Source organism: Hyla sarda, chromosome 6 (assembly GCF_029499605.1).
Source record: "Hyla sarda isolate aHylSar1 chromosome 6, aHylSar1.hap1, whole genome shotgun sequence".
In the NCBI taxonomy this organism is placed as follows: domain Eukaryota; kingdom Metazoa; phylum Chordata; class Amphibia; order Anura; family Hylidae; genus Hyla; species Hyla sarda.
Genome location: NC_079194.1, coordinates 138631936 through 138884348, shown reverse-complemented (window position 1 = coordinate 138884348; position 252413 = coordinate 138631936). Strand labels below are relative to the sequence as shown.

Here is a 252413-nt window from a genome sequence, read left to right as displayed (position 1 = left end):
TTCCTGTCTAGAGAGAAATCACTGAAAAAGGTACTTTCCGTTCCAGATGGGTTATGTGAGTATATTACAAAGTTATATAACTTTTTAAACTGTTGCTAACTGTATAGAATTTTTCACCATTGGACTACTCCTTTAAGTGGCTTTCACACCTAGGTGAATAGCACAGTATAATCAATCCTCAGTATTCCAGATTAACACAGCACTACCTACAGATCTGGATCTTACCTACATCCTCCCATGAGCACGCTAGATGACCATTCCTGCTAGTGGTGACTGTATGGGGAAACTAGCCTTCCTTAAATACCTCTTTTCCACGTGCAGATGCGCATACCGGATCGAGACGCCACAGGCGTCACTTTCGGTTCCGGTTGCTGACCATGTATGCGTGTCAGCGCTGCATTCCACGCCTCGCTACTGCTCACTAGGTAAAATACTGGTGTACACATGATTGCATCCCATAGATAGATGACTTATCTTATGCGTTCCACGCTACAAATTGTATGTGTGTCACGCCTCTATACCAACAACCAATCAGTTATGTGCACAGGACCGCTACTCTCGATAGAATCATAACATACGATGGGCCACTATTATGCGTTCCATGCTCTCAGCTAAGTGCGTGTCACGCATCACTATGCATATATAGAGAACTATATATCCAAGGAGCGCATAATCAATAAGTACAACCTTGAATCTGTTACAAAGTTTAGTGAAAGCACATATAGAGATATTTTAAGCAATAGGAGGCCAGTTATGCTCACAATAGAATAAAAATGTTATATACAGTAATATCACTTAGATATCAATAAGAAGCATTAAGAAGGCTAGTAAAGCTGGCTAGTTTCACCAACATCACCAGGTGCAAATGTTTGTTAAGCTGATAGATAATAGATGAAATATAATAATATCACATCATCAACACATGATAATAATAACCGAGATGGCTCATTAGAGCAGATGCATCTTGCTTCCTCACTTCAACACACCCTTCACTGATAGTCTAGCAACCACAGTTGGACACATTATAGAAATAATACTAGTATGGACAGCAGTAAAAAATACCTAGAACTACACTCGTTATATGAAGCAGGCATAGGAGAGTCGCTCATTTAACCCAAAAGGAGTGACTGACTTCATCCTATGTATCCATTCCGCTTCCTTCTGTAGTATCTTTTTGTCCCATTTCCCTCCCCTTGGGGATTTCCGTATCACTACCATCACACAGAAATAAATTTCACTACTATCTGCCCCATGTTTTTCGACAACATGCTGTGCAACTGGGGTATCCCTCCTGTTGTTAGTGTCACATATGTGCTCCCATATACGTTTTTTGAAAGCTTGTTTGGTTTTACCTATGTATTGCATTGGACATGTGCAAGTAAAGAGGTAAATCACCCCCTCGGTATCACAATTGGCAAACTCACGTATGTCATAGGTTCTGTTGATCACTATACTAGAGAAAGTTTTCGTTTGTACTATAGAGGCACAGGATTTACATTTACCGCAGCGAAAGGTTCCTAGAGGACCCTGTCCAACCAGGTGCCCTCCGGTTTGATACCTCGAAAATTACTCCTTACCAATCTATCCTTAAGTGACCTTCCCTTTCTGAATGTAATAGACGGGGTCCTTGGTATCACTCCTGTTAGGTCCTTATCATTCGTAAGAATAGACCAGTGTTTTCTCAACACTGTCTGATCCCGCACTGCTTGATTGTCAAATGTTCCAATTATTCTAATTTGATGATCATCCTCACTCTTTGTTTTAGGTGTAAGTAACTCTTGCCTGTTAGATGAGCATGCCCTTTTGTATGCCTTAGATAAAAGCTTCATCGGGTAGCCTCTCTGAAGAAACCTGTCTCTAAGATCCTATGCCTGATCTCTGAACACGTCCAGGGATGAGCAATTCCGCCGAATTCTGAGATACTGCCCCGTTCGGATACCTCTTCTCAAAGGGAGAGAATGATGGCTTTCCCAACGGAGCAGGCTGTTAGTTGATGTCGCTTTTCTGTAGACCAAGGTCTCCTCTCTTAATAAGAACATCTAGGAAGGGTAATTCATTCCTATGTATCTCTGATGTAAACCTAAGGTCCAAAGGGTTATGGTTAAGATGTTCAACAAATTTTGTAAATAGGTCTTCAGTTCCGGACCGCACAATGAATACGTCATCTATATATCTCTCCCAATAGATGATATGTGGGTTCCAACTGTTCTCCTCTTCTCCACAAACGATAGTACTCTCCCACCAGCCCAGGGTGAGGCTTGCATATGAGGGGGCCACAGGGCTCCCCATCGCAGTCCCCCTGAGCTGGTGGTAGTACTTTGAATCAAATAAAAAATAATTGTGATGTAAAACAAATTCTAACAGTTGGATGACGTATTCATTGTGTGCCAGGAACTGGATACCTCTCGCCTGCAAATAGAAGGCTTCGGCTCTCAGACAGTCATCATGCCAGATGGAGCTATACAGGGCCTCAACATCTATTGATGCTAACAGCATGTCATCGTCCAGTTGAATCCCATCAATTTTTTTTGATGAGGTCACTGGTGTCACGAATATGGGAGGGTAATGAAGATACATGATCTCTCAGGATTCGATCTAAATAAATCCCTACATTTTGGGTGATGGAATCGACCCCTGACACAATGGGTCGTCCCTTAAGAGGGGACAATCCCTTGTGTACTTTGGGGAGAGCGTAGAAAATAGGTATTTGTGGGTCTTCCGGGGACATAAATTTATGTTCATGATGGGAAATAAGTCTCTGATTGAGGCCCCAATCAAGTAGATGTTCTAGTTTCTTTTTAAAATAACTGTAGGGTTCCTAGAGATAATCCTATATGAGGCCCAATCTTTTAATAGGGCCAAAGTCATTGTCCGATATTTTGATGTGTCCATAACAACCAGATTCCCCCCTTTATCAGAGGGTTTAATTGTTATGTTCGAATCTCGCTCAAGGGACCTTAGAGCCATCAACTCACTTTCACTTAAGTTGGATTTGACCTGATGATTACAAGGTGGAAGGTGGAATACTTTAGTCGCCATATCTAGAAAAATATCCAGGTTTGGTGCATCTAGTTGGGGGGAAAGATCTATTACTCTTCTCTCTGAGTTCAGTGAAGGGGCCTTGGCCATAAATTCTTTCATTTTCTTCCATTAAATCTGCTAAAGTTATCACCTCTGGTAGATTTTCCTCAGAGATGCCCATGTCCTCACATCTCTGCCAATCATAGTTCTAAAATGTATTTTTCCATTTTAACTTACGTATAAAGAGATTAATATCTTTTATCCAGTCGAATGCTTTATACTCTGTAGTTGGTACAAATCCCAAGCCTTTCGATAGGACTGACATCTCTGAGGAAGATAAAACTTTAGAGGACAGATTAACTATTTGGTTTTCTGTACAGTTGTGGGATCTGATCTCTCTCGGAGGCCATTGGGTGTCCCCCTCCCCTCTAAAAAAGAGGAAGAGGGTTGAGAACCAGAGGAGGAGGTGGCAGAGGAGTATGATCCACCCCTTCCTCTCCGATTTCCCCATCTTCCCCTACCTCTTCCCCGATTTCTCCTATTATTTGGGGAAGGGTATGGGTGGGGAAAATCTCTCCTATCCGAGTTGGATGACTCAATGTCAGATGTAGATACCTCATCTCCTGTATTATTGCTTACAATTATCTCCTGAAAATTGTAAGCTCTTTTCTCCCTGAACTCAGCAAGATCTCGGACAAACTGCTTGTGTTTACGGTTCTTCAATGTGGCATAGAATCTATCCACTGAAAATTCTAGAATTGCCTCCCTTCTCGCATAGTCTGTATTGGTCTTATGCTTGACCGTTAATTCGATCAGATCATTAAGCCGTTTACTGGACTTATCCAAAATCAATCTCTCTTCCTCCAGTAACACATTCATAAACCGAAATGAGCTAGCTACAGATTCTTGTTCCCATTTCGCGAGAAGATTCGCTGACCGTGAACGTTCCGCAGGGAAAATATTTCTCCTGAGACCCTTAATCTTTTTAGATAGTTTTCAAGTGACTGAACCTCCCAAAAAGATTTAAGAATCTATTTATATGCCTCATATAATTCCTTAAACAATCCCTTGAGTGACACAACAGAACCATCTTCCCTATCTGTCTCCTGCTCAGAAAAGACATCCACTGCATCGGCTGTCCATTTTTGTATGGAATAATTTTTTAGTTGATGGAGGCCATTTATATCAATAAAGAAATATGTACCTAATTCAATTGTTTTGAGATATATGATGATTTGACAACATCTCATCATTTAGCCAAAAGGTACGGTTTACATTTATATATTCTTTTACCCATTCCATTCCGGCTTTTCTATCTCTTATATATATATGTCTATTTTGCTATGCAATGCTATTCTCACCACAAGAATAAGCTTTATGTCTAATGTGTACCGCTTGCAATATCATATCATTTGCTGTTTTGCTATCTCCTTGCTCTGCCTACTATACAGAATGGAATGAATTGTTATCTAGTTCTTAACTTATTCCACAGAGTACATATAGATAACCCCTGATAAACTGTAACATTACCTGTAATACGGAGAAATGCGTCAGGTTTTGTGATGTGATGTAAGGGATTGTCCTTGCTATCTAATAATATAGAAGGGGGATTGTCCCGTGTTGTTGAGCCAGGGATATTTTTCTCTGTATTAGGATACCTTAGAGCAGTCCTATCACTCATCACTCCGGATATCTAGTGATTTATATGTTTTTGTATTGAATTTTAGAGATTTGAGTTTTTGATATTAATAAAAATTTGTGAATTTTAGCTATTTTTCTTTTGATAATTTGTGGTCTACGATAGGAAAGGGGTTACAGGTCCCTGTTTGTCAGTGAATTGTCAGCAGCTACTGCCCAGCCAAGAAGTGGAGGAGACATCCGCCGCTTCCTCTGCTAGGCGGGCAAGTAGTGATGAGGAGAGTGACGTGGTAGGCGGTGTTGCCAGGGATCAGGGTCCTGAAGCAGACACTGCTGAGGAAACTGAGGAGGACATCAGTGATGTGCAGACACTTGCTGATGATGATGAAGCCGATCGCAATTGGGAGCTGGGTGCAGAAGGGGCTTCATCATCATCAGGAGAAGAGAGTTGCAGGTTGCCCGTGAGGCAGCAGCTGAGCCAAACGTGCCCGGGGGAGACCACCTGCTTCGTGGCAGCCTACCTTCCCGGGAGGTAGTGGAACAGAGGTTTCTGGAGACGGTGGCAGTAGCAGTCAATTAGTGCGGACTGTTGGTGGGAAAATCAGCTACTCGGCGGTGTGGCAGTTTTTCATCAAGCATCCGGAGGAGGTTCACATAGCCACATGCAAGATATGTCGACAGAAGGTGAAGTGTGGTCAGGGTCTCAATGTTGGCACCACGGCCCTGTGTCAACATATGCTTCGCCACCATGAAGCGGCCTGGAAGAACCGTGGCTCCAAAGTACTGGTCCAGCCTGCTGCATCACCCAGTGGCACGCCGCTCCCTCTTTCAGTCAGCCAAGGCTCCACCACCTCAGCCGAAGGGAGCTGTGTGTCATACCCTCCTCCCACTTTTAGTCAGCCATTCCGCCAACAATCCATCCAAGAGACAACAGTATGCGCCCACTCATCCAACGGTGCTGAAGCTGAATGTGCTCCTGTCTAAGTTGCTGGTGCTGCAGTCCCTCCCTTTTCAAATGGAAGAGAAGGTGGGCCAGTCCTTGAGCTTGTCAGTGTGTACCAAAGTGCACGGCAGCGCCGACGTCTGGAGCTGTAACTTCAGTCAAGGACAATACATGTCCTTTACGGCTCACTGGGTGAATGTGGTTCCTGCACAGCCACAACCCCAACCCCAACTTGGACAGGTCACACCGCTTCCTCCTTCACGCTCTCAGCCCATTGGTCCTGTGACAGTGTGTGACTCCGCCTCCTCATCCTCCACAGAGTCCTCAGCCTCCACTGCCCGGACAAGTCTCAGTGGCCCTTCATCATACCATGTGTGCAGGGCACGGCGATGTCACGCTGCTTCACATGGTTTGCCTTGGCGAAAAGAGTCACACAGGGGAGGAATTGCTAAAAGTAATTCGTAAAGAAATCAGAGCATGGCTTACTCCATGAAAACAATGGGAAATGGGAACCATGGTGACCAACAACGGGAAGAACATCTTGGCCAAGTTGCAACAAGAAAGAGTGAGCCATGTGCCCTGCATGGCACACGTGTTAAATCTGGTTGTCAAGCAGTTCCTGGTGTTCCCCCCATTTGCAAGACATCCTAAAAATGGGAAGGAAACTTTGCATGCACTTCAGCCCCTTGTACACTGCAAAGCACACCCTCCTTCAGCTACAGCGCCAGAATGGTATCCCCCAACATAGTCTGATTTGTGACATTGGCACACGTTGGAATTCCACCCTCCATATGTTGGACCGCTTTAAAAAAAGATAAAAGCCATCACCCATTTCTTGATGATCCAAGAGGATACGGATACTCCCCTGTGTAACTTCAATGTTAACCAGTGGCAGCTCATACGTGACACCTGCCATTTGCTCAGGCCCTTTGAGGAAGCCACATTATATGTAAGTTGCCAGGATTACGGGATGAACAACGTCATTCCACTGCTTCATTTCCTACAAAATTATGGAGACTATGGCTGGTCAGGACAATGGAGATGTTGCCCCTACATCTCACGGCCACATGAGCCCTGTGGGGGCTGAACTGGAGGAGGATGAGGGGCACAGTGGAGCACAGTTTAGGTTTCATGAGATGAACGGTGTTTCTAGTCATCTGACAGGAGAGGAGGAGCATGATCAACTAGAGGAGCTAGAGGGTTTTGAGGAAGGTGAGACAGAGGACCCAGACACACCATGGCAGTATGCAGTGGAGATGGAGGCAGGGAGTCCCTCCGAGTCACTTGCACAAATGGCACGATGCATGCTCAGATGCTTGCGTAGTGACCGCCGAATTGTCAACATTCGGCAGCGGGATGACTTCTGGGTCTCCACCTTATTGAACCCTCGCTAACGGCACAAAATGGTGGCCTTTTTTACACCCACTGAGAGGGAGGATAAACTGACCTACTACAGAGAGATCCTACGTAGTCAGTTGGCCGATGCCTATCGGCGTCATCCTCCATCCACTCGCAGGTCTGACTCGGGTGACCCTCTGCGCTCACCTTCCACTCCCATGGCTGCTGGGGAGGGGTGGCAGGAGCAGTACCAGCTCCATCAGCAGGAGCCTAAGTCTACAGTCGCTGATGAGTACCTTTCTTCACCTGCATAGTGAAGCAACTGATCAGCAGCAGGTAGACATGGAGCAGGACCTGAACCAGCAGGTGGTGGTCTCCTCATGCTGCCAACACCTCCACACTGTGTCATTCAGCCACTATATGGTCTCCTCATGCTGCCAACAACCTTTAGGGGTCGCCCCCCAAGGGGTTAACCCTAAACTAGAAACCCCCCTTAAAACTAAATTTTATTAAGTAATTTAAAATATATGAGCTCCGGTATAGTGATCTAAAAGCACAGCTAGTAGTTGCTTGAATCGTATGTTAGCACCCTATAACTTCTTGGGTAATGATATTGTGCTTTTATAGCACTAATCTGCGGGTGCCACTGTATAGATAGAGAAGCACTGTAAGCTGCTAGTTAAAATATGAATAGCCCTCCGCTGCCCGACGTTTCGTTGGATGAACCAACTTTATCAAGGTACAGAGGCTAATGGTACAACTTTATCAAGGTACAGAGGCAACTTTATCAAGGTACATTAGCCTCTGTACCTTGATAAAGTTGGTTCATCCAACGAAACGTCGGGCAGCGGAGGGCTATTCATATTTTAACTAGCAGCTTACAGTGCTTCTCTATCTATACAGTGGCATCCGCAGATTAGTGCTATAAAAGCACAATATCATTACCCAAGAAGTTATAGGGTGCTAACATACGACTCAAGCAACTACTAGCTGTGCTTTTAGATCACTATACCGGAGCTCATATATTTTAAATTACTTAATAAAATTTAGTTTTAAGGGGGGTTTCTAGTTTAGGGTTAACCCCTTGGGGGGCGACCCCTAAAGGTTGTTGTCACATATAATTTGCCCTGGAATCCCTGGGGAATTTTGTTTTTGTGTTTCCTCATGCTGCCAACACCTCCATGCTGTGTCTTTCAGCCACTATATGGTCTCCTCATGCTGCCAACCCCTCCACGCTGTGTCATGCAGCCACTATATGGTCTCCTCATACTGATGCCACCTCCAGGCTCTGTCATTGTGCCGCTCTGTGACAGTGATTCTAAAAGCGATGCCGGTAATCTGCATGTTATTCTGAATAACAGCATTATTTCACTACCCCAGCACACGCTATATGCGTGTTAGAACACAGCAAAGTGTTCTACATCCCTTTAGAGGCTCTCTGTAGGCCAGAAATAACCGTTTTTAATACAGATTCGCTGCGAATAAATAAGGATCAAAGCTAATTTTTTCCAAAAATTTGGCAAATCAAATTTTTCTAAAGTTCGCTCATTTCTAGTCGGTACCATTGGGGGACACAGAAACGTGGGATATACCAAAGCAGTCCCCAGGGCGGGAAAGAAACCCAACACAGAATCAGGCAGAGGACTGAGCCACAGCTTGCCTGCAACACCTTGCGCCCCAATTCGGCATCAGCAGAAAAGAATGTGTGCACATGGTAAAATTTGGTGAAAGTGTGCAAGGACTACCAGGTGGCCGCCTTACAGAGCCGAAGCCCTATTGCGGAGAGCCCAAGAACGGAACGCGTGAAAAAAGTGGGACCCAGGGGGGGGGCGTGGCGTGACGCCGAGGAAGATGGCCGCACAGTGTTAGTGCTCCGCCACCATGAGGTCCTCTGCCTGCTTCATCTGCCTGCACTGCTGCCTACTCTATGGGGAAATCCCCACAGAGGACCGCAAGGAGACCCCCCACTGCTACCCACCCTACCTCAGCCTCCAGGGGCATCAGAAAGTTCCTGGGGCTGGCCCTCACTCCGGGATCTGCGGCCCTGCACTCTGGGGGAAGCCCTGCTTATAGTCTCCGCTCCCGGTCGGAACCTCCGCTGCCTTCCTCTGCTCCTGCCGCCCACGCCATCCTGCCGGCGCTCCCTACCTCCAGTGCCTCCTGCTTGCCTGGATCCCGATCTTCCGGTCCCACGGTAGGAGAGCCTTCCACAAGATCGGAGACTGTTGCTGCAGCTGCCGACGTCCTGGTCTCCCCGCAGGTCCCCCGGGCAGTGAAGGTGAGAGCCGCGGACCCGGGCGCACAGCTGTGCTCTCCTCTTCCTGGGGCAAGTCCTCCTGTACGGGCCTCCTGCTCAGCCAGCCTCCTGCCTCCTCTGCAGTGCCCTCCACATAAAGGGCTGCAGGCTGCCCCTCTGTCCACCTGGGCTACGATTGTGAGGGGGACCTCCGTCCCACCCCCCCTGCCTTCAGACTCCCCTGGCTCCTCTGCTGCTGAAACCTCCCTGCCTCCTTTATCAGAGGCCCTGCAGGCCAACCCGGACTGGACCGCACCCTTGTCCTTCCAGGACCTGATGGGCTCGGCTGACCCCCTTGCCCTTGAGTCACCCGGGGTGCCCCACCTGCTCACCTCACCGCAGGTGTCTACTGCTCCTGCCTCCCTGGATACAGCACTGCCTTCTGTACAAATGCCTGGTTCCCACTCACACCCTGGGGGGGGGATCCCCGACCTGGGTCGGCACACCTGGTTCGGATCTGGAGCCTTCTGGCCAGCCGGCTCCCACTCCAACTCCTATTGATTTTTCTCAGCTGTTGTCACTTATCCCATCTAAGGAGGAATTCCGCTCGATTGTTACTGAAGTGAAAGAAGCGTGCATGCCAGAAAGAGCCGCTATGCGCAAAGATCTACAACATGTTGCTGACCGGGTTGATACACTAGTGGAGACCCATGATTCTACCAGGGACTATGTTGCGCAACTACAGTCCACAGTGGCGGCCCAGTCGGACTTCCTCAGTGATATGCACAACCATTTAGAAGATCTGGACAACAGGGGCCGCCATCACAACATCCGTGTCCGAGGTCTGCCTGAGGCTACCTGGGATGAGGATCTCCAGGACACGTTGGAAGCTATCTTTAAACTTCTTCTCGGTGAGTCCCCCCCTAGGCGGATTGAGCTGGATAGGGCCCACCGTGCACTCCGCCCCAGATCTGTTAATGGCCCTCCTAGGGATGTCATCTTCTATGTCAATGACTTTCGCCTCAAGGAAACTATTATGGCAAAGGCGCGTGCCCAGAGGACTTTTGATGGGGCCCCCATCCAACTGTATCAGGATCTCTCTTGGATCACTCTCAGGAAGAGACGCATGCTTCAACCGCTTCTGGCTATCCTCCGACAACACCAAATTCCGTACCGCTGGAGCTTTCCCTTTGCCCTGCAGGCTCGCAGGGATGGACGTTCTGCTGTGCTGCGGACCTACTCAGATATTTCAGCCTTCTGCTCTGCCCTGGACATTCCTGTGCCCAGTGATGGACTGGGGACTCTAAACTCCCCCTCCGCCTCTACCCCCCTGTGTGGCAACCAGTCCGCCATAGACGGTCTGGAGGGAGTAGGAAAGTGCCTACTCCTGGCAAGCCTGGCACTCCTCCTGCAGCTTCTGTGACCTGACTGTGAGATGCCGACCGCTGTCCGGTTCCTGATTGTGAACTGTGCTGCTCCCCGCTGTGCCTTCTGGACTATCCCTTTACTGTTGTTTCCCTTGCTAAGTTACTGGGTGGCTGTGGTTCTCATATGTTCCTGCATTTTTTTGTTGTGTTCCTGCATTTTTAGTTGTAGCAGTATTTATATTGCCTTTATTTTATATTTTTTTTTTGTCGCCTTTGGCAAGACCTTGTGGGTTTGTCCTCTCTGTGCTGTATTTTTCTTGCTACATGGTGGTTGCTCTTCTCCCCACCGAGGCCCTCCCAAATGCCGCGGTGCCCTTCGTGCACCTGACTGTTTACATGTTGTTTTTGATTTATGCCTCCTCTATGGCCTTTTGGTCATTAGTTCCTTCCTTGATTTATTGTTTTTGTAGTTCTTCTATATGTTTGTACTGTTCGTCCTGTTTTCCGTTGTCTGTCCTGTCTTCATGTCTCCTTCTGTCCCTCCCTTTTCTCCTTCTCCATCCCTTCTTCCTTTCCACCTCGGACTGAAGATGGGAGCTTGCGGTCCTGGTCTCTCCTACACTGTCTATTGGTAAGCTCGCTTTATACTCTGACCCTTCTACTCTTCTATATCCTCAACTATGGCTAAATGTGTCTCACTGAATGTTAAGGGCCTCAACTCCCCCCCCAAACGACGCCTCTTGCAACGGGAGTTGTTGACGCAGAGGGCTGATATTGTCTTTTTTCAGGAGACACATTTTGGCCACTCTGGCACCTTTCAGTTCTTGCAACACCTCTATCCGCTTGCTTTCTCGGCCTCCTTGGGGAGGAAAACGGCCAGGGTAGCAATTCTCATCTCACGATCTTGTCCTCTCCAGGTCACCTCTTCCTTTCTTGACCCTAATGGGAGATATGTAGTGGTCGAGGGCTCTCTGGGTGGGAAACCCCTTCTTCTATGCAATGTGTATGCTCCTTATGTGTCTCAGATACCTTTTTTACGTCAGGTTCTCACGCGGCTGCATAAATACCCCCCGTCGGCCTGGCTCCTCGGGGGTGATTTTAACCAGATTTTTTCCCCCACGAGGAATTGCCACTCCGCTCTATGTACTCCTATACCCCCTGCACAGTTGTGCCTCGCTACATTGTTCCGCCGGGCCATATGTTCCTCCTCCCTATATGATTTATGGCGGATTAATCACACTATTGACAGATCTTTTTCGTTTTATTCCCATCCCCACAAACTACATACTCGCATTGACTATTTTTTTTTTTGCCAATTTACCCATGGTGCGCATGCTCTCCTCTGCTTCCCTAGATCCTATCTCCTGGTCAGACCATGGTCCTCTGCTTCTATCGTTCTCTCCCTTTTCTTCCTTCCCTCGGCGCTGTCATTGGCGTCTCAATGACTCCTTACTCAAATCTCTGCCCTCCCGGGAGTCGATCCAGGCCTCCATAACTGAGTACTTTTCCCTGAACCAGGGATCTGTCTCTTCTCAGGCGGTCCTTTGGGAGGCTCACATGTTTGTCATCCAAGGACATTGTATCGCCTTGGGCTCCCGTCTTAAGCGTGATGGCTTGGCCTGGTCACTGGAGTTGCAGACACAGATTCGTTCCTTGGAAGCTGACCTTCTTGCTTCCCCCTCTCTTTCGATCCTGAGGCGTGTGGTGGCGGCTCGTGCCCAGCTGGGCGAGTTAGCTCTCCATAAGGTGGAGCGGCAGCTTCTGTATGCCAAACAGCGGTTCTATGAGAAGGGTAATAAAGCCTATACACTTTTAGCTAGGCATTTGAGGGACCGAGCTGCCGCCTAGATGCCTTCGGCCCTGAAGGACTCCTCGGGTACTCTCCACTATCACCCGGATGCTATTTCTCGCCTCTTTACAGACAATTTTTTCTAAACTCTACTCTCTCCCTTCTCAACTACCCTCAGACCCCGGTGAACGTGATGCCCTTCTGGACTCGTTTCTTTCGGAATGCCATCTCCCCTCCGTGGACCGTGACGCACTTAATGCACCGGTTTCACTGGAGGCGTTCCCCGGGTCCTGATGGGTTTACTTATCTCTACTATACAAATTTTTCTGCCTTGTTTCTCCCCCAGCTGGTTTCTCTCTTTAACTCTTTCCTGGGGGGAGAGGGGATCCCGCAGTCTTTTTTACGTTCTCTGCTTACCCTGATTCCCAAGCCAGGGAAGGGCCCGCATGATTGTTCTAGCTATAGGCCCATTAATACGGATCTTAAGCTGTTTTCTAAAGTCCTGGTGGCCCGCCTTGGTTGTCTCCTCGAATCTCTCATCCATAAAGACCAGGTGGATTTTATCCCCTGTAGACAGGGAGGCGACAACATGAGGCCGGTGGTCAATTTAATTGACTTGGTGAACCGGCGGGCTGAGCAGACAGTAGTGCTTAGCTTGGATGCTGAAAAGGCCTTTGATAGACTGGGCTGGCCTTTCCTTTTTGCCACCCTCCGAAAATTTAGGATCACAGGTGCCTTCCTTACAGCACTGCAGGGCCTCTACTCTTCCCCCACGGGCTCTCTTAAACTCCCCAATGCCTCCTCTCACTCGTTCCCTATCCATAACGGTACTAGGCAAGGTTGTCCGTTGTCCCCTTTTATCTTTGCTCTGTGCATCGAACCCCTTGCTGCTATGATCCGGGGATCTGCGGACATCTCGGGTGTTGCTCTCCATGAAAGGGAATTTAAAATCTGCCTTTTTGCTGATGATGTCCTCCTCACACTCACTAAACCTCTGCTCTCCTTGCCTAACCTATATAGGGTCTTACGTTCCTATGGAGATGTTTCTGGCTACAAGATTAATCTCTCCAAAACTGAAGTCCTACCTCTTAAACTTCCTCCACTTCTGTCTGCACAGTTGCGGGCTTCCTAATCCTTCCGGTGGTCCCCCTCTGCTATCACCTATCTTGGTGTCCGTCTCGCCTCTAGTTATTCCTCTCTCTATTCTACTAACTACCTTCCCCTCTTCCAGCAGCTGCGCGCACTCATGGATAAATGGCGCACACAGTACATCTCCTTTTTCGGGCGTATAGCGGCGGTAAAGATGACTATTCTCCCTAAGTTACTTAATTTTTTCGAGACAATGCCGGTCCGGGTCCCATTAGCCGCGTTAAAGGCTTTTCAGTCCTCCATCTTCAGTTTCATATGGGATGGTAAGAGACATCGCCTTCCGATGTCGGTCATGCTCGCAAGTAGGGTGGGGGGGGGGGGGAGGGGGTTATGCTCTCAGTTCCAGATGTCACTAAATACTATTGGGCTGCTCACTTACGTCACCTTGCCGCGTGGACGATGTACCGAGCCTATAGTCGCTGGATGGAGTTGGAGAAACTGTGGTTGGCCCTAATTCATCTTAATACGTTTCTCTGGAGTCGCCCCCCCCCCGCCTTCTCTCTTGGGTCCCCTGCTGGGTCCTATGGCCTTCTCCCGATATGTCTGGGGTAACTGCTCTAGGAGATACCAACTCTTCTCTCGTGTCTCCCCTTTGCAATCTTTCCCCCGGGTCTTACTTCCCCAGTGGTTAGGGAATGGGGAGGTAGGGGGCTTTTCTGTTGGGCAGACTTAGTCAATCCACTCACCCGTCTACTGGTACCCTTTGAAGATTTGGTCTCCCGCTTTGGCCTTTCCTCCTCCGAACGGCTTCACTACCTTCAGCTCAGGCATTTTATGATGTCGGAGTTGGGGATCTACGAGGTCTCCTGGCCTTCGAGCGACTATGCCGATCCGGGCCGCACACGAAAGGCCTACTTTCTGATATCTACTCTATCATTATAGCACCTCCGGAAGGAGATGCCCCAGCCCACCATTATATGAGCGGTTGGAAGGAGGTTCTAAATACCACCATCACCCTTCCTCAGTGGCGATCTATTTGGGAGTGGGCTTCCCAAGCATCCATTTATACCACATATAGGGAAACGCAATATAGAACTATTGATGGACTGGTATCACACCCCTGAGCTTCTAAAACAAGTTGAATCCTAGTATCCCGCTCCAATGCTGGCAGTGTGGTGTAGGGGTTAGGTACGATTTTCCAAGCCTTCTGGTCCTGCCCCGTTTGTTCCCTATTGGGTAATGGTGAGGGGCCTGGTGGAGGATGTGGTGGGGACTAGGGTCCCTCTGGACTCTATGGTATACCTTTTGTTTCTCTCCTGTAGATCCCTTCTTAAGAAACCATTTAAGCTCTTCATGCACATGGTCCTAGAAGCTAAAACCCTAATTGCTAAGCACTGGAAATCTTTCTTGCCCCCATCAGAATCTGAATTGATAGCCAGAATTTGTGAGATCCGTTCCCTCGAGTCCCTCACGGCTTTCCTTAATAACACTCAACCTCTCTTCCTCTCAGTTTGGGAACCCTGGGACAGGTTCATGGACCGGCAGCCTCCCTAGCTAGCTTTCTTTCCTTCTTCCTTCCTGCCGCCCCCCCCCCCCCTTTTTCTGTCTTGTGGTCCCTTGCCTAGTGTATTTTTCTATGTCTTCCCTTGTCTAATTGTGTTGTCCTTGGTAACACGGAAGAAGCCAACATTAGATCTCCTAGAACGCTCCAGGTGTTAACTAACTTTTCCGCCAGAGGTTTGCTTGTTGTTCGAGTTATCCTGAATTTGCCCTGCCTATGCAGTAATGTGCCTTTTTTGTCTATGTTACCTATACTTATGTTTGGGAACGCCGAAAACGTGTACCAGACAGTGCACACAAAAACATGAAATCATTATTAATCCATATACTTTATTAAATTCACAAAGTTAAAAATATACATAGAAAAGTGCAGAATGCATAAAAAAGGCACTGAATCACCATGGAAAGGTAGGTATAAGTCATAAAGCAGAGTAATCACATAAATAAATGGCAATGAGGGTTATGAATGCAAGGGAGCCTCAGTATAAGACTATGGCGAACATAAGTCAATTAGGAAGAAAACAAAGCCCAATGCCTAATCAAGAATGCCAGACCATACCTACCAACCCCAACGATCGTTTCGCTTCTAAAGTGCTTCCTCAGGACACCCCCTTTGGGGTTGGTAGGTATGGTCTGGCATTCTTGATTAGGCATTGGGCTTTGTTTTCTTCCTAATTGACTTATGTTCGCCATAGTCTTATACTGAGGCTCCCTTGCATTCATAACCCTCATTGCCATTTATTTATGTGATTACTCTGCTTTATGACTTATACCTACCTTTCCATGGTGATTCAGTGCCTTTTTTATGCATTCTGCACTTTTCTATGTATATTTTTAACTTTGTGAATTTAATAAAGTATATGGATTAATAATGATTTCATGTTTTTGTGTGCACTGTCTGGTACACGTTTTCGGCGTTCCTATTTAGTTAGTGCACTCCCACTTACTTTTCATAGTAGGTTGGTTTTCTCTTTTTTGGTGTTACTATACTTATGTTTGAAAAACTGTGAAACCAATAAAAATTTACAGTTGAAAAAGAAAAGGTAGGGACCTTTCCTATACGATTCCGATATGGCAGAACGGATCCACCGCGAAATGGTTGCCTTGGAAGCCGGAAGACTCTTGCGACTACCCTCTGGAATAACGAAGGAGTCATCCTGCCGAAAAGAAGAAGAGGTGACCGAAATATATATCGGGACAGCCCGAACAACGTCCAGACTATGCAGGGAACACTCCTTAGCATTGGATAGAGCCGGACGAAAAGAAGGAAGAACAATCTCTTCGTTCACGTGAAAAGGGGAAAACCACCTTGGGCAAGAAAGAGGGAGGTGGCCAAAAAATCACCTTGTCCTAATGAAGGACCAAAAGAGAGGAGAGACAGGAAAGAGAAGCCAACTCAGAGACCCTCCTAATGGAAGTGATAGCAATGAGAAAAGTGACTTTCCACAAAAGGATGCGAAGAGAGGCGTCCCTCAAAGCACCAAGCACCAGGTTGAGGTCCCAAGGAGTGGGAGACCTGAAAGGCAGTACCTTAAGGGCCACGCCCTGCAGAAAGGTGCGGACATGAGAATTAGAAGCTAACTGCCGTTGAAACAGAATATAAAAAAAGAGCCGAAACTTGACCCTTAAGAGAGCGGAGGGTCAAATGTTGATCTAAACTGAATTGTAGAAAAGCAAGAAGGCACGGAAAGGAAAACACAACAGGGGAAACGGACTGCGCATCGCACCACCGGAAATAAGCCTTCCAAGTGTGGTGGTAAATCCTGGCGGAGGAAGGCTTCTGTGCTTGAAGAATGGTGCGAATCACCCTGGATATAAATCCCCAAGCTCTCAAAACCACGGTTTCAACCGCCACACCGTCAAATGCAGCGACAGTAAACTGGGGTGGCAGAGAGGACCCTTGGAGAGCAGATTGGGGTGAAGTGAGACTCGCAGCGGTACGTCGGCGTACCACGAGCGCACCTGAGCCAATCTGGAGCCACCAGAATGGCGGGAACGCCCTCCGCCTTGATGTTCCGCAGGAGAGGGAGAGGCGGAAAGAGGTAAGGGAGACAGAAGGACGACCTCGGAATGACCAGAGCGTCCACCGCCAGAGGGTCTTGCGACTTCACAACAAAGTGGGGAACCCGCCTGCTGTGATGAGATCTGAAGAGATCCATGCCCAGGGTCCCCCAGAGATCGCAGATCTGCGCCAACACCTCCGGATTGGAGATACCACTCCCCCGGATCTGCCAAAGATTGGCTGAGAAAGTCCGCTTCCCATTTCTCCACACCTGCGATGTGAATGGTGGAGAGAGTGGCAACTCGGGCCTCAGCCCAGAGCAGAATCCTGGAGACCTCCTCCATCGCTGAGCATCTACACATGCTGCCCTGGAGATTAATGTATGCACCAGCCGTTGCGTTGTCCGACTAAACACGGACTGGCTGATCCTAAAGGAGGATCTCCCAGTGGAGAAGGCAAAGAAAGATGGCCCGGAGCTCTAGAAGATTGATAAGGCGGCAAGCCTCCGGAGGAGACAAGCGACCCTGGACCGTCGAATCCCAAATCCCCCCCCAGCCCTGGAGACTAGCCTCGGTCGTGACGACCTGCCAGTGGAGGGGAAGGAAGGACTGCCCCTGGATAAGGAAGGGAGAATGGAGCCAAAACAGAAGGGACCGCCGAACAGCAGGGGGCAAAAAGAATCCACCAATCCAGGGATAACGGTGATTTGTCCCACCTGGCCAATAGGGCCAGTTGGAGGGGGTGACAACGAAACCGGGAGAAGGGAACCGCTTTCATGGCAGCCACCATCTGGCTCAGTACCTCCATGCAGAAACAAATTGGAATCAAAGAGGGGCACCGTAGGCGACGGATGCCCTGTTGCAGTGAGCGCCGTTTGTCCAACGGGAGATGAACACTGGCTGCTGCCATGTCAAAAATGAGACCCAAAAATATCAGAGACTGGGAGGGAGACAGGTGAGACTTCTCTCAGTTGATCACCCAACCGAAAGTGGACAGAGTCTGTAATGTAAGATGAAGTCTCCCAAGGTTTTGGGACCGGGACGGGGCTTTGATCCCACGGCTCCGAAGAATGGCAATCACCGCAGCCATGACCTTGGTGAAAACCCTGGGAGCCAAAAGGAAGAGCCACACATTGAAAGTGACCCACAGGGACAGCGAAGCGAAGAAATGCTGATGGGCTGGGAAAATAGGGATGTGGAGATAGGCGTCACTGACAAAAGAAACTCTCCCTGGTCCATGGAAGCCACCACGGAGCGGAGGGACTCCATTTGAAAGTGACGGAGCCGCAAATGGCGGTTGAGTAACTTGAGGTCCAGAATGGGATGGACAGAGCTCTCCTTCTTGGGAACGACAAAGAGGTTTGAGTAGAACCCTGAAAAACACTCCCCTGGCGGAACTGGTACTCACTCCCTGAGAGAGGAGTGTACTTAAAGCGACCTGAAAGGCCGCTGTCAAAGAAGGGGATCGAGGAGGGTTGGATCGGAAGAAATGATCCCTGGGGATGGAAGCAAATTCTATCCGATAACCATCTGAAATGACATCCTGTACCCAGGAGTCCTGAACCTGAGCCAGCCAAAAGTCCCGGAAAAGAGACAGAAGACCTCCCACCCAAGAAGACAAAGCGGGTGGGGGCGCCCCTTCAGGAAGAGGAAAGCTTATGGGTACCAGACTTAGCCGTGGAAGGATGTACCTTGAACAAAAGGGCTTTCTGAGATTGGGACGGCACCTGTTTGGGAGGGCAACACAATGCAAAGGACCGAAAGGAAGTTGCCTTCCGACGGGGATCGGAGCGACGAGGCTTGTTCTGCGGCAGCAGAGAACTCTTACCTCCTGTAGCTTTGGAAATCTTTTCATCTAACAGTTTCCCAAACTGTTACTGTTAGAGATTTCTTCGAAGCAGCATCAGCATCCCATGCTTTCCGCCACATGGAGCGGCAAATGGCAAGCAAATTCTCAGAAGCAAAAGCCCTGCAACGAGTGGACTCCAAGACTGCTGAGCACAGAAAATCACCGGCCTGAGAGAGCTGGTGAGGAATATCCACCAAGTCCTCCCGAGAATCACCCGACAGTATGCCCCGGTGTAATTGGGAAGCTTAAACCGAAAACAGCCTTGGCCACCCAAGCAGATGCAAAGGTGGGAAGCAGGGACAAACCTGCCTCTTCAAAGGCAAATTTCACCAAGTTCTCGATCTGTTTGTCCGTAGGATCCTTACGTGATGCTGCGTCCGCTAGAGGCAGAGTAGTAGATTTGGACAGACGAGAGACTGAAGGATCAACTGTAGGTGGCACTGTCCACTTGGAAACCAGATCCGGAGGAAAGGGAAACAGAGCTTGAATCTTCTTGGTTCCCTGAAATCGTTTGACCAGATGCCTCCAAGCCGCGTCCAACAAGGCGTACTACTGACACTAAGCTAAAACTGATTAGCTCAAGGTCAGTAGGTGGGGTATATCCTGCCAGGAGGGGCTGACTTTTCTTTGTATGCCTAGTGTCAGCGCCTCCTAGTGGCAAGAGCATATACCCACGGTTCTGTGTCCCCCAATGGTACCAACCGAGAAAATGTTCATTTCCTGGAGGTCTGTAAGCAGCACAAATTTCCCACCGATTAAAATTATTGCTACAAAGTCAGTCTGTGCCTGTTCATTGGATTCATATAACAGATGCGTAATTGTTAAATACAGTCATGGCCCTAAATGTTGGCACCCCTGAAATTTTTCAAGAAACTTAAGTACTTCTCACAGAAAGGGATTGCAGTAACATGTTTTGCTATACAAATGTTTATTTCGTGTGTGTGTGTGTGTGTATTGGAAACTAAACAAAAAAAAGGCAGGAGAAAAAGCTAATTGGACATAATGTCACACCAAACCCCAAAAATGGGTTGGACAAAATTACTGGCACCCTTAACTTAATATTTAGTTGCACAACCTTTTGGAAAAAAAAAACTGAAAGCAGTCGCTTCCTATAACCATCAATAAGCTTCTTACACCTCTCAGCCGGAATGTTGGACCACTCTTCCTTTGAAAACTGCTCCAGGTCTCTCTTATTGGAAGGGCACCTTTTCCCAACAGCAATTTATAGATCTCTTCACAGGTGTTCAATGGGATTTAGAGCTGGACTCATTGCTGGCCACTTCAGAACTCTCCAGCGCTTTGTTGCCATCCATTTCTGGCTTTTTGACGTGTTTGGGGTCATTGTCCTGCTGGAAGACCCAAGATCTTGGACGCAAACCCAGCTTTCTGACACTTGGCTGTACAGTGAGACCCATAATCTGTTGGTAATCCTCAGATTTTGTGATGCCTTGCACACATTCAAGGCACCCAGTGCCAGAGGCAGCAAAACAGCCCCAAAACATCATTGAACCTTCACCATATTTCACTGTAGGTACCGTGTACTTTTCTTTCTAGCCCTTATTTTGTTTTCGGTACACAGTAGAATGATGTGCTTTACCAAGAAGCTCTATCTTGGGCTCATCTGTCCACAAGACGTTTTCCCAGAAGGATTTTGGCTTTCTAAAGTTCATTTTGGCAAAATATAGTCTTGCTTTTTAATGTCTCTGAGTCAGCAGTGGGGCTCCACGGGAGGCTTCTGTCCTCCCTGAGCTCGCCTGGGTCTCCTGCCATAATGCTTCATTTCATTTAAATGTTGAGGAATAGTTTGCGCTGACACTGATGCTCCATGAGCCTGCAAGGACAGCTTGAATGTCTTTGGAACTTGTTTGGGGCTGCTTATCCAACATCCGGACTATCCTGCATTGACACCTTTTATCAAATTTTCTCTTCTGTCCACACCCAGAGAGATTAGTTACACTGCCATGGGTTACAAACTTCTTGCCTGTGGACAAAGGCAAATCTAGATCTCTGGAGATGGACTTGTAACCTTGACATTGTTGATATTTTTCCAGTTTTGGTTCTCAAGGCCAGACAATTCTCTTCTCTTTCGGTTATCCATGCTTAGTGTGACACACAATGGAAATACTAAGTGAACTTTTAATCTGCTTTCAGGTGTGATTTTTTTTTTTATATTGCCCACACCTGTTACTCCTTTAAACGCACCTGGGGCAAGTATCACATGCTTGAAACTATCTTATTTTTCCACAATTTTTAAAGAGTGCCAATAATTTGTCCAGCCCATTTTGGAGTTTGGTGTGATATGTCCAATTTGCTTTTTTTGGTTTAGTTCCAATACACAGGGGTGCCAACATTTACGGGCAGGACTGTAGATCCATTGTCATCTGCCTCTTCTGGTTATACCTAGGGGAAGAAACCGTTAAGCCCATACTCTTCTGCCTATGGACCTACAGGAAATAAAAATTTCAGGTAAGCAAACTCAAAGCTATTCGTCCCGGATTTTTTTTTCCCCTGTAGTCTGAAGGCAGCACATAGCACTAAGTATATCATTGGTCCTATTAAAAAAAGAACTAAATTATTACCAATAATAATTACATTAGACTGTTTTAACCTCCCTATAAAGAGGAAGCAACAACCAGTACCAAGTGTGCTTTGTATGTAGCAATATTTAATGAGGGTGGGCAGCTGGGCTACTTGTTTTACAGGAAAAGAAAAATTTCAGCTAAGAATTTTTCTCTTCCCGAACGTCCTCAGGCAGCACCATACAAAAGGACTTTAGTAGCAATAATCAACAGGGATAGACATCAGATGAAACGGCTCGTAGCACCGTTCTGCACAAGGCATGTGTTTGGCAAATGAAAAGCCACTACCTCCTGTTTGGCGTTTCATCACGTATAAAAATACCTTCTTCCACCCTTACAAGGAATGCCATGTCACTATTTTGGTAAAGACATAAGGTGCTTTGCCAAACGAAAGAGCGCAGAACTGGGAATTAAGTAACAGGATTGGCAGAAACTGCCAGCATGAGACATTTCAGGAAATCTGGGTGGATTGGGACTTTAAGGTGGGAGTGTTATACATCTAAAGAAGCCATAAAGCAATTTTGGGACAGAAGATTTACTGTCAACTTTATGGTTTCCATCTTGAATCTGTTTTAGATGTATAACAACCCAGCTTTCTTTCCCAGAAAAAGAGAGGAGTAAAACCGCTGACCTCTCCATATTAAAAGGGGTACTCCACTGGAAAATTATTATTATTATTTTTTTTTTAAATCAACAAGCACCAGAAAGTTAAACAGATTTGTAAATTTCTTCCATTTAAAAATTGTAATCCTTCCAGTACTTAGCTGCTGTATACTACAGAGGAAGTTCTTTTTGAATTTCCTTTCTGCCTGACCACAGTGCTCTCTGCTGACACCTCTGTCCATTTTAGGAACTGTCCAGGGTAGAAGGAAATCCCTATAGCCAACATATCCTGCTCTGGACAGTTCCTGACATGGACAGAGGTGTCAGCAGAGAGCACTGTGGTCAGACAAAAGAAATTCAAAAAGAAAAGAACTTCCTCTGTAGTATACAGCAGCTGGTAAGTACTGGAAGGATTAAGATTTTTAAATAGAAGTAATTTACAAATCTGTTTAACTTTCTGCCACCAGTTGATAAAAAAATATATATATGTTTTCCAGTTTTCCTTTAACGACAACGGACGTAAATGTACGACATGGTGCCGTGGTACTTAACACACCATGGCGCACATTTACGCTCCGTCATGACCGCAAGAACCAAAACCGCTCCTCTCATCATGCGCGGCAGGTCCCGGCTGCTATCAGCCGCCAAGGACCCACCGGTAATGGCGGTTATCCGCGATTGTGCGGATGTCCGCCATTAACCCCTCAGATGCTGTGATCAATACAGATCATGGCATCTGCGGCAGTGCAGTACTTTAAATGGATGATCGGATTGCCCGAACCGCTGCCGCGGGGATCCAATCATCCAGCATGGCGGCCGGAGGTCCCCTCACCTGGCTCCGGCCATCTCCAGGGGTCTTCTGCTCTGGTCTGCTCAATCTCCAAGCAGAAGATCACCGATAACATTGATCAGTGCTATGCCCTATGCATAGCACTGAACAGTATTAACAATCAAAGGATTGCTATAGAAAGTCCACTATGGGGACTAGAGAGGAGTGAACTTACAGTAAATTCCATTTGTCACGAACTTCTCGGCTCGGCAGTTGATGACTTATCCTGCATAAATTAGTTCAGCTTTCAGGTGCTCCGGTGGGCTGGAAAAGGTGGATAGAGTCCTAGGAAGGAGTCTCCTAGGACTGTATCCACCTTTTCCAGCCCACGGGAGCACCTGAAAGCTGAACTAATTTATGCAGGATAAGTCATCAACTGCCGAGCCGAGAAGTTCGTGACAAATGGAATTTACTGTAAGTTCGCTCATCTCTAATGGGGACTATTAAAGTGGAAAAATGAAAGTAAAGTGTGAAAAATCCCTTCCCCCAATAAAAATGTAAAATGTCCTTTTTTCCATTTCCCCCCCCCCCCCCCCCAATAAAGTATAAAAAAAAAAAAAAAATTCATTAGTACACATATTTGGTATCGCCGTGTGCGTAAATGTCCGAACTGTTAAAACATAATGTTACTGATGCCGTACGGTGAATGGCGTGAACGTTAAAAACAATTGCTGCTTTGTCACATTTTATAAAAAAATAAATAAAATGTATACATTTTATATACACAAAATGTATCAAAAAGTACAGATCATGGCGCAAAAAAATTAGCCCCCATATCGCTGCTTATACAGAAAATGAAAAATTTATAGGTCAAATAAGAAGATTTTTGTACTCACCGTAAAATCTCTCATAGCTCTCATTGGGGGACACCGAACTGATTGTTATATATGCTCTAGCAACTAGGAGGCGCTAACACTAGGAAAAAAAGTCGGCTCCTCCCTGGAAGGATATACCCGCCCACCTGCAGTGAGGTACTCCGTTTTGTCACATAGCAGCAGGAGAAGCCAACAACAAATACATCCGAAGGACCCTAGAAAGGAATCCCGGAGACAACTCAATAACCGGAAAGAAGTATCCGGAGAAAGGAAGAAGAAAAGGGTGGGTGCGGTGTCCCCCAATGAGAGCTACGAGAAAGATTTTACAGTGAGCACAAAAATCTCCTTTTCTCTGGCACTCTTCATTGGGGGACACCGAACTAATGGGACGTACCAAAGCAGTCCCCTAGGGTGGGAAAAATACAACCACCAGAAAGAAGGAAGCAGTCCCAAGACTGATCTCACGTGTCCACAGGGCTTGTGGCTGAGCTCCCAGGTCGGATACAGACCAAAGCCAGAAATTGAGCTCCCGGAAGATCACCCATCCAGGAAGATGGACTAGGAGCCCAAGGAAAAGGCCGACCTCTGGGGGAACCAGACAAGAAATTTAAGACGTCAGGGTCACCTGGAAAACGAAAACCCATGAAGAGCAAGGAAAAACAGACGTCCACGAAAAGTAACCGGACGACCACTTCTAGGGGAAAACAAGAAGAAGGAGTGGGGGCGTGGTTTGGCCGCCGAGAGAGATGGCTGCTTAGAGTGAGAGCTACAGCACCGCTTTTACCAGCGACAGAGACCCTGCTAGCGACTCCACACTGCAAATTGGACTTTCCAAACTATAATGGCGACTCATAGCAGGAAAAGAAAAATGAAAGACGGAGGGAATAAGAAGTTATTCCTGTTTTTTTGGACCAGAGAGCAGGCCCGCGAACCTTTCCAAGATGGCGCCGAGACGCGCGCCTCGCAGATACCAGCAACTGCCGGAAGGCGCGGGAGGAATAAAGCACAGGGACCGGTGAGGGTGAGCCCTTTCCATAGCTTACCGTCTACACGGGTGAATCAGCAGCTGACTTTTGAGGTGCCGCTCACATGGGGCTCGCCAGTGGGATCGGAGATGCCGCGGAACTCCACTCCTCTAGAGACTGAAGAGGTTAGTGGAGACGGCCTTGCTGCGCAGCCTGCAGCCTCTGAACTCCAAGAGTCTGCGACAGAGAACGGGAGCTCACCACAGGTCAGTCCCCTGAAACAAAGACCTCGCCTGGCTGGACCAGACAGGGTGGATGATGTTATCCCTATTGCTGACCAGCCTTGCGAGAAGGATATCTTTGCCTCCTACCACACATCTGATAAAATGGTGTCGGACACAGTACTTAAGGACATGTTGCTAGCGCTCCGTAATTCCCATACAGATCACCTCCACCATACTGGAACATAAAGTGGCTAATACAGAGACAAAGCTGGTGACATTTGCAAAAGCCCACAATGATCTCCAAGGCGCTCATAATGCATTAGATGACAAGGTTGAAGCCTTACATACAAAAATGGTAGATTATGAAGACAGAAATCGACGCAATAATGTCAAATTTAGAGGCATCCCTGAAGAAGTAGCAGGAAACCAGCTGGCCAAATATGTACTTCAAATGACTAGACATCTGCTGCCTGATATGGAACCTTATGAGTATAGTGTGGACAGGGCCCTCAGAGTACCTAAGCCTCACAACTTACCCGACGAGGTCCCACGAGATGTCCTGGCTCGCTTCACTTTCTTCCATACTAAAGATCTACTGTTGCAATACTCACGGAGACACCCTACCTTACCTGAGCCTTATGAGGATATACACATGTACACTGATTTGTCGGCTGCGACTCTACAAGCAAGAAGGAACTTTAGTCAACTGACTGTGACCCTGAGAGATTTGGGAGTTCCCTATAGGTGGGGGTTCCCTGCTAAGGTTCTTGTGAATCGACGAGGGACAGTTCATGCTTTTTTGTCACCAGAAGAAGGACTGTCTACATTACAGGAGTGGGGAATGATCATAGAGGGAGATGAGGCAGAGGACCCAGGAGACGCTTCTCCAGTGAACTGTGATCCGGACTGAATCCAGTGCTTACATAGGCACCTCCGTATACCTCTGGGTGCTAGACTGAGTAGCTTATGATTGCTATATTTCTTTATTTTCTTATTTACACGCCCACTGACTCTGTGTACCTGCTACAGGAGAAATCACTGACACTTTTCTTTTTATTACTAAAGTTTTAGTTGCTTTTCTTATTCTGTACTTCTATACTCTCCGTTACTGTGTTGCCTACCACTCCTCGGAGAGTGGAACTGATTCCTAGTGTATGAATACAGCATTAAGATTGATCTAATAATTTTCCAAAGTGCACATTTACTGTTTACTTTACTGTGTACCTATTTTCTCCATTGTAATTGTAGAACTGTGCCAAGTTATTGCATTTGATTTCCTACCATTGAGCGAAATTCAGCATCAGACCGGTGACCTTTGACCAGGGGTAAGTGACTGCTTTGTGACATCCCCGTCTAGTGGTCTTAGACCTCAGTCAGGTTTTTAACTTTGTGTGAACGGGTGTGACATCCTTGTCTGAGTCCCATAGAATCCAGTCAAGTTTTTAATTTCCCTCCTTTATCCTGACGCTGAGGTTTCCTATTTTTAAATCCTCAACATGCCTCTTGGAGTACTTTCCCTTAATGTTAACGGCTTAAATAGCCCCCAGAAAATATTTTTTTTGTGGCGGGAGGTGGAGAGACATGACTCATCCATAATCTGTATACAGGAAACCCACCTTGCATCCACTAACCCCCCCGACCATTAGCCATAAAAAGTTTCCCACTATAATCAGCTCTACACGTGTTCTGATTGCGTTTAGACAGGATCTTGCGGTTACCATACATACGCAACTGATTGACCCACAAAGCAGATACATCATCTTAGTCTGCATACTTGAGGGACGTCCATACACTGTGGCGAATGTGTACGCCCCAAATAAGCACCAAGGTAGATTTTTAAGAAAAACACTCAAATTGATCACCTCAGTGCAATGTGGAGAACTTTTGCTTTGTGGTGATCCCAACTCTGTTTCGGACCCTCAGATGGACCTGTCAGATCCTACGAAAGACAGGGCTTTTTATAATAAATCCTTGCTTGACTCATTTGGACTGTTCGATGCCTGGAGGCTACATCACGCCTCCGAACGTGACTACACCTATTTTTCTCCAAGATTCCACACTTATTCACGGATCGATTTGATCCTAGTCTCTAGGGGCTTACTAGATATGGTTACTCACACAGCGATAAAACAATTGACATGGACTGATCATGCCCCAGTGCTCTTGCAATTAACTAATATAGCACAGGATCATAGTGATTTAGTCTGGAGAGCTAATACACATTTTATGGACCACACGGAGCATAGCCATAAAATAGAGCAGACTCTGAGGGAGTACTTTAGTCTCAATGCATCTCAAGAGGTCACGAACAATTCTCTGTGGTTAGCCCACAAAGCAGTTGTGCGAGGCTCTTTCATACAATTGGGCCCACTGTTAAAAAACAGCGCTCCAGACAGGTGACGGAAGCGTTAGGCAAAATAGCGACTCTAGAGACCTTACATAAGGCGTCCCCAAACCCCAAAACTCTAGCACATCTGACCCGAGAAAGTACTCATTTGAGACAATTGCTACTGTATCAATATGAAAAAGAGCTGCAAAAGTCAAAATTTTAATTCTACACGCAGGACAATAGGACAGGTTCCTTCTTAGCCAGAAAATTCAAGCCTAAAATACTGAGAAACCATATACAAGAAATCATCCACCCCACCTCCAAAAGGTAAAATAATGTCACCTAGGGGTATAGCTAATGCCTTTCGCGATTATTACGCCACTCTCTACAATATGAATGCAGATGCACAGACGGCCCAGCCAAACAGTGCAGATATATCATCCTTTCTTCCTTACATTTGCCTCGTCTACCTGAATCCTCCCTCTCTGATCTTAAACCTATTGAAAGCCAATAAGGACTTTACCAGGCCCAGATGGCCTACCTAATGAATATTACAAGAGATATAGCTCCATATTGGTACCCCATCTGGGGGCAGTTTTCTCAACAGCAATGGAATCTGGGTCCTTACCACCACCATACCTAAACCCGGTAAGCCTGCGAACTTGACTACTAATTATAGACCCATCTCACTTTTAAATAGTGATGTGAAAATCTACGTCAAGATCCTAGTGGCACGCTTGGCGCCATTACTCCCTCAAATAGTGGGTAAAGATCAAGTGGGGTTCACATTGGGACGGCAGGCACCAGATAACAACCGTAGCGTTATATAATTGCTCCAACATTGCGAACATTTTGACCTCCCCTCAGCATTCTTGACATTAGACGCTGAAAAAGCTTTCGACAGGGTGAACTGGCAATATGCCTTTTCGGTGTTGGAGGCTTTTGGCATCTCAGGACATATTCTCACTGCGATTCGAGCGCTATACTCCAACCCTGCAGCGATGGTATTTACAAATGGATCGCTATCTGACCAGTTCACCCTGTCGAACGGCACCAGACAGGGCTGTCCGTTCTCCCCTCTGTTTGTGCTCACAATAGAACCTCTTGCGCAGGTGATTCGCAATAGCTCTGCTATAAAAGGGATCCAGGTGAATGGCGTAGAGCATAAGTTGGCGCTATTTGCCGATGATGTTATACTCCCCCTTACAGATGTGGAGAATTCGCTCTCTTCCCTCTTTAATATCATAGACGAATTCAGTAAATTGTCGTATTACAAGCTAAATGTGACTAAATCGCAAATACTCCCAATTCATCTCCCCACCTTGACAGTTGAAGACTTGAAACTAAGATTTCAATTAGACTGGCAGGAGAGGGCAGTCACCTATTTGGGGCTCCAATTAACATTCCTTTCCACTCAACTCTTTCAAGCTAACTTCCTCTCTTTCCCAATCTTTGCTATCTTACTCGAAAACAATACTGTCTTGGTTCGGTCGTCTGGCAGCCTTTAAAATGCTAGTACTTCCCAAACTACTGTATCTTTTTAGAACACTGCCAATTACAATCCCTAAATCGTATTTTACAAATCTAGATAAATCGGTTGCGGCCTTTATTTTGCTTGGGATAAAACCGAGGATAGCTAGGAAAATCATGACTAGACAGAGATGAGGGGGGACTGGGCCTTCCACACGTAGAAGACTACCATAAGGCTTGTATATTGGATCAACTCCAACATTGGTGGTCCAACAATACTGAAAAACTTTGGGTGACCCTAGAGGCAAGCTGTTCGAATCCCGTTTCCCTTAAGTCCCGCCTCCTATTAATAGCTAAAAGAATGAAACCACCTCCCTCATACCAATCTGCTATAAAAGTGTCTGACCTGATGTGGCGGTCCCTCTTGAAACAACCCCTCCCACAGACAGTCTGCCCATTAGACAGTGTACCCCTAGATTTTATCTCATATCACATACCTGACTTGGACCTTGTAACTTGGAAAGAAAATGGCATTCTGACTGCACAAGACCTACTGAGCCCTCAAGGAGATGTACACTTTCAAGCGCTTCAGGACACCTATAGAATTCCTCATAAGGAATTCTACAAAAGCCTCCAAATAAGAAGCTTACTCTCACAAGATTTTAGACGCTCTATCCGATTACCTGCAGTAGTTTATGCTTTCTTCAGGAAACACTCTCCCACTAAAAAAGGAATTACGTTTTTCTACAACCTCCTGGTTGACAAATCGTTGCCCAAAAGACTGCCATTTATGGACAAATGGGAGAAAGACATAGGGACCGAATTTTCCACTAAGCAGTGGCTCAGAGCTTTGACGGACTCTAGGAAATTATTTAGATGTACAAACTTCCAGGAGGTTGTAGTCAAGTCTATTTACAGGTGGTACTTCACCCCCTCCCATCTTTGTTGGAGAGGATGTGGACAGGTCAGCACTTTGCTACATACCCTTTGGGGCTGCCCTAGACTTCTCTTATTGTGGTTAGGGGTCGCCATCTTAATAAGTAATCTTTTTGGTTATCACATAGACTTAAAACCTAGTCTAGCATTGTTGTTCATAGATTTGAATCATATCCCAAAGGAAGTCCGTACTCCTATTACGTTCATTCTCATTTCCACAAAGTTACTTATCACACGAAGATGGAAGGAGACGGAATCCCCGACATTAATGGAAGTGATTGCCTTGGTAAACACATCCTGTAACTATGAAAGAATCTATGCTTTGGCTAATGGACAATACTCACATTATACAATGCAGTGGACAGCATGGCTATCTAGTCCCCATTGTCCATGTAGAGCACCGGATTGAATTCACTACTGTAATCTGGGAACCACCTACTAGACACTGTGGGTGTTGTTGAGATGGTCACTATGGTCTGATGCTGAAAAAACTGATAAGTAGAATTCGTTATTTAGGAGTGGAGTTTTAGATAGACTTTTGCTAACTGGAATATACCTTTGAGTAGGATAATCTAACCTAACTTAGTTGGTGCATGGAATTAATTACTACATTTATGATGCATGATTGCCTCACATTACGCTAACCCTGGATACATACTTTATGTAACTATTGTTTTTGTGTTATGCTCTACATGTTAACCAAGTATAGTGGACAGAGCCTGTACATGCAAAATGCTACGTTTTGATATGTATCTACATTCTTGCAGGCTTGCAATGTCTTGTACTGTACTGTGGCTGTTTTGATTTGTTTCTTTGTCCTTAAAATATTTGAAAAATAAAAAATTGTTTAAAATAAAAAAATAAAAATAAAAAATAAAAAAAAGAGGAGTGCAGTGGAGAAAAAAAACACACCGTCTGATGGGCTAGCGGTGGAATCTGGGCCGAAACAGAACACCTGCCCAAGATAGGAACCAGCACCAATGTACTGAAAGAGCCGCCTGAAAAGAAGGCACGCCACAGCATCCAAGGACAGAGACTAAGCCAAAGGCCAACAATTCATAGACCCAGTGGTCCAAGCGGATCAGAAAGGAGAACCCAACTGTGACCCCCAGGGCTGGGCGCAGGAAAGAGTGCGCCAGAAGACTTGGGTGTGTCAAAGCGGTGCAACTGACCGACAAAGAAGGGAACGACGAACTAACCCCTCCATGGAGATCGCACAAATTCCTCCAACCGAGGAGAGTCCAGGCTGCGTGAGCAGCAGTAAACAACCAAAAAGGGTGGAAGAGAGCCAGGCCGCAAAGGCGGCCGGCAAGCCCACAAGCCCAGACAGTAAAAAACCCTGTTGAATGCCCTCGGTAAAAGACAAGGGCCCCGCCGATATCCCACCTAAAAAAGGGGGAACGAGACAGCAACAGCTCGGAGGCAGAGAAAACTCAACAGCATAGTCCCTCAAGGAGTGATTTTGTGAAGAAAACACTGGAAGACCCACGCCAAGTACCCAGATTACCACACCCCCTGTGGAAGGGGAATGGCAAGTGCGCCAGGCACAGCAGCAAAAGGGGAATGCTGCCCCACGGCCATGGAACAAGGGCTGGGTGGGCAGAGCCCCCAAACCTTGGAGGCAGCTCAATGCCGTCTAGGGGGGCCGCCAGAGGGATCTGAAGCCTGCACACTGGAGCTAGGCAAAAGAACACAAACGTGTTCGAGAGCCAAACCAGATGGAGGAAAAAAAAAAGGAAAAAAAGAGCAGGTGCCTAAGACACCTGTAGGCAAAGCGAGAGACTGAACAGACTGTCACCCCGCAGGCCCCATGTCAGAACAGAAGTGGTGAATCGCCACAGGGTCGCAGAGCCAAATCTCAGGAAGAAAATGAGGCCTACCCCACAGAACAGAAGGAAAGGTGGGCTGCACACCTACCGAGCGCCCTTAGTATGCGCAGGGATACAGACATGGGGATCTCAGGACAGTAGTGGGGTACCAAGACCGCCACACAAAGAAGACCGCCGACTTCCAATGAAGAAGGCATGGGGAGCCAGAGACCTGCAGATACAGAGGACTTACAGGTAGAAAGTGCGGCAACAACTCAGATACACTGTGGAACTGCACCTGGAGAAGGACATCGAACCACATCCGCAGCCTCGAAGGAATGAGGAAGACGACCAGGTGGTATAGAAAAACATGAAGACACATTGTGGACACGTGGCAGAGAGACCATAGGCAAGCCAGGTCCCGCATACAGAAAACACCCAGAGAAGTGAGATACCAGCCATCAGACAGGGTTAACCCTGCCACTCAGTATGTGATGTTTGGAACAAAGTCCATAGAGCAACACGACGTGTGATGCACTGAAAACACTGTGGCAGTGGGGCACCTGAACTACCATCCAGAGTGGGAAATGTATGGTAGATGACTGGATTTAGCAGTCAACCATGCGAAAAACCGAATGGCCGACAGGAATAGAATTCCAGAGCACGCAAGATTACTCCAGTCAGCCTCCCACATAAAGTGGGGTACTAGAGTGCGGTCCGACCAAACGGTAGACCAGGTGGAATGGAAAAACCCAGCAGCCAAAGCAATGGTCCTCACCCCAGTTCCCTCACCCAGCAGTGAGATACAGAAAAAACTGGCTATGCTCAAGTGGGCCCTGAGGTCAGGGACCGATGGCAGTGGAATCGGGTAGACAACTCACTGGTTGCACAAGAATATCGCCTGAAGTGTGGGGAGAAAGGGAACAGTCAGACAGTCAGTAACTGTGCCCCAGAGGGAGGCAGAGAAGCCAAGGAATGCATGACTGTAATCCCTATAGGGTCCGTGGAACACTATGGGTCAGTTCCGAGCATACCACTAACAGTAGTGGGGAACAGGAACTCCAGCCACAAAGTAGCCGCGGCAGAGGAAAAATGCAGACCACTGAGTGGCATAATGGTATGGAACCATAGGGGAGAACAAGTAATTCCGGCAGGCATTTCGCACCGTAGTGAGGTACCAGAACTCCAGCCGCAGATACATCAGCTGCGTGATGTGCGACAGGTGGCGTAGGGAACCATGCAGACCGATGCCTAGCTAACAGGTACGGGTCCAGGCTAGACAACAAGCCGGTCCGTCGGCACCACGCAAAACAGAGAACAGAGGGGTACCGAGGCTCCCGCCGCAGATACATGAGCCGGTTGGTGTAAGCCAGGCGGTGTCAATCATTACCGAAATAGGTCCATAGGAGACAAAGACACTCAGACGGACACCTCGCAGAGTAGTGAGGAACCGGAACTGCAACCGCAGGAACGTCAGCCAAGCGATGGGTGACGGGTGGTTGTACGAAACCACGCAGACAACTGTCTGGCTAACGGGTACGGTTCAATAGTAGATGACGAGTCATTCCGTCGACACCAGTGGGGTAGCAAGACACCCACTGTAGATACCTCAGCTGTTTGATGAATGACATGCGGTGTAGACCCACATGCAGGCCCTTGTCTGGCCCACTGGTATGGGACCATAGGAGATAATGGGAAACCCCGTCTGACACCTCACAGGAGTGAGGTACCCGAATTCCAACAGCAGATTCGTCAGCCATGTGATGGGTGACTGTAGGAGAAGGAAACCATGAAGAACTACTGGTATGGGTCCCTAGTAGACAAGGAGTCGGTCCGTCTGTACCTTGCACGGGAGAGGTGTACCAGAAATCCGACCGCAGATATGCCAGCCATATGATGGGTGACAGGTGGATGTAGGAAACCTTGCAGACAACAGTCTGGCTTACTGGTATGGGTCCATAGTAGGCAAGGAGTCGGCCCGTCCGCCTCTTGCACAGTGGAGAGGTACCAGAACTTCAACTGCATTTTGTCAGCCATGTGATGGGTGAGAGGTGGTTGTAGGAAACCATGCAGACGACTGTCTGGCTTACAGGTATGGGTCCATAATAGACAGCGAGTCATTCCGGCAGTATCTCGCACCACAGTGGAGATATACTCACCTCAACCGCCACACTCACCCTCGAAGTCTTCGACCAGCTAGTGCTACCTGCCTTTTGCCGACATGGCGCTGGTTGTTGGCGAGGAGGGGGTTAACGGCCCATCCATCAATGCACCGTGCCCCTAGTAGCTCGCATGTGTGTGTGTGTGGTGTGTGTGGGGGGGGGGGGGGGGGGGGAATCAGTTGGCGGCATGCTCCTGTCGGTTCATGCTAGAAAAAATAAAAGGAGAAAAACGAAACTTTTAGCCTGAAACTAGGAAAATAAAGAGAAAAAAAACATGGTCTGGGGAGCCCCCAGACCTGTGTCTTGCCTCCTGCTGACACTACCTAAAACTGAGTACCTCACTGCAGGTGGGTGGGTATATCCTGCCAGGGAGGAGCTGACTTTTTCCTAGTGTCAGCGCCTCCTAGTGGCAAGAGCATATACCCATCAGTTTGGTGTCCCCCAATGAAGAGAGCCAGAGAAAGGAGGATTTTAAGCATACTAATTTGGTTACCTTTTTTTATTTTTTTTAAGCGCAACAATAATAGAAAAGTATATAATCATGGGTATCATTTTAATCGTTTTGACCCACAGAATAAAGAACACGTCATTTTTACCGTAAATTGTACGGCGTGAAAACGAAACCTTCCCAAATTTACAAAATTCCGGTTTTCTTTTTAATTTCCCCACACAAATAGTATTTTTTTGGTTGGGCCATACATTTTATGGTAAAATGAGAGGTCACTACACAGGACAACTAGTCGTGCAAAAAACAAGCCCTCATACTAGTCTGTGGATGAAAATGTAAAAGTTACGATTTTTAGAAGACGAGGAAAAAACAAAAATGCTAAAATAAAACTGGCCTGGTCCTTAAGGTCAAAATGGGCTTGGTCCTTAAGGGGGGTTAATTATTATTATTATTATTATTATAATTTTTTTTTTTTTTTGGAGTCCTAGGCTGTGTGAGATGGCCTAGTCCTGATTGAAACATACTAAATAAGACAAACCCTCCCAACCATATGTCTCTGTTTGGAGTCAATATTTTTTTTAAGGTTTTATTACGTTTTATTATAAAAACACAAATAGCAGCAGTACATAGAGAACACAGATGCGTTGACAAGGGAGGGGCTCATTCCAACTCCTTATACCGCTCTAGGATCAGCCTTTTCATGTTCTCCCGATAAGATTCTCCTGCTGGTCTCTGGCCACAGACACTCTTTACTTTAGGTTTATGTTCACTGTAATGGAAGAGGTGATAATGAAGATTGAGGTGCAGTCACAGGTAGAGCCATAGGGACAGTGCAGAGGTAAGACAAGATCAGAGGAGGAGTGGGGTGCTATGCTTATTACTATAACTTTTGCACACCTTGAGGTTTAAACCTTTCATTGCTTTTCTTATTTATCTTTTTCAGATGCTTGATGGATTTGATAATGGGGATCCTCATCGGGAACCCCATGCTTCAAGATGGCAGGGGTGGCAGTTATTTCATTGGTTGCAACAACAAATTCATGGCTGTTGGGTTTTCTTGCTGACGCCAGCACATTGCAGCGCATCCAAAGCAGCTGGTCCAGTCTTAGGTACAGCTTAAGTGGGTTGGCTCATAATGACAATGATCCAGACACCCCTGGTGATAATCGCTGATTGGGTTACAGCAGTCGCTGTGTTTCGTTTCCTCACTGTTTAAGATTTCAGGGAAATTCTTATTTACAGAGACTGAAAACCATTCATGACCCAATATGTCTTACAAGCTAAAAGCTTGCGTTAATCTAGACAATCATTTGTGAGTTAAAGCAGCAGCAGAAACCTACTTGTTGCAGTGTATAAATCTGAAAGTCCAGACTGTTTAGCTCTCAATACATTGTATAGATTATAATCACCTATCCAGTCGATAGCTGATAAAATTATAATCTTGGACTAACCCCTTTTAAAAGAGTAGTCCATTATTGTAAAATTTATCCCCTATCCTAAGGATAGGAGATAAGTTTCAGATCACAGGGGTCTGGGACCCCCCTTCCCCCCCGATTTCCCGTACGGGGCCGAAGCTCTCTCACCAGACAATGTGTGTCGACCAGCGCATGAAGCAGCGGCCAACACTCCCCCCCCCCCCCTCAATACACAGTGCTATGGCAGAGCCAGAGGTTGCCGAAGGCAGTGCTCCGGCTCTCCACACAGTTTTATTGAGCGGGTGCATCGGCCGCCACTTCATGCGGTGGTCAACACACATTCTCTGGCGAGAGAGCTGGGGCCTTGTACGGGAGATCACGGGGGGTCCAAGCGGTCAGACCCCCCGCAATATGAAACTTATCCCCTATCCTCATGACTGGAGCTCTCTATTAAGTGATGAGCAGTTCAGTCATAAGCAGACGTAACGCTATGTACCCAAACCAGACACAGCTATAGGGTAGATAAACGTATTACCTGCAGGTATCTGAACCTTTTGATTTCTTTTTTCCAGGACCTCGGACATCAGAGTCCAGACCTTTCCTTTCCTGTCAAAGAGTAGAATGACAAGACAGGTCTATCTCTATACCTACACAGGACGGCACAATATAGGTGCCCTTTACTGGCAGATGATGGGGGATGGGACATGCAGGGCTGGTGTAAGGGGTATGAATAATGAGCATGCGGCCGGCCATGGAGCAGTGCTGTCTGTGCGTGACTTAGTCGGCCAAACAACCATATATCCCAGAAAAGGTCACCGCACCTGCTGCGCGCATTCCTCCTCTCGCTCCAGCATCTCCAGTTCTTTTCTGGCCTGCTGCAACCTCCTCTGTATGGACTGATTTTCCTGCCGATAATATCCACATTCAATATGTGGCAGCTACATAGCAATCTGCCCGATTCATACTCGCAATTCCAACAGTTCAAAACAGTCAGGAGACACACACCGTGGGGAACATGGAGACTGTATATGTCAATGTTTCCCAACCAGGGTGACTCCAGCTGCTGCAAAACTACAACTCCCAGTATGCCAGGATGCTGGGAGTTGTAGTTTTGCCGTAAAATATAGAAACAGACATACAACTGGGAATTGCACTTAAAAAGTTCTTTATCTCAATATTGATCCATGTACAAACTTGCAATGAGATATACAGAACATAATTATATCATAACATAATTATGTTCTGTATATCTCATTGCAAGTTTGTACATGGATGAATATTGAGATAAAGAACTTTAAGTGCAATTCCCAGTTGTATGTCTGTTTCTATATTTTACGGTCTATTGCACTCAGGATATGGAGCCCTGAGAAAGACATAGGGAAGCCACCCAGTATGATCACACCAGTGGTCTGATTGTATTGGAAAGTTGTAGTTTTGCGACAGCTGGAGGCACCCTGGTTGGGAAACACTGGTATATGCTAATAGACCCAAGTATTTTACTTAAAAGTGAAAGGGGCTCTAAAAGCAATTTATAAATCCAGTGTCACTTTATAACATTACAGTTTCTACTTAGTGTTTTCTCAATGCGGCTTGAAGGGTAAATAATTGAGGGTTTCGTTCCGGTTGCCAAGGCAACATCCATATGTATGATTTACATGTCATATGGGTAATTCCCAGCAGCACCCCCACCTGGGATCATTTTAACAAGGGATGGCCCCTTATCTTATAAGTGTAGTCCTTTCAGAGAGGGAGGAAGAAAGTTCTGTAGGGGGTGTAGCTGTTAAAGGGCTACTACACAGGAAAACTTTTTTTTTTTAATCAGCTGGTGTCAGAAAGTTAAACAGATTTGTAAATTACTTCTATTAAAAATTTAAATCCTTCCAGTACTTAGCTGCTGTATGCTACAGAGGAAGTTCTTTTCGAATTTCTTTTCATTCTGACCACAGTGCCCTCTGCTGACACCTCTGTCCATTTTAGGAACTGTCCAGAGCAGGAAATGATTTTCTCCTACTCTGGACAGTTCCTAAAATGGACAGAGGTGTCAGCAGACAGCACTGTGGTCAGACAGAAAGCAAATTCAAAAAGAAAATAACTTCCTGTTGAGAATACAGCAGCTGATAAGGATTGGATAAGTAATTTACAAATCTGTAACTTTCTGGCAACAGTTGATTAAAAAAAAAAAAAAAATGTTTTCCAGCGGAGTACCCATTTAAGGATGATAGATGAGCTTAGCGAGGAATAAAAAGTAGGCAGAAGATTTAAAGAGAAAAGAACATGCAGGAGATGGCATTTGGTAACGCTTACCTCATGCTCCTTCTGCTGCAGGTATGTCAGCTCCTTCCGGGACTTTTTGATCTTCTCCTGGATGGCAAGATTTTGCTGTTGAGGAAGAAGTCACAGACATATTTAGAACCGAAGTGTGTTTTGTGAGTTTCAATCCACAGTACAAGTAATTACCTTGTGCAGATCTGATAACTTCTGATGCCTGATCAATATGTCCTTACTGGTGAACTGCCGTCGACACAACAGGCAAATCATTTTCTTCCAATCTGTCAAATTTTCTTCATGGGTGCCAAAGGTGCTGGATGTGGGTACAGTGGGTTTAGGGGAAGGCTTAAGGGAAGGCTTTGGAGCGATGACTGGAGGTGGAGGGGGAGCAGGCTTTTTCTTTATTGGGGGTAAAAGCTGCTCCTCCTCTTCTTCCTCATCACTGTCTTCTCCATATTCTCCAAGCAGCTTAATCAGCGGGTTATCTTTAGGCTGAAGAAAAATACAAAGATTAGATAAGAGGCTGGCGTGGTGCTATAATATCACCAAGAATTACCCCATACTTATCCCCAAAAATTACCTCTGGAGGGGTCTCCTCCTTTTTTGTCACAGAAGGGGGTAATGGTCTCTTAAACTGATCCTCTTCTGAATCCTTCACAAAAAAATAAAAAATTAAGGCAGCAATGAGGAAAGACACACAGTTGCAGGACAGAGGGATGGCAGTGCCTAGTCATTCTTTTACCTTGTCCTCAGTAAAGCCTCTTCTTGGTTGGCTCGATGGCTCCTTCCTCTCACTGCCTGGAACTTGATAACTAGTATCATCTTTTTTACGCTGATGAAGCACATGACAGAATATCAGAGGTGCAGACATGAGTGGCAGAGGTCTGAATGTTATAACAGTGTAGCCATTAAGCAGTAACCTTTGTTAAAAATTCTACCCAGCTGTTTGTTTTTTTTTGTCAAGGTATATCAATTTCTGAGAAATTTGAGTGACTACTAGCATGACTGGTATTACAAATTCTACAGAGGTCACAACCCTGCCTTTCTTAACTAGAGGGGAATAAATAGCTGCACATATTTATAATCGAACACCATTTCATCTCATAGCAAATGAATCAGAGCTGCAATCACAATTCTGCATTTACTGGAAATAGACAGCAAGCTTGTGGACAGACACAGCACTAAGTGCTAGCCTAAAATCCTTTTTTTTTGGGTGGTGGAGGGGGAGTAGCTTTTCCCATTTTGTTAATACTACACTTCTAAGACAGCAAATCACTAGAGTAAGCTCTGTGCAGACATTTAAGCAGTAAAGACTGGGAGATTTCAGTCTGAAGCTGGAAAACTGAGAGCAACTCTTTAGCTAGAAATAAAATTGACACTATAATATGGGGTCCAGAAGTGACAAGGGCTAAGGCCGTGCATAAAAAGAACAAACAGAAAATAAGGAACACTGTGCTCACAGATACAGCCCTGTAGAACTTACCTGCGCTTTGTTGTCACTGTAATATGCGTTGGTAAGGGGGTCCACATACATGCCAGTTTTGGGGTCATAGACATAACTAGGACCACGATCCACTGAAAAACAACCAGTGTAACGAATAAGCAAAAAACATTCTCCCAAAAAGTTTCAATAAGGAACTGCCCTAATCTACCGATTCCACTTCCTTCCATTAGGTGAACTTGATGTGTCTTATTTCAAACATAGCTTTGGCCAGGAGGTCTATCTAGCTATGACGTGGGCCTGCAGCCCATATTATTATAATGAAATTATATATATATATATATATATATATATATATATATATATATATATATATATATATATATATATATATATATATATATATATATATATATATATATATATTTTATATATATATATATATATATATTTTATATATATATATATATATATATATATTTTATATATATATATATATATATATATTTTATATATATATATATATATATATATATATATATATATATATATATATATATATATATATATATATATATATATATATATATTTTTCTTAATATTAATATTATGATCTCATATCACAGATCTTACCAGTCGCATAAGATCTTCTCCGCAATTTGCGTTTTCTGTTCTGTAATTAGACAAGACAGCATGGGGTGATCTTCGTCGTCTGAGGAGGTTTTAGCAGGACTCTGGGGTTTATAGTTATGAACTCACCTTCTGAAGCTTTCTTTGTTCATTCCTGTGGAGATACAAAAGAGATGCAACTACTGTGTCAGTCACTACTAAGACATCTTGTAAATTAATCAGATGGAAGGAAGATTGTGACTAAGCTACTTATGCAGCTTTTATTTTCTCTCCTTATCTGATCACTACAGCAGTAATGTAGATATAATGCTTATTCTGAGGTTGCCTTGAAAGCATCAACAGAGTGCCACTTTTAAGCATGGATTTCCTGCCATGTTATCACCACTGATACTCTACTGCCCCAGTGTACAGAACATTTTGTTGCAAACGCTGGGTACAGGCTGCGGGGGTCCCCTTGTGATGTAACACCACGCCCCCTCAAAGCAAGACTATTGGAGGGGCATGGCAGCCGCCTCACCTCCTCCCATAGTACCCCTTTAATGCTAGCATGGGAACCTCAGAGCAAGCAGAATAAGGAGATTTTTTACACTTACCGTAAAATCTTTTTCTCAGAAGATCCATGGGGGGACACAGGCACCGTGGGTATATCTTGCTGCCACTAGGAGGCTCATACTAGGCATAACAATAAAAGTCTGCTCTTCCCAGCAGGATATATCCCACCTACTGACTCAGACACTCAGTTTTAGTCCCAAAGCAATAGGAGGAACCGAAAAAACTGTCCGGAGGGAGCCCAGTCAAAACAAATGAACCAACAGACTGACAGGCGACCGACACTCGGACAAACCAAAACAACTGGGTGGGAGCTGTGTCCCCCAATGGATCTTCAGAGAAAAAGATTTTACGGTAAGTGTGAAAAATCTCCTTTTCTCGTTTAGCTCCATTTGGGGACACAGGAATCGTGGAACGTACCACAGCAGTCCCCGGGGCGGGAAAGCAATGCAACACGGAGTCAAGCGGACGGCAGAGCCACCGCTGCCTACAAAGCCTTACGCCCCAAAACAGGCGTCGGCGGATGCAGAAGTGTGCACCTGGTAAAACTTGGTGAACGTGTGCACCGAAGACCAATTGGCCGCCTTACACACCTGTAGGGCGGAAGCCCTGTTAAAGACCGCCCAAGAGGCCCCCACAGAGCGAGTGGAGTGAGCCATAACCCGGAAAGGGGGATCCTTCCCCTTGGAACGATACGCTTGAGAAATAGCAGACCGGATCCACCTGGAGATGGTTGCCTTAGAGGCAGGCAAACCCTTGCGTCAGCCCTCCGGTAGTACAAACAGTGAATCCGACCGCTGGAAGGAATAGGTGGCCGAAAGGTATACCCGCACGGCCCGGACCACATCTAGATTGTGGAGAGAGCGCTCCCTAGGATGAGACGGAGCCGGACAGAAGGAAGGAAGAACGATATCCTCGTTCAGATGAAAGGAAGAAACCACCTTCGGCTGAAAAGAAGGCACTGGCCGGAGCACCGCCTTTTCCTGATAGAGAACCAGGAAAGTGGGTTGACAGGAGAGAGCTGCTAAGTCAGACACCTGTCGGATTGAGGTCACAGCAATCAAGAAGGCTACCTTCCAAGAAAGGAAACAAAGGGAAATGTGGCGGATAGGTTAGAATGGAGCGGATTGTTAAGCGCTCAGGACCAAATTCAAGTCCCAAGGGGGAGTATGAGACCTGTAAGGAGGAATCTCATGAGCTACCCCTTGAAGGAAGGTGCGAACAGAATAGTCGGCTGCTAGAGGCTAGACAGCGCCGACACTTGACCCTTGAGAGAACTAAGAGCCAGACGCGTTTCAAGGCCCGATTGCAAAAACGTCAGAAGGTTCGGTAGAGAAAAACGAACCGGAGAAAGAGAGCGAGCCTCACACCACCGAAAATAGGCTCGCCAAGTCCTATGATAAATCCTAGCCGAGGATGGCTTACGTGCCCTGAGCATAGTGCGAATAACCCCGGAAGAGAAACCACAGGCTTTCAACACCGCGGTTTCAACCGCCACGCCGTCAAACGCAGCGGCAGTGAACTGGGGTGGCAAAGGGGTCCCTGAGAAAGATCGAGGCGATCTGGCAGTCGAATGACGTCCGCCACGAGCCGAACCACGTCGGCATACCAAGAGCAGCGGGGACAATCCGGAGCCACCAGGATGGCCGAGACGCCTTCCGCCTTGAGTTTCCTGAGCACTCAGGGCAGAAGAGGAAGTGGCGGAAACAGATACGGGAGAGTGAACCGAGACCAGGGAATGACGAGGATCTCTGGACTTTGCCATGAAGGCCGGAACCTGTCGGTTCAGGCGGGACGCAAAGAGGTCCACGTCCGGAACCCCCCAGCGATGGCAAATGGACTCGAACACCTCCGGGTGAAGAGACCACTCCCCGGGGATGGGGGAGGAGCGACTTTGAAAGTCTGCTTCCCAGTTATCCACCCCCGGAATGTGGATCGCTGATATGGAGGGGACCAGGCGCTCCGCCCAATCCAAGATCCTGGACACCTCTGTCATGGCAGCGCTGCTGCGAGTGCCCCCTTGACGGTTTACATACGCCACAGCCGTGGCGTTGTCCGACTGAATGCGAACCGGGCGGCCCCGGAGAAGAGACTCCCAGTGCCGGAGGCAAAGGAAGATGGCCTGGATCTCTAAGACATTGATAGAAAGCCTGGATTCCTGAGGGAACCAGCGGCCCTGGACCGTCCGGGTCCAGAAGAACGCCCCCCCAACCGGGGCGGCTCGCGTCCATCGTCAGCACCAGCTAGTGCAACGGAAGGAACGAGCGACCGCTCAGAAGGAGAGGAGAGCGGAGCCATCAAAAGAGTGACTAGCGAGTTGAGGTGGGCAGACGGACCACAGCGATCCAAGGACAGGGGGGATCCGTCCCAGAGAAACAGAATGGCCCACTGAAGGGGGCAGCAACGGAACTGCACAAACGGAACCGCAGCTATGACCGCCACCATTCTGCCCAGTACTGCCATGCAGGAACGAATGGACACTGGCTGAGGGCGCCTCAAGAGGCGGACACCGGACAGCAGAGCACTCCGCTTGTCCGGAGGGAGGAAGACCTGGGCGCTCCCGGTATCGAACCGGAGGCCCAGAAAAACCAGAGACTGGAAGGGAGAAAGATTGGATTTCTCCTCGTTGATCAGCCACCCGAAACTGGACAGAGTCAGCAGGGTGAACTGGAGACTCTCCTCGTTCTGGACCCGGGATGGGGCATTGATCAGCAGGTCGTCCAGGTAAGGAAGGACAGACACACCCAGAGATCGGAGGATGGCCATGACAGCCGCCAGGACCTTGGTAAAGACTCTGGGGGCTGTTGCCAGGCCGAAGGGCAGAGCCACAAACTGAAAGTGACCCTGCGGAACGGCAAACCGCAGAAACCACTGATGAGGAAAAATCGGGATGTGGAGATACGCATCCCGAATATCCACTAAATACAGGAATTCGCCCTAAACCATGGATGCAACAATCGACCGCAGCGACTCCATCCGGGAAGTGGCGGAGTCTAAGATGCAGATTGAGGAGTTTCAGATCCAAAATCTGACGGACCGCACAACGAAAAGGGAACAACGAAAAGGTTTGAATAGAAACCCTTGAAACGGTCCTTAGAAGGAACAGGCACAATGACACCTTACTGCATCAGAGTGCGTATGGCAGAGTGAAAACCTGCAGCCAGGGCGGGCGAACGAGGAGGCCGGGACCGAAAAGAACGATCCCGGGGAAGAGAAGCAAACTCTATTCGGTTACCGTCGGAGAAGACGCCCCGAACCCAGGAATCCTGGACTTGTGTCAACCAGACATCCCGAAAAAGGGATAAGCGACCACCCACTCGAGGGGGAGTCTCGGGTGGGGGGGCGCCCCTTCAGGCTAGGTAGGCTTGAGAGTCCCTGATTTTGCGGAAGAACGGTTGGAACGGCCATCCTGCTTCCAGGAGGGGCGAGTTCTGAAGGAAGAGGCCTGCCGAGCTTGCGAGGAACCCGATCTGTCCTGACGCCCAGGGAGCGAAAGGACCGAAAGGAAGTTGCCTTGCGAAATCCCCTGCGAGCCGCAGGGCGGCGCGTCTTGTTCTGGGGAAACAAAGAACTCTTAACGCCCGTAGCCTCAGAAATGATGTCATCCAGCCTTTTTCCAAAAAGGCGGCCGCCAGTAAAGGCCATTTCCGTCAGACTTTTTGGAAGCCGAGTCAGCATTCCAAACTTTCAGCCACAGAGCGGCGAATGGCGACTAGACTGCCAGACGCCAAGGCTGCACAGCGTGCTGACTCCAAGGAAACTTGGCATAAATAGTCACCTGCCCTTGAGATTTGGAGAGCTCTCTCAGCCAGATCATCAGGGGGGGCCCTAGACAACACCACTTTGTGGAGTTGTGAAGCTCAAACCGATAAGGCCTTTGAGACCCAGGTTGATGACAAGGCCGTAAGTAGAGGGGATCCCACCGCCTCGAAGGCGTACTTCGCCAGATTCTAAACCCGCTTGAGAGGGGAGAAGGGGGAGAAGGTGCATACTTACCTAACTGTGGAAAGTATACTTACCTCCCTAGAAGTCTTCTCCCCAGAAGTCTTCAACCAGTCTAGGCCAACTGCATCATGCCAGGCTTCAGTAAGCAGGGCGAGCAGAGGCAATAGGTGACCCGGACCCAAGGTACAACCTGGTGCTGGTCGGCGGCGAGGAAGGGTTAACGGACCGTACTCTATGGACCGTGCCCTTCAGTCGCATGTGGGGAAATCAGGCAGCGTCATGCTCTTATCGCCCCTACCTAGAAAAATAAAAAAGGAGAGAAAATCTAAACTCTAACACTAGAAAATAATAAAATAGACCAGGTCTGGAGAAAACCAGACCTGTGCTGCCTCCTAGGACACTAAGCTAAAAACTGAGTGTCTCTGAGTCAGTAAGTGGGATATATCCGGCTGGGAGGAGCAGACTTTTTTTTTGTTATGCCTAGTGGCAGCAAGATATACCCACGGTTCCTGTGTCCCCCCAATGGAGCTGAACGAGAAATCCACATCAAGAGAAAGAAACAAAAAAAGTTTAGTTGTATAAAACAAGAGCTAAAACAAATTGGTGAATTGTTTCTAACACAGAAGGGCTAGCATTTGCATTTTACAAGCAGCTGGACTTCCATGTGCCAATAAGTCTGCCAGGACAAGTAATAAACTTATAATCTAACACTCACTTCCTCTCTCCAACAGCAATGTCCACAGAGATGGGTTTTCCACCAATTGTGAGTGGAGGTTTCAGCTCTCGCATTAACACAGTGAGACGGATTGCTTCCTAGAATGATGAGAGGAAAAATTAGTAAGACAGGTGCAGTGTAGATAAGTCAGTGTGGGTACAAAAATATACATGTATATGTAAGTGTGGGTATACAGGTATATGTAAGATACTGGTGAAGAACATACATGTATGTCAGTAGAGTTGCACTTAAGTTATTGGTGAGGAATATACAAGTATGTCAGCCTGGGTTCAGATATACTGGCCAGTATGTCAGTGCAGGAGGAAAATAACTGGCAAGAAGTATATATGCATGTCAGAGTGAATGCAGATTTACCGATAAGTATTCAATGAATGGTCATCGGATATACCGTGAAGACTATACAGCTAAGCCACTGCAAGTGCAGTTCATGCACTCCACAGGATATGTGGCAATGCCTGCATAACAGTGTGGGAGAAGATTTATTGAGACACAACATGACAATCGCGTTGCTGCACTACCTTGTGATTTTTTAGGTCAATGAAGCCAAACCCCCGGTAGTCATGCTTGCAGTTTTTCATGATTCGTACATTGCGAACTGACAGCTGCACATAGGGCCGAAGAGCTTTCACCACACTCTCTGGGGTTGTCTTCACACGAATTCCCCTAATAATGACAGCTGTGGGTAGGCAAGGAGAAAAGTCTTTATAAAATTAGCACAACTGAGAAGGAACATCCTAGCCCTTAACAACCCACATAGCTGGAAGTAGTTTATGTGGTCATCACCTCTTTCTCCATGTATAATAATAAAAAATCTTCACTATTAGGCTTGTTACAATTTTATAAGTGTCAGCAATTCTCTGCTAGGTAAACCAAAACACAAACCTCTATCCTCTTCTGGTTTTACCTACACTGACATACAAGATTAGCAGCTTTGTAAACTGGATAGAGTTAAAGCTTCTGAATGTAAAGAACACAGGTTTCATAAGCTAAAAGCATGCAAAGATGGAGGAGGAGGAGTCTATTAGATGGCGTCAGAAGTTTTCATTATGAAGCAATTTATCCACTATTTAAGGGGGTTTTAAATAGTTCAATGCTATCCCCTAGTTTAACCCCTCAAGGACCAAGCCCATTTTGACCTTAACCACTTAAGGTGGACCACCAGGGACAGGATAAAGGCTCAAACAAAGAAGTGATCCAGCGTGTGCAAGTAGAAATCCAGACTATTAGAACTCACGGTAAAAGCAGTACAAGCAACCAGCAGATTAGACGCGTTTCAGGCGCATGCGCCTGAAACGCGTCTGATCTGCTGGTTGCTTGTACTGCTTTTACCGTGAGTTCTAATAAAGTCTGGATTTCTACTTACCCACGCTGGATCACTTCTTTGTTTGAATCTGTGTGCACCGGGCTGGGTGCGGATCCATGCCGGGGGTGTATTGGTGGAGCGAGCTGTATTATCGTGAACTACACTTGACAGGATAAAGGCACCTTTAGATGAGGCGATCTAAAAGGTTAATTGCCGCATGTGGGCTATTAACGCCGGCCCCAAGCTACAGGAATCAGCTGGGGGCCGGACGGTATGACGCGGGCTCGAGTCGGGAGCCCGCGTCATACCCTGTTAACAGACATTGGACGAGCATAAACGTCCATGGTCGTTAACGGGTTGAAGGGGTACTCCAGTGGAAATTTTTCTTTTTTCAAATGAACTGATGCCAGTAAGTTAAACAGATTTGTAAATTACTTCTATTAAAAAATCTTTACCCTTCCAGTACTTTTTAGCAGCTGTATGCTACCCTTGGGTGGGTAAGGAATCAGACAGGTGGGCGGTGGGACCACCGCCGTCTGCAACATCTTACAGCCCAAAGTAGCATCAACTGATGCGAAGGTATGAATCTGGTAGCACCTTGAGAAAGAGTGCAAAGACGACCACGCGAACGCCTTACAGAACTGCAAGGCCAAAGCCACGTAGCTGAGGGCCCAGGATGCCCCGAAAAACGGGTGGAATGAGCCAAAATCCTGAAGGGAGGGATCTTCCCCTTGCAGCGGTAAGCTCCCAAAATGGTTGCCTTGTCCAACGACCACAACAGGTTGTGGAACAAACGCTTCCAGGGATGAGAAGGGGCCGGACAAAGGATGGTAGGACGATGTTCTCATTGAGATGAAAAAGCCAAAACCATATCAGGTACGAAGGACGGATCTGGACGGAAAACAAAACAACTTGTCCTGGTATACAACCAGGAAGGGAGAACGGCAGGAGAGAGCTGCCAGCTCTGACACCCTCCTAACAGAGGGAAGAGCAATAAGGAACGCCACCTTCCGGGGAAGGAGGCGAAGAGAAATGGCCCTGAGAGGTTCAAAAGGGGGGCCTTGCAGGGCATCTAAGACCAAGTGCAAGTCCCAAGGGAAAAAAGGGGACTGACTGGCTTGTGCCACTCCCTGAACTAGGTTCGGACATGACAATTGAATGCCAGAGAACGTTGAAAAAGAATGGAAATGGCCGAACCTTTGACCCCTAAGGGAGCTGAAAGCCAACCACGACCACAGAAAAAGGCTGAGTTTCACATCAACAGAAATAAGACCGCCAGGTATGGTGGTAAATCTTTGCAGAGGAAGGCTTGTGAGCCCTCAGCATGGTGCGAACCACTTGGGAAGAGAAACCGCGGGTCCACTGAACCGCTGTCTCAACCGCCACGCCGTCAAAAGCAGACGGCAAATAGGGGTGGCACAGGAGACCTGATATTGGAGGTCTGGACGATAGGGAAGGTGCAGCGGTAAGTAGATCAGGAGCCTGACCACAATGACTTACCACACCCGCTGGGGCCAGTCTGGGCCACGAGAATGGCGGAAACGCCCTCTGCTGTGAGTTTCCTCAGGACCCAGAAAAGAGAGGTAAGGGAGGAAACAGATAAGCTAGGGCAAAGCCCGACCAAGAGAGAGGAACGCTTGGTTGTGGTGGGACGTGCAGAGGTCCACGCCTGGAGCGCCTCAGAGGTTGCAGATCACTGCAAACACCTCCGGATGTAGGAACCACTCGCCTTGGACGGCTGAGGACCGGCTGAGAAAGATCACATCCCAGAGACGCCCGGCATGAAGAGCGCTGAGATGGAAGGAAACCCGAGTTCCGTCCAGAAGGGAATTTCCCAAGAAGCAAGCAAAGAAAGGATTGCCCTAGGCTCCAACATGTTGAAGGGGAAAAGGGCTTCTCGAGGGACCAAGGCCCCAGACCGGCCGGTCCTTGAAAACACCTCCCCAGCCCGACAGACTGGCAGGGAGGGGCAGGAAGGAGCGCCCCTGAAAAATCAGGGGGGAAATGAAGCCACCATAGAAGGGACCGACAAGACTGTCGAGAGAGAACGATCTTGTGGTCGAGAGACAATGGAGACCTGTCCCACCGGAAGAGAATCACCAGTTGAAGAGGTCTGTGAAGAAACTGGGCAAATGGCACGGCCTCCACTAACCGACCCAGGACATCCATGCAAAAGCGAATGGAAACTGGAGCTGGGTGCCGAAGTGATTGGACTCTTGATAGAGTCAGCCGATTGGTCGTCGGCGTCGAAAGCGAGCAGAGGCCGCGTCAAACTGGAGCCCCAGGAGAGCGGTTGGACTTATCCCGATTGACCAGCCAAATGAAGTGAGACAAGGTCTGGAGGTTGAGACAGACTCTCCAGGATCTGGGCCCTGGCTGGAGCTCTGATCAGGAGGTCGTCCAAGTAAGGAATCACGGAAACAACTGTTGTCCGTAAAAGGGCTATCACAGGCGGCAGGACTTTGGTAAAGGTCCACGGAGAAGTGGTCAGACCGAAATGGAGAGCCACAATAGAAAAGGACCATCCGGAACTGCAAAGCGGAGGAACCGCTGATGACCGGGAAACAATGAGATGTGGAGGCAGGTATCCTTGATTTCCACCGAGAAATGAAAATTCCCCATGAACCAGGGACTCCAGCACCGAACTGAGAGACTCCATTCGGGATGGGAAAGCAGAAGATGCTGGCTGAGATACTCGAGAACCAAGACTGGGCGAACAGAAACGCCTTTCTTGGGGACAACAAAGAGGTTTGAATAAACCTCAAAAATGTTCCCCTGAAGGAACCAGGACAATTACTCCCTGGATAAAAAAGGAGCTGGATCCTGAATGTGCGTGGTCCAGGCATCCCAGTAGAGTAAGAAGCGACCAACCACCCGAGAAAGGTCGGCGGGTGGGGGCGACCCTTCAGACAGAGGCCTACGGGTGCCTGATGGGGCCGCAAAACGTCCGGAACGGATAGCAGACCTCCGGGATGGACAGGTCCGGAAGGAGGGAGCCCTCTTCCCGTGAAGGCGCCCGTCTGGACCCTTTGTTGGTACCCTTTGGTGGTACCAAAGGTCCGCAGAACCCGAAGGAGGACTTACGACGGAAAGCGGTTCTGTGAGCCTTATCCAGAGGTAATAAAGAACTCTTTTCCGCCCGTCGCCTCACTTCCTGAAGGCGGCGTCCACATTCCAGGCTTTAAGCCACATGGAGGGACGGTGGCTACCAGGTAGCTTGTGGCAAAGGTAGCACAGTGGCTGCACATGGAAGCAGAACACAGAAAATCTCCAGCTGCGGAGCATCGGAGAGCTAGATAAAAACATAAGTCCTCCAGAGGGATCTTGAAGACTACCCTGGCGGATATGGGAGACCATACAGAAAGGGCCCTTGACCCCCAGGCCAAAGCAAAAGCAGGAAGATCCTGCTGTCTCAAAGGCAAAGTTTGCCAAAGTCTCTACCTTCATGTCCGCTGGATCCTTGAAGGCAGCCGCATCAGCCAACGGCCAGGTAGGCGCCTTAGCGAGGCCGGAAACCTGCAGATCCACAGTTGGAGAGGAGGTCCACTGAGCAATGAGGTCCTTGGCGAAGGGATACCACGCTTGAACCTTCTTTGTTTCCTGAAACTTCTTGTCAGGGTGCCTCCAGGCGGATACCAGCAGGGTGTAAAATTCAGCGTGAGGGCTGAAGGTCGGGCACGAAAAAAGGAGACTTCTGGAGCCACGTCCGAAGTTCCTGGGTCTTTTAGATGGAAGGTGTCTCTTATGGCCGAGACCAATGAGTGCACCATGTCCGCATATCCGTGCGGTCCTCTGAATCAGAGGCCGAATCGGAAACTTCATCCACAAGTTCTCCAGGTGAATGGGAACGTGTGAGGTGGCCCTGGAAGAGAGGGAGACGGACCTGGTATGCGGGTCTGGAGAGCCAGAGCAGCGACCATCGAAGTGTCCTCTAGGGGAGCGACGCTTGCTACAGGGCGGAGTAACGGGGCGATGCCTGTGAGGGGAACGCCCGTGCCTGCCAGAAGACTCTGAGGATGAGTCAGATGAAAAACACCCCTATGACGCTGCAAGAGCATCAGTATAGGGGGGAGAGCTGGGCCCTCCGGGGGGCTTCTCCAATGCAGTCACCACATAACGGGAGACCTGAGCCAAGTCGGATATAGACTGGGGGAGGGAGAGAACCCAGGCTGGAGGGGTGGCCGAACCCACCGGGTCTGGAAGACAACCGGGGTAGAATAGCAGGGTGGTCTGGGGGAGCAGTGGAGCAGGCAGAGCAAGTGGGTTCAGCAGAACAGGGCATTTTGGAGTTACAGCTTTTACAGACAAAATGGTAAACTAAATGTTCCAGTTGTCTGTTTAGAGGGAGGAACAGCTCTGGGCACGGACATATGAAAAAAGAACTCTCTCACCCAAGTCTTTGTCCCCAGGGCAGCTGCTGTGAGGAGAACTCTGCTCTAGTGTAGATAGAGAAGGGAGAAATGCTGGCCAATAGCAAGAGAGGGGCGTGCCAGAATCAGGGGCACTGCTGATTGGCCCCTGCCACCCATAATCGCGTGCACAGCACTGATTGGTGGGCAGTTCCCGCCCCTAGACGCTCTGGCGGTCCTGGATGGGCGGAGCTAATGCACCCGGCCACCGAAATTTCAACAAGAAACACAGTAATGGCGCCCGCTCCTTGCCCCGAGCGCACGTCATTCGCATATGCACTCGCCGGGAACTGAGCGGACGAGACGCCGCCGGCAGCAGCCTGCTGCCGAAAGTGAAAGTAAGCTGGCGCTCCGTGCGCCTGCATAGAAGAACGCCGCGGCTGTCAGCCGCTTAAAGTAAAACACCCACATCTGTTTGAATGAAATGTGAAGTAAGCTGTGCCCCATCCAAAATAACACTGCTCACCCCAGTAATAAAGAGACCCCCTTAGACCATGAGACAGGTGTGCCAAAAACTGAGTGTCTCCAGAGGTTGCAAATCTGCACCTAAGGGAGAAAGGGGAAAATACTCACCTCAGTCAGAAGAACTTACCTAATGAAGTCTTCTATGAAGCTTACAGTCAGCTTTTTGTCACCTGCATCATGCCGGGCTACCATGTGCAAGTGAGGTGAGCAGGGAGATAGGGGGAACCCGGACCCATGAAGTACAACCCCAGGCGCTGACCGTTGGCGAGAGGGGGTTGACAGGCCGACTTTTCTTGTTGCCATAGTGTCAAGCCTCCTAGTGACCACAGCATACACCCCATGGTCTGTGTCCCCCAATGGGGCAGATAGAGAAAAAAAAAAAAATGTTTTCCACCAGAGTATCCCTTTTTTATTTTAGCAGTTTCGTTTTTTCCTTCTCACCTTTAAAATCCATAACTCTTATATTTCCATCCCCAGACCCATATGGAGGGCTTTATTTTTGCGTGACGCATTAAATATATACCCCCCGCCGGCGCATTAAATATATACTCCCCGCCGGCGCATTAAATATATACCCCCCGCAGCGCATGTATATGTGCCCTCGCAGCTCTTCTATATACATATGCCCCTACCGCCGTATGAATGAAAAGTATTTCTATTAGCAGCGCATATTGCCGGCTTCCGTCACTATGCGATGCTAATAGAAATACCTTTCATTCATATGGCAGCAGAGGTATATGTATGTAGAAGCACTGGGGGGGGGGGGGGGGGCAGATAACGCTATATGTCTGCCCCCCACAGCTCTTCTATATTCACATGCCCCTGCTTGCTGCCGTATGAATGAAAAGTATTTCTATTAGCAGCGCATAGATCCGGGAGCAGACACTATGCACTGCTAATAGAAATACCTTTCATTCATATGGCAGCAGAGGTATATGTATGTAAAAGCACTGGGGGGGGCAGATAACGCTATATGTCTGCCCACCACAGCTCTTCTATATTCACATGCCCCTGCCGCCATATGAATGAAAAGTATTTCTATTAGCAGCGCATAGGCAGAGTCAGTTCCCGGCTCTATGCGCTGCTAATAGAAATACTTTTCATTCATACGGCGGCAGGGGCATGTGTTTATAGAAGAGCTGTGGGGGCAGACATATAGGGTTATCTGCCCCCCCAGTGTTTCTACATACATATACCTCTGCTGCCATATCAATGAAAGGTAATTCTATTAGCAGCGTATAGTGTCGGCTCCTGGCACTATACGCTGCTAATAGAAATACTTTTCATTTATACGGTGGTAGGGGTATATGTATATAGAAGAACTGCGAGGGCACATATACATGCGCTGCGGGGGTATATATTTAATGCGCTGGCGGTGGGTATATATTTAATGCGCCAGCGGGTAAATATTTAATGCGCAGGCGGGGGACATATCTAATGTGCTGCTGGGGGGCTAGATATATAGGCTATATGTCTGCGCCCCTATATATCTTGCCCCCCACAGTGCTCTTTGGCCCCTGCTACTCTCAAAGTTCATTTTTCAATCTCTCACTGAGAGCCCTGATCGGCCATTCAGGGCTTCCCGCGGGGGATTCAAAAATTAAAGTTAAAACACACTGATACCTCGCAGGGTTGCGGAGCATGCCGCCCGCTCCCCTGCTTAATAGCTTTTGATCGCATCGGGTCTCAGAAGTGAAACCCGGTGCGATCAATCCCTCAGCCCCTGTACTACAACCCCCATCATGGAACAGAGGCTGTTCCATGATGGGGGTAGTAGTACAAGCACTAATGTAGCCTCCCCAGCTGTCTGCAGACTCCTGCAGCCAGGGAATTTCTACTCCCATCATGGAAACAAGTCTGTTCCATGATGGGAGCAGTAGTAGTCCCGGCTGTGGGAGTCTGTAGGCAGAGGTGTTTGGCCATACATTAGGGATAAGGGTAACGGATGAATATTTATTCAGCTGTTAGCACCCTTTATTTCATCCGTTATTAAACGTCCGTTTTTACAGAGAAAATGGACATTTAATAACGGATGAATGCTCATAGTGTGAAAGCAGCCTTACAGTAAAAATGACATGTGTTCTTTATTCTGTGGGTCAATACGATTAAAATGATACCCATTTCTCTATCGGCTCCATTGGGGGACACAGACCATGGGTGTATGCTGCTGTCTCTAGGAGGCTTGACACTATGGCAACAAGAAAAGTCAGCTCCTCCCAGCAGGATATACCCGCCTCCAGGCCACTGAGCTAATCAGTTTTAGCTTAGTGTCTTAAGGAGGTAGACATGGTCTGGAGTTCTCTCCAGACCAGGTCTTACATTTTATTATTTTCCTACATTTAGGGAGGAGTTTTTTTCATTCCGTTTTCTTTCCTGTTATCAGGTGGGGACTCAGGAACTGCAGCTCACTGTTTCCCCATTGCGATTGAGGGGGCACAGACATTGCGTCATGTACTGTCAACCCCCTCTCGCCAATGGTCACCGCCTGGGGTTGTACCTCACGGTCCGGGTCCCCCTACCTCCCTGCTCGCCTCGCTCGCACATGGTAGCCCGGCATGATGCAGGTGACAAAAAGCTGGCTGAAGACTTCTTAGGAAGACTTCATGAGGCAAGTTTTTCTGCTAAGGTGAGTATTTCCCCCTTTTTTTGTTTGAGTGGATGGTCATTCAGGACAAGTCCAACCTCTCTCCTGGGGCTCCAATTCGACGCGGCCTCTGCCCGCTTCGACTCAGTAGAATAATCGGCTAACTCTCTTGTCAGGAGTCCGATGACTTCGGCACCCTGCTCCAGTTTCCATTCGCTTTTGCATGGATGTCCTGATCGGTTGGTGGCGGCCGTGCCATTCGCCCAGCTTCATCACCGACCTCTTCAACTGGTGATTCTCTTCCGGTGGGACAGGTCTCCTTTGCCTCTCGACCGCAAGTTCCTTCTCTCGGCAGTCTTGTCGGTCCCTTCTATGGTGGCTACTTTTCCCCCCGCTTTTTCAGGGGTGCTCCTTTCTGCCCCTTCCTACCAGTCTGTCGGACTGGGGAGGTGTTTTTCAAGGACCGGCCTTGTCTGGGCCTTGGTCCCCCGAGAAGTCCTCCTCCCCATCAACATGTTGGGACTAGGGCAATTCTATCTTTGCTTGCTTAGTTGGGAAATTCCCTTCTTGGTGGGGCTCAGCTTTCCGGCCATCTCAGTGATCTTCATTCCGGACGCACTCAACTGGGAAGTGGTCTGTCCCAGCCGGTTCTTAGCCATCCAAGGCTAGTGGGTCCTACATCCGGAGGTGTTTGCGGTGACTTGCAACCTCTGGGACGCTCCAGGCGTGGACCTCTGCATGTCCCGCCACAACCGAAGCGTTCCGCTCTCTCTTGGTCGGGCTTTGCCCTACCTTATCTGTTCCCTCCCCTTCCTATCATTCCAGGGTCCTGAGGAAACTCACAGCAGAGGGATTCCCGCCATTCTTGTGGCCCAGACTGGCGTGGTATGTCGTCACGGTCAGGCTCCTAATGACTTGCTGCGCCTTCCCTCTCGCCCGGACCTCCTATTTCAGGTCCCCTAAGCCACCCCTATTTACCGTCTCTGCTTTTGACGAAGTGGCGGTTGAGACCGCGGTTCTAAGAACCCGCGGTTTTCTCTTCCCAAGTGGTTCGCACCATACTGAGGGCTCGCAAGCCTTCCTCTGCAGAGAATTACCACCATACCTGGTGGTCTTATTTTCGTTGGTGTGAAACTCAGCCTTTTTCTCTGGTCGTGGTTTTCCTTTCCCCCGACCGCTTTTCCCTTCCAGTAAGGGCTGGTCCAAGGCTTGGCTCTCAGCTCCCTAAAGGGTCAAAGTTGACCATTTTCGTTCTTTTCCAACGTCTTCTGGCGTTCAATTCTCATGTCCAGACCTGCTTCAGGGAGTGGCACACGCTTCCCCTCCTTATCGGTCCCCTTCTTCCCTTGGAATTTACACTTGGTCTTAGGTGCCCTGCAAGGCGCTCCTCTTGAACTTCTCAGGGACATTCCTCCTAGTCCTTCTTCCCTGGAAGGTGGTGTTCCTTAAGGTGGCGTGCTCTCACCTCTGTTCGGAGGGTGTTAGAGCTGGCAGCTCTCCTGACGTTCTCCATTCCTGGTTGTCTACCAGGACATGTTGTTTTCCGTCCGTCCTTACCTGACATGGTTTCAACTTTTTCATCTCAATGAGGACATCGTCCTGCCGTCTTTTTGTCCGGCCCCTTCTCATCCCAGGGAGCATTTGCTCCACAACCTGGTTGTGGTAAGGGCTGTTCGGACTTCTCTCAGTCACTTTTTCCTTTTGACAGTGTGACTCCTTTTTTTGTTTTTCCGGGAGGTCGTCGTATAGGACAACCTACTTCTACAGCCACCATTTTTAGGTGGATCCAGTCTGCTATTTCGGAAGCTTACCACTGCAAGGGAAAGATCCCACCCTTCAGGGTTTTGGCTCATTCCACCCGCTTTTTGGGGCTTCGGCCTCGCAGTTCTGTAAAGCGGCCACGCGGTCGTTTTTGCTCACTTTCACGAGGCTCTACCAGATTCATACCTTTGCATCAGCTGATGCTACTCTGGGCCGTGGGGCATTGCAGGCGGCAGTGGTCCAGCTGTCCACCTGAATGATTCCTTACCTACCCAAGGGACGGCTTTGGTACGTCCCATGATCTGCGTCCCCCAATGGAGCCGACAGATTTTACGGTAAACATAAAAAATCTCCTTTTCTCTTTCTCGGAGGATCAATTGGGGGACACAGCTCCCACCCTTTTTCTGGTGTTCCTATTTCAGTTATCCGTCCAAAGGGTGTTCAGTTACCTTTTCTTCTAGTTGCTCGGACAGTTCGTGGTTTCTCTCTTGACCTGTCGGTCTTCTCCTATTGCTCTGGGACTAAAACCGATTAGCTCAGTGGCCTGGAGGCTGGTATATCCTGCTGGGAGGAGCCGACTTTTCTGGTTGCCATAGTGTCAAGCCTCCTAGAGACAGCAGCATACACCCATGGTCTGTGTCCCCCAATAGATCCTCCGAGAGATTTTACAGTAAGCATAAAAAAAAATCTCCTTATTGTACTGCTTTTAAAAATTTAAATTTTTTTACAAAATCAGTATGTTTAAAAACACCCTATTTTGACCACCTTTAACAACTTCATTTTTATTGCGCCATGATCTGTACTTTTTAACGATACCCCATTAGCGTATATGAAACTTTTAAATCTTTTTAATTATTTTTTTTTAAATAAAATGTGACAGCAATTTTGGACTTTATTTTTTATGTTTACGCCGTTCACCGTACAGGATAATTAACAGTATATTTTGATAGTTGGGCATTTACGCACGCGGCGATACCAAGTAGGTTTATTATTATTATTATTATTATTATTTAACCCGTTAAGGACTCAGGGCGTACCTAATCCCACGAACAGGGTTTAAACCGTTCTCATGAGCAAAGAACGTGTTAAACCCCGTGGGTCCCTGTTGGCCTGATGCCCAGTATTAACCCCTTATATGTCTAAACTGAAAAGTAAAACCATCCCAGCAGCTCAGCGGAGCGGATCGGAACTATCACATCAAAAGTGTTAAAAAAAAAAAAAAAAAATGTGAATGAATAAGCCCCCCCGAATAAAAGTTTCCTATTTTTTTAAAATAAAATAATGTAATTTAAAAAAATCATATGTGGTACTGCTGCGTGCGTAAAAGGTTAGCTAAAGGGCACGGTCGATGAAGTGCACGTAAAAAAAACCTTGTGACAAATTTTGAATTTTTGGTCACTTCATATACCATAAAAATAATAAAAAGCGATCAAAAAGGAGATTTTTTACACTTACCGTAAAATCTTTTTCTCGGAAGATCCTTTGGGGGACACAGGAACCGTGGGTATATCTTGCTGCCACTAGGAGGCTGACACTAGGCATAACAAAAAAAGAAGAAGTCGGCTCCTCCCAGCAGGGTATACCCCACCTACTGCCTTAGAAACACTCCGTTTTAGTCCCAAAGCAATAAGAGGAACTGAAAATTTTATAAAGTCCGGAGGGAGCCCAGTCAAAAACAAGTGAACCAACAAACTGACAGGCGACCGACCCCCTCCGGTAACAAACTAGAAACCAACGGGGTGGGAACTGTGTCCCCCAATGGATCTTCCGAGAAAAAGATTTTACGGCAAGTGTAAAAAAAATCTCCTTTTCTCGTTCAGCTCCATTGGGGACACAGGAACTGTGGAACGTACCAAAGCAGTCCCCGGTGGCGGGAAAAGCAAATCAACCCGGAATCAAGCAAATGCCTGCAAAACCTTAAGCCCCAAACTGGCGTCGGCGGATGCAGAAGTGTGCACTTGCTAGAATTTTGTGAACGTGTGCACCGAAGACCAAGTGGCCGCCTTACACACCTGTAGAGCAGAAGCCCTGTTAAAGACCGCCCAAGAGGCCCCCACAGAGCGAGTGGAGTGAGCCGTAACCCGGAAAGGGGGGCCTCTTCCCCTTAGTACGATACGCCTCAGAAATGGCGGACCGGATCCACCTGGAGATGGTGGCCTTAGAAGCTGGCAGACCGTTGCGTCGGCCCTCCGGAAGGACAAACAGCGAATTCGACCGTCGAAAGGAAGAGGTGACCGAATGGTAAGCCCGTAAAGCCCTGACCACATCTAGGTTGTGGAGAGAGCGCTCCTTAGGATGAGACTGGGCAGGACAGAAGGAGGGAAGAACGATATCCTCGTTCAGATGAAAGGAAGAAACTACCTTCGGTTGAAAAGAAGGTACTGGTCGGAGCACAGCCTTGTCCTGATGAAGAATCAGGAAGTGGAGTTAACAGGAGAGAGCTGCCAATTCTGACAACCGCCGGATGGAGGTCACGGCAACCAAGAAGGACACCTTCCAAGAAAGGAAACGAAGGGAGATTTCCCGGATAGGGTCGAAAGGAGCAGACTTCAAGGCACTTAGGACCAAATTCAAGTCGCAGGGGGGAGTAGGAGACCTGTAAGGAGGAATCTCATGAGCTACCCCCTGAAGGAAGGTGCGAACCGAAGAATTAGAAGCCAGAGGCCGCTGAAAAAGAATACAGCGCCGACACTTGATCCTTGAGAGAACTAAGAGTCAAACGCATGGTGCGAATAACCCCAGGCCTTCAACACCGCGGTTTCAACCGCCACACCGTAAAACGTAGCGGCAGTGAATTGGGGTGGCAAAGTGGGCCCTGAGAAAGAAGATCAAGGCGATCCGGCAGCCGAAAGGGAACGTCCGCCACGAGCCAAACTACGTCGGCGTACCAAGAGCGGTAGGGTCAATCCGGAGCCACTAGAATGGCCGAGATGCCTTCCGCCTTGAGTTTCCTCAGCACTCTGGGCAGAAGAGAAAGTGGCGGAAACAGATAGGGGAGCGTGAACCGAGACCAGGGAATGACTAGAGCGTCCGCGGCTAATGCCAGAGGATCTCTGGACTTTGCCATGAAGGCCGGAACCTGTCGGTTCAGGCGGGACGCAAAGAGGTCCTCGTCCGGAATTCCCCAGCGACGGCAAATGGACGCGAACACCTCTGGGTGAAAAGACCACTCCCCGGGTTCGGGAGAGGAGCGACTTAGAAAGTCCGTTTCCCAGTTTTCCACCCCTGGGATGTGGATCGCTGATATGGAGGGAACCAGGCGCTTTGCCCAGATCAAGATCTTGGACACCTCTGTCATGGCAGCGCGGCTGCGAGTGCCCCCTTGACGGTTGACATACGCCACGGCCGTGGCGTTGTCTGTCTGAATGCGGACCGGGCGGCCCCGGAGAAGGGACTCTCAGTGCCAGAGACAAATGAAGATGGCCCGGATCACTAAGTCATTGATGGGAAGACAGGATTCCTGAGGGGACCAGCGGCCCTGGACCGTCCGGTCCAGAAGAACGCCCCCCCCAACCGAGGAGACTCGCGTCCATTGTCAGGACCAACCAGTTCAACGGAAGGAACGAGCGGCCGCTCAGGAGGAGAGGAGAGCGGAGTCACCAAAGAAGCGACTGGCGGGTCGAGGAGGGCAGACTGATACGACGATCCAAGGACAGGGGAGATCCGTCCCAGAGAGACAGAATGGTCCATTGAAGCGGGCGGCAACCTGTGCGAACGGAACCGCCGCTATGGCTGCCACCAATCTGCCCAGCACTACCATGCAGGAACAAATGGGCACTGGAGTTGGGCGTCAAGAGGCGGACACCGGACAGAAGAGCACTTTGCTTGTCCGGAGGGAGAAAAACCCGGGCCCTCCCGGTATCGAACCGAAGTTCCAGAAAAACCAGAGACTGGGAGGGAGAAAGATTGGATTTTTTCTCGTTGATCAGCCACCCGAAACTGGTCAGAGTTTGCAGAGTGACGTGGAGACTCTTTGGTTTCGGCCAGGGACGGAGCTTTGATAAGCAGATCGTCTAAGTCGAAAGGTGCCGATTGAGGAGCTTCAGGTCCAAAATCGGACGGACCGTTCCCTCTTTCTGGGGAACAACGAATAGGTTAGAATAAAAACCCCGGAAACGATCCTTAGAAGGAACAGGCATGACGACACCTTGCTCCCGCAGAGTGCAAATGGCAGAGCAAAAACCTGCCGCCAGGGCAGGTGAACGGGGAGGCCGGGACCGAAAAAAACAATCCCGGGGAAGAGAACCGAACTCGATCCGGTAACCATCGGAAACAACGTCCCGAACCCAGGAATCCTGGACGTGTGGCAACCAGACGTCCCGAAAGAGAGATAAGTGACCGCCCACCCGAGGGAGAGCCCCGGGTGGGGGCACCCATTCAGGTCGAAGTAGGCTTGCGAGTTCCTGACTTTGCGGGAAAACGGTTGGAATGGCCATCCTGCTTCCAGGAGGGGCGAGGTCTGAAGGATGCGGCCTTCTTAAGCTTGTGAGGAATCAGACCTGTCCTGGCGCCCTGAGCCCAGGGAGCGAAAGGGAGCAGTCTTGCGACGAGCATCAGAACGGCGTGCCTTATTCTGGGGAAGCAAGGAACTCTTGCCGCCCGTAGAATCAGATATGATGTCGTCCAACCTCATTTCCGTCAAAGATTTTTTGGAAGCCACATCAGCGTTCCAAGCTTTAATCCACATCGAGCGGCGAATGGCGACTAGAATGCCGGACGCAAAGGCCGCACAGTGTGCCGACTCCAAGGAAGTTTGACACAAATCGTCACCCGCCTTAGAGATCTGGAGAGCAATATCTGCCAGATCATCAGAAGGGGCCCCGGACAACACCCCTTGCTGGAGCTGAGAAGCCCAAACCGATAAGGCCTTTGAGACCCAGGTCGATGCAAAAGCAGGAAGCAGGGAGGACCCAACTGCCTCAAAGGCATACTTCGCCAGATTTTCAACCCGCTTGTCCACGGGGTCCTTGAAGGAAGCGGCAGCGGTAAGGTGGTGGATTTAGATAAACGGGAGACTGGGGGGTCCACTGACGGCAGAATGGTCCATTTTGAGACAAGTTCTTGGGAAAACGGACACAGTCTTCAGCCGTTTAGTGCCTTGGAAGCGCTTCTCCGGAAGCTTCCAGGCAGTCTCAAAGAAGATCATCAAACTCCTTATGAGGATGGAAGATCTAGGGAGAGCGATGAGTAAGTGTAAAGGAAACTCCAGGAGCAGGGTCCGGAGTTCCAGGGTCCTGTAGATGAAAGGTGTCCCTGATGGCTGACACCAAGCTGTCCAAGTACGACATGGATGACAGCTCCTCAGAATCAGAATGTGGTTCAGAATCCCAGCCGAAACCCCTGGAATTTTAACTTTACACCCCGTGCAAGCATAGTAAGTGACCAAAGCAGAGACCGCCTGTCTGTGAGAAGGTTCTAAGCTGGGGACAGACATAGCAAAATACAGAGAAGTCAGCTACCCAGAGACAAAAGAAATGGCACAAGCTCACCCAGGTTCCTGTAGTCTTGCTAGGAGCAAAGGGAGCTTGCAATACAAGGTCTTGGCTGCTACAGCAGCCGTAGAGGAGACCCACAGGAGCAGAGTGCAGCAGCAGCTTGAGGAGGGCAGTGGAGCAGAGTGCAGCAGCAGTGGCTCCAGAGCTGTGGCACGTCACGATCCTCAGTAACAAGGGGAGGAGACAAAGGACCCTTGCAGCGTGCGCAAGCATGGGAGAGGCTGAACAAGCCTGCCGTGTGTGCGCTGTGTGGCGATTGGAGCGCATCCAGGCCCGAAAATACGTATGCGTAGCTACGCGCGACCGGACTAGGCGGAAGCAGTGTACTAAATTTGCGAGCGGTCCAGAAGTCCGCGATACCCCGCCGGCGCACGGAGGTAGTGAAAAGCCGGCAGCGATCCCCAGAGCCATGGAGACGGCTGCAGACAAGGTCCAAAAGTATGCTGCAGCAGCGTGCGCATACTTAGAATGGGTGAGCTGTCGCCACAGCAGCAGGACCCAAAAAGGTGCCCCCTCCACATAGGTTTTGAATAAAGATGAGGCTGTACCCCTTCCCCAGAATAACCCCCAAGACCCTTCTTCAACAAAGATTAGGCCAACTGAACCCCTTCCCAGATTAACCCCTGATAGAATAGAGGGGGGCGAGGGCGGTGGGGGATTGCAGGTACACACTTGCCTAAGGATGAGATATACTTACCTCTCTAGGAGTAAAGGAAAAGTGCTCCCTCTTCAACCAGACTGGGCCAACTGCATTATACCAGGCTTCAATAAGCGGGGCGAGCAGAGGCAATAGGCGACCCCGACCCAAGGCACAACCTGGTGCTGGTCGGTGGCAAGGAAGGGTTAACAGACCATACTCTATGGACTGTGCCCTTCAGTCGCGCGCGCACATATAGCCCCATACGCAGAAAAATAAAGTTATATGGGTCAGAAGATGACAATTTAAAACATTAATTTTGTGCATGTAGTTATAATTTTTTTAAAGTAGTAAAATAAATAAAACCTACATAAATTGGGTATCCCTGTAACCGTATGGACCTAAAGAATAAAGATAATTGTCATTTTTACCGAAAAGTGCACTGCGCAGAAACGGAAGCCCTAAAAAGTAGCAAAATGGCGTTTTTTCCTTTCACCCCACAAATAATTGTTTTGCCGCAGATTATGTTGTAAAATAAGTAATATCCTTACAAAGTACAATTGGTGATGCAAAAATAAGCCCTTATATGGGTCTGTGGGTGTAAAATTGAACGTGTTATGATTTTTAGAAGATGAGGAGGAAAAAGTGCAAAAACTAAGATTTGAGTCCTTAGGGTCTATTCACATGTACAGTATTCTGCACAGATTAGATGCGCCGATTTAATGCGCAGGATTTCAAGCTGTGTTCAGTCATTCAGTTTACATTGAAATCTGCAGCAGAAAATCCTGCGCTGCAAAATCTGCGCAGAATACTGTACATGTGAATAGACTATTAAGGTGAAAATGGGCTGAGTCCTTAAGGGGTTAATACGCTTTTTAGGGGTAAAATGGGAAAAGAGTCAATTTAAATTTTTATTGAGGGAGGGGATTTATCAAATTATTATTTTATTTTTTACTTTTATTTTACAATTATGTTCCCATAGGGGACTATTTACTACAATCATTAGATTACATATACTGAACAGTGCTATGCATAGGGCATAGCACTGATCAGTTTTATAGTCGATCTTCTGCTCTGGGTTGCTTGATTTCAGACCAGAATAGAGGACCCCTGGAGACGGCCGGAGGCAGGTGAGGGGACCTCCGGCCGCCATTTAAGATGATCGGATCCCCGCATCAGCGCAGCGGTAGATCCAATCATCCATTTAAACATGTATTGTTCACCATATCTGAGGGGTCAAGGCATCTGAGGGGGTTAATGGCGGACAGCAGCACGATCGCTGATGTCTGCCATTACCAGCGGGTCCCCGGCTGCTATCAGCAGTGCATGACGAGAGCACCGCTCCTCTGCTCGCGGTCATGTACAGGACGTAAATGTACATCCTGGTGCGCAAAGTACCTCCGCATCAGGATGTACATTTACGTTCGTGGACGTTAAGGGGTTAAAGCGTACCTGTCATAGGGCAAAAAAAAATAATAATAAATAAGTGATATGTTACTCAGGACCAATCCTGATTATGTGCATATAAATTTTACGTGTCTCTGACCTATATATCCAGAGATAAGAATTTATCTGCTGGTGAGTTACTTTTTCGTTGTGCAAGCTGGAGGGGGCGTGTCAGTCTGTCTCCCTCACAGAAGCAAGCCTGGGCAGTCAGCCAATCCGTACTCTCTACTCTCTAAGCCTTTTCTCTCTGGTTTTATGCTGTACATGTTTAACAGAGGAAGATGCTTGGAGCTTGACTGCAGTAATCAGAACACATTATGGTGAATTCATCACAGGATAAAATGTATAAATATAAGAATAGATCTTTATAAAATTAGTGCAAGGATTTTTTTTAGATAAAAGTACAGCATTTTAATGAATACATGTTCTATCTGTTTTATCTTCTCCTAGTAAAGCTGGATGCTAATCAGCATAGCTGTCACTATGTGTGTCATTCATCTTTCACAGACTCCTGAATGTCTGATGTCTTGGTCATTCAGGAGTCTGAGAAAGCTTTGACTATTTCAGCATGCTGGGAGTTGTAGTTTAGTAACAACTGAAGCGGCAGTGTTTGTAAATAACTGTGTTAGAGCAGTGTTGCCTCCAGCTGTTGTAAAACTACAGCTCCCAGCATGTCCACACATCCTTTATCTGTAGTTTTGCATACACTCAATAGAAATCTCCTATACTGGATACCGGTATGCTTTACGGACGATATCCAGTATGCTGTAAAATCTAGACTAGTCTGTCTGGCTAAAAGACAGGCGACCCCTGGTGGCGGCTATTTTGAGCTTGAATTTCATGTGAAAATGTAAAAAAAAATTTAACAGGTGTATATTGTGAAATGTCATATTATAATGAGTCCTGCAATATATGAAAAGTTTTTAAAGGGTACCTCATCAAAAAAACTTTTGATACATTATAGATAAATGTATGCAGAATAACTTTCCAATAGCATGTTATAAAAAAAATATGCTTCTTTCTATTTAATTTTCCACTTTGAAAAAATTACCACTAGGGGTCTCCCTACCAGTCCTTTTTAATAGATTTGAGACTCATGCAGGAGTCCTAAATCTCAGACTGCAGCTGGGACACAGACAAGCTCAACACTGCTCCCTGGCAGTGTGCAGTGGTGAGTTTGTCTGTGTCCCAGCAGCAGTCTGAGATATAGGACTCCTGCATGAGTCTGAAATCTATAAAAAAGGACTGGAAGGGAGACCCCTAGTGGTCATTTTTTCAAAGTGGAAAATGAAATAGAAAGAAGCATATTTTTTATAACATGCTATTGGAAAGTTATTCTGCATACATTAATCTATAATCTGTAGCAAAGTATGAGCCGCTCACCGCTAGCACACCCTTCTCGCCACCTGTGCCGTAGACAGGCTGGTACCGCCTCCAGCTTTTCTAATGGATAAGAACAAAGACGAGGTCCGGCACCAGGATAGTTTTAGATAAAAGCTTGCGTTACTTTATTGAAGAAATCGCTGTACAAGGTAGGACATCTGACGCGTTTCGCACATAAATGTGCCTAATCGTAGACTCGTTAATCTATAATGTATCAAAAGTTTTTTTTGATGAAAGGTACCCTTTAACAATGACAGTGCCCCTTTAAAGTTATTACCACAGAATAGAAGATAAGCAGTCTGCTGTACTCTGCTATCTTTGGCAGCTGCCACAGAATGAATGCAGCAACTCAAATGCGCAACCTGCCTCTCCATTTTAAGGGTAGAATCAGTTCCCATATTCTAGTCCTGTGTATAGGGGATAACTTTGCGAGTTGGGACAACCCCTTATAAAAAGGTACCTAAAAGGGATAATAAAACTGATGTAATTGTTATATCACCAAGCATCTTATCCCGCAGAGTCACTGCTGTAGGTGACAAGGGTACTCATCATCCACTACCCATTACTCACTGGCACTCTCAGACTCTGCAGACTTTCCTCCTTTGTTGGTTTTAGGCAGGGGGTTCCTTTTCTTTCTGTCAGGACTGAGGGTAGTGGAACTTTGTTTGGCCTTACGTTTCCTGGCACGTCGTGAAGTAGGAAAGGGTGTCGCCTTGGCATCTTTAAGAGTATCTCGGAGAAGCAGGTGGTCAGATCCTACACATAAAGAGAAGGAGGATTGATCATAAGGGTCATGTCTACATAATGGTTCACTGGTGTATAGATGCAGGACTTCATGTCTCCCTGCTACTTGATTTTCTGCACAATTCATCACCTGCTGTGGTGTATTGTGGGAGATGCAGTGAGTACACTAGGCATTTTGCAGTGCGATAAATAAGGGAACTCAGGTTAAATTCATGTATGGGATACTAGGGGAAAAAAAGCACGCTTAATTTTGCAGGACACAAAAGCACAGTAATTCATGTTTTTGAGTCCTATAAAATAAAAAAGTAAACTTTTAGGAAAAGAACAATGCATTAAAGTGAACGGCTCTTTATGTCAGTACAAATCGAAAGATACCAGTTAACACAAGATCCACATAAGAACAACTACTAAAAGCTATGGAGGGTAGGAATGTAACATATGAACTGGAAGAGGAGAACATGATGTGCTTACACAGACTTTAGCTTGCAGCACATATACAGGAAAGTATGACAAATTGCTGAGTGCCATACCTGCCCTAAGCGCACTGCACTGCCAGCACCTCTCCTTAGATAACACGTTCACCACCTTACACTGGAAGACAAGCATGTAAAAGTTAGAAAAGAAGTAGCACCGTAAAGCAGTACATCTGGTCAGTACAAGGTACAGATCTTACCTGCTGACAATTCCACCGGTTTGAATTGGGAATATACTTCAGATTGACCTTCTTACCTTTGAAATGTATGATGCCCTAAAAGTAAAACAAACAATTTAAAAACACAGCAACCACCACCACCACCACGACAAGAGGGGACAAACATAAAATAGAAGCAGCCACTTAGCTGCAAACATATTCCTTGTGCAAATACTGATAAAACAGAAGAATCAGGAGGCAGTAACTGTTCAAACTGTTAAATGACCCCTAATATGGATATATTCCCAAATATATTGTGTAAAAGGCTCTTCACTAGTGATGATTCCAGGAGCATGACTGAGGTTATCTATTACATCTTTAGAATATGTCCATGTAGATGCATCTGTCCTTTGGAGTAACTTCAGCGTCGGGTAATATTAAGTTTTGAAACTTTCTAACAGACTTTGAGAGACTTGTTCAACCGCCTTGTAGTGAGATTCTCTGTTGACCTCAGCTCTCATTTTACCAAAGCAATGTGAGAAATAAAAGCTGCGCTCAGATTGGCTGCTATGGGCAACAAAGAAAATCTTAATAAAAAGACAGCTTGATAAATCTCCCTCTGTGTTTCAGTTCCTCTCATTTAAGAGATCTCTCTGCTTGCTGTTAGTGAATGGACGCATCCTGATCTACATCTGCTCACACAGCTAGGGGGGCTTGTTACAGCGTATGTTCCCACAAAGTACTTTCCCAGCCATTTTTGAACTGTGAAGGGCAAAAGATGAGTGAAAAACCTTTGGGAACATAGCTTTATGTAATAAAAATGGCTAAAAGTAAAACTGAAAACAGGGGCCCTATAAACTGAGGACATCAGGGTAAACATTCCTCTGCAAGCTTAAACACATCAGCAAAAATCTCTCTCCTGTTCTGGACACCAGGCTAAGTCTTACTTACGCTGACACACTGTAACAAGTCTGATCCAGTTGTGTAAGCAGGAAAATATTATCATAGCATTGGAAAATAAAGAAAACCTTCCCATTCACTGACAGCAAGCTGTGATCTTAAAAATTGTGAGGGACAGAACAAAAATGAACTAGGAAGTTGCAGAGCTATTCATCGTACAATAATTCAGATTTAGAGGACTGGACCAAAGCTGTAAAGAAAAACAAAGCTCAAAATGTAAAAGTTTTTTTTATTGTTGTATAACAGATACAGAGTCAGCTAAATCTTCATTAGAAACCTTCTCCACGAATCATATAGCCAATAAGGTCTTTTAAATATCTTGATGTTCGGCGACTGCTGGATTCTGACTGAATACTTAAGAAATCGTGCCACGTCACAACCCGATTCTTTCTCCTGGTCAGGGAGCCGTAAAAGAAAGTGACAAATAAAGAGTCACTTTGCCTGCTCAGCCAGGTCATACCACCTGAACACTTTCATCTGTCTAGATCCTAGATTATACATCACGCAGATGTGGTCCAGATCTCCATCTTCAACTATAATGTCTTATAGCAGGACGCATCATAAATAAGCCGCGGACGTCATCTTTTTTGTCAGATGCAAGTATGTGACAAGGATACGCAGCAGACGCTAAGGCTGCATTAACACCTCGTTTTTGCAATACGGTTGCCGTATCCGGTTTGATTAAAAAAAACGTATCGAACCGTAGTGCAAACCGTATACAGAGGCATTTCATTGTAAACCGTATACCAACCTTAGCATCAGGTTGTGTACGTTTTGCATAATTTACGGTTGTATACGGTTTTTAACGTTACACCAAACCGTAGTCTACTACGGTTTTGTGTCCCGGTCAAAAACCGTATCCAACCTGTATACGGTTATTTTAAAATGGAGTTCTATGGTAACCGTTTGTGCATACGGTTACATCCGGTTTGCACAATACGGTTTTTCTTTTTTTCTGGGAAATTCAATAAAAAGAACTTTATATAAAATGTTGACAAACTTTAAAACCGTATATATATTTTTTTCAAGAAAAACGTATTAAAACACATGCAAATGTATATCCATTTTTAAATCGTATACAGTTTAAAAACGTGAGGAGGCATATATGGTTGCATACGTTTGCATATGTTTCGGTCCGGTGACATACGTTTTTTTTTTTTTTTTACAGAAACTGGATATGGCTACAGTATTGCATAAACGAGAAGTGAATGCAGCCTAACTTACAAGTGCAAGCTCCAGCTGAAAGTAATTTAGTCCTACCTTAATAAAACTGTCAATGTATAATGGAAACTTCTGCAACTTTCTAATACAGACTCCTGCCATTTTTAATATCTCTAGTTGAAGTCCGTGAAAGGAACACCTCTTACAACTGACAATTTGCTCCTATCTGGATTCAGTTTATTAAAAACTATGTATCAATTTAAATAAAATGTATTACTAAGGATTGTCTAGACTGAAAAAAACTGTAATAAACAGTTGTACGTAGAAATAGTCCGAAAATTGAGGAGGAAGCATGATGGTAGGAAGCCGATACAACTCCTCCCCCTGCACCTGAGGCCCATGCTGCCCTGATCCGTCTGCACCAGCTGCATGTGACGATTACTCACCGTATGTGAGAGCTGTGGTGGGGAAGCTGGAGGAGAGGTGATTGGAGACCAGGAGGTCCTGACTAGCTATACGCTGCTGCAGATCACGCAGCCTGGTGTCGCTGCTCTTCCCGGAGCTGCGAGCGGTGGGTCACGTGCCGTGCATGGACACTGAGCCGGCACGACGCGATTGCCTCGGCTGACGGAGGATGACTGAGGCTGCGGGACACGAGGACAGAGCTGACGAGGTCCCTGGACGGAGGCAGATTGCTGTAGGTTCTCCCGCCAAAGACCGTCCGAGTCCTGGGACTGCGCCCTGTGGCCCGGATTGGATGGCAGAAGAAACAGGGCTGGAGGGGATTCCCTGAGCCTCTGACCTGTGCAAACGGACGAGGGAGGAGGACAGTGGCAGTGCAGGGAAGCAGTGGCAGTGAATGGAAGCGGGTTAACCACACTGCAGCACACCAGGCATTGAAGAGATCGTGGAGCATCACCATAGGGCGCAACTTCCATCACGGGCGAGATCGTTCCAACTTATATTTTGTCCAAGAATTGCTATTAACATAGCTTGAATACCCCCCAAAGAGAGGGAGATAATATCGCAAATATTGCTTGACGCCCACTTATGAGACTTTGCTAGCTTATTTAATATTACTAACATTAATACTGTTGGCATGACTGAGGAAAACAGTGACTAACAATAGCCTTTGGGATCAGAGTGAGTAATTAACCCTATTAATCTCAAAGAATGTCATTGCTGGACTAATCACACTGTTGACAAGATTTCTTTGGCTTATATTCTGAGAATCGCTGCTGGACTGACATGAGATAGCCCGTACGGATAGAGGCCAGCGCTTACTGAGCCGCTAATTCAATAACAACTGTAATACTACATGAGGCGAATTGGTAGCTGGTGTTAACTTTGTAATATTAACAAAAATGTCTGATCATGGCCTGATGTGAGGTGCCTAACTTAACATTACTAAACACGTTTTGTATGTCTGGTAAATATAGTGACTAATAACACTCATTGTAATTGTAGCAAGCGATTATATTTTCTGGTCAAAAGTGTATATGGAACTGTGGGTGAGGGACGGATAACTGCAGGCAGGAGATCTGCATTACTAAAGGACCAGTACTGTTTGATTGCGCAAAGAAATTTGTGTATTTGCCGGCCGTTAGTAACACCTGTGGTTTTGAAGTACTGTATCATCAACTGATTAATATTGGTTTACAAAACACCAACAAAAATATTGGTTTCACCCTTTTCTGATTGTATATATCTCCGGTGTAATTGCACTTTGTGTCAGATGGGCCCTAGAGCGAGGAAATCTACCAGTCCTGTGAACGATCAAGATAAACTCTTTGAGAGGAGGGGGGGGCAGACTAGAGAAATTTTTAGGAAGGAGGAGGGAAAAAAAAAAAAAAGTTTAAAAAGGAAAAGGAGGAAAGAAGCAATGAAGAGAACAGAGGAGGAATTTGTACAAGACCCGTCAGAGGATAACAACAGATGGCAGGCAATGCAGGATGATCTTTCGGGGAAAAATTGAAATAAATTGCTCTTTCTGGATCAGGAGAGATTTGTTCAAGCAGGGAAACCAAATAAATACCTAATGGCCATTGTGAATAATCAGCAAATACATCAGAAAATAACAGCAATAAAGAATAAGGACGGTCAACGAAGGACAGAGATAGGGAAGATAATCGATGAATTCAGGGATTATTATTCTGTACTGTACAAGACAGTGTACTAAAACTAGAAGTGATAAGCAGAAATACCTGGATCATATTGCCCTTCCGAGATTACCAAAATTGCAAAAAGAGAGCCTTGATGCCCCCTTAACAGTTATTAAATTCCGCTCTAATGTCAATAAAAGGTAACCCGTCGCCTGGGACCGATGGGCTACCATTCAAAATATATTGAAGGTACAGCCAAATCTTGCTTCCAGCATTGTTCAGGGTATTAAAATATGTAAAGAGAGAAGAAGGGCAGCTTCCAGATTCAATGCGGGACGCTGCTATAACTTAAATATTAAAAATGAAGAAAGATGAAGATGATGTGGGTTCTTACAGACCCATATCACTCTTAAACACAGACATTAAAATCTATGCTAAGGCCCTAGCGATTAGGGTGCAGAGTGTCATCCAAGATTTGGTTAGTGATGACCAATGCGGATTTATACCTAATTGTATGGCAAAACAATATACACAGAGTTCTGTCAAATATCCAGATTATCCAGCTAAATGGGGAGAGTTCCTACTCCATCCTGTCCTTAGATGCCACAAAGGCCTTTGACAGGGTGGAGTGGGACTATACTGGATCAATTTGAAAATGTATATATTTTTTTAAATGGTTGGGTACTTATCGGATAGTTTTCCACTGTCGAGAGGAATGCGGCAGGGATGTCCTCTCTCCCTCTTGCTCTTTGCCCTGACGATCGAGCCATTGGCGATTATGATTCGAGGAGATGATAGTATTGGGGGGGTTTGAAGTGAGGGGGGAGGGAAGACAAACTGTCGTTGTACACTGATTTTTTTTTGGGGGGGGAAAGGTAGACATTTGTATTGCCCAGAGGAAGAGAGGTGATTGAGGAGTATGGTAAATATTCAGGGTTAAGTATAAATTGGTCCAAATCTGTACTGTTTGTGGAGTGAGAATTCTTGGGAAAGAAGACCACCACCTATTTGGGAATACAGATTTCAGCTGGAGAACCATCATAAACTAAATTTAAACCCACTAATGAAGTAAAGTCGAAAAGGCCAGGGTCTGGAACGAGCTTAAAATATTTAGAGCTGATAAAATGGTATTGAGGAAAACTATAATACTTCCAAAATTGTTATACATATTTGGGTCCTCTCCCATATGGTGTATATAGTATATATTGTGTTTTCCCCAAAAAATATTCAAAATTTTTAACTCTTTGATATGGGGGAGGAAGAGGACATGCATAAAGCTAGATTATTTGTGTTTACCACAAGGTAAAGGGGGTATGGCACTCCCGGACATCAGACGGTATTTCTTAGCTTCTAAGATATATTACATAAATGAGTGGAGAAGGCTCTCCTCTTGAGTTCTTGATGAAAAAGTGTCAGGGTAAATATATTTTTCAAGTATTAGAATCAGGGCAACTAGGCGGGAAGGTATGGAGTAATTATGTAATGTGGCGATTTCAGAAAAATTTTGGATTTGGACAAATAAGAAATGGGGATAAGGGGAATGTTCAACAGCTATAGTATGGATTCATTTACACTTAACAGAGGAAATTAAATATAAAGAAATTGAAGTGTTAAGGAATTTAGATGTTAGAATAATGAAAGATATCTGGCATGAAGGTAAATTGTTGGATTGGGAAGTAATTAAAAGTAGTAAGAAGGTTGAAGGGAGAGTATGGTTTGAATACACTAGATTGAGAAGTATAGTAACGAGCACAATAAGAGAAGGACTGGGGATAATTCCCATAGAGACTGAGACCTGTGAATCTCAAAGGAAACAGGTTTCTGACTATAGCTAAAGACAATTATCTGTCCCAAATGGTGCAGGGCCCGACCAGAGGGGGCACCCTACTGGACTTAATATTAACTAACAGATCTGACAGTAACTAATGTGAAAGTAGAAGGACACCTAGGAAATAGTGATCATAATATAATACATTATAACTTGTTCTTCAATAAGGGAATCTCTCGAGGGGCCACAAAAACAATGAACTTTAGGAAGGCAAAGTTTGATCAACTCAGAGAAGCCCTTAACAGTATAAAACAAGAATACCGACACTAAATGGGAGACTTAAAAATATCTTAAATTCTCACTGTAAGATGTATATACCTTATGGGAATAAAAGGGTCAGAAAGAAAAGAAAACCAATATGGATGAATAAAAATGTGAAGGGGGCAATAAATGGAAAAATAAAGCATTTAAACTACTAAAACATGACGACAGTGAAGAAGCATTAAAAAGCTATAGAGAAAAATGTAGAATATATTAAAAAAAAACAGATAAAAGCCACAAAAATAGAGACATGGGGGGACATGTATCAAAGATTTTACCCCTGTTTTGTGTGTATTTTTTTGCGCAAAATTTTGCGCAAGCCCTTTTTTTGCGCATTTTGGTAGAGCATGTCCTCCAGATGTGGCTGAATCAGGGTACCTTGGAGTGACATCTATAGTACACATGGATTTATTACCTGCGTTCTTTTCCTTTGCACCAAAAATTTTGACGCCAGTGCGTCTTTTTCCCCATAAATATAAGCCAACTTTAATTGCACGTAGCAATCCTTTCTATTTCTGAAGGAAAGTTCTACTAAGAAACCACCAGAATGTTTTTACTTTCCGATCTCAATTCCTCATTTGGTTTGCTTTATATTGCTTTTTACTCCTTGGTTATTCCAAAGCACTTTTAAAATAATTTGCATATAGAATATTTGTTTCCAGTTCAGTTATTCATTAGATCACTTGTATATTGGTATTTTATGATCCAACAATTTAATACATTTACATAGGAAATGTTTGATAAGTTATCATTGAACAAGCTCCGTCACATTAAAATAGCTTTGTAATCCACTTAACACTGTAGATCATTCTCCTTTTATTTTCACAATTTACTGCTTTCCGTTATACTTTTCCCCAGCGCCCGGTAAGATGGTGGCTGTCACTGATAACCAGCCATCTTACCATGTGACCACGGGGGGTTTCATACACCCCCCCCCCCCCCCCCCCCCAGCGATCGCTGCTATCAGCTAGTCAAATCTGACTAGCTGATAGCAGTGTTTCGCTATGAGAATACTTAGCAGCGCGGTGTGTGAGTCCGGATCACGGGATCGGGACACACACCACTCTGCTAAGTGTCCCTTACCCGTCCCCCAGCGTCACTTACCCGGCCATGCGGTGTCATGAGCAGTCCCGATGCGAGCGGCATCCTCCAGGCGGTCCCGGGGGTGGTGCGTCCCCACGGTGAGTTTGTAGCAGGGCGGCATCTTCATTGGCAGCAGGGAGATCGCCGTAAAGCGATCTCACTGCTGCCTCTGGGAGTTTCAAAACTGCAACTCCCAGCATGCCCAGACAGCCTTTGGCTTTCTGGGCATGCTGGGAGTTGTAGTTTTGCAACATCTGGAGGGCCACAGTTTGGAGACCACTGTATAATGGTCTCCAATCTGTGCTCTTCCAGATGTTCCAAAATAACAAATCTCAGCATGCCCACTCTGTCAAGGCATGCTGGGAGTTGTAGTTCTGTAACATCTGGAAGACCACAGATTGGAGACCATTATACAGTGGTCTACAAACTGTGGACCTCCAGCTGTAGCAAAACTAGAACTCCCAGCATGCCCAGACTGCCCAAGCATGCTGGGAGTTGTAGTTCGTCAACATCTGACCCTTTAGATATTGCCGAAATACAACTTCCAGCATGTCTGGCCATGCTGGGAATTATAGTTTTGCAACAGCTGGAGGCACACTAGTTGGGAAACATTGTTCGTTTCCTAACTCTTTTTCCCAACCCGTGTGCCTCCAGCTGTGCCTCCAAACTATAACGGCCCAGCATGCACTGACAGACCATGCATGCTGGGAATTGAAGTTGTGCAACAGCTGGAGGCACACTGGTTTGGAAACACTAAGTTAAGTAAAAAACTTTCAAGTGTTTTGCAACCAGTGTGCCTTCAGCTGTTGCATAACTACAACCCTCAGCATGCACGGACTGCCAAAGGGCATGCTGGGAGTTGTAGCAGTAGGCCTCCAGCTGTTGCATAACTACAAGTTCCAGCATGTACTTCTGCTGTCACTGCATGCTGAGATTTTAAGTTTTTGCAACAGCTGAAGGCACACTGGTTGCGAAACACTGAGTCTGTTTCCGTGTTTCGCAACCAGTGTGCCTCCAGCTGTTGCAAAACTACAACTCCCAGCATGCACGGACAGCCAAAGGGCATGCTCGGAGTTGAAGTTTTGCAACAGCTGGATGTTTCCCCCCCCCTCCCCCCAATGTGAATGGACAGGGTACACTCACATGGGCGGAGGTTTACAGGGAGTGCTGCAAGATTGAGATGCAGCAAACTCACCGTCAACCCCCGCCCGTGTGACTGTACCCTAAAAACACTACACTACACTACACTTAAATAAAATAAGTAAAAAACACTATATATATATATATATATATACATACCGCTACACAGCCCCCCTCCCCTCCCCAATAAATATGAACAACGTCTGGTATGGCACTGTTTCCAAAATGGAGCCTCCAGCTGTTGCAAAACAACAACTCCCAGTATTGCCGGACAGCCATTGACTGTCCAGGCATGTTGGGAGTTTTGCAACAGCTGGAGGCACCCTGTTTGTGAAACACTGGCATAGAATACCCCTATGTAAAAATCTAATTTAGGCCTCAAATGCACATGGCGCTCTCTCACTTTGGAGACCTGTCGTATTTCAAGGCAACATTTTAGGGACACATATGGAGTATCGCCGTACTCGGGAGAAATTGCCTTACAGATTTTGGGGGGCTTTTTCTCCTTTTACCCATTATGAAAAGGAACAGTTGGAGTCTACACCATTATGTTAGTGTATAAAAATAAAATTATTTACACTGACATGCAGGTTTTGCCGCATACTTTACATTTTCACAAGAGGTAAATGGGAAAAAAAAAAAAACCATTTTTTGGGACACAATTTAGCCAGAGTACGGAGATACCACATATGTGGGCGCAAAGTGCTCTGCGGGCGCACAACAAGGCCCATAAGGTAGAGTGCACCATGTACATTTGAGGTGATTTGCACAGGGGTGTCACAGATGTTAAATGAAGAATAAGGACATTGGTATAATTGATGTGTTATAATTGGGTGCAAAAAGTGGTATTATTGTGAGATTAAAACTCTACATAATGAAGAAAAAAAATTCTAAAACTAATAACGAGGACACATTTACTGTTTAGGTGCAGATACGCTGCAGACAAAGGTCCTACTAAATAGAGCTGCGGTGTAAATTTATGCTGAGGAGAATTCTAAATTTCAACGCAATTCAAGAAAGTAGCTGCACAAGAATGATAAATTTAACGCAGCTGCGCCAAATTTAGACAACAGGCAGAGGGGTAAAAAACTTCTATTATACATTGGAAATGATACATGTCCCCCAAGGACTCATTGCCAAAGAGTGTAAAACTAAAACTATATAAATAGCAAAAAGGTTAAAAATGAAAGTGTAGGCCCTTTAAAAAACGATAAAGTAGTAATTATAAACGGAGATCAGGACTGTTCCCCAGGACTGGCGCATGGCAAATGTGGTGCCAATGTTTAAAAAGGGTCAAAAGGTGACCCCGGGAATTCTAGACCTGTTAGTTTAACCTCGGTTGTATGTAAAGTGTTTGAGGGTTTTCTAAGAGATGCTATTTTGGAGTATCTTGATCAAAGTAAATGTATGACTCCATATCAGCATGGCTTTATGAGGGATCGGTCCTGTCAAACTAACCTGATCAGCTTTTATGAGGAGGTGAGCTCCAGACTGGACCAGGTGGAATCTCTGGATGTCGTATATCTGGATTTTTCCAAAGCATTTGATACTGTGCCACATAAAAGATTGGTACATAAAATGAGAAGGATGGGGCTGGGAGAGAATGTGTGTAAGTGGGTAAGTAACTGGCTCAGTGATAGGAAACAGAGGGTGGTTATTAATGGTACTTATGATTGGGTGAATGCTACTAGTGGGGTACCACAGGGGTCAGTCCTGGGGCCTGTTCTATTTAATATATTTATTAACCCCTTAACGACGCAGGACGTATATTTACGTCCTGTACCGTCTCCCGCGATATGAAGCGGGGTTGCGCTGCGACCCCGCATCACATCGCGTCGGTCCCGGCGCTCATCAACGGCCGGGACCCGCGGCTAATACCACACGTCGCCGATCGCGGCAATGTGCGGTATTAACCCTTTAGAAGCGGCGGTCAAAGCTGACCACCGCTTCTAAAGTGAAGGTATCCCGGTTGCTCAGTTGGGCTATCCGGGACCGCCGCGGTGAAATCGCGGCGTCCCGAACAGCTTACAGGACACCGGGACTGCCTCCTCGGTGTCCGATCGACGAATGACTGCTCCGTGCCTTAGATCCAGACAGGAGCAGTCAAGCACCGATAACACTGATCACAGGCGTGTTAATACACGCCAGTGATCAGCATGAGAGATCAGTGTGTGCAGTGTTATAGGTCCCTATGGCCTATAACACTGCAAAAAAAAAAAAAAAAAAAGGGTTAATAAAGGTCATTTAACCCCTTCCCTAATAAAAGTTTGAATCACCCCCCTTTTCCCATAAAAAACAGTGTAAATAAATAAAATAAACATATGTGGTATCGCCGCGTGCGTAAATGTCTGAACTATAACAATATAACATTAATTAAACCGCACGGTCAATGGCGTACACGCAACAAAATTCCAAAGTCCAAAAAAGCATATTTTTGGTCACTTTTTATACCATTAAAAAATGAATAAAAAGGGATCAAAAAGTCCGATCTAAACAAAAATCGTACCGATAAAAACATCAGATCACGGCGCAAAAAATGAGCCCTCATACCGCCCTGTACGTGGAAAAATTTTAAAAAAAGTTTTAGGGGTCAGAAGATGACATTTTTAAACATATAAATTTTCCTGCATGTAGTTATGATTTTTTCCAGAAGTACGACAAAATCAAACCTATATAAGTAGGGTATCATTTTAACTGTATGGACCTACAGAATAATGATAAGGTGTAATTTTTACCGAAATATGCACTGCGTAGAAACGGAAGCCCCCAAAAGTTACAAAATGGCGTTTTTTCTTCGATTTTGTTGCACAATGATTTTTTTCCCGTTTCGCCGTGAATTTTTGGGTAAAATGACTAATGTCAGTGCAAAGTAGAATTGATGATGCAAAAAATAAGCCATAATATGGATTTTTAGGTGGAAAATTGAAAGGGTTATGATTTTTAAAAGATAAGGAGGAAAAAACGAAAGTGCAAAACTGAAAAACCCTGAGTCCTTAAGGGGTTAATGACCTTGTAGAGGGGTCGAATAGTAAAGTAGCAATCTTTGCAGATGATACTAAACTCTAAAGCAGTAAATACTAGAGAGGACCGTGCACTATTACAAATGGATCTGGATAGGTTGGAGGTTTGGGCTGGGAAGTGGCAGATGAGGTTCAACACCGATAAATGTAAGGTTATGCACATGGGGAGGAAAAATCCAGGCTGGGATTATGTATTAAATGGGAAAACACTTGGGACGACTGACGTGGAAAAGGACTTTGGAGTCTTGGTTAACAGTAAATTTAGCGGTAGTGACCAGTGTCGGGCAGCTGCTGCCAAGGCAAATAAAATCATGGGGTGCATCAATAGGGGCATAGATGCCCACAAGTAAATAATTCTACCGCTGTACAAATCACTAGTCAGACCACACATAGAATACTGGGCACAGTACTGGGCACCAGTGTACAAGAAAGATATAGTGGAGCTGGAGAGGGTTCAAAGACAGGCAACCAGGGCAAGACAGGAAATGGGAGGACTAAAGTACCTAGAAAGATTATCAGAATTGGGGTTAGTGTAGAAAAAGGAAGTCTTAGGGGAGACCAAATAACTATGAATAAATATATCTGGGGACCATGCAGAGATCTCTCCCATGATCTATTTATACGCAGGAATGTATCTATAACAAGGGGGCATCCTCTACGTCTAGAGGAAAGAAGGTTTCTACACCAGCACAGACGGGGTTCTTTACTGTAAGAGCATTGAGACTATGGAACCATCTGCCTGAGGGGGTGGTCATGGGGAACTCTGTAAAAGAGTTCAAAAGGGGTCTGGATGCATTTTTGGAGAGTAAAAACATTGCTTGTTATGTATACTAGATTTATAGGGACAGAACGTTGATAGCTACGCTACTGACCCTTAGAACAAAAAAGATTATTTTGTACTCACCGTAAAATCTCTTTCTTGGAGCCTTCATTGGGGTACACACATACTGATGGGTATTTGCTCTTGCCACTAGGAGGCGCTGACACTAGGATAAAAAGTCAGCTCCTCCCAGGCAGGATATACCCACCCACTGGAAGTGAGGTAATCAGTTTTGTCACAAAGCAGTAGGAGAAGCCAAAGAGATATAAGAGATATATGTAACAAAAAGCACCCTAGAAAGGAATCCCCGGATAAAAACCGAACCGGAAAAGATCATCCGGACAAGAATGAAGATGGGTGGGTGCTGTGTCCCCCATTGAAGGCTACGAGAAAGATTTTACGGTCAGTATTTGGCTCCGTATGAAACAGATCCTCAACAGCAGGAAAGAAACCACATCCACGCATAAGCCAAGATTGGCCCGACTGGCATAAGCCAGCAGACCGGATTGCCCTCTATCTCCGGAGTACATGGACCCCAAAAAGGAGGAGACTGAAAGGAAGAAATGGACAAAAAGTAGAATTTTGGACTTACCGTAAATTCTCTCTCTCTGAGCTTCTATTGGGGGACACAGGACCATGGGTATATGCTGCTTGCCACTAGGAGGCTGACACTAGGCAAAAAAAAAAAAAAAAAAAAAAAAAAAAAAAAGAAGAGGGCTGGCTCCTCCCGGCAGGATATACCCGCCTCCTGGCTCTGAGCAACTCCGTTTTAGTCCCAAAGCAGAGGCGCAAGGCACGAGACCACCTCATAGGCCCCCCGTGCTGCGCGCGCTCATAGGTGATAGGAGGAAGGAGCACGTGCTAAAAACAGAGAGGTCGAGAAGTAGAGAGGGGTGGGGCTAGGAGAAGGGCCGGAAAACTATACCGGCGTGGGAGTGGGCGGAGCCAAGTACAGGCCAGAACCGCGGGCTCAATTAATGACCTGCAAGAGACTGTGGCGCTCGCGGCGCTGTGTGAGGCGCCGGCAGAGCGGGCGGAGAGGCCCGTCGCCCGGGCGCTCGTCCCCCCTCGGGGCTTGTGCCGCCCGGGACAAGTAAAAGACCGGCCCGCAGTAAGGAGCAGCGCGGCGTGCGCACCAACAGGAACCCCCTGTCGAACCGGACACCGGAAGGTAAAAGACTGCGGCCGTGCTGAAAGGGAAACCTGTAAGGCGCACGGCCGCAGTGTTAACCCCGAAGGGCTAAGTTAACCCCGCTTCAGCCGATGCAGGGGGAATATTAACCCCCAATATGCAAGTTAACCCCCCCCGCGAGAGAGAGGATAACCCCTCTGCTGCCACCATCTTCCACCCGATTAGAGAACCCCCCCTCCGGCCGGATTGGCCCGGTTACTGCCCCCTCTGACCCCACAGCCATGGGAATAGAGACCCCCCAGTCCATGGGGAAAAAAGGTAGGGGAAGGGGGGGGTGAGGAAATATTAACCCCCAATATACTTACCATGAGGGACCTCCTTACCCAGGCGTCTTCGACCAGCTAGTGCCACCTGCCTTTAGCCGCCATGGAGAACAGGGGCGAATGGGGGACCCGGACCATAGGTACACCACCAGGTGCTGGCTGCTGGCGAGGAGGGGTTAACGGCCCATCCATGATGCACTGTGCCCCTAGCTCGCATGTGGGCAGGGGGGGGGGGGGGTCAGGCAGCGCCATGCTCCTGTCGCTCCATGCTAGATAAAGCAAAAAAGGGAGAGAAAGTCTAAACTGAACCTGATACTAGGAAAAAGACTGAAAAAATAAGAGCAGGTCTGGAGAGCTCCAGAGCTGCGTCTAGCCTTCGACACTAAGATAAAAACTGAGTTGCTCAGAGCCAGAAGGCAGGTATATCCTGCCGGGAGGAGCCAGCCCTCGTTTTTGTTTTTTTGCCTAGTGTCAGCCTCCTAGTGGCAAGCAGCATATACCCATGGTCCTGTGTCCCCCAATGAAGCGCTCGAAAAAATAAAATAAATAAAATAAGGGAGCGGACTGGCAAAAAGGAGCGGCTGACCTGGGAACTGGAGGCTCCCGAGTAACCAGCAGGTTCTATACCTTAGGGGAAGCCACCCCAACATCCGCAAAACACTCCGGGAGATGTACTTTTATGTTGAGACAAGAATAAGAGTGGTACAGAAAGACCGCCCCACAAAGGGATCGCGGAGAAGTCTGGGCAGGCTCACCACACATGCTCGAGACCACAACCATCAGTAAAGCCCGAAGAATCAGGAGGGACAGACTAGAAAATAAGGCACGCCACAGCAGTCTGGGAGAGTGCCCAAGAAAAGGAGACTAACCGGTCTTGGACCCAGTGGTGCGATTGGACCACAGTACTCTGAAGCAACATCTTGTCAGGACGGGAACTGAAAGGGAGACAGAGGGAACGCAGCTGGGACCCCCAGGTCATGGGCACTTGATGATTACCCAGAAAACTGTTGTGTCAACCTAGCGCAACTGACCTTGACAAAGGGAAGGATGAACACACTCCGTCAAGGAGACTGCGCAAGGGAAAGAGGAGAGCAACGGCAGAACCAACAGATGGAGGCCAAACTGGCTGTCGCTGAGTCATACATGAATTCATAAACTCCTCCAGCAGAGGAGAGAGCCCAGGCAGCATGAGCAGCAGAAGATAACCAAGAAACAGGGGAGTGCAAGGCCGCAAGAGTGGACAGAGCACACAGGCAAAGCCGGCGAACGTTCTTCTGATTGCGTTCAGCAAACCAAGGACCCCACCCTGTGTGTGTGTGTGTGGGGGGGGGGGGGGGGGAGGATTGGGGGGAGAGATGGCTCCAGCTTGGTAGTAAAAAATGCTCTGCGAAATAGACCCCCTCACTGGAGGGAAAAAAACAGGGGCAGTCGAGATGGAAAACACAGGCACAGACCGTTCCATGCCCCTGATCACTGTACTCACTGAGGAAGAGTGATAGCCAAAGCGCGCCAGGTACTGTAGGACTCTGCAAACACTGCCTGTAGTGAAGCAAACACAGCCCTACGGCATGGGTTAAAGAACTGGGTGAACAAAGCAACCCTAGGAATCCAGTGACAACCAACCGAGGCATGGAGGAGCTATCTGTAGCACCAGAGGGATCAGAGCCCTGGACACTGGTGCTGGGTAAAGAAACAAAAATGTGAGCATGAATGCAAGTAAAAAGCATACGTATCAACATACAACCTGGGGAGGTACGCCCCATTGAGGCAAAACCCTGGACCCCGCGGAAAAAGGCCTAAAGCTGTGGTAACAGGCATTCTAACCACAGTCTAAGGCAGTAGAGCAGACAACTGAGGCACCCTGCATAGGAAAAAAAAAAAAAAAAGCCTGGAGGCATGGGGGGGGTGACCTGTGGAAACAACACCACAGGAACGCCCGAGGTACACCCCACCGAAGGAGGGGAGGTGGGAACTATAAGGGTAGAGTGTCTGTAGCATATGTAGGGACACGAGACGGCTACCTCACAATAGTAGTGAGGTACCAAGACCACGAGGAAAAAAAAAAAAAAAACACATAGCAAAAAGTCAGACTGTATGGAAAAAAGGAGATTTATGCTTACCGTAAAATCTCTCTCTCGAAGGATCCATTGGGGGACACAGACCATGGGTGTATGCTGCTGTCACTAGGAGGCTTGACACTATGGCAACAAGAAAAGTCGGCTCCTCCCAGCAGGGTATACCCGCCCACAGGCACCTGAGGTAATCAGTTTTAGTCCCAGAGCAATAGGAGAAGACAGACAGGTCAAGAGAAAACTAGAAACTGTCAGAGCAATCAGAATAAAAGGCAACTGAACACACCTTCGGACAGATAACTGAAATAGGAACACCAGAAAAAAGGGTGGGAGCTGTGTCCCCCAATGGATCCTTCGAGAAAGATTTTTTTTATGCTTACTGTAAAATCTATCGGCTCCATCGGGGGACACAGACCATAGGACGTACATAAGCCGTCCCTTGGGTGGGTAAGGAATCAGACAGGTGGACGGTGGGACCATCGCCGTCTGCAACATCTTACAGCCCAGAGTAGCATCAACTGATGCGAAGGTATGAATCTGGTAGCACCTTGAGAAAGAGTGCAAAGACGACCACGCGGACGCCTTACAGAATTGCAAGGCTGAAGCCACGTAGCGGAGGGCCCAGGATGCCCCGAAAAATGGGTGGAATGAGCGAAAACCCTGAAGGGAGGGATCTTCCCCTTGCAGCGGTAAGCTCCCAAAATGGTTGCCTTGTCCAACGACCACAACAGGTTGAGGAACAAACGCTTCAAGGGATGAGAAAGGGCCGGACAAAGGACGGTAGGACGATGTTCTCATTGAGATGAAAAAGCCAAAACCATATCAGGTACGAAGGACTGACCTGGACGGAAAACAAAACAACTTGTCCTGGTATATAACCAGGAAGGGAGAACGGCAGCCTCCTAACAGGGAAGAGCAATAAGGAACGCCACCTTCCGGGGAAGGAGGCGAAGAGAAATGTCCCGGAGAGGTTCAAAAGGGGGGCCTTGCAGGGCATCTAAGACCAAGTGCAAGTCCCAAGGGAAAAAAGGGGACTGACTGGCTTGTGCCACTCCCTGAACTAGGTTCGGACATTATAATTGAACGCCAGAGAACGTTGAAAAAGAATGGAAACTGCCGAACCTTTGACCCCTAAGGGAGCTGAAAGCCAACCACGACCGCAGAAAAAGGCTGAGTTTCACTCCAATAGAAATAGGACCGCCAGGTATGGTGGTAAATCTTTGCAGAGGAAGGCTTGTGAGCCCTCAGCATGGTGCGAACCACTTGGGAAGAGAAACCGCGGGTCCTCAGAACCGCTGTCTCAACCGCCACCCCGTCAAAAGCAGAGACGGCAAATAGGGGTGGCACAGGAGACCTGATATAGGAGGTCTGGACGATAGGGAAGGTGCAGCGGTAAGTAGTTCAGGAGCCTGACCATAACTACGTACCACGCCCGCCGGGGCCAGTCTGGGCCACGAGAATGGCGGGAATGCCCTCTGCTGTGAGTTTGCTCAGGACCCCGAAAAGAGAGGAAGGGGAGGAAACAGATAAGGTAGGGCAAAGCCCGACCAAGAGAGAGGAACGCTTGGTTGTGGTGTGACGTGCAGAGGTCCACGCCTGGAGCGCCCCAGAGGTTGCAGATCACTGCAAACATCTCCGGATGTAGGGACCACTCGCCTTGGACGGCTGAGAAAGACCATATCCCAGAGATGCTCGGCATGAAGAGCGCCGAGATGGCCGGAAACCTGAGTTCCGCCCAGAAGGGAATTTCCCAAGAAGCAAGTAAAGAAAGGATTGCCCTAGGCTCCAACATGTTAAAGGGGAAAAGGGCTTCTCGAGGGACCAAGGCCCCAGATCGGCCGGTCCTTGAAAACACCTCCCCAGCCCGACAGACTGGCAGGGAGGGGCAGGAATGAGCGCCCCCCGAAAAGTCAGGGGGGAAACAAAGCCACCATAGAAGGGACCGACAAGACTGTCGAGAGAGAACGATCTTGCGGTCGAGAGACAATGGAGACCTGTTTTACCAGAAGAGGACCACCAGTTGAAGAGGTCTGTGATGAAACTGGGCAAATGGCACGGCTGCCGCTAACCGACATCCATGCAAAAGCGAATGGAAACTGGAGCAGGGTGCCGATAGTATCCCCATCTTCCTGGGAGACTGGGGAGACTGAAGAACCATGGATTGAATTCCTGTCGCACTGCACAGGGTCCATTGGACATGTCGGGTCACTTCTTCAGACACTTTGTGCTAGCAATGGGGTACCGAAACTCCAGCCGCTGATGCGGCAACCATGTGATGAACCAGCCGGAATAGGAAAATACGTAAGTCTTCCTTACTGGTATCGGGTCCATTCTGTGTCCACTCAGGGTCAGTCCCTCGGAAGCCTCTCACTAAAAGTGGGGATCCGAAACTCCAGCCAGGGATGCGGCAGGCATGTGATTGGTTCCCAGTGGTGGAAGAAACCCTGCAGCTACTAGTCAGGCTGATTGCATGCACTCTTCACTAGCACTCCTTGATGGGTGACTGGTGGCGAGACCACTACAGATTTCCTACTACCCTCCCAGGAATAAAGGGGACGCAAGGTGGACTTGTTCAGGCATGGGACAGCCAAAGAAGGCTTAGGCATGAAAGGAGGGACGACCCGGAAGGGCCCCCAGCTTCTGCCAGGAATGCATATGCACCAGCAGGGGCACCCCACTGGCATCAAGATCCGGAGGGAGAGACGGGAATTCGGCCACAGGAGCGGCAAACATGGCATGGAACCCAGGGTAGGGGAAAATCAGTCACTGAATGTATCCCCAGGATTTCCCAAAGGATCGAGAAAGCATCGTCAACGACCCACCACAGCGATTCAACCTGTAGGCATGCCTCAAGAGGCATAAACTAAACTAGTTTTGTCATACTAGGCACCACATAGGAGACACAAACCAAAACGGCCCCCAGAACGAAGAATACATTTAACATATGGTCCCCAGACAGGAAACCTAGCAGATCTAAAGCAGAATAAAACAGAAAACAGACCAAAGGTTGTAATAGCTGTTGGTCGCCACCTGGGGGGAGCACACTAGAAGGAACTGAAAGTCAGGGGCTGAAAGATCTATCGGCCACAGAAGGCGCTAAACACTGTCAAAAGGCCTGAGAGACCAGAGTCAGCAGGGATGCGATGTATCTGCGCCGCACAAGCCCCTGAGTGCTAGCCATAGTAGAGTCACATTTCCCTACTGCAGGGACACTAACAGATATGGACAATGTAGCCACTGGAGTGGCGATGTCTCAGACCAGGGCGCAATAGGAGCACCTGTACGCTGCAGCATACACTCCAAGATTAGGGGGAGGCAGAAAGCTAACCCGCGCTGCGAGGGAGAAGGTGGGTGGAGATAACCACTTGGCAGGGAGCATAATGGCAACGGAGAAACACGGGGCACTCCAATGAAAATCGCTGCTGGCGGCTTAAGTTAAGGCAGGCTGCTGCGTTATGGAGCCGACATCGGCTCCCTTACAGTCCGTCCGCAAGTTAGTGAGCGCGCTCTCAGCTCGTTTGACCCTGCGGATGAGAGTAAAAAGTGATATGGAGAGTCTATAGAAGGCCCCCGCCCGACAATAAAATGAACGCTTCCAATAAACGCCCTTGCCCCATTACGCGAGTGATTCAAAACATGTAGAGTGGGGTTGTTCCCCTCATTAATAGAGCCCATAACCCATGAAAAAGTAGAGTTAATCCTTGAGCGCCAGGGAGGTTTAGAGGCCATATATTTACCTCAACCTAGACATACCTTGAAATCTTCAGTCTCCAACCAGCTTATGGCCATGCATACCAGGCCAAGATAGCAGGGAAAGCAGGGGCAAGTGGGGGACCCGGACCCAGGGTACAACCTATAGGTGCTAGCCGTTGGCGAACAATACATACTTTATGCCTGTGCACCTTCATCGCATATGGGGGAACAGGAAGCACCATGCTCCTGAACCCTGAAAGAGAGAAAAGAGGGGGGGGGGGGGGGGGGAATTTATTTTTATTTTTTTAAGTACTGGGTCTGGGGAGCTCCCAGGCATGTGTCTTGCCTCCTACTGACACTAGCTAAAACTGATTACCTCACTTCCAGTTGGCGGGTATTCCCTGCCAGGGAGGAGACGACTTTTTCCTAGTGTCAGTGCCTCTTAGTAGCTAGAGCATATACCCATCAGTAAGTGTCCCCCCCCCCCCCAATGAACAATGTCCGAGAAATACAAATTAAAGTAGAAAAACACTATTTTAGTGATGCATTGTCTCAGGTCGTTCAGATCGTGTGACTGAGTGGCAACAAAACAGAAAGAAGTTGCAGGATATTATATCTGGTGATCATGAAGGACAGCGCAACATTACATTATAGTTGATTTGGGCATGGCCCATCCGTTCTCTTTGATTCAAGTATTGGCAAGCATCCAAATGGAAACAATTTACCAATAGTGGGCTGGCCTCCACAATTGTTAGATTTAACACCATTCATTCAACTTTCTGTGGGGCTACATCAAGGACTCTGTATCTGTCCCGACAAGGGATCTGAATAACCAGAAACAACGAATCACTGCAACAGTGGAGTCCATATCTAAGCATATTCTGAATAGAACATGACTGCTGCTTAGACATCTGCTGTATCACTAATAGAAATCACACTGAATGTAGTGTATAGATAAAACTTTGATGGTGTGTCTCTTTGTATAAAAATAATTTGTGTCATGTTCTCTTAGATATAAATTCTCAGGCTATAATTTTGCACCATTCTTAATCACCCTGTATATTCCTCCCTGTTCCTATATTTAACCTCCAGTCATGTACAGACTCATAATACAGCATCCATAAGAATGGATATTACATACTGAATCTCCTATGATACATATTTTATATATCTTGTATAAATATATAAGAATTGGCATCCTCAATTACACTACAGAAATATTCTATGAAAGCATTGTTTCCTGGGAATAGAGTCTAAATATGACATGTGGTGGTACATGGAGCACCTATCACTCACACAGTTGTGGGGACTGTGCAGGCTTTATTACCATATGAACAAGGCTTAAAGGGTTCTCTGGTTTAGATAACCTTTTAGTAAGTGGAGCCTTTAAACAAATAGCTGAACGACTAAAGGATGTGATGTTAATCATGTAATCAATTATAGAAAATAAATAGTCAGTCAGAAAGTTTGGGCTGTAGGTAAAGACTGATCACTATCTAGTAATATTGGCGCAAACCCCTAGGCAGCTGCGAAGCGGAGGAGAGTCCTTTATAATTATTATGCCCTCTGTCTCTAAATATTTCCTAATGCAATAATTTTCCACTGTACAACCCCTTTAGGTACATACAGTGGCTACTGTTCTTCTGTACTGGCTACAAAATAAAATAGCTGTACACTATTATACTGGTAGAGCTCAGCGAGCATCCAAATATGTACCATGCAAAGAGAAGGAATGCAAAAAAGCAGTCAGAAGGAACGCACAGGAACAAAATGCACCAAATGAAAACGCAAACATGAAGGCACAAAAAGCAGGCTTTTCCTGGACATGCCCATGCTTAGTGACCACTGGTGGTTTATCTCAGCTATATGGCTGAGCATATCACTAGTGGCTAAAACTGGCTATACACAAGATTAAGATTGGCCAGAATGAAGTTGATCCATTGTTCATCAGATCATTCGTACAAAATATCCCACCAGCAACAAGCCAGAACATGCTTGTTATATGAGAGGTGGTGTAATGTGCTTGTATAAAGTGGGGAATACTTATCCAAGCTCTGCTAGTGATGCATAGACCTCTAGTTGTAGTCAACAATGGACAAAAAGTAACATGTCAACATGACAGATGCCACTATCAGCAGACAGACGTCAACTTTTAAAAGGATGACAGAAATTGTCAAAATCAGCCATTTCAGCCAACTTACCTTAAGTGGCCAGTTACAGGCTATAAAGTCTGACATTGGCTCTGTGATATTAAAAGCATCGCCAAAGGGTGCTGTGCTATACATAGAATGGAAAGGCGCAGTATAAGAAGTTGAGGCACAAAATGGTAGCCCCAGCGGCACCATGTTCACTTAAAAGTGAATGGTTCCACTGGACTAACTTTTTCCTGCATTCAGAGACAGTGATGATTTCTCCCTGTGCAGAAAACTTTATATTACCCAAGAGGACCACAACCTCTCTGCTCTTGGTAAGGTTAAGTATCGAAAAAAAGTAAAAAAAAAATAAAAAAATAAAAATAAAAGGACGCCGCAGCAACAGAGTCATGTTTCATCACCATCAGCAGAACAACCTCTGTATACTTTGCTATGACCTCGCTGAGGATGTGATCATGAGATTTAAACAGACTTCTGACAAAGACTTCATATACTAGATAATCTTGGTGCAAAATTTGTAGCTTTAAATACAGTAAGTGTGTCAGGTATCCGCTCATCCTGTACAGATGGTGGGGAAGGCACTATTTTTATTTATTAAATTTCCCCTTTATTATGCACTATTCAGTGCCCAGTCTTGTGGTGTTGATTGACACCTGGGCCTACCTCCATTTATCATAAACTGCAGCAATGAGGTGGGGACATTTATCTGCTGCAATTTTTAAGCTGAGAGAAGCAGAACACGGTCTGCCCATAAGCAACCTAAAGTATACAAGACATGCTGAGAATTATGAATTTTTCTGTATTTTATACTATAAAACAAATATATTCCCTGCCTCAAAAAAAAAAAAAAAAAAAACATTTTAAAACTGCACTGGATGGCAGTGACACTGTGCCATTGGCTGCCCTGGGGCTAGGGCTATGTACACACTAGTTGTATGATACTCAGATGTTCCCCTAGTGTGCCAGGAGCAGGTAAAGGCTGCATCCTACAAACTAGCGGAATGTCTGCTGGAGCTGTAGGAGACTCTCTAGGTTTTCCCTGTCTCCCCTCCTCTCCATCCTTCCAGAGCACCGCTGAACAGGTGAACAAAGTAACCTTGTTGGCTTCCATGCATCCGACGGCCTCTTCCACGAGGGAAAACTCCACGCAGACAGAGCCGAAGCTGTAACCTGGGGACAGCATGTGATACAGATGGGACTTCAGTTAGTATTAGATCAAGAAGAAGAAAAAAGAAGAAAAAAAAAAAAAAAGAAAAAAAAAAGGCATTTACTTACAGCTCCCCTCCCCCAGGAATGACATACACAGCTTTATTGTGATCCCAGTACATTCATTTACACTCACTGCCAAACAATATCTAAAATAAAAAATGTATAATATATCTTACACACACACACACACACACACCCAAAGCACAAATAAAATAGGACACCCCCCTCAGAGGAACAAGTGCAGGGAGAAAATAACATTCCTAATGGGTCTACTCCCATGCACAAATGTAACCAAGACACGGTTAATCAAGAACAAGGATTGTTAATGATGAACAAACATTCCTCCACCATAATAAGTAAGGGTCATCTAATGTTTGGACTATCTCTACAAAATCAATAAAGGAAGAAGCTGGAAAGAACAAGCATTTCTAACAGATATTTATCAAACCCTGTGCAAAGGAAAAGTGCACCAGCTGCCCATAGCAACCAATCTTACATGTTTTTGAGGCCTAAAAATGAAACAATTTGGTTGCTATGGGCAACTTTTCCTCTGCAAAGGTTTTTATAAATCTCCCCACTGAGCCCAAACTAAAGCTGCTTGAAATGGGCGTCCAATGAACTATATACAAGTCAATAAGAGCTTGCTGAAAGGAGCCTTGTCACTGCCCAACTACTGGGAGTGGAAAGCCAGACAAATGGTCATTTGATGCAATTCACTGCGATTGTTGTTGGCAGAACATCCTATGTTTACATGGGGAGATGTGCAACTGACAAAAATATGTTAGCTTTACTGTAAAGTATACAGCGTTAAAACAAAAGTTGTGTTTTTAGATTTCCCACAATAACTTTTTGGTTGTGCCATACATTTTACGGTAAAATAAAGATGCCATTACAAATTACAATTGATCGTGCAAAAAACAGCCCTCGTATGGATCTGTGGAAGGAATAATTATATCTTTTAGAAGGTGAAAAAATAAAATAAAATTTAGCTTTCCTTTGTCCTCAAGGCCAAAATGGACTGTGTCCTTAAAGGGTAGCTCCCACCAACCCTCTTTTTTTTCTGTCCCTGCCTGTTGCCCTTCTATCCCTAACCCCCTCCCTGCCTATATTTTTATAAATATTGACTAATAAATACCATTTTGTCTGCCTGGTAGTCTGCTCACTACCAGGCAGACTTCCCCAGCAGGCACCACGTCACTGACGCCTGCTGGGGGCAACTTCCGCCCTTAGTTCTAACAGGGTGCCTCCAGCTGTTCCACAACTACAACTCCCAGCATGCCCTGACATCTATTGGCTTACTGGGCATGCTGGCAGTTGTAGTGGGGAAACAACTGTAGGCACCAATTCATACCAACCCCCCCCCCCCCCTCCGGTCGCTGACGCCGGCAGCAGATGGGGAGAAGACGCAGGGACCGCGAACTCTGCGGTGTGCGGCGAGCTGCGGAGAAACAGGGAACCAATTCCGTTACCGGAGCCTGCAGAGAGAGTGCAGACTCCAACTGGGCTGAGGTACAGGCTGCGTGCCTGCTGCGGCCAGGGCGGCTGCTCCTGGACTTTACTGCGCTGGCTTCCTGCCTGTTTGATTGACAGACAGGAAGCCAGCGCGCAGTGAATGCATTTCGACTCATTGCCAGGCTGAAATGAGTCGAAATTCTGTAGTGACATCACTGCAAAATGCATTCGGCCACTAGGAGGGCGACCCCTAGTGGCCGAATTTAAAAGTGATTTTAAACTGTTTTAAAATCACTTTTTTAAATTAAACTATATTAGAGATATGTTGGAGTACTTAAGTACTACAACATATCAATGTTTTGTTTTCATGACAGTGCCCATTTAAGGGGTTAAAAAGGAGAGGAAGGAAAACAAAAACTTAAAAAATAAACTTGGTGGTGTCCTTTAAAAGGTTAAGAGCCTTTTTATTGACTTGTGCGGAAGGTTCAGCAGTGATCAGCTGATCAATGAGTGCTGGCTGATAATAGTTGGTACAGCCTTACAAGTCATTATTCTGTGGGTCAATACAATAAAAAAAATTACACACTATTATTGTACAAAAAATTAAAAAAAATAAACATGCTTTTATAAATAAAAGTAGTATGTTTAAAATTGCTGTATGTTTACGCTATGGGTAAGTCCACACAGCAGAATGTGTGTGGAATTCTGCTAAATAATTCTGCTGAAAATTCCGATGACATTTAATGCACATTATATTCAATGGGATTCCACACAGCGAAATTTTCGTGGCAGACCTGCCTTTAAATTTTGCAGAGTTGCAGGGGGAATCCCACTGAATTCAATGGGGTTTTGAATTTCAGAAGAAATCTGTGTTTTGAGCACAAAGAAATTCAGTTGAGCAGGTGAACAGAGCTCCGGTGGTCATCTTAATTCATCGGACCCCCGCAAATGTACAGTGGGTGGTCTAATGAGTGTGTATGTCCCCCGCATACTTCAGATGTCGTGATCAGTATTGATCACATCACTGAAGGGTTAATGGCAGGCATCAGCGTGTTCACTGAGGTCAGTCATCACCGGCAGGTCCCTGACCGGTGACAGCAGCCGGGACCAGCTGTCTATGAAGTGAGCACAGCTCCTGCATGCACATAGCCATGACAGGACCCAGGACATGTACATCCTGGTGCACTAAGTACCAGGCGACCAGGGCATACAGGTATGTCCTGTGTCCCCATGAGGTTAAAATACATTTTTTCCATCCACAGTGCCATTTAAGGGCTTGTTTTTTGCACAACCAATGGTACTTTGTAATGATATATTTAATTTTACCATAATATGCACAATGCAAAAAAAAAAAAATTTGTAGAGGGAAAAAAATTGCAGCTTGGGGAGACTGGAGTTTGTTTTTACACAGTGCACTTTATGGTAAGACCTCTCTTTATTCTGTGGGTCAATATAATTAAGGGATACCCATTCTTACAAGTCTGCCTGCTACTGTACTACTTTAAAAAAAGAAAACTTTGTAAAAAATAATTTAAAAAAATATAAAAAAGGATGTCAAATTGCCCTTTCACTTTCTTATTTTTTCGTATACAGTGCTGTAAGGAGAGCAAATTTTTTGCGCTGATATTTAATATCAGTACCAATTTTGCATATATATGACTTTTTGATCACTTATTTCGGGATTTGATGTGACCAAAATGTAGCAATACAGGACTTTTTTTTTTTGATGTTTTTTAATGTCCACAGTACTGATCAGTATGTAAAATGTGAATAGGGTTTTTTATTCTTTGTGAAAGAGACTATTTATAGCAATCTTTTGATTGCCATTACTGTTTTCTATTAAAATTGGCGATCTACTTGTATAGTCTGCTAGACGGCAGACCAAACAAGAAGATTTATGGAGTGGCCATGGAGCAGGTGAGAAGTTCCCCCCGGTGCCATGACTGATCAGCCCTCCACAATCGCGCTGCTGGTGGTCTGATAAGTTGCACAAGGACCCCCAACTGCTTTAGGTGCTGTGGTCGCCATTGATTAAGGCGGATATCCGAGTGATCGATGATGTATGCCATTAGCAACGAGGTCTCGGCTGCTCATAGAAGCCAGGACACGCTGTGCATAATTTAAATCTACGTCATGTTGTGCCGAGTCCAAGGCATTCTGACACATTGATGTCATGAGTCCTCTAGGGCAGTGTTTCCCATCCAGGGTGCCTCCCTAGGTGTTGCCAAACTACAACTCCCAGCATGCCTGGACAGCCAAAGGCTCTCCAAGCATGCTGAGAGTTGTAGTTTTGCAACATCTGGAGGAACCCTGGTTGGGAAACACTGGTCTAGGGGTTAAGCCTTCATGACACCGTATTTGGTTATGTTGCTCAACGATGACAAGGTCGCTGTATTCATTGCAATGTCTGAGACTTGGTCCATATGCAGAATTTTATCCACATTTTAGTAAAATGTTTGTTTCTTTCCAGTTTCTTCAGATTGGTGGTATTAGGGAAATTTACCAGAATCTTATACCCCCTACAGTTTGTCATTATTAGAAGGGATGAATGTTGGTTTCAAGAAGAAATGCCACCACAGGGTAATCAATGATTTCAATAGAAGACACTCTTGGCTGCAAAGCTTCACTAACTTATCAATCATATTTCTCTATCGGCTCCATTGGGGGACACAGACCGTGGGTGTATGCTGCTGTCTCTAGGAGGTGCGACACTATGGTAATAAAAAAAAGCCGGCTCCTCCCAGCAGGATATACCCGCCTCCAGGCCCTGAGCTAATCAGTTTTAAGCTTAGTGTCTGAAGGAGGTGTACATGGTCTGGAATTCTCCAGACCAGGTCTTCTGATTTTTTTGTTTTCCTAGTATAGGGACATGTTAGTTTTTTATTCCTTTCTTTCCTGTTTTCAGGTGGGGACTCAGTTTTCCTGTTTCCCCATTGCGAGTAAGGGGGCACAGACATTGCGTATATGTGCTGTTCACCCCCCCCCTCGCCAACGGTCAGCGCCTGGGTTGGTACCTCATGGGTCCGGGTCCCCCTATTTTTCTGCTAGCCTCGCTCACGCATAGCAGCCAGGCGTGATGCAGGTGACAAAAGCGGACTGAAGACTTCACTGAAGACTCCCTTAGGCAAGTTCTTCTGACTCAGGTAAGTACTTTCCCCTTTTCTCCTTAGGTGGGGACTTGAAACCTCTGGAGACCTCCTGTTTTTGGCCCACCTTTTCAGGTTATGGGGCTGGCTTATACAGGGGCTGGACTTTTATTCTGGGGGAGCAGTGGCATCTTAGGGGGCATGTAATCTATGTTTTACACTGTGTGTGTGGTTACTTGCGGCTATGACCGCAGCGCCTTCTATGCGGCTGACAGCCGCAGTGCTTGTACCGGCCGGGCGCTCTGAGCGCCAGCTTACTTTAACTTTCTCCGGCAGTCTCTGCCGGCATATAGGCCGCCCGCTCTATTCCCCCTAGCGCATAGGCGGCTGACATGTGCGCTCGGGAAAAGGAGCGGGCGCCATTACAGCTTCTTCTCGGCCAGTCTATAGCTCTGCCTACAGGGCTGTCTGAGCTCTTCAGAGGCGCGAAGTAGCCTCCAGTCAGCGTCGTGGGCGCGATTTTCAGTTAGCAGGGGCCAATTAGTTAGTGCCTCTGCTTCAGGCACGCCCCTCTCTACTATTGGCTGGCCTGTTTCTTACACTCTAGCTGCACAGAGCAGAGTTCTCCTCACTGCAGCTGCCAAAGGTCACAGACTAGGGTGAGAAAGTTCCTGTCTCTTTTCTCATTATGTCCGTACCCAGAGCTGTTCCTCCCTCTCTCTAAACAGAAACCCGGAACGTCAGTGACTTATTTTGTCTGTAAGCACTGTAATACCAAGATGCCTGGCTGAGCCCACTTGCCCTGCCTGCTCCACTGCTCCCCCAGACCCCCTGGTACCCCGATGCCCTTTCGGTTCCGGTGGATTCAGCCGTTCCACCAGCCTGGGTTTCTTCCCTGACCCAGTATATGGCTGACTTGACCCAAGTCTCCCGTTCGGTGGCTGAGGCTTCCCGGGAAGTGGTGTAGGGGTGCCTCATCTGACTCTTCCATTGAGACTTCAGATAGACGTGGGCATTCCCCTCGTGGGTCCCGCCCTCGTGGGTCCCGCCCCCCCCCCCCCCCGTCATCTGGGCACAAATGTCGCTCCTCCTGGCTCGCCACTCTGCCATGCCAGAGCCATGTACCCGGTCAGGGTCGCCCCCTCCAGGACTGCCTCCACTCGTTCACATTCTCCTGGTGAACTGGCGGACGAGGCTTCCGAGCCGGCATTTGACTCAGAGGACCGCTCGGATTCAGTTGAAACAGTGAACTCATTGGTGGCAGCCATAAGAGACACCTTTCAATTAGAGGACCCAGGATCTTCGGATGTCAGTCCAGGAGTATCCTTTCATCGTGCTAAGCCAGCACCCTAAAAGGTTCAGCTCTCACACTGACTTTGACACTATTCTGGAATCTGCATGGAAACAATCAGACAAGAGGTTCCCGGGAATCAAGACGATTCAAGAATGTTATCCATTTGACAAGGACCTTGTCACTAAAGTGGTTTCCCCTCCCTCAGTGGATCGACCAATCTCCCGGATCTCTAAGGCGACTACACTGCCACTGGCAGATGCCGCTGCCTTCAAGGATTCCACGGTCAAGAAGGTAGAATCCTTAGCGAAGTTTGCCTCTGAAGCAGCTGGCTCTTTTCTTCCCATCTTTGCCTCGGCATGGGTGTCCAAGGCCCTTTTTGGAGTGGTGCCAAAAGCTCCATCAGGGTATCTTAGCGGAATCCCCCCCAGAGGATCTGTCTGCTCTGGCTCTCCAATGCTCTAAAGCTGGGGAATTGCTGTGCGCAGCTTCCATGCAGTCAGCCCGTTGTTCTGCATTTGCTGTGGGTCACCTAGCGGCTCTCCGCCGCTCTATGTGGCTTAAAGCTTGCCGCTTTCAAAAGGTCTCTCACTGACCTTCCTTATACGGGTGGCCGTCTTTTTGGCAAGTGCCTTGATGAGATTATCTCTGAGGCGACGGGAGGTAAGAGTTCCTTGTTGCCTCAAAATAAGGCTCGCCCTACTTCCCAAAGGAAGTCCTCTTCCTTTCGGTCCTTTCTGACCCTTGGCTCCAGCAAAGGGTCCGGGCAGGCGCCTTCGCGGGACAAGAAGGCTCCCTCGTTCTGGGCACGCCCATCTTGGAAGTCTGACACCAACCGGTCCGGCCGTTTTGCGCCCAAATCAGGCAACCGCAAACCCACTTCTGCATGAAGTGAATCCCCCACCCGCGTTTTTTTCCTCGGGTGGGAGGTAGTCTCTTACTTTTTCGAGACATCTGGACCTAACACATTCAGGACTCTTGGGTCAGGGACGTGGTGTCCAACGGTTACTGAATCGAATTTGCCTCCCTCCCGAGGGATCGCTTTTTTCGATCCCGGGCCCCCCTGGTCTCCTCCTCTGGCGAGGCAATTTCGAGACGCTCTCCAGTCTCTGCTTCTCCAGGGGGTTATCGTTCTTGTTCCTCCAGGGGAACGGTTTCAGGGTTTCTATTCCAATCTTTTGGTGGTTCCCAAGAAGGATGGTTCTATGCGACCAGTCCTAGACCTCAAGCGTCTCAACTGTCATCTTCTTATCCGCCACTTCCGAATGGAATCTCTCCGTTCGGTGGTGGCGTCCCTGGAACAAGGGGAGTTTCTTTCCTCGGTGGACATCAAGGATGCCTACCACCATGTGCCAATATTTCCGGGCCATCATCGGTTCCTCCGCTTTGCGGTTCCGGAGGGGCATTTTCAATTTGTAGCCCTCTGGCCTGGCCACGGCTCCTCGGGTCTTTACCAAGATCCTTGCGCCAGTGACAGGCCTGTTACGGTCGAGGGGAGTCTCGGTGATACCCTACCTGGACAACCTTCTCATCAAGGCTCCAACCAGAGCTCAGACTCTGGAGAATGTGGACGTCACTCTCCACACTCTGGAACGCTTCAGGTGGATGGTCAACTGGGACAACTCAGTCCTCTGTCCTACCCAGTTTCTAACCTTCTTGGGACTTCGATTCGACACGGCCTCTGCCCGAATTTGCCTCCCGCCAGACAAACATCTAGCGCTTCTGTCGGGGGTCCGCTCCCTTCGGACCCAGGTCTCCAACTGCACTTGTATGGAAGTCCTGGGTCGGATGGTGGCAACTATGGAGGCCGTACCCTTTGCCCAGTTTCATTACCGCCCTCTTCAACTGGTGATTCTCTCGGTGGGACAGGTCTCCTCTGTCCCTCGATCGTCAGATTGTTCTCCCTCGCAGGGTCCGTCAGTCTCTGCTCTGGTGGCTCCGCTCCCCCCTTCTACTCTAAGGGCGGTCATTTCTTCCCCTTGACTGGCAGGTAGTTACAACGGATGCCAGCCTGTCGGGCTGGGGCGGCGTGTTCAGGGATTGGACGGTTCAGGGACTATGGTCTCCCTGAGAGGCCCTTCTTCCGATAAACATATTGGAATTACAGGCGATTCTTCTGCATTGGGAGTCCCGGCTTCAGTCCCATCCTGTCCGCATCCAGTCGGACAACGCCACGGCATAAATCATGTGACAAGGCGGCACTCACAGCTCGGCAGCCATGGCCGAGGTGACCAAGATTCTCATCTGGGCGGAAAGCAAAGTTCCGGCCATTTCGGCGATTCACATTCCGGGGGGGTGCTCAACTGGGAAGCGGACTTCTTCAGTCGGTCCTCACCCAACCCCGGCGAGTGGTCTCTACATTCAGAGGTCTTCGCGCAACTCTGCGACCTCTGGGGCATTCCGTACGTGGATCTCTTCGTGTCCCGGCACAATCGGAAGATCCTTCCTTTTGTGTCCAAGTCCCGGGACCCTCAGGCTCTGGCCGTGGACGCCCTAGTGATTCCTTGGGGTTTGCCCTACCCTATCTGTTCCCTCCCCTTCCGCTCCTTCCCAGGGTTCTGAGGAAGCTCAAAACAGAGGACGTCCCCGCCATTTTGGTAGCTCCAGATTGGCCCCGAAGGTCGTGGTACGCCGACGTAGTCAGGTTCCTGGATGACGCTCCACTGCGCCTTCCGCTCCGTCCGGACCTGCTCTCTCAGGGTCCTCTTTGCTACCCCAATTTACAGTCGCTGCATTTGACGGCGTGGCGGTTGAGACCGCGGTTTTGAGGGCCCGCGGGTTCTCTTCCCAAGTCATTCACACCATGCTCAGGGCTCTTAAGCCCTCCTCCGCAAGAATTTACCACCGTACTTGGCGGTCTTATTTTCGTTGGTGTGAAGCTCAGGACTTATCCCCTGTAACCTTCTCGGTTCCCCGTCTTCTCTCCTTTTTGCAGTCTGGTTTGGAACTGGGGTTGTCTCTCAGTTCCCTTAAAGGTCAGGTTTCGGCCCTTGCTATTCTTTTCCAGCAGCCTCTGGCTTCTAATTCTCATGTCCGGACCTTCCTTCAAGGAGTGGCGCATGCTGTTCCTCCTTATCGGTCACCCTCTCCCCCTTGGGACTTGAATCTGGTCCTGAGTGCCCTACAGGGTGAACCCTTTGAGCCCCTTAGAGAGGTGTCTCTCCGCCTCCTTTCTTGGAAAGTGGCCTTTCTTGTTGCTATCACCTCCATCTGGAGGGTGTCTGAATTGGCAGCTCTCTCCTGTCGTTCTACGTTTCTGGTGATCCACCAGGACAAGGTTGTTTTCCGGCCAGATTCTTCCTTTTTGCCTAAGGTGGTTCGGCCTTTCATCTCAATGAGGACATTGTCCTCCCGTCTTTTTGTCCCGCTCCTTCTCATCCTAAGGAGCGCTTACTACACAAGCTGGATGTAGTTCGGGCTGTTCGGTCTCATCTCTCCATCACTTCTTCGTTTCGTCAGTGTGATTCCTTTTTCGTCCTTACGGAAGGTCGTCGCGAGGGACAACCTGCTTCCAAGGCCACCATTTCTCGGTGGATTCGGTCCGCCATTTCGGAAGGCTATCGCTGTAAGGGGAAGATTCCTCCTTTCAGGGTCGTGGCTCATTCTACCCGTTCTGTTGGGGCATCCTGAGCTCTCCAGAATAGAGCATCGGCCTCGCAGATTTGCAAGGCGGCTACCTGGTCGTCTTTGCACACTTTCTCAAGGTTCTACCGGAGTTCATACCTTCGCATCGGCTGATGCTAGTCTGGGCCGTAAAGTGTTGCAGGAGGCAGTGGAACGGGCGTCTGCCTGACTGCTTATCTGCCCACCCAAGGGACGGCTTTGGTACGTCCCACGGTCTGTGTCCCCCAATGGAGCCGATAGAGAAAGATTTTTTTATTTACTCACCGTAAAATCTCTTTCTCGGAGGATCCATTGGGGGACACAGCTCCCACCCTTTTTTGGGGTTTTCTTCGGTTCTCTGTCCAAGGGTGTGTTCAGTTGTATTTTTTCTTCTGGTTCTCGGACAGTTTGGGTCTTCTTTGACCTGTCGGTCCTCTCCTGTTGCTCTGGAACTAAAACTGATTAGCTCAGGGCCTGGAGGCGGGTATATCCTGCTGGGAGGAGCCGACTTTTTTTTATTACCATAGTGTCACACCTCCTAGAGACAGCAGCATACACCCACGGTCTGTGTCCCCCAATGGATCCTCCGAGAAAGATTTTACGGTTAGTAAATAAAAAATCTCCTTATTGAATTTTTAGGAGTAGATAATCCCTCTAGCAGATATATTCTTCTGTATCAGGGCCAGTCATGCAATATCATAAGGACTAGACTACGGTTTGGAGTGGCTTTAACTAGTCAGTCGTCTGTTATAACAAGAACCCTCTGCCAACCCTGTAGAAAAGGATGATGCACTGCTACTGTCTAAGAGATAGGAAATGGGAAAATGCTGCAGAAATTCTCCTGTTGTAGGAGTAACCACTAAGGACCCCTTTCAGATCTTGATCATTCCAGACCTATCTATAGGCGACCTAGACATGTGACATTTTTCTTAGTCAGTACACAGACAACAGAAGGAAAAACAGATTTGTGTTCTGCTCCTGCCACATTCAGAATCTGCACAAGGAATAATTACATTGACTTTACCACACACCAACTCTGGGAAAATAAACATTTGGCTTACAATCCATTAACATGAGCTGCCCCCAATACAGGAGAGAGATCGCCAGCCACAATAAGATCAGGATGACCAGGCTCCACTTGAGGCAAAAATTTCTGCCTTCTACAGACTTCTCTATACTGCTCTGGTCTTACTTGCCTGGGAAAATGTATCTGCATAAAGGGGGTTGTATTTGCTTCTCCCCTGACTCCAAGAATGGTAGACTACATCAAAGACATTTTTTGCCTGCAAAACCTTCACTACTTGTTCACTGGTAAGGCTGCGTTCACACAGCCGTCTAGACCCATCCCGTTCTTCTTCCGTCAAAAAAAAAAATTAAAAAAACGCACAATAACGGATGTTATCTTTTGTTCTGAGCATGCTCAGAAGTAAAAACGTATTGAAAAAAACGGATGCAAATGGATGACATTAAAAGGCTCACCCGTTTTCCATAGACTTCAATGTTAAATTTACTGCATCTGGGTTTTTTCCCGTTTTTTTGGACGAAAAAAAAAATAAGATACTGCATGTGCCGTTTTTTATGCTGTCAGAAAAACGGATATGAGTGCAGACTGGTACAAACTGATGTAAAAAAATCCCATTGACATGAATAGGATTTTTTTTAACAGTTTTTTAATCCATTTACAGCCTGCAAGAACGGAACCAAAATGGGGATTTAAAAATAAAATAAAAATAAAAAAAAACAGGGACAGACCGCAGTGTTAACACACCCTAAAATTGGTGGATAAATGTGACTGTAGATTTAGATAAATGTCAACTAAGTAAAAAGGATCAGACAGAAATGTATCCATCTGCTGCCCACTGCTGCCTCTTGGATGAGCCTCTGTCAAGCTCCATAGACGACTAGGGCCTTTCAGTCTGGGTACTGATGAAAGGTGATCAGAGGATATAGACAAAAACACCTAAACATATTTTCATGTTTCCAGTGCCTATCATCTATGATTTTCTATAGGCAGGACTGGACAAGAAAGGTCAAACTTTGTATGGAGCTGGCTCTTAAGTGACTTACAGCATTTCAGCTCCTGCTGTGAGAGTCATGACACAGGATGTGGGAATAATTTACAAACCAGACATCACCACTCACCTGGAATGTATCCTATGAGGTTCGGTCCTTGCTCAGACAGGGGGCTTGCACCGGCAAGTGCAGAGAGGATCTGTAAAGCATAGTTACAATGAGAAGACAAATAAACAGACTGATGCTTCTCAGTGATGTCTCATGTACAGCCATGTGTGCCCCCTCATCTGTAATGATATGTGCCTCCCTTGTAGTGATACACACCTCCCCACACTGACCTGCAGGGGGAGCATACTATGTGAAGATATAACAAGTCATCAGCCTAAGAAAAACCAAACTGCAATAGAGCAGTTTAAAAGGGTTCTCCCTTGTTTATACTGTTTTTTGTTATTATGTGTGTGTTTTATGTGTGTATAAGTATGTGTTTTTTTTATGTGTGTTGTGATTATGTATATATGTATTTTCTTACCTTTTGTGAAGATCCGGAAGCTGGCCCCTTTTTCTTCCAGTGGCTTGCTGTGTAACCTCGGCCTCCGCCATGTTGTGTTCGGTAAGTGGGATGTCGGGGGGTGTGTTCTTGCTTCTGTCCTTCCTATCTTCTGACATCCGAGGCAAATCTTTTCTTCCTGTTTCTTCCGCGACAAATCTGCAGCCTCTTCCGGCGCATGCGCAGGTAGTTTTTTTTTTTAACCAATAAAGTTTTTTTTGTCTAATTGATAAACTGTCTGCGCATGCGCAAGTACGCAAGTGCTACGCTAACAGCGTAGCATACGTTAGGTCTACGCTAATAGCGTAGCTTCGCGCAAGCGCAGACAAAAAAAACTATTGGTAGAAAAATAAAAAATAATTACCTGCGCATGCGCCGGAAGAGGCCGCAGATTCGTCACTGAGCCATGGAAGAAACAGGAAGAAAAGATTCGCCTCGGACGTCAGAAGATAGGAAGGACAGAAGCAAGAACACACCCCCCGACATTCCACTTACCGAACACAACATGGCGGAGGCCGAGGTGCACAGCAAGCCACTGGAAGAAAAAAGGGGCCAGCTTCCGGATCTTCACAAAAGGTAAGAAAATACATATATACATAATCACAACACACACAAAAAAAACACAAACATAATAAAAAACAGTATAAGCAAGGGAGAACCCCTTTAACCTCGGGATAACTACTCCCCATAGCAGCGTTTCCCAACCAGGGTGACTCCAGCTGTTGCAAAACTACAATTCCCAGCATGCCCGGACAGCCAACGGCTGTCCAGGCATGCTGGGAGTTGTATTTTTGCAACAGCTGGAGGCACCCTGGTTGGGAAACGCTGCCTCGTAGCTTTTGTTTACAGCTTAGCAATTATGTCACTTACATACTAGGGATTTGTTAAAGGGGTACTCCCGTGGATAACTTATTATTTTTTTTTTTTAAATTAACTGGTGCCAGAAAGTTTAACAGATTTGTAAATTACTTCTATTAAAAAATCTTAATTCTTCCAGTACTTATTAGCTGCTGAATACTACAGAGGAAATTTTCTTTTTGGAACACAGAACTCTCTGCTGACATATCTGTCCATTTTAAGAACTGTCCAGAGTAGGAGAAAATCCCCATAGCAAACATATGCTGCTCTGGACAGTTCCTAAAATGGACAGAGATGTCAGCAGAGAGCTCTGTGTCCCAAAAAGAAAACCATTTCCTCTGTAGTATTCAGCAGCTAATAAGTACTGGAAGGATTAAGATTTTTTAATAGAAGTAATTTACAAATCTGTTTAACTTTCTGGCACCAGTTGATTTAAAAAAAAAAAAAAAAAAAAAGTTTTCCACGGGAGTACCCCTTTAAGTAGCAATGTAACAACAGTGCTGTGACTGACGAGACAAACACCATCCCCAAATATTTGCAGCACTGACCTAACTGCCCTTACAGAAGTAACAAGTATACAATGTCCCACTGAATGTGCCATTAATGAAAATTAGATTCCAAATAAATCTCTTCCTGTACAATGTGGTTCATAAAAAGCTTTTTTTGCAGTGGTCATAAGCCTCCCCAAGTTAGGGTAGGTTCACACTTTATAAAATGCAAAAGTTTTTGTATATATCAGCAACCTGGGAGAAGTGGATGTTAATGTATACAATGGATTACAGCTGCAGTATTCATTTAATTCGAAGTGGCAAATTTAGTCTAAAAGTTCAGCCCATTTGCGAGTGCATACAATTTTTTGTGGGTATCAAAAGATGATTAGCGAAACATGAGTCCCTCAAAAAAACTGTATACACTCCCAAATTTCCCGGATGTAGTAACATTTACATTACTTTCAGCACTTTAAAAATGAATGGATCCCTCTAACTTCCCTATCATTGGAGTCTTTAAATCGCAATGACCTCGGGGCCTTATTTCTGCTCTCTACACTACACTTTTGAATGCCAAGATGAGGGGTGACCCTATTCCAGTTGAGATGCAGTGGAAAACTCTTCTACCGGACTTGTCTGAGGAAGAGTGTTGACGGAGGCTCTCTCCTCTCACCTCTTTGTGTCCCCCGCTGTCAATAATAGGCTTATCCAGTTATATATGTTCCATCAATCCTATCACACCTGCTCGTCTGGTCCGGATGGGTAGGCACACATCTACGAACTGTCACCGCTGTGGAACACCAGGGGCGGACTTCCTACATTTGATGTGGTCCTGTCCAATCATTCAAGACTTTTGGACTCAATTACTAGCCTTTCTAAGTTCACTCTTACAACGCTCTGTTCCTCCTGATATCAAGGTGTGCCTTCTGGGTATAATTGATGAGAAGCTGTGGACCCCTTGTGAGATTGTATTTTTAAGGGAGACACTATTCTTGGCCCGAAAGTCTATAGCTTTAAGATGGATGGATCCCAGGGTACCCACCATAGCTGGGTGGAAGGAGTTGGTGAACACCATGATTAATTATGAGTATTTGATTTACAAACATTGCAAGAACCAATCTAAGTTCAAAAAGGTGTGGTCAACCTGGTGTGCTTCTCCGCAGGCGAACTTTACTATCTCTAGATTCCTATCTATGAGAGACCAGTTTGGATCCCCCTCCTTTCCCCCCCCCCCCTTCCTCTCCTTCCCCCCCCCCCCCCCCTTTCCTCTCCTTCCCCCCCCCCTTTCTCCCTCCGGCGGTTGCACTTCTATGTCAGTACGTCTTGTCAGTTGTCCTTGTATTGTCTCTAGTGTTTAGTTTGTCTGTCCACTGTTCCCACTCAAAGTGGTTGGTTTTAGTGTGGCTCCTTTTTGTGGTTTTTCTTTTTTCCTAGTGTGCCTTTCTTGTATTTTGCACTGTATACAGCTACCTGACGTGCCGGTAAGGACTGTGCTACCGACTGGGTAACTCATTCTGAACATTGTACTTTTCTACTGCACATGCTTTGTAATAAAGACAGTTTAAAAAAAAAAAAAATGAATGGATCCAGAGGGAGTATGCTGTGGTATACGACTGCATCCCATTCTCCCGGGTTGTCGAGGTAAACCTTAACATTGGTATCGTATTAACTGCAATTTTTCTTTTAGGTAACAAATGGAAGTAGCAACTTAACTGTGTTGATGTGACTAAAGGCTCAGAGCAATATTGCCCCATAAATAAGTCCAAAACATCCAAAAGTACCCCCGAAGCAACAATAGTTGATCTTCACAACTCTACACACAGCCACATACTATATTTTATTTTATTTTTTTATAGAGCTCACCTCATGTATGGAAGATTCTAGTAAATTATAGGAATACAACTAGAATATAATCAGAAGCACTTACCTTCCCCTCAGCGGCAGGGGTCTGAAGCCCCAACATAGATGTTAACCACGCTGTGAACCTTGATGGTAACTGCTCACACATTGGTAAATGCAATGCGCCCATAGTCAGCATGCACAATCTTTAACATTTGTGATTAGTATTATGGATTACAAAAAAACCACGGTTCCCATTAGTGTTTTCCTACTATTCAATATTAGCTGAATTTTAGCTATTCTCTTGGCCACCTTCATTTTTTACACTGCAACTCTACTTATCCAGTTAGACAGCTGTGTAAAAGCACAAGCTCAGTGGGGGGTGGTTCAATGAGAGAGGATTACATGAAGATTACTACAAATGTGTAAATATTTTGTGGACACCAGCTTTTCTTTAGTACTCTATATACATCCTACACCAGTCAGTTTTCTACCTCCACATAGACACTGCCCCCCCCCCCCCCCCTTAGGTAGAGATACACATATCACATGAAACAGACTTACCTCTTCTCTAGATCCTCCAGTTGGAAGACCATCCAGCCATATAATTCTGGTGGCACCATCAGGGATAGCACTCCTTCTATAGTCTTTATCCTAATGAAGAAAAACAATGCATTAGATAAACCCATTAGTTCTATAAATGCCTGCCCTGTCGATCATTACATTACTTATCTGTCTCTCCAAAATACTGCACCTTCTTACATCTCATTTACCCACTAGTGCTCCTCACTCATATGTTCAACATCTACAACTATATTGTGATTTACATCAGTGCTGGCTCAGATACTGGTTGGGTGACTGTTTCCCACTGTCTGTACAACTGGCTGCTGCACTGGATACAATGAGCACCTTACATCACTTCTCCCACAATTCCCAGTTGACATGCAGTTCCCCTGATAAAGTGCTGCTGTACATAATGGTGACAAGCTTCATTAATATTATACTCTCATATGAAGCTCCAGTGTGCTGATAAACTTCTTGGTCACCTACCTGTTTACATATCTACATGAATCTCTTATCCTTCTCTGCCCCCCCCCCCCCCCCCCAATACATACATACATACATACAAGTGTACAATAGATCCCTTAATACCTTACTCCCAGGCTGAAGTTCTCCATGAGATTTCTTTTTCGAGGCACAACCAACTCTTAAATCAACATCATTGTAATCCTTGTTCCTGTAGTCTGTGTCCTGTCGACCCAGAAATTCAACACTGTGGGTATGTTCTCCTCTTGACTTAAGGGTGCTTGTAGTCGGGTTAGACATTTTGGCCATTGATTGTTTCTCTGGTGCACGAATGACTGTTTGTCCTGCGGTCTCCTTCTTGACATCTCCTTTCTCTTGCTGCTGTTTTAACTCCTTAGCTGCCAGTCTTATGAAGTCTAATAGCACAGAGTTCTGGTTAAGGGAGTCCACAGAGGTCTGGTCTTTCCCAGCTCGAAAATCCTCATCCTTCTTCTGCATGTACTTATCCATTCGGAAGTCTTCATCACCACCCGCCTGAGTGGAATCCTTACTGAAGTTATCCTTGTTGCGCATGTCTTGGTCACCACCCACCTGAGTGGAACCCTTACTGAAGTTATCCTTGTTGCGCATGTCTTGGTCACCACCCGCCTGAGTGGAACCCTTACTGAAGTTATCCTTGTTGCGCATGTCTTGGTCACCACCCGCCTGAGTGGAACCCTTACTGAAGTTATCCTTGTTGCGCAAGTCTTGATCACCACCCGCCTGAGTGGAATTCTTACTGAAGTTATCCTTGTTGCGCATGTCTTGATCACTTTGACAAAGCTCCTTGCTGACTGATGAGTACCCCATGACTTTGTTACCTGCTTCTTTGGTTTCTTGGTTAAGATTTTGCTTGGGAAGATCTCTGAAGTCTACATCTAGTTTCCCAGGGTAGGTGCATTTGTTTGACTTACTTGGTGCTCCTCCCTTAGCTGCTGTCAGCACCCCCTTCTGACAAAGAGTCTCATTTATATTGGACAGAGATGAAACCTGTAGTTTATCATAAGACAAGAAGGGGATCCTTTGATCCATTCTGGAGAGAGATTTTGACACTAAATCAGGAGCTTCCATTACGCTCTTGAGCTCTTTTTGATTTTTCAAAGGCTTGGAAGGGTTGTCCACTGTGTCTGCAGTCTTTTTAAATGTGTTTTCTGAACTGTTCCGATAATCTGCATCAGCACTCTTTCTTTCCCGGTAGTCCGAATCTGCACTCTCTTTGTCCTGATAGTACGATTCAACAACCTCCATGTCTCTGTAATCTGAATTTGTGTTATCCCTGCCTCTGTAGTCTGAATCTGATGTCTCTTTTCCCCGGTAGTCAGAGTCTGCACTCTCTTTTGCCCGATAGTCTGTGTCACTATTTGTCCCTGTAAGTTCTACCTTTCTCTTTTTATAGGCGGCATCCGACTCCCCAGAAGACTCCAGGTCCCTGCACGTTATGCTGTCTGTCTCCAGGTTCGGATCACTCTGTAAACTCACACTACTATTATAATCTCCCAGCATGTACTCTGTGCCTTGGACCTTTTTCTCCATGCACTTCTGCCCTGTGTTCTCATTATGTGAGTAGTCGATGACTATTCTCTCTCTGTACTCCAGTCCTCTTTCTTGGTCCATGTTTCTGAACCTTAAGTCTAGGTCTGCAGACTCTCGAAAATGTGCAGGAATGCCTCTCTCCCTGTAATCTAATGCAGATTTCTCTCTTAGCATCTTCTCCCTCTCTCTGAGTAACATGTCTGTTGACTGCCTGTCCCTGCACATTAACTCAGAAGATTCACGCTGTCTCAGGACTATTTCTTGCAAAGCATTTAGGCGACGCTTGTACTCCATTTCTTCCATTTCCTTCTCGGCATAATTCATTGCTGTGCTTATTCTTTGCCTCTGCTGTTCCAATGCCTCCCTTTCTCTGAGCTCCATCTCTGCAAGCAAGCGCCTCCTGTATTCAAAGCCTTCCCTTTCCCTAAAGATAGGAGGGGGTGGAAGTCTCTCTCTGTAGGCAATGGCTGGTCCTTCTTCATGCCTATAATCCACATCAGGTATCCCTCTCTGATCCAAGATGGTTGCTTTTCTCTCTCTGTAGTCCATATCTGGGGCTAAGCGAGCCCTAAACTCACTTTCTTGGCCACCCATCTCCCCATAGTTTATGTTTGTCCCCTCCCCTTCTCTGAAAGTCATTGCATTGTAGTTCATGTTAAGCCTTGCCCTTCTGGACAGTTGCAGCTGTTCCTCAGGTAGCATTCTGCCCTCTTCCCAACTTCCATCCATGGCCATGTCCCTGTCCCTGTGCATAAAGGGAGGAACTCCAGGGCCACCAAAACGAGGATTAGAAACCCTGGGTCCATCCCGGAAGGGGAAAGGAGGTCGTCCTCGCATTCTTGGATGGGCACCTGGTGGAATTCTAGGTGGAAATGATTCTCCAGGGCCAGCCCTGTCAAGAAAACAACAAAGGCCAAAACTTGCATCAAAAATACAGGGTATTAGGCTGTGTTCACATATAGTAGTTTTTGATATACTTCTCCTGCAGAGGTACATTGCAGGAGACAAAAGGACGTGTATCGTCACATGTTTCTCTATAGGACGCCATGTATGGACAAATGCTCACCGAAATCCAGGAACTGGTTGTCGGGGGCCGTCCCACATTTTTCTGATCTGAAGTTCACACCACCTTACGATAAATCTGCAAGAGAAAATATTAAAACAGCTCAACACTCTGCATAATGAACAGAATCAAAGTTATGTGACCTGTAGAATTTTCAACATGGCTGCTCAATTTTATTATACAATGATCCCTCAACTTACAATGGCCTCAACATACAATAGTCCTTTCTGGACCATTGTCACTTGAAACCAGACTCAACATACAATGCTACAGACAGTCCAGATCTGTGAAACATGTCAATGGCTGGAAGAACTGACCAATCAGAATGTATTACTGAAATGTATGCACTGAATTCCTGTCTGTTAGCGCCTCCTTACGGTACAGGGGAGGTATTACATGTTCTGCACTACTCTTAACCTATGCCACAGTTGGCTGCTCCTTTGGACACCAAATAAGGGCGGCTCCATTGTCCACTGTCTACATGTGCAGCTCCACCAACCCAGAGTGATTTACAGCTCCCAGCAGCTCTTACATGTAAAGATTTGCTTTATCTAGATTATCTACTTATTTTTCTTTAATGCTCACTTTTTTTCTATTTTTGGATGACATTTTGGTGGCTTCTGAACCAATTACCAGTTTTCCATAGAGTTATGGTCTCAACATACAATGGTTTTAAAGGGGTTGTGCGCTGACTGCAGTTCGGAGCTCTGCTCACATCGTCCGGAAGTTCAATACTCCGAATGCTGTGTGCGGGCTTCCGTCACGAGGGGGCCGGGCGAGACGTCACGAGGGGGCCGGGCGAGACGTCACGAGGGGGCCGGGCGAGACGTCACGAGGGGGCCGGGCGAGACGTCACGCCCGGCGGCTGCGAACATGGAAGCCCGCACACAGCGTTCGGAGTAATGAACTTCCGGACGCTGTGAGCGGAGCTCCGAACCGCAGGGCAGCGCACAACCCCTTTAACATACAATGGTCATCCAGGAACCAATTAATATTGTAACTTGAGAGACCACTGTAGTACAGGAGAAAGTCAATGAGGTATTTCTGCCCAGACTGATGATGATGATGATTATTATTTGTACAATATTAGATTAAAGGGGTATTACGGGCAAAAACATTTTATCAAGATGTCTGATCGCAGGGAGCCCGCTGCTGAGACCCCCCACGATCTCCCTGCAGCACCCACATTCTATGCGGATGCTGAATCTCCAGTTTCTGAAACCTCCGGGTTTCCGAGACTGGGGAGGTGATGTCACGCCACAAACCCTCATTCATGTCTATGGGAGGGGGCGTTGCGTGACGTCACGTCCCCAGTCTCAGAAACCCGGAGGTCTCCGAAACTAGAGATTCAGCATACGCATAGAATGCAGGTGCTGCAGGGAGATCTCGTGGGGTCTCAGCAGCGGGCTCCCAGCAATCAGACATCTTATCCCCTAGCCTTTGGATAGGGGATAAAAATTTTTGCCCGGAATACCCCTTTAATATTGTACAAATAATCATCATCATGATGATGCAAACAGAAACTGAAGAGAGCCAGCATATCCCAGAATGCTGAACAAATATTCAAACAAATAAAACACATAAGAGAGGGTGTGTGAATTATCAAAGATGCCGTAAGTAAATAATTTTTCTATGCTAAAAAATTTTGTGGTGATAACTAGTACGTGCGCCAAATTTAATACATGGTCACATGGTTTGTAATAAATATGGTGCTGGGGGGGGGGGGGGGGGGGGGCTGGGGGATGTGTGAGGCGCGGTGGGTGTTGGTCCCAGCGGTCGGACCCCCCTGTGATCTATCCTATGGATAACATTTTTTTTTTTTTTTTTTTTAGACTGAACCTTTTAACCCCTTAAGGACCAAGGACATCCGGGGACGTCCTGGCACCCTGGGCTTTAAGGACCAAGGACGTCCTGGCGTTTTCCGGTCCCTGCCGCGCGCCGGGCAGAGATCGGAAGCGGATGCCTGCTGAAATGCTTCAGCAGGCATCCAGGGCAAACGCCGAGGGGGGCCCCCCATGTCTGCGATAGTCGCAAGTCGCGAGGGAAATCGCCCATGCGATCTGCAGCGTTACCGGGCTGATCGGGTCTCTGGGACCCGACCGCCCGGTAATTTTGCATGATCCCAGTTGTCACAGACAACCAGGACCATGCTGAAGTATAGGAGCGAGGTGGAAAGCCTGCCACCTTCTCCTATCCCCTGCGATTCGTCGGTTAGAACTAACCGACCAATCGCAAGGGGGGGAGGGGGGGTCGCGGTTACTTCCTCCCGCCCTGCCCCCAGAAGTCCGGAGAGAACGGGAGGAAGACCGGAGGACGGGGTAGTGCTGGGGCCCGGCCCCCGGTACTTACCTCATCCCTGAAGACCCGGATCCCGACAGCAGAGACTGTGGCGACAGGTGAGTGGATCTTCGGCGGCGTTGCGGGACCTTTGCAGGAGTCCAGACCGCCGTAAAGCGATCTGGACTGCTCCATCTGGTCCCCTTACACTACAACTCCCAGCAAGCCCAGACAGCCCTTGGCATCTGGGAATGCTGGGAGTTTCAGTTTTGCAACATCTGGAGGTCCACAGTTTGGAGACCACTGGCCTTTCCAGATGTTGCAGAACTACAACTCCCAGCATGCCTGGACAGTTTTGGCATACTGGGAGTTGTAGTTTTGCAACATCTGGAAGGGCACAGATTGGGAACCACTGCATTAGTGGTCTGCAAACTGTAGTCCTCCAGATGTTGCAAAACTACAAGTCCAAGCATGCTGGGAGTTGTAGTTCGGCAACATCTGGCTCTAAACTACTACTTCCAGCATGCCTGAGAATGCTTGGAGTTGTAGTTTTGCAGCATCTGGAGGGCTACAGCTTGGACACCACTACACAGTGGTCCCCAAACGGTTCTCTTCCAGCTGTTGCGTAACTACTACTCCCAATATGCCCTTCGGCTGTCTGGACATGCTGGGAGTTGTGGTTTTGCAACAACTGGAGGCCCACTGGTTGGGAAACATTGTCTGTTTTCTAACTCCGTGTTTCCCACCCCGTGTGCCTCCAGCTGTTGCAAAACTATAGCTACCAGCATGCACTGATTGACCTCCCCCTGTGAATGTACAGGGTACATTCACATGGGCAGGGGGCTTACAGTGAGTATCAGGCTGCAAGTTTGCAATGCAGCAAATTTTGCGTGGCAGCTCAAACTCGCAGCGGGAAACTTGCTGTAATCCCCCGCCCGTGTGACTGTACCCTAAAAACACTACACTACACTAGCACAAAATAAAATAAAAAGTAAAAAAACACATACGTATATACATATACCTCTGCACAGCCCCCCTCCCCTATAAAAATGAAAAACGTCTGGTACGCCACTGTTTCCAAAATGGAGCCTCCAGCTGTTGCAAAACAACAACTCCCAGTATTGCAGGACAGCAGTTGACTGTCCAAGCATGCTGGGAGTTTTGCAACAGCTGCAGGCACCCTGTTTGGGAATCACTGGCGTAGAATACCCCTATGTCCACCCCTATGCAAATCCCTAATTCAGGCCTCAAATGCACATGGCGCTCTCTCACTTTGGAGCCCTGTCGTATTTCAAGGCAACAGTTTAGGGCCACATATGGGGTATCGCCGTACTCGGGAGAAGTTGCCTAACAAATTGTGTGGGGCTTTTTCTCCTTTAACCTCTTATGAAAAGGTGAAGTTGGGGTCTACACCAGCATGTTAGTGTAAAAAAATAATTTTTTTTACAATTAACATGCTGGTGTTGCCCTATACTTTTCATTTTGACAAGAGGTAAAAGGGAAAAAAAGCCCCCAAAATTTGTAATGCAATTTCTCCCGACTACGGAGATACCCCATATGTGGGCGCAAAGTGCTCTGGGGGGCACAAAAAGGCCCAGTAGGGGGAGTGCACCATGTACATTTGAGGTTATTTGCACAGGGGTGGCTGATTGTTGCAGCGGTTTTTGACAAACGCAAAAAAAAAAAAAATACAAGTTACCCCATTTCGGAAACTACACCCCTCACGGCATGTAATGAGCGGTGCAGTGGGAATTTACACCCCACTGGTGTTTGACAGATCTTTGGAACAGTGGGCTGTGCAAATTAAAAATTTTGTACAGCCCACTTGTTCCAAAGATCTGACAGACACCAGTGGGGGGGGTAAATGCTCACTGTACCCCTTGTTACATTCCTCAAGGGGTCTAGTTTCCAAAATGGTATGCCATGTGGGGGTCATTTTGCTGTCCTGGCACCATAGTGGCTTCCTAAAAAATTTGCTCTCAAAAAGCCAAATGTGACTCCTCTTCAGGTCCACTTATGTGGTACCTTCATATTCAGAAGAGATGGGGTTCCAAATAGTGTGTGTGGGGGGGGGGGGGTCTTTTCTGCTATTAACCCTTGCAAAAATGTGAAATTTGGGGGGGAAACACATTTTAGTGAAAAAATATATATTTTTTTTTACATATGCAAAAGTCGTGAAACACCTGTGGGGTATTAAGGCTCACTTAATTCCTTGTTACGTTCCTCAAGGGGTCTAGTTTCCAAAAAGGTATGCCCCGTGTTTTTTTTTCTGTTCTGGCAACATAGGGGCTTCCTAGATGCAACATGCCCCCCAAAAACCATTTCAGAAAAACGTACTCTCCAAAATCCCCTTGTCGCTCCTTCGCCCTCTACTGCACCCGCCGAACACTTTACATAGACATATGAGGTATGTGCTTACTCAAGAGAAATTGGGCTACAAATATAAGTATAAATTTTCTCCTTTTACCTCTTGTCAAAATTCAAAAATTGGGTCTACAAGAACATGCGAGTGTAAAAATTGGAAGATGGTGAATTTTCTCCTTCATTTTGCTGCTATTCCTGTGAAACACCTAAAGGGTTAAAACACTTACTGAATGGCATTTTGAATACTTTGGGGGGGGGGGGTGCAGTTTTTATAATGGGGTATTTCTAAGATGAAGACCCTTCAAACCTGAACTGGTCCCTGAAAAATAGTGAGTTTGTGAAAAATTGGAAAATTGCTGATGAACTTTGAAGCCCTCTGGTGTTTTCCAAAAGTAAAAACTTGTCAATTTTATGATGACAACATCAAGTAGACATATTGTGTATGTGAATAAAAAAAAAAAATGCTTATTTGGAATATCCATTTTCCTTACAAGCAGAGAGCTTCAAAGTTAGAAAAATGCTAAATTTTCAAATTTTTCGTCAAATTTGGGGATTTTTCACCAAGAAAGGATACAAGTTACCACAAAATTTTACCACTACGTTAAAGTAGAATAAGTCACGAAAAAACAATCTCGGAATCAGAATGATAACTTAAAGCATCCCAGAGTTATTAATGTTTAAAGTGACAGTGGTCAGATGTTCAAAAAACGCTCCGGTCCTAAGGTGTAAAATGGCCTGTTCCTTAAGGGCCCATTCACACTACAGAGATTTCAACTGCAGCAGGTGGCACCAAAAGTCCATTAGGTGCTAGGAAAGCGCAGACCTGCATCATCACCATTGAATTCAGCCAAAGGCATGAACATTCTTGCAGCAGTTCCAGAAATTCTACAGCATATAAGGGTCAACAGAAAACCCATTCCCACCAGTGTTATCTTCATGCTGCAGAGTTTCAGAGCGGTTACCATTAGGTGGTCGTAGTCAACCATTCTATTGTGTGCAATACATTTTTTTTTTAAAGAACTGGTGTTTAGTATGGTCCTTTTTATTTTAGGAAATGGGAAACGAATAGCACACCTCTATTAACAAATACATTTCCCCCCTTAAAAAGGTGTTAAGCTATTTTGTGAACCCAGCCTGTGATTAAAGAGATGTTCACCATAAAACAAGATGGAGGGAGGGCACGAGGTGGTGGAGGCCCCCGACATACTGAGAGATCACGTGACCTCCATGATGATGATATGGCGCATAACACGGCAGTATAATAACAGGTGGGCGCTACAGGATGCCGCAAAATCAGGGCGATGACTCCCAGCATCCTCCGCGCTATGTCACTACTGAACAAGTCAACGGCCCTCGAGTCTCTGTAGTGCGGAATTACAATGCTCAGCGCGCGCGCTATCAGGCTTTACCTGTAACACTACAAGTCCCAGCGGACTCCCGGCAACACACAAGTTGCCCCACCGCCTGCTCAGGCTCAGTTACGCGTCAAGGCGCCTCAACTATGGATCTTCTCCGTCTCTTCCTCTCACAGAACGACGAAAGCGACTTCTGCGCCAAAGCGGAAATACGTCACACGCCCCTCCCGCACAGCATTATGGAAATTGTAGTTCTTACCCCTTCAGAAGCGGCGGAAATAACGCTGTGTAAACAACAAGTCCCAACGGGCAAAGCTGCAGTGGTTGGGGAGTGTCGGGAAATGTAGTCCCTGCGCAAGAGAGAAGCAGGGGATTGTGAAGGCCGTGGGTGGTATGCTGAGAGTTGTAGTCCCCCTGTGAGGGCTAGGTGTGTCGCATATGTAATGGTTATTGCTGTAGCCTAGCCCTGGAGTTATATGTGTAGTGAATAGAGGAGGATATGTATGTATAGTACATACAGTGGGGCTAAGGTTCTTGGGGAGGGACTTCCTGTCCGTGCAGGTCCCTGGTACTGACCCCGTGACCTCTTACTGGGATGTTATTATCATTTTCTTCTCCAGGCTTCCTGCAGGGCTTTCACCAGAAAACTACAATCCCCAAAGTGCATCGGGGCAGGCCCTGACCTCAGGCTGTGCTGTGTATGGGAGCCAAGGCTGTCACTAATCGCTGTGAGGCGGAGAGCAAGGCCAGGTAAGTGGGCATCAGCCATGTTTTTGGATATCCTAAGCCAGTGGTCTCTAAACTGTGGACTTCCAGATGTTGCAAAACTACAATTTCCAGCATGCCCCTAAATCATGCAACAGTGGTCTCTAAATTCCTGACCTTCACATTAGGGATCCTCCGATTTTGTTTTTTTAGAGCCGGTACTGATAACCTGTGACCTTTCAAGCCAATAGCTGATAAGAATACCGATATTCTGTTTTACTTCCCCCGTCTCCCCCCCCCCCCCCCCCCCATTCCTTGGTAGAATGAGGGTGCATGTGTGCGGGTATACCCTGATAAACTTTTTCTGGCCCCGCAGAAGCCACTGCAGATCAATGATTTAAAGTGGGCGCTTTAAATAAATGAACTGCAGCGGCTTTTGCGGGGCCAGAGACCGCTGCCCGTTTCTCTCCCTCTGCCTGTCCTGGGGATCCTGAGTCCAACCACCACCGCCGCTGCCCAATTGCCCCCCCCCCCCTCCTATCCTCTGACCAGAGATCGCGGCCCCATTGCCTCCCCCATCCCCAGTTTTATAATTACCTGTTCCCGGGGTCCAAGCTATTCCTGAGCTGTCACTGTGCGTCGGGCCACTGACGGTGATGTCGTATTGAGGACGTCACTCGTCATTGCGCAGCACACAGCAACAGCGCAGGACGCCGCAGGAGCCAGAAGTAGCGCGGACCCCAGGAACAGGTAATTATAAAACCGGGGATGGGGGAGGCAATCGGGTAGCGTCAGTGGTTGGACTCAGGACCCCAGGACAGGCAGGGGGAGAGAAGTGGGCGGCAGTTCTCTGGCCCCGCAAAAGCCGCTGCAGTTCATTGATTTAAAGCACCCGCATTATCGGCAAGGTAATTGCTGATACCAAATGTGAATATCGGCCGATAATATCGGCCAAACCATTAATCGGTCGATCCCTACTTAACATGCTGCAAAACTACAATTCCCAGCAACTGTAGTTTTGCAACTACATGCAGTGAGTTGTAAGTTTGCAACATCTGTTGTATGAGGTTCATCCAATGTATCTATATACCTCCAACTGTCAAACTGCTTGTTGGTGGCCACTAAATGTGCACTGTGTTATTCCGTTCATCAGCTGTAATGGCACTTGGTTCTCTTTCATGCAGACCTGATGGCTTCAGATGTGGATAAACAATTGCAATGGGAGACTGCGACGTCCTCAGCAGCTTCATCTCTGTCTGTAGGACAAGGGAATGATCGCTCCGAGAGCCCAGCCCCTGCACTGATCCAGGGAACCGAACCCGGTGAGTGTGAGCTCTGCAGCCCAATCTTTGATTCTTGCAGAGGTTTGCTCTCTAAACTTTGCTATTCTATCTTCAGGGGCCAGCCAGGATGAAGCCATGTTTGTCCATGCGCAGTCATATGAGGACCTCACTAGAGAGGTGGAGGGGAACGTGTCTGGGAATGCTGGGCCAGAGGGGGAAATGGAGAACATGGAGGAGATCACTCAAGACTTCAGTAAGCTCAGCACTCAGCTGAGTGTAAGTTCCTGCCATGGTGATGAACAGAATAGGGAGGTGACTGCCGACATAGATTCTGCACCGCCTGTAAGCCAAGAAGGAGATGGAGGATTGCATTCACTGGATGACTGGTACCAGCACCAGAAGCATGTGTTTGTGCTGAGTGAAGCAGGGAAGCCAGTGTATTCCCGCTACCAGTCAGAGGAGGCGCTGTCTAGCACGGCTGGAGTCATGATGGCACTCGTGTCATTTCTGGAGACAGACAAAAATGCCATCCGGTCCATCCATGCAGGTACCAATCTGTTTAGTCAATCTCCTGTAAATCCCTCTTTCTCTATCTTCTATCTGTGTCTAGAAAAGCTGGGTGACACCCCTCTCTCCCAGACTCCTGGTACCTGATCCTTATACTCTCCACCCCACTCTTGTGTTTTTTTTAGACATTCACGACTCTAGGTAAGCTACGTTTTGTCTCCCAACTTTTCCAGATCTAAATGTAGAGAATTATTGACAGCAAAGTAAAAAGACATCTCTGATGTAAGGTTGACCTCCTTGGCTGTCAGGAGAAGTGGTGGGATATCCCTGGTCTGCACATTATGTGTGTCTTTTATGTTTTACCTTTTGTCTGGCAGATGGCTACACGGTGGTGTTTGTGCGGCGCTCCCCATTGGTGCTGGTCTCAGTGTCACACACTCGTCAGTCGGAACAGGAGATTGCACAGGAGCTGCTGTATGTTTACTACCAGATTGTCAGCCTGGTCACCGGGACTCAGCTCCACCACCTCTTCCAGCAACGACCCAGCTATGACCTACGGCGACTGCTTTCCGGTTCCGAGCGCATCACAGACAACCTTCTGAACTCCATGGACACTGACCCCAGCTTCCTTCTGGCTGCCGTCCGCTGTTTTCCTTTAGCCTCAGGAATAAGGGATTCTGTCACTTACTGTCTCCAGCAAGCAAAGGCCAAGAGTCTTGTTTTCTCCATCCTTATGTCCAGGCAGCAGCTGGTCACCCTGGTCAGAAAGAAGGATCAGTATCTGCACCCCATTGATATCCACCTGCTCTTCAACCTGGTGACATCGTCCAGCTCTTTCAGGGAGGGCGAAGCCTGGACTCCTGTGTGTCTCCCAAAGTTCAACCCATCTGGTTTCTTCCATACTCACATTTCGTATCTGAGCCACAAGCCAGAGCTGCTCCTCCTAATGGTGTCCACTGACCGTGAGGACTTTTTTACTGCATCTGACTGCAAGAGGAAGATAGTGGAGCGCCTGGAGAAACGAGGAATATGGGCATCATTAAAGGAAGCTCTGAGAAACTCTGTATACAACATTGCACAAGTTGGGGTCCCAGAACTGAGACATTTCCTATACAAATCCAAGAGCTCCGGACTCTTCACCAGGTGAGAAGGACAACCTTGATCAATCTGCAACTAAACTGACAGTAAGCAGAGCTCAGTTATGACAGTCTGTAGGTAGCCAAAACCTCTAAGGGCCCATTAACAAGGCGGAATTTCTAAGCAAAATCCTACAAAAAAAATCTGTCATAAATTCTGTTGCAGCAGCCTCCCATTGTGTTCAATGGAAAACTGCTTCACTGTGCATACAGCAGAATTTTTTTGGCGTTAACATCTGCTGCAGAAATTCAGATTCCGGAGTTCATTTTTCCTGCGGAATCTGCTCAAAAATGCATTGCCGTCTATAAAGACGGCGCATTTCCTAGTAGTCCTAGTATCAGTTTGTTCTGCCCCTGCATGCTGAATATTGGCCATGTGACTGTGCCCACTTTTTGTTAGATATTCTAGTGTTTTGAAACTTGATCCTTCATCATTGCATACAGAATTCTGAAACTTTCTTATTGACTTTGAGGAAAATTTTAGATTGGTGTTTACAACTGTTCTTAAGTTAAAGCACTGTGGAGATAGATGTGCCAGCTATATTGAGAGACACAAGCCTCTTAAAGGGGTACTCCAGCCAATTATTAGTTTTTATTTAATATTCCCAGGCTGCCACCTTTAAAATAAACTTTTACTTAATTTCCCCCAGTGTCGCCGATATCTGTCTCCAGTCCTCCAACCCATCTTCTTCCTGGTTTTTGGGCCTGGCACGTCACACTGCGGGTCAGCTTATTACTGGCTGCAGCAATGTCTGTCTTGGCTGATGATAGGCTGAGCAGAAATGTCATAGACCAGGCCCGCTGCATGAGACTCCTGCCCAGCCTATCACCTGCTGAGGTTGGACATGGCTGCAGCTGGCAATAACCTGACCTGCAGTCTGTCGTGTTCCAAAACCAGAGGACTTGAGACTGAAATAAGCAGCATCAGGAGGTGGCGGAAGGTACCGTAAGTTAAAGTTTATTATTTTAATAGGGGCAGCCTGGGCATATAGGATAAATAAAAATAATTGTCTAAAGTAACTCTTTAATACATTTGTGGCATCTTTTTCACTGAAATCTACTCTAGCTACTAGTAAATTCATATTTCCCGCAGAAGCCCTCAATGGTCAATCAGTGGGGACCAATGAGGACAGCCAATGGGAAATATGAATTTACGAGAGTAGTGACCATATACTTTATACAGTAACCTGCGCTCCCTCCAGCCGCCCGCTCGCCCCTACAGAGCCGCGGCTGTGAGCCCCTATTCCCTACTTGCCTCTGCATTGCTCCCCGCTACCTACAGACAAGACTACAACTCCTAGCATGTCCTCACTGTCAGGACAGGCTGGGAGTTGTAGTCTTGTCTGTATCTTGCAGGAAGCAAAGCAGAGGCGAGCGGGGCTGAGGGGCTCAATAAAAATGCTCTAAAAATACATGTTTAATACGATTCAGGATTAAAATTTATACATATCTTCAACTGTGTAAGCTGTGGGACCGGCGGTACCCGCGATCAGTTATCAAACAGTGTTATGTACCTCCGGTCCCACATCATACACAGTTGCACATCATAAACTGTAGGGACGGGCAGGCTTTTGGAGAAAGCGAAGGGTACTGTATAAAGTATATGGCCACTTCACTTAAAAAAATTCTTATTTCCCGTTGGCTGTCCTCATTGGTCCCCACTGATTGACCAATGAGGGCTTCTGTGGTAAATATGAATTTACCAGTAGGGAATCGAGATTTTGGCAGCCCCAGGTGGCAGGTAATGGAGTGGCATGCTGCCCACTTCCCCGGCTTTTAAGTTATGATGGCAGCAGGTCTCAGGAGTGAGACCTGGTGCCATCAGTCCCTCAACAGTCTGTTTTATGATGGGAGTAGGGCACCCCTTTTTGACAAATGCCGGTAGCTTGACAGGATCTAGCCTGGTGCACCCATTTACATTCTCCCTTTATGTTCATCACGGTGGTCAAGATTTCTATTTTCTGTGAACATCAATTGTTACTAACAGGTAGAACACAGAGTTTGGCTCACAACTGAGGGATTGGTACACTTGTATTCAGTGTAAACAGTCCTGTGTTAGGTAAAGAACCTGGACTACAGACTTAAAGGGGTACTCCGGCGCTAAGACATCTTATCCTCTATCCAAAGGATAGGGGATAAGATGCCTGATCGCGGGGGTCCTGCCGCTGTGGACCCCCGTGATCTTGCACGCAGCACCCCTTTAGAATCAGTCCCCGGAGCGTGTTCGCTCTGGGTCTGATTACTGGCGATCACGGGGACAGAGCGTTGTGACGTCACGGCTCCGCCTCGTGTGACGTCACGCTCCGCCCCCTCAATGCAAGTCTATGGGAGGGGGCGTGACAGCTGTCACGCCCCCTCCCATAGACTTGCATTGAGGGGGCGGAGCGTGACATCACACGGGGGCTGATCCGTGACGTCACTATGCTCCGTCCCCGTGATCGCCAGTATGTCGGGTGGAATTTTGTTTTACCATTGACTTCTATTGATTTCTGCTCGCTTGAAGAATGAACATGCTCATTCTTCAAGCGGAACGGAATTAAGCGTCGGAATTCCGCTAGCAGTGTGAACAGGACATTGGAAAAAACATTAAAGTCAATGGGCAGAGGAGATGTGAATTAATTTGGAGCGGAGAATTCAAGAGGAATTACTTGAGTAAATTCCTCTTGAATTACTCCGTGTGAACGCACCCTAACACCATAACTGATGATCATGTGATGTCTCCACAGTCCAGAGATGACTGCTCCTTATGACACGGAAGTTGAACAGAAGCGCCTGGTGTCGCTGTACCAGTATCTACATGGCAGAGCGCACTGCAGCTCAAACCCACTCACTACCATCTACCACATGGGGCGCCAAGAGAACATCCTAGCCTGGGTGAGTACCAGTCTTCTGTTAAAACTTCGTTCTAATTCTGCAGCTTTCTAATATACTTTGGGAGGATCTAATAATTCACAACACTTTTCTGGGTAGTATTTTTCCCTTTATCAATAATGTATATGCCAAATTTTTCATTGCCAGATGATATTAACGTATGATAAATCTGACACATTTTTCCAATCACTTATTTGCTTTGTCTATTTCTACTTCACCCATTGATCAGCGTAAGCTTGCTAACAATTAATTGTAACTTTTTTTTTTTTTTTAAGTTGCAAATAATAAATATGTCTAAATTTTTTTTTATGTGCCCCCAACATCTTTTAGAAAATAAAACTGGCAAATAAGGCACACATATGGCCAAAATGGTGCAAATGCATAATAAATATGCTGCAGAGATGCACATGAAAATGGTGCAGAATAGGCCAAATAAAAATGGTAAATACCCCCCTTTTTGCCAACATATTTCCATGATCAAAACCTCAGCTTGCTGTAAATGTGAACATCTAGAAGTTAAAAACCTTGTCCTGCTAATGTGCAGTTGGGGCATGGCTTGTTATGAGACAGTTCTGATGCACTCTGAGCCCTGCAGCAGTTAACCATTTCCCATTTAGTGACAGCAAGCAGAGATCTTTTTAAATGATGAGAAATTATTACAATACTTCTAGAACTCTTCATTATGCAGTGTTACAGCTTTATTTACAAAAGACTGCAGTGGCTTTTTAACTGGTTATTCCCATCTCAGAAAGTTATTTACTATCCAGAAGATACCAGAGGATACCAAGTTGATTGGAGGTTCCGACCCCTGGGAGCCCCACCGATCACAAGAAAAGAACACTAATTCCCTGTTGAATGAAGGTCAGGACACATATTCTGCCAGCACTCCATTCAGTCTGTATAGGGCTTCTGAACCTTATGGATAGGGGGTCAATTTTTGAATTGGAAATACCCCTTTATTTCCAATGATAACTCATTTGTTATTACTGTATTGCCCCAGTTTGACTAAATGTGACCGAACAGGAGAAAAGTAAAGCCTTGCAGGGACCAGTTTAGTCGTCATACTTTCTATTAATATGTCAGCCAGATAACACCACTCTGCAGGTGTCACATCTTATGATTCTCATACTCTCTACAGGTGACGGAGGCTTTTGAACTCTATGTCTGTTTCAGCCCTTTGGCAACAAAGTCTTCAGCTGTAAATGGTGTCTCTCGTCTTCTGCGCTGGATCCGCAAAGAGGAGGAGAAATTGTTTATCTTGAGCTCCCCCACATACTGAAACTGTGACCCCCACCAACCTCTCCTTAACCAAAGATAATGGAGCCTCCATTCAGCAGTACGTCCATGATACTAACACTGCCGAAATCAGAACGCCTGAACCTTTTCAGAGACAATTTCAGAGACAATTTTCTATCTTAACTGATGTCTGGTCTTCTAGTTTCTGCCGCACTGGATGCATGGACTTTACAACGAACACTACATTATAACATGAGTGCCGCATCCCATCTGCTGCCACTCCTTAAATGTCATTCACATGTCCACTGGGCACAACGGGCTGACATTGCCTATACGCATCTTGTCTTATGTTGCATGTTGTCTAGTTGCAATTAATTTAAGGTCGAAACCTGAAATGATTTACAAAATAAGCAGCACTACAATCGTGTGACACTTTCATCTAACTTGTGTCATATACACATCCAGAGCTGTGATCACAGTTTGGTTATTGCATCTTCTCTTATGTTTAAGTCACATCCATTGCTGCAGTAATAATGCTGCCATTCCATCAAGTCTTATTTTTCAGCTACATCACAATTCTGACTGCACTGTAGCCACCTGATTCTATGCTGCACTATGTTCTGAGTTACATAGTTGTAGCTACAGCCTATTTTACAGTGCCTTTTGGTAACACTTTATCTTTCACAATGTAATGCAACAGTACAATGTCTGAACCAGCAAGGACAGCAATGAGGTGTTGCAAATATAAAGCTAACTTCAGAATGGAGTGCAGCTCTGGGTGTAAATGGAGTATTAATGTCACTCAATCTCAGTACTGTAATTATTTGAAGAGTAATGAGGAATTGCAGCAGAAACTGCCTGGATCTATCCCATGAGAAATGCAAGATCACATAAAGAGCATCATTTTTATATTTATGGCTGTGAATTTTTTTATTTAAAATTCTGACCGTAAGGTTATTACTATGATAGTAAATGATATACTGCTAGAGACCCAGGTATTAACAGACCCCCACCTCAAAATAAAGGGGCCACAGTGCTAGTTATGTGCTTTGGCTCCATCATTGGCTTTCTCTACACTTTAATGCTTAAGGCTTGCATTCTCTAGAATGGGTTGTGTATTACCTGTGCCCTTCTGTTATTTCGGGATCAGCAGAGGTCCTAGAGCTGAGGATCATAATCCTATGACATATATCTGATGATGGTAATGCTGCTATACCTCTTTCCTAATATCTGACATCCATGTATGGTGCATTCAGGAAGTACTTCCCATAGTCTATGGTGTTGTGGGGATTGAGAGTTCAAGATATTGACACCATGCTGCAACAGCCAGGAGCAAAGATCACTCTAATCCTAGCCTTAGATGCCAAAGTCAGTAGTACTCACAGCATCTAAGAGGTTAGACTGTGGGTGCTACTACTGTCACGCAGTCAGTCCCTGCAACATGGGCATGGTGTGCTGCAGATTTACTAAACAGAAAGCAAACACTTTTTGTAGGGCACATCAAATACAATTAAATAAGTACACTAACCAACAAATAGACTGTTAATAAATATGACGGAGTGTCAAAACCCTAATACATAGTGCTTTTGAAAACCCAACAATTTTAGTAAATCTGGGCCATTGCTGGTGTGGCCACATATGTAATGACCTAAACTAAACAAAATTATTTTTACCTGTGAGGTAAATGATGTAATAAAAATAATAATAATAAAACAAAATAAGCTGCTGTTCTGCCAGAATTGCTGTTTTTCATTTCGTCCCCACAACTGCACCAACAAAGAGATTGTCCATAGGCCTCTATAGGAACAGGAAATACAGAGAGGTTAAAAGAGACCCTCAGTGTTTTCTGTTCCTATGGAGCAGTGATGCAGAGAGGTTGTTACCGCTGTAGATCCCAGACTGGTGGGGTAGTTTTTTTTCAGGTGGAGTCCAGGCAGGAGCTAGTTGGGCAACTCCGGGTCTCCCTCTTCCATTCCTGCACCGGGTCACACCTCTCCGGGGGCGCTTCTCCGGTCCCCCATGGCACTCTGGGAGTTCATGCAGGGGACCCATGTTGTTTGGCAGGCTGCGGGAGGTCTCCGGGTCTTCCCTTTGTCTCTTCCATTTGGGCTCGACGCCGTTGATTGTGATGTCATGTGTACGTGCGCTGTGACTGGGTGGCCGCTGGATGTCCCGACCCCAAGATTGCGCTGCACACCGGAACGGCACTGCCATGCCTGGAGGAAGAAAGGGTGCCAATTTCAAAGTAGGAGGGTACTTAATGAAGTACCATGGATGGATCTGCCTCTAAACACTCTGCATCTCTGGTGCGTTCGGTAGCCAGCAACCCAGTGAGTAGCTGGCCCTCAGGGGTTTCCTTACTTGGGGGGAAGGGTTGCTTTGTTTATCCCCTATTCTTATGAGTTTCCTTCTCTCTTTTCAGGGAGACAAGGAGGCCCACGAAGAAACCTAGAGGTTTCTATGAAAGATTCCAATGAACCAAAAACAAAGCTTAAGAAATGTGGAATTTGCTGAGGGACTTTACCTAAAGGTCATTCCAAGCCCCCTATGTACCGTATATACTCGAGTATAAGCCGACCCGAATATAAGCCGAGGCCCCTAATTTCACCCCAAAATCCCAGGAAAAGTTATTGACTCGAGTATAAGCCTAGGGTGGGAAATACATCATCCCCCCGTCATCATCCAGACCCCCGTCATTAACACCCTCCTCATCATCACCCTGTCATCATCCCCCCCCCTTCATTATCACCGCCTGTCATCATCCCCCCTTCATCATCCCACACCCCCCCTTCATCATCCCCTTGTCATCATCCCACACCCCCCCTTCATCATCCCCTTGTCATCATCCCCACCCCCCTTCATCATCCCCTTGTCATCATCCCCACCCCCCTTCATCATCCCCTTGTCATCATCCCACACACCCCCTTCATCATCCCCTTGTCATCATCCCCACCCCCCTTCATCATCCCCTTGTCATCATCCTCTTGTCATCATCCTCTTGTCATCATCCCACACCCCCCCCCCTTCATCATCCCCTTGTCATAATCCCCCCCCCCCCCCACTTCATCATCCCGTTGTCATCATCACCACATGTCATCATCATCACCGCTTGTCAATGTCTGATACAGTGGTCTTCAACCTGCGGACCTCCAGATGTTTCAAAACTACAACTCCCAGCAAGCCCGGGCAGCCATCGGCTGTCCGGGCTTGCTGGGAGTTGTAGTTTTGAAACCTCTGGAGGTCCGCAGGTTGAAGACCACTGCGGCCTTCGACATCATCCAGCCCCCTCTCACCCCCTTTAGTTCTGTACTCACCTCCGCTCGGCGCTGGTCCGGTGCTGCAGGACTGTCCGGTGGGGAGGTTGTCCGGTGGGAGAGTGGTTCCGGGCTGCCATCTTCACCGGGGGGCCTCTTCTCCGCGCTTCGGGCCCGGAATAGAGACGTTGCCTTGACGATGACGCAGAGGGATGTTGGTAATGAACGTACCTCTGCGTCGCCGTCAAGGCGACGTGACTATTCCAGGCCCGAAGCGCGGAGAAGAGGCCCCCCCCGATGAAGATGGCAGCCCGGAACCACTATCCCACCGGACGACCTCCCCACCGGACAGTCCTGCAGCACCGGACCAGCGCTGAGCGGAGGAGAGTACTTTACAAAACTAAAGGGGGTGGGTGGATGATGTCGAAGGCCGCAGTGGTCTTCAACCTGCAGACCTCCACAGGTTTCAAAACTACAACTCCCAGCAAGCCCGGACAGCCGATGGCTGCCGGGGCTTGCTGGGAGTTGTAGTTTTGAAACCTCTGAAGGTCCGCAGGTTGAAGACCACTGAGGGCGGAGAGTTCACTCGAGTATAAGCCGAGGGGGGTGTTTTCAGCACAAAAAATCGTGCTGAAAAACTCGGCTTATACTCAAGTATATACGGTAAGCCCTGTACAGAGAAAATTGTGCAACAGGAGTCCCCATCATTTTTGAAGGATCTCTGGTCTGTTATAAATAAGGAGGTGCTAGCATCTATAGCGGCTGCTTTGCCTAAAGTTCAATCTATGGATCCATTTCCACCTATAGATCCTCCTTCTACAGCGGGTCTTAATCCATTGGATCCTCCTCCAGCTAAAAAGTGTAAATTTATTGTGCATATGACTCAGATTTCGATTTGGAGGCAATCTCCCTTAATTCTAGTTCTAATGAGGAAGGCAAAATTGTGGAGTCCCCTTCTCAGAGAAACGATAAGAAGTATTATTTTTCTGCTGAGGATGTAAATTTATTGCTAACTGCAATGAATATTCCTGATGCTCCAGAGCCGTCCTCTGTTCAGGATCATATGTTTGCTGGCCTCAAACCAATAAGAGACATGTTTTTAATGTACATGAGAACATTAAAAATCTTATCCTTGAAGAGATGCAAGAAAAAAAGATTTAGGTCCAGATTTCCTTTTGATGATGAGAAAGTAAAACTTTGGAAACTTGGACAATCATTTTTGGGATTTCATTCCAAAGTGGTCAAAAAAAACCTCTTTACCCTTTGAGGACAGCTTTCAACTCAAAGGGAGATTTATCAATGTCGGTGTGAGGTAGAAATAATTTAAACCATGTCAGTGCTTTCTATTTGTTTGCATGTCTGTGCAAAATTAATCAACTGTGTGCAAGCTTGTTGATAAATTTTGCTCAAACATAGTCATTGCTGTATGTTTCTACTGTCTGACACATCGTTGTGTACTCCTCCGTGTTCTATATTTGCGCAAAATCTGTTGCCAAATCTTTGTGCAAAGTTTTAATATCTAAACAAAAATTGTGCAAAAGTAAATTTGTGTGTAAAGTATTTTTTTTCTACGGTACACGAGCACGTAGAGAACATCGGAAAATATTCTATCAAAAAAGATGCACAAAAAAGACGTAATGAAAGTCACTGCGCTAATCTTTGCGCAAAAAAATACACAAGAAAAAGGGGTAAACTCAATGATAAATGTCCCCAAAGACCCCATGGAGCGTAAAATGGATGGATTACTTTGGAAAGCTTGGGATTCTTCCACAGCCTTGATTAATCCTAATAATGCTTCCACCAGTGTAGCTAGGTCACTGTTTATGTGCTTAGGAGAGCTTAAAGGGGTACTCTGGCACTAAGACATCTTATCCCCTATCCAAAGGATAGGGGATAAGATGCCTGATAGCGGGGGTCCTGCCGCTGGGGACCCCCGTGATCTTTCACGTAGCACCCCGTTACCATCAGCCCCCGTTACAGCTGTCACACCCCCTCCCATAGGCTTGCATTGAGGGGGTGGGGCGTGACATCACACGGGGGGGGGGGGGGGGGGCTGTGACATCATAATACTCCGGCCCCGTGATCAGTAGTCATCAGAAATGGAGCGAACATGCTCCGGGGGCTGATGGTAACGGGGTGCTGGGTAAAAGATCCCTGCAATCAGGCATCTTATCCCCTATACTTTGGATAGGGGATGAGATGTCTTAGCACTGGAGTACCCCTTTAAGAACTCAGCCTAACATGGGCTGCATTCACACCACGTTTATGCAATACAGTTCCCGTATCAGGTTTTTGATGAAAAACGGACTTCTCAAAACCGGACTAAACTATAACAACATGTGTACAAATTTTAACCTGTTTATGGTTTTAAAAATGATATCTGGTTGCATTCTCTTTTTAAGAAATAAAAAAGTATACATGTTAAAAAAAAAAAAAAACCCTATATGGTTTCAATACAGTTTTTCCCCTGGACCAAAAACCGTGGTAGGCTACTGGAAAAAAACGGACAAAACCGTACAAGATGCTAAACGGACACTACCCGATGCATTGTTTGGCATACGGTTTTCAGTGGAGAGTTAATGCATACAGTTTTCAAAACGGTTCTGTACGGTTTTCAAATTGAAATCGTATACGGCTGGGTTCGCATTACGTTTTTGCCATACTGTTTTCAATCAGGTTTTCTAACTAATACGGTTTTATAAATAAAATCCAATCCGTTTTATGCAATTTTTAATGAACGTTAATCTTGTTTTATTGAAATCCCCAGGGAAGTAGGAGGGGTTTTCCATGTGGTCTTGCCTTGCTAGGTTGGAGAGAAACAGGACAGCAGGTTTTTTTTCTAGGAGCTCGTGCGTTTTTTGCATTATTTGTCTTGCTACCATGATTGTCGCGCCAATTTTGCGCATGCAGTTTGTAGAGCTGCGTGAGAGGGAATCTTAGCCGAGGAGATTGGCACATCGTTATTGGGTACACCCGGTTAATGCCATTCGGACACGTCTTGGTGCATTTGAGGCATTGTATGTCCAGCTACGAAAGTTTCCGGACACATTTCAGCGCTATCTTCGGATGACCCCCTTCTAGCTTTGATTACTTATTGGAGCTTGTTCAGGAAGACATCCAGTGTCAGGATACACACTTCAGGATTGCAGTGTCGCCAGAACAGTGCCTTGTGGTGACCCTCAGGTAGGAATATTTATATACATCGTTTAGTCCATGCAAGAGGAGCATTTCTTTTCTTTAAATGTGTATATAGGCTATATATGTTTTTCAAGTTCTGTGTACCCCTCCAGCTGTTTCCGAAATAGTCCTGGGCTGGTTGGAAATGCTTGGATATGTTATTCGCCTTTTTTTTTTTATTTTTTTTTTTTATAGCCAAGCTTATAGTGTGTACTTTAACAGAAGTGCTTTTTGTCCTCATAATGTAAGGTTTTATTTTGGAACATTTCTATAGTTTGCAAGTGGTGCATATGCCCATAGAAATAAAGCACATTGCTTTTAAATTTTTTGGGGGGTAAGCAATGTGCTTGGTTGCTATAGGCAACTACTCTATTATATTGCTGGCTGTTGCTTAAAGGTTCAAATTTTGCTTGAGATATTTCCAAGCATATCCACCAGAAAAGATGTGGAGTTGCCCATAGCAACCAAATTTTTATTATTAAAAAAAAATTACCACAAATGTAAAAATGGATCTGATTAGTTGCTAGTGGTAACTCATCAACTTTTTTAATGGACAATTTTTGAGAAATTCCACCCATTGTGTTAACATAGTTTCACCAATATATCAAATAGGAGAGTTAGTATAGCCTCTATGGTTAGCGCATTCAGAAGAAAACTGAAAGGTTGGTGGTTCAAGTCCACCCAGAGACACAACTCTCTTTTCAGATTGATATAAGCTATCAGTTGCTCAAACATGTTGGGGTGGCAGTGGTTGCTAATTCTTTAGATTTGCTTTTTTCTTTTAATTTTGAATTTTCATTATGCCTTCATCAATTTTTTTTTTTTCTATATTTGCTCTTAGGTTTCTGGCCAGTGGAGAGACATTCTCATCTCTCCATTACCAGTTCCAAATGGGGAAATCCACCATACCTACGTTGTTTCCGGAAACGTGTGAGGCTTTATGCAGGAACCTTCAGCCCCATTATCTTCCTCAGCCTATCACTGCTATTTGGAATTCTGCTGCAGAGGGGTTTTGGAGGCATGCAAACATCCCTAATTGTTTTGGGGCCCTTGATGGCAAACATGAGGATCAGGAAGCCATCAGGAAGTGGATCCCAATTTTATAACTATAACAAATACTTTTCCATAATCCTCATGGCAATTTTTGATACCAGTTACACGTTTTTGGCAGTTGACATTGGGGCCTATGGTCAAAATAATGATGCCCAGGTTTTTAAGGAATCTAATTTTGGAAAGGCCCTGTATGCTGGCATCTTCCAGATCCCTGAGCCAAAACCACTACCTGTTACAGATGGACCTGCACATATAATTGTGGCTGAGGAGGCCTTTCAAATGAGCCAAAATTTGCTCAAGACCTACTCGGGAAGAAGGTTTATCCACAGAGGCGGGTCTTCAATTACCGCTTAACCCGTGCATGCCGATATGTGGAGTGTTCATTTGGTATTCTTACTAGCAAATGGCGTGTTCTAACAACCAGCATACAAGTCAAGCCTGAATCTGTGGACAGAGTAATTCAAGCGTGTGTGGTCCTTCGCAATTTCATTTGAAATCTGGAGCCATCTGCAATACTCACAATGGAGGAAATCGCTGAATTTAAAGGGGTATTCCAGGAAATGTTTTTATTTGACTATACTACAGGGGCTGTAAAGTTAGTGTAGTTCATAATATAGTGTCTGTACCTGTGTGTGGCGGTTTTCTCACAATTTTTCTGTGATTTTCACCCCAATATTTATTTTCAACAGCATACAAAATGACTGTTATCTCAGATTTTTCCCAAGTTGCAATGCGGCCGAGACCTGACTCACTAGTCAGCTGATGACAGGGAGCCTGTCTGCTTCAATTGGTAGAGCGATTGCTTGGTGGGAGAGAGATCAATCTGCAACTAATGCAAAGCTGTAGGCACCCTGATTGAAAACCACAGGTCTTTTGAATGGATGCAGCTCATTTATGTTTCAATGGGTGGGGTGGCTGATGTGTGGGAGGGAGGAAAATGGAATTATGGGATTTGTAGGCAAGAGAACACTCAAAAAGGAAATACCAGTACACAAACAGCAAGCCACAGTGTTATGGTAATCTCACAACATAGCCATTTAGCCCCAAAACAAGAGCAGATCCTTCCTAACCATGTCTATTACTGTCTGGCAGGTATGTATTAAAACCACCTTTTGGTGGAGAACCCCTTTAACCTCCCAGGAATGGAGCCTTACCATTTTAGATCAACAGTATCCATAATGCAGATTAGTGACCAATTTACGGGTTACTTCAATTCTGCACAAGGTGCTTTGCCATGGCAGGATGCTATGTAGGTAAGAAATGTTTTTATTTTTATTGAGATGTTAGTACCATATTTGTATTATTAATAAAAGGTCTTTTTCTTTCCCTTTGTAGTTGATGTCTTTGAGACCAAAACTAGCATCTATGTGACACAGAGGACTACATATGTTTATTTGCACCATAACCTGTTATGTTATTTATTTATTAATTTTTTTCCGGAAAATATAAAACTTTACTTTTTTGAACAAAAGTAAAAAAAAAAAGTCTCTGTATTTTTAAATAATGGAAAAATATTTCTTTACAAAGGTCTATAAAACAATATGTACAAAACATAACATGTACAAAGAACAATTGCAAACACATTACACTGCGAATGATATGTACCAAAAAAGACAACTACATGCATCTGTAGACCTGTCCTTCCTCTCCTTCAAACGTGTTCTCATATCTTTAAGAGTAGAGAGTTCTATATTGTCTGGGTCTCTGTTGTTGTAATGATGGGGATGGTGGGGGATACATAGGAACAGGGGGGGATTTAGAAATTTGTGGGTGATTTTCATTAATTTTTGTTTATATAGAGCCTGTTGCTCTTCAGTCATCCGCTCCATAGAGGGAATGAGTGTCATTAAAAAAATCACGACATGTGCTGGAAGGGGGGCCACTAATCATACCCTCTAACCTCATTACTCTAACATGCAGATGTAAAAATGTTGTGGTACACATATCTTCTAATTTTTGTATGGCTTCAAGTACACTTTTAAACATCTGTGACTCTTTAGATTTTTTGGAGGAATGTCTATGGCTCATGATGGAGCGCAGACCGCTTGTAATAGTGGATTGTGGTTGTGATCCTCCTGCTTCTACAGTGAGTGGCTCCTCCTCTGGGTCTACTTCTTCTGGTGCAGGAGAGGCAGTTGGAGCTGCAGCATTTGAAGTTTTTCTAAAATTGAAAAAAAGTAAAAATTAATCTTTAAATTAAACACAGTGCAGTAGCTTTTGTGCATCGATCAAATATTTCACAAAATTGACTAATTTGCTATGTGAAAGTACATGGGGTGAGCAAACACTGTACTGTTGCCACTAGCAACTACACAGATTGCTTTTTTCATTCTACTCAAGACCACAGCAAAATGAAATAGGCAATCCAAATGGTTGCGATGGGCAAAGGTGCAATTTTTAGGGGAAAAAAATGGCAAAATGGTGTAAGTAAATTCCCATACAAGCAGGGTATTATTTATGGTTTGAGTAAAAAAAGTTGAGACAACAGGAAGGGCAGACGGTCTGTGTGCTTGTACGTAGTTTTTTTTTTGCTGCAGACCCACTTGGGAGATTTGAATCTCTCAGCTATTTGAAGTAACTGTCACGCACTGAGCGCCATCTTTTTTCAATGCGTACAGCTAATGAAATGAACAAACATTGTGAGTTTGGAAATCCTTCAATATGGGAATACATTTATACATCATACACAAAAACATGAAGATTCTAACATATAGCCTCCTGTAGTTTTTCATCATAATTGTGGAAATACGGGAACATTTTTATATAAATTTCCTCCCATCTCCTCCTCGTGCATGCATTGTCATGGTATTTTGGGTGTGATTTATCCCATAAGGATGGGCATTCTTGTACATAGTGTATGACATCCTCCGTAGCAAAAACTGAGGGGTTAACTTTATAATGTGTAGATTTTTCTTTCCTAGATTTCTGCAATTGTAAAACAAATACCACAATAGGTCTAATGCTAGAGAATCAGATCCATTTGCAGACTTTGAAGGGAAAAACAAAATACAACATTTGGCAATCATTTTAATAATTTTTTTTTCGTTTACATGCAACCACAAATAGCAAATTTTAGGGTACACACTTTTGCAATTTAGTTTTTTGGGCCCGCTTCCTGGAAGGTGCCTTGTGAGAACTACCTGTAGCCTGTTAATTAACAGCTTACAGGACAGCGGGAGGGCCCCTACCTGCCTCCTCGCTGTCCGATCGCCGAATGACTGCTCAGTGCCTGAGATCCAGGCATGAGCAGTCAAGCGGCAGAATCATCGATCGCTGGTTTCCTATGAGAAACCAGTGATCAATGATAAAGATCAGTGTGTGCAGTGTTATAGGTCCCTATGGGAGCTACAACACTGCAAAAAAAAAAGTGAATGAATATCATTTAACCCCTCCCCTATTAAAAGTTTGAATCACCCCCCTTTTCCCATAAAAAAAAAAAAAAAACAGTGTAAATAAAAATAAACATATATGGTATCACCGCGTGCGGAAATGTCCGAATTATAAAAATATATAGTTAATTAAACCGCTCGGTCAATGACGTACGCGCAAAAAAATTCCAAAGTCCAAAATAGTGCATTTTTGGTCACTTTTTATATCATTTAAAAATGAATAAAAAGCGATCAATAATTCCTATCAATGCAAAAATGGTACCGTTAAAAACTTCAGATCACGGCGCAAAAAATGAGCCCTCATACCGCCCCATACACGGAAAAATAAAAAAGTTATAGGGGTCAGAAGATGACAATTTTAAACGTATAAATTTTCCTGCATGTAGTTATGATTTTTTCCAGAAGTCTGACAAAATCAAACCTATATAAGTAGGGTATCATTTTTATCGTATGGACCTACAGAATAAAGATAAGGTGTCATTTTTACCGAAAAATTTACTACGTAGAAACGGAAGCTCCCAAAAGTTACAAAACGGCGTATTTTTTTTCAATTTTGACGCACAATGATTTTTTTTTCCGTTTCACCGTAGATTTTTGGGCAAAATGACTGATGTCATTGCAAAGTAGAATTGGTGGCGCAAAAAATAAGCAATCATATGGATTTTTAGGTGCAAAATTGAAAGAGTTATGATTTTTTAAAGGCAAGGAGCAAAAAGCGAAAATGTAAAAACGGAAAAACCCCCGGTCCTTAAGGGGTTAAAAAGTTATTTTTAAAAAAAGGTATAGTTTTATACTCCAAAGAGAATTCATTGGCATTTGGTTGTAAAAGAGGATGCGGTGTGGCACACAATCTGAATGGCGTAACTGCCAATACAGTGACCCCCCCGACCTACGATGGCCCCGACATATGATGAAATCGACATACGATGGCCTCTCAGAGACTATCCCATGTCGATGTCAGCATCGACATACAATGCTTTTTTATGTCGGGGCCATCGCATTAAGTGCTATCCGGCAGCGCCAAATGCTTAAGCTGCTGCCGGATAGCAGCTTAATGTTCCCCGTGTGGTGCGGTAAGTATTACTTACCCCTCCACGATGCTCCAGGGTGCCCTCCGGGTCCAGCGCTGGTCGTCCGGTGTCTTATCAGCCCTCTCCGATGACGTCAATACGCTGCTGCGCATGTCATCCAATAGGAATGGCGTACGCAGCGGCGTAATGACGTCGCTATGCAGGCCCAGTAAGGCCTTGCGGAAGACAGAAGAGGACCGGAGAAGACAGCAGAGGACCGGAGATGACAGCAGAGGACCGGAGAAGACAGTGGAGAGCCCAGCGGAGGCCGGGGGCACCATCGGGAGCAGCGGGGACACCATCTCGAGCGGCGGGGACAGGTGAGTACAGCTTCCTATACTTTACATTGCACGAATCCCTCAACATACGATGGATTCGACAAACGATGGCTCGTTTGGAACGAATTACCATCGTATGTTGAGGGACCACTGTACATCAGCTTGACATTGTGAACAACAGCAGCACAAAGGAACAATAATGACCAATCTGTGGAGCGTCTCTATCTGAAGCCTTGTGCCCTTTTTGAAAAATAAAACGCCTAACAGATTGGTTACTTTTTAATATGGACAGGTGAGTAGAAAATTATTCTCATGTTTAGGAAAGAATTTGAAATCTATCAATTTCATTAGTCTATAAATTTGACCTCATCATCATACCTCACTAGTGGGAGTATGTTGGGTCCTTTGATCTACATTTTCCCTCTGTCTTGGGGGATCCTCGGCCAATTCTATTGGTGTTGTCACCTGCACACTTGGCTATATAACAATAAAAATGGGCAAAAGGCTAAAAAATTTTACGTTTGCATAAATAATTGAAAATGGTAAAAAAAAAAATCCATACAAAATATACTTACAGACTCTGTTAAAATTATATTGAGAAGATCAGGGCTGGGAGTCTGTATAGGTTTAAATTTTTTTTTTATAAATAGTCCTAGACCATACATAATCATACCCAGAAAAAAAAGAAAGAACCTACAGCAATTAAATGTGTGGAGCTCTTAAAGGGGTACTCTGGTGGTTAAGATTTTTGGCTATATGGCATCTTCTTTTAACCCCTTAAGGACCGAGCCCTTTTTCACCTTAAGGACCGGAGCGTTTTTTGCAATTCTGACCACTGTCACTTTAAACATTAATAACTCTGGAATGCTTTTAGTTATCATTCTGATTCCGAGATTGTTTTTTCGTGACATATTCTACTTTAACTTAGTGGTAAAATTTTATGGTAACTTGCATCCTTTCTTGGTTAAAAATCCCAAAATTTGATGAAAAAAATTAAAATTTAGCATTTTTCTAACTTTGAAGCTCTCTGCTTGTAAGGAAAATGGATATTCAAAATAATTTTTTTTTGGGTTCACATATACAATATGTCTACTTTATGTTTGCATCATAAAATGTATGAGTTTTTACTTTTGGAAGACACCAGAGGGCTTCAAAGTTCAGCAGCAATTTTGAAATTTTTCACAAAATTTTCAAACTCGCTATTTTTCATCGACCAGTTCAGGTTTGAAGTGGATTTGAAGGGTCTTCATATTAGAAATACCCCATAAAAGACCCCATTATAAAAACTACACCCCCCAAAGTATTCAAAATGACATTCAGTAAGTGTATTAACCCTTTAGGTGTTTCACAGGAATAGCAGCAAAGTGAAGGAGAAAATTCAAAATCTTCATTTTTTACACTCGCATGTTCTTGTAGACCCAATTTTTGAATTTTTGCAAGGGGTAAAAAGGAGAAAATTTTTACTTGTATTTGAAACCCAATTTCTCTCAAGTAAGCACATACCTCATATGTCTATGTTAATTGTTCGGCGGGCGCAGTAGAGGGCTCAGAAGGGAAGGAGCGACAAATGGTTTTTGGGGGGCATGTCACCTTTAGGAAGCCCCTATGGTGCCAGGACAGCAAAAAAACACACATGGCATACCATTTTGGAAACTAGACCCCTCAGGGAACGTAACAAGGGGTAAAGTGAACCTTAATACCCCACAGGTGTTTCACGACTTTTGCATATGTAAAAAAAATATTTTTTTTTTACCTAAAATGCTTGATTTCCCCAAAATTTTACATTTTTAAAAAGTGTAATAGCAGAAAATACCCCCCAAAATTTGAAGCCCAATTTCTCCCGATTCAGAAAACACCCCATATGGGGGTGAAAAGTGCTCTGCTGGCGCACTACAGGTCTCAGAAGAGAAGGAGTCACATTTGGCTTTTTGAAAGCAAATTTTGCTCTGGGGGCATGCCGCATTTAGGAAGCCCCTATGGTGCCAGGACAGCAAAAATACACACATGGCATACCGTTTTGGAAACTAGACCCCTCAGGGAACGTAACAAGGGTTAAAGTGAACCTTAATACCCTACAGGTGTTTCACAACTTTTGCATATGTAAAAAAAAATATTTTTTTTTTACCTAAAATGCTTGGTTTCCCAAAAATTTTACATTTTTAAAAAGGGTAATAGCAGAAAGTACCCACCAAAATTTGAAGCCCAATATCTCCCGATTCAGAAAACACCCCATATGGGGGTGAAAAGTGCTCTGCTGGCGCACTACAGGTCTCAGAAGAGAAGGAGTCACATTTGGCTTTTTGAAAGCAAATTTTGCTATGGGGGCATGCCGCATTTAGGAAGCCCCTATGGTGCCAGGACAGCAAAAAAAAAAACACATGGCATACCATTTTGGAAACTAGACCCCTCGGGGAACGTAACAAGGGGTTAAGTGAACCTTTATACCCCACAGGTGTTTCATGACTTTTGTATATGTAAAAAAAAAATTTTTTTTTTACCTAAAATGCTTGTTTTTCCAAACATTTTACATTTTTAAAAAGGGTAATAGCAGAAAATACCCGCCAAAATTTGAAGCCCAATTTCTCCCGAGTACGGCGATACCCCATATGTGTCCCTAAACTGTTGCCTTGAAATACGACAGGGCTCCAAAGTGAGAGCGCCATGCGCATTTGAGGCCTGAATTAGGGACTTGCATAGGGGTGGACATAGGGGTATTCTACGCCAGTGATTCCCAAACAGGGTGCCTCCAGCTGTTGTAAAACTCCCAGCATGCCTGGACAGTCAGTGGCTATCTGGCAATACTGGGAGTAGTTGTTTTGCAACAGCTGGAGGCTCCGTTCTGGAAACAGTGGCGTATCAGACGTTTTTTATTGGGGAGGGGAGGGGGGCTGTGTAGGGGTATGTGTATATGTAGTGTTTTTTACTTTTTATTTTGTGGTAGTGTAGTGTTTTTAGGGTACAGTCGCAGGGGCGGGGGGTTCACAGTAGTTTCTCGCTGGCAGTTTGAGCAGCGGCAGAAAATTTGCTGCAGCTCAAACTTGCAGCCGGATACTTACTGTAATCCTCCGCCCATGTGAGTGTACCCTGTACATTCACATTGGGGGGGGGGGGGGGGGGGGAACATCCAGCTGTTGCAAAACTACAACTCCCAGCATGGACGGTCTATCAGTGCATGCTGGGAGTTGTAGTTTTGCAACAGCTGGAGACACACAGGTTGTGAAACACCGAGTTTGGTAACAAACTCAGTGTTTTGCAACCAGTGTGCCTTCAGCTGTTGCAAAAGCTACAACCCCCAGCATGTACGGACAGCGGAAGGGCATGCTGGGTCTTGTAGTTATGCAACAGCCGGAGGCATACTACATTGGCTGGGGATGCTGGGGATTGTAGTTATGCAACAGCTGGAGACACACTGGTTTACTACTTAACTCAGTGTGCCTTCAGCTGTTGCAAAACTACAACTCTCAGCAGTCACCGACAGCCAACGGGCATGCTGGGAGTTGTAGTTATGCAACCACCAGATGCACCACTACAACTCCCAGCATGCACTTTAGCTGATTGTGCAAGCTGGGAGTTGTAATTACACAACAGCTGAAGATACACTTTTCCATAGAAAGAATGTGCCTCCAGCTGTTGCAAAACTACAAGTCCCAGCATGCCCATAAGGGCATGCTGGGAGTTGTGGTGGTCTGCCTCCTGCTGTTGCATAACTACAGCTCCCAGCATGCCCTTGTTGCATGCTGGGAGCTGTTGCTAAGCAACAGCAGGAGGCTGTCACTCACCTCCAACGATCCACACAGGACTGTCCCTCCCCGCCGCCGCCGCCGCCGTCGCTCCTGGGGCCCCGATCCCAACAGGGACGCCGGGGATCGGGGTCCCCAGCACCCGGGGTCTTCTGCCCGCACCCGCTCACGTCCTCCGGAAGAGGGGCGGAGCGGGTTGCGGGAGTGACACCCGCAGCAGGCGCCCTGATTGGTCGGCCGGTAATCCGGCCGACGAATCAGGGCGATCGTGAGGTAGCACCAGTGCCACCTCACCCCTGCTGGCAATGGCTGTTCGGGGCCGTCTCTGACGGCCCCGATCAGCCAGTAATTCCGGGTCATCGGGTCACTGGAGACCCGATTGACCCGGAATCCGCCGCAGATCGCTGGACTGAATTGTCCAGCGATCTGCGGCAATCGCCGACATGGGGGGACATAATGACCCCCCTGGGCGATATGCCGGGATGCCTGCTGAACGATTTCAGCAGGCATCCAGCTCCGGCTCCCCTCCGGCTAGCGGTGGGGGCCGCAAATGCTCAGGGCGTATCCATACGCCCTCGGTCCTTAAGGACTTGGAAACGGGGGCGTATGGATACGCCCTATGTCCTTAAGGGGTTAATGTTCATGTTTTTTGCAATTGACATGTATTATATGTTTGTGTAGCATGTGTCTTTTTCTTACCTGTTTGTGGGCCAGGAAGTTCTGTAGTTCTGTGTTAGATCTCTGACTGTTGTCCACAGGTTAGGATTAGGCTGTGGACAAGATGTCACAGCTTTTTTTTTCTCTGTTCTTTCAGAAATGCATGAGAGGAAAAAGCCACGCCCCCTCATCTCCCCCTCCTGGAGGACGCAGGTGTGCATGAGAGCAAGAAGCTCCTACACAGCTCCTCATCTCCCCTCCCCCTCCCCCTGCTCTGTCTTCTGAGGACACAGGTCTGCACTGAAAGAAGACAGAGATGATGTATGTGAAGGGGAGGAAGTGTTATGTGAAGGGATAATAAGGTGCACGGGCTGGGGATGTATAGACTGCAGGGGAATAAATCTCGGACTGGGGATGATTTCTGTGTGTGAAGGAGCGGGGGGGGGGGGGGGGCTCCTGAATGACACATTCTGGGAGTGGTAGTCCCTTTTATGTGTTTGTATGCTAGTGTTTACAAACCAGTGTGCCTCCAGCTGTTGCAAAACTGCAACTCCCAGCATGCCTGGACAGACTTTGGGCATGCTGGGAGTTGTAGTTTTGCAACAGCTGGAGGCACACTGGTTGGGAAACACTGTCCTAGCCTATTCAGCATACACATCATGTTACACCAGTGTTTCCAAACCAGTGTGTCTCCAGCTGTTGTAAAACTACAACTCCCAGCATTCCCTGACAGACTTTGGGCATGCTGGAAGTTGTAGTCCCTTTAGTGTGCTGTGTATAAGGGGGCCGACCCAGGAAAATAGTAGGGTGGGTAAAGGGCGGAACAAAAAAAGGAGCCGCCCCAAACAGCAAGGCATGTGGCATGCTGGGATTTTTAGTTTTCAGCACAGCAAGAAACAGGAAATAGAAGCAAAAATAGGAAAATAAAGTGGGGGATAAAAAGACAACAAAGAACGGCAATAGAGTTGCCTAAACAACAAGAATAGAAATGAAACAAAACAAATAGGGTAAGTCAAAAACAGAAAAACACAGTGACCTCCGGAGTACCCCTTTAATATCAGATGAGGATGAGGACATCTTGGAAAACCTTAACTAAACTAAAAAATCTTAATTCTTTCAATTTTGCACCTAAAAATCCATATGATGTTTTATTTTTTGCGCCACCAAATCTACTTCGTAATGACATCAGTCATTTTACCCAATAATCTATGGCAAAAGGGGAAATAAATAATAATTGTGCGACTAAATTGTAAATTTTCAGGGTTTCCGTTTCTACGCAGTACATTTTTCAGTAAAAATGACACCTTCTCTTTATTCTGTAGGTCCATACGATTAAATTATACCCTACTTATATAGGTTTGATTTTATCGTACTTCTGGAAAAAATCATAACTACATGTAGGAAAATTAATGGTCATCTTCCGACCGCTGTAACTTTTTTATTTTTCCACGTACAGGGAGTTATGAGGACAAATTTTTTGCACCGTAATCTGAAGTTTTTAGCGGTACTATATTTGTGTTGATCGGACTTTTAGATTGCCATTGACTGTGCAGTTTAATTAATTATATATTTTTATAATTCTGACATTTCCGCACGTGGCAATACCACAAATGTTTATTTTTATTTACACAGTTTTTTTTTTTTTATGGGAAAAAGGGAGGTGATTCAAACTTTTATAAGCAAAGGGGATAAATGATCTTAATTAACTTTTTTTTTTCCACTTTTTTTTACAAGGGGTAATAGGAGAAAATGCCCCCCAAACTTTGTAACCCCATCTCTTCTGAGCATGGAAATACCCCAAGTGTGGACGTCAAGTGCACTGTGGGTGCACTACAATGCTCAGAAGAGGAGTCACTTTTGGCTTTTGAAAGCAAATTTTGCTGAAATGGTTTTTGGGGGCATGTCGCATTTAGGAAGCCCCTATGGTGCCAGAACAGCAAAAAAAAAACACATGGCATACTATTTTGGAAACTACACCCCTCAAGGAACGTAACAAGGGGTACAGTAAGCCTTTACACCCCACAGGTGTTTGACAAATTTCTGCTAAAGTTGGACGTGAGAATGAAAAATTTGATTTTGTTCACTAAAATGCTGGTGTTACCCCAAATTTTTCATTTTCACATGGGGTAATAGGAGAAAAAGCCTCCCAAAATTCGTAACCCCATTTTTATTCTGAGTATGGAAATACCCAATATGTGGATGTAAACTGCCCTGCGGGTGAACTACAATGCTCAGAGGAAAAGGAGCGCCATTGAGCTTTTGGAAAGAGAATTTGGTTGGAATAGAAGTCAGGGCCTATGTGCCTTTACAAAGCCCCTGTGGTGCCAGAACAGTGGATCACCCACGTTACCCCATTTTGGAGACTGCGCCCCTCACAGAATTTAGTAAGAGGTGCAGTGAGCATTTACACCCCACTGGCGTTTGACAGATCTTAAAAAATTTTCTCTTTCATTTTCACGGACCACTGTTCCAAAAATCTGCCAGACACCTGTGGGGTGTAAATGCTTACTTATACCCCTTATTACATTGCATAAGGAGTGTAGTTTCCAAAATGGGGTCACATGTGGGGGGGTCCACTATTCTGGCACCATAGGGGCTTTGTAAACACACATGGCCTTCAATTTTGAACACAGTCTCTCTCCAAAAGCCCAATGGCCCTCCTTCTTCTGTGAGCATTGTAGTTCGCCCGCAGAACACTTAACATCCACATATGGGGTATTTCCATACTCAGAAGAAATGGGGCTACAAATTTAGCAGGCTTTTTTTCTATTTTCCCTTGTGAAAATTAAAAAATGTAGGGTAACACCAACATTTTTTGTGAAAAATTTCTTTTTTTCTTTTTTTCATTTTCACATCCAACTTTAACGAAAATTCCCACCTGTGGGGTGTTAAGGCTCAATATACCCCTTGTTACGTTCCGTGAGTGGTGTAGTTACCGAAATGGGGTCACATGTGGCTATTTATTGTTTTGAGTTCATGTCAGAACCGCTGTAAAATCAGCCACCCCTGTGCAAATCACCAATTTAGGCCTCAAATGTACATGGTGCGCTCTCACTTCTGAGCCCTGTTGTGCGCCCACAGAGCACTTTGCGTCCACATATGGGGTATTTCCGTACCTTTTCATAAGGGATAAAAGGAGAAACTAAACTGTTGCCTTGAAATACGACAGCACTCCAAAGCGAGAGAGCGCCATGCGCATTTGAGGCCTAAATTGGGGATTTGCATCCACCACCAAAATACCCTATGGCAGTGTTTCCCGAACAGAGTGTCTCCAGCTGTTGCAAAACTCCCAGTATGCATTGACAGTCAGTGGCTGTTTTACTTTTTATTTTGTGTAAGTGTAGTGAAGTGTAGTGCTTTTAGGGTACATTCACACGGGCGGGGGTTTACAGTGAGTTTCTCGCTAGGAGTTTGGGCTGAGGTAGAAAATTTGCTACATCTCAAACTTGCAGCAGAAAACTCGCTGTAAACCCCCGCCCGTGTGAATGTACCCTGTACATTCACATGGGGGGGGGGGGGGGCAAACCTACAGCTGTTGCAAAACTACAACTCCCAGCATGCACTGACAGACCATGCATGCTGGGAGTTGTAGTTATGCAACAGCTGGAGGCACATAGGTTGCGAAACACTGAGAGTTTGTTACTTAACTCAGTGTTTTGCAACCAGTGTGCCTCCAGCTGTTGCAAAACTAGAACTCCCAGCATGTACGGTCTCTCAGTGCATGCTGGGAGTTGTATTTTTGCAACAGCTGGAGGCACACTGGTTGCAAAACACTGAGTTAGGACACAAACTCTGTTTCACAACCAGTTTACCTGCAGCTGTTGCAAAACTGCAACTCTCAGCATACATTAACAGCTGAAGGGCATACTGAGAGTTGTAGTTTTGCAACAGCTGGAGGCACACTGCTACAACTCCCAGCATGCCCTTGGGCTGTCCATTTTCATAGAAAATATATGCCTCCAGCTGTTTTCCCAATAAAAAAACCAAAACGGTGTAAATAGAAATAAACATATGGGGTATCGCCCAGTGCGTAAATGTCCGAAAATATATTGTTAATTAAACCACACGGTCAATGGCGTACACGCAAAAAAATTCCAAATTCCATAATAGGGTATTTTTGGTCACCTTTTATTCAATAAAAAAATGAATAAAAAGCGATCAAAACAAAAATGGTGCCGATAAAAACTTCAGATCAAAAAATAAGCCTTCATACCGCCCTGTACATGGAAAAATAAAAAAGTTATAGGGGTCAGAATAGAACAATTTTAGTTATGATTTTTTTTCAGAAGTAATACAAAATCAAACCTATATAAGTAGGGTATCATTTTAAACATATGAACCTGCATAATAAAGATAATGTGTAATTTTTACCTAAAAATTTACTGCATAGAAAACAGAAGCCCCCAAAAGTTACAAAATGGCATTTTTTCTTCCATTTTGTCGCACAATGATTTTTTTTTTCCATTTCGCCGTAGATTTTGGGGTTAAATGACTGATGTCATTACAAAGTAGAATTGGTGGCGCAAAAAATAAGCCATCATAGGGATTTTTAGGTGCAAAATTGAATACAAAAATAAAGCATTTAAACTACTAAAACAGGACGACAGTGAAGAAGCATAAAAAAGCTATAGAGAAAAATTTAAAATATGTAAAAAAAAACCAGATAAAACCCGCAAAAATAGAGACAGTAAGACTCATTGCCAAAGACAGTACAACTAACCCCAAAATGTTCTTTAACTATATAAATAGCAAAAAGGTTAAAAATGAAAGTGTAGTCCCTTTAAAAAACAATAAAGAAGAAATTATAAACAGAGATCAGGAAAACGCAAATATATGAAAAAATTCTTCTCCACTGTATTCACCAAGGAAAATGAAATGCCAGATGAAATGCAGCGAGAGAAGGTAAACTCCCCAGTACAGGTCACCTGTCTAACCAAGGAAGAAGTACAGTGCCCCCTACAAAAAATCTAAATAGACAAATCACCAGGTCCAGATGGCATTCACCCCCATGTTCTAAAGGAATTAAGTAATGTAATAGACCAGTGTTTCCCAACTTTTTTTGGGTCGGGGCACACCTCGAAAAAAAAAAAATTCTGCGGGGCGAGGTTGACGAGCAAAAAAAATAAAAAAGGGAAAATGGTAAAAATGCAATGCACTATATCTATTTATCAATGGGTATGTAGTTTAAAGTGCTGCTTTATACAGCAACTCACCAATGACGTCTTCTCTAATTTGCAATGTTGCCTTCTCTTCTCCATCTGGTCCGCGCCATCATCACGATTTCTTCCACACACAATTCTTCACCATTAAACCTGCAAAACAAATCTATTAGGCGCCAAACTTTTTTTTACATGGGTGACAGAGGGTTGTAGAGGGGTGGACATGGGTGACAAAGGGGTTTAGAGGGGTGTAGAGGAGTGTACATGGGTGAAAGGGATGTAGAGGAGTGTACATGGGTGAAAGGGATGTAGAGGAGCGTACAGAGGGGTGTAGAGGAGCGTACATGGATGACAGGGGTGTAGAGGAGTGGACAGAGGTGACGGGTGTAGAGGAGTGGACAGAGGGGTGTAGAGGAGCGGACAGAGGGGTGTAGAGGAGCATACATGGGTGACGGGTGTAGAGGAGTGTACAGAGGGGTGTAGAGGAGTGGAGAGAGGGGTGTAGAGGAGCGTACATGGGTGACAGGGGTGTAGAGGAGCGTACATGGGTGACGGGTGTAGAGGAGCGGACAGAGGGGTGTAGAGGAGTGTACATGGGTGACAGGTGTAGAGAAGTGTACAGAGGGGTGTAGAGGAGCGTACATGGGTGACAGGGTTGTAGAGGAGTGGAGAGAGGGGTGTAGAGGAGCGTAGATGGGTGACAGGGGTGTAGAGGAGTGTACAGAGGGGTGTAGAGGAGCGTACATGGGTGACAGGGGTGTAGAGGAGTGGACAGAGGGGTGTAGAGGAGCGTACATGGGTGACAGGGGTGTAGAGGAGCGTACAGAGGGGTGTAGAGGAGCGTACATGGGTGACGGGTGTAGAGGAGCGGACAGAGGGGTGTAGAGGAGTGTACATGGGTGACGGGTGTAGAGGAGTGTACAGAGGGGTGTAGAGGAGCGTACATGGGTGACAGGTTTGTAGAGGAGTGGAGAGAGGGGTGTAGAGGAGCGTAGATGGGTGACAGGGGTGTAGAGGAGTGTACAGAGGGGTGTAGAGGAGCGTACATGGGTGACAGGGGTGTAGAGGAGTGGACAGAGGGGTGTAGAGGAGCGTACATGGGTGACAGGGGTGTAGAGGAGTGTACAGAGGGGTCTAGAGGAGCGTACATGGGTGACGGGTGTAGAGGAGTGGACATGGGTGACAGAGGGGGTGAACATGGGTGACGGGGGGGGTGAACGGGAGTGAAAGGGGTGACGGGGGTGAACGGGAGTGAAAGGGATGACAGGAGGGGGTGGACGGGAGTGAAAGGGATGACAGGAGGGTGAACATGGGTGTGAACAGGGGTGACGGGAGGGTGGACAGGGGTGACAGGAGGGGTGGACATGGATGACGGGGGTGGTGAACATGGGTGATAGGAGGGTGAACAAGGGTGACAGGAGGGTGGACGAGGGTGACAGGAGGGTGGACAGGGGGGGGTGGACAGGGGTAACTGGGGTGGTGAACATGGGTGACAGGAGGGTGGGCGGGAGTGAAAGGGATGACAGGAGGGAGAACATGCGGGACAGGAGGGTGGATGAGGGTGAACATGGGCGACAGGAGGGTGGACAAGAGGGTGGACGGGGGGGTGGACATGGGTGACAGGAGGGTGGACGGGAGTGAAAGGGATGACAGGAAGGGGTGAACATGGGTGACAGGGGGGAGGACATGGGTGAAAGGGATGACAGGAGGGTGAACATGGGTGACAGGAGGGGGTGACAGGGGGGGTGGACGGGAGTGGAAGGGATGACGGGGGTGAACATGGGTGACGGGGGAGGACATGGGTGAAAGGGATGACAGGAGGGAGAACATGGGTGACAGGAGGGGGTGAACATGGGTGACAGGGGGGGAGGACATGGGTGAAAGGGATGACAGGAGGGTGAACATGGGTGACAGGAGGGGGTGACAGGGGGGGTGGACGGGAGTGGAAGGGATGACGGGGGTGAACATGGGTGACGGGGGAGGACATGGGTGAAAGGGATGACAGGAGGGAGAACATGGGTGACAGGAGGGGGTGAACATGGGTGACAGGAGGGTGGACGGGAGTGAAAGGGATGACAGGAGGGTGAACAGGGGTGACAGGAGGGTGGATGGAGGGGGGGGTGTGGATATGGATGACGGGGGGTGGTGAACATGGGTGACAGGAGGGTGGACGGGAGTGAAAGGGACGACAGGAGGGTGAACATGGGTGACAGGATGGTGGACAGGGGTGACAGGAAGGTGGACAGGGGTGACAGGAGGGTGGACGGGGGGTGGATATGGATGACGGGGGGTGGTGAACATGGGTGACAGGAGGGTGCACAGGAGTGAAAGGGATGACAGGAGGGTGAACATGGGTGACAGGAGGGTGGACAGGGGTGTGAACATGGGTGACAGGAGGGTGGACGGGGGGGTGGACAGGGGTGGTGGACATGGGTGACAAGGGGGGGTGGACACAGGTGACGGGGGGGCGGACTGGGTGACGGGGGGGGCGGACTGGGTGACAGGGGGGGGTGGACATGAGTGACGGGGGGGAGGGGTATAGGGTGGACCCGGGTGATGGGGGGGGGGTTGGACAGGGTTGAGAAGGGGTAACAGAGGGGTGGAAAGGGTACAGTACCTTAAGCAAGCCGGTCCGCACAGCTTGCAGGTCCACGGCAGGCACGGGAGTCCGGCGCAGGTGAGGATCGTTCCGCCCCAGGGACCCATTTTCGGCTCACTGCGTTGCAAGGTAGAAGGGGGACGCAGTGGGGAGGGGGATGCTGTGTGCGCAGGCTTCCCTTCCCCCCTGCGCCGCCAGTCATAAGCGCGCAGGCCGGGGAGGGATATTTAAAAAAAAATCTATAAAAAAAAAAAAAGCACAGCAAAATCCCGCGGCACCACGGCCAGTGGCGAACGGCACACACGGTTGGGAATCACTGTAATAGACAGACCCCTATTTTTAATATTCAGGGACTCTATAGGGACAGGGACTGTTCCCCAGGACTGGCACATGGCAAATGTGGTGCCAATATTTCAAAAGGTGACCCCGGGAATTATAGGTCTTTTAGTTTAACCTCCATTGTATGTAAATTGTTTGAGGGTTTCCTAAGGGATGCTATTTTGGAGTATCTTGATAAAAATAAATGTATGACTCCATATCAGCATGGCTTTATGAGGGATTGGTCCTGTCAAACTAACCTGATCAGCTTTTATGAGGAGGTGAGCTCCAGACTGGACCAGGGGGAATCGCTGGATGTCGTATATCTGGATTTTCCCCAAAGCATTTGATACAGTGTCACATAAAAGGTTGGTGCATAAAATGAGAAGGATGGGGCTGGGGGAGAATGTGTGTAAGTAAGTGGCTCAGTGATAGGAAACAGAGGGTGGTGATTAATTGTACTTATTCTGATTGGGTGACTGTTACTAGTGGGGTACCACAGCGGTCAGTCTTGGGTCATGTTCTATTCAATATATTTATTAATGACCTTTTAGAGGGGTTGAATTGTAAAGTAGCAATCTTTGCAGATGACACTAAACTCTGTAAAGCGGTAAACACATTAGAGGACAGTGAACTGTTAAAAATTGATCTGGATAGGTTGGAGGTTTGGGATGAGAAGTGGCAAATAAGGTTCAACACTGATAAATGTAAGGTAATGCACATGGGGAAAATAAATCCGGACTGGGATTATGTATTAAATGGGAGCACACTTGGGACGACTGATGCGGAAAAGGACTTATGTTCTTAGTTAACAGTAAATTTAGCCGTAGTGACCAGTGTCGGGCAGCTGCTGCCAAGCCAAATAAAATCATGGGGTGCATCAATAGGGGCATAGATGCCCACGACAAGGAAATAATTCAACCACTGTACTATCACATAGAATACTGTGTACAGTACTGGGCACCAGTGTACAAGATATAGTGGAGCTGGAGAGGGTTCAAAGACGGGCAACCAGGGCAATATGGGAAATGGGAGGACTACAATACCCAGAAAGATTATCAGAATTAGGGTTATTTAGTTTAGAAAAAAGAAGGCTTAGGGGAGACCTAATAACTATGTATAAATATATCGGGGGACATTACAGAGATCTCTCCCATGATCTATTTATACCCAGGACTGTATCTATAACAAGGGGGCATCCTCTACGTTTAGCGGAAAGAAGGTTTCTACACCAGCACAGACAGGGGTTCTTTACTGTAAGAGCAGTGAGACTGTGGAATTCTCTGCCTGAGGAGGTGGTCATGGTTAACTCGGTAAAAGAATTTAAAAAGGGTCTGGATGCATTTTTTGAGAGTAATAACATTACAGGTTATGGAGTCTAGATTTATAGGGACAGAACGTTGATCCAGGGATTTATTCTGATGCCATATTTGGAGTCAGGAAGGAATTTGTACCTCTAGTATGAGTTTTTTTTTTTGCCTTCCTCTGAATCAACTCAGTAGGGACTCTATAGGTTTATAGGTTGAACTTGATGGACTCTGGACTTTTTTCAACCTTATGAACTATGTTACAAAATATAAAAGTGTAATAGTGTTGGAATGTGGGGACACAAGAAAAATGTGAAAACCACACCTTTAGCAAGACCTCCCCACCCCTAAATTCAGGCTTTGAGGCAATGATGCTCCCTCCCACCATGCTTCACAGTTGGGCTTGCCTAAGACCATCTGGATGTTCCATGGTGTTTCTGAGAAAATGTTTTATAGACAGATTAGACAAAATGGGTACTTCTTAGAAGCACAAAAATATGTTTGGAGGATACCATCACCAGAACCTCATCACCAGAACCTCATCCCAGCTGTGAAGCATTGCAGAGGGAGCATCATGGTCTGGAGTGTCCATTTTAGGAACTGTCCAGAGCAGCATATGTTTGCTATGGGGATTTTCTCCTGTTCTGGACAGTTCCTAAAATGGACAGAGAGGTCAGCAGAGAGCACTGTGGTCAGGACATTACAGGAAATGCATTTCTTTTTTGGATTTCTCTTTAGTATACAGCCCCTAAAAAGTACTGGAGGGATTAAGATTTTTTAATAGAAGTGATTTACAAATCTGTTTAACTTTCTGGCACCAGTTGATTTAAAAAAAAAAAAAAAAAAAAGGTTTAACGACGCAGGACGTATATTTACGTCCTCCGCCGGCTCCCGCGATATGCCACAGGGTCAAGCGGTGTCCCCGTGTCATATCGGGTCGGTCCCGGCGGCTATCAACGGCCAGGACCCACGGCTAATACAGGACATCACCGAAAGCGGTGATGCCCTGTATTAACCCTTCAGACACGGTGATCAAAGCTGACCGCCGCGTCTGAAGTGAAAGGGAAAGTATCCCGGCTGCTCAGTCGGGCTGTTCGGGACCGCCGCGGTGAAATCGCGGCATCCCGAACAGCTTACAGGACATCGGGAGGGCCCTTACCTGCCTCCTCGGTGTCCGATCGACGAATGACTTCTCCGTGCCTGAGATCCAGGCAGGAGCAGTCAAGCGCCGATAACACTGATCACAGGCGTGTTAATACACGCCTGTGATCAGGATGAGAGATCAGTGTGTGCAGTGTTATAGGTCCCTATGGGACCTATAACACTGCAAAAAAAAAAAAAGTAAAAAAAAAAGTGTTAATAAAGGTCATTTAACTCCTTCCCTAATAAAAAAAAAAAAAGAAAACAGTGTAAAAAAAAACAAAAAACATATGTGGTATCGCCGCGTGCGTAAATGTCTGAACTATAAAAATATATCATTAATTAAACCGCACGGTCAATGGCGTAAGTGCAAAAAAGCATATTTTTGGTCACTTTTTATACCATTAAAAAATGAATAAAAAGTGATCAAAAAGTCCGATCAAAGCAAATATCATACCGATAAAAACTTCAGATCACGGCGCAAAAAATTAGCCCTCATATCGCCCTGTACGTGGAAAAATAAAAAGTTATAGGGGTCAGAAGATGACATTTTTAAACGTATAAATTTTCCTGCATGTAGTTATGATTTTTTCCAGAAGTGGGAGAAAATCAAACCTATACAAGTAGGGTATCATTTTAACCGTATGGACCTAAAGAATAATGATAAGGTGTCATTTTTACCGAAATATGCACTGCATAGAAACGGAAGCCCCCAAAAGTTACAAAATTGCGTTTTTTCTTCGATTTTGTCGCACAATGATTTTTTTTTCCATTTCGCAGTGAATTTTTGGGTAAAATGACTGTCACTGCAAAGTAGAATTGGTGACGCAAAAAATAAGCCATAATATGGATTTTTAGGTGGAAAATCGAAAGGGTTATGATTTTTAAAAGGTAAGGAGGAAAAAACGAAAGTGCAAAAACTGAAAAACCCTGAGTCCTTAAGTGGTTAAGGTCATTTTTTTTTTCAACTGGTGCCAGAAAGTTATACAGTTTTCTAAATCCCCATATCAAACCTCTCCTGCTTTGTAAAATTACTGGCAAGGACAGAGATGGCAGCATAGAGCACAGTGTCTTACTGGAAGGACTACATGACTTCCTCCAGGGCATACAGCTGCTACTGATGACTTAAGTTTTTTTATTTTTATAGTAATTTACAATTTATTTATTTTTTACGTTCTGGCATTGATTTTGAAAACAATTCTTTTTCTCCGGACCATTGAGATGCTGTTGCATGACCTAAAGGCTAGATCTACCTAAGCATAATAGGGGCACATTTTTGCATCCATATTATGGTTTCAGGTCTAATGCACCTGTATAATGCTCTTGTGAATCTGGCAGTGCATGAAAGGCATCCAAGAAATTATGAGGAACTGAAATACATTTGCAGGGAGGAATAGTCAAAAATTCTTCCTAAACATGGTGCAAATGTTATTTGCAGCTACAGAAAACATTTGGTGATGATGGCTGCTGCTTGAGGAGGAGCTATAGGTCATCAAATTCAGGGGATTCCTGGACTGCAGGGTGCTCAATAAAAGACATGAGCAATGCATCTGTTTTGTGTTAGTAGTCTAGTTACATCGTGTTTGTCTATGAATCATATGTAGATAACAATTAGACCACATTTTATTAGTAATCAATATAGAAATATATGTAATTCTAAATGGTTTACTTTTTCTTGCAGTTAAACATAATATGTACTCCTCCTTTAAAACATAACTCTCATATAGCTACAATAACAGAAAAAAAATATGTTATGGCTCCCTGGAGGCTGGTATGAAAAAATAAATAAATAAAATAATCACTGTCTTCAGCGAAGAGCTGAAGACAACACCACATTGAAAATAAAAGATCTACACAACTTCCTTTCCTTGGGTGAATCACACAAAAGCACACTAAAGCCAGTACAGTTGCTGATAACACAAAATTAGTAAGTTATATGTCTTGGGGTGAAAATCCTATTTAACTACAATTTACTGCTTCTGAAATACAGTTAGGGCCATATATATTGGGACATGGACACAATTCAAAAATTTTTGGTGCTATACAGCACCACAATGGATTTGAAATGAAATGAATGCTTTAACTGCAGATTGTCAGCTTTAATTTGAGGGTATTTACATCCAAATCAGGTGTATGGTGTAGGAATTACAACAGTTTGCATATGTGCCTCCTACTTGTTAAGGGACCAAAAGTAATGGGACAGAATAATAATCATAAATCAAACTTTCACTTTTTAATACTTGGTTGCAAATCTTTGCAGTCAATTACAGCCTGAAGTCTGTAATGCATAGCCATCACCAGACGTAGGGTTTCATCCCTGGTGATGCTCTGCCAGGCCTCTACTGCAGCGGTCTTCAGTTCCTGCTTGTTCTTGGGGCATTTTCCCTTCAGTGTTGTCTTCAGTAAGTGAAATGCATGCTCAATCGGCTTCAGGTCAGGTGATTGACTTGGCCATTGAATAACATTCCACTTCTTTCCCTTAAAAAATCTCTTTGGTTACTTTTGCAGTATGCTTTGGGTCATTGTCCATCTGCACTGTGAAGCACCGTCCAATGAGTCCTGAAGCATTTTGCTGAATATGAGCAGATAATATTGCCCGAAACACTTCAGAATTCATCCTGCAGCTTTTGTCAGCAGTCACATCAATAAATACAAGAGAAGCAGTTCCATTGGCAGCCATACATTCCCACTATGCCATGACACTACCACTACCATGCTTCACTGATGAGGTATATGCTTAGGATCATGTTCCTTTCCTTCTCCATACTCTTCTCTTCCCATCACTCTGGTACAAGTTGATCTTTGTCTCATCTGTCCATAGGAGGCTGTTCCAGAACTGTGAAGGCTTTTTTAGATGTTGTTTGGCAGACTCTAATCTGGCCTTCCTTTTTTTTGAGGCTCACCAATGGTTTACATCTTGTGGTGAACCCTCTGTATTCACTCTGGTGAAGTCTTCTCTTGGTTCTTGACTTTGACACACATACGCCTACCTCCTGGAGAGTGTTCTTCATCTGGCCAACTGTTGTGAAGGAGGTTTTCTTCACCAGGGAAAGAATTCTTCGGTCATCTACCACAGTTGTTTTCCTTGGTCTCCCAGGTCTTTTGGTGTTGCTGAGCCCACAGGTGTATTCCTTCTTTTTAAGAATGTTCAAAGCAGTTGTTTTGGCCACGCCTAATATTTTTGTCTCTCTCTGATGGGTTTGTTTTGTTTTTTCAGCATAATGATGGTTTTGTTCACTGATAGTGACAGCTCTTTGGATCTCATCTTGAGAGTTGACAGCAACAGATTCCAAATGCAAATATCACACTTGAAATGAGCTCTGGACCTTTTATCTGCTCATTGTAATTGGGATATCATGAGGGAATAACACACAATGGCCATGGAACAGCTGAGAAGCCAATTGTCCCATTACTTTTGGTCCCTTAACAAGTGGGAGGCACATATGCAAACTGTTGTAATTCCTACACTGTTCACCTGATTTGGATGTAAATACACTCAAATTAAAGCTGACAATCTGCAATTAAAGCACATCTTGTTTGTTTCATTTCAAATCCATTGTGGCTGTGTATAGAGCCACAAATGTTAGAATTGTGTAGATGTGCCAATATTTATGGACCTGACTGTACTTCTTTAACCTGTTAAGGACCCAGGACGTCCGCTCCTGTTCAATAACGCGGGGTCACGGCACAAAATTAGTAAGTTATATGTCTTGGGGGGAAAATCCTATTTAACTACAATTTTCTGCTTCTGAAATACTTCTTTAAAGGAGTGCTCCGGGGAAGTTAATAAAAATAAAAATGCCCCAAAGTCACCACAATACCTATTCTGTGTCCCCTGTAGTTATCCACGTGATTTTGCCAGCTCCTGTGGACCTGTTGTCTCCTGAATATTCTTTTTCCTTGCTTGCAGTCCAGACTACAACTCCCAGCAGTCAGTGCAGCTCTGTGTAATGGTTGCCAGCCAATTGCTTTTACTATCTTGACACCTTGGGAAAAACTCTGGATGGTGTCTGAGAATTATTTTCTCATCGGCAGCAGAGACAGGTTCAAAGAGGTTTCTGGTTAACCCTGATAGAACAACATTGAGATCCCATCTAGGTATTGAAGGTCTGCACCTGGGTCTGATGACACTGACCCCCTTAACCTGTTAAGGACCAAGGACGTACCGGTACGTCCTGGGTCCTTTCCCTTTCTATAACGCAGGGCCACAATGTCATAGCAGGTCGGGCCCGGACGGGATCCGTGGCTAATAGCGCGCGGCACTTATCCAGTTGCTGTGCACTATTAACCCTTTAGATGAGTAGTTCAAAGCTGAACGCCGGGTCTAAAGTGAAAGTAAACCAATGCCGGTTAGCTCAGGCAGCTGTTCGGGATTGCTGCGGTGAAATCGCGGCATTCCGAACAGCTGTAGGACAGCAAGAGGTTCCCTTTACAGCAGGAGGGTCCTGTTGTCCGATCGCCGAATGACTGCTCAATGCCTGAGATCCAGGCATGAGCAGTCAAGTGGCAGAATCATTGATCAATGGTTTCCTATGAGAAACCATTGATCAATGTAAAAGATCAGTGTGTGCAGTGTTATTGCCCCCAATGGGAGCTAAACCATTGCAAAAAATAAAAATTAAAAGAAAAGTGAATAAAGATCATTTAACCCCTTCCCTAATAAAAGTTAGAATCACCCCGCTTTTTCCATTTAAAAAAAAAAAAAGTAGTGTAAATAAAAATAAACATATGTGGTATCAACACGTGCAGAAATGTCCGAATTATAGAAATATATTGTTAATTAAATCGCACGGTCAATGGCGTACGCGCAAAAAAATTCCATAGTCCAAAACAATGTATTTTTGGTCACTTTTTATATCATGAGAAAATGAATAAAAAGCAATCAAAAAATACGTGGAAAAATAAAAAAGTTATTGGGGTCAGAAGATGGCAATTTTAAACGTATAAATTTTCCTGCATGTAGTTATGATTTTTTCCAGAAGTACAACAAAATCAAACCTATATAAGTAGGGTATCATTTTAATCTTATGGACATATAGAATAAAGATAAGGTGTCATTTTTACCGAAAAATGTTCTACGTAGAAACGGAAGCCCCCAAAAGTTACAAAATTGTGTTTTTTCTTAAATTTTGTCACACAATGATTTTTTTTCTGTTTCGTTGTAGATTTTTGGGTAAAGTGACTGATGTCATTACAAAGTAGAATTGGTGGTGCAAAAAATAAGCCATCATATGGATTTTTAGGTGCAAAATTGAAAGAGTTATGATTTTTTTAAAGGAGTACTCTGGTGCACACTTTTTTCATTTTATCCCGTCCGGGCTGCAAAATAAAAGAAAACACACTTCATCTTACCTGCCAATGAGCACCCGGAGCTCCGGTACAGGTGTTTGGTCGCCGGGCTGTATTCTTCTTACTTCCTGTTAGCCCGGCACGTCACACGGAGCTTCAGCCTATCACCCGCCGCAGCGATGTCCCGCCTTGGCCGGTGATAGGCTGAAGCTCCGTGTGACGTGCCGGGCTAACAGGAAGTAAGAAGAATACAGCCCGGGGACCGAACACCTGTACCGGAGCTCCGGGGGCTCGTTGGCAGGTAAGATAAAGTGTGTTTTCTTTTATTTTGCAGCCCGGACGGGATAAAATGAAAAAAGTGTGCACCGGAGTACTCCTTTAAAGGTAAGGAGGAAAAAATTTAAGTGGAAAACCCCCTGGTTCTTTAAGGGTTAAAGGAGTACTCCGCTGGATAACTTTTTGTTTTAAAATGAACTGTTGCCAGAAAGTTAAACAGATTTGTAAATTACTTCTGTTTAAATATCTTAAACCTTCCGGTACTTATCAGCTGCTGTATGCTCCACAGGAAGTTATTTCCTTTCTGTCTGACCACAGTGCTCTCTGCTGAAACCTCTGTCCATTTTAGGAACTGTCCAGAGTAGGAGCAAATCCCCATAGCAAACCTCTCCTGCTCCAGACAGTTCCTAAAATGGACAGATGTGTCAGTAGAGAGCACTATGGTCAGACAGAAAGGAAATTCAAAAATAAAAGAACTTCCTGTGGAGCATACAACAGCTGATAAGTAGAGAAAGGATTAAGATTTTTTAATAGAAGTAATTTACAAATCACTTATGTGGTAGAAACAGAGTCCGGCACTGCTATGGTGGAAGCTGGCTGATAGTGGGCGCAGGTGTGGAAGCAAACCAAACAATACCGGAGGTGCTCAATCTAAGTAGCTCAGATCATCCAGAAACCAATAGGTTTAGAAATAAAGACGGCACTCACCCAGGTACGTTTCTGTTGACGGTTTCTTTATTTCATTTCATCCGTAAATTCGTGCAGGGAGGTGCAGTGTCAAGCAGGTGTTAGCGGCAGGAACGCTGGAGCTCACAGCGTGATGGCAACAGCTGTGTCGTGCTTCCGCACTTCTTCAGACCAACCTGGGTGAGTGCCATCTTCCATTCTATACCTATTCATTTACAAATCAGTTTAACTTTCTGGCACCAGTTGATTAAAAAAAAAAAGTTTTCCAGGGGAGTACCCCTTTATCTACAATACGTCCTGTAAGGGTGGGTTCACACCACGATGTTTCTATACAGTTTTTGAATACTTTTTTTTTTAAAAACGTATGCAACCGTACAGCAAACTGTGGCCATAGACTTTCCATTCAAAACCGTATGCACCATATTGTATACGGTTGTCTCCGTTTTTCAAACCACACCTTTTTTAACTTTTTTTTTTTTTTCTGGACAGAAAACTGTAGCCTACCACGGTTTTTGGTTCGGGTGAAAAACCGTATTAAACCGTATACGTTTTTATTTTAACATGGGAGTCAATGGGAACCGTACAGACCTGTATGTGTGTACGGTTCCATCAGGTTTTCACCATACGGTTTTTGACTTTGCACAGTTTTTCTTTCTTGGAATTTCAATCAAACAAGTGAAACTTTATTCATAATGGAGTGAAAAGTTCAAAACGTACACGTTTTTTTTTTCTTAAAAAACGGATACAACCGGACATCATTTTTCAAACCGTATACAGTTTTCAACCGTATACAGATAAAACTTTGTACACACGTTTTGATACAGTTTAGTCAGGTTTTGATGAATCCAGTTTTTTTTTAAATCAAAAACCTGATAAAGAAAAAACTGTATTGCAAAAACGTGGAGTGAACCCACCCTAATTTGTTGTGCTGTGCCCTCATTGTTCTGCAGGAGGGAGGCAGTAGCGCAGTGCTTTGCTAACCAGTCGAGATGAGCGAACTTACAGTAAATTTGATTCGTCACGAACTTCTCGGCTCGGCAGTTGATTACTTATCCTGCGTAAATGAGTTCAGCTTTCAGGTGCTCCCGTGGGCTGGAAAAGGTGGATACATTCCTAGAAAAGAGTCTCCTAGGACTGTATCCACCTTTTCCAGCCCCCCCGAGCATCTCAAAGCTGAACTCATTTACGCAGGATAAGTAATCAACTGCCGAGCCGAGAAGTTTGTGACAAATCAAATTTACTGTAAATTCGCTCATCTCTACTAACCAGTGTGCCACCAGCTGTTGCAAAACTACAACGCCCAGCATGCCCGGACAGCCTTCGGCTGTCCGGGCATGATGGGAGTTGTAGTTTTGCAACAGCTGGAGGCACACTGGTTGGGAATCACTGCAGTAATGGGTTGTACTGGGCTGCTGAGGTGGGGCAGGTAGGTGGCTGTGTTCACTCTCTGTATGCGGAGCTGCAGATTGTGTAATATCAAGTGCCTCTGGCTGAGGGTGGAGTTCACAGCTCCCTCCCTGTGTTTCATACTCTTCTCCTTTCAGCAGCAGGATCAGTTCACCTCCTCCTGGTCAGACCAGAACTTCCTGCTGCCCTCACTCCCCAAAGACATTCCTCAACTCTGGGCAGGTAAGATCCGTGTCTGTGTTTCCTTTGGGAATTCTCGCACTCTACTGGGAACTTCTTTTCTGGGAACTTTCCTCTAGGGTCGTGTCTCTGAGATTGTTCCCAGATTTTTCTGCTGGAGAATGTTTGTTTGTTTCTGGTGAGCTGTGACAACTGGTAGGGACAGATTCTATGATAAGAAGTCCTTCCAGGATCAGGGGCATGGACAACGTGTGACCATTGGGCACATTGGGCCCAATATCTTGTAAAATCTATACAAGTGATCGACTGACAGCGGCTTGTAGCTATAATCTAGGTACGTTTTATCAATTCTTGGGCTCAGCAGCTGCTGATACATATCCATTAATCTGTATGTACACATCTGTGGGTTGATAGGTAGTATATACAGGGAGATGACGGTAATCGGCAGCCTGTGGAAGGCTTCATCCACCATGTTGGTGTCCAGTAAATTACAATGCTATGTGTAGGTATCTTGGCCATTGCTTGTGGGATGTCTGACCAAAGGTCTTGTGTTGTGTCTATGGCTGCGTTCACTAGTAGCGTCTGATTCTACTGCTGGAAGGAACATACAGAGTAGATGTCCCATCCTGCCAAGAATGTCTCCACCTGTGATCACTTCTTTGGGAGGAATTAAAGGGGTACTCCGGTGGAAAACTTTTTTTTAACTACTCCCAACAGCGTTTCCCAACCAGGGTGCCTCCAGCTGTTGCAAAACTACAATTCCCAGCATGCCCGGTCAGCCAACGGCTGTCTGGGCATGCTGGGAGTTGTAATTTTGCAACAGCTGGATGCACCCTGGTTGGGAAACGCTATTGGGAGTAGTTAAAAAGAAAAAGTAATAATAATATTTTCCACCGGAGTACCCCTATGCTGCCTCATAGATTCCGTTTACAGCTTAGCACTAATATACTAGGGATTTGTTAAAGGGGTACTCCCGTGGAACACTTCTTTTTATTTTTTTTTATTTTTTTTTTTAAATCAACTGGTGCCAGAAAGTCAAAAAGATTTGTAAATTACTGCTATGAAAAAATCTTAATCCTTCCCGTACTTATTAGCTGCTGAATACTACAGAGGAAATTCTTTTCTTTTTGGAACACAGAGCTCTCTGCTGAATCACAAGCACAGTGCTCTCTGCTGACATCTCTGTCCATTTTAGGAACTGTCCAGAGTAGGAGAAAGTCCCCATAGCAAACCTATGCTGCTCTGGACAGTTCAAAAAATGGACAGAGATGTCAGCAGAGAGCACGGTGTTCCAAAAAGAAAATAATTTCCTCCTGTAGTATTCAGCAGCTAATAAGTACTGGAAGGATTAAGATTTTTTTTTTAATAGAAGTAATTTACAAATCTGTTTCTGACACCAGTTGATTTAAAAAAATAAAATAATAATAATAATAATAATAAATATATATATATTTCCACTCAGGAAAATATCTCTGGTACTAGCTGCTGGGGTCGTCTCTTTTGCCAGTTATACATCTTTCTGGGACAGCTGGGTGGCAGTCAATGTGACATTTGTATACAGCTTTTTACAGAGCAATCTGTCTGCTTATGTAGAGCTGCATTCCCTTCTCCCACACCAATAGATAGATGCTCTGACATCTGGTAGAGCTGGTAATAGCCCCTGTGGTCTCAGAATATTAACAATCTGACATAGGAAAAGGAATCCTGGTAAAGGAGGGGGCTGCTTGTTATATCATGTGGCCCCTTTCCCAGTAGCTTGTAACTGTTGTTGCTCCTGGCACCAACTCTTTAAATCTTCATTCGCTTTCATTTTGCCAAAGCTCAGCTTCATGTTTCTTAACCCCTTAAGAACTCAGGGTTTTTCCATTTTTGCACTTTCGTTTTTTTCCCCCCTTACCTTTTAAAAAATCATAATGATTTAAATTTTGCACCTAAAAACCCATATGATGGCTTATTTCTTTTGTGCCACCAATTCTACTTTGTAATTACATCAGTCATTGTACCCAAAAATCTATGGTGAAACGGGAAAAAAATCATTGTGCGACACAATTGAAGAAAAAACTTTTTTGTAAATTTTGGGGGCTTCCGTTTCTATGCTGTACATTTTTCTGTAAAAATGACACCTTCTATTTATTCTGTAGGTCCATACGATTAAAATGATACCCTACTTATATAGGTTTGATTTTGTCGTACTTCTGGAAAAAATCATAACTACATGCACGAAAATTAATGTTTCAAATTGTCATCTTCTGACCCCCTATAACTTTTTTTTTTTTTCTGGGGCTTTGAGGGCTTTTTATTTATTTTTTGCGTCGTCACCTAAAGTATTTAGCGGTACCATTTTTGTATTGATCTGACTTTTTGATTGCTATTTTTTCATTAAATAAAAAGTGACCAAAATACCCTATTTTGGACTTTGGAATTTTTATTTGCATGTACGCCATTGACCGTGCGGTTTAATGAATGATATATTTTTTCCACACGTAATTTTATTTACGTTTTTTTTTTTTTTTTTATGGGAAAAGGGGGGGTGATTCAAACTTTTATTAGGGAAGGGATTAAATTATCTTTATTACCTTTTTTTATGGGGCTAGAACACTGCACACATTGATCTTTTACATTGATCATTGTTATCCCATAGGATAGCATTGATCAATAATTCTACCGCTTGACTGATCATGCCTGGATCTCAGGCATGGAGCAGTCATTCGGCGATTGGACACGCAGGAGGCAGGTAGGGGCCCTCCTTGTGTGTTCCAGCTGTTCGGAACACCGCGATTTCACCGCGGCGGTCCCGAACAGACGACTGAGCTAGCCAGGAGTAGTTTAGTTTCACTTTAGATGCCGCGTCAACTTTGAACGCCGTGTCTAAAGGGCTAATAGCGTGCGGCACCGCGATCAGTGCGCCGTGGCCCTGCGTTATAGAAAGGGAGCAAACTTAGGGCATACAGGTACGCCCTGAGTCCTAAAGTGGTTTCTTAATTGAACAGAAGATGTCTAATTCAGGAAATAGAAAAAAAAACGTAAGGCTAGGTCCACACTGCATTAAAGCTTCCATCAGACATATACTCTAACGGAGGGCAACGGATGCCATCTATTTAAATAGCCCAAACGTAAGTGCGTTTGGGACAAATGTGCTTTTTTTTAAGGCTATGCTCACACAATGGAATTTCGGTGCGGTTATTCCGCAACAGCAGAGTCCTGTTGATTTCAATGGGATTCTGCTGTGCTATTCACATAACAGAATTTCGGTGTCCGCAGAAAGACTAGACATATCTATTCTTTCTGTGGACGCCACATGGAAATGCATTGGCGCATCTCCGAACTGTCCCAGCAGCTGGACATTCCACTGCGTGAACATAGCCTAAGCAGACTCATAAATGTGGTCTGATGTGTTGTCCAGTCCTGAACTGAGTAACTAGGTATCCTTTGGCCTCCATTACAGTATAGGTCATCGTCCTGTTTCTATTGGGATGCCTATGGAAACGTCTGCCAGAAGCATTAACATGGTTTGGACCTAGCCTATATCTCCCAATATGCGGACTACTATTGTCTCCCAACAAAGCCCCATGCAGAAACACAACTGCACATCCCATAAATTGTCCATTTTTATTCGGTACAAGTATAAATGGACATAGACACACTCAGTGTATTAAAGTGCAAATGCTACAAAAAAAAACTGCTTTTAAAAACACTACCTGTACCAGCCACACCCCAAAAGAGATTGCAGATATCACTCACTGAGCGGGATCCAAAAGAATGCAGAGAAAATGAACAGGGTGAGAAAATATAGGAATCTCATTGTGTAAGAATAATTCGGAGCCAGTACAGTGGAACACACGCAGCTCCGACACCTCACTGGAGCACGAGACCCTCAGGGTAACAGGTATTTTCCACTTTGCATTGACTCTGCATTCTTTTGGGTCCAGCCCACAAAGTAATGTTCTTACTCTCCTTTGAGGGTGTGTGGTTGGTATAGGTAGTGTTTTTATTACTTGTTTTTGTGGCATTTGCATTTATGGAATGTGTAGTTGTTTTTTGCATGGTGCTTTATGTTTTTTTTGGTGGTAGGAAAGTAGTGATTTTGTTATAGAGCAGTGTTTCCCAACCAGTGTGCCTCCAGCTGTTTCAAAACCCCAACTCCCAGCATGCTGGGAGTTGTGGTTTTGCAACAGCTGGAGACTCACTGCTATTGACACTGCTGCCCTAGACTTTGGAGGCACAACATCGGACTGGGGTTCCCCTCCCGTGGGCTGGATTTATGGGATTGGTTGTGTCTGGGGAATTTTGTGGCACTCCTTTATTTACTTCACTTACACTCTATCGGCATCATTTCCTGTGTACTAAGTGTCTGTTTCTCGGCGATTACATAATTAAAACGATGGCGAGTTCCCTTACTGTACAGCAGGTGAGACAGCTCTCCAGATGTTCAGCAGCAGTGCGTGTCTCTGTCTGACACGTTACATCTTGTAGTCCCACAAAACCCAGAGTACCGGAATAGTCTGTTGGGACTTGTAGTCCTACAGTATTTGGACGTCTATGAAATTGTCGAGAGACTAGAGATTGCACTAATATTTTTAGTTCCATTGGAAATTCTAAGACTGGGTGGGTGGTTTGTGCTGAGACCTGTAGTCTCCTAGCAAGGGCTCTGTGCCCAGAGTGTGTTGTAATCCTGCAGTCACTGGTTGCTTAATTCTGTAATAGAGGAATAATATCTAATGTGACAGCTGGAAAATGTCAGGAGGAATGGCTACTGAACGAAGACACAAAAGAAAAACAAATGTATGTATGAATGTATGGGAATACTATCCTCCGTGATCCCAAACCAAACTTAATACTAAAAATAAAACACGGGTCACTAACTTTGCATAATATAAGGCCACAGTCCTTCTTTAAAGGGGTACTCCGGTGCTTAGACATCTTATCCCCTATCCAAAGGATAGGGGATAAGATGCCTGATCGCTGGGGACCCCCGTGATCTTGCACGCGGCACCCCGTTTGTAATCAGTCCCCTCAATGCAAGCCTACGGGAGGGGGTGTGATAGCTGTCACGCCCCCTCCCGTAGGCTTGCTTTGGATAGGGGATAAGATGTCTAAGCACCAGAGTACCCCTTTAAGGGTAATAAACATTTCATAATTATAAGATAACTATAAAATTCCAACAGCTATCATAAAACCGGTCCGCCTGGCGTAGCTGGATGACCACCCCTCTAGTGAAGGACCGTAAATCGGAAGGAGGGCAAGCATCTCCTTTTCGGTTCTTGATCCCACACAACAGTCAAGCAGATGGTTTGGGATAAGGAGGTGTCTTTCATGTGGCCCTACGATGAGGCTACATGCCCGGGGAATTGGGTCCGTAACCAGTAAAAAGATAGTGTACATCCCTGTTACAGAGCAGGAGGAGCTAGGCAGATTGATATACAGTGTTATGGGAAAACATTCAGTACAACTTGTACAAATTTTTTGAAATATCTGCTCATTCTGGGTTAGGTAGTCAAGTGGGTGGTCCTGCTCAGTGACAGACATCTGTCAGTGTACACGTGTGCATACAGAGTTATCATTCGCCAACGAGAATTGCCCCCTTGACTACATAGCCCAGAATAAGCTCTATAACATGAGGCCGGTAGATTGGACTGAAATATCTGTAATGTCCCAGTACAGGACATGGTCCTGCACTACCCTTTGGCCCTGCCATGTTGAGTCCCTCAGTGACCTGGGGCTCTCCTGCAGTGTCTCCCCCTGCTGTTCCTGTAATGTCATTTATTATAATGGGATTGTAGACGATGTCCTAATGTGTAGTTAGTATAAAGGATCTGTGATCTGTTGTCTAAAGGACCTGTGAAATATTATCACATGATGTTACCCAGAGGGCACCAGCTTAACCTATGACCTGCAGCTTGACAAACGGGGTGCTGCGTGCATGATCGCGGGCGTCCCCAGTTGCGGGACTCCCGGAATCAGGAATCTTATCCCCTATCCTTTGGATAGGGGATAAGATGTGTAAGCACCGGAGTACCCCTTTAAGGGCTTGCTGGGACTTGTAGCAGGACTGGACAATTGAATGTAGGCCATGCTGACTTGACAGTTGCTGACGGGTACTGACTTGACTGACAAAGCTATGACTGTAGCTTTCTTGCAATTGACTGTGGCTGCAGACTTGACTTGAGGCCTCCAAGGACTCTGGACACACACCTAGACTCGACTTGACTGCACTGGACCTCAGCAACAAGAGCTCTAAGCTCCAAGAGAGTGAGCTAGCTCCACCCAGGGCATATATGGGGGAGACTAGCAGGGAGCCCATAGGTCACCCCTGGGATCACCTGGTCAGTCAATGCCTGTCTGGGCATGCTGGGAGTTGTAGTTTTCAAACATCTGGAGGGCCGCAGTTTGGACACCACTGGTGTAAGTGAAAGGCCACACAAAGGATCCAGCAATCCTTCATGTGACCCTGCCCGCACAGTGGTTGACCCAAGAGTTAATTGAACAATAGCTGAACTACTGCTAGTCTAAAAGGATCCTTAGATACAATGGCTCAGCAGGCAGTATCGCGCAGGATGGGGTCAGATACATGGTTCAGCAGATCAGCTTGGTTTCCTTTTTACATTTCCTTTCTTCATTTCTCACATATTTTTAGTTCCTGGAAGCTTTGCTGACAGAGATTTGGGATTTGAACGTGTACTATATGATAAGAGGTATATGTTATTATTTTTGGGTTGTTTACTATTTGGCAGCAACAGGAGCAGAATAGTCTGTGTTCTCATGGTTTATATTCTTCTCGTCTTTATCAGGTGAGCGCACAGCAGTAACTTTGGTGCTATGTACACAATAAGTCAACTTCACAGGTGACATTGGGGGAGATTTATCAAAACCTGTGCAGAGGAAGAGTGGTGCAGTTGCCCATAGCAACCAAAGAGGCCTGTGGAAAATGAAAGAAGCAATCTGATTGGTTGCTATGGGCAACTGCACCACTCTTCCTCTGCACAGGTTTTGATAAATCTCCCCCATTGAGAGGAAAATGTTGCTGACAGGAATCAATGCTAAGGAAACCTCCACTGATGTGTGAGAGTATATTCAGGCCTTGCTTTTGTCTCCAATTCACCATTTATGTTAAAATACATTTCTTTCAGCTGGATGCAAAAATCAACTACGCTATTGTTGTGTGTTTAATTTTTTTTATTTATTTTTTTAATTTTTTTATATATAATGTAAGTTAATGGAAAAGACTTGGCATACAGCAGAATCCATTAATGTATACATTAGTTTCATTAAAAAATAAAAAGTACATTACATAGAAACAAAAATGTAATGTGAACACTCAGCAGTAAGGGAATATGTTAAGTCATTATTGCTCTCTATAACAGTGTTTCCCAACCACTTGCTTCCAGCTGTTGAAAAACTACAACTCCCAACATTCCCAGACAGCCTTCAGAATGGATAGGTTTTATCAGGTTAATTCTGCTCTCTAGTGGATGGATAGGCTGCATTGTCATTGTTGTTACTGCTGATCCATAGTAAATAAATGGGCTTCATTCTCCGTGATGTCACCATGGATCTCTAGTGAATGGATAGGCTTTATTCTCAGTGATGTCACTACTGTTCTCTAGTGAATGGATAGGCTGTATTCTCAGTGATGTCACAGCTGATCTCTAGTGAATGGATAGGATGTATTCTCAGTGATGTCACTGCTGATCTCTAGTGAATGGATAGGCTGTATTCTCAGTGATGTCACAGCTGATCTCTAGTGAATGGATAGGATGTATTCTCTGTGATGTCACTGCTGTTCTCTAGTGAATGGATAGGCCTTATTCTCAGTGATGTCACTACTGTTCTCTAGTGAATAGATAGGCTGTATTCTCCGTGATGTCACTGCTGATCTCTAGTGAATGGAAAGGCTGTATTCTCAGTGATGTCACTGCTGATCTCTAGTGAATGGATAGGCTGTATTCTCAGTGATGTCACAGCTGATCTCTAGTGAATGGATAGGATGTATTCTCTGTGATGTCACTGCTGTTCTCTAGTGAATGGATAGGCCTTATTCTCAGTGATGTCACTACTGTTCTCTAGTGAATAGATAGGCTGTATTCTCCGTGATGTCACTGCTGATCTCTAGTGAATGGAAAGGCTGTATTCTCAGTGATGTCACTGCTGATCTCTAGTGAATGGATAGGTTGTATTCTCAGTGATGTCACTGCTGATCTCTAGTGAATGGATAGGTTGTATTCTCAGTGATGTCACTGCTGATCTCTAGTGAATGGATAGGTTGTATTCTCAGTGATGTCACTGCTGATCTCTAGTGAATGGATAGGCTGTATTCTCAGTGATGTCACTGCTGATCTCTAGTGAATGGATAGGCTGTATTCTCAGTGATGTCACTGCTGATCTCTAGTGAATGGATAGGCTGTATTCTCAGTGATGTCACTGCTGATCTCTAGTGAATGGATAGGATGTATTCTCAGTGATGTCACTGCTGATCTCTAGTGAATGGATAGGCTGTATTCTCAGTGATGTCACTGCTGATCTCTAGTGAATGGATAGGCTGTTTTCTCAGTGATGTCACTACTGATCTCTAGTGAATGGATAGGCTGTATTGTGGTGGCTTGGTACAGGAGGTGTCCCCTGGGCCCCCTGCACCTGTTCCCCTTGTACAGTTATATTTATGCTGTGTATTGTATATAAAAAGTGTTATATAAAAGTTGTCATGTGATTGTAACCCAGTGGGGTATCAGTGACCATGTGACCTAAGGGTGACCTATGGGACCCCTCCTAGTCTCTCCCAAACCCTGGGGGAAGCTAGCTTGCTCTCTTGATTTCCAGTTAAGCCTTTGCTGAGGGCCATTGCAGTCATGTCCTAAGAGTGTGTCTGGAGTCCAGAGGAGGTCTCAAGTCAACCACGCAGCTACAAGTCCACTACCCCCAGGTCCCAGTCAAAGCCTGGTAAGCTACGAAAGGGGTACCTTTCAGGACCCTGTACTCTTCACACATTCACTGCTAGGTCAGCACCTACCTGACACTTTGAGGCTATGTTCACACACCAGAATTTCAATGCGAATTTCGCACGGAAATTCTGAAGAGATTCCGCAGCAGCGGAGTCCCATTTCTTTCAATGGGCATCTGCTGTGCTGTGCACTTAGCAGAATTTCCGTGCTGTAAACATCTGGTGCAGAAATTCTAATTCCGATGTCCACAGAAAGAATGAATATGCCCATTCTTTATGCGGACTCTGCATGGAATGCATTCCTGTCCATAAGACGGCGCATTTCAAAACAGTCCTAGTGCCACATGCTGGTGCTTGAAGTCTGCAGAATATCCGTGCGGACATTTTGACATTTGAACATAGCCTAACTGTCAATTACATTTCTCTTCTAAAGGTCTCTGACCTACAAGGTAATTTGTTGCCTAAATGCTTTTCAATAGGTTTTATCTCTATACAGACCTGCAGGGCCACAAAATTCCACTGAGGCTATCTACTGGGCCACCAGGACTCGGGATTTTCCCCAAGGTCCCCAAACAGAGCTGAACTCCAGCTTCCTTTGGGTTTGAATATTTCCCCACCTGCCCCTTCCAGGTTCTCCATATCGGGCTTACACTATATTTACACTACGTTGGAGGAGTACTCCGGTGGAAAACTTTTTTTTTTTATTTTTTTTTTTATGAACTGATGCCAGAAAGTAAAACAGATTTGTTAATTACTTCTATTAAAAAATCTTAATCCTTTCAGTACTTTTTAGCAGCTGATTGCTACAGAGGAAAATTTTTATTTTTTGAATTTCTATTTGTGATGTCCACAGTGTTCTCTGCTGACACCTGATGCTCGTATCAGGAACTGTCCAGAGCAGGAGAAAATCCCCCATAGCAAACCTATGCTGCTCTGGACAGTTCCTGACACGGATAGAGGTGTCAGCAGAAAGCACTGTGGACAAGACAAAAAAGAAATTCAAAAAGTAAAGCATTCCCTTTGTAGCATACAGCTGCTAAAATGTACCATAAGGATTAAGATTTATTAATAGAAATAATTTACAAACCTGTTTAACTTTCTGACACACGTTCATTTAAAAAAATAAATAAAATTTGACCGGAGTACCCCTTTAATGTTCCCTGGATCCTGCCACAATCATGATGCTGACTTATACTGTAAACTGTAGCAGCAGACTCCACTATTTTAAGTGGACTCCAGTCTAGTTTAAATGGCGAATACCTCCAGAATGCAGTCACTAGGTAACTCTGTTCGGGCTATTATAATCAGTTCGGTCTACTGCTCCCTTCTTTACAGTATACATATGCATCTTGTTTATGGAAGGTTGCTGACAGCTACACCTAAATGGAGAAATAATGCACTAAACACAAATCCCCTAAAATTAGGGTGCTCTAAAACAGTGCAGTTTAAAGCCAAAAAAAAAATATAAAAATTGTTAAAATTTGCATAGGATAATTCACTTCCAGGGTGGAATGGATTCAAAATGGGAAAAAAATTGTAGTATCATCCACACCTTGCTTTTTGCTTAAAACTGCATCACAAAAACTGAACATGTAAGAGCGCCCTCAGGGAAATTGTGTTTTGTTAATAATCTTAGTATGTATTAAATTGCATGTCTTTTTTTATATGTAGTTTTGTAACCGCAGTAAAAATTTAACTGTGTGGAAGAAAAGAAATGTACTCTTTAATCCTATGTCATGTAATAGGAGAACTTAACTACCTTTTTATAAAGGGATAGTGTGCATCCTAATAGAATCAAACACTACTAAATGACATGTGAAGAATAGGCTACATTTGGCCTAGAAATGCGCTATGATGATGACAATAATTTACATTAAATAAAAGCTTTATAAGACATACAGTGTTGAGACTGTATAGTATTGCGCCCTGGATCCAAGCTACTTTTTTTTTTGTGCACTCTTAACTATATCACTGCTGCAATCTATTGCTCTCTTTGTTGGACCTTTTTGTAATATGCAACCTTTAAAGTGTTAATCCCAGGGGTTGTACATTTTCCTTTCTGTTTTTTTACACAGCCCCACCCTGAGGGCATTGGAATCTACAGGTTATTGTGCTCAGAGGCCTGGAATGCAGGAAGGGCAATAGCTGCAGGTGATAGAAAGCTGTGAGTGATGAGACAACGCAGCCGGTGTGTGTGCATACAGAGGTGTGGGGTATACAGAGCATGTTATATAAACTGAAACTGCAGCTATATTGCAGAGTTGCAGGTGACCTGGGGTGTGCAGCCTCCAGGTTATAAAGTCCCAGACAGCTGCATGGCCCCTACAGGCTGTGGGGGGAACCTAAAGGCCTCTGTAGTTATCATTAAACCATAGCAATGCACTAAGTGGCTGATATATATGACATTCTGATGCTGTTCCATTAACAGCCACACCATATAGAAGCCACATGAACACTGAATGCCGCCATGGTATTATTTGGTGCAGAAATGAATAAGAATAATTAATTTATCCATCACACCCAGTGGGGAGGGGCAGGGCGGAGTATATAAATAGTGTAATTACTACATAGGACATAAAGATGCAGAACTCATTACCCCAAGAGCTGGAATATAACCCCAATGCTGCCTGAGACGAATTATAGAAAGGCACCCCCCCCCCCCTCATAATTATATACAGTCAGTATTTCTCACAGAAAAGGATTGCAGTAACACATGTTTTGCTATACACATGTTTATTCCCTTTGTGTGTATTGGAATTAAACCAAAGAAGGAGGAAAAAAAGCAAATTAGACAAATGTCACACCAAACTCCAAAAATTAGCTGGACAAAATTATTGGCATCCTTAACTTTAATATTTGGTTGCACACCCTTTGCAAAAAATTACTGAAATCAGTCGTTTCTTATAACCATCAATAAGCTTCTTACACCTCTCAGCCGGAATGTTAGACCACTCTTCCTTTTCACACTGCTCCAGGTCTCTCTTATTGGAAGGGCGCCTTTTCCCAACAGCAATTTTAAGATCTCTCCACAGGTGTTCAATGGGATTTAGATCTGGACTCATTGCTGGCCCCTTCAGAACTCTCCAGCACTTTGTTGCCATCCATTTCTGTGTGCTTATTGACGAATGTTTGGGGTCATTGACCTGCTGGAAGACCCAAGATCTTGGACGCAAACCCAGCTTTCTGACACTGGGCTGTACAGTGCGACCCAAAATCCATTGGTAATCCTCAGATTTCATGATGCCTTGCATACATTCAAGGCACCCAGTGCCAGTGGCAGCAAGACACCCCCAAAACATCATTGAACCTCCAACATATTTCACTGTAGGTACTGTGTTCTATCCTTTTGTAGGCCTCATTCCATTTTCAGTAAATAGTAGAATGTTGTGCTTTACCAAAACGCTCTCTCTTGGTTTAATCTGTCCACAAGATTCTTTCCCAGAAGGATTTTGGCTAAAATGTAGTCTTGCTTTTTTATGTCTTTGTCAGCAGTGGGGTACTCCTGGGTCTCCTGCCATTTCGTTTCATTTCATTTATATGTCAACAGATAGTTCACGCTGACAATGATGCTCCCTGAGCCTGCAAGACCGCTTGAATATCTTTTGGGACTTGCTTGGCGCTGCCTATCCACCATCCAGACTATCCTGTGAGATGTTCTATGTAACATGGTCCTTTACTACCCTTGGGCCCTGTCAGGTTGAGTCCCTTAGTGACCTGGGGGCTCCCCTGCAAGGTCTCCCCCTGTTGGTTTTATAAAGGTGTGTATATCACTTTAATGCCTAGACAGGATGCCTATGTATAGGTAGTATAGAGGACCTGTGGGAGGTCTAAAGGACCTGTAAGTCTGTCACATGTTATGCAGTCACATGATTTGTTGCCACATGTTCTCCCAGCAACTTGACCAATGGGCTTTAGTCCAGCCCCCCCCCCACTACATAAAGGGGAGGCCATTACAGTTCACTCTCTTCCATCTAAGCCTTTACTGAGACAGCAACCACCAGAGATCTTAGTGCAAGTGATCAGCATCTGGAAGGCCACAAAAGCTACAGTCTCTCCAGTAAGTCTCAAGTCTATGTCTGCTGTCACTGAAACTAGTCAAGACCTGCACATAGTCAAGTCAAGCCTAATTTAAAGTCAAGTTAACTACAAGTATATTGGTCCTCTGGGTTCTGGCCACCTCTCTGGGAATTCTGGCCTTAGCTGTGAAGATAATTACACCTGTCTTCTACTCAGTAAAGCCTCAGTTTGACCATAACTGGTCTTGTACTTTAAATTCACTTCTAGCAAATGGGTTAGCCGAGAATCCGGGCGTGTGGTGTTCCGAAACCCAAAAACCACACTGGCGTCACGAACACTAGTTAATACCATCCAGCCACCATCTGATCCCACCAACCTACACCGCCACACCCGTGTCCCACCATTCACCCAGTGGTTCACCACACCTGCGTTGACACCTTTCATCAATTTTTCTCTTTCGTCCACGCCCAGGGAGATTAGCAACAGTGCCATAGGTTGCAAACGTCTTGATAATGACAGTTCTCTTCTCCTTTTTCTGTCATCCATGCTTAGTGTGGCACACACACACACAATGCTTATTGTGAGACGTGAACTTCTCTCCTCTTAACCCCTTAAGGACCAAGGACGTACCGGTACGTCCTTGGTCCTGCTCTTCTGATATAACGCGGGGTTACACAGTAACCCCACGTCATATCACGGCGGGCCCGGCGTCATAGTGAAGCCGGGACCCGCCTCTAATAGCGCGCAGCGCCGATCGTGGCTAAAAGTGAAAGTGAAAGTTCCCAGCTAGCTCAGTCGGGCTGTTCGGTATAGCTAATCGCGGCATCCCGAACAGCTGACAGGACAGCGGGAGGGCCCCTTCCTGCCTCCTCGCTGTCCGATCGCCGAATGACTGCTCAGTGCCTGAGATCCAGGCATGAGCAGTCATGCGGCAGAATCGTTGATCACTGGTTTCTTATGAGAAACCAGTGATCAATGATGAAGATCAGTGTGTGCAGTGTTATAGGTCCCTATGGGACCTATAACACTGCAAAAAAAAAAGTGAATAAAGATCATTTAACTTCTCCCCTATTAAAAGTTTGAATCACCCCCCTTTTCCAATAAAAAAAAAAACACAGTGTAAATAAAAATAAACATATATGGTATCACCGCGTGCGGAAATGTCCGAATTATAAAAATATATCATTAATTAATCCGCTCGGTCAATGGCGTGCGCGCCAAAAAAATTCCAAAGTCCAAAATAGTGAATTTTTGGTCACTTTTTATATCATTTAAAATCAATAAGTCCTATCAATGCAAAAATTGTACCGTTAAAAACTTCAGATCACGGCGCAAAAAATGAGCCATCATACCGCCCCATACACGGAAAAATAAAAAAGTTATAGGGGTCAGAAGATGACAATTTTAAACGTATAAATTTTCCTGCATGTAGTTATGATTTTTTCCAGAAGTGCGACAAAATCAAACCTATATAAGTAGGGTATCATTTTAATCGTATGGACCTACAGAATACATATCAGGTGTCATTTTTACCGAAAAATGTACTACGTAGAAACGGAAGCCCCCAAAATTTACAAAACAGCGTTTTTTTTTCCAATTTTGTCGCACAATGATTTTTTTTTCCGTTTCACCATAGATGTTTGGGCAAAATGACTGACGTCATTACAAAGTAGAATTGGAGTCGCAAAAAATAAGCCATCATATGGATTTTTAGGTGCAAAATTGAAAGAGTTATGATTTTTTAAAGGCAAGGAGCAAAAAACGAAAATGCAAAAACGGAAAACCCCCCGGTCCTTAACCCCTTAACGACGCAGGACGTATATTTACGTCCTGCGCCGGCTCCCGCGATATGAAGCGGGATCGCGCCGCGATCCCACATCATATCGCGTCGGTCCCGGCGCTAATCAACGGCCGGGACCCGCGGCTAATACCACACATCGCCGATTGCGGCGATGTGCGGTATTAACCCTTTAGAAGCGGCGGTCAAAGCTGACCGCCGCTTCTAAAGTGAAACTGAAAGTATCCCGGCTGCTCAGTCGGGCTGTTCGGGACCGCCGCGGTGAAATCGCGGCGTCCCGAACAGCTGATCGGACATCGGGAGGGCCCTTACCTGCCTCCTCGGTGTCCGATCGACGAATGACTGCTCCGTGCCTGAGATCCAGGCAAGAGCAGTCAAGCGCCGATAATGCTGATCACAGGCGTGTTAATACACGCCAGTGATCAGGATGAGAGATCAGTGTGTGCAGTGTTATAGGTCCCTATGGGACCTATAACACTGCAAAAAAAAAAGTAAAAAAAAAGTGTTAATAAAGGTCATTTAACCCCTTCCCTAATACAAGTTTGAATCACCCCCCTTTTCCCATAAAAAAAAACTGTGTAAAAAAAATAAATAAAATAAACATGTGGTATCGCCGCGTGCGTAAATGTCCGAACTATAAAAATATATAATTAATTAAGCCGTACGGTCAATGGCGAACGCGCAAAAAAATTCCAAAGTCCAAAAAAGCGTATTTTGGTCACTTTATATAACATTAAAAAATGAATAAAAAGTGATCAAAAAGTCAGATCAAAACAAAAATCATACCGATAAAAACTTCAGATCACGGCGCAAAAAATGAGTCCTCATACCACCCCGTACGTGGAAAAATAAAAAAGTTATAGGGGTCAGAAGATGACATTTTTAAACGTATAAACTTTCCTGCATGTAGTTATGATTTTTTCCAGAAGTGCGACAAAATCAAACCTATATAAGTAGGGTATCATTTTAACCGTATGGACCTACAGAATAATGATAAGGTGTAATTTTTACCGAAATATGCACTGCGTAGAAACGGAAGCCCCCAAAAGTTACAAAATGGCGTTTTTTTTTCGATTTTGTCGCACAATGATTTTTTTTTCCGTTTCGCCGTGCATTTTTGGGTAAAATGACTAATGTCACTGCAAAGTAGAATTGCCAACGCAAAAAATAAGCCATAATATGGATTTTTAGGTGGAAGATTAAAAGGGTTATGATTTTTAAAAGGTAAGGAGGAAAAAACTAAAGTGCAAAAACGGAAAAACCCTGAGTCCTTAAGGGGTTAATCTGCTTTCAGGTGTGATTTTTTTTTTAAATTTTTTTTTTATTTTTTTTTATATTCCACACCGGTTACTTGCCCCAGGTGAGTTTTTAAAGGAGCATCACATGCTTGAAACAATCTTATTTTTTTTTACCATTTTGAAAGGATTCCAATAATTTTGTCCAGACCATTTTTGGAGTTTGGTGTGACATTATGTCCAATTTGCTTTTTTTTTCCTCCCTTTCTGTTTAATTCCAATACACACAAAGAGAATAAACATGTGTATAGCAAATCATGTGTTACTGCAATCTTTTTCTGTGAGAAATACTTCATTTTCTAGAAAAAATTCAGGGGTGCCAAGATTTACGTCCATGACTGTATAATTACACTGGTTCAATTGCTTGTTACCACAAATAGCTAATTTGCCACTCACGTGGCTGCAACTCAGTGCATTAAGGCATGTTGATGTGGTCAAGACAACTTGGGGATGAGAGGGGATTTAAAGGGGTAATCCGCCCCTAGACATCTTATCCCCTATCCAACGGATAGGGGATAAAATGTCTGATCGCTGGGGTCCCGCCACTGAGGACCCCTGTAATCTCGGCTGCGGCACCCCGCTGTCATCACTGCACAGAGCAAACTCTCCCTGTGTAATCGGGCGATACAGGGGCTGGAGCATCGTGATGTCATGGCTCTGCCCTTTGGGACATTACAGCTCCGCCCCCTCAATATGTCTATAGCAGGGGGCCTGATGGCCACCACGCCCCCTCCCATAGACTTGTATTGAGGGGGTCAGAGCAGTGACGTCATGAGGGGTGGGGCCGTGATGTCACGATTCTCCGGCCCCTGTTTCACCCATCATTACGCACAGAGTGAGTTTGCTCTGTGCAGTGATGACAGCAGGGTGCCGCAGTTGAGATCACGGGGTCCCCAGCAGCGGGACCCCGCGATCAGACATCTTATCCCCTATCCATTGGACTTCTATGGGAGAAAAAACTCCACGATTTCAGGGGGAAAAAAACGCCATAGGCTCAACATGCTGCGACTTAGCAAAACCTCCAAGGAGCTGAAAAACGCCAAAAGGATTAAAAAAAAAAAAAAAAAAAAAAAAAGGCAACTGAAAAGTACAAAGTGGAAAAAGAATTTTGCGATTTCTCATTGATTTATAGCTAACATCTGGCCACAGAGTTTTTTGACCGAAAAAACGCCATGCAGCAGAATTGGCTTTTTTTTTTTTTTTTTTTTTGGCGTCGTTCCCCCGCCCCCCCCCCAAAAAAAAAACAAAAACAAATGGAAACTTAGCCTTAGGGGAAAAACGTGCAGGGATTTAAATACATAATGAGAGCTTCATAATGAAACCAATGAGACATCTAACAACACGGAGGGATGAGCTTATATTAGTATGGGAGAGGAGTTTGTTGCTTTGACTTGTACTTTGTCTGTTGCGTTGGTTGCTCGGCTCATCTGTGTACATGGTATAGTAATTTGTGGTGTGTGTGTGTGTGTGTGTGTGTGTGTGTGCGTGCGTGTGCGTGTGCGTGTGCGTGTGCGTGTGCGTGTGTGTGCGCGCGCAGTGCCAGGCTCCCTGGGGTGCAGCAGTCGGAGATGTTGAAATAGATTTATTTTTTATACATGCAGAGATAATGGCAGCCACCTCCCCGAACAGCAAACAAACTACCCAAATAATGGCCATGTTCCCAGCTGGGCATGTTTTACTGTAGGACGAGGAGCTTCTTGCCATAATAACAGCAATACGCAGACTGGGCTCATGCGGTACATTTCTTTTTTAATTTTAGTTATGGTTTTGGAGCTCGGTAAAAAAACACATTTCATAGGTTTTCTCTGTAAATTGCTGCAGTTTTGATATGTGTTTATTAAAACATTGTATATACAAGTGAAACAAAAACACAATCTTTCACCTGCTGCCAATAAATGCATCTCAAAACAGCTGCGATTTGTAATAATAATAAGGGATGTCCTGATACCGATACTGGTATCGGGTCCGATACTAGCCATTTGCATAGTATCGGGGACTCGTTTAATGTCCCCGATACCTGTTGCCGCTCCACTGTCCCGTTTTCCCGTCCTCCGGGCTGCATCATGTCGTCCTATGGAGGAGCATGTGACGCCTCCTCTGTGCCCAGCGTAACGCTACGGAGGAAGCAGAGTGACGTATATGTCACATGATCCTCCATAGGACGACATGATGTGGACGGGAGAACGAGGCAGTGGAGCGGCAGCACCCAACAGAGGAGGTGAGCTGCCTGCAAGGAGGAGAGCTTCTACTAATGTCTACCGGGGGGCCTCTGCTGCTGTCTAAACAGGGGGGGCCCTGCTGCTGTTTAAATGGGGGCCCACTGTCTAAAGGGGGGCTGTGGTCTACAGGGGGGCTGCTACTTATGTCTACAGGGGGGCTGCTGTCTACAAGGGGACTGCTGCTAATGTCTGCAAGGGGATACTACCTACTATTAAAGGCAATCTTACAGCAGAGTCACCTGCACTAACTTGAATTTATATGTAGATAGGTCAGGTGACCCGGTTTCTACCGCTGCTCACCATGTGGTCATCGTTCTCTCCGCCAATGCAAATTCCCTGTTCTGTCCAATGGAGAAGAGAGAAATCTTGGCTCATACTACAGCAGCCGCCTCCATTGTACACAACAAGGACCCACATATCATACGGTAAACAGCACCAGAAACCGGGTCACCCTGGTGTCAGATTCCCTTTAAAATAGAAGTACTCGTACTTTGTATCGGCGAGTACTAGAATTAAAGTATCGGTACTCGTACTCTGTCTTTAAAAAAAAAAAAAAAAAATGGTATCGGGACATCCCTAATAATAATCATTAAAAAAAAAACATGCTTTTTTCCCACTCCACGTGATTCCCAGCTTCATTTCACACAACTTTCCCAGCAACAGATATAAACAGCTATATAGTAAGAGTAGGTAATGTGGACATATATTGGGGGAGATTTATCAAAACCTGTTCTGAGGAAAAGTTGCTGAGTTGCCCATAGCAACCAATCAGCTCACTTCTTTCATTTTTCAGAGGCCTTTTCAAAAATCAAAGAAGGGATCTGATTGGTTGCTATGGGCAACTCAGCAACTTTTCCTCAGAACAGGTTTTGATAAATCTCCCCCATAATCTCCCAGAGCTGCTATTTGGGTTGCATCCTGTATTTATGAAACAGTGGGTGGTGGATTATGTTTTTTTCTGGTCAGTTAAAGGTTACTGAAGGCATGTGGTTATTTTTGTCCAGGATTGGGAAACTTTTTGTAACCACAAGGATGAATACTTATTTCATCAATGAAAACAGGATATGTTACTGAGATTGTGTTTGCACAATTTATCATGTACAATAATGTTGTAATTGAACCAATAAGATTATTTTCAGCCCTAGCTCTGAACGTGACTGGTTGGACAATGCCATTTGTGGTGGCCCAGTATGGGAGGTGTTACCCCGTAGCCTTGCTGCCTTGTCAGGCAACCTCCCTTCAGTGTCCCCTGAGCCCCTTGTACTTGTTACCCCCCTGTATATATGTTTTGTTATGTATTATAATATATGTGTTGTTGCTTTAACCCCTTAAGGGTTTTTCCGTTTTTGCATTTTAATTTTTTCCTCATCGCCTTCTAAAAATCATTACGCTTTCAGTTTTGCACATAAAATTTCATATGGCTTATTTTTTGCGCCACCAATTCTACTTTGCAGTGACATTAGTCATTTTACCAAAAACGGTACGAAACGGGAAAAAAAATTAACTGTGCAACAAAATTGAAGAAAAAAATGCCCTTTTGTAACTTTTGGGGGATTCTGTTTTCTATGCAGTGCATTTTTTGGTAAAAATTAAACCTTCTCTTTATTCTGTAGGTCCATACGGTTAAAATTATACCCTACTTATATAGGTTTGATTTTGTCGTACTTCTGAAAACAATCATAACTACATGCAGGAAAATTTATAAGTAAAAAATTCTCATCTTCTGACCCCTATAACTTTTTGATTTTTCCACATACGGGCCAGTATGAGGGCTCATTTTCTGAGACGTTATCTGAAGTTTTTATCAGGACCATTTTTGTATTGATCGGACTTTTTAATAGCTTTTTATTCATTTTTTCATTACATAAAAAGTGACCAAAAATACGCTGTTTTGGACGATCAGTGCCGCACGCTATTAGCCCAGGGTCCCGGCTATCATTAGCTGCCGGGACCGACCCGGTATGACTTGGGGTCATGGCGTGACCCCACATTATTTACCGGGGCCAGGGCGTTCAGGTACGCCCTGCATCCTTAAGAGGTTAAGAAATGTACCATGTGATTGTTACCCAGGAGGCACCAGTGACCAGGTGATCCCAGGAGTGACCTATGGGTTCCCTGCTAGTCTCCCCCATATAAGCCCTGGGAGGAGCTAGCTCGCTTTTTTTTTTTTTTCCTGCTAAGCTGAGGTCCAGTCAAGTCGAGTCCTAGTGTATGTGTGTGTGTGTCCAGAGTCATTGAGGCCTCAAGTCAAGTCTGCAGCCACAGTCAATTGCAAGTAAGCTACAGTCATAGCTTTGTCTGTCAAGTCAGTCCCTGTCAGCAACTGTCAAGTCAGCGTGGCCTACATTAAATTGTCCAGTCCTACTACAAGTCCCAGCAAGCCCTTAAGGTCTCTGCGTCACTGGTCACCTCCGTGGGCCCTGGCTGAACTGTATAGACTTTACCATCTGTCTACCCTCAGTAAGGCTACCATTATCCGTAACTTGGTGTCTGATTCATTATTGCCCCTGTGCCTAACCCAGGATCTAGCGGTATACCTTCGGGTGGTATCGAGGTTATACCATGCCCTGGTGTCTTGAATACAAGAGGTTAATGCCATCTGCCCCTAGGGTACCAACATCTGCCCTCGTTACCACACATTGATTTAGAGGTGTGGCAGCCTAGCGGTTGGTGTTGGAGTGTGTCTGCCGTTACATGTATGTGGTGTCCCGGTACAGGACTTGGTCCTGTTCCTTGGTCTGGAGTCCCCTCAGCCAGAGTCCCTCCATGCTAATGGGCTCTCCTGAAGGGCTAACCCCTAGTCTCCTCTTAATATTGTAATATTTAATGTATATACTTATATATTTAATCTAGGATACCTCTGTATAGGACCTTTAGAGGTCACATGCCTTTGATTTATGTTATGCTATGGTTTAAGGATCTTTGGGTCATGTGATATACTCAGAGTTCCAGAGGTCAGGACTGACAGGTTTGGCTATCCAATGAGATTTGTCCCACCCCCTTAATATATAAGGGGCTGCTGTCACTAAATTCTCTCTCTTGTTCCTGGCACTTAAAGACAGCACATCTCAGCACAAATCATCAATCCAAGCTAGGCCTGAAGCCGTATCTTCCGCACCCACTAAACCGTGAGTCATCCAGCTCAAAACTACTAAAATCCTGTGTGACTACTGCAACTCAATTATCCTAAATTCAGTAGCACAGTGGCTAGCAATTAAAGCTCATTGATATCTAAGAAGTCCCAGCAAACCTGTGAGGAACCTGAACTACGGTCCTCTATACAAAGACTGTTTTGTTACCTGCAGTTGCATAAAATATGCAGTAAAGTTTATTCCGGTTTTCATCAATATCTGCTGTGGGCATTCAATTATTTCTCCCAACCATTTCTGGGACGGTTGGCGGTAGGAACATTACTCTAAGGAAACCGCATCCTGGCGTCACGACAACATAGGGTTAATACCAGCATACCCTACACTATTACCTGCACCACCTAGTCAACACATGCAGTTCCCTAAACCTGTACAGTTTTTTTCAATGAAGAGCCTGCACTTGGTGTTATGTAGAGTAGGTCTCTTGGGGCACACCGTGATATTGTGGCTGGCAGGTGGAAATTGGGGCATCCTAGATGGTGTAGGTGCAGGAAACCAGACCCAGAGACAAAGCGGAGGTGCAATGGGTCTTTCCTTCGGGAGTGGCAATATTTAATACAATAAGGACAGTTCAGTTTCTCCCTCCCAGCTGGTGTCTTTAAAAGGGTTACCCATGTCCAAAAATGAGGTGCCTTTACAGTCACTAACTGTGAGGGATACTCTAGCGTAGAACTTTTTTGAACCATCATCCCGAGCTGCTGCAGTCCCCTGGTATCACTGCTCCAGTTCTCTGATGCCTTCTTCTTTCTGGTTGCTGGTGGGAGACACATCATATTGCTGTTTAACTCATTGCAGGCCCGTGGTCTTCTTCCTGGTGCTGGGACCCAATATGTCACAAGGCCACCGAGGTGGGACATCGCTGCAGTGTGTTATGTCGACCACCAGCCACCAGCAAGAACGTGGCACCGGAGGACTGGAGTGGCGATACCAGGTCACTGCAGGAGTGGCGGCAGAAAAGTACAAGTTGTTTTATTTGCTGGCAGCCCAGGGATGATGGTTTGAAAAAGTTTTATTACTGGAGTACCCCTTTTTAATGTTCTTCTTTCTTGAGCTAACTAAACAAGGATTTTCATGGGAGGGTAAACCGTGGTAAAACAGACTGTGAACTCCACTCCACTTACTTCTGTGGAAAACTGTGGCATCAACCTACCTCTATATGATTGGTATGGCCAACTTTTAGATGCAAAATAAGGCCTCTTTTACCCTGCCATTATGACACAACAGTGGGACAGCCGTCGGGGAACCCGGGGAGAATAGCGGGAGAAAAATTTCTGCAAGAAAGTTCACACCTGGGAATCACTAGCATCTGATCTTTGGTGGTCGATTTTGTATTTAGGAGTCAGTGTCATAGTTATCACTCACTGATAAAAGGAAGAATACTCTGATACATTGTAATAACTGTGTCATCTGCTCCTCAGCTACATCTGTGCGGTTTTAAATTGGCTGCCACAAGTTACGACTTGTGCATTTGGTTGCAGGGATTGGTATGCAGCACGTTATACTGTGGGCCATAATATACAATTAAAGAGACAGACAGTTGTATATTATATAAAATGCCTAGTTCTGTAAGTTGTTAACAAATCCTGACATTACACCTGATGAACTACAAGTCATAGACTAGCCAGAGCCTGGTATCCAGTAATCTCAAAATCCCAAGATCAGAGTTAGAGATAAGCGAACTTACAGTAAATTCGATTCATCACGAACTTCTCGGTTCGGCAGTTGATGACTTCCTGCGTAAATTACTTCAGCTTCCGGGGTCTCTGGTGGGCTGGAAAAGGTGGATACAGTCCTAGGAAAGAGTCTCCTAGGACTGTATCCACCTTTTCCAGCCTACCGGAGCACCGGAAAGCTGAACTAATTTATGCAGGAAAAGTCATCAACTGCCAAGCCGAGAAGTTCGTGACTAATCGAATTTACTGTAAGTTTGCTCATCTCTAATCAGAGTATTTATCTACACTAGACATTTAACATGCTTCACTTGTATTTTATTGGTTATATACTCCAATCAAATCCAAATGTTCCCAATAATTTGCCCATGTAAAATGGCCAATGATCAGCTGACAAACAAGCAGGTGCTCGCTTGATGACTTGTTGCAAGTTTTGTACAGCCATATAAATTGCTGCCATCGGCCGCACATCTAAACAAGATGTGCGGTTTACAGTGATGTATTTAATGTGCCTCACGATTGATTGGGCTTTCCATTGATCCATCTAAAATTGACCTTTCTCTGAGTGCGATTTGAAGTATACAATATCATGTATCTAAGTGTTGTCTGGAGATTTCTCCTATAAGTGATATTCAGCTTTCCCCTGCAGCTCCTCTTTTTTCCTTTGCTGACTGTTTTCCCCCAAGTGGGTGACTTGCTTGTAAGGGTTGAACAAATTGCTTATCAAAACAGTGGAACAAATGCTTAATGGTTGCCGAATACTATAGAAGGCACGTAATCAACAACGATGATGCACCCCCAACTACAGAACAGGTACTTGCATTTCACACAAAAAACAGTGGGGGCTGCTATTACTGGTCATTATATTTATTAACATTTAGATAAGGCAGCAGGGAGCCAGTTCTGATAGAAAAGCTTATGGCTGAGAATAGCTTCTTGCTGTCTCTATTGAGCTGATGACATGTAATACCAGCTCCCCCTACACATTGCTGGTATCATCCTGTGCTGACAGGACCGAAGGGGAGGGGAAGGAGAGACAGGAGTTCACTACATTGAGAGCCTGTGAAATGACAACACAGCTTACAAGGGAGAGATTAAAGCTGATATGGAAGATCTCTGCACTATGGTTAATAACATTTTTAGTAAGTTCTTTTATTATACTTTTTGACACAATACACAGGTTGTTTCTTTTGCTGGGCAACCCCCTTATCCATTAGTATAACCCTGAGACAGATGACACAAAACCAGTATGTGGTATCTTAAATGGACACTGTCAGATATAAAAACCTTTTTTATATGTTGTACATCTTGGCAAAACAATAATTTTTCTAAAATTCACATTTCATTAACCCTTTAAGGACCCGGGCTTTTTCCGTTTTTTTCATTTTCAATTTTTCCTCCTTAACTTTAAAAAATCATAACTCTTAAAAATTTTCACCTAAAATTCTATATGATGGCTTATTTTTTGCGTCACTAATTCTACTTTGTAATGACATTAGTCATTTTACCCAAAAATCTTCGGTGAAACGGGAAAAAAATATCAATGTGCGACAAAATTGATGAAAAAACACTATTTTATAAGTTTTGGGGGCTTCCGTTTTTACGCAGTACACTTTTTGGCAAAAATGACACCTAATATTTATTCTGTAGGTCCATACGGTTAAAATGATACCCTACTTATATAGGTTTTATTTTGTATCACTTCAGAAAAAAATCATGAATACATGCAGGAAAATGTATACGTTTAAAATTGTCATTTTCTGAGCCCTATAACTTTTTTATTTTTCTGTGTTCAGGGCGCTATGAGGGCTCATTTTTTGCGCGGTGAGCTGAAGTTTTTAGCGGTACCATTTTTGTTCTGATGAGACTTTTTGATCACTTTTTATTCACTTTTTTTGTGGTATAAAAAGTGATCAAAAATGCGCTAATTTTTTTGCGCATACGCCATTGAACGTACAGTTTAAAAAGCGGTATATTTTTTGTAATTCGGACATCTCCGCACACGGCGATACCACATATGTTTATTTTTATTTACACTGGTTTTTTTTATTCTTGGAAATGCCGGGTGATTCAAACTTTTATTAGGGGAAGGGATAATCGAAAGGGTTAATGATTGATTTTTTTACACTTTTCTTATGCAATATTATAGCTCCCATAAGGGGCTATAACATTGCATTAACTGATCTTTAACACTGATTGATGCATCTCCATAGGAATGGTTCAATCAGTGTTTTCGGCGATTGATTGCTCAAGCCTGGATCTCAGGCATGAAGCATTCATTCGGCGATCGGACTGCAGGAAGGAAGGTAAGAAGACCTCCTCCTGTGCTACAGCTGTTCGGGATGCCGTGATTATACCGCGGCGATCCCGAACAGCTCCCTGAGCTAGCCGGGCACTTTTACTTTCGTTTTTAGCCGTTATTAGCGGCGGGTCCCGGCGTCACTATGACGCCGGGCCCGCCGCGATATGATGCGGGGTCACCATGTGACCCAGCGTTATATCGCAGGACCGGGACTCAGGGCGTAAGTTTATGCCCTGGGTCCTTAACAGGTTAAAGAAAACTACCTTTGAAAATCCCACCACTAGGGGTCCCCATACCTCCTGGGACACTGAGTCAGTAGGGATGTAGTGTGGCAAGATTAGCTTTTTGCAGTGTTGGTGATTAATCAACTATGGCCCTCGTTTACTAAGAGTGTTAGGTTTTTACTAGTGTGAATGTTGTTTCCAACTTGCAGGATTACACTCTATTTACTATAGGGATCCACAGATTCACAGGTCAGGAAAGTTTTCTAACCAGCTTTTTCTTGATGGAAACGTAGTCATAATATTTGCTGTAAATTCAATAGTAAATAGGTTGGGTTGTGAGACCACTCTGACAGTGCCTATTTAAGGCTACTTCCACTCTGCCATTGTGCCTTGGTTGTTAAACTTTCTTTTTTCGTCCCTTATTGGGTTGGGGCACAATGGGCAATAACGGGTCCCGAAGGATCCCATTTAATATAATTGGGTCCTTATGGCACCATTATTTTGTAGCGGGACTAGCGTGGGAAAAAAAAATAGAAATTTCCCCCCCCCCCCCCGACGCACACGGCAGTGTGAAAGAAGCCTAGTTGTGATTATGGAGAAAAAGGCGATCGGATCCAACTCTTTTGCAAATAAAAAGACAATTTAAATACAGACTTTTATTCGCACAAGAGCTGGATCCGATCGTCTTTTTCTCCATTATTGCGCTGGTGCCATCCAGCACCTGGATCAGTGCTCCATCTGTTCAGGGCGGGGTGAGCTGGACTTCTCTTTGCATTTAGTTGTGATTATAGGACAAATCCCTTTCACCTTGAGGCAATATTTCTTTAAAAAAACACACTTTAAGAAATCTAATCAAACCTGCACATAATGTGAACTGACCTAAACCCACTTATAAATCTGATTTGTACACCTGGGTGAACACCAGCAGCCTAATTAGATAACCAGGTGCAGTGATCTCCAAACCCTCTCTAAAAATCCAGAGGATTTATGTGGAAGGCATTAGAACTTTGTTTGTGATGGGGTTGCATCAAGTATAGAGCCAAACTCATGCATGCCACATCAGCTAAAACTGTTCATCAAAAGGCATACAAGAACCTTTAAATTATTCTCTGCACTATATAAGCAACAAAAAAAGTTTTATTTTTGAAAACTAGGCAACCAGGGCTCTTTATTGAAAATATTGTCACTAAACATCCCTTGTTTGTTTGGTCAGTTTTTATTTTGGAAACAGGACCATCACTAAGGTTATGTTTAGGAAAAAGATGTCCTCCAGATCATGGTTAAAATATATTCCTAATGCGAAAAGTGCCAAAAACCATTAAGGTAAATGCTGCTATAAACATTATAACCTTGTTTGGTGAAAAACATATGTAATGAAGGGCCCTTAAAGGGGTTATCCAGGAAAAAAAAATTTTTTATATATCAACTGGCTCCAGAAAGTTAAACAGATTCGTAAATTACTTCTATTAAAAAATCTTAATCCTTTCAGTACTTATGAGCTTCTGAAATTGAGTTGTTCTTTTCTGTCTAAGTGCTCTCTGATGACACGTGTCTCGGGAACCACCCAGTTTAGAAGCAAATCCTCATAGCAAACCTCTTCTAAACTGGGCGGTTCCCGAGACGTGTCATCAGAGAGCACTTAGCCAGAAAAAGAACAACTTAACTTCAGAAGCTCATAAGTACTGTAAGGATTAAGATTTTTTTAATAGAAGTATTTTACAAATCTGTTTAACTTTCTGGAGCCAGTTGATATAGAAGAAAATGTTTTTTTTCCTGGATAACCCCTTTTAAGACAAGTGACAACATTTCAGATGAGAGAGGTTTTTGTCTTTTAGGAATCAGAACTTGGTTACGTGACCAACCCCATGCAATTTTTGGTCCCAGGCCATCGAGGGAAAAAAAACGAAACAAAAAATGGCCATAAGGATTTGTTGAGTACTTGCACCTGAACAACCCTGCTGCCGCATGGCACTGGTGGAATAACTATGACACCAATCTGCCATGGTCGCCAGCTTTTTTATACATGCTAGCCACAATGTATGACCATGTGGTATTTGAAGCTAAGGGTTGGTTGAGTAGGTTTAGGAGGTCCAGAAACAAGACACAATAATGACAAAGGGACAGCTGTCTGAGTCTCCTCCTGACTCCAGAGCCAGGGATCTGAATCTTTAAGGGTACGTTCCCACCTGGCGTATTTTGCTGCGTATTTTATTTTCCATTACGCAGCAGCAAATACGCAGCAGCAAATACGCAGCAGCAAATACACTAGGTGGGAACGTACCCTAAAGTAGATATCCAGTGGTGAAAAACGTATCCCCTATCCTAAGGATAGGGGATAAGTTTCACATCGCGGGGGTCGGACCGCTGGGGCCCCCCGCGATCTCCTGTACGGGGCCCCGACAGCCCAATCTCCGGCTCTGCTATAGAGTTGTATTGAGGGGGCATGCCGGCCGCCGCTTCGTGGTCAATGCGCTCTAACTGGCCAGCGAGCTAGGGCCCCGTTCAGGAGATCGCAGGGGGCCCCAGCTGTCGGACCCATGCGATCTGAAACTTATCCCCTATCCTTATCCCCTTTCATCATTTTTTTTATTACTAGGACATATTTAGCTCTCAGCCAAATTGTATTGTAACTGCTTTAATGCTGTAAATGAAGTTTTACCCTTGGACAATTGCCAACAAGGTTTGTGCGCACGTAACTATTACCAAACAGATCAACACAAGTATGAAAACTTGCTTTCTAGAACCTTCTGGCTGTATTCTGTCAGTCATGTCACTTATGACCTCCATACAGAGGTCATAAGGGGTACTGTACACAAAAACTTTGAGATTTGTAAATTACTTCTGTTTGAAAATCTTAAGCCTTCCACCACTTATCAGCTGCTGTATGCTCCAGAGGAAGTTGTGTAGATCTTTCCAGTCTGACAACAGTGCTCTCTGCTGCCACCTCTGTCCGTGTCAGGAACTGTCCAGTGTAGAAACAAATCCCCCCCCCCATAGTAAACCTCTCCTGCTCTGGACAGTTTCTGACATGGACAGAGATGTCAGCAGAGAGCATTGTGGTCAGACTATAAAAGAACTACACAACTTCCTCTGTAGTATACAGCAATTGATAAGTACTGGAAGGATAAACATTTTTTAATATGAGTGAATTACAAATCTTATTAAAGGGGTTCTCCGGTGCTTAAACATCTTATCCCCTATTCAAAGGATAGGGGATAAGATGCCTGATCGCGGGAGTCCCGTGATAGCTATCACGCCCCCTCCCGTAGGCTTGCATTAAGGAGCGGAGCGTGACGTCACAGGGGGGGCAGAGGCGTGACATCACACGCCGCCCGCCCTGTAGTCGCCGGTAATCAGTCCCGGAGCGAACACGCTTCGGGGACTGATTACAAACGGGGTGCCGCGTGCATGATCCCGGGGTTCATCAGCAGCGGGACTCCCGCGATCAGGCATCTTATCCCCTATCCTTTGTATAAGGGATAAGATGTTTAAGCACCGGAGAACCACTTTAACTTTCAGGCACTAATTGATTTGAAAACATTTGTTTTCCACTGGAGTGCCCCTTTAAAGTGAACTTGTCACTTAGGTTATTCTGCCCTCGGGCACCACATGTGGTTTTACTGCACAGTCCCCATCTGATGCCAAACACTGCCCCAATATAGATTTTTCTTTGTCAACTGCTACCAGCATTGTAGTTGTAGTGTAGTGCTCCACCAGAATAGTGTACACTTTAGTGTCAGGTTTTTCCTGGATCTGTATTGACACTGTTACTGCCTCCTGCTAGCTGTCAGACAGGAAAAGACCACCACCTCCTTGAGAAGACCACCTCCTTATCCAGACCTGATTTTGTCTGACACATTTTTAGTCCACCATACGTTCTATATAAAGGCCATTTTCTTTGACAAGACTACTCCCATAAAATATCACTTTTCAATGCAGAGGTTCTTTTACAAGTTTCGCTGTATTTCTACTGCAGTCCAGCAAATTGGCTTACAGCTTATATGGGCACTTGTTATGCCAGCCCAATAGTCCAAGGGGTGGAGCATGTTGTATACATAATGCACACATTACATGGCAGTTACAGTGAAACATTAATTAACTTAAATTTTTTTTATCAAATAACCTTTTTTATTTGTATTTTTCATTTTCATAACAAATATGCAAACACAGTACAGACATTTCCCAATAACAACCCTCCCTCCTTAAATCGTCTTATTTTTACAGTTATATTTCAGTTGTATAGATGTATTTGCCACTGGGCTGATCCTGACCAATTATTTTGCTTTTTACACAGGTTCCATACAATGGCTGCTTTGTACTCATTCCTTTGCCCTCCTCTTGGGTGAGCGAGAACCCTGCTGTGAATTGTCTCCTCCCAACCTTCAAAATGTGGATGTATTGTCCGATTCTTTTCCTTATATTCTGGACATCCTCTGCCTCTTCATGGCAGTGTCCAACAAGCTCCATCCAGTCTTTGAACCCTGACGTCCGCTATGTGCTGCCCACCTTCACCACACTAGAGCCTATTCAGAATATAGCTGCCACGGATGACCAAAACTCCATAGTGTTTCTTACCACCACCAACCACCTGCATGTGGTCAGATACGATGACTTTCACCTCTTGCAAGATCTTATCACTGGTCCCACCGATCACCCTGAGTGTAGGCTGTGCTCTAAATGCATGATGGGTAATGCTAACCCAGGGCAAAGAGAGGACACGGACAGCAAAGTCTTGGTGGTGGATCCAGAGGATAATATTCTGTACAGCTGTGGCTCCTCTTTACATGGACTTTGTTTCTTACATGAATTTGATGACACTGGGATCATCGATTCTACCTGTCTGTTCCGACAGGAGGATAATGCTCCTTTATCATGCAGAGATTGTATTGCCAGCCCACTAGGCACTATGATTACAGTGGTACAACATATAAGAAATGTCTACTTCTATGTTGCATCTTCTGTGAATTCTAACTTAACAAAGAATTACGGTACAACGTCTATGTCAATTAGGCGGCTCCTTGCATCTCAAGATGGGTTTTCCGGTAACTTTCACTCACTGACAGTAGTCCCGCAGTTTCTGGACACCTATCCTATCAACTATGTTTACACATTCAGTACCTCAGATTATGTCTATTTCTTGACCGTGCAGCCAGAAAATCTCCAATCCCAAACCTATACCAGTCGACTTGTACGTCTCAGCGCCAAAGAGGAAGAAATGAAAAGGTAAGGACTGCTGCTACAAGATAGGATTGTATAGAGACAAGCCAACCAAAACTGTCCATAGCAACCAGTCAGATTACAGCGCTCATTTCAGTCATTTCTTGATTGCTTGTATAGACTTTGTTTTAATTCTGTATCACTTTCAAGACCATTTGTTTGCTGTCAGTGAATATCGTAAGAGCATTTGTGTACTCCCTAGATGATGAAAATTCTACCAAAATTTGTCCTTTTCACACAGCTTAGGGTTTGTCTTGGTATTATGCCGAAAATTGTCTACACTGACACAAACGCAGCAGCCACAGAAATACCTCCTGTCCTGATAGGTTTTTCTGATTTTATCTGCACTGATACATAGGCCCAGATTTATCAATCTGAGATGAAAATGTCTGATTTAAGAAATGAAAGCTGACCTGTGATTGCTATCTGTCTGGGACAAAAATCCGACACATTTTTGTCCCAGACAGACTGAGAGATCCTAGCTATTATATCAGTTTATTTAAATGAAAGATTTAGCAATGAGTGTTTTAGGTCAGGACAGATTTTCAGCCCCCCCTTTTTTTTTCTTCCAAAGAAGACTTTTATGGTAAAAGGGTTAGGATTTTTTTTCATGTATTCTCTTATCACTAGATGTAGGGCTGCCCTATTTCTCCATTATCATGCATGTTATTGGAATAAAGGCAAACCCAAACCTAGAGCTACTGAGAAAATGAGAAAACAAAGCAGCAGGAATCCCACCTCCCTGATCATTCTTTTCTTTGCAGCTACCGGGAGTTGGTACTAGAGTGCCGCAATGAAGTGAAGCGTCGTCGCAGGTCAGACCCCAAAACCTTCAATGTCTTGCAAGCGGCACATGTTGTTGGTGTAGGGAATGACTTGGCGGCCGAGCTGAACCTTGAACCTGGAGACCTTGTGCTCTTTGCTGCCTTTGCCCAGAGTGAACCAAACAGTGAGAAACCACAGAATTCCTCAGCAGTGTGCGCTTTCCCCCTAAAGTTTATAGACATTTCCATCATGGAAGGAATGAAGAAATGTTGCAGCATCGAGTACAAGGAAAAATTGTCAAGAGGCCTCCGCTACTACCAAGATGACCATTACTGCCCCCAAAATGTAAGGATGGCGACAGTGAAGGTAGAAAATATAAGGAAATTGTGGTGACCCTGAGTTGTGGGGTGACCACGGGCGTGAAGGGTGTAGGTGGATGGGGCAGATGGTATTAACCCCAGGGGCAAGATGTTATTAACCCCTAATGTTCGTGATGCCAGAGTGGTTTTTGGAGATCAGTAACCACCAAAATGATATCTCCGTTATCTCAAGGTTAGGCAGGGCAAGAAGAGTCCACGACCAGGTTATGGTTAATGGAGGCTTTACTGAGGTCAGACAGTTGTTACAGTCTTTACAGCTAGGCCAGAATCTCAGAGAGTCACAGAAAGGGCCCTGCAGCTTGCTTGGGGTTGCAATACTTGGATCAGACTTCTATGCAGCCACTCTGACTAGTGGACTGACTAATTGACTTGACTGTTAACTTGACTTGGTTGTAGGTAGAGACAATAGACATAGATGGCTGGACTTACTGACATATGCAGGCTTAAGGCCTCCAGGTGTACTGGATGCTGGATCTGAGGTGTCTGTGCTTTGCTGTCCTCAGCAGAAACAGCTAAGAGAGAAGAGAGATTGTAATGGCTCCCCCTCTTATAAAGGGGGGCTAAGCCAGAAGCCCATAGGTCAAGCTGCAGGTCATGTGTTTAACTGGTGCTCTCTGGGTAACATAACAGATCAGGTGAACATAACCTCTCATACCTCCAAAGGTCCTTAATATAACATGTGATACCTCTAGGTCCTTTTATACACATAGCACATAACCGAGGAGCGCCCCTAGGACAATGAGGGACTCAACCTGACAGGGCCTAAGTACTGTACAGGGTTATATCCTGTACAATCCGTCACTACCAAATAGGACAGTAGTAACGGATTGTGGGACTGTGAGTAGCTCAGAGGTTGAGGTGAATTTACTTTTTTGGGGCTGTCAGATCTAATTTTTTTTTATTTGGGGATTGTTTCTGGTACAGGTGAATGAATCCGCCTCATTTACTGACCGCAGTTGTTGGGGTGTTCCGACCCTTGTGACTCCACCCATGGCTCGTCTGGATCTGTTTAATGGACGTTTGGATGGGTTCCTCCTGACAGCTTTATATGTCACCACCCAGGACAATCTCACCATTGGTCATCTAGGAACTTCAGATGGTTGTGTGCTACAGGTGCAGTTAATGTGTCTGATTTGTGTCATCTTTGTGTCACTTTTTGTATGTTGCTGATTTCTGCCCTCCCTTTTGAACAGGTCATCTTGCAGCGTAACAGTAATTCTCGCTTTCTGTCTAAGTTTGCACTGAGCAGCAGTTATCCAGTGTTACGTGATGTCACCCGCATTGGTGATGACCTTCTTTTCATCACTGGGAACCAGGTAGGTAGAAACATTTAAAAAAAGCACTCCAAGGATTTATTAATTATTTTGCTTCTATAGTGCAGCCTAGGTTATTGTTAGAGAATAATATAGAGGTCCTCGTGTATGCCCTGTGTCAGCCTAGTTTAGTTGATGTGGCATGTATGCTTTGTCTGCAACCTAGATAACTTTTTCCCCTTTGATATGGTTCTTATGCAGCCTATATTTCCCATTATGCCTCTGGCTTTGCAAACATAGAGGTATCATCAGTGCACTTGCTCTGGGTCCTATCTTAGTGCAGCAATTGATAGATTAGTGACATAGTACATACTATAGAGTACCATATGAGATTCAGCCTCAACCTCTCTACTTTTCCCCCCTGTAAGCTCTTATGTGCAGGGAGATCAGCGTCGCGCTCAAACAGATAGGTCACACGAGAGAATCTGCACACAACAGATAGAAACAGACAGTGTGGGTCAGGGGAGCTGTGTATCTCTAAAGCAAATCAGTATATATATATACTGTATACAGTATATATATATACTGTATCTCTATATATATATATATATATATATATATATATATATATATATATATATATATACCAAAAGTTTGGACACACCTTCTCATTCAGAGTTTTCTTTATTTTCATGACTATGAAAATTGTAGATTTACATTGAAGGCATCAAAACTATGAATTATAGACATAACAAAAAAGTGTTAAAATATGTCATATCCTAGGTTCTTCAAAGTAGCCACCTTTTGCTTTGATTACTGCTTTGCACACTCTTGGCTTTCTCTTGTATAGATTCAAGAGGTAGTCACCTGAAATGGTTTTCACTTCACAGGTGTGCTGGTGTGGAGGAGGAGGTGTGATGGTGTGTGGGTGCTTTGCTGGTGACACTGTTGGGGATTTATTCAAAATTGAAGGCATACTGAACCAGCATGGCTACCACAGCATCTTGCAGCGGCATGCTATTCCATCCGGTTGCGTTTAGTTGGACCATAATTTATTTTTCATCAGGACAATGACCCCAAACACACCTCCAGGCTGTGTAAGGGCTATTTGACCAAGAAGGAGAGTGATGGGGTGCTGCGCCAGATGACCTGGCCTTCACAATCACCGGACCTGAACCCAATCGAGATGGTTTGGGGTGAGCTGGACCGCAGAGTGAAGGCAAAGAGGGCCAACAAGTGCTAAGCAACTCTGGGAACTCCTTCAAGACTGTTGGAAGACCATTTCAGGTGACTACCTCTTGAAGCTCATCAAGAGAATGAGTGTGCAAAGCAGTAATCAAAGCAAAAGGTGGCTAGAACCTAGAATTACATATTTTCACACTTTTTTGTTATGTATATAATTCCACATGTGTTAATTCATAGTTTTGATGCCATCAGTGTGAATCTACAATTTTCATAGTCATGAAAATAAAGAAAACTCTGAATGAGAAGGTGTGTCCAAACATTTGGTCTGTATTGTATATCACTTATGGAGGGGAGACCTTTAATTTTTAGCAGCACTTAAAGGGGTACTCCTGTGAAAAACTTTGTTTTTTAAATCAACTGGTGCCAGAAAAAAAATCTTAATCCTTCCAGTACTTATCTGCTGAATACTACAGAGGAAAGTATTTTCTTTTTGGAACACAGAGCTCTCTGCTGACATCACAAACACAGTGCTCTCTGTTGACATCTCTGTCCATTTTAAGAACTGTCCAGAGTAGGAGAAAATCCCCATAGCAAACATATGCTGCTCTGGACAGTTCCTAAAATGGACAGAGATGTCAACAGAGAGCACTGTGCTCATGATGTCAGCAGAGAACTCTGTGTTCCAAAAAGAAAAAAATGTCCCTCTGTAGTATTCAGCAGCTAATAAGTACTGGAAGGATTAAGATTTTTTAATAGAAGTAATTTACAAATATGTTTAACTTTCTGGCACCAGTTGATTAAAAAAAAAAAAAAAATTTCCACCGGGGAAATTTAGAAAATCTTGAAGAATAAAACAGTACTTTCCCATAGCAACCAATCAGATTGCTTCTTTTAAATTTTACAAATGCCTCTGAAAAAAATAAAAACTTGAATCTGATAGTTTTTTATGGTCATCTGCTCCACTGTTCCTTCTCACAAGGTTTGATAAATCTTCCCATCTTTGTCAATCTGGACATACAGTGGAACAAGCAGGGAATAGTTGGGGGAGTGGGGAGGAGTTTGAGCTGCCATGAGGGATGGGATAGGCGATGAGGACAACCTGTAATTCACAGGAAGTCAGCCACGTAGGAGAGACTGACATTCTGTCTGAATATTAGAGCATGTCATTTTCTATTTGTCAGAATGGGGATCACATGACCCAACTGCAGTAATAAATTGTATGGATGCAGTTGAAGTAGAAAAAAAGGAATTACACTGCAAGAATACAAGTGGTGGGATAGCATTGTATGGTTAAGAGAAAACAAAATGTTTTTTGTCTAATGGAGCTTTGATAGAACTCATTAAGAAGCACAGTCTCACTCTGTCCATTTCTATGCAGGTTACTAAAGTCAGTGTCACAGGGCCCGGCTGCCGTCACATTCTCACCTGTAGCCGCTGTCTCCGGGCCCCTCGCTTCATGGGCTGTGGATGGTGTAACAATGGATGCTCTCGTAGGACGGAATGTCAAGGTGAATGGAATCAGAACACCTGCCCACCAATAATCACTGATGTAAGAATTTATCTTTGTATTATTACATTACAGCACTCCTGTACTAATGTCAGTAATGGGGGCGGGGCTGTGACAACCTCTCAGACATGATATAGAGGATGGTTGTCAGCAGTAATAGATGGAATAGATGTGACTGTAGTATAAGGTGTGTGTGGTCTCATGTCTGATCACAATGTAATTATATCCAGTGATGTCAGTAATGGGGGCGGGGCTGTGACAACCTCTCAGACATGATATAGAGGATGGTTGTCAGCAGTAATAGATGGAATAGATGTGACTGTAGTATAAGGGGTGTGGTCTCATGTCTGATCACAATGTAATTATATCCAGTGATGTCAGTAATGGGGGCGGGGCTGTGACAACCTCTCAGACATGATATAGAGGATGGTTGTCAGCAGTAATAGATGGAATAGATGTGACTGTAGTATAAGGTGTGTGTGGTCTCATGTCTGATCACAATGTAATTATATCCAGTGATGTCAGTAATGGGGGCGGGGCTGTGACAACCTCTCAGACATGATATAGAGGATGGTTGTCAGCAGTAATAGATGGAATAGATGTGACTGTAGTATAAGGTGTGTGGTCTCATGTCTGATCACAATGTAATTATATCCAGTGATGTCAGTAATGGGGGCGGGGCTGTGACAACCTCTCAGACATGATATAGAGGATGGTTGTCAGCAGTAATAGAGGGAATAGATGTGACTGTAGTATAAGGGGTGTGGTCTCATGTCTGATCACAATGTAATTATATCCAGTGATGTCAGTAATGGGGGCGGGGCTGTGACAACCTCTCAGACATGATATAGAGGATGGTTGTCAGCAGTAATAGATGGAATAGATGTGACTGTAGTATAAGGTGTGTGGTCTCATGTCTGATCACAATGTAATTATATCCAGTGATGTCAGTAATGGGGGCGGGGCTGTGACAACCTCTCAGACATGATATAGAGGATGGTTGTCAGCAGTAATAGATGGAATAGATGTGACTGTAGTATAAGGTGTGTGGTCTCATGTCTGATCACAATGTAATTATATCCAGTGATGTCAGTAATGGGGGCGGGGCTGTGACAACCTCTCAGACATGATATAGAGGATGGTTGTCAGCAGTAATAGATGGAATAGATGTGACTGTAGTATAAGGTGTGTGTGGTCTCATGTCTGATCACAATGTAATTATATCCAGTGATGTCAGTAATGGGGGCGGGGCTGTGACAACCTCTCAGACATGATATAGAGGATGGTTGTCAGCAGTAATAGAAGGAATAGATGTGACTGTAGTATAAGGGGTGTGGTCTCATGTCTGATCACAATGTAATTATATCCAGTGATGTCAGTAATGGGGGCGGGGCTGTGACACCTCTCAGACATGATATAGAGGATGGTTGTCAGCAGTAATAGAAGGAATAGATGTGACTGTAGTATAAGGGGTGTGGATCTCATGTCTGATCACAATGTAATTATATCCAGTGATGTCAGTAATGGGGGCGGGGCTGTGACAACCTCTCAGACATGATATAGAGGATGGTTGTCAGCAGTAATAGATGGAATAGATGTGACTGTAGTATAATGTGTGTGGATCTCATGTCTGATCACAATGTAATTATATCCAGTGATGTCAGTAATGGGGGCGGGGCTGTGACAACCTCTCAGACATGATATAGAGGATGGTTGTCAGCAGTAATAGATGGAATAGATGTGACTGTAGTATAAGATGTGTGGATCTCATGTCTGATCACAATGTAATTATATCCAGTGATGTCAGTAATGGGGGCGGGGCTGTGACAACCTCTCAGACATGATATAGAGGATGGTTGTCAGCAGTAATAGATGGAATAGATGTGACTGTAGTATAAGGTGTGTGGTCTCATGTCTGATCACAATATAATTATATCCAGTGATGTCAGTAATGGGGGCGGGGCTGTGACAACCTCTCAGACATGATATAGAGGATGGTTGTCAGCAGTAATAGATGGAATAGATGTGACTGTAGTATAAGGTGTGTGGTCTCATGTCTGATCACAATGTAATTATATCCAGTGATGTCAGTAATGGGGCGGGGCTGTGACAACCTCTCAGACATGATATAGAGGATGGTTGTCAGCAGTAATAGATGGAATAGATGTGACTGTAGTATAAGGTGTGTGGTCTCATGTCTGATCACAATGTAATTATATCTAGTGATGTCAGTAATGGGGGCGGGGCTGTGACAACCTCTCAGACATGATATAGAGGATGGTTGTCAGTAGTAATAGATGGAATAGATGTGACTGTAGTATAAGGTGTGTGGATCTCATGTCTGATCACAATGTAATTATATCCAGTGATGTCAGTAATGGGGGCGGGGCTGTGACAACCTCTCAGACATGATATAGAGGATGGTTGTCAGCAGTAATAGATGGAATAGATGTGACTGTAGTATAAGGTGTGGTCTGATGTCTGATCACAATGTAATTATATCCAGTGATGTCAGTAATGGGGGCGGGGCTGTGACAACCTCTCAGACATGATATAGAGGATGGTTGTCAGCAGTAATAGATGGAATAGATGTGACTGTAGTATAAGATGTGTGGATCTCATGTCTGATCACAATGTAATTATATCCAGTGATGTCAGTAATGGGGGCGGGGCTGTGACAACCTCTCAGACATGATATAGAGGATGGTTGTCAGCAGTAATAGATGGAATAGATGTGACTGTAGTATAAGGGGTATGATCTCATGTCTGATCACAATGTAATTATATCCAGTGATGTCAGTAATGGGGGCGGGGCTGTGACAACCTCTCAGACATGATATAGAGGATGATTGTCAGCAGTAATAGATGGAATAGATGTGACTGTAGTATAAGGGGTGTGGTCTCATGTCTGATCACAATGTAATTATATCCAGTGATGTCAGTAATGGGGGCGGGGCTGTGACAACCTCTCAGACATGTTATAAAGGGGTTGTCAGCTCTGCAGTTCTTCATATTGGAGATTTTGATTCTTAAATACTAGAAAAACCCTAATATTTTTACAGTAGTCAATCACAGCACTGCTATCTTCTTTCGCTTAAGCAGTTTTAATGGCCACTATCATTATGCAAAACTAGTGACATGTCAAATGTTTTGATTGGTGGGTGTCTGAGTGGTTAGACCTTCAGGAGAACGAGCTGGGAAATGTTTGCGTTCAGTACGTGGTCTCCTGGCTCCGTGTCACGTGATTAAGATAAACTCACCATGTAAGTCTATGTTTGTGTCTCAATCACATGACACTGAGTCGGGAGAGGAGTGCACGGCAGCGCAAACTTCTTCCGGCTTGTTCTCCTGATCAGCGGAGATCTGAACACTTAGACCCCCATCAGTAAAAAATTGTATTGTGTCGCTAGGACATGACAAAAGATTTACAATTGACAGGTTCTCTTTAAGACCAGGTTTCCCCACACACTGTTTTAGGATGTATCGGCATATCGCCCAGTGTGGTCCTGAAACCACCCCACCTTGTCTGTGATTGCAGTCAATTCAGACTGGCAATTCACAGCGTTTCCGTGCCAATCAGGTCTTTGGTGACCCAATGGCCTGGAAAATCAGGGTGAATAGCGCCAATCACCCTGCCATATCTCCTGCCATTGGTCGATCAGGACTGACTGACCAATGGCAGATGGGGGGGCGGTGGGTTGATAGTTAGTCCCCTGCTCTGCCTGGTCTACCAAAGGTGGGCAGAGCGGGGGGATTTGCGGGCTCCTGTGTGGCGGTTACCGGGCTCCTGTGCGGCGGCGATCACTCGTAAGTATGCTAGGGGTTTCAAAACTAAAAGTAGTTGTAGTTTTGCAGCATCTGCAGGGCCACAGTTTGGAGACAACTGTGCAGTCGTCTCCAAACTGTGCCCTTCCAGGTGTTGCAAAACTACAACTCCCAGCATGCCCAGACAGTCCAGGCATGCTGGGAATTGTAATTCTGTAACATCTGGCCCTTTAGATGTTGCAGAACTACAACTCCCAGCATGCCTGGACAGTCTCAGCATGCTGGGAGTTGTAGTTTTGCAACATCTGGAAGGGCACAGTTTAGAGACCACTCCAAACTGTAACCCTCCAGATGTTGCAAAACTACAATTCAAAGCATGCCTAGACAGTCAGGCATGTTGAGCGATGTAGTTCTGCAACATCTGGCCCTTCAGATGTTGCCGAACTACAACTCCCAGCATGCTTGCAGTTGAAGTTTTGCAGCATCTGGAAGGCCACAGTTTGGAGACCACTACACAGTGATCTCCAAACTGTTCTCCTCCAGTTGTTGCATAACTACAACTCCCAGCATACCCTTTGGCTATCGGGCATGCTGGGAGTGTTGCAACAACTGGAGGCACACTGGTTGGGAAACACGGTCTGTTTCTCAACTGTGTTTCCCAACCCGTGGGCCTCCAGCTGCTGCAAAACTACATGTGGTTACCCACAGTGATGGCAGGACCACAGGGTGTAGGTGGATGGGGCAAGATCGTATTAGCCCCAGGGACAAGGTGTTATTAACCCCTAATGTTCGTGATGCCAGAGTGGTTTTTGGGTACTGGATCCACCCAAACGGTATCTCTGCCATTCCAATAGCTAGGCAGTGAAAAGGAGAGTCCACAACCAAGTTATGGTTTAACAAAGGCGTTACTGAGGTCAGATAGGTGTTATTATCTTCACAGCTAGGCCATAATCCCAGAGAGTTGGGCAGGAACTCGGAAGGACCTTGCAGCTTGCTGGGACCAATTATACTTGTGATAGACTTTAGATAATTGACTTGAAGCTTGACTAGACTGTAGATAGTGACAGCAGACATAGACTTGACTTACTGGAATGACTGTAGATTTGAGGCCTTCCAGGTACTGGACACTAGCACTGAGATCTCTGGTGTTTGCTGGTCTCAGTAAAGTGATGATGGTACAAGCAAGAGAATTGTAATGGCCGCCCCCTTTATATAGAAGGGGCTGAGCCAAAGCCATTGGTCAAGCTGCGGGTCATGTGTTAAATTGGTGCCCTCTGGGTAACATGTGATAACATAAACAAACATAATATGTGACATTTCACAGGTCCTTTAGACATTTAGTGGAGTCCTCCAAAGGTCCTTTTTACTGACTATACATTGACATACTGAGCTATAATCATATCACATTAAATAAAACTATAATACCAGCAGGGGAGACACTGCAGAAGAGCTCCCCAGGTCACCGAGGGACTCAACCTGACAGGGCCTAAGTGTAGTGCAGGACCATGTCCTGTACTGGGACATCACATACAACTGCCAGCATGCAAGGTCTGTCAGAGCATGCTGGGACTTGTACTTTTGCAGCATTACATTCACACGGTTGGGTTTACAGCGAGTTTCCAGCTTTAAGTTTGAACTGCAGCAAATTTTCCACAGCTGCTCAATCTCAAACTCGCTGTGAACCCCCGCCCATGAGAATGTACCCTCAAAAAAACACTACACTAAGGGTATGTTCATACTGCGGTATTCCCGGGGAATTCCGTGAGCAGAATTCCGCAAGTGAAATTCCGCACAGTGAACGTTGGCATCTGTGTGAATGGGTCTTCCGCGAGACCTGTTCACACTGCGGAATTTCAGCGGCGGACAATTCCGCCCCTGAAATTGTTCCGTGCAAAGAAAAAACATGTTCATTCTTTGTGCAGAAGTCCGCGAGCACTGCATAGCCGTCAATGGTGACGGCGCAGTGCCGCGCAGTCCTAGCGCCGCTGCCGACTGCCAGGCTGAATCTCCGCTCGCTGAATATCGCGAGTGGAGATTAAGCTACAAACCGGTAGTGTGAACATACCCTAACACAAAATGAAGAGTAAAACGCTACATATACACACCCGTACACTGTCGCAGCCCCCCCCCCCCCAATAAAAATTTAAAACGCCTTGTATGGCACGGTTTCTCCGTAACAACTCCCAGTATTGCCGGACAGCCATTGACTGTCCAGGCATGTTGGGAGGTTTGCAACAGCTGGATACACCCTGTTTGGGGAACACTTCCGTATGGTATCTTTGGTGGAGGAGGCAAGCGCCATACTTGGGTCCGTCCCCATACTTGGTAGAAATTGCTTTAAAAATTTAGGGTAACATTTTTCATTTTTACGTTCCATTTTAATGAAAGTTCGGCAATCACCTGTGGGGTGTTGAGGCTCACTGTACCCCTTGTTACGTTCCTTGAGGGGTGTAGTTTCAAAAATAGTGTGCCATGTGGGTGTTTTTTGCTGTTCTGGCACAAAGGGGCTTCCTAAAAGAGAAAAGCCCCCCAAAAATCATTTCAGCTAAATTTGCTCTCCAAAATAACATTGTCGCTCCTTCCCTTCTGAGCCCTCTAGTGCGGCCACAGAGCACTTTACATACACATGAGGTATTTCCTTACTCAAGAGAAATTAGGTTACACATTTTGGTGGGCTTTTTCTCCTTTTACCCCTTGTAAAAATAAAAAATATTAAATGGGTCTACAAGAACATGCTACTGTAAAAAAAAAAAAGATTTTGAATTTTCGCCTCCATTTTGCTGCTATTCCTGTGAAACACCTAAAGGGTTAACAAACTTTCTGAATGTCGTTTATGGGTGATTTCTCACAGAAAGGCCCCTAAAATCCACTTCAAACATAAATGGCCCCTGAAAAATTCAGATTTAAAATTTTTCGTGAAAATTGCTGCTATACTTTTGAAGTCCTCTAATGGGTTCAAAAAGTAAGAACATGTCAACTTTATGATGCAGTCATAAAGTAGACATATTGTATATGTCAATCAATATATAATTTATATGGCATGTCCATCTTCCTTACAAGCAGAGTTTCAAAGTTTGAAAAATGCAAAAGTTTCATATTTTTCATGAAATTTTGGAATTTGATGCAAGTCTAAACGAAAATTTACCACTAACGTAAAGTAGAATATGTCATGGAAAGTCTCTGAATCAAATTCATAAGTTAAAGCCTCCCAAAGTTATTAATTTTTAAAGTGACAATAGTCAGATTTACAAAAAACTGCTGCGTCCTTAAGGTCAAAATGGGCTACGTCCTTAAGGGGTTTAAATAAATAAATAAAATCAGTTTTTTGAGCTTTAAAATTACAACTCAGAAGATGGTGTACACATAGCCTGAAAAAACATGACTGGTTCATCTATCATAGTTATAACTAGGAAGAATTTTTGTGTTGTAACCAAAAGCAACAAACGTGATTGACATGATTTCTGCTAGTGTCAAATGACGGCTTGTGCATTGATGGACAACAGGCATTGACTCACAAAGTAAAAGAGAGTGGAAACATTTTATTTATTTATGTACTTATTTTTCTTAACAAAAAACAGATAATAAAATCCTGTAAAACCCAGTAAGGATATCTACTTGTGAAAATAACCTGCATCTGATCATGTGACCACATCCTGATCATCATTTTGATAATGTGACCATTACACTGATCACATTACCACATCCTGAGCATTGCACTGATCTTCTTCTCATGGCCCACAATCCTTTCATCATTGTCTTTCTTTCCCTGCAGTTTTATCCTAGAGTTGCTCCTTTGCGGGGTCGGACCACCATAACCATATGTGGGAGAGATTTCCAATCTCATAAGGTCTTTAATGGACCTCCCAATGCACAGATTACAGCACAGACTCATCAGGTGTTTCTTGGGCAGCGGCCTTGCTCTGTGGACCCAGGAAAGAGCAACAGCAAAAGGTGAGGACAGGACCTGCTTCTAACTGTGGGGGCCGTGCTCTTTGACCTTCATTGGGATCTCATTGGATTTCTTAACTTTGCAGCCTGGTGTGCACACTATGGACAGAGGGACCCCCAGATGCTGCGTCTCCTGCTGACATAGTTGTAACAATTAAAGAAAATCTGAAAAACATTGCATATTACGTGCATGGCATTGCAACCGTTAGTGGGTTCAACTTTGTGGTAAGGAATGATACAAGGATTATTGGGTCAGGGTATTGGAATGGTCCAGGACACTGTTTTGCATTTGTCTTACATTTTTTTAATATATATTCTGGTTGCTAGCTAACTGATGTTTTCTTCCAGGAGCCGGTGCTAATGTCTGTGTCTCCATCTTTCGGGCCATTATCTGGCGGATCTCGTCTCACACTGAAGGGTCAGAATCTGACAGCAGGAGAGATTCAGCTTGTGTATATCGGAGACTCGGAGTGCACCATATACAACCAGTAAGCACTTAAGGGGTTTAAGGAGTTGACAGCAGCCTACTATACATGCATAGATGAGGACTGAGGCTTGTATATGAACTGTTAATGTACAGATATCTAATCATTTGTCTGCCCTCCAGGTCATGTCTAGCTGGTGACCTGTGCTGCATCTCCCCCTCAGTCTCTTCTCTGGGACTCAGAAACATCACCTTAAGGTTGGACAGTGCGGAGACCCCTCGCCATCAGTCTTTTACCTACAAGCCAAATCCAGTTGTTAATAGTATTCAACCCAACTGCAGCCTGGCAAGGTGAGACATTATGGAATGGCTTGACCAAGATTCTGTATTATACTGCAGAGTTACACGCGCTATTCTGCTTGTGAAGTTTCTGTGTATATACGGTACATTACTTATCCTGTACTCGGCTGCCTTCAGAAATTTGGGGCCTCCTACACAGCTCAATGCCTCCTTGTCCCCATATATAAAAGTAGGCCCCTGTGTGCCCCCTATATAGTTATAGAACCCCTGTGTTCCCCTATATATAGTTTAGTGCCCCATGTATCGTACACCCCTCTGTGCTGCTATATAATTGTAAACCCTCTCTGTGCCCCCACAGACAGCAGCTTCCAGACATATACAGTATATGGCTGGAGATAGTATGTTTTTGTACTGGCCTGGTTTGGTGCTCTGACCACACTTCCTCTGGTCCATGGTCAGGACCTACTGGTAATGCCTATGGACTATAGCATTAGGTCCCCAAAACGATGGAGCAATGAAGGTTGGGTGATGGTTAATTACTGTTCCCAGCTCGGCCAGCTCATGTCTTCTTGCTCAGCTGCTCTGCTCCCTCTTCTTGAGCGTACGACATGTCAGTGATGTGCCTATGCCCGCTGCCTTGTGGCAGCCTCTGGGGATTTAAAGTGGCTGCGGGCCCATGGTGGAATTATTGGGATATCCCTGTGTCCTGAAAAGATCTTTCAGGACACAGGGATAACCCGATTATGCAGTGGTGGAGATGAGCAGTGTTGCCCCTTAATGGGGTACTTCCTTTATTCCCCCTGATGCCGGCCCTATCTATCATGATCCAGAGTTATTGTCTGTATTTGGCTGCAGCCACATGGGCTACAGTTATACTGACGCAGACACCAAACGGCATTCCCAGCCTACTCTCCCCACTCCAGCAACCTACAGGTATTTCTTACTTAAAAACTATTTTTATTCAAAAGCAAGTCATCCAGTAATACTTAATACAGGTCCTAGTATTAAACGTGTATGATCACCCCTTGCCTTTATGGCATACAATCGGGGGCACACTATTTCCTGCATGGACACAGGAGAACTCATAATACCATGTACACAAAAAGAAAATCGAGTTCAAACAATTCCTTAATTAAAATCATGATTTTATTAGTACAAATTTTAAAAACATAGTGTGAACAGACGCCAAAAATTGAAATTGGGATCAGGTAAGGTTCCAGTACAAAAAAGAGGGCTACTGCAAGCTGCAATGGGCTACCAAATATTATGATGTAACAATCAATTAATATAGTGTCTCAGTCTCTAAGAGAACTGCGCTGCATCTTTGATTATTGCTACTAAAGTGCTATATATACGGTATTCAAAGTATACACTAACCACAATTGTGGGTATAAAAAGGTTATAAATTAGTGTAAGCGAGTAAGAGTAAATTTCAACTTGCATGTGCATATATATACAAAAATATAGTATTGAGCAATAATAGTGTGATAATGTAATGATAGCACAGGCGCTTATCTATGGATCCATGCAGACTGCAAAGAGACAAAAAGACTAGTAAGGTGAAGTGCATATAGTAAGCTTACCCATGTAAGATTGCAGAGCCCAGACCCCTACGATCGTTTCGGTTTCCCTTTGTCAAGAGGTACTACTGAAACAACACCGCACCACATACTTTATAGTGCTCGCTATTACTTACAACTAATTACAGCTGTGGACGATTCTTCCGGCGCATGCGATAATAGTCTTCCGGATGTAAACAACCGCCCCACTTCCGGCGTCCACACCGCTATGCGCATGCCCGAAAGAAGTAAATTTCCGGACATGCGTACTACGGCCACGGTCGCGTCGGAGGGCGGTATATGTTGATATCCGAGATACCGCCCTCCGACGCGACCGTGGCCGTAGTACGCATGTCCGGAAATTTACTTCTTTCGGGCATGCGCATAGCGGTGTGGACGCCGGAAGTGGGGCGGTTGTTTACATCCGGAAGACTATTATCGCATGCGCCGGAAGAATCGTCCACAGCTGTAATTAGTTGTAAGTAATAGCGAGCACTATAAAGTATGTGGTGCGGTGTTGTTTCAGTAGTACCTCTTGACAAAGGGAAACCGAAACGATCGTAGGGGTCTGGGCTCTGCAATCTTACATGGGTAAGCTTACTATATGCACTTCACCTTACTAGTCTTTTTGTCTCTTTGCAGTCTGCATGGATCCATAGATAAGCGCCTGTGCTATCATTACATTATCACACTATTATTGCTCAATACTATATTTTTGTATATATATGCACATGCAAGTTGAAATTTACTCTTATTCGCTTACACTAATTTATAACCTTTTTATACCCACAATTGTGGTTAGTGTATACTTTGAATACCGTATATATAGCACTTTAGTAGCAATAATCAAAGATGCAGCGCAGTTCTCTTAGAGACTGAGACACTATATTAATTGATTGTTACATCATAATATTTGGTAGCCCATTGCAGCTTGCAGTAGCCCTCTTTTTTGTACTGGAACCTTACCTGATCCCAATTTCAATTTTTGGCGTCTGTTCACACTATGTTTTTAAAATTTGTACTAATAAAATCATGATTTTAATTAAGGAATTGTTTGAACTCGATTTTCTTTTTGTATCCAGTAATACTCATAAACCTCTGGTGATGTAAAAGTGTACAGCAGAAAAAGATCAGGTACTGGTACTCTAGCTATTTTAGATATTACGGGCACAAAAGAAAAGAAATATTGAGAAAGAGAAACACAGCCGCACATCCACAATTTGTGTTTTGATGTACTTGCTTCTCAGCATAAATTCAAACACTAACAGGTTGTTAGTATACATTTTGATCAAAAAGTACAAGCCCACTCGCCATGCCACATGCATACTAACAACCTGTTAGTTTTTTAAATTATGCTGAGAAGTAAGTAGATCAAAATACAAATGGTGGATGTGCGCCTATGTTTCTCTATTTGTGTTTTACAAAAGAAAATGAGGCGCACTCACCGATACTTGTATAGATTAAAAGTTAATTCTTTATTTCATATCCATGAAAACTTGTAAAGGGAAGACTATCAATTCAATTGACTATCGTTTTATGTCTAGTAGAGATGCAATCTCTGTCATCACTATATACAGTATATATTATCTGTCTGTATACACTGCTCCCTTATATTATATATAGAGACTGATATTTGCTATATTGTGAGCTGGCCACATCACTGCAGTTGCTAAGGCACGCTTGCGTGCAGCACACATCATAGGATAGGGGGTTCCCAAGTTTGGTCAGGCTCAGGCCAGCGCAAAACCATAAAACACCACTGCCACTGTATAGAGCCCTGCTGAGACCACATCTGGAACTATGTCCATTTCTAAAGACCTCCCCTGCAAAAACATTGAAAACAGAACACACAAATGGTGAAAGGTCTTGAGGGTATGTTCACACCCTTTTTCTATTTTTATCTGTAAACAGTAAAAATTTTTTTTTTTTTACCATAATCGGTATTGATATTTACTAAAATAAGTCATTACCCTCATGTCTCGGCATACTCTGACAGATACCAGGACTCTAATCATTGTTATTTTTGCCCAAATTACACATTTGACCACTTCTACGGCTTAATGCCTGTATACATTTTTACATTGTATTGCCCAGCAGCGTATAAGGCACAGATGCTAATTGCTGTTAGGCAATGCCCAACACGCAGCCTCATTGTGAGCGTGCCCCCGGAAGGGACGTGAACTTCTGGAAGCGGCGCCGGAGGCTTTGGAAACGTGGGCCTCTTCTGAAGAGACACGTGTATATAACAGCATGGAGCATCTCAGTCTGGAGCCAGGACAACTGCTGGTAGCTGCTCCATACACTGTGGAGCAAGCCGTGGATGCCGCCACTGCGGCTGAGGGTACAGTGAGTACTATCGTGTCGGTGGGGCTCCACTGTACACACTGCATACACCTATTCCTCTGACTTTAGATAGGTGTACTGCGTCACTGTCATCCTATGTGTTAAAACCACTATATGGGATCTGCTTTATTATTATATTAGGCCTTTATCAATTAGCTTACAGCAATTTAGTAGTTGTAATATGTTGTAATATCTCATATTGACTGATATCTTTGTGCATCCTATTCGCATTTTGTTTTATATGATCTGAATTTATACTTTGGTTGTACTCCTGTGCTATATTTGTGCTGTCTGGTTGGCCCCTGAGGAACCCATCTACGTGGCGGAAACGTGTTGGGTGTACCAGGGCACAGGTGTGCATGTATCTCAGGGATTTACAGGGCGAATCCAAGGGATAGATCGGGGCAGGGGTCTCCCTTTTTAGGCGAGTGCTCCGATGGTCCCTGTGGGAGCAGGGGTAGTAACATCACATCTCCATGTAGGGTGGCCCAGGGTCATTTGCACCAACACTACACCATTTTCACATCCCCAGGTCACAGAGTAAAATGCATTAAGACAAAATGTGGGGATGTCTATTGCATTTCTATATAAGTATATGCGTAGGCCGTGGTCCTTATCGGGCCTCCGTGTGTTGTCCTGACTTTGTTGTGTGGTAGCCCAGTATGGGAGGTGTTACCCCGTGCTCCTGCTGTACTGTCAGGCAGCCTCCTTCAGTGTCCCCAAGGCCCCTGCACTTGTTTCCCCTTTTTAAAAATGTTTTACCATGTAAAGTGTTCTAAAATGTAATGTTGCTTTAAGAGTTGTACCATATGATATGTGATTGTTACCCAGGAGGTACCAGTGACCAGGTGATCCCAAGAATGACCTATGGGCTCCCTGCTAGTCTCCCCCATATAAGCCCTGGGTGGAGCTAGCTTCTCTCTCTATTGAGCTCTGCTCTTCTCCTAAGCTGAGGTCCAGTGCAGTTGTGTCTAGTGTGTGTGTCCAGATTGTTGGAGACCTCAAAGTCAAGTCCTGCAGCCACCATCAAGTCAAGTAAACTAAAGTCATAGCTTTAGAGTCGAGTCAGGTCAGTCCCTGTCAACTGTCAAGTCAGCGTGGTCTGCATTCAATTGTCCAGTCCTACTACAAGTCCCAGTAAGCCCTTAAGGTCTCTGCATCACTGGTCCCTTCTTGGGCCCTAGCTGAACTGTATGGACTTTACCAACTGTCTACCCTCAGTAAAGCTACCTTTGTAGGTAACTTGGCGTCTGAGTCTTTATAGCCCCAGTGCCTAGCCCAGGATCCAGTGGTATACCTTCGGGTGGTTATAGGCTAAACCATGTCCTGGCGTCACGAAAACAAAGGGTTAATGCCATTTGCCCCTAGGGTAACAACATCTGCCCTGCACCACACACCCCGCTACCACAGTTGTTTGAATATCCAGAGTGGGGCTTTGAATATTTTAAAAGTTTCTCTATTAAAAGTTATATTTTAATGTTGTACCTGCCTGTGATTTTTTTTTTTTGTAATTTATTTGGCTCTCGTTGAGTATTTGTCCTGTGAACAGCAATCCCAAATCTAGTCTCAACGTTATCCAAGACCATATTGTTTTCTGTGTTGTATAATCCAAAATGGCTCAGTCTGTGTCTTTTTTTGTCTACAGGGGAAGCTCTCTGACCATTCAGGGCTTAAACCTGGATTCTGTATCCAGTATAACGGTTGAGTATCAAGGAAAAAAGCAGGTGAGTGCACCCTCAGATCTACGAGTGACGGGGGCCCCTGGATTTCTCTGTATGGTGCAGATGTGGTGTCAGGCGTCAGACTGTGTAGCTGACACATACAGTATATATTATAAAATATACTGTAAATTATTCAGTAGTAGAAAAGCAATCTCTTGGGGGTAGACAGGCAGTCTGCAGCAGACACACATGGACATTGCATTCCATGCATAAGCACTTTCATCTCATTCAGTTAAATCTTTAGGTTGTGAGAACACAACTGAAACAAAACAAGCAAAAGAAAAACATTTGCCTCTCTGGCTTGAAAAAAACCTGAAGGGCTTGTAGTAGGAACCAAATGCCTGGTACCAAATACAAACACAAATAATGCCACCCATATTTCCTGACACCCATGTAGATTTGTACTTTCATATCATTAGCTCCAGATTTTTTTAAATGTCATAACATCTGAGCTGTGACTAAGCCAAATCAGACAGGCCCAAACGAGGACTGCTGGATGACGTGGAGCCCAGCCTACTCTCCCCACTCTAGCAACCTTAAAGGCATATTCATTAAAAATGATTTTTTTTTTTCATATCAACTGGTGGCAGAAAGTTAAACAGATTTCTGAATTACTTCTATTTAAAAATCTTGATCCTACCAGTTGAGTTGTTCTTTTCTATTTTGACCACAATGCTCTCTGCTGACGTCTCTGTCTGTCTCAGGAACTCTCTAAAGCAGGAGAGGTTTGCAATGGGGATTTGCTTCTACTCTGGACAGTTCCTGAGACAGACAGGTTTCAGCAGAGAGCACTGTTGTCAGACAGAAAAGAACAACTCAACTTCAGCAGCTAAGTATATTATAGATTAATGTATGCAGAATATCTTTCTAATTGCATGTTATTAAAAAATATTATATACACAGGGGCTGATACTAACAGGGGGTCTACTACTATCTACAATGGGCTGCTACTACCTACAAGGGGGATTTTTACTACCTATTGGGGGGCTGCTACTACCTACAGCCTGATTTTATGTACCGTTTGCTTGAGGAAATTTTCTGTAACTGGACCTCTTTGAATTTTAATTGAATACGGCCCTAGGGGGACGAACAAAGTGTAAAAAAAAAAATTATAATTTTTTAGTTGGTGTATATCACTGTGGCACGATGTGACTAGCAATAATTGATTATTGATAGTTAACATAACGAAAGCTTAACATGAATTGTTACACTATGGATCAAAAGTGGCAAATGTGTCTGATCAATAACCCCTTGTATTCTGCAGGTCTGTGAAGGTCCCTTCTCCCCTAACCGTATCCTCTGCAGAACTCCAACATTAGAGGATAGGATGTGGCGTGGGGAGCTGCAGCTGCAGCTGGATGGAATCCTCTATACCTACCCTTTCCCCTCCTTAAAGAACTACATTATTCACTCGTTTGAAAATGATGAGAAGCGTTTCAAACTGAAAAAGGGGGAGACCGAGATCGAAACGCATGTAAGATCGTGTGACAGAGACTGTGTGTAAGAGAGGACATGTAAGGTGTGTGGGAGTGGATACATGAGATGGGAGATCTGCAAAAGGGACATGTGAGGTGTAAAAAGTCTGTAGAGGCTTTGTGTAATGGTGTTAAAGAAAATCTGCCAGCTGGAAAACCATATATAAATTGTTGATGGAGCATCTCCATTTTACATGTTTGTGGTTTCAAACTGCTAAAAAAGCACCTTTTTACTATGATACCAAGTGTCAAGGAAGAGTTCTCAAGCCCCTAAAGTACACTGGCCTGGAACACCTTCTTGCTGTTCCTCTCTTAGGTTGCGTTCCCACCTGGCGTATTTTGCTGCGTATTTGCTGCTGCGTATTTTCCTACCCATTGACTTCAATGGGAAAATAAAATATGCAGCAGCAAATACGCCAGGTGGGAACGCACCCTTAACTTCTGGTGCCGAGCCCTGTATAAATCCTGTGCTTGCGCTGTGCATTGATATCATAGCAAGTGCACAGTGAGTGCGCCGCAATATCAGTGCGCATTGCATGTACATGATTTAGACAGCAATTGGTGCTTTAAGTCAAACACTATCTCTCAGTCAAGCCGGGAGAGGGTGCAGGGAGGAGTTCCAGCCCAGTGCACTTCAGAAGCTTGGGAATGCCTCCTTGACACTTAGTACAGTAGGTGTTTTTTTTTTTTTTTTTTTAGCCATTTGAAACCACAGAATCTGAAATGAAGGTACTATATGTCTTCTTGCCCTATTAGCTAGCAAACCCTGTAACAAATTCCCTTTAATAAATTTGGAGTCTGGGGGAACTTTTCATGTTGATGTCTTAACCTGCACATTATTAAACTGTCCCCTGCATTGTTTTATGCTCAGATTTGGGGGATTTTCTGTCAGTTCTTACATCAGATTCGTCCAGTGACTTCACGTATTTCCATTTCAGCATGAGTTCCTGTCACGGGTGAATGGCTGCCTCAATGTCTCCATGACTGTGGATGGCCGAGAGTGTTATCCTAAAGTCCTGGAAAATGAAATTACCTGTAGGATTCCAAAGGATCTGGTCATTCCAGCACAGGGGGCAGTTGTTCAGGTACATGTCCTACTGCACAGTCCAGATAATACAAAACGTCACTATCCCGTTTGTAAATGTGGTCTCCTGTGTGCTGCATCTGTCAGTGAATGTCCGTATTCTTCATGTCAGTGATTGGTGCATCGTGTTTCCTTAGCCTGGACTTATATCTTTATCTGGTCACCAGGTTTGCGTGGATGGTGTCTGTACAGATTTGGGTCACGTGGTTGTCCTCAATTTACTGGACTCTGTCCAGGGAATTGTGCTGGGGACTGTTGCTTCATTACTGGTTGCTGCGGTTTTAATTTTCCTTTTATTAAGACAAAGAAAAAAAGGAAAAAAGAAAGGTGAGGTGTTCAGACTATGGCTATGACTGACACAGTGAGTGCAAATGTTCATTTATAACTGGGCTCTTACTTTTTTTACAGTAGCGGAAAACCTGGAACTGCTGGTGAATAACAGAGAAACCATACACTCTCCAGTTGCTTTCCCTCATGGTGACTACAGGGAGTCTTGTAAGTGTTCACTGTTGTATCTAATCTACACGAATGATGCCATGACATTTTGTACAGATGACGTTTCCTGTACTTAAATAACTGCACACATAAGGGGGCGTTTGCTTCTATTCAGGGGGTGTAGAAAGCTAGATGACAACTTAAGGACAACATAACAGCCACCAATACAGAAGTATAAATTTTCTTCTCTGCTCTCAGATATCCCAAGTGGCAGTTCTGGTGGAGTGTCATATCGTGGTGGCCTATACTCTGGTGGCAGCATTGGGGCTGGATCCATGCCCATCCTTCTCACCAGCTTGTATGATAGCCTGAGGCCAGAGCTTCTGGATGAAGTGAAGGACGTCCTGATTCCTGAGAATCGCCTGATCACGCACCGTGACCGGATAATAGGGAAAGGTCAGACCAAACCAGCAAAAACTGAGCCTTATAAATTGTATTCTATCTAAAGTGACCTAATGGAAGAAATTGCCCCCCCCCCCTAATTAACAACTGCCACCCCCGATGCTTGATGTGACCATTGTTGAGATTGCTAACTGGTTGATGTGAGGGTCCTATAGAAAACGTGAAGGGCTTTTCATGAGGGTTGGTCGAGTTCATGTTTTTTTTTAGGGCTTGGTACAATGCTAATGGGAGCTTTTGTCCTGTGAATGTGTAGTCTTCTCATTGTCCAGAACATGACTTTCATTTTCCTTCTTTTACTCCTTAGGTCATTTCGGAAGTGTTTATCATGGAATGTACATAGATGAGGATGGCCAGGAAATGCACTGTGCTGTCAAGTCCCTCAACAGTAAGGACCACAAGGCTGGGAGGGGTGGCTGTAACAAAACTGGAGTGATTAGCAACCAATCACAGTTCAGCTTTCATATCTTAATGAGGTCTGGTAAAATGAAAAGTAAAGCTGTGTTCTGGCCTCAATCGACTGTATTTCCCCCCAGACACCTCTGGCAGTGGATCACCTCCTGCAGGAACAAAGAACTTGCATATTGAAATCCAACATGTCCAATTCTTTCTCTGTACAAATAGGGGTATCTTCAATGGGAACACCGGCTCAGCATGGCGAGGCACAGCCAGGTAGGAAGATAAAAAAAACTTTAGTCCCAAGATGCAACGCGTTTCACTGCGCTTGCACAGCTTGATGCCTGAAGAAGCTGCGCAAGCGCAGCAAAGCGCGTTGCATCTTAGGATTAAAGTTTTTTACCTTCCTACCTGGTTTTGCCTCGAGTCATTTCTGCACCATGCTGAGCAAGCCTTCCCATTGAAGCTACCCCTATGTTTACATACAACCTAGCTGGAGGGCAGCGGACATCGTTTACACCTACACGTATTAACATTGTTGTGTATGTGGCTACACAACACGTCAGGTTGAGCGGCTTTTATGCTTCTCTTTTACTATTGTGTCCCCTGTTTTAATTACACAATGGAGCGCTCTCATCCTTCCTTTTACAATTCTTTCTTTGACATCTGCCATCAAGAAAGATTCAGGCTACTACTATACCGATGGGATAGTCATTCAGCCCCACATAGTCAGCTGATCTGCATATGGGCCCATTAAAAGAAAATCAGAACAATTGAGCAGCTATATATGTGACTGGAGTATGATGTCATTTAGGTCACAGCTCTGGATGTGACTGGAATAAAAGGTGTGAATGAACAGTAGATGGAGTTTGTCGCTCAGCTGGGTTTCTTGCCTACCATAGGGATCACTGATGTGGAGGAGGTGGAGGAGTTTCTCCGGGAGGGCATCCTGATGAAGGAATTTCATCACCCCCACGTCTTGTCTCTCATTGGAATATTTCTGCCTCGTGAGGGTCTTCCCTTAGTTGCCCTCCCATATATGTCTCACGGAGACCTGAGACACTTCATCCGCAGCGAGGACCGGGTGAGTCCTCTTATTAATGTGCCTGCCCTTTGGAATATGACTGCATCTGGGAGAGGGGAGGTTGTGGTTATAGAGGTGATAATGGGATATGGCCATATATGTCTTTACAGAACCCCACAGTGAAGGATCTGGTCAGCTTTGGTCTGCAGGTTTCCCGAGGAATGGAGTATTTAGCACAGAGGAAGTTTGTGCACAGAGACCTGGCTGCCCGGAACTGTATGTGAGTAAATAACTGGATGAAGCTTAGAGGTCCAGCATCTGTGCCTTACAGAATATTCAGCATTATGCAATATTTATAGAATATAACTACAGTATTTATAATGTTACTACTAAACACTCCTTCACTTTACTGTAGATGCTCTCTAGTTTTAAGTGTGGATTCACTGGGTTGCTAACTTCCTCTGTGTCTTCCAGGCTTGATGAGATGTATAAAGTGAAGGTAGCAGATTTTGGCCTTGCTCGGGATGTGTTTGATAAGGAATATTACAGCGTTCGTCGCCATAAGAATGCACGTCTGCCGGTGAAGTGGATGGCTCTGGAGAGTCTGCAGACTCAGAAATTCACCACCAAGAGTGACGTGGTAAGAGGGCTGGAAAATAAAGAAACTGGAGAGGGTTCAAGTAATACCAGATTATATGAGGCAGTTACTAACCCATTTATGTCATTTTCTTTCCCTTCAGTGGTCTTTTGGTGTGCTGCTGTGGGAGCTAATGACACGAGGTGCCCCCCCATATCCAGATGTGGATCCGTATGACATAACCAGATACCTGTACAGGGGAAGACGTCTCCCACAACCGGAGTATTGCCCAGACCCCCTGTGAGTCTTTTTATCATGACCTGTCTCTTTATGTTAGACTAAACGCTTGATCTTAAAGGGGTACTCCAGTGGAAAACATTTTATTTATTTTTTTAAATCAACTGGTGCCAGAAAGTTAAACTGTTTTTGTAAAACTGCCACTGCAGTTTTGGAGCCAAAGTCAGAAGTGGATCCATAAGGGAGGAGAAGCGCAAGTCCTTTTATATGTCCTATTCCTTTTGAGGGGTACTCTGATGGAAAACAATTTTTTTTTTATTTTTTTTTTATAAAACTGGTGCCAGAAAGTTAAACAAATTTGTATATTATTTCTATTTAAAAATCTTAATCCTTCCAGTACTTATCAGCTGCTGTATGTTCCACAGGAAGTTCTTTTCTTTTTTAATTTATTTTTTGGGGGCTGACCACAGTGCTCTCTGCTGACACCTCTGTCCATGTCTGTCCAGAGCAGAAGAAGTTTTCTATGAGGATTTGCTCCTACTCTGGATAGTTTCTGACATGTACAGAGGTGTCAGCAGAGAGCACTGAGGTCAGACTGAAAAGAAATTCAAAAAGAAAAGAACTTCCTCTGTTGCATACAGCAGCTGATAAGTACTGAAAGAATTAAGATTTTTAAGTAGAAGTAATTGACAAATCTGTTTAACTTTCTGGCACCAGTTTTATAAAAAAATAAAATAAAATATATATATACATATATACATACATATATATATATATATATATATATATATATATATATATATATATATATATATACATATATATATATTTTTTTTCCATCGGAGTACCCCTCAAAAGGAATAGGACATATAAAGGAAGAACTTACGCTTCTCCTCCCTTATGAGTCCACTTCTGACTTTGGCTCCAAAACTGCGGTGGCAGTATTCCAATAACTGCCAGAAAAAAAAAAACAAGTGGAAACTTAGCCTAAAGGAAATGTATTGTCTAGATTTTTGTTCTACTGGTTAGAGCCAGACACTGAAACATGTTTTTTTCTAATCAGTTTTTATTTTCTGATTTGTAAATTTTATATATTTTTTTGTTCATTATTATGGGGATGGCACACTTCCCTAAGCTGCTATTTTTATGCTTTCTTTTTTGCCTGCTCTACTCTTTATACTTCCCAAAGCATCAAATTGGGCCCCAGCTTGAATGTGTAGCTGTGCAGCTTTTGTACTGGCTATATAAGTCTCGATGTATAAAGTCTATATCTGTGATACCCTGCAACAATGTACAAATTATGTGTGAAAGAAAACAGGTTGGCAACTAATCAGTTTGGTACAAAAACAGGTATGTTTATTCAGACTTTAAGACATGTGCTTTCGTGGCGAATCTGTAAGAACTGATGCCGACATGAACAGCATAGCAGGTCCTGCTAAGCTGTTCATGCCGGAGTCCATTCCTATAGCTCCGCCATGGAAACACATATCTTAAAGTCTGAATAAATGTATCTTTTTCTGTACTATCCAAGCAAGGAAAATGTCCAGCAGCTAAGTAAAAACTTCTTGCTTTATTACTATAAATTCCAGGACAATACAGGTACAAAACATTAAACTCTGACGCATTTCACACACTTGCTCACTTAGTCAGAAGCTTTGACTCTAACTAGGTGCACAAATGCGTGAAACGCATCAGATTTACTCCTTTACCTGTATTGTCCAGGAATTTATATTAATAAAGCAAGAAGATTTTACTTTATCCCGGAGTGCTGGACATTTTTCTTGTTTAGATTCTGCTGCTTTGAAGCCGGGGCGGTGCCGGCGGGTACATGGCACAGGTGTGTGGAGTTGGCTGGAGTGGAGCTGTGCTCTACAGTTTCCTGTTTTTGTACTAAACTGGTTGCCAACCTGTTTTCTTTCACACTTGATTTTAAAGATGTGGTCCAAGACCTTTAGCAAAAGAGGATATTACTGGACATATCTGCCAGTATGAAATATACAGCCTACCTCGGAACAACCCCTGAAGCAGAGACGGGATGCTGAGGGATAGATTGAGCGTAGTCTAGCCAGCACATAACATAAGTGGACAATTTTAAATGCTATCTCAACCAAAGACACCTGCCAGCTGCCTTTTACTCAGTTGTACTAAGCAGCCACGCCAAGATTAAAGACAAGCTTTTTTGGGGATCTTCTTAACACTGTGTTATAAATGTCAATTTTTTAGGGGGTTGATTATATGTTGAGTTAAAAAACAAGAAAGAGACTGAGACTGTATTTAGGGGCTAGTAGACGGCCAGAGCTTGGAAAAGGGTGAATAAAATAAACAAGCGAGGTAGGGGGCTACAAAGAAAGGCAGCCTTTGTGCAGTTCACCAAGCAAATTCCAGTGAGCGTAGCCCGGGAGGGAATAAAGAGTTGGTTAGCATAGGAGTAGCAGGAAAGAGATGTTTGAAAAGCTAGTTTTAAGTTTACAGAACCTCAGAAGTTAGGAATGGAGGGAGAGAGTAGCAGAAAGGGTTATATCCGCATGAGAGAGCATAAAGTATAGAGGTAAAGTAGGTAATTTCCCAGCATCATCTAGCAGGGATGGGAGGAGGTGGCATTCTATAGAAGAAGCTAGGTCAGTCTAGTGGCTTGGTAAGATTTTAGAAAATTGGGAATAGATAGACCACCAATTCCCTTATGGTAGTACATAATGAAGCATGGTATTACGAAGATAAAGGACTTGTCAGATGAAACAAAACACTTCAGACTGAAGAGCCCGAAGGTCCATTGGGCATACTGTAATCGGGAGGGTACAAAATAATTAAAGCAGCTTTGGTAGGATTATCATTTTGCCCAACTATATATGGCCTGGCCTTGAAATATGTGAAAGGTTCTGTCTGGCAAGGTCTTCTCTAATAGACTTAAAAAGCAAGTGAAACTTCTGCTTATAAAGAGAGGAAAGAGTACAGGGGATAGAGACTCATAGAGAAGACAAAAAAAGAAGGGTTTAAAGGGGTACGTCATCCCTGAACATCTAATCCCCAATCCAAAGGATAAGGGATAAGATGTCTGATCGCGGGGGTCTGGCTGCTGGGATCCCCCCACACACTATTTCGGTGCCGACATTCCAGCATTCTGAACATTCATGCTCCGAACATTCACGCTCCCTCCATTGATGTCTATGGGAGGGGGCATAACAAGCTACAACAGCCGTCACGCCCCCTCCCATAGACATGAATGAATGGAGGGGCGTGACATCACGACCACGTTCGCCTGAACCCAGCGTTCTGAACATAAATGTTCAGAATGCCGGGGTGGCAGGCAGGAGATCGCGGGGGAGTCTGGCCGCTGGGACATCAGACATCCTATCTCCTATCTAAAGGATAAGATATCCAGGGGCGGAGTACCCCTTTACATCAAAGTAAAGATGATAAAGAGATGTTCAGGATCTTTTAATTGTTACCACCATGCCCAAGATGGCTGAAAAAGGGTCAAAAAGACTAAATAAATTTGGGAGAGACACAATGGTCTAGTAAGTGTGAGAAGAAGGTCATCAGCAAACATATTAGCTTTATGAATAGAGTTATCAATGGTCACCCTAATGATATCAACATTGTTGTGAAGAAAACATGCTTTCCATTGCTAAGGCAAAAAGTGCTGGGAACAAAGGGCAGCTCCGTCGAATCCCTCTTTCAAGAAAGAGTGGAGTAGGGGGAAGAAGAGAATACTTTAAAGTAGGCCATTGGTGTGGATTAGAGGGTAGTTATAACACTAAAAGAATAGGGCCCAGAAAATATACTTTGATTTAATGCATCTTCTTTTTTGACAGCTACACCCTGATGTTGCAGTGCTGGAGTCCACATCCAGAGGAGCGACCAACATTCACCCAGCTAGTCAGTGAGATGGAGGTCATCTCTAACTCCTTGTGGGGCGACCACTACATTAATCTGAACATCACTTACATCAACCTGGACCGTGATCAGTTCTACCCGCCAGCACCACATGGCTCAGAGGACGAGCTAATGAGTGCCATTACTGACGAGGAGGAGGAGGAGGATGATGATGGAGGGGATGGAGCAAATGGAATAAAGTGAGCTTTGTGTGACTCAGGCAGCATGAGTTGGGTGGACGCTCCCTCTTGATTTATTCAAACAAAAAGGACACAAAAGCTCAGGCTCTTCGTAGGATGAAAATTTCCAAACGTGAACAGTAGTGGTGTGGGCAGAGCTTCATCTAAAACAAAGTGGAAGTAATAAGCAACATCCTGCAGCCTCACATTACATTGTTACTTTACATTGTCTTGGGAACTGACAAAATGGCCATAGCCTTGTGTACAGCCTTCTGTGGAGGGTGGCTTTTGCATTGAGCCACATTTTTCCCCCCACTCATGCTGCAAGTAAAATGCAAGCCAGAAGGGACAGTTGAATCCTCACCCTGCTACACACCCCACCCCCAAGCTATTATTCGCAGAGGCCATTTGTGTACAGTAGGTTATTATTTTGTGCTCAAACCATTGTAAATAATTTTCAGTGATTTCAGAGTCTATTGTGGGGGATGATACTTGAATTGTACAGGGCTCTACACTCTGTGTATATATCGCTAACAAAGGGAATATTTTTGTACAAAGATTTAGACCAAGATGCTTTCTTGCCCTCATGTTGAGAAGTGAGAAGATTTGTAAATAAAGGAAATTTTATTTCTTATGTCTGGTGATTAACAATGAAAGAGATCTACAGAACTTGGAGTCCTATGCAGGATTTCACATTAGAGTCAGGCGCTTTAATCAAGTAAAAAAACATGTGGGTTAACTTTTACCTGAGATTCTACTTTGTCATGTGCATTTGCTCCTTCATCATTTGAGCTAAACTATTTGGCTCATTGGCTCAAAAACTGTAGTGGCAGTTCCCCCCCCCCCAAAAAAAAAACTAGGGATGTCCAGATTCCTTTTTTATAATATAAAGACCTGGTCCTGTTAACGGTGTTTGAAGCTTGCTCACGAGCTGAGCGGGATTCAAAACCAGTGGCCGGGCAATGCGGATTGGGCTGAAAGTATAAAAATGATAAAAGTTTGAATCACACCCCCCCCCCCCATTTCTACCTTTTTTGCGTAAATGTCGGAACTATCAGGGCAGAGCTTCAGGCAACACTCCTGATGCAGGCCAAAGCTTCGGGAGCGCTCACTGCCTTGGGCATCCATGACAAGTGTCCTGCAGCTTGCAAGCGGATTAGAGAGGGCAGCTGTCTGAACCACCACTTTTTATTCTACACGGGTAGTTCAGCGGGTGCGGGATCAGGGATTGGAATAGATATCTGGGACATTTGCACAAGTACAAGTACTTGTGCACTTGTCTAGTATCGGTCACGAAAACATCCCAGAAAAAAGAAAATAGAAATAAGCCAGAAAAAAACGTGTGGAAACCTAGCCCTACCCTGTTTTTGGGCTATTGATTTGTCATGCCATTTGTCACAGTTGCTGTTTAGAGACTTTTTATTGCTACTTTGCTTTAGATGCTATTTATAAAATTGTGACGCTATAACATGGTCTGGTTAACATTTTGCTTTGGTCATAAATTTATGATGTGTGATTTGTCGCAAAGCCCTCAATGTGTTTCAAATCTACACCAGCTCCAAGATGTTTTACAAAACTGGCTGTAGTTAGCTTTTGTAAAGTCACACATTTTGTCGCATCTGTTAAAAAAAAATTCAGAATTAGTGGCAGAGGAGGAACCATAAAAAGTGTAGTTTCAAAGAACTGTGTACTAGCCCCATATTTATTACATGCCATGCAATCATTTAATACATTTGGTGCATAAACACATCACCACCATGCAAATTAAAGGTGCAGAAAAATCCTTTACCTACCCCACCCTTGATAAATTTCCAAATAAAGTTCACAAGTCCTAAAAGTAGATAAAGAGAAGGAATTCAAACAAATATTGGACTTGGTAATTTATTTATTGGGAGGAAATGATGTCAAAGTAAAGTGAAAGTAAAGTGATCTTTACTGTGGCAACCACTAGGAAGGCCAAACTGCAACTCCCAGCATGCCCAGACAGCGCAAAGGCTGTCTGGGCATGCTGGGAGTTATAGTTTTGCAACATCTGGAGGGTCACAGTTTGGAGACCACTGTTACAGTGGTGCCCAAACGGCAGCCCTCCAGATGTTGCCAAACTACAATTCTCAGAATGCCTGGACTTCCCAGGCATGCTGGGAGTTGTAGTTCTGTAACATCTGTCCCTTCAGATTTAGCAATTTTCATGAAATTTTTGAAAATTGCTGCTCTACTTTGAAGCCCTCAAATTTTTTCAAAAAGTAAAAATATGTCCATTTTATGATGCCAACATAAAGTGGACATATTGTATTTGTGAAGAAAAATAAAATTTATTGGGAATATGCATTTTCCTTCAAAGAAAGCTTCAAAGTTAGAAAAATGCTACATTTTAAAAAAATGTTATGAAATTTTGGGATCTTTCTCCAAAAAAGGATGCAAGTAACGCCGAAAATTTGCCACCAAAATAAAGTAGAATATGTCACGAAAAAACTCTCAGAATCAGAATATTCGGTAAAAGCGTTTTCGCGTTATTAATTTGTAAAGCGACTGTGGTCAGAATTGCGAAAAAGGGCTCAGTCCTTAAGGTGAAAAAGGGCTGCGTCCTTAAGGGGTTAAAGATACAACACATTTTTATAATACAATACACTGCAGAACATATGTACAGGGGGGGGGGGGGGGGGAAACAGGTGCAAGGGGCCCTGGGGACACTGAAGGAGGCTGCCTGACAGGGCAGCAAGGGCACGGGGTAACATCTCCCGTACTGGGCCACCACACCTTCCTATTTGGCTATCATTCCATTCCTTCATAGGCATGGTATTGTAGATAATAAAGATGTAGCAGTAAGGCTGCTTCACATTGCATCAAGCACTTTAGGGCCCATTCACACCACACTATTGCTGTCCATCTCACCCCTTAACCTGGCCAGGATGAAGGGCGTACATTTACGCCCTGGTCCCGTTAACTGAGTTTAAACCGGAGCGGAGAATGATTAATCCTGGTGGGTCCTGGCTATGGACAGCCAGGACCCATCGATCCCGATCATGCCGATGCCCAGCATGAACCCTTTTTTTAACCCGATCAACTATGATTGTGGCCTCTAAAATGTGGATTAACGGTGCCGGTTAGCTCAGTGGACATCTCGACATCTCGGGTCCTGATCAGTTGAGTGGACGGGGGGAGGGCCCTTACCTGCCTCCTCACTGTCTGATCGGTCTGCTGCTGCTTTCAGCCAGCTATGCAGGCCAGAGCAGCAGAGCACCAATAACACTGATCAATGTTATGCTATGTCATAGCATTGATCAGTATATACAATCAAAAGGTTGCATGGTATAGCCCCCTATGGGGACTAAAAAAAAAGTATAAAAAAAGTTAATTAACCCCTTCATTAAAGGACATCTGCAGCCGTTTAACACTTATCCCCTATCCACAGAATAGTGTTTGATCGCGGGGGGTCCGACCCCTGGGACCCCCCCCCCCCCGCGATCTCCTAAACGGGGCCCCAGCATTAGCGCTCATTGTGAGTTCTAATGCTCTCAGGTCGACGGTTAGGACCCCTCTCCGCTCTGTCCCCATACAGTTCTATGGGAGAGGCACAAACGCACTAACGCTGCTTCCCCGCCTCTCCCATAGAGTTACATGGAGGAGGCATGTTGGCCGCATACTGCGGCAGACACCTCTCCTGCACGGGAGAGCCACGGCAGAGCCGAGGCCCCATGCAGGAGATGTTGGGGGCCCCAGCGGTCGGGCCCCCCGCGATCAAACACTTATCCTGTGGATAGGGGATATGTGTTAAAGGGCTGCAGATGTCCTTCGGTAAAAGTTTAACCCTTTCCCATTTTTGAAATAAAATAATATAATAAAAAATAATCATATGTGGAACCGCAGCATGCGTAAAAGTCTAAACTATTAAATTTAAGGTTAGCTAAACCGCACGGTTGATGGCGTTCACATAAAAAAACAAAAAACAAATACCAAGTCCAAAATTATGCATTTTTGGTCACTTTAGATACCATAAAAAAATAAAAAGCAATCAAAAAGTCCCATCAAAACAAAAATGGTACCGATAAAAACTACAGATCACAGCGCAAAAAAATTAGCCCTCATATAGCCCCGTGTGTGCAAAAATAATAAAGTTATAGGGATTAGAAGATGACAATTTAAAACATTCTTATTGTGGTGCATGTAGTTATCATTTTTTTAAAGTAGTAAAAGAAAATAAAACCTACATAAGGCCCCTTTCACACTACCGTTATCATCGTGTAAAAACCTCCGTCAGATAGTCCTGAAAACGGCCATCAAAATTTTTTTTACATTGAAGTGACGGATGTTCACAAATGACATCCGTTATTGTCTGTTTTTTTTAATGTTCCGTTATGATCCATAATTGCTACTGAGCATGCTCAGTACAGCATCACAACCAGGAAGGCACATGGAAATAAAATAACGGATATAAAATAACGGACTATAATGGATGATATCGGATGGCACATGTCTACTAGTTTTGACGGGCATTCTGTCAAAATAACAATCAGTTATCATCCATTGTATACAGTTATTTCATACATTTTTTCATGACCCGTTATTGCTGAATAACGGGTGTCAGACCTCAATTGGGTATCCTTGTAACCGTATGGACCTACAGAATAAAGATAAGGTGTCAAAAACGGAAGCCCCCAAAAGTTACAAAATGGCGTTTGTTTTTTTGTTTCACCCCACAAAGATATATATTTTTTGGTTTTACGGTAGATTTTGTTATTAAATGATTGATGCAAAAAAATATATATATAGGTCTGTAGGTGCAAAATTGAAAGCGTTATAATTTTAAGAAGGGGGAAAAACGAAAATGCAAAAACAAAAATTTGCCTGGTCCTTAAGGTCAAAAAGGGCTTTGTCTTTAAGTGGTTAAGGACACAGCCAATTTTCATAATTTTTCCTCCTCTCCTTCTGAGAGCCATAACTCTTTCATTTTGCCATCCAAAGACCCATTCTAGGGCTTATTTTTTGCGCGACCAAAACAATATTATTTTGAGAGAATTGAAAAAAACACAATTTTGCAGTTTTGGGTGTTTTGTTTTTACGCAGTGCACTTTACGGTAAAAATAACACATTCTATTTATTCCGCGGGTCAATACAGTTAAACTGATACCCATGTTTATATAGTTGGGGGGGGGGGGGGCAGAAATGATGCCGTCCCTGTGGGTAACCCTGCGTGTCTGTTTATAGGAGAATACACAGTGTATTTCCTGTTGTCAGATCAATCGGATAAAAATGATCTGTGCACTGGCAACATGTTTATTTAACCCTTTAAGAACACTATTTTAATTTTTTTGTTTTTCTTTTTTCTTTCTCATCTTTTAACCCCTTAAGGACTCAGCCCTTTTTCACCTTAAGGACCCTTTTTTGCAATTCTGACCACTGTCACATTAACCGCTTAACGACCAAGGACGTATATTTACGTCCTTGGCTGGCTCCCACGATATAACGCAGGGTCACGCGGTGACCCCGCGTTATATCGGGTCGGTCCCAGCATGTATCTGAAGCCGGGACCCAGGGCTCAAAGCACCCAGGTGTTTGACGACTTTTCAGTAAAGTTGGATGTGTAAATGAATTAATTTTACATTTTTGCAAGGGGTTATAGGAGAAAATGCCACCCAAAATTTGTATCGACATCTCTTCTGAGTATGGAAATACCCCATGTGTGGACATCAAGTGCACTGCTGGTGCACTACAATGCTCAGAAGAGAAAAAAGTCACATTTGGCTTTTGGAAAGAAAATTTAGCTGAAATGGTTTTTGGGGGCATGTCGCATTTAGGAAGCCCCTATGGTGCCCGGAAAAAAAACACATGGCATACTATTTTGGAAACTACACCCCTCAAGGAACGTAACAAGGGGTACAGTGAGCCTTAAGACCCCACAGGTGTTTGACAAATTTCCGCTAAAGTTAGATAGGAAAATGATAAATTAGACTTTTTTCACAAAAATTTTACCCCAAATTTTTCATTTTCACAAGGGGTAATTGGAGAAAAAGCCTCCCAAAATGTGTAACCCAACTTCTTCTGAGTATGGAAATACCCCATATGTGGATGTAAATTGCTCTGTGGGCGAACTACAATGCTCAGAAGAGAAGGAGCGCCATTGAGCGTTTGGTGAGAGAATTTGGTTGGAATAGAAGTTGGGGGCCAGAATTTAATAAGAGGTGCAGTGAACATTTACACTCCACTTGCGTTTAACAGGTCTTTGAAACAGTGGGCTGTGCAAATGAAAAATTGTATATTTTATATTCACGGACCACTGTTCCAAAAATCTGTCAGACACCTGTGGGGTGTAAATGCTCACTGTACCCCTAATTACATTACATGATGTGTGTAGTTTCCAAAATGGGGTCACATGTGGGGGGGGGGGGGGGGGCGGGGGTCCACTGTTCTGGCACTATGGGGGCTTTGTAAACACACATGGCCTTCAATTTCGGACACATTCTCTCTCCAAAATCCCAATGGCGCTCCTTCTCTTCTGAGCATTGTAGTTCGCCCGCAGAGCACTTTACATCCACATATGGGGTATGTTCTTACTCAGAAGAAATGGGGCTACAAATTTTGGGGGGCTTTTTTCCTATTCTCCCTTGTGAAAATGAAAAATGTAGGGTAACACCAGCATTTTAGTGAAAAAAAAAATTTTTTTTTCATTTTTACATCCAATTTTAACAAAAATTTGTCAAATACCTGTGGGGTGTTAGGCTCACTATACCCCTTGTTACATTCCGTGAGGGGTGTAGTTTCCGAAATGGGGTCACATCTGGGTATTTGTTTTTCGTTTATGTCAGAACTGCTCTAAAATCAGCCACCCCTGTGCAAATCACAGTGTACATAGTGTGCTCTCACTCCTGAGCCTTGTTGTGCGTCCGTAGAACATTTTACGCCCACATATGGAGTATTCAGGAGAAATTGCGTTACAAATTTTGGGGGTCTTTTTTTCCTTTTACCGCTTGTGTAAATTAAAAGTATGGGGCAACACCAGCATGTTAGTGTAAAAATTAGGGACCCCCTTGGCGATATGCCGGGATGACTGCTGAACGATTTCAGCAGGCATCCCGGTCCGGCTAGTGGCGGGGACCGGAGAAAGGCAGGGCAGTGCGTACCTTAAGGACTCAGAAATGGGGCATATGGGTATGCCCTGCGTCCTTAAGTGTTTAAGAGACATAACATAATGCCTTTTAATAAATCTGGCACATCTGATGCTGCCCATTTGGCAGTCTTATAAATCTGTTAGTTCGGAACTGTTTCGATTTCAGCTAAAAATTGTGTAAATTTAAAGGACATCTGTAGTGCAAAGGCAGCGCATAGGGGGCACAGGTCAGGTACCAGCAGCGGGGAATGGAGCACTATAATAGTGCACAGGGGGGACAGGTCTCTCCATTCTCCGCTGCTCCTCTCTGTCAGATACGGAGGTGAGCAGCAGGGAATGGAATGGCATGTCCCTGCTGTGTGCTGTGACAGTGCTAGAAAATGAGAAGATAACTGGGCAGCAGGCAGGGGGGGGGGGGGAAATCATACATATACACATGGGGGGAATAAAATGAATATACTTAAAGGGGAATGTGATTATACATTAATGCACACTGAAGTTTAAAAACACCGCAGGGAGCCCTGAATGGCTCCTCAGTACCAGCCATTCAGGGCTCCCAGTGGGGTTTTTAAACTTCAGTGTGTGTGTGTGTGTGTGTGGGGGGGCATATATATATATATATATATATATGCGCTGTGGGGGGCAATACCTATATAAATGCGCTGCAGGGGGCAAGATATATAGAAGCGCTTCTATTTGAAAACCCCGCCGGGAGCCCTGAATGGCTACATTGTACAACGCTGGGGAGTGGAGCATGCCGCCCCCTCCCCTGTTTAATAACTTCTAATCGCAGCCCCGCTGCGATCAACCCCTCAGCCCCTGGACTACAGCCCCCCCTCATGGAACAACCCCCCTCATTGAACACTAATGTAGCCTCCCCAGCCACCGGCAGACTCTTGCAGCAGGGGAATTACTACTCCCATCATAGAAACAAGTCTGTTCCATGATGGGAGTAGTAGTAGTCCCTCAGCACTTCAGGACTTTGCTGATGTCACCTCTTCTGAGCATGCTCAGAAGTAATAATGGATATTATAAACCAGGAGCAAACGGATAACATAAAGGCTCATCCGTTTGCATAGACTTCAATGTTAAAAATAACGGCCATTAATTTACCCGTTTCTTGTGGCGGAAGAAAAATTAGTGCATGTGCCGGTTTTTCTTCTGTCACAAATAACATCCGTTATTCATGATGGACTATAACGGGTCATAACGGATAATCAAAAAATCCCTTAGACTTTAATGGGATTTTGTAACAGCCATTTAACATCTGTTTTTAAGGCTTTTCTAACCGAAGTTTATAATGGGTCTTTTAACGAAGCAACTTTATAGTGTGAAAGGTGCCTAAAAATTATTTAAAAAATAATAAAGTAATAAAAATGAATGCATCCCCCCTTGATAAAAGTTCCCCCCTCCCCCCCCCCCCATTTTTAAAAATAAAATAATGTCAACAAAAATAAATGTAAACATATGTGGTATCGCCGTGTGGGTAAATGTCCAAACTAGTTAAATATAACATTAATTAAACCGCACAGTGAATGGGATAGACATAAAAAATAGCAAAGTCAAGAATATTTGGCCACTTCATGTACCAGAAAAAAATTAAGAAAAAGCGATAAAAAAGCCCCATCAAAACAAAAATAATACCAATAAAAACTACAGATCATGGCACAAAAAAAATGTCCCTCAAAAAGCCCCATATAGGAAAAAATAAAAGTGTTGTAGAAGTCAGAAGAGGGCACTTTTCAGGCATACTAATTTTCCTACAAATAGTTATCATTTTTTTTCAACTAGTTAGAGAAAACAAAACCTATATGAATAGGGTATCATTGTAATCGAATGGACCTACAGAATAAAGTTAACTTAATAATTTTACCATAAAAAGCACTGCATAGAAACTAAATTCCCTAAAAATTGCATAATGGCGTTTTTTTCTGTTTCACCCCACAAATAATTTTTATGTACATTTTGTGGTAAAATGAGTGATGTCATTACAAAGTGCATTTAGTCCCGCAAACAACTTATGGATTTTAAAAAGAGGAGGAAAGTGAGAATTTGAAAAAACATAAATCACGTGAAACTTTACAAAGCCAAGAGGAAAAACAAGTATCTTTTTTATTTTGATCTGCACCTGATATTGACTTGTATTAAATTGTATAACAAAACCTTAGAAATACTGTAGAGGAGGTAGGAAGACAAAATGACCCTTTAACACGGCGCTGCAACTTCTTAAGATGGAGTAGACAAAGTCCAGGTAGTGGTAAAAAGGTCCTCAGTAGGACCGTTTATTAAAAAGATTACATAAAATAATTAAAAAGCAATAATTATGCGTTACAGGAGGAGACCTCCCTTCCTCAGATCAGGGTATCTGAGGAAGGGAGGTCTCCTCCCGAAATGCATAATCACTGCTAATTCATTATTTTATGTAATCATCTTAATAAACGGTCCTACTGAGGACCTTTTTACCACTACCTGGACTTTGTTTACTCCATCTTAAGAAGTTGCAGCGCCTTTAAGAAGTTGCAGCGCCGTGTTAAAGGGTCATTTTGTCTTCCTACCTCGTCTACTCATCTACAGGACGACTTTGGTCGTTTCCTGCAACCCATTGGCTGTCAGCAACTCACATTGATGGTACCCCTTATTGCTGGGGTTATGTGCTTTTTATGTACTACCTTAAGGTGAGCGGCCATCTATAAGCCCCGTGGGGTATCCCCCCCCCCAACATCTCATCTTACACATATCTTGGGGTAATACAAGAGGCGCCATCCATCGGTCCTTTTCTCTCATTTTAGAAATACTGTGAATTGTGTTTTGTCAATAATGGTAGCATCTATTGAATCATCTGTTATCTGTATTTAGTAACTAAAAACTGTATGTTTTTATGCAGTACTGCAATGTGTAAGGCCCCTTTCACACTAAATAGTTGCTTCATTAAAAGATACGTTATAAACTTCCGTTAGAAAAGCCTTAAAAACAGATGTTAAATGGCCGTTACAAAATCCCATTAAAGTCTAAGGGATTTTTTTTATTATCCGTTACGACCCGTTATAGCCCATCATGAATAATGGATGTTATTTGTGACGGAAGAAAAAACGGCACATGTACTAATTTTTCTTCCGTCACAAGAAACTGGTAAATTAACGGCCGTTATTTTTAACATTGAAGTCTATACATCATCCATTTGCACCTGGTTTATAATATCCGTTATTACTTCTGGGCATGCTCAGAAGAGGTGACATCAACAGACTCCTGCAGTGCTGAGGGACTACTACTACTCCCATCGTGGAACAGACTTGTTTCCATGATGGGAGTAGTAATTCCCCGGCTGTGGGAGTCTTCCGGTGGCTGGGGAGGCTACATTAGTGTTTGTACTACAACCACCATCATGGGACAGACTCTGTTCCATGATGGGAGTTGTAGTACAGGGGCTGAGGGATTGATCGCATCGGGGCTCACTTCTAAGACCCGATGCAATTAGAAGCTATTAAACAGGGGAGCGGGCGGCATGCTCCACTCCCCTGCGATGTACGATGTATTTTACTTTCATTTTTAAATTCCCTACCAGAAGCCCTAAATGGCCGGTACTGAGGAGTCATTCAGGGCTCCCGGCAGGGTTTTCAAATAAAAGCGCTGTGGTGGGGAAAGATATGTGTGTATATGTCTGGCCCCCACAGCACTTCTATATATCTTGCCCCCTGCTGCGCTATATAAGTCTTGCCCCCTGCAGCGCATTTATATAGGTATTGCCCCCGGAGCGCATATATATATATTCCCCCCCCGCATCGCAGATATATATATTTCCCCCCCACAGTGCATATATATATATATATATATATATATATATATATATATATATATATATTGCCCGCTGCAGCACATATATATATTGTCCCCCGCAGCGCATGTGTATATATTCCCCCCGCAGCGCTATCATAAGCCCCCGGCAGTGCTATTAATGAAAAGTATTCTATCAGCAGTGCATCTGGCTGGGAAGCCGGCCAGCGGGATTCGCTGCTGATAGAATACTTGTCTTTCATAGCGCTGCGGCGGCATATGTACATAGAAGCACTGTGGGGGCTGATAACACTATATGTCTGGCCCCCACAGCGCTTCTATAATCATATGCCTCCGCAGCACTATGAATGAAAAGTATACTAACTGCAGCGCATCTGGGCAGGAAGCCAGCCGACCCGATGCACTGCTGAAAGAATACTTGTTTTCATAGTGCTGCAGCAGCATATGTACATAGAAGCACTGTGGGGGCCAGATAACACTATATGTCTGGCCCCCACAACGCTTCTATAATCATATGCCTCTGCAGCACTATGAATAAAAAGTATTCTAACTGCAGCGCATCTGGCCGGTAAGCCGGCTGACCCAATGCGCTGCTGAAAGAATACTTGTCATTCATAGTGCTGTGGCGGCATCTGTATACTGATGCGCTGCGAGGGTCAGACATATATCCATATGTTTAGCCCCCACAGCGCTTCTATAATCATATGCCGCTGCAGCGCTATGGATGAAAAGTATTCTATCAGCAGTGCATCTGGCCGGGAACTCGGCCGGCGCAATGCGCTGCTGATAGGATACTTGTCATTCATAGCGCTGTGGAGGCATATGATTATAGAAGCGTTGTGGGGCCAGACATATAGTGTTATCTGGCCCCCACAGTGCTTCTATGTACATATGCTGCCACAGCGCTATGAAAGTCAAGTATTCTATCAGCAGCTCATCGGGCCTTCATTCATAGCACTGCCGGGGGCTTATGATAGCGCTGCGGGGGACAATATACATATATGCGCTGCGGGGGGGGGGGGTGATATATATATATATATGCGCTGCGGGAGTAAAGCCTTAGATAGCGCAGCAGGGGGAAAGATATGTAGAAGCACTGCGGGGGCCAGACATGTACCCCCCCAGCGATTCTATATATCTTTCCCCACCGCAGCACTTCTATTTAAAAACCTCCTCAGTACCGGCCATTCATGGCTCCCGGCAAGGAATTAAAAAATGAAAGTAAAATACATTGTACATCGCAGAGGAGTGGACCATGCTGCCCGCTCCCCTGTTTATTAACTCCTAATCGTATCAGGTCTCAGAAGTGAGCCCCGATGCGATCAATTCCTCAGCCCCTGTACTACAGCCCCCATCATGGAACAGAGTCTGTTCCATGATCGGGGTAGTCGTACAAACACTAATGTATCCTCCCCAGCTGTCTTCAGACTCCTGCAGCCGGGGAACTACTACTCCCATCATGGAAGTCTGTTCCATGATGGGAGTAGTAGTAGTCCCGGCTGTGGGAGTCTGTAGGCAGAGTTGTTAAAACGGCCGTACATGAGGAATGTTATAACGGGTCTTAACGGATGAATATGATGCCCGTTATTTTGACAGATGTTATTCAGCCGTTAGCACCGGTTATTTCATCCGTTATTATACATTCGTTTTTGCACAGAAAACGGATGTTTAATAACGGATGAATACTCAAAGTGTGAAAGGAGCCTAAGAACACCCTAAGGCTTTGTTCACACATCAGAAAATTTGCAGAATGTCCACCTGGAAAACATGGGTGAACATTCTGCAAATTTGCATATTCTGCCTGTCCTAGGACTGCTCAAAAATGCACCATTTTCATAGATGGCAATGCATTTCAGAGCAGAATCTGCAGAAACAATGAATACGTTCATTGTTTTTGCAGATGCCAAAATTGGGATTTCCAATGAGTTCCAAACGCAATATAGAATTCCGCACAGAAATTCCACCATGTGTACATAGCCTTTGAAAGTCAGTTTACACATCCTTATTTTGCTACCCATTAAAGTCAATGGTCAGTAAAATCGGCTGCAGCATATCTGCAAATTTTCTGCTGCAGATGTTTTCCTGGTAAGTCAATAATAAAATCAGCAACAGAAAATATGCAGCATAATACGCATGTGTGAACAATTCCCTTAAAGTCAATTCCTGTCAAGGGACAAGGTTAAATGTTAAGCAGAAATCTGCAGCTGCAGAAAGGCTAATGCTGGCTCCCAGGTCTTATTGCATAACTTGAATTAGTTCTTGAAATGTGACTATTCATCCACCAGGTGGCGATGATGGAACATTTGATTTGAAGATGAAGTTCACCAAGTGACCAGCAAGTGGAGCACTTTAACAAATATTTTAGAGTATTGGCTGTAGATGACCCAGGCTTGTACTTCTGCTCAGTTATATAAAAGTTTTTCCTATATTGGTGTTGTGGAAATATTTTCAGTTTTGTCTCATTGCCTTTATGGGGAGCGTCATATTGTGCAATGTAATGCAGTTTGTTGTTATTGGCTGCAGATGTGATGTGGTAAGAGACATATAAGCATCAATGCACAGTGTAGGAGCCTGAATCATATTGTAACTTGTCTGTGTCCACTGTTGGAGTGACCTTAGATACAGTGACCTTAGATACAGTGGTTATAGGTGTGACATTTCATACTGTACCTTAGATACAGTGACCTTAGATACGGTGGCTATAGGTCTGACATTTCATACTGTACCTTAGATACAGTGACCTTAGATACAGTGGCTATAGGTGTGACATTTCATACTGTACCTTAGATACAGTGACCTTATATACAGTGGCTATAGGTGTGACATTTCATACTGTACCTTAGATACAGTGACCTTAGATACAGTGGCTATAGGTCTGACATTTCATACTGTACCTTAGATACAGTGACCTTAGATACAGTGGCTATAGGTGTGACATTTCATACTGTACCTTATATACAGTGGCTATAGGTGTGACATTTCATACTGTACATTAGATACAGTGACCTTAGATACAGTGGCTATAGGTCTGACATTTCATACTGTACCTTAGATACAGTGACCTTAGATACAGTGGCAATAGGTGTGACATTTCATACTGTACCTTAGATACAGTGACCTTAGATACAGTGGCTATAGGTGTGACATTTCATACTGTACCTTAGATACAGTGACCTTAGATACAGTGGCTATAGGTGTGACATTTCATACTGTACCTTAGATACAGTGACCTTAGATACAGTGGCTATAGGTCTGACATTTCATACTGTACCTTAGATACAGTGACCTTAGATACAGTGGCTATAGGTGTGACATTTCATACTGTACCTTAGATACAGTGACCTTAGATACAGTGGTTATAGGTGTGACATTTCATACTGTACCTTAGATACAGTGACCTTAGATACAGTGGTTATAGGTGTGACATTTCATACTGTACCTTAGATACAGTGACCTTAGATACAGTGGTTATAGGTGTGACATTTCATACTGTACCTTAGATACAGTGACCTTAGATACAGTGGTTATAGGTGTGACATTTCATACTGTACCTTAGATACAGTGACCTTAGATACAGTGGCTATAGGTGTGACATTTCATACTGTACCTTAGATACAGTGACCTTAGATACAGTGGCTATAGGTGTGACATTTCATACTGTACCTTAGATACAGTGACCTTAGATACAGTGGCTATAGGTGTGACATTTCATACTGTACCTTAGATACAGTGGCTATAGGTGTGACATTTCATACTGTACCTTAGATACAGTGACCTTAGATACAGTGGCTATAGGTGTGACATTTCATACTGTACCTTAGATACAGTGACCTTAGATACAGTGGCTATGGGTGTGACATTTCATACTGTACCTTAGATACAGTGACCTTAGATACAGTGGCTATAGGTCTGACATTTCATACTGTACCTTAGATACAGTGACCTTAGATACAGTGGCTATAGGTCTGACATTTCATACTGTACCTTAGATACAGTGGCTATAGGTGTGACATTTCATACTGTACCTTAGATACAGTGACCTTAGATACAGTGGCTATAGGTGTGACATTTCATACTGTACCTTAAACTTAGATACAGTGACTTTAGATACAGTGGCTATAGGTGTGACATTTCATACTGTACCTTAGATACAGTGACCTTAGATACAGTGGCTATAGGTGTGACATTTCATACTGTACCTTAGATACAGTGACCTTAGATACAGTGGCTATAGGTGTGACATTTCATACTGTACCTTAGATACAGTGACCTTAGATACAGTGGCTATAGGTGTGACATTTCATACTGTACCTTAGATACAGTGAGCTTAGATACAGTGGCTATAGGTGTGACATTTCATACTGTACCTTAGATACAGTGACCTTAGATACAGTGGTTATAGGTGTGACATTTCATACTGTACCTTAGATACAGTGAGCTTAGATACAGTGGCTATAGGTGTGACATTTCATACTGTACCTTAGATACAGTGACCTTAGATACAGTGGCTATAGGTGTGACATTTCATACTGTACCTTAGATACAGTGACCTTAGATACAGTGGCTATAGGTGTGACATTTCATACTGTACCTTAGATACAGTGACCTTAGATACAGTGGTTATAGGTGTGACATTTCATACTGTACCTTAGATACAGTGAGCTTAGATACAGTGGCTATAGGTGTGACATTTCATACTGTACCTTAGATACAGTGACCTTAGATACAGTGGCTATAGGTGTGACATTTCATGCTGTACCTTAGATACAGTGAGCTTAGATACAGTGGCTATAGGTGTGACATTTCATACTGTACTGTGGGAGTGGCTATTGAAAACCACCCTTTGTTGTCTGTATAAATAAACTGGACACTTATCTCCAGCAGGTATTCTTTCTATGCTGGAGAAGGAATCATTTGCAGGATCACTGACTCTGTCTGTGTTTTTCCAGCTATTGCGAGTTCGCTATCCCGGGCAGGCACCACCGAAGCTGAATATTATTACAAGTCGGGATTCCTACAACATTGGCGATAGCTGTAGTCAAGGGTCTGCGTGCAGTCATGAAGGGTCTTATTAGGGAGTACTGGGGTGGGGGGTTGTACAGTTAAACTGCCTTCTCAGCTACTTTAGTTCTTTAAGACTAAATGATTTGGGATTGTGGCTGATCTTGTGTCTCTAAAATCTGAACCCATCTCCCTGGTTGAGGATTAAATCTGCATATTTGTGTCAAGTCCTTGTTACAGGATTTAAACAAAATGTTCCTAATCCCAAAGCAGCCGCCGTCCCCTTCCCCCACCACCGCTGCCACTCTTCCCAGTGTGGTCTGTATAGTATGGTAGTAATCTATTGTGACAGTGTTGCAAGATAAAGTCATCTCTGAGCCAAGACTTTCCTCTTAGCTGCTTACCCAAAATATACAGTGATACCCGAAGGCCACAGAGGACAAACATGACGGGTGAAATCACCGCCCACACACCTGATGAACAGCATCCCAATTAAGATGACTAGATCACAGATATGGCAAAAAAGCTGAAATAAAGAGAAGATGGAACTGAAGTCATTAAAGATACACGTATTTGGGCAGAAAATGAATACAGAAAATATGGCAAACAATAAGAATTCATTGTGTTAAGATTTGGGAACCTCAAAACAGCAGAGACAACCGAGAAGCATAGAGAGACATACAGCACCATTGAGCAACACAGAAATGTACAGAGCATCATATACCACTGGACCAGTAAAGAATGTTATACAGACACACAGCACACTATAAAGCAGCAATGAGTAACATGGAGTAGCACAAAGCAACATAAAAAGTGCAAAGCATCAGTATTAAGCCACATAGAAATGCAGAGTGTCACAGAGCAGTACAGAGCACCATGCAATTGAAGAAACATACTACAGTGGTCCGTCAACATACGATGGTAATCTGTATAGGACAGTGGTCTACAACCTGCGGACCTCCAGATGTTGCAAAACTTCAACACCCAGCATGCCCGGACAGCCGTTGGCTGTCCGGGCATGCTGGGAGTCATAGTTTTGCAACATCTGGAGGTCCGCAGGTTGAAGGCCACTGGTAGAGGAAGTTGTACTCACCTGTCCCCGCCGCTCCGGACCGTCACCGCTTGTCACCGCTGCCCTGGATGTCGCCTTCCATTCGCTGTCGCCGTGTCCCCGGGGTGTCCCCAACGCTCCGGCAAGGCCTCTGCTTCCCCGGCATCCTCGCTCTCCGTCGCCACCATCATGTCGCTATGCACGCCACTCCTATTGGATGATGGGACGCCGTGCGCAGCGACGTGATGACGACGATGGAGGGGATCCCGAAGAGGACGCGACGGAGCCCCAAGGACAGGTAAGTGATCATCAGCGGACCACACTGGGCACCGTAAACGACTATCCGGTGGCAGCTGAAGCAGTCAGCACTGCCGGATAGCCGTTAATGCGATAGCGCCGACATACAAGAGCATCGTATGTTGATGCTGCCTTCAACATGCGATGGCCTCTGAGAGGCCATCGTATGTTGAAATGATCGTATGTCAGGGGGCCATTGTAGGTCGGGGGGTCACTGTATACAGAAACATAGAGCACCACAGATCAGGGCAGGGCAACCCAATCCAACATGGAGATGCCCACAGCAGCAAAAAGCACCATACAGCAACATAAACAGGTATCTGACTCCATGTAATTGAGAAGAGGACAGATGGCACTGCCAATATCTAGTTAATCGTACAATAGTAGGGAGAAGCTGCTAGCGAAGAAGTAGTCTTCCGGTATACAGTGAAATGAGTCTGTGTCGGAGGAGCTAGGACATTAAAGGACAGGTATCAGCAAGAATTCAGTAAAGACAATCAATGAATAATCCTGCACTCACCGCTAGGCTAAACACTTGAAGCTCCTCTCACGGGAAAGCCGGGGACACCGGACTACAGGCTGTGTACGCTCAGTTGCTCACATGCCTCTTGACAAAGCCACTTAGGTGGTGAAACGTTGAGGGGGGCATTGTTCAATGGTTTTAATTAGCTGTGTGCTTTAACCAATATCAGTAGATTAGGAGCATTGTTACAGAGATGTTCTCTACTACTTAAACATTTCCAATGGAGCCATTAGAGCCCATATCATCTGAAATCATGGTGGTTAATTGCACACAGTGGTTTTAAAATGTGTTTGTTTTTCATCTTTATTTTCAGACACTAAGTGCACTAATTATTATAAATTCGTTTGGACCCTTCTAATAAAGTCCTGTAAATAGTTGATGGTTGGGACCCAAGGGTATTTTTGGACCACCTTTGGTGGTTTATTAGGTGTTTACCGCTAGGCTTGACTTTCACCTGGGTGCAGGGGTTATTCTTTAGTAGATGCGTGGTTGCAGGATTAGACTTGAGGCCTCCTCAGAATACCTAACAGACTCACTTCAGACTTTCTCCAAACTGTACCTCAGCTTAGAACTTTCTCCTCTCCTGAACTGAACTCTGAACTCTTACCACACTATATAACGGGCAGATTTGGAGCATTCCCATTGGGCAGATAAGTCACATGGTTCACCTCATACACACTCCCCTAACAAAAGGGTTTCTAAGGTTTAAAAGGCTTAAAGCAACAGGTACATAAAAAATACCAATACATTAACTAAAGCATAGTATTATGATATATAGAGTCCTGAGTAATGTGGGCCCAAGACGGACACTGAAGGCAACAACTGCCACACAGGATGGACAGAATGCTATATTCTGTACTGGGTCACCACACTGATGGATACAACTAATATAACTAGCGGGAGAACAAATGGAGTGTAAACCTAATCTTAGTGCAACACAGAACAGGTTAGGGTAAGATATTGCAGCACACAGGGACCTAGAAAGGTCCTAAAATGTGTGCTACAACTTGAATAACTACAGTGCTCTCTGTTAATTCAATTTGTTGATAAACCCACAAGTTCTCAATAGGGTTTAGGTGAGGGGAGGGCCATGTCATGCTTATTTAATCTTTAACCCCTTAAATGGGCACTGTTATTAACTTTTTTTTTTTTTTAAATGTTGTAGTACTGATGTACTACAATAGGTACAACAGATGCGGCACAGCTCACTCGATCGCCCCTCCCGCTCACAGACCGGACCGGACCTCAGTCCATATAACAAATATAAAGAAATGGAGTTGTCCAGAGCAGGATGTCAAGCAATACGATTTTTATTCAGCGGTAACCGTGGGTGATGACAAGGTGACGCGTATGACTAAGGCTGCTGAGTGCGGCTGAAACGCGTCACCTTGTCATCACCCACGGTTACCGCTGAATAAAAATCGTATTGCTTGACATCCTGCTCTGGACAACTCCATTTCTTTCTACTGATGTACTACAACATATTTCTACTATACTTTAATATTTTTTTTTTAATTAAAAACCTTTATTTTTATTTTGAAAGCTGGCCACTATGGGTCTCCCTCCTAGTGGCCGGCTGCAGCCTGGCATGACATCACGCCTGAATTCGGACCGATGCCAGCCGGGCAATGGGTCCGAATTCATTCAGCCTGCGCTCGCTCAATCAGACAGGCGGGAGCGAGCGCATTGGCTCCCTGGCCTCAGACGCCGGCCACTCCTCCCGCACCATGTCACTGCTGCTACCCCTTCATGCCAACCTTACACTCCCTGGCCTCACACCGGCCCCGCCTCCCGCTGCTGCCTCAGGACGCACTTCGGTATGTGTGTTTCGGGTGGGGGGATTTTAGCGCCGCGGCCATAAAACGTATTGCTTTCGGGGTGGGTGGGGGGTTAGGGCATTGCGGGGGTAGCGTTGCGGCCATGACATTTATTGCTTTGCGGGGGGGCATTTTATTGCTTTGCGGGGGTAGCGTTGCGGCCATAACAAAGTTATTTTTTTCACCACAGGGTGCCTCCAGTTGTTTCACCACCACAACTCCCAGCATGCCCTGACAGCCAATAAATGTCAGAGCAAGCTGGGAGTTGTAGTAGTGAAACAGCTGAAGGCACCCTGTACAGGTGAAATAAGGGCGGAAGTCCCCCCCCCCCCAGCTGGCATAAGTGACGTTGCGCCTGCTAGGGAAGTCTGCCTGGTAGTGAGCACACTACCAGACAGACAAAAAGGCATTTATAATATGTAAAAAAAAAAATTAGAGGCAGGGAGGGGGTTAGGGATAGATGGGCAATAGGCAGGGACAGAAGAAAAAAAAAAAGATGGTGGGAGCTACCCTTTAAGGACCCAGCTAATTTTCACTGTAGGATCTGGCCAATTTTTGCACATCTGACCACTGTCACTTTAAACATTAATAACTCTGGGATGCTTTTACCTTTCATTCTGATTCCAAGATTGTTTTTTCGTGACATATTCTACTTTATGTTAGTGGTAAAATATTGTCGATACTTGCATCATTTCTTGTGAAAAATCCCAAAATTTTATGAAAAAATTTTGCTTTGTTTTTTTACTTTGAAGCTCTCTGCTTATAAGGAAAATGAATATTCAAAATAAATTATATATTGATTCACATATACAATATGTCTACTTTATGTTTCCATCATAAAGTTGTCATGTTTTTACTTTTGGAAGACATTAGAGGGCTTCAAAGTTCAGCAGCAATTTTCCAATTTTTCACAACATTTTCAAAATCGAAATTTTTCAGGTACCAGTTCTGTTTTGAAGTGGATTTAAAGGGCCTTCATATTAGAAATACCCCATAAGTGACCCCATTATAAAAACTGCACCCCTCAAAGTATTCAAAATGACATTTAAAAGGTTTGTTAACCCTTTAGGTGTTTCACAAGAATAGCAGCAAATTGAAAGAGAAAATTCAAAATCTTCATTTTTTTACACTGGCATGTTCTTGTAGACCCAGTTATTGAATTTTTACAAGGGGTAAAAGGAGAGAATTCTAAAATTTGTAACCCAATTTCTCTCGAGTAGGAAAATACCTCATATGTGTATGCCAAGTGTTCGGCGGGCGCATTAGAGGGATCAGAAGGGAAGGAGCGACAGTGGGATTTTGGAGAGTGAGTTTTTCTTAAATGGTTTTTGGGGGGCATGTCACATTTAGGAAGCCCCTATGGTGCCAGAACAGCAAAAAAAAAAACAAAAAAAAAAAAAAAACAACAACCACATGGCATACTATTTTGGAAACTACACCCTCAAGGCACGTAATAAGGGGTCCAGTAAGCCTTAGCCAGGGCCGGACTGGCCTAGCGGGATACCGGGAAAATACCCGGTAGGCCGACCGCACCGTGGGCCGGCAGGGGCCAGCCTTTGTGCGGCAACACAGTGGCTGCTCACTCACACAAGGTGCTGACACTAAGTCTGAAAAGAGCAAAAGAAGGAAAGACCGACGGGAAGGCGCCTAGTGTGATACTGTTAATGACAGGTGGGAGGGGTTAGTCGAAGAGTAGATAATGGGTGCTCACCTTGAGCAAGCAAAAAACTCGCATGTAGACCCACAGTGGGGTTAGTGGTATGGATAATAGTCTACCGGATGCAGCTGCTAAGCCCAGGGTACAGGACAGGACTAGCCAGTCCTGGATAGATATGCAGTGGTAAGGAAGAAAAAAAACCTTTTCAAAGGGCGCTGCTGTTGTCCTGGTGAGATGAAGATGAAAAGTCCGAGGCAGAAGTATTTTGCAAGATATAACTTCTTTATTGGTGTAGAATCATAGCAAGCAGGGATACAGGCTAGATAACGCGTTTCGGGGGACAGCGCCCCCTTCTTCAGATCAGTGATAACAACTGGTGGTGCTTACATGGTATATATACACTTAAAATGGGCGCCAAACATAAGGGGGAGGGGCTACAGTAAACAGGGGCACATACTGTAAAGGCATGATAAATACATCAAAATAGACATGCAAATCATGAAAACCTATTCTGACACATAGAAAAGCCTGATGGAATGGAGCTATTACAAAACTCTAAATAAAATAATTGGTGAACAGTAGGTCATATGCGCGCATCTGGAGCCGCTGGCCGCAGCTCCGGAGTGTGCGGCGGAAGTGGCCGTTGCTACAGACGCGTATCCAAGCGTGTCAGAAGCGTCCGGCCAGAGAGCGTTGCCCGCTCAGGAGGCCGGCTCGCCCGTGATGACAGGCACTGAAGTCCCTCGCTGGAACCCACAGGAGGGAAAATGTCAGGATGATAGTATGTTATGAATAGACAGTGGTAGTTAATGTGTATAGACGTCAATAAAAATGTCACTGTATATGGACATCTTGAACTAGAGCCAGTGATGTGGCAATGAGAAAAGTATGGGGGGGGGGAAGGGGTGGAGGGAAAGTACTAAAGGGGGGGGAAACAATGGGCAGAAACAGAAAACAGAAAAACGATCTATAATAGTAGAAATAATAATGAAAAAAAAAAAATAAAATAAAATTAGAAATAAAAATAAAGATAAAAAAATAAATAAATAAAATAAATAAATAAATAAATAATAATAATAAAAAAATAATAATAATAATAATAAAAATAAATAAATAATTGAAATGAATTAAATAGAGATGAAAAGAATGAAAATGAAAAAAAAATTAAATGAATGAAGATGAAGAAATGAAAAATGAAAAAATGAGAAATGGAAAGTGAAAAATAAGAACGTGGCAAATGTAACAGCGGGATATGACACTAAAAAAAGGGGGGGGGGGGGAACCAAACTAATTATGAATGTATATTGTGGGGGGGGGGGGGAAGGGGGAGGGAGAGAGAGATGGGGCAATGGGCAGAGACAGAAAATGAAGTAAGATAAATTAGAAATAGAGATGAAAATGAGAATAAAAATATTATTATTAAGAAAAATGCATAAAAAATATATAAATATAATGTATATAATAGTGATGCATCACAAATTGCACTCAATCATCTTGTTCAGTCCACGGGGTGAGAGAGTCTGGAGACAATGAATCCAAAAATTCTCCCTGCGTCTCAGGGTGCTGTATCTGTGTATCTTCAGGTTCCAGCGAGGGACCTCCAGAGCGCTGCCTCTGCGCGTCGCACGTCTCCCGGGCAACGCTCTCTGGCCGGACGCTTCCGACAGACTGCTTGGATACGCGTCTGTAGCAACGGCCACTTCCGCCGCACACTCCGGAGCTGCGGCCAGCGGCTCCAGATGCGCGCATATGACCTACTGTTCACCAATGATTTTATTTAGAGTTTTGTAATAGCTCCATTCCATCAGGCTTTTCTATGTGTCAGAATAGGTTTTCATGATTTGCATGTCTATTTTGATGTATTTATCATGCCTTTACAGTATGTGCCCCTGTTTACTGTAGCCCCTCCCCCTTATGTTTGGCGCCCATTTTAAGTGTATATATACCATGTAAGCACCACCAGTTTTTATCACTGATCTGAAGAAGGGGGCGCTGTCCCCCGAAACGCGTTATCTAGCCTGTATCCCTGCTTGCTATGATTCTACACCAATAAAGAAGTTATATCTTGCAAAATACTTCTGCCTCGGACTTTTCATCTTCATCTCACCAGGACAACAGCAGCGCCCTTTGAAAAGGTTTTTTTTCTTCCTTACCACTGACACTAAGTCAGGACCTTGGGTGAAGCGGCCACAGAGAGGCGGAGCTATGAGCTGTAGGCTCCCAGCCCCGCCACTCAACCCAGTACCTGCGCATCCAGAGCGCACTGATTCCCAACCGAGATTTTTTTTTAAAATTTCCCTCCCCGGCGCCGCAGGGGCGAGGGAAGTTTGTGTGCGCGTGCCGGAAGCTGTAACAGGATCTGCAATGATGTCACCGTCATGTGATCAGTCACATGGAGGAGGAGTCACATGATCAGGGGCCGCTGTTCTAGGCCTCAGCGTACCCCTACGTCCCCCAGCCTCCCTTAGCTTCCCCCTCCCCCCTGCGGCCCAGAGAGGGGAAGTGTGCTGAAGCTGCGCCGGGCCGGTGTAGTGACCCGTCCCGCAGCGTCCCCCTCCCCCCTGCGGCGCAGCGAATGATTGCCTTGCTGGAGCCCTGAGTCGGTGCCCTGCCGGAGAGAGGAAGAATGGGTAAGAAAAGTGGCGTGCTTAAGGTACTGTACCGTGTCCATCCCCCCCTCCCTCACCCATGTCCATCCCCCCTCCCTCACCCATGTCCATCCCCCCTCCCTCACCCATGTCCATCCCCCCCCTCCCTCACCCATGTCCATCCCCCCTCCTTCATTCATGTCCATCCCCCCCTCCCTCACCCATGTCCATCCCCCCTCCCTCACCCATGTCCATCTCCCCTCCCTCACCCATGTCCATCCCCCCCCTCCCTCACCCAAGTCCATCCCCCCCTCCCTCACCCATGTCCATCCCCCCCTCCCTCACCCATGTCCATCCCCCCTCCCTCACCCATGTCAATCCCTCCTCCCTCACCCATGTCCATCCCCCCTCCCTCACCCATGTCCATCCCCCCTCACCCATGTCCATCCCCCCCCAGTATGCTTCGGAGTCCAACTAGTTTATCTTTAAAAATACAAGCCCATACCAGTACCCCACCTCCACCTTGCTGGCATCTGAGTCAAAATGGAGCTCTGTTCCCAATACAGATCCCGCCTCAGGCCCATCCAACTAGACCAACATGAGTCACTCTCGTTTCTTCAGTCCATAAAACCTTTTGAAAAATCTATCATCAGATATTTCTTAGCCCAGTCTTGACGTTTTCATTTATGTGTCTTGTTCAGTAGTGGTCAGGTTTCCCCCTTCCTCACCGTGGCCATTTGTTTGAGCCCTAAACATCTTGTACTTTTGGCCACTCCAGGTAGGTTGCAGTTCTGGAATATGATAGCACTGGTGGACACTGGGTTCCAGGTCGCTTCACGTTTGATTCTTCTCAAATATTTGGCAGTTAATTAGCAACTTTTTTCCTTACCGTTTCTTGCAACCATGGGGACTATTTGCAACAAAATGTTGAATAAGTCTGTGATGATGCGCCAATATCTTAGCAAGAGTAACGGTAATGAAGAAAAGAAAACTGCAGCACTCACTCACTTCTTGATTGCTGTTGCTTTATTAAATATCCAAAGAAATGGAGATTAAAAGTTCATGCAGGAGAGCGGAGGCAATGGCGTTTACCAGGCAAGGGAGTCCGTTTCACGCACAGGGGCGTGTCATCAGGCCCATCGCTGCCTTGCATTATGCCGTTGAATCCATAGACACACCTGCAAGTGATTTTCAGTTTGCCATTGAACCAGTGCCAGGTAGCTGTTTCCTTTTGGATCTTAGCAAGAGTGCCGCATCCGTTTGAATTTTCAGTCATGTAAATTTCTTATTGGCCCATTTTTTGGGGATAAAAGAAGCTGCCTAATAATTGTGCACACCTTGATGTAAGGAGTTCATCTCTTTAGGCCACACACTCTCTTTTTCTGCAAATATACAGGGTGGGCCATTTCTATGGATACACCTTAATAAAATGGGAATGGTTGGTGATATTAACTTCCTGTTTGTGGCACATTAGTATATGTGAGGGGGGAAACTTTTCAAGATGGGTGGTGACCATGGCGGCCATTTTGAAGTTGGCCATTTTGAATCCGACTTTAGTTTTTTCAATAGGAAGAGGGTCATGTGACAATCAAACTTATTGGGAATTTCACAAGAAAAACAATGATGTGCTTGGTTTTAACGCAACTTTATTCTTTCATGAGTTATTTACAAGTTTCTGACCACTTACAAAATGTGTTCAATGTGCTGCCCATTGTGTTGGATTGTCAATGCAACCCTCTTCTCCCACTCTTCACACACTGATAGCAACACCGCAGGAGAAATGCTAGCACAGGCTTCCAGTATACGTAGTTTTAGGTGCTGCACATCTCGTATCTTCACAGCATAGACAATTGCCTTCAGAGGACCCCAAAGATAAAAGTCTAAGGGGGTCAGATCGGGAGACCTTGGGGGCCATTCAACTGGCCCACGACGACTTTCCAGGGAACTGTTCATCTAGGAATGCTCGGACCTGACACCCATAATGTGGTGGTGCACCATCTTGCTGGAAAAACTCAGGGAACGTGCCAGCTTCAGTGCATAAAGAGGGAAACAAATCATCATGTAGCAATTTCGCATATCCAGTGGCCGACATGATGATGTGTTTCCCTCTTTATGCACTGAAGCTGGCACGTTCCCTGAGTTTTTACAGCAAGATTTTCCCCCACTTTGCCCGCCCCTAGAAGTCCGGGCAGAGTGGGGGAAGATGGCGGAGAATATGGCCGTTGGTGTGGGGGGGAAGGGGACACACCGGCGGCAAATACCTCGAGGAGCCTGCGGCAGAAAGGAAATGCAGGCAAGTGGATGCAGCGGCGGCTACATCAGAGGCAGCAGTGAAGATCGCTGCTGCTGCTAGGCGTTTCAAAACTACAACTCCCAGCATGCCCAGACAGTCAAAGGCTGTCTGGGCATGCTGGGAGTTGTAGTTTTGCAACATCTGGAAGGACACAGTTTGGACACCACCGTGCAGTGGTCTCCAATCTATGCCCTTCCAGATGTTGCAAAACTACAACTCTCAGCATGCCAAAACAGTCCAGGCATGCTGGGAGTTGTAGTTCTGTAACATCTGGAAGGGCAGTTTGGAGACACAGTGGTCTCCAAACTGTTCACCTCCAGTTGTTGCATAACTACATCTCCCAATATGTCCTTTGGCTGCCTGGGCATGCTGGGAGTTGAAGTTTTGCAACAACTGGAGGCACACTGGTTGGGAAACATTTTCTGTTTCTTAACTCAGTGTTTCCCTACCTGTGTGCCTCCACCTGTTGGAAAACTATAACTCCCAGCATGCACTGACAGACCATGCATGCTGGGAGTTGTAGTTTTGCAACAGCTGGAGACACGGGTTAGGAAACACTGAGTTGAGTGACAAAGTCTGTGTTTTGCAACCAGTGTGCCTCCACCTGTTGCATAACTACAACCCCCAGCATGCACGGACAGCCAAAGTGCATGCTGGAAGTTGTAGTAGTATGCCTCCAGCTGTTGCATAACTACAAGTCCCAGCATGCCCTTCGGCTGTCACTGCATGCTGAGTGTTGTAGTTTTAGCAACAGCTGGAGGCACACTGGTTGCAAAACACTAAGAGTTTGTTACCTAACTCACTATTTTGCAACAAATGTGCCTCCAGCTGTTGCAAACTACAACTCCCAGAATGCAGTGACAGCTGAAGGACATGCTGGGACTTGTAGTTATGCAACAGCTGGAGGAATACTGGCTGTGAAACACTGAGTTAAGTAACAAACTCTCAGTGTTTTGCAACCAGTGTGCCTCCAGCTGTTGCATAACTACAACCCCTAGCATGCATGGACAGCCAAAGGGCATGCGGGCAGGGGTTTACAGTGAGTTTCTCGCTGTAAGTTTGAGATGCAGCTAATTTTCCACTGCAGCTCAAACTCCCATCGGGAAACTCGCTGTAAACCCCCGGCCATGTGAATGTATCCTAAAAACACTAGACTAGACTAAACCTACACAAAATAAAGGGTAAAACACTAAATATACATATACCCCTACACAGTTACCCCCCCCCCCCCCAATAAAAACAAAAAACTTCTCATATGGCAGTGTTTACAAAACAGAGCCTCCAGCTGTTGCAAAACAACAACTCCCAGTATTGCCGGACAGCCATTGACTGCCCAGACATGCTGGAGGCAACAGCTGGAGGCACGCTGTTTGGGAAACACTGCTGTAGGGTAATTTTGGTATCGGAGGCAAGTGTAATTCTTGCATCCGTGTCTGTCCCATGCAAATCTCTAATTTAGGCCTCAAATACGCATGGCGCTCTCTCTCACTTCAGAGCCCTGTCGTATTTCAAGGCAACAGTTTAGGATCACATGTGAGGTATTTCCGTACTTGGGAGAAATTGCCTAACAAATTTAGGGGGTCTTTTTCTCCTTTTATCCTTTATGAAAAGGTAAAGTTGGGGTCTACTCCAGCATGTTAGTGTAAATTTTTTTTTTTTACGCTAACATGCTGGTGTTGCCCCATACTTTTCATTTTCACAAGAGGTAAAAGGAAAAAAAAAGACCGGAAGGAGTACGGAAACTCCCCATATGTGGACATAAAATGCTCTGCGGACGCACAACAAGGCTCAGGAGTGAGAGCACCATGTACATTTGAGGTGATTTGCACAGGGGTGGCTGATCGTTACAGCGGTTCTGACATAAACACACAAAAAAAAAAAAACACCCACATGTGACTCTATTTTGGAAACTACATCCCTCACGGAATGTAACAAGGGGTATAGGGAGCCTTAACACCCCACAGGTATTTGAAGAATTTTCGTTAAATTTGGATGTGGAAATGAACATTTAAATTTTTTTCACAAAAATGCTGGTGTTATCCCAAATTTTCCATTTTCACAAGGGTAAATAGGAAAAAAGCCCCCTAAAATACCCCATATGTGGACTTAAAGTGCTCTGCGGGTGAACTACAATGCTTAGAAGAGAAGGAGCGCCATTGGGCTTTTGGAGAGAAAATGTGTCTGGAATTGAAGGCCATGTGTATTTACAAAGCCCCCATGGTGCCAGAACAGTGCCCCCCCCACATGTGACCCTATTTTGGAAAGTACACCCCTCACAGAATATAATAAGGGGTGCAGTGAGCATTTACACCCCACAGGTGTCTGACAGATTTTTGTAACAGTGGTCCGTGAAAAAAAATGTAATTTTTCATTTGCACAGCCCACTGTTCCAAAGATTTGTCAAACGCCTTATTAAATTCTATGAGGGGTGTAGTTTCCAAAATGGGGTCACATGTGGTGGGGGGGTCCACTGTTCTGGCACTATGGGGGCTTCTATTCCAAACAAATTCTCTCTCAAAAAGCTCAATGGTGCTCCTTCTCTCCTGAGCATTGTAGTTCGCCCGCAGAGCACTTTACATCCACATATGGGGTATTTCCATACTCAGAAGAAATGGAATAATAATTTTGGGAGGATTTTTCTCCTATTACCCCTTGTGAAAATAAAAAAACACTAACATTGTAGTGAAAAAAATTCTAATTTTTAATTTTCATGTCCAACTTGCGGAAATTTGACAAACACATGTGGGGTGCAAAGGCTCACTGTAACCTTATTACGTTCCTTGAGGGGTGTAGCTTCCAAAATTGTATGACATTTGGGACTTTTTTTTGCTGTTCTGGCACCATAGGGGCTTTCTAAATGCAACATGCCCCCCAAAAACCATTTCAGCTAAATTTGCTTTCCAAAAGCCAAATGTGACTCCTTCTGAGCATTGTAGTGCGCCCACAGTGCACTTGATGTCCACACATGGGGTATTTCCATACTCAGAAGAGATGAGGTTACACATTTTGGGGGGCATTTTTTCCCTATTACCCCTTGTAAAAAAGTAAAATTTGGGGGAAAACCAGCATTTTAGTGGAAAAACAAACAATATATATATATATATATATATATATATATATATATATATATTTACACATCCAACTTTAACAAAAATTTGTCAAACACCTGTGGGGTGTTAAGGCTAACTGGACCCCTTGAAAATAGTTTGCCATGTTGTTTTTTTTTTTGCTGTTCTGGCACCATAGGGGCTTCCGAAATGTGACATGCCCCCCAAAAACCATTTCAGAAAAACTCATTCTCCAAAATCCCAGTGTCCCTCCTTCCCTTCTAAGCCCTCTACTGCGCCCACAGGACACTTTACATCCACATATCAGTTATTTCCTTAATAGGGAGAAATTGGGTTACAAATTTTGGGGGGATTTCTCTCCTCTTACCCCTTGTAAAAATTCCAGAACATACGAGTGTAAAAAATGAAGATTTGAATTTTCTCCTTCACTTTGTTGCTATTCCTGTGAAACACCTGAATGTCATTTTGAATACATTGAGGGGTGCAGTTTTTATAATGGGGTAATTTATGGGGTATTTCTGATATCAAGGCCCCTCAAATCCACTTCAAAACTGAACTGGTCCCTGAAAAATTCAGATTTGGAAAATGTTGTGAAAAATTAAAGTAAAGTAAAAACATGTCAACTTTATGATGCAGACATAAAGAAGACATATTGTATACGTGAATCAATATATAAATGTATTTGGTATGTCTATTCTCCTTACAAGCAGAGAGCTTCAAAGTTAGAAAAATGCTAAATTTTCAAAATTTTCATGAAATTTTTGCATTTCTACCCAAGAAATTTATATAGTGGTAAATTTAACTCTTATTTTTCCATATACACTTACGTTTTGCACCGTGATCTGCAGTTTTTATTGGTACTTCTTTTGCGTATATGTGACTTTTTATTAAATCTTATTTGGGATGTGATGTGACCAAAACGCAGCAAGTTTCAAGTAATACCAAATATGTGTATGTATTTATTTTATTTTAACATTTATTTTTACTTGTAAAATGGAAAAAGGGGCTTATTCACATTTTTTAAAACTTTTAAAAGGAAATCTGTCATCAGTTTCGCCTGCACTAACCTGTCGGCTTCACCCATGCACCAAGTCAGCCTCAGAACGTAAGATACAGCAGAAGATTGCGGGAGAACCAAAGCACAGAACAGGACCAGGTAAGTATTGGTGTCATCAGTGTAACCTGCACTACCTGTCTATACCGACAGGTTAGTGCATGTGAATATGATGACAGATTTCCTTTAAATAATTTTACCCATAGCACCCAGTCACATCGTTACAGGTTAAAGCAGACAGTTTTGGTTTCAGGCAGATTGATCTGGGCCAATGTTCTTCTCTTTCTCTGTCTTGTCTTCTGACCTGGTTGTTATTTCATTTTCTTTTCAATGGCTTCCTCTTGGTGTTCATTGCAGGGAATAAAGTGAAATCTCATGAGAATATTCTGGAGTCGAGGTATGGTCACTGTGTACTGTACTAACATCAGACTCTGGGTTAATGGTATAAAGCAATTGCATACAGCAGAACATTTCTCTCATTACCCTATATCCTTAAACATGATGCCTCTCCATGCAGTGACCTCCATTTTTTTCATCCATCTACTGCCATAGAAGTTTTCTACATCTTTTTTTTTTTTCTTGAGTTAAATTTCTTTAGTTCTCGCCGTGCGTCCTGTGGGAAGGAAGAGTGCGATGTGACTAGAGGAAAACGCAATGTCATATTTTGTAGTCGACAACAAACTAAGGCCTGTAGGGACACCCGGAGCCTGAGGCTAAATTTACAACGATGTCCCAGAGGATCACTGGGAAGTTAGCCAGAAAAATGAAAACTGCAGCGCTAGTGTTTACTAATCGGGAGCAGCTTATCATAAAATATAAAGCTGAAGGATCACAGGCAGAAGAGGAAGGGTGGGAATATAGAACAGGACAAATATTTAAGACCAGGAAACCAATCAGTCAGTCATATTTCTATAAGACTCAGTTTTTATTAATTATCATGTATCGTTCTGATAACTCCAGTAGGTTCTCATGGTGGGGGGGGGGGGGGGGGGGGATGAATGTAACTAGATGGAGTGGAAAGTTTTGAACAGAAGCTCTGGCCTAGGGTGACCCATCACTATGGACAGCCCAATGATTCCAGTGGGTGCTGGTTAATCCTACACTTCTACAGCCCTAACCTTACCAGGAAGAAGTTGGAGAAGTATTGTTGTGCAGATGGAGCGACATGATCTGCTGAACCCTGGAAGCACTGAAATTCATAGGTCCTCAACTATTTCTGACCTACAGGTTACATAACTGCAACATCTCCTTGAATTTCTTTTCAGATCTCTGATTATATTGAAATAAATAGAAAGTTCACGTTAGCAGGGGAAGGGTCACTGACTCGCCTGTATCGTCCACTGTGATGCCCATTGGCCCTGATCAATTGCATATGGGACTCTGGTGGTACCAGATGATGATGAGGTCGGTGTTGCCGTCTGTTGATACAATGCGACCAGATGCTGTTGTTCAACCTTCATTTACCCTTTATGGGTCAGAAGCTTTTATTTTCATGCTGTGCTGCTATCTCACCATTTCACTGTTGTAATAGTGTGGAATCTAACCGTGTTTTGATAGGAATATACACAAAAACCCCACTTACAAGACAAGAGCCATTACAAATAGACAGAAAATAACTGCGCCAAAGTGTAATCATATCAGCCAACTAATCCATTTATCGCCTGACTAAAACCATCTGTGATCAGCTCATTGGCCAAGATTTAAGGAGATGGAACATGGAGGCATCAGGATCGGGGATGCGCCAGCTCTGGGACAATGCCCTCATTTATCATTTACTTTAGTTCCGGTCATAAAACGCAACCAACAGAACAATTAATCTCTTTAAATAAATTGGTTAATCTGTCTAATGAGATGGGCTGCAATGTACAGAGGAATATACATGTCTGCTTACATATATGTACATTATTACTTGGAAATTATAGAATAAGTAAAGTTTATGTTTCAATTCTGCCCAATTTTCAATAGCTCTGTTTGCTGGAAGTGAATAAGAACATTGTTTACATCTAGAAAACTTATATGTGTAGTCCAGTATTTCCCAACTAGCTTGCATCCAGTTGTTGCAAAACTACAAATTCCAGCATGCCCTGGCAGCCTTTGACTCTCCGGGCATGTCGGGAGCTGAAGTTATGCAACAGTTGGAGGCACCCTGTTTGGGAAAGACTGATGTAGTCAATTCTTTGTTAACTAAAAACAGAAGCATCTTTCTCCTCCCATTCCTGTTACAATGTGTCAGTGTAGGTAAACTGTCTGAAGTCAAGCTGATGGCTCACTAGGCCCCAGTCACATTGGGGATTTTGCCAATTAGACTATGTTTGTCCCATTGAAGTCAATGGGCCTGTCGGCAATATATCCACATATTGTAATGTAAATGTAGCTTTACTTGCCTTACCTACTTAGTTTAAATAATTTTAGAATAGAGAACAGCTAATATTGTTGGTCAGCACATACCTTTCTGAGTAAATGGGGAATATGCTACCACCAATAATAAATGGCTGCACAAACAATCCATTGACATCCTTCCATTTTCTATTAAATATGCTTTACTATTTTGAAAAATGTAAACCTTTAACCTGTAAAAATATGATTTACATTGCAATTTTCTGAATTATTTAACCTTTTTACTTTTCCGCCTATGAGATCATTTTTTTTTACCATGATCTTTAGTTTCTTTTTTTTGTTACAAATTTGGCATAGATCGGAATTTTTGATTTTTTTTTTGAATTTGCTAGTATGTGATGTGAAAAAACTAAATAAATTCTGGCCTTTAATATTTTTTTAGTTTACACTATTCGCCATGTGGGATCAGTAATGTTATTTTTTATTTTGGAAAATGGGAAAAGGCAGGTGATTTAACTTTTTACTATGAAAGAGGTTAATTTTTATTTGTATACTTCATATATTGTATTGGATTTTTCTTCCACTTAAGTAGTGCCCTTAGAGGACTTGGTTGAGCAATCATTAGATTGCTCATACACAATAAAGGGGTACTCCGGCCCTAAGACATCTTATCCCCTATCCAAAGTATAGGGGACAAGATGTCTGATCATGGGGGTCCCACTGCTGGGGAACCCTGCAATCTCACATGCAGCACCCACCTGTCTCAACTGCACGCAGCGCTGGAGGCTCCGTGTCTGCAGCCTCATGACCACGGGGCCGGAGTATTGTGACATCATGACTCCCCCCCTTATGACATCACACCCCGCCCCCTCAATGCAAGTCTAGTCTATGGGAGGGGGCCGTCACGCCTCCTCCCATAGGCTTGCATTGAGGGGGTGGGGTGTGACATCACAAGGGGGTGGAGTCATGATGTCACAATACTCCGGCCCTGTGGTCATGAGGCTGCAGACACGGAGCCTCCAGCGCTGTGTGCAGCTGAGACAGGTGGGTGCTGCATGAGAGATTGCGGGGGTACCCAGCAGCGGGATCCCTGTGATCAGACATCTTATCCCCTATCCTTTGGATAGGGGATAAGATGTCTTAGGACCAGAGTACCCCTTTAATGCAGTATGTCTGTACTGCATTGATCCATCACATCTTAGCTCTATTGGTATAGCCATCCACAGACAGGCTCTATCAATAGATGATCAGATAGATGATCAGCCATAGAAGGCTAGCTAAGGCCTTGGGCTGCCATGTCAGCTCCCCTTGATTTAGCCACTGTAGGCTGACTTAAACTATGGCAATGCCAACATCAGTTCTAACATCCATATAGATGCCTCTGCACACCAGCTATTAGTGGTGGTCCCTGGCTACTGAAATCAGCTGGGGGCCACCAGGTATGGAGCAGGCTCAAGTCGGGAGCCCTCTCCATACTTCAGTAAAGGCCTTATGACATTTATATATGTCATGGGTGTTAAAGATGTTGTCCAGGGAGAAGAAAAGGTTTTTAGTTTTTCTCCCTGGTAATCCTCTCCTGCTCTGCACTCATCTCAAAACAATAACCTCATGATGTTACTGCACAATGTGGCAGCAACATTATACAGCTATTAGAAATCGCATGCAAGCAAGGTTTCCCCCGCAAGTAATGATTGGGATATGATATCAACCCTGTCTAGAAATGAAATGGTTCCATCTGACCACAGGACATTCTCCCAATACTCTTCTGGATAATTCAAATGCTCTCTAGCAAACTTCAGATGGGCCCAGACATGTACTGGCTTAAATAGGGGAACACGTCTGGCACTGCAGGATTTGAGTCCCTGGCTGTGTATTGTGTTACTGATGGTAGCCTTTGTTACGTTGGTCCCAGCTCTCTGCAGGGCATTCACTAGGTCCCCCCGTGGGGCTCTGGGATTTTTGCTCACTTTTCTTGGGATCATTTTGACACCACAGAGTGAGATCTTGTGTGGAGCCCCAGATCGAGGGAGATTATCAGTGGTCTTGTATGTCTTCCCTTTTCTAATACTTGCTCCCACAGTTGATTTCTTCACACCAAGCTGCTTGCCTTTTGCAGATTCAGTCTTCCCTGCCTGGTGCAGGTCTACAATTTTGTTTCTGTTGTCCTTTGACAGCTCTTTGGACTTGGCCATAGTGGAGTTTAGAGCGTGACTGTTTGAGGTTGTGGACAGGTGTCTTTAAACTCATAATAAGTTCAAACAGGTGCCATTAATACAGGTAATGAGTGGAGGACAGAGGAGACTCTTAAAGAAGAGTATTATTTTCCATTATAATTTGCAAATAAATTCTTTAAAAATCAGACAATGTGATTTTATGGATTTTTTTTCCTCATTAGGTCTCTCATAGTTGAGGTATATCCAGGGGCGGACTGACAACACTCGGGGCCCTGGACCAAAAAAAGGCACGGCCCCTGCTAGGCTCTGCAGCTTGTCAATCTTCTGCCACGCCCCTATTCCAACCAAGTCCCACACACTAAAATTGATATATGTATGAAACACTTTAATGTAGGTAAATTTCCATGACCAATAATACTGGTATACAAGGAGTAAATATATACCACCACACAATAACTGGATATTACCGCCATACTGTACTGAATATTTATCCGGCCCGCCGCTGCATAAGGACGTCCCTGATGTTTTCGGGACACAGGGATGCGCTCTCAGCGGCCCCACGTTTACTTTAAAAACGCAAGGACCGTCAGGAGGTAGCGCACGCAGGGACGCCACTGACGTCCCGTGCGTGCGCCCATAGCAACGGAGCTCGGAGGAGCGGAGGGGAAGAGCAGCGAGCAGGACGTGTGCTGGCCAGCTTGGTAAGTGTTACCAGCGGCACGTCAGCTTCAGTGCTCCGACCACCGCTCCTCTGGTCCCGGGACCTACTGCTATGGCCAGACTGGAGGAGTGTTGGTCAGAGCACTGAAGTGGGGCAGTACACAGGCATACAGTCTCTAGCCATACACAGTATGGCTGGAGGCTGTATGTCTGTGGGGGAACTATACTGCACCTAATGTGGGGAAACTATACTGCACCTAATGTGGGGAACTATACTGCACCTTATGTGGGGGACTATACTGCACCTAATGTGGGGGAACTATACTGCCAACTAAATGTGGGGGAACTACAACCTAATGTTGGGGGCAGGGCCGGATTAAGAGCATCATGGGCCTGGTGCTGAGAATTTTTCTGGGCCCTTTTATGAAAATATTTACATAATATATAAAATGAAAACGCAAAGCAATTTTATTACTCGGCCGCACAAAGATATCAGTGACTACAGCACTGATGGGACACAGTCAGGAGAATACACAGTGATTTAAGTGACTGACAGGCAGGGCTGGACTGGGACCAAAAATAGGCCCGGGCATTTTAAAATAAGATGCCCATTTTTATGGTGGGGGTCAGACTGCTGGGACCCCCACCAATCCCCTTGGTTCAAGTGGCTCTCCAGCTGTTGCTAAGCTGCAACTCCCATCATGTCTGAAGAGACTCAGGAATTAAGGAAGTTGCCGTTTTGAAACAGCTGCAGAGCCACAGAATGGGGTAAATTGTCACCCATCATCACTACGAAACTTACAAGTGACTGTAAGAGCTGATGGGACAGTCAGGAGAACACACAATTATATCAGTGACCTGAGTGATGTCTTCTCTGTTGTCTTTCCTTTCCTTCTTTATCTGGTCCAGACGCCAGGACTTCTTCCAGCAC

General features: G+C 44.9%; 3 protein-coding genes and 1 long non-coding RNA gene across 15 annotated transcripts in view; 2 read left to right on the top strand and 2 right to left on the bottom strand.

Moving 5' to 3' along the window:
• Positions 1 to 34062: 34062 nt before the first annotated feature.
• Positions 34063 to 116611, bottom strand: LOC130276192 (RNA-binding protein 6-like). Of its 5 annotated transcripts, none has more exons than XM_056525201.1 (21): positions 116491 to 116611; positions 107640 to 107714; positions 105128 to 107465; positions 104540 to 104629; positions 100373 to 100442; positions 88686 to 88759; positions 65884 to 65958; positions 65741 to 65801; positions 65037 to 65222; positions 45502 to 45659; positions 44963 to 45060; positions 39883 to 39907; positions 39757 to 39796; positions 39166 to 39257; positions 38425 to 38514; positions 38263 to 38334; positions 37872 to 38174; positions 37719 to 37793; positions 36236 to 36319; positions 35950 to 36020; positions 34063 to 34768 (listed from the first exon to the last, which is right to left on the bottom strand). In XM_056525201.1, exons 1-21 carry the CDS (start codon positions 116538 to 116540, stop codon positions 34660 to 34662), a joined length of 4236 nt encoding a protein of 1411 aa, XP_056381176.1. In that variant the 5' UTR covers positions 116541 to 116611; the 3' UTR covers positions 34063 to 34659. The 5 variants fall into 5 exon arrangements, with proteins under 5 accessions (XP_056381176.1, XP_056381180.1, XP_056381181.1 ...); XM_056525202.1 differs by lacking the exon at positions 116491 to 116611 and adding an exon at positions 113687 to 113843 and having other exon boundaries at positions 34064 to 34768; XM_056525203.1 differs by lacking the exon at positions 116491 to 116611 and adding an exon at positions 113434 to 113489 and having other exon boundaries at positions 34064 to 34768.
• On the top strand, positions 113503 to 154902 carry MON1A (MON1 homolog A, secretory trafficking associated). Of its 5 annotated transcripts, none has more exons than XM_056525219.1 (7): positions 113503 to 113545; positions 114253 to 114382; positions 115522 to 115659; positions 115736 to 116167; positions 116505 to 117270; positions 119990 to 120137; positions 121273 to 123109. In XM_056525219.1, the coding sequence occupies exons 3-7, from the start codon at positions 115527 to 115529 to the stop codon at positions 121411 to 121413; spliced, it is 1620 nt and encodes a 539-aa protein (XP_056381194.1). In that variant the 5' UTR covers positions 113503 to 113545; positions 114253 to 114382; positions 115522 to 115526; the 3' UTR covers positions 121414 to 123109. The 5 variants fall into 5 exon arrangements, with proteins under 5 accessions (XP_056381194.1, XP_056381193.1, XP_056381192.1 ...); XM_056525218.1 differs by lacking the exon at positions 113503 to 113545 and adding an exon at positions 113903 to 114023; XM_056525217.1 differs by lacking the exon at positions 113503 to 113545 and adding an exon at positions 113923 to 114059.
• Positions 154903 to 162943: 8041 nt separating this feature from the next.
• On the top strand, positions 162944 to 216660 carry MST1R (macrophage stimulating 1 receptor). 4 transcript variants are annotated; one of them, XM_056525210.1, is made up of 22 exons: positions 162944 to 163042; positions 186254 to 187182; positions 187941 to 188286; positions 189246 to 189434; positions 189515 to 189637; positions 192138 to 192308; positions 199804 to 199982; positions 200066 to 200204; positions 200328 to 200467; positions 200587 to 200754; positions 206251 to 206329; positions 207591 to 207800; positions 208740 to 208886; positions 209053 to 209212; positions 209294 to 209380; positions 209579 to 209776; positions 210087 to 210167; positions 211078 to 211259; positions 211370 to 211479; positions 211674 to 211839; positions 211940 to 212076; positions 215826 to 216660. In XM_056525210.1, the coding sequence occupies exons 2-22, from the start codon at positions 186347 to 186349 to the stop codon at positions 216088 to 216090; spliced, it is 4113 nt and encodes a 1370-aa protein (XP_056381185.1). In that variant the 5' UTR covers positions 162944 to 163042; positions 186254 to 186346; the 3' UTR covers positions 216091 to 216660. The 4 variants fall into 4 exon arrangements, with proteins under 4 accessions (XP_056381185.1, XP_056381184.1, XP_056381182.1 ...); XM_056525209.1 differs by lacking the exon at positions 162944 to 163042 and adding an exon at positions 165184 to 165284; XM_056525207.1 differs by lacking the exon at positions 162944 to 163042 and adding an exon at positions 174583 to 174613.
• Positions 216661 to 252247: 35587 nt separating this feature from the next.
• The window catches only part of LOC130276197 (uncharacterized), a 3596-nt gene continuing 3430 nt past the window's right edge, over positions 252248 to 252413 (bottom strand). The window contains exon 3 of the long non-coding RNA XR_008845044.1: positions 252248 to 252413. This exon is cut by the window's right edge and continues 68 nt beyond it. This is a non-coding gene — a long non-coding RNA (uncharacterized LOC130276197).

Bases quoted from the DNA above. Each gene is read 5' to 3' on its own strand.
- MON1A (XM_056525219.1), top strand. From the start codon at position 115,527: ATGGCTTCAGATGTGGATAAACAATTGCAATGGGAGACTGCGACGTCC. The intron at 116,168-116,504 runs GTACCAATCTGT...TTTGTCTGGCAG, and splicing joins CATCCGGTCCATCCATGCAG to ATGGCTACACGGTGGTGTTT. The intron at 117,271-119,989 runs GTGAGAAGGACA...ATGTCTCCACAG, and splicing joins AGCTCCGGACTCTTCACCAG to TCCAGAGATGACTGCTCCTT.
- LOC130276192 (XM_056525201.1), bottom strand. From the start codon at position 116,540: ATGGGGAGCGCCGCACAAACACCACCGTGTAGCCATCTGCCAGACAAA. The intron at 39,258-39,756 runs GTAAGATCTGTG...GTTGTTTTTCAG, and splicing joins GAGAAGATCTTATGCGACTG to TGGATCGTGGTCCTAGTTAT. The intron at 34,769-35,949 runs GTAATACGTTTA...CTTCCATTACAG, and splicing joins AAAGGTTCAGATACCTGCAG to TGAACATAAACCTAAAGTAA.
- MST1R (XM_056525210.1), top strand. From the start codon at position 186,347: ATGTGGATGTATTGTCCGATTCTTTTCCTTATATTCTGGACATCCTCT. The intron at 200,755-206,250 runs GTGAGACATTAT...TTTTGTCTACAG, and splicing joins CCCAACTGCAGCCTGGCAAG to GGGAAGCTCTCTGACCATTC. The intron at 208,887-209,052 runs GTACATGTCCTA...TCTGGTCACCAG, and splicing joins CACAGGGGGCAGTTGTTCAG to GTTTGCGTGGATGGTGTCTG.